At 38.9% G+C, this 249,124-nt stretch overlaps 3 protein-coding genes, 1 long non-coding RNA gene and 1 pseudogene across 13 annotated transcripts; 3 read left to right on the top strand and 2 right to left on the bottom strand.

Annotated features, from left to right (window-relative positions):
- Positions 1-7,900: 7,900 nt before the first annotated feature.
- KLHL32 (kelch like family member 32) lies at positions 7,901-130,029 on the bottom strand. Of its 3 annotated transcripts, XM_033053722.2 has the most exons (12): positions 129,946-130,020; positions 121,590-121,676; positions 104,402-104,484; positions 102,057-102,237; positions 81,877-81,984; positions 71,445-71,543; positions 47,745-47,960; positions 25,820-26,546; positions 15,442-15,500; positions 12,853-13,045; positions 10,617-10,711; positions 7,901-8,812 (listed from the first exon to the last, which is right to left on the bottom strand). In XM_033053722.2, exons 3-12 carry the CDS (start codon positions 104,422-104,424, stop codon positions 8,651-8,653), a joined length of 1,863 nt encoding a protein of 620 aa, XP_032909613.1. In that variant the 5' UTR covers positions 104,425-104,484; positions 121,590-121,676; positions 129,946-130,020; the 3' UTR covers positions 7,901-8,650. The 3 variants fall into 3 exon arrangements, with proteins under 3 accessions (XP_032909613.1, XP_032909614.1, XP_032909615.1); XM_033053723.2 differs by lacking the exon at positions 121,590-121,676 and having other exon boundaries at positions 129,946-130,029; XM_033053724.2 differs by lacking the exons at positions 121,590-121,676; positions 129,946-130,020 and adding an exon at positions 126,338-126,394.
- On the top strand, positions 125,878-134,303 carry LOC116993621 (annotated as a pseudogene).
- Positions 134,304-146,749: 12,446 nt separating this feature from the next.
- NDUFAF4 (NADH:ubiquinone oxidoreductase complex assembly factor 4) lies at positions 146,750-151,208 on the top strand. Its single transcript, XM_033054945.2, has 3 exons — positions 146,750-146,908; positions 148,395-148,492; positions 150,397-151,208. Exons 1-3 carry the CDS (start codon positions 146,782-146,784, stop codon positions 150,709-150,711), a joined length of 540 nt encoding a protein of 179 aa, XP_032910836.1. The 5' UTR covers positions 146,750-146,781; the 3' UTR covers positions 150,712-151,208.
- Positions 150,836-167,795, bottom strand: LOC116993824. Of its 3 annotated transcripts, none has more exons than XR_004417374.2 (5): positions 160,099-167,795; positions 159,127-159,226; positions 157,321-157,403; positions 155,928-156,000; positions 150,836-155,160 (listed from the first exon to the last, which is right to left on the bottom strand). It is a non-coding gene; the product is annotated as an uncharacterized LOC116993824 (long non-coding RNA). The 3 variants fall into 3 exon arrangements; XR_004417376.2 differs by having other exon boundaries at positions 150,836-155,091; positions 160,099-167,794; XR_004417378.2 differs by lacking the exon at positions 155,928-156,000 and having other exon boundaries at positions 150,836-155,091; positions 160,099-167,788.
- A 7,696-nt stretch (positions 167,796-175,491) lies between these two features.
- GPR63 (G protein-coupled receptor 63) lies at positions 175,492-215,107 on the top strand. Of its 6 annotated transcripts, none has more exons than XM_033055261.2 (5): positions 175,492-175,828; positions 193,341-193,426; positions 197,714-197,791; positions 200,684-202,072; positions 214,475-215,107. In XM_033055261.2, the coding sequence occupies exons 4-5, from the start codon at positions 200,826-200,828 to the stop codon at positions 214,569-214,571; spliced, it is 1,344 nt and encodes a 447-aa protein (XP_032911152.1). In that variant the 5' UTR covers positions 175,492-175,828; positions 193,341-193,426; positions 197,714-197,791; positions 200,684-200,825; the 3' UTR covers positions 214,572-215,107. The 6 variants fall into 6 exon arrangements, with proteins under 6 accessions (XP_032911152.1, XP_032911157.1, XP_032911158.1 ...); XM_033055266.1 differs by having other exon boundaries at positions 175,493-175,828; positions 200,684-202,093; XM_033055267.2 differs by lacking the exon at positions 214,475-215,107 and adding an exon at positions 205,180-205,789 and having other exon boundaries at positions 175,493-175,828.
- The last annotated feature ends 34,017 nt before the right edge of the window (positions 215,108-249,124 follow it).

A 249,124-nucleotide genomic window follows, 5' to 3' on the forward strand; every position in this document is an offset into this window, starting at 1 on the left:
TTTATTACATATGCAAGTATCTGTATAAAGAGAGCTATATTACAACATACAAGACAAGATTTCAAAGAATTTCACAATTTAATTCACATTGAATGACACCTGTCCCTCTTGATGTACTTTTGAAAATCTTACTCAGTTTGTTCTTAAGAAAATCATAATTTTGTAATTTCTAATTTATTATTTTAGTAGAATAGGAAAAACATGTGCTCTCTAGTACTCAACTTGTTGAATGCAGTGCATTCACCAGGGGTTGTGCCAGTGTGATAAAGAGAGAGCAGCAGAGTGTGTTAAGAGAGAGCTTTTTTTTAAATATGTTTATGTTGCACAGAATGTATATAGCTGTCCTTAACTTCCACCTGTATTAAAACATTTCAGTATTTTATATTCTGTTGTAAAACCTCTCTGTTTTCTTTGTGGTAATAGAAGAAAAGGCAGGTTCAGATTTCCCATTGCCTTCCTTTTCAATGCTTTGCTCTTAAAACTGACCTGTAATTTCCAGGGGTCCCAATGGTCTTTTAATTAGTCATGACATTATTAGTTATCCACTTAGATTAGGTGTGAAAGGTGGGAGGGGAAGAGAGGATAGATTTCTGATTAAAATACTCATCATTTTGTGGTAGGCTAGTAATTATTCCTGTTTGTTGGGAAAGCTGGATCATTCAAATATTTTGCTGTGTTATGGGTCTTTCCAGGGTGGATCTGGCGCTGTAACTTCCTCTACCTTTTTTTTTTTTTTAAGTGCTCAGGAAACTCTCATTAATGGCTTTGATCTCCACACTTTTTACTTCCCTCAATAACCCTGAAGTTTTCTGAAAATTTCTGAAACTACTTACTGGACTTTGAAGTGGGTTTACCATTAATGGCAACACCAGTGAGCAGGCTCTTACTTCTAAAGTCATTCACATTTTAATTTTACAGTGTTAAGGGGAAGGAAAAATTTTTATGTCTAAATAGCTCCACAAAAATCCCCTAAAATCTTGTTCAGAGCAGTTTTCTTTTAGTTACAGTTTCGTTACAGTAATCTTATCAAGTCGAACTAGATAATCTTCTTGCCTAAATCGGCTATCGGTACTTCAGATAATGCAGTAACTAAAAGCCTCTTTAGGCTACTTAATAGTGCAGAACATGGAGGTTCTTTTCATTATGCAAGTGACTTACTGAACTTGCATTGTAGCTTCTCATAAGCTTATGTACCTGGGAGTTTTATTCATCCCAGGAGGATTCTGCTTCTGAAAAGCTTTTTCAAAAAAAATTAAAAACACCTCTCTCCAAGAGAAATTAATTGAGATGCATTCAAAATTTGAGTCCTACCACACAGTAGATCCCAGAACAGATTGACTGTAGTATTACTTCCTGAAAGTAAAAACTGTGATTTTAAAGGATAGAACAGATATTAGCATTTAATGATGTGTTCAGTAGGTTATTAAAGACATATTTAATACTATCTGTAGTGGTTGGAAGTTTCTGAAAAAGCAACAGGACGTTATGTAAATGCATAGCAGCTCCTGGTACATGAGAAACTAATTTAAACAATTTGGAAATTAATACTCTGTCACAAAATTAATGCAAAGATAAATAAGGCATTTTACATCATAGTCATCAACCATTTCCAAATGGGTGATCTGATGGGTGGTATGGACATTTGCAGATGTGACTGATAGTTCAGTAACATTAAAGAGAGGAAGACTTGCAGAGTGCTAGTTTATGCTGACCTACCAAGCATACACCAAAACAGCAGTCCAACACCAGTTAGAAGAAACGAAGAAAATGCTGATTTTAACAGAAATATAGAAAAAAACCTAAAGCTAAAAAAACTATTATGTTTTATTAAATGCTGTCTCTATAAAGGCTGCTTAAGGCAATAAACATCATTTAAATTAAACCTTTCTACCTTATTTTACATTGAACAGTTTGGTTTAAAAAAGGGTATATTCAGACTTGATATATGGAAGAATTTATTGTGAGGATGGCGAAACATTGGGACAGGGTGCTCAAAGAGTTGGCAGACACCATCCCTGGAAACATGGAAGGTCAGGTAAGATGAGGCTCTAGACAACCTCAGTCAGCTGAAGATTGCTACTCATTGTAGGGGTGTTTTACTTACAGGATGGCAAGGGTGTCTCCCAGTATGTTGTTTAAAAACAGCACTGCTTGCCTGGATGGACATTTTCTGCAACTGTAAATTCTGCAACTGATAATGAAAAGATCCCAAAAATAAAATTGTAGTTAGAGTACCTAATTCACAGAAATTTCATCATTCAAACCCATCTATATAATGAAAAGTTGGTGATATTAAGCTATTTTAAATGTTGTGATGGGTTTAACCCCAGCCAGCAGCCAAGCCCCACACAGCTGCCCCACCAGTGGGATCAGGGAGATAACTAAAAGGATAAAAGGGTAAAACTCCTTGGTTGAGACTAAGTTTAATGGGGAAAAGCCAGAAATAGGAATGGCAAGCAAATAAACAAAGCAAGGAATGAATTCACTGCTTCCCAAGGACAGGCAGGTGTTCAGCCATCCACAGGACAGCAGGGCCTCATCCCAGGTAACACTGTGGCATGTAACATGGGAAGACAAATGCCATCACTCCAAATGTCTCTTTCTTCCTCCCCCTACTTTATGTACTGACCCTGATGTCCCATGGTCTGGAATATTCCTTTGGTCACTTTGGGGCACCTGTCCCAGCTGTGTCTCCACCCAAGCACCCCCAACCCCCTCCCCAGTGTGGCAGTACAAAAATCAGAAAAGGCCTTGGCTCTGTGCAAAGCCTGCTCAGCAATAACAGAAACATCTCTTTATTATCAACCCTGTGTTCAGCACAAATCCAAAACACAGCCCCATACCAGCACTGTAAAGAAAATAAACTCCACTGCAGCCAAAACCAGCAGACATCTTAATTAATTGCTCATAGCTATAGAATCACTGTTTGTCAGTGGAGTTTTAACAAAATTTTTCATTTCAGTATGCTTTTTTTTGCCCTAAAGCCTGGTGCCCAGTCTGCAACCAGATTATCCTTTCATTTGGAAATGCTAATACTGGTGATGGGAGACCTGTCTGAAATGGAGTCATCACGAGATTTTCCACACTGATCTCCTTGGCCACAGACTGTTCCAGGATATGAGTACTATGCAGGTATATATACTAAGCACCCTTTTTTTACTGCAGTGTATAGAATTGAGATCTAAATAGACAGTATTTAATCTTTATATTTCCCCTATTCCAGAATTCAGGGCACCAATCACTTCTGACTCATTATCATCCTTTTGATATGAAACACATGTCCAGCACACAATGAACAATGGCAGGCAGAAGGAAGTCTGGCTTATCTTTCCCTTAGTAACCTTAACAAGCTAATATGAAAATAAACCCTTCTGTTCAGAATTCACTTTTGACTTCCACTAGTCCCACAAAGCTCTCTCTCTGTTTTATAAGAATTTTTTTTTTTTTAATTACTGAAGAGCAGAAACATGCTAATTTAAATTACCCTTTACTTTCATTTTCAATGGGAAAAAAAAAGCGGGCGGGGTACATGTTTCGATAAAAGAGGTTCTGAAACTGAAAAATTCACACCTTTTATGTTGGAAGAGAGCAGCACACCTATGGAAAGAATAAGGTCCTGGCTTATCTGTTGTAATTGAACAGAACAGGAGCTGCCAGTAGCATAAACTGATTGGTCATCTAAGGAACTTTGATAACTCTGCACTTAAATGCAATATAATTCCCTCAGGAAACAAAATAGAGGTTTTACTGCAGTCTGGTTTTCCTTCTTTCAGAAGCTTTTTGAAAACTATGTACACAATTAGGTATTTCCAGTTTAATCATATTTTAGAATTTTTAACTATTACTTAAAACTCAAATTCTGTCTAATCAGCCCATCTGTTAGCAATGGTTATAAAATTGTGTTGAAGATTAAAAATGTGATGCAGTGTCAATATGTCCCAGCATAATTAAGCTTGTTTTATGATGAATGACTAGGATATGGCTTTTGTCTACTTGAGCAGCTTTAAAGTAAATTTTCCAAGTTTAATGTACAAAGTGCAAAGGTATGTACAGAACAACAACAACAAAAAAGTAAAATCTCAGATCCTCTATTCATAGATGTGGTATCTTTACATGCCTTTGGAAATGCCAGCAGAGTTATTCCACATTATAACCAAATTCACTGTCAGTCCATCAAACACTATCTTGCCTCTACCCTTCTCCTTGAAGAATGACACCAAAACAGGCATTAAAAACACAAATTTGCTAAATTCATTATTTGTTTTAGAAAGGCCAGCATGACCTGTATAGGCACTAGCGGAAAAATTAGCACAGCACTTGCTTACATGAATTGAGGGTATTGCTAAAAATACTTACTCTCTTCTTCAGTACTTGAAGCATTGCAACATTAACGTTTTAAGCATTTTAATTCTGGCATTACTGTGGAACTTCTATATATAATCATCTCTATTGGAAAACCATTCTTTATGTGGACACTTTATCCCTTTATAATGTGTCCTTGGGGGGAAAAAACCCTCATTTTGCAAAAATAGAACTGCATGAGTCCTTTATACAGAGTTTATGTGCTACACTTCCTGCAGTCTTCCTCCCCTACAAACTCTGCCTGCAGATGAAGTGTTTTAACCTTGCCCTCTTAATTTATTCTACATTTTAATTTTCAATAAACAGATGCCGCCTCTTTTCGTGCTTGTTTCCACATTGTTCCACATTCTGCCTGGGTTGTTTCTGCATGTGTGAATATTCAATTATCTGTTTCTCCACGATTCTGCAACTGATGTACTAAATGTCTGTACAGGTTTGAGGGAGGGTAACTGGGGAAGGTAAAACTTAGATGAAAAAAGAGTTACATACAGAAGTTTCAGCTCTTCTGAAAGTCAGGAACTTGGCTGAAAAGCTGCTAAACTAAAAAGAAAATCATAAGCCACAACTAGAAGTTGAAGGATTAGAAAAACATTGCAGAAGCAGAACTGCTGCATACTGGTTCATAACATGTGAGTGTTTCTTTAGTCAGCACGTGGGTGTGAAATGCTCAAGAGACACCAAAGTGGCAGAAGAGGCTGCTGGTGCTGCTACTCCTTGTGAAAATCGGTCATTTTATGGATTAAAATAGAAAGCAGCTGATTCACTTGTGGTTATTTATAGCTAAAAGCTGATAACACATTTTAGGACTCAAAGGTAAGGTATATATTAATATACTTTAATTAAAGCTATATAAAAGATAGAATATTATTCTTTATGGGAGTGGCCTGAAAAAGAGCAGAGAACAGCTCTTCAAGACCTCGTGGCCCAGAAGTCTTAGCTGCAGATATAAATAGCCTCAATGTGTAAATCTAAGGAGTTCAGGGCACAGAACTGCACTCTTCCAAACGGGACAGTCAGTGACTGCTGCATTATTCACTGGTAAGAGCACCTCTTTCCCTGAAGCAGTAGTGAGTTCTCACTACAACTTGTCCCCTTACCTTGTGTACTCCCAGATGGATAAATGACTTGTGTTGGCATCTGCTCTCACACTGTGATGATCAGACTCTGGCAACAGAATCAGCAAGTGTGGAAATTATTCTTGTTCTGGACAGCTTTATGGCTGTGTGGAAAAACTGAGCTAAACTGTGTGTCAGAGGTATGTACCAAAACCAGTAGGGTGGGTAGGGACGAAAGTTGGGTTCAGAGTTGTATGTGTGCCCAAAATAGTACAAAATTTAGAACATCACAGGTGGATCAAGAGGTCACGCACAGGATTCTGCAACCATGGCAGTTTTAGAAGCCAGAGACATTCAATGGAAGGATGGCAGAGCAAGGACATGTTGATTCAGAAACTTCAGCTCACCAGGCAGCCTTTGCAGGAGTCCTGCACAGCTGCAGGTGGCAGGTGAAGCCAGCTTGCTCTCCCATCCTCACTCCTTCCAGCTCAGACCCCTCAGTCACAGCAGGATGCTTCTCTGTCTGCTCTTGCATTCAAACTTTTCTTACCTGGCAATTATTGACTGGATTTTGCTGATATGGCAAGGGCTATCAGACATTTTCTGACTTCGGGTGCAGCAAAGCACCCTCCATCTGTCCTGCAGGTCCTGCAACAAAAGCGGAAAGACCAGATAGGAAAGCATGGCACAAAAACTTAAATGACTGAGAGGCTGCTTTGACAGACCTGTCTAATCAGTGGAGCCTGATGATTAAGAACCAGAGCAGGATCCTGACACTAATAGGAGCATATGTGTTGTCCTGAGGCTCTGTGGCAGAGCTACCCCTAACCAATATAATGCAATTGCACAGCTGTTTAAAACTGCCATTCACAGTGCAGACAATTGGTGACAACAACCAGAGCAGCAGAAGTGTCCAAAGTGCAGAACAAACATGATAAATAACCTTCCTGCCTTTCAAATCTCAAATCAAGAGGCACATGCTGCTTTGCAAAGGAAGCTGCCCCCCTCTGCTTCTCAAACCCAGGCCACTGCTGCCACTTTCTGCCGCTGCTCAGCAGTCATCCTGATCCATCCTAATCCCGCCCCTTGCTCTCCAGAAGCAGCAGTTTAGAAATGATTCCATAGCTACAGCTGTGGTAAGCTATGAGATCTGGGAATAAAAGTCTCCAAATTAAGCTAAGACAAAGAAAACACACTTGGCACAGTTGCCCAAAAGTGCCTTGGGCTTTACAAACAGGAAGTGTCAGTTCTGCCCCCAAAACAAAAGCAGATCACTCACCTGGTGTGGTACCTCTGGGATGACACTCAAAGGCCCTGCACACATATTTTGGTTATTTTAGCCACCCTCTTCTTGAAAAGAGACATGTACCCCATTTGGGTCCCTGAAACCCACACCTAAGTCAAAGTTAAATACTTGCCTGCCTTGCCTGCAGCTCACACAGGAAAACAATTTCTGTAAATGGACTGTTCAAAGACCTGTGCCTTGCATGCAGATTTCCAGGAGATCAAACAAATTAAACCAAGAAATTAAAATATGTCTTGATGTGCAGCCTATCCAGCTCCCATGCAGCATGGAGAAAAGTCCTGCCCAGATACAGGCATGCTTGGTGCACAGAGGGAGATAATGTTAGCAATTCAAGTAGGTGTGCCAGGCAAAGACTGCAACTGCACCTCTGCTCGAGGCAACAAAAGTGAGAAAGCTCAGCAAAAAAACCCCAAAATGCAAAAACCAAATAAACAACCAAAAACCAACCACAAAACATTCCAACCTGATAAATATGGAAAAGGAGAGGTGATACTCCCCCCGTACATCGCCCAGCAGAGACAGAAACGATACTAAAGTTACCTCCCTGTAATCAAACCCTTAAAAGTTAAAAGATAGTTTTGATTGGAAAGTGCTGCTCACTGGACAAAGTCAAACCTGTTCCCATCCAGCAGGCACAGGCATAGGCACGGGCTACTGCTGCAGGAGCATCAGCAGGAATTTGATAAGTCTGCTCAGGCAGCACAGTGGCAGGGAGCTGATCAGTAGGTAAGGCAGAGAAGTGCAGAGTATCCATAAATCAGAAATAGAGAAAGATTTAATTACATGCTTGGTTAATATTTACAAACATTGACATTTTTGTTCAATATGTAAATAAAACACAGAGATAAGAGACAGGGGCTGCAGTAGCCAAGCAAAGCCAAAATATATCTGGTTTGAGTATTTGCTGGCATATGCCTAGAGAGTGGAATGGAGACAAACTGTATAAACTGAAAGAATAAATAAATAAATATTGACATTGTTCTACACCTGTTTAGCCTCTGGAGACCAGTGATTTGTGGGACCATATGTTGGACAAAATGAGACTGTTCATTGATAATTGTAAATGTGGTGACCCCTTGCAAACTGGATATTAAAAATATTTAGTAAATGGCACATTTTAATTATACAGTAAAGAGGCTGATCTCCACCATTAAAAGACTGCAGCTGCCAGGAAGAATTGATCATATGACAGAAGGTAACATTTATTTGGTAGTAGACCTTGGTAAATGACATCCCAAACAATCTTTAGATTCTAAGACAAACACATTCAGTTCAGACATGAATTTAACCATGAGGCTTCATTTTCTTTGCCTTTCAGCTGAGACAATTTTTATCTGTTTCTCATATGCTATAGGGCTTGTTTGTTTTTTATTTTTCTTTTAATCTGTTTTGAAGTATTTAAATTTCAGATGAAGCATTATTAAATGAGAAACTGTAAACGATGGAGTTTGGAATTGGAAGTCAACACATTTGTTATTCTTTTTGCCAAAGGTATTGAGTAAGTTGCATAATCAGCACAGTATTATATCATCTTTGTCAAAACAAACAGAGCTTTTTAATTGTCTTTGAAATCGCCACTGGTGAACAACGGAATGTGCAGACTCCAAAGAGCAGCAGGGAAAGCTCAGAGCTTCCACAATATCTGACGAAGTTGCATAAGGAAATGAAGAAGACAAGTAGCAAGCAGTCAGTCACCAGCAGAAATGCACAATGCTCTCACATATCTGCTTCTACGTTTGAGGTCGAGAAGAGAAACCGCACACAGGCTTTGTAACTCCCTGCCTGCTTGCTGTGATACGACTTTAAGACAGATGTGTGATGGTAAAGCAGCAGCCCAAGCGGATTGATTCTTCTCACTGATCCACAGAAACCCAGGGTTTGATGTTTTCCCCCTCCACTTCTGATGCTGTGAAGTACAAGGAATGTGTCACATTGTGCCAATCCTGTGGTGAGGCACTTGCAGAGTCTGAAGGTTGGGGCACGTGAAATAAGGAGCTGGAAGGAAGCAGGCTGCTATTCCATTGGAAGCAAAGGGGAGTGTAGGCCCATAGAATACCTCTTCCTTCCCCTCCTTGCTAACATCCAGCACCTGCATGGCAAAGCATACAAAATATTTTTGGGATCAAAGAAGAAAGCTGAAACAAAATTTGCTGGCACCCACCTCATGTATTTACAATTAATTCCAGCAGAAAAGTAGTTTCAGATAATTTTTAGATTATTATGGATCTGGTGATCCATTTGCTGTTCTCATCACCCAATCCAAAACCTGAGTGCTGTGGCACTTGGGAGCAAACAATGACACTGGATCCTGCTTCCTGGCAGGAGAATGTGCAGCCCTGCAAGTGGGTTACTCTGCACAGAAGGGCTCCTGTCAGCGCAGAGCACAAATCGTTTATCAGCTCCAAGGTATTTAGGGGGCACAGAAGCTCTATGGAAGATGGGAATGCCAAATAAATTACTGACCTAAAGTAAGTAAAGGTATTTGAAAAAAGTGGAATTTTTTCTTCCAAAGGAGAGAGCAACCTCAGTTTTCCTCAACTGGAAGACAAAAGGGCTAGTTTTGCTGGTTAAAGCCAGGCACACTGCCAACAGCTGAGCAGGGACAGCACACACAGCTCTGCCAAATCACTCATTATATTTCTTTTCCCTTTTATGTGGAGACTGTGTCAGGCAGGCTGCCAGTTCACGAGCAGTCTGGGGGTGTGGACAAATGTCCATTTAAGAAAGCAAGATCCCAGGATTATTTTTGCTTGTCACTAAGCCGTATTCAAAACCCAGGTGCAATACTGCAAACTACCTGTTAGATTATAAACGATCTCACTGGTGGAGCACAGCTGCTATACCTCTATACTGTGCTATTACTCCATCAAAGCACTATATGTCATCTATATCCAAGTCAGCCTGAATAATTTTTTCCAATAAATTTTTTGGTATAGTACCCAACAATTGCTAAAACACAATTATGCTAATGATCAGAACATGTTTTTAACTGTTTATCTTGCATTATCTTACTCTTTACAAATTCATCATACTAAGTGTTCAATACAGGACCAGCAGCTTGGCAACCTAATATACTCCCTTCTTATGCTAAGCCTAACTTCTAGTCTTATGGGACAGTTTGGAGGTGAAATTCTAAAATCCAAAAGGTTGGAAGCTAATAAGATCATTGTTTATCAGCAAAAGTGCAGAAACTGAGATATAAACAAGAAGTTCTGTCTTTAACTGCCCAGAGTCACAAAGCAGTGGCTGTGATGCAAAACTGCTTCACTGAGAAACATGCAGAAAGATAAGAATTCCTTACTTCTGCACCAAAATATGCCATGAAAGCCATGGATCTGCAGGTGAGCTGCTTTTATAAGAGATGGGAGAGCAGAAGAGTTTGTTGGACAATCCCATTGCCTAGGGCAGGGATCAGAAAGCTTCCATTGAAGCTTTAAAGCAGTAGGGCAGGTAGCAGGCTGACTGTGCTTGATCAATGAACAACTTTAGTCCGGCTGTCCTTCAGGAACACAAGTTGGAAAGAAAAGAAAAATCCCAACATGCGCTGCAAAATTCTTAGCCCCATCACCAATATCTGCAAACCTTTTAATTTTGAACTTGAATGTGTAACCAGTGAATATATACACATTATTTTATCCAAATCTTGCCAAAGGAAAGACAATTCAATCCTGGTTTACTGGAATATTTTACAGGAATTGCATCTATTGGCTCATCTGGAAATACTTTTAATATCTACAGTATTTCCCCTCTGTTTATGCAGGTTCAGTGGCTGCATAAGAAATAACCTTAATCTCTCCTCTTCACATGTATTTTCCTTTTTTAATAACAGCTGTGCAAAACTTATACTTGCAAAATTACTGGAAAAGACTTTAAAAGAAACCTAAATCGCTCACCTGGATACATGCCAAAGGCTCATTTGTCCAAATCGAATAGCCACCAACTAAATATATTCTACCATTGTGGACAGCAACTCCAGACTCATTTTGACCTAAAGCAAAGAAGGAAATAGAAACCACTTTCAGTGTTCAATTAACCCTTTTAACATCGAGTACTGCAGTTCTGTAATGGGATGCAAACACTCCTGCCAGTAACTTGACTGTTTCAGAATTCCCAACATGTTGGAGTAAAAGTGAGGTGTGGGGGCAGCTCCTTGCTCTCTGCAGGGGCCCTGCCTGGTGCTCAGATGAGCAATAAGCCCAGAGGAGCATTAATGTGGCTGTGCAGGGGACCATCTGCTCCTTCCTCACGTGTGTCACAGGTGACAGGCACGGTCCCCACCTGCCCCTCAGCCTCCATCAGACACCAACACCAAACAGCCATGGAGACTGAGAGTGCCCCTCACGTGCTGCCCACACCTGTTCAGCTCCTCCAGGTACAAGCACGGTGAAAATCACAGGAGCTGCTGCACAAGTTCATCCCCATGGCAACGATCTCCTGACAAGTTTGGAAGTTTCAAAGGAAAAATACAGCCTTTAAAAAATCTGTACCTACACAGTTCACCAGGCACATTTACTGCCAGTTGGACTGACAGAAAGAAAGGCTCAGATAGCTTCTTAAGGCACAGATCACAAACTGGAGGCAGTGGAGAGGAAGCTGCCTCACAGCATTTAGTGGGACAGGGTCAGCTCCAGAATAAGGAGGGTGCCTGTGGGGCTAGGGCTTTGCATTTGCAAATCAGATGACATCCTTCTCAAAGGCTATCAGGTCCTCCACGTAATAAAATAATTAATGAGTGAGTAAAAGACATATGAAAAATCAGTTCTGTTAGACCATGTGTAATTCCTTTTTAATCTATGCCTCTCTCCCTAGTGTCCATCAAGTACTCTGATGGCCTGATTTGGAAACCAAGCAACCCTACTGTTGGTGCTTCTCTGAGTCACAAGCCTGTCTGGAAGCATGGCCAACAGGTTCAGGGAGGTGATTCTGCACCTCGACTCCACCTGGTGAGACCCCACCAGGAGTGCAGTGTCCGGCCCTGGGTATCTTACCACAGGAGGGGTAGTGGTCTGTTGGAACAACTCCAGAGGAGGTCACCAAGTTGATTAGAGAGATGGAGCACCTCTCCAATGATGAACGGCTGCGAGAATTGGGGTCTGCTCAGCCTGAAGAAGAGAACGCTTCAGCCTGACCTAGTTGTGCCCTTCCACCACCAGCAGAGAGCCCACCAGAGAGTTGGAGAGGGACTTTTTAAAAGGACATGTAGTGACAGGACAAGGGGGATTTGCTTCAAGCTGGAAGTGAGTAGGTTTAGATTAGATATTAGGAAGAAAGTCTTTACTCTGAGGGTGGTGAGGCTACCAAAAGAAGTTGTGGATGCCCAATCACAGAAGGTGCTCAAGGTTGGATGAAGCTTTGAGCAACTTGATCCAGTGGGAGGTGTCCCTGCCCATGGCAGGGGTTTGGAACTAGATGATAAAAAAGGTGTCTTCCAAATCAAACCATTCCATGATTCTGTCTCTCCCTGGGATTCAAGGGGATACTACATCTGGGAGTTGTATCAGGTGGAGGTGAACTTTGGTAGACTGGGCGGCAGGGACAGTGAGCTGCAGTGTTTTGCAAGTTCCAGCTCTAACAGTTCTTCCTAATAAGTCAAGAAGAACTTTACAGATCCTGTAGTTAACTAAGCACTCAATTTCTGACTTGATGGAATTCCTACAAGGACATGTCCTTTTGGGTAATTTATTAAGAAGATACTGTTTAGAAATAAGTGAGAGTTAACAGATTTCAATGAAAGCTTTGCCCTATAATTTCAGCAGAAACCACTACAAAATGACGTTACATGGCAAAGATACATCAGTCTCTTGTACACTCAAACAGGGAGCTAAACCAATACCACAGGCAAGCTTTTGGAGAATCAAAAAAGAGTACTGGTGATATTATGACAAATTATTTTTGACTGCTTAATTAAATGAAATTTATCTGCACCTTCTTCAAAATTTAATGTACAATGTGCTAAAACAAATGTTCTATAGACCACTGAATGCCAGAATTGTAATGAAAAGTGTCTTTTTGGTCCCTAAATTGGAAACATTACTAGTAAGTTCATGGAGTTCCACATAATAAAGGCATCTAAAGGGAAAAGATGTTTCAGTTCAAGAGTAGTGAGCATCCCTTTTGCCCAGTGCTCACCTGTCAGCATGTTGAAGCTGCAGCGGGTCCACTGGTCAGTGTCTATGCTGTAGGAGTCTATGTGACGGACCAGGATGCGGTCGTTGTTGTAGTCCAGGTCGTTCCCACCCAACACGTACAGCTTCCTTTGGACAGCGGCCATGGAGTGATACACCCTCCTCTGCAGCATCGGGCTACGGCTCGACCATTTGTTCTGGAAAGAGAGAGAGCTTGTCTAAGCACTGCTCAGACACCCCTACAGTGGCAGTGCAGTGAACAGTAGCACAGTACTGGTTTCTTCTTACCCTTGGTCAGGAATCACAGGTGCATATCCTGGTTCTGTTCATATGCTAGATGTGTGCTGGTTGTAACACTGAATGAGGATAGTGGACTTTCAATATGTGGTTGACAGTTCTCACATTTAGGTTCATTAATTTAATGGCATTTCTTGCTCTATTTTTTTTTGTCTAGCTCATCAGGTTTCAAATATATATTTTTTTCTCTATAACTCACTAGCAAATTCTCCTTAAACCAGATTATTAAATGTCTCCTTTGTATACAGTGCTAAAATTATCTGTACCATGAGCTCTGTTACAAGAGAAGAGAGATTCTTCTGCCTTTTGTTATTCAGAAGCTTATTTGATCTTATCCTTGGTGAATAAAGCAACAGGAAAAATAATTTCCTAAAGAATCTTCTCAAATGATACATTTGGTCTAATGTCAATCCTTCATTTGTGGCAACTTAGAAAGTAACAAACTTTTGTGAATTTTTCTTACTCATTAACAATATTCAAGAATTTTATCTGTTGAGAAGAGAGGCAGGAAGACATGGAAGACAAGGGATTAAAGCAGAGTATTTTATACCTGAGAAAACAATTGCTCCAGCTATGCCTACCAAATCAAACAATCTGAATTTAAGTGGAGGAAGTTAAAAATGTGTGAGGAATTTTTTTGTGATACATGTGCAGCAACTCCAGAGTCTCTAAGCCTTCTGCCTTTTAACCTTCACAATATATAGCTACACATTTCAATGTGTAATAGTTGAATATTGGGCATTAATGTTTGCATTAGTAGTCCAGTCTCTTAACACCAGACTATAGACACCATCTGCTTTGCAAAGCCTGCCTGCATCCCCTGATTATATCTTTAGCTTCCTCCACTGCAGTGCCTGCCAGGTGAGCCTCAAAGCACTGCAAAGGCAGCGAAACAGAGGGGCCTGACAGGGTCATTTCTAATAAGGCGGTGTGTGAATACTAATCAGCGGTGGGGAAGCAGAGGTCAGCGCAGCCGGCTTGTTGGCAGGTAGCTGTGTGCTCGGTGGCAGATGGCAGGCATTATCGACTCGCCACAAAGGCCTCGCGCAGGAGCGGGCGCCGGCGCTCCCTGATAGAGCTATTGAGATTCCGCGCGAGATGCAAGCAGATGTGATGGTTTCCAGTAGCCACCGTAAACAATATGCCAGCAGAATTTTTAAAGAGAGTTGGTGTGTACAAACACGAAGCAGACGTCTTTTGAAGAATGCGAGTGCACAATTCCCCTGTAACTCTTCACGCGCCAGGGCGGGCTCCTCGCCACCAGCATGGCACACCGAGGCAGCCCCAGCAGCGGAATTTTGGGGTGCAACTTTCACATCAGCAAGTGAAGAGCCCAGGTGAAAGGTACACAATTGAGACATGGCATCCAAACAGGTGTCCCCCTCACAAGCAGTGTAAGATTGCTACCTGTAATTGCTCCTTGGATTTAGGACAGTCAGCATTTGTAGTCAATGATAAACCTGCACCTCAAAAAGAACAAGGCAGGTGTGTCATCTCCTGCTTTCTGCTTCAGGCCCCATATGTGTGATGCTTTAAAAAGTCTGTGGGAACCACACAGAAGTATCTCCTGGAACAATTTTGCTCCAAATACAGCAATCAAAGCCTCTATCCTACAATCAGAAAAGTCAATACTCTTCCACGTGGGTGTAAATCAGGCTATGCAACTCTGATTGCAAGCTTAGGACTTTTAATTCCTAATACAAGCAAGAGGGCACAACCATGCCCTAACCCTCGGAAATGGTTACTGAGCTGTGCTAACCTAATCAAAACACATACATAATGTATGAAATAATCCCTAAAAGATATTTTAGGTGCTTGGGTAATGAAATGATAGGCACCGTTGCAGTCAGCAGAGTAAGTCACGGCCAGGTAGTACAGTTCTCCAAGTATTCAGGAAACAAAAAGGACCATATATGCAATTCAAAACAGAAATGCCAATGACAAGGAGCAGTTTTGGAACACTGACTTTGAGTACACATTGCCCAGGACTGCTGGATTACAAAAAAAAAAAAAAAAAAAAAGAAAAAAAAAAGCGGCAGCAAAATAAATAATGGTAAATACAGGGGATTTAAAGCACATTTCTGTGTTTAATCTAAGATGTTTCCAATTCCTGCAGGCTTAAAAAACATAGTAAGTTGTCAGGGTCTCCATTACTCTGTTAAACTGATACATCAGTACAAAGTGAATTTAATACACCACTAATTCAAATGGTCAGCACTTTTAGCCTTATGAAATCTTTGTATGTATTTACCAAGAGATCTGTTTGAAACAAAACATATATAGCACAGACACTCACCTGCTTAGGATCATAGACCATGAGTCTATTTTGATATTGTGCAGTATTTGTTACTCCTCCTATAAAAGAGTTTATACAGGTTACATTTTTTCATATAAGCATAGCCAGGACCAAGATCAGTACAGCAAAATAACCAATTCTAGAGTTCATTTGCAGATAATCATTATATTGCATACCACCACTTCTGCTTTCATTCCATTGCACTTCTTAATCTACTTACAAGGGGAAAAGCAGCTCCATTTGTCAAATATACAGACACAGAGCAGCATCAATAAACACCCCCCATAATTGTAGAGCTAATTTCTTGGGCCAAAATGAGTTAAAAGTTGATCTGTTTATACATAACTGTGCATTAAGCCTTCATCAAGACACAAAGATAAAACCCATTCCTGTTCCAAGGAACATACAGTGTGTGACACAGTTTAAAAGAGGAGGAGGTGGGCTTGCATCAATGAGAAAGAAGAGGTCAGAGCTGTGCCTCACCAGGAGCATGACAAGGGATACTACTGCCACTTAGAAAGCACAGTTCAAGACAGTGCAAATGTGCTTACCTAAACATTTGAAAGAAATTCTCTACTTAGCTTGTATTCTAGAGAAAACATCTCCTTGTTTAGTTGTAAACTTAGGTTGGAAAATTCCTCCACAGCAACCAGAAACAAACCTACCCTTTACTTTTCAACAGTGGTCAAGAAAGCATGGTGTAAAGCACCTCAGAGAAGCTCAGAACAGATCTACCCAAATAGATGCTGCAAACCATCTGTTTACCTCAACACTGTAAAGAGACATTTAATGCCCAGTCATCCTCTTCTTGTTTTGTTTTAAATGGTAGATTGCACTAAGTAAACATGGAAAACTTCTTCATCTATAATCTTACCTGTGCAAACATGGTTTTGAATGTGCTCAAGCCTTCTGGGGACATGGTGTCACTGCAGCACTGCCACAGATCCAAGTTTCCCTCTGTCACCATGCTGGGCCCGTGGGAAGATGGAATCAGAAACAACCCTGCAAGCTGCACCTCACCTTCATCCTGCCAAGAGGGCTGGGCAGAATTAGGGCACATCAGTGCCCACAGACCAGGGACACTCATAGTGACAGACAAACTATTTATATTGCAGTTTTAACAGCATGTACCAATAGTGGACCAAATTCATAGAAACGAGAGGGAGGATTTTCATCTTATTACATTTCATTTTGTTGACACTTCCCTTTTTGTGAGGGCATACCCTGTTTCAGCTGGGACAGCAGCACAGTGACTTACATTCCTGCTGGCTGAGCTATGGCCCAGTCCCACTAAGCTTGCTGGGCTGTTTTTTACCCTTTTATCCCCAAGCCCTGTGCTAAGGAGTCCTCATTTTGCCACCCGCCAGCTAGGCCAAGGGCAGCATTTTGGTTCAGAGCCATATTGTGATTTTGAAGCACTCTGCCAGCTCCCTCATGTCATTTTAGGCTGTAAGTTGGGACTGGTGTGCATTCAAGTTAAACCAGAAGCTCTGCTCCAGATGTGCACCAGCCATGCTCCAGTTCCTATGTCAGCATAAGGGTGTGAAATAATAACTGGTCTTTTTGGCTTTGTACCATCTGAGCACTGGGAACATTTGAGCCAGAGGACCAGAACAAACCTAGTTCAAAGCAAAAAATGCAAAGGGTTCATGGAGTAAACATAGAGAACTTGGTGCCAAGGTTTTACCTGTTGATCTGCTCCTACTGGGCTAAGCTACTTGCTGACATAGAAGTGCCCTCTGATCACTCCAAAAAACTTGAGTGGGGCCAAGAATCTATAGCAGAAACTACAGATACATCTATTTTAGAGTATTTTCTTCAACTGCAGCAGCAAGGAGAAACGATGGTTTTAGTTGGGTGCATCTCTGCAAGCACCAGCCTATAATGGGTGCCTACAGAGGGATGGCAGCCCAAACTCCCAGCTCAGAGATGCTCACAGGCTGAGACAGCTGGGATGAGATGTAGGCTCTCCAAACTGTTTCCATCACACTGTGCCACACCCTGCCCATCACAGCACATGTGAAGTGCACAAACAGGAACAGGCATTGGAAAGAAAAGACTGCCCCTGTGTCTGATCTCACAATCTGTTATTTGTCTTTACACTGTTGTGCAGCCTTCACATTCCTAGTGGTCATCAGCCACACAGACAAAACAATCTTTTATATTACCTGTTTTGTAATTTGATTTTTTTTTTTTTTTACATACAGTTATTTTCACTCTCATCACAATGTCTGAAAAAAGACATCAGATTAGTATTTTGAAAAATAAAAATCATAGTTATTTGGATTATTACCTCCAGAATGTTAAACTACAGGAGACACATTTGAAACACAATGCTTGGTCATACATTTCCATTCTGAAAGGACACCTTAATCTGGGGGGAAAGATGTGAAGGAAGAAGAGAAAGAAGAGTGTTGCTTCCTCGTAAAGTAATAAAATAAGCAAACAAGCAAAATTATTTCCTTCTCTTCACAAAGAGCCCCTCACATCAAGTACACAGCTTACATCTTTTCCCCTGCAATATTGCTCATCTCTGGTGTTTTATCATTACATTCCCTTCACATACCGCTCTTCACTTTTAGATTAATCTGCCAAAATGAGATGCTAAGGATTTGCATACAGATTTGACTACACAAAAATAGATCTGGAATTAATAACAGTCTCTATATGTTTTAATTTCTTCTAGACTGGAGTACCCTTGCCTCCAGCAGTATTCTTGGCTTTGAAAGTCATCAAGCTGATTTGTCTGCTCTTAGGTTATGATGCCACATGCTGCTACACTGTCCCCTGCAATCAAAGTGCTCACAGAGATAGATTCCATGCCTTCCCCTAACAAGTATATTTTATAGATTGGCAGTTTTGATCTCCCCTCCCCAGGGGGATAATCTGCATCTTAACAGGTTTCTATAGATACATCTGTCATTAAATATGCCATCTTATATCTGCATCAATTTTCAAACTCTAGTTCCTTCTAACTTTGAAGTGCTATAGCAAAAGTTTAAAATTTTCTGCCAAAATTCAAATTTAACAAGTCTGCAATGTCCTCTTGAACTATTTTTTTTAAATACTACAGACAGCTGGGAAAGGGCGAAAGAGCAAAAATATGTCTCTTAAAAATAAGAAAGGAAGGGGGAAAAGAGTTTAAATGGTACTAAAAATAATACATACTTTCTCAGAAAATAAACGGGGTAATTCTGAGAGAATTTCTTAAACTTCTCTGCTGTGTTTTCTATGAGGAGAGGACAGAGAGGCATCATAACGAGAGAAAGTAGTTAACAATCAAACTACACTATTAAATTTGATGTCAAGCAATAACAACTAATGTGGTAGTAACCCAAGAGAGAAGGAGAAAAAAAGTCTGTCTAGTTAAATGACAGAAAATTTACAATTTGGTCAGCATTTGCTATTTTTGTAAACAGAGTGATGATTACACCGCTTTAACGTGGGCAGCTTGCTTTGAGGACTCCAGTTCCTGGGAGGCAAGGAGCACCCTCAGGACAAGACTGCGTTTCTTGCAGACAGGAACACACCCTTGTGGAAAGGCCCATGGGCTCACAATGCTTTTACACCGCCACAATAACTGTCCCTTACTCCCTTGCAGGCTGCAAATGTTGCTTTTTAAGCCTTCCAAGACCTGTAAATTCCTAATTCATGCAACAGTGCCACTCTACATGGAGAAATTGCTCAAGGATTCCAAAACACACCTCGTCCATTCCTTTCCCACACTTGAGAAACATTTTATGCTATTACAATCCCCCCAAACACCCCACAAACTGTACTGAGAAACTCCTTCAAGACACACCTCTAAAAAAAATAAGGGTAGAAGGCAATCAACACTTGACATTTTCCTAAATGTTGATTCATTTAGGATTCAACATTTTCCTAAATGACAATTTATAAGCCACATTTGTCACGTGGCCTAGCAAGGCTCTCATTTGACTGGAGAAATCAAATCCAGTCCAAATCCCCCAGAAAATATCACAACTCTCTCTGCAGTCCCCAAACTAGGCTGTGTGCAGCAATCCGAGTTCACTGGGAGACGTGTAAAACTACATGTTGGCAAAGAGCTCCCATGTGTGCTCCTTCCAGAAAATCCAGGGAATAGACAGAAACCCATGACACGTACCCTGAGGTGCTCTGCTATTTTAAAGGAGAAATCTCTCCTCCCTTAGGCATCTGTGTGTTAAACACAAGATAATTTTTCCTCATCATGCAAACCTGCTGCCTCTTGCTGCAGCCAAGCCGGGTGCAGTGAGCACAGCTGAGCTGGAGCATCTTCTCCCAGGGTAAGGAGTCCCCTGGAAGAGGCCAACAGCAGCTCTAGTGCTCTTTGGCTCCAGATGCAATCCAGCCACAAACAAGAGGGGAACAAGCCCTAGGTTTGTTTAAATAATTAAAGCTGGATGTTTACATTCAATCAATGGCATCAAACCAATAATGTCCATCACTGAAAGGTGTGAAATCATTCATTCAAATACAGTAAAAATGAAGTCTGTATATACATAGAACATATAGAGACTAAGACTGGGCCATAAGGCAATTTTTATGCACTTGTTAATCTCCCATTCCCAGTAAATCCTGTGCCAGCCACATTATAAAACTTGATTTGGATAGATTCTGTGAACTCCTATTCCAGATTATTTTTCATAAAATAACTTTATAGGCTTTTGATCAGAAAAAATACTTCATGACAGCCTATGGATAGTAAGGCCATACTTTTCATCACAAATCACTTGCAAACTCAGAATAATTCTTCAAGATATGTTATCACCATCATTTCCTTAGTCAAAATCTCCACCATAGGGAAAAAACAATTTAAAAAAATCAAAAGAATGAATCTTGAAGTTTGAAAAAAAAAATATTAAGTACAAAGCAATTGTACAGGGATGGCTTGTTTACCCCCTTCCCCCAAGCTGAGTTTTTATGTGCATGTCAAGATGTTATTTTAGCTGACACACTTAAGGTCAGACAACCCAGGCCTCTGCAAAACACCAGTGTAACACTTTGTTTTAAACAAGACTTTTCATGTGCTAATCTCTGGAGCACCCAAGGCAAAGGGAAGTGTCATTAACCCAAGATGCAGGTGCAGGAATGGCCCAGAGCTGGAATGCCTGGCAGAGGTTCCTGCCCCTCGATGTCCCGAGGGGCACTAGACCTATACTGGTGGAGGAAGGTTAAGGTGGATAGAAAAGGAGGTCTCCAGGTTTGCATGTGCACTCCACAGAGGATGCTGGGAAATGGGCATAGTTCAAGTCCTTGCTCTTATGGAAAATATTTCCCCGCTTTTATAGATGTTAGTGATTGTTAGTCATGTTGAACTCCAAAGTGTTTAGTGTACTTTATTTATATTTCACTGAAATACTTCACTTTTCAAGCACTGTGGCATGCAATTAATTTGTGAAATTGGTCATGGCCTGGAAGAATCACCTTTCTATAAAATTTCCAAACCATCTGCCCAATGCAATGTCAGTACATTGTGGTTTAACCTCAGTCAGCAACTCAGCCTCACACAGCCACTCATTCACTCCCCCAGCATGGCATGGGGGAGAGAATTGGAAAAGTAAAACTGAGAAAATTAGTGAGTTGGGATAAAGGGAGTTTAACAGGTAATGCAAAAACCAGGCATACAAGCAAAGCAAAACATGGAATTAATTCACTGCTTCCTATGAGCAGGCAGGTGTTCAGCTATTCCAGGAGAGCAGGGATCCATCAAGCATAATGGTGATTTGGGAAGTCAAATATCAGCACTATGAACACCCCCCATTTCCTCCTTCTTCCTCCAGCTTTACATGCTGAGCATGACACCATATGATCTGGAATATCCCTTTGGTCAGCGGGGGTCAGCTGTCCTGGTTGTGTCCCCTCCCAAACCCTTGCCCATCCCCAGCCTCCTCACTGGTGGGGTGGGATGAGAAATTAAAACCACCTTCACTCCGTAGAAACACTGCTCAGCAATACAAAAACATCCCCATGTTAACCGGACTGTTTCCAGCACAAATCCAAAACATTGCCCAGACTAGCTGCTGCGAGGAAAGTTACTTCTATCCCAGTCAAAACCAGCACATTATTTTAATAAATTCTCATGTTTTGTTTTTCTTTAAAGAAGAAAATAAAAATAGGACTGTGCCCGAAAAACAATATATAGTGACATAAACATGAAAATATGGAACTCAGAAAACTCAAGGGCTAAACTCACTTGTGCTAAGCAGAGGGACTGACTAGGGCAAAAGGCTCCCTCTTTTAATCTGCTTCTGTCAGGTTAAAAACCCCAAAGAGGCGGTAGCAGCTGAGGAGTCCTTCTGTCACCTGAACACCAGCCACCCACCTCCTACTGCCAGAGTGTAAACTCATACAGTGGTTTGTTTTGTCCATTTTCCTTTCCTACGGCCTTTGCCATAATTTTATTATCTATTATTTTTGAAGCCTTGTCATATTTGTCCCAAAGGAGCAGCAAAGCAAAGCTGAAAATTAATCCCAATAATAATAGAAATCCCTGAAGTCTAGTTAGCTTTTGATCAGCAAAGCCTTTAAGAGGGCATGGGGCTACAGCAGAGGCACTGAGTAAGTAAATGGTCAGTGTGCAGATCAAGCTTTGATGACTCTCTCTCCAAATAGAAGGGCTAGAAGCTTATATTATCACTATTTAATTTATTCCCTCAATAAAATACTGGGCACATTTCCACAGTTCCCTTGCCAGCTGGTAGTAACAGACTGACTTTGAGAGCTCTTTGCTGATGACCTGTACTTCCCAGAAAAAGCAGCAGGGATACAGCTCAGAAACATTTCTAACTCAGACTAATTTTTTAATTACCTAATTTTAGGCCACATACTTCAAAATTAGGTTCCCTCCTGCATTACTAATTACTTTTATGCTAACATCTTATATTCAGTGATGAACAGTGGATTTTCCAGCAGTGACTAAGATACAATAAAACATCTCTCTGTACTATTCCCCAGCCCCTGAATGTACATGTACCACGAGCTACATTCTGGTCCTAAGCAATTAATTAATAATAGAAAGCTAGCTACAGTTATTACATCTCCATCCACTTTTCTTTTTAAAATAACTCTATTCAATACACAACCAGGTTTCAGTGTGAGAGTAAAAAATTCATATCGATATCTACTGAAGTGTAGTAAGTATGCTCTCGTACCTCATAATAACCTGTCATAATTGAGCGACTCAAAACTTCTAAGCACTTTCTTAGAACCTAACAAAACAGAACTGAAAAGCTGAAAGTGTCTACCTTATTCCACTGTTGGTAGCATTTTCAAATATAAATGGAAAATTACTGATAAAATATTTTTTGTTGTTTCACCCAGTTTTAAAGAATTCATCCAGCAGGCTTCCACTTACCTCCTCCACTGACTCTACAGCTCTGCTGGAGGCATATCCTTGAACACAATATCACTCCGCATCATTTTCTAAACACAAGTGGAATTTAAAACACACAGGTATGTATTCCTTTCACCTACATAACTAAGCACATGAATTAATCCTCAGGATAATTTCCCCTTTCCTAGTAAATCTGGAAAGACTAAATTTAATCTTCAACCATCTTTGACTTAAAAATTGCTATCAAATACTTTCTTGAGTTTTGGTTGTTTTGTTGTTTGGGTTTTGGTTTTTTTTCATTAAATTAAGACAAAAATTATTACTTTTTTCATTTACTGGAGGAAAGACCACACTGTTGGATTTTTAGATTTTATGTGAGACTGCTTAACACAATTTTTTAAAAGGTCCTATTCTTCACAAATACTGACAAATGTAAACCACAAAACAGGAAGAAAAACCCCAGCAATCAAGACACAACAGTAGTAACATCCATGTATTTGAAATGCCCACTGCAGATACACATCCCTCTCTGCTAATAAAATAGGAAAAGTAGTGAATAAAAAGGATAATGCTCTAAATACACCCAGCTGGTAGCCTAAGGGAGAAATTGTGTCCCATACTGTATCTGGGTCTCACCTCAGGATTCACAGAGCACAAACTCTACAAAACTCCCTAAATTATGGTCACTAGAGAAAATTACCCAAAGTACCTGCCAGGGATCTTGGTGATTTTCTGTGTTCTGTCCTGCTCTTAATTCCAAAGCCATCATTCATGACTTTAGTGTGTATGCATTAAAATACCTGCTAATTCCCCTGCCAATGCTTGGGAATCCATTCCCATGAGGCACTTAATCCATAGGGACAGAAAGGTACATCTGCTAGCCTAAACAACACACTTTGAGAAGCACAGCGAAGGCCTGAGAAGCTAACTTAATCTTCCATTCATATTCCATCTCTTCACCAGAGGCATTCCAGACCATATTAAAATCCCCAGAGGGTATCTATGGGGAAGATACCAATCACTGAACATTTACCTCAAGGGCTGGCCCCGTTTACTCATTAGCTTCCTTAATAAATATTATAACTATATAACCTTCCATGGCACACTTCTTAGTAAAGGGGGAACATTTTTCTGTCAAATCTTCTGTAGAGAGCATCAGTCATATTCCAGAATAACTACAGTAATTTCACGATTATAAGCCGCACTGAGTATAAGCCGCACTTCTGGTTTTAACAACTTTTTGGTTTTTTGTCCGTATATAAGCCGCACCTGATTATAAGCCGCATGTTACAATACAGAGTGTGATAAAAACTATCTATTCTATCACCATCTGTTGAGGGTTGGGACAGTGATCCTTATCTCAATGGCAGATAATCTGCTAATGGGCCATCCATTGAAACCAGGCGGGGCATTGTTCTTTATCTTTTCACACCCCATCCTTCTTCCAGCGAGTCATTTTCTGCTAATGGCCCATTGAGTCCCACTGTGTGACTGATAAAATTACTGCATCCCATTGGAAGTTGCTCCAGCCAGGGGGAAGAGCCCAACATTTCTTACCAAGATAAAAACAGAGGCTTTGGGACACTAAGGGAGTCCCTTTCTCCACTGGACTCCAGTGGAAAACCGGATTTCTCCACATCACCACTGGACCTCCAGAGGGAAACTGCACCTTGTACAGGAGCACTGCTCCAACTGAGCCACATCTGTCACTGCAAGAGGATGCAGTCACCATTTAATGGGACTGCTACCAACACCCTGCCTGATGGGGTGTCAGGTTGTACTCTGACTTTGTCAGGGTTTGGAGTTTGTTTCTTTGTAGTACTGTATTTCTATTTTGATTTCCCTAGAAAAGAACTGTTATTCCTAATTTCCATATTTTTGCCTGAAAGCCCCTTGATTTCCAAATTATAATAATTTGGAGAGAGGGGGTTTACATTCTCCATTTCAAAGAGAAGTTCCTGACTTTCTCAGCAGACACCTGTCCTCCAAACTAAAACAGCAACTTTTTGTTCTTTGTCCATATATAAGCCGCACCTGATTATAAGCCGCACTTTGGGTTCGGACCAAAATTTTAGTCAAAATGGTGCGGCTTATAATCGTGAAATTACTGTAATCCCCACTACAAAGACTGAGGAAACTAAGTCCTCCCACCCCCATCAATGGAACATAACAACTAAAGACTCAGTTGTAAACGACACATTATTTTTGGTCTATACATTCATCTATCAGTGCCATAAAGTTGTGATTACATCCAGACAGCCTTGTGCACTAGTTATGGACAGAGCCATGGATGATTTCTAAAAACGGTCATCTTGGCACGTTGCAATATCCTGAAGAGCAAATGCAAGTAAATCATGCATCTACCTTCAAGCCCTGGAATAACACAAGCTAACAGGTACTTAATTTTCCATTTCATCATCAGGAATAAATGAATCATAGAATTATAGAATATTCTGAGTTGGAAGGGACACACAGGAATCATCAAAGTCCAATTCCAGGCCCTGCACAGGCTCAGGAACCACACCATCTGCCTGCAAGTGTTGTCCAAATGCTTCTTGAACTCTGTCAGGCTGGTGTTATGACCACGCCCCTGGGGAGCCTGTTCCAGTGCCCAATCAACCTGTGGGTGAAGAACCTTTTCCTCACATACAACCTAAACCTTCCCTGACACAACTTCAGGCCATTCCCTCAGGTCCGGTCACTGTCAAAAGTACCAGATTATATTACAGAAACAATGTCTGGTTTTGTTTGTTTGTAGGAAGCACACAGAATTTATCATTGGAAATTTGTCCAAAAGTGCGTTATCCAGTTCACTGTGATTTATGAATGGCAACTGGAGACAGCACATATGATATCAGCAACTCTGAAACATTGAGTGCAATGTATACATTATGCCCCTATACTTCTAATGAGGCTTCAGTTCCTTTGTCCTCCCCAAAGAGAAAAGTTATCATGACATATAAACCAAAGATTTATTACTTTAATTCAAGCCAGTATTTTGGTATTTTGTTAGTACCTCAAACTGTGTGAAACGTTTTCTACCTGATATCCAAAGAAGACCATCCACCACATATCCCGCATGGCATGAGAGTGACCGATCAAAGGACTGTACAAAGGTCCACTTGTTCTTCTTGGGGCAGTAGCGTTCAACTGTGGGCAACACTTGACGCAATTCGTTCCTGCCCCCTACGGCATAGAGGTACTCATCCACGGCTCCCAGCACAAAGTGCTCCCGGCAGTTCTTCATCGGAGCTATCTCCGCCCAGCAGTTAGTGCGGGGGTCGTACCGACAGACAGTTCTCACGGCACACGTGCGCCCTGTGGAGTGCTCCACCTCTCCACCAGCTACAAAGAGAAAGTCTCCCATCACTGCAACGCAGTGGTGGCTCCTCCCCACCGGCATAGGCGCCAGCTCGCTCCAGTTAGCGATCCCCGCGATGTGAACGTTCTCCTGGTCTACTGGATTGAAGTATCGCAATTCCTTCACTTTGCAGACTTCTCGTTTTTTCCCACCAATAATATAAAGAGTGTCGGACTGGAAGCGAGGCTTTGTCCTTGCAGTTTGCCAGACTGGCTGTGCATAGATGCTCTGGTGGTAAGCCAAGGCCTCATTAATGAGCGCTGTTGCAGTTTCACTGGCTTGGACAAGAGGATGAGTAAGAGCTACAGTATGCAGTGTATCCACATCCATAAGGCCAAAGCGGACGTACTGGAGGAGTTCATCCAGGTACTGGTAGCGGCAGTTGTGTTCCAGCCACCTCACAGCCAGCTAAAAGTGGGGGGGAAGGAAGGGAAAAACATGACACATGTTATTTGCATACAATTTGGTCAAAATAGGGTCTTTTGAAACTCGCTTGCATTCCAAGAGCAAATATATACTTGCCTCAGTGGTTGTACCTATAAATCTAAAAAGCAGCCGTGAAAGCCTATTAGTCCACATAAAAAGGTTCAGTGTATATACAGAAACATTGTATTGCACCAGCTCCCCTAAACAATTTTCACAGCATTGTCAGCTGCTATGCAATACTCTTGTGCAATCTGTTAGTGTTGCTGGAGACCATGCTATTCCTGAATCAAGCTGCTGGAAAAATAATATAAACACTGGGGCTATGGGATCACTGGAATCACAGGTACACTAGAAAGAAGACTAATGTCAGAAGATTACAAAGAAAAGCCTTTTCTGCCCTCCATATTTAATCCCATTTATGACAAAACATTGAAGAACTGTAATACATTACATACTGAATCCTTCAAATTTTTTTTCTCCTTAATTTTATTTTATTTATGAAGTGGAGAAAGGTGTAAGGGGACAAAAAATAAAGTCAGAGAAGAGAGAAGCACAGAAGAGGCCCTGCTGGTTTGGAGCAGACAGAAAGCAACAATTCAGCAATTGCAGGTAGTATCAACATTCAAAATTTAACATAGCATTCAAATCACATAAAGCTTATTGGATCCAACTGGTCCTAAAAGGAGATCAGGAACGGCCTAAACCATTTCAAGAAATGTTGTGTAAGTTATTCTTGAAAACATTCAGCTATGAAGATACCAAAACTTCCTCAGGAAAACCATTCCCATGCTCTGATATCCTCTCAGAGAGATTTTTCCTCTTACATATGCAATCTTTAAACCCTTAAACTCATCGCTCCATTTTCCACCTTTGGGTTTATATTCCAGAGCAACCCTTGAAAATGATTCATCCATATGGAATGAAAAGGATTTTTTTACCTTCTTCTTCTTCTCCCCCTCAGATGCATTTTACTATTGGTGCAAGTTTCCTCTCCAGTGAACGAAAAATGTATTTCAATGCATCTTAGGTCATATTTTCTAAATCTCTGTTGCTTGGCTCACAGTTTTCTGTTATTGAAATGTTTAATGCTTGATGTTCAAAACTGGGCATAATCTTCATCTTAAGGCTGTAGTAATGGTGAATAGGTTGGAAGAATCTCTTTGATAGTAACAATCCATGCATTCTTGCTTGTACATCACTTTGTAAGACTGTCAAGTGCACTATGATGCTGATGATGCTTATTTAAGGTTATGACTGAGTACTATTCTCACCTTTTTTGTTGTTGGTTTTTTTTTTTGGTTTGTTTATGTGTTTTTGGTTTTTTTTGCAGAACTTCCACAGAGTATCATGCTTTCTCTGTCATTACTAAACTTTCTACTATTACTTTTGGCCACTGCTCCAGTCAAGATTATTCTCAATCCAAACTGTATTTTCCAAAGTCCTAGAAAACTATTTCACCTTCTGATTTTCTGAGAATATAAATCCCTTATTATTCTTTCATCCAAGTCATTATCAAAGACATTGACTAGTCCTGGATTAGAAATAACTACTTGATTCTTTAAATCATTTTGACACAGAACTCGTGGAGTGGGTGTTTCTAACAAGCTGAGTGATAGAAAAATTTTCAGCTAACTCTTATGGCCCTGAGCTGTTGTTGGGAATGCCACATAAAGGAGCTGAAAATAAAGGCTGCTTTTATTCATGGCTTTCATATATGATGTATTAAATTTATTACTTTTTCTGTACTCTGTCAGAGAGGGAAAATGAAAAACCAAAACCACCTTCTTGTTAAGACTAATTTGAAACTTTTTCCTCACTGTGAACCCCTGTGAAACAAAGAATCAATGAAGGGCATAAAAAATGCAACAGCTCAGTCAGTTAAATGTTGTATTGAGTTTCAAATACATGCATTAGCTATATGTATTTTGACTTGTCAGTAAAAAAAAAAGTAATTAAATGCATTTGAAAATGTTTTTGGACTTGAACATTGAGCTTTGTAAACAGGTGTTCTAACCACCAAACCCATGTGTCAGGTGTCTCCTACTGAGTTGTATCAGGCAACTTCCTATTCCATGTCTTTAGCCATGTGAACGATTCCTGAAAGGTACTTAGTTCTTATCATTCAGGCACTTGAAACTGAGGAGAAATTCAGGCTATCTTCAGCATATATCAACCAAATGATATGTGGGCTACTATACTGAAACAGAAGAATTTACAAAAACTGAATTCTTATCTATCAGCACTTGCATCCAAACAGACTGGTTACTTTTGGAACTATAAGTTTGTGCCTTTAATCATATCTAAAATGGCATCACAGAGGTATCACTTGGGCTGCAATGACAGACATTACAGACTCTGTAAAAGACAGGCACTAATGTAAACCAGGACTTGGTAACCACAAGTCTTTTAGAGGAAGTTTAATATTAATGCCTTATTAATATCTTAGAACTTCATCCCTCTGCTTTTCTTTATTGTCCTGCCTTTGGTCCCCCAATAAATACTGTATAAACACACGAGCAACACCACGTACATTCATAACTTCAGAGAAATGGTACCTGCATTCATTTCTGGATATGGAATGTGTGATGACCTGCACAGAAAGCATGGACATCTCTGCTACAATACATTTTCTCTGCTGTAGGAAGTTTGGCATATGCAACTTGGTTCATATTGAGTAAGGTCTCTACTGAGAATAGTCCTGGAGTTGTAAAAAAATGTTTAACTGAAACCAGTAATGCTTAACTTTTCCCTAAACAACTACAGCAATGGTTGCAAAGTGATATAAAGATTCTGTTGGCACTTATGAGATGAACAATCTATTTAGAGCCTTGAATCTGAAATCACCTCTATTCATTGCACACTATTTTATCCCCACTCACCTGTCCTGCATCTTTTTTACGAAAACCTTTGAACCTCTCCAAATTAAGTTTATTGCAGCCTGCTTGGGATTCTCTGCCTGCTGCACCTCAAGGTATCTTTGGCCTACACTACTTCCACCTTTCCCCTCTGGCAAACAGCTGCAGCAGCAATGGGGAAGGCAATGTGAATCCTTTGAGAATGAATGTGAGGCTGTCTCCTGTGTAGGTTGCTACTGGCTCTTACCAGACTCCATATCTGAGGTCAGTTTGTAGTGGAAGAGTTCACTTTATTGTATGAGTTTAGAAAGCAGGGCTAAGAAACCTGCACACCACCTGGATGCTCTGTAGGCATTTGACAGAACACAGAGAAGCTGCACTGAATCCCAGGGAAGCAACAGAAGTCTGTGAATCACAGCATGTTTAGAAGCTCCTGTCCAAATCAACTCATGCTACTGTTTGAGCACAATCTGACTATAGTGCCCTGTGTGACCCACACCTAATCTGTGACACTCCGAGGCAGAAAAAAAGGCCTTAAGAGCTAAAAGCTATATTGTTTTTATTGCCTTGTCTTGCTATTTGTGACAAAAAATATTGTTTTAAACTTCATTTTGGGTCACTACCTAAAAATAAGTGCTAGAAATTTAACCTGCAAATGTAAGTATCTGTATCTACAATTAGAGAATAGAGGACAAACTCCTAAATGGCGACACAAGGCTATGGAACAGGTTTTCTGGTTTCAGGAACACTCACCAACTGCGCCTTAGACTTCTACACTGGTTTTGCAACACACTGTTACCATGTCCTGTAGCAGAACATGATATCTCCTACTATGGAGGCACGGAAGAAAATTGGGTGTGGGTGAACAGTCTAGTAGCTATTGGAACACTGAAAAAGTTCAAAGGAAAGAAAACTGAATTCCCACACAAGTTTTTCACTTGTAGTAGAAGTAGTCCCTGGTGGACTGCAACACAGTTCTAACTTTCCTTCACTGCAAAGGAGGCAAACATAACTCTCATTAACGTATGGCAGACACAAACTTCCATGTACAAGACCAGCACACATCAGCACACATCTGTATATTTATCAACACAGTTTCTAACACCTTTACTCAGGTTTTGTTTAATCTGGACCCAAAAACCTGGCGCCTACAAAAAAACCTCCAGAATTCACCCCATGTATATACTGATTATAGTGCTTATGTTTTTGCCTCTCTGGCAATAACAATTAGCAACTATAATCAGTATTGGCAAAATAAACTCAAAGCCATTATAGACTTTATGATGCTGCAAGAAAAGACATACTGGTTTCTCTAAGGAAATACTAATAGCACTTGAAATTACAACTATGTTTAAAATGCTAAGAAGCAAGCAGACAAGCAAAAAAAAAAAAAAAGACAATCCACAATTTTGAGGTGTACAATATTTGTATCAGTGATAAATAATTTACAAAAACAAGGAAAGACTCCTACTCCTACTGCTATATAGGCAAATTCTGTTTAAACTGCTAGAAGCTTCTTTTCTATTAATTTTAATGTATGATTGTGCGGGTAAAGGAAGCTACAGCCTAGTGCCTATATCAACTTTAATAAATAATATATTTTGCCATATTCATCTTCTAAACTAAGTAAATGACAAAAGTAGACCCTCAGAAGGACAGTATTTTCAAACCAGAATAATTCTCTTATTCTAATACCGTAACCCAAAGGATTTATCTTCTCCAAGGCTGCATTATGTGATTTAGCAATGGAGTGCATTCTCAAAACAGCAGAAAATAGATGGAAAAATATGTTGTGGCACAGTTGGAGCACACATCAAAGTACATCTGCATGTTGGATAGCGAGTTCATTGCTTTTCCAACACCTGCTTCTGCTTCCAGCACAGTGCTTGAACAGTCCAAGTCACACAGGCTTGGAGCACAGTCCTTCCCTCCCTGCTGTTAATGGTGTACACACCACACACATCCCACAGCCAGAGAGGCCACAGAGGCAGAGGAGGTTAAAGCTGAACTAGGAATTTCAGTCCTGTTGAAGACAACACTGCAAGAAGTAGCTACCTGGTCCTTTGGGCTGCCAGTATCCCAGGGAGCAAGAGAGCCCATCATAACTGTGCCTTGCCTGTTCAGCATCCCCTGCAGTCCTTCTCAAGTCACTCTGCTGGGAAACGTGCCAGACCTCCACTTGACACCACACCAAGTTTTCTAATCAGAACAGCCAAGCCACTTCATGAGTGCAAAAAGCTTGACATACTCATATTTATTAGACTCAGGTTCACTTAGAAAGTACTCTGAGTCACAAAGTCAATGTCAGGGAAAGTTTCTGTTGACAGAGTTCCAAGAAAGAAAAAAACTTTTCTAAGCCTGGGCTCTGAGAGAGGAAGGGGCCACAGGAACTCTATTAAAGTCATCTTGGCCAGTTCTTAAGTTGATGCATTCATGTAGCCCAACAGACTGTGAATATGCTACTTTATATCATCCAAGGTGTCTAGCAAATGAGATGAAGTCAAAAAGTGACAGCAACGGAAAAAATGAGGGGGTTGGAGTGGTTTTTTTCTTGTGTTTTGTTTGTTTTAGCAACAACAAATAGAAGGAAACAAAATTTTAAGGTTTTAAAACAATTAATTCACACCGTCTTATAATAACCTAGTGAATGTCCTCATTTTAGGACAAAGCAACATTTTAAACATGGAAACAAAAGTGGAAAGATGTATTTTCCAGGATTGAGATCAGATATGTGCAACACAAATGACCCAATTTGTGTGTGACAATCTGATGATGATATTAAACCAGGGGAAGAGAAATAACTACAAATCTCATCCGAACAGTTTTTCTGTTCCTTAACAGAAGCAAAAGTGTTTGGCCAGGAAAAAAATAATCAAATTAATATATTTGTATCCTTAGCATATTGGATAATGCTGTAAACCTGATTCTATTGATTTTTGAAACTAAGAAGAGTCATGAAAGTAACACATTTACTACAGCAATCACCTTAAAGCACCACCAAGGGAACTTGAAAAAACTTGGACTTTACTAGTTTGGTCTTTGAAACACTAGAAATATATATTTTGGCTGTAAAGTCACATGTAATTTTGTGTTTTATTAGATTTTATCTAACTCAGCAAGTCTGAGGTGTTCCAGACTGGGACCTCCTGTCTCAAAGCTACATTTCAGTTGGCAATTGTCAGCAACACCCTGACTCTTCAAATTTCAAGTACAAGAGCAGAATCTATGGATAAACCAGGACATTTACCAAAGCTCTGAAACAAAGTCTACTGAGGGCTGTGGAGGAACTTTCCTATAATCTAAAATGAACAGGGATTTCCTAATGGCCTGAATTTGGATCTCTAAAGGGTCTTTGTCATTCTCTCTCTGTCCCCAGAGGCTATAAAGGACAAAATCCAGGGGGTTTAGGATATTCATTTAATGCTTAAGCATTTTAAGCAGAATGAACTAAATTGGTCTGTATCATCCATTTAGCAAGAAAAATGTAAGAATTGTTGCTGAGGGAAAAAGTCCCACCACACAACAAAACACATGCACACAAGTTTTCAAAGCCATGAGTTACACAGTTAGTAACCAGGCAGCACAGCCTCCAGACTCACCCTGCAATTTTATCAATCAGGTACTACCTTAGAGTTGTGGACAGTATGGAAAATAAGTGTCTAGATGCAAGACAGCCTCAAAGAGAGAAATCTTTTTCTTTTTATTTTGAATTTAAAATGTGCATAAAAATAAGACTCTAATGAGCTCCATGTGGAACAATCAAAATTATGAGGTATTTGCATTTCTTTTGCACATTGAGCCAAACAACTACAAAATCATGCATATGACTCTCTCAATCTGAACACAGTAAATATTAATAATCTATGAATCAGCAATTAAATGCCTTTTGCCCCTGAACCCTGAAGAGAGACTTTCTAACTCAAAAAGTTGCAGTACAGTCACTGAGATCACATTTACAAGCACAGAGCTAAGGTAGATGTGTGCAGCCTGTGAAAATAAAGCTGTGTCATCCCCCACCCTCTTTACACAGAGACATTTTTAAATTACCTGTTTGTCAGTTTTACAAATGTGTGTCTACGTAAGTAGCTCCCTGGGTGGTGTTGCGTTAGCAAGCAGGCGCGCTTCCACTTGCACATTTGGATTCTACAATCAGAATTAAAACATTTGCTCTGTTCAGGGCGAGCTGATAAACAGGGGTTTTAAATTTTCCTTTTTTTTTTTTTTCAAATGTGAAAAATGAAAGAAAAACGTTCCTCTAGATGTATTATGCCTTTGGGCTCCATGTGAGGGAAGCGAAAAAAGACAGAGAAAGCTACTGTGAAGGTCACAGAGTGAAAGAACTTCCTCAGGGCACAGAATAAATTAAATCCCAAGGAAAAAATAAAATGTGATTTCCAGAGTGTGAGGCACAAACTCAAAATGACAATGATTGACAGACAAACTATATCCGTGCAATATCGAAGACTGCACGTTCTCATTTACCTCAGTGTAGCCAGCAAGCGCCCATTAAACATCCGTCTGATGCCCAAATTAACCTTCTTGGCAAACTGAAAGAGGCACAAACTATCATAATCAACCTTTCATTATCACAGCAGCCTCTAGTTAAAGGGTCAGAATAATTGTGCCATCAGAGCCCTGATTGTTTTCAATCAACAGACTACTGGAGTGACAGCTCAGTGATGGAGTAGTTTGATGAAACCGCACCAGGCCTAATCAGAGCAGATGAAAGGAAGGCATGATTGGTGCAAATGAACAGTCGTGCCTCTCTTTTTCATTTACAATCTGAAATTACTCTTAAATTTACGGGGTTTTTTCTCCCTTATGAGTACCTCTGAAAGAATGTTTGACTTATTATGGGTTCTGACAGTGCAGAGTTATAAAACACAGGTAGGGTTTTCAGCCCAGGCTTTAAGTGGGTATTCAGCATAATTTTAACAAATTCACTCTTGAAAAGCACAAAATGACTAAAGACTTCCAATGACCTAACCTTTCAGTGCTGTTTGATTAGCAGAACAATTTATCACAATTCACATTCTTCATGATAGAGAAGATTTAAAAAAATGGGCAGGGATCAGTTTCAAATGTTTTCTCTTAGCTAATATATTTATTGTATTATTGCTCTCCTGTTCTCTCTCTCATACACACACACAAAAGAAAAATATAAATTAAAGAACACTGCATTAATAATCCTTTTCCTCTTTGAATGAATAATAGAATCCAAGCAAGGGTTTGTTTGGAGATGAAAGCAGAGACCAATTATCATGCCACTGACAGCATCAACATTTAGTTTTCTGGTGGGTTGGGTTGCTCATTCCTACATTTTAAAGGATAGAAAATTAATCAATCCCACTAGGTGTTTCTTACCTTACTCATCAGCACTGATTCAGAGTGCCTCACAAGTGAACAGCAGGGAAAAAAAAAAAAAGGATAAAATGTAGGGGCTGCTTACACAAAATTTGGAAAGAATGAAAGATTGAAGTTTCTTGCACCTCCTCTGCAGGGTTCACTTCCTCTCTCAGACTCACCTTGCTCCACCCATATGGCTTCCCCTTCTCACAAGGTTGCTGCAAGGAAGGTGAGGTAAATAAAAATAATCTGTTTGAATTGTACCTGGGTAAGAAGCAAGTATTTCAAGTAGTGAGTGGTATATCTTTTGTTGTGGGATCTTGGTCATCATCAGATGTTCTCTAGTTTGTCAAGTATTATAAAATTCCTACTAGTGTCCACATCAGCATACCAAAGCACAAAAAAGCAGCCTAGAAGCCAAGATTAAGATTTGTCGGAAAGAGGAGTGGATAGAGAAGTTTGATCCAAACACCAAAGGCCTTTAAGGAATTTTATGTAGCAGTATCTCTTTTCACACTACAGAAAGGAAGTTTTACTTCCTTAAAAGTTTGGGATTGTAGGCAGAACATTGACCTAAGTGGAAGTGCCCTCAGCAAAAGAAGCTGTGATCAGGCTTGCACATCCTTACTGACACACAGGATACCATTTAAAATTACTGAAGTCTATACTTGGCCAAGTATAAAGGCGCTGTTTATGTATATATATAGTGAACTCCTCGGAATGAACCTCAAAACATTCCTCATAAACCAGTGAAGAAGGGAAGTAAGAGTGTGGGAAGCTGCCAACACATTTTGTTGGATGCAGCAGAAAGAAGACTCCAAAGCAAACATTTCTCCACATAAAAAGAGGTGTCTCAGATTCACATTTCCTGCCCAAAAAGGACCACTGCACACATACAAAGATCCTGTCATTCTGCTATTTGTCCCCAGCTCCTATCCAGTCAACTCCACACTAGACCTCTGCTTCAGCAGTGGCACTGGCATTGTGTACACAGGTGCCCCCTGAAGTCCATCCCCAAACTGAAGACTGAGATCACAGCTGGCAGGAAAGAAAAAATAAGCATCCTTCCAGATCCAAATATTATCACTGTGATGCAGTCAGACTATCAGCTTCACAGATGGACAGGGTTTGGAGGACTGAAGGATTGGCTCAGGCAATAAAGAGGGAAGCCAAATATAAATGAATTGACTTCAGGAAATACACAGCCCCAAAGGAAGATGAAAGAACACCAAGATTCATTATCTCTGGAGAGTGAAAGCACTTGTTAGAGTATGTCCTCCTGACCTCTGATCAGGCTCTGCAAAAGCTGCAGTAGATTTGTACAGAGTACTACACAGGAAACTCCTGATCTAAATAAGAAATGCTGTATCTCTTGGCTGGTTTGCTGGTTTGGGATTTATGTGATGTCATGGTGACAACCTGCGACTTGCAGAACATAAGCCCTGCAGTCTGTAAGCCACTTTGCAAGAGGCTATTTGATTTTGGTCTTTCAGCTGAAAAGCACTGCGGCAAGTAGAGTTATTGGTCGAAGTCCCTAGCACCAAAAATTATGCATTTCATGATATTATGCTATAATTAAAGTAGCCACAGATAATGCAGGTGTATTAAAAACAAACATTTTTTATAAAAAGTCACAGCATTGAAGTGAATCACAATGTATTAAAAATACTTCTCAATTTTTCTCAACTGCTAATAAGACCTTTCTCCTTAAAGCATATAAGCAGGAAAGCATCCATCACCAATTGCTGGTAGACAAAAACACTGCCCTGCACAGTGTTTCAACAGATGCAAGGAGGAGAACACAACCTACATATCTTCCGCAGATTTCCAGGAATAGCAATTTTAACACCTGTGTTTCAGTCTCAGAAATTTTTAATAATTGTTTCTGCACAACATCCTTGTGAGAAAGAGAGGAATTCTTTGTCTAAAGACAAATGCTCCACCAAGTACATCCCTTGCATTGTCAGCTCAGTGCTTTACTGCAAGTTTCCTTCGGCCCTAGAGCTATATAATTATAGTCGCCTACTCAAAAGGGGCATTATTTTGTGAAAAAGGTTTCTGAGAAAGACAGTGCTAGTTTCATTTTTCCATGTATGTGTTTCCTACGAAGCACATAGAAAAAAAATGCCAGTTTTATAATAACAGTTAACAATAGAATGTATGCTTTCAGAATTGTATTCACTTATTTTACACACTTTATCCATTTCTTATATTTACTGGCCAAAAGAGTAAGAAGTTTACCTAGAAGACATTGATTAAACTCAATAAAGATATTCCATCTTTTTAGTCTTACAATAAAATAACTATGATTGCAAATCAGTTTTATAAACTAGATGAACTACACTATTATATAACATTATATGTGGTTTGTAATCATATTAAAGCAATGAGTTGCTAGAATAAAAAAATTCAATTTCTCATCTACTGAAGCTCAAAGCAAAGTTAGGTACAGACAGAAGGTAAACTCTCAGCTGTGGTAAATTATCACAGCTCATGAAAGCTTGCCATTTTACACCTTCTGGGGAATCTGAATTCAAAATTATACAGAACATTACTTCCAAGTATCTAAAAGCAACCTATAAGCAGTAAAACTCAGACTTCCCCAAGAGAAGTTTATATTTCAATCACTTTCTCAAAATAGGAACTAAGAGAAAAATTAGGCATCTTTATTAAAATCTTCTGTCCCCTCAATCTGTCCAACTGAGTCTCTTTATTCCACTACCAAAAAATCCTGTGGAAATTTTGGTGCTCATACCACAGAACAAAGTCTGGTGATAGGCAGGTATCTGAAAGTGAGGACGAAACAGTTCCCTAAGTATCATCTGCCTAAAGTACTTGAGATATTTCTGCAGCTGAAAAGTGCATCTCCACACAGGCACTAAACACTGTATCCTTTGTTAACCTTGGAGCAGCAAAGACAAAACTGCCCCACAGTGTTCCTGAGGTCTGCTCTTGTGAGATCAGGTCCTCAAACCATGGAGAAATTTCCTTGGAGCTTCCCTACCAAGGCAGATTTAGGAATGTGCTTCTCATGCCTAACTGGTTCTTCCACTGTGATAGAAGGGGCAAGCAAGGTCCTGTGCAATCCCTCTCAGTGACACTCCACATGTCCAAGTGTGCGTTTAAAAGCTGTATGAGCTTGTGTGCAGTTCCTATTGCAAGAGACTTTACAGCTGCCCCACTACTCACAGCCCCTCTGTTTTCCTGTGCACTGCAATGGCTGTCACACCTATACACATACAATAAAGGAGCTGGGAATATCACATTGGAAAGGCTCTACTTACTCTTGCAATCAAGGCAAATTCTGTTTTAACAAGATCATCAGAAAGGAGTGTGGAGGGTGACAATGTAAAGCCAACAAAACCAGAGCAAAGCAAGGCAATAAAAAACAAATCTAAAATATGGCATCCAGAGACACAATCTCAACTTTTTCCTTTGAAACAAGTCTAGCCACAGAGAGTTAGAAATGACAAGGAAGTCTCCTCATCATAAACATGTTGCATATAGGTAAAACCTTACAAAGGGAAGGCCTTGTAAAGCCATGGGCCAGGTCTGCTGCTTTGGCTAAGCAGAAAAAGACTATGGGAAAGTGACTCTGCTGAATTAGAATTGTTTATTATGTTGGTTGAATTATATTTGTTGTGAATTAAAACTATGTAGCTGATAACCAGCTAATTGCCTTAAAAGGTTGGGTTTTTGCAATAAAGTGGCTCCCCTTTGCACTGCCTGGGGATGCTGCGATGCTCTGTCTTGTCACATCAGCATTTTAAAAATGTTGCTTCATAGGTCTATAAAACCTGGCTCTCTTTAATAATTGGACCAAATGGCAAAGAAGCTCTAAGGTAAAAACTTCTTGCCATCTATTTTCAAATGCATCACAAAGTGCTTCAATTTGGATCCTCCATCATTTGTTGTGATGGTGGAACCAACATTGCTAGGTGCTTTATATCTGGTAAGTTTTTCTGAAGTTGCAAAGAACAGAAGCTTATCTCTTCATAAACACAGCTGTTTAACCAGGGCTCTTAACTGTGATTTGATTTCAGTTTAAGGAGATTAGGGTTTATGATAGCATTTATCTTTTCTGAAACAGGATAAGGACAGAGAACATGTGAGGTGGAAAAGGACCTGCCTCCAGCAGGTTTAATTTCAAAATCTAGAATTGCTCATTTTTATTTTTAGAGAAAACATTCAGGCCGACATCAAATGCATTGAAACTTTACATAGTCACATTTAGCACTAAAGTAAGTTGTTGGTAAAATTAATAAGCAGAAAAGGCAATTTTCACCATCTGATACACACTGGTTTTAGTGCTACTCCTCTCTTGTTATTTTTCTCTCTGAAATATATTTTAGAAGTGTAGCAGCTCACTATAGAGGAAAAAATCTACAAGCTTTCATCAGAAAAAATTGTTAGAAAATGAAATAGGCACAAAATTGACAAAATTCTATAAAAATGCAATTCAGCTCTGTGAAAATTAGTCTAAATGGTTCTTGAATGTAAAAGGATTCCCATTCCTTTCCTCCCTATTGTTAGGGTATAATTTTCTAGGGATTTAATAGGCAAATCCAATAAATCACAAAAAAGTATCATTTTCTATAATAATCTTTACAACAGCTATACAGGACTTTTATGTCATTAATATCTTTGGTCCCACACAAAAATGTACTTCAAAGTATATACTCTCCTTAGCTGGTTTATAAATATGCATGTGTTCAACACACTGTGTTGCTACAAAACCACAGACATCAAATTTCCCAACCAAAATCACAGAACAGTTTGGGTTGGAAGAGACCTTAAAGATCACCTAGTTCCAATCCCCTGTCATGGACAGTGTCCATTAGACTGGGATGGTCAAAGCTCCATCCAACCTCACCTTGAACACTGCCAGGGATGGGACATCCACAGCTTCTCTAGGCAACCTCTGCCAGGGCCTCACCTCCTTCACAATACAGAATTTCCTCTGTATCTCTGATCCAAAACCACCCTTTTTCAGTTTAAAGCCATTTCCCCCTGTTGTATCACTACATGTCCTTAAAAACCATCCCTCTCCATCTTTCTTGTATGCCCTCTTAGATACTGAAAAGCTGCTATAAGGTCTTCCTGAAGCCTTCTCCAGGCTGAACAACTTCCACTCCCTCAGTCAATTTTACTGACTTTGATTTAATCTCCACATGATGGGCTTCAGATTAACTCACTGCTTAAACAAATGACTCCTGCATTATTTTTTTTAAAATCAACTAATTGTTCTAAGAAGGCTATTTCTTTCAAAATGTGACTTAAACACTTAGAACCACATTTGTAATTGCATTTGAGATCCCAAACAATCTGATGAATGGGGAATGTCGTATCTTCCTCACTACAAGATTAAAACAAACATAAATTTTATTATATAAACCTACTAAATAAGACCTGAAGCAAACTGAAACACCTGTAACTGCTAGAAGATAAACGTTGTAAAATTATGACCTATAAAGTTTCACTCAAACATTGAAACAGGCTCCACCCTAAAGGAGCACTTTGAAAGCTCTTCAGCACAGATTTTCACTTCAGAGACTGTGATCTTTCGGTCTGTCATTACTATCCCACATAGACCTCTAGCTTGGAAGCCACTTCACAGGAAAGCTTCGTAAGATCTTTTTGACAAGTGTATTTGTCGTAATTTCTTCCATTTCTCCCTGGCACGAGGGAGTCCAAAGTGATCAAAGCAGTAAAAGGAACCTTTTGTCACAAGGCAAGGAAAACCCCAGCTCTGCAGCTCACTTGCACATCTGGAAGCTGCCAAGGGCATCCCAGTTGGAGTAAGAAAGGCTGTGCAGGAGTGACACTGCGTTTCCATCTCCTTGCCTCCTCACCTGCCTGAAGCCACCTGTGTCCTGATCCTGGGATAGCACAGGGCAACTAATGCTTCAATTGCAACTTATTCCAGCTAGTGAAATCTCAGAAGATCTTGTGCTGAACCAACACACTTGTTAGCAGGTCCAGACACACTACATCTAAATGAGCACTTAATCCCAGAACTAGGCTCTAGCTATCTTAACAGATTGATGACCATCAGCATGGCTTCAGGAAACATGGAATTCAATTTTCTTCCATTATCTTCTTTGGTTTTGTGGTTACAAATAAAAGTAATGCTTCTATCAGCTCCCAAAGGAAAATTTGTTGAAATACAGAGCTGGGAATTCTCAGAATAGTTTCTAATTTCCTATCAGTTTCCACAAGCTTAAATCCACTGGAAATAGTGTTAAACAGCTTTGAAAGAGTAAAGATTACTAAGATAGTAACAACAGACTGCCGTATTTGATCATCCATGGTATCTGTGGATTTTAGACATGATGTTGTTTTCTTTAACTTAAAAATTGATGCATATTTTCAACCACACCTGGCTTTAAAAACAGTTCCAGCAACTTTTTAAAAATGTAACCATATATATCTGTAATGTTTATACAATTACACTTCAGAAAAATCTCCAACAGATCTGAGCTACAAAGAGTGCAATATGCAATACAAATTCCCCCACAGCAGACAAACTCAAATGTAGAATGCAGTAACACAGGAGAAATCTTGCTGTGTGGACACCTTGGTGTCTTTTTCTGGCTTTCTAAATCAAAAGGCACATCCACTGCTTAGTTGAAGAAGTGACCTAAATTCAAGAGCTATGAGCACAGCAGCCTTCCTAAATATTGGTGCAATGCTCTGTGCACTTCTGAAGGTAATCTGGGATAAATAAGTTGAGGCAATATCACTGTAGGACAGCAAGACAAAAGTAATGCTCTCCAGTAATTCTCCAACGCTCACAACAGTAGCAAAATAATCAAGTTTTCGGATTGGAACTGACACAAATCAAGAAGAAAATTAGAAGAACATGCAGTTGCTCCTAACGTAATTTTAATATTGAAAATCGCTTTCTATATTCATACTTGATAAATAACAGTAAAAATATTAGCTAACATTCAAAAAACGGGAGTCTGAAACTTCTGAAAACTTTTAAAAGTTCAGAATAAAAGCATATATAAAGTTTACAAGATATTGCTCTAAAGAATAAGATTAAGAGCCCATTTGAATTAAGCCAAAGCAGACAAAGGGGAAAGATGTTTCATAAAATAAGGGAACAGTGCCAGCATTCATTTCCCTGTAAGCCAAAATACCATTACTATTACAAAATAATAAACCGAAATTATATCAGGAAAATAGTATGTGAGCTGAGCACATCAGCTGAATAGTGTGAGTTTCTGCTGCCTAGATCCACTGCTCTCTGTATCCTGCATGAAACCTGGCCAGCCTGCAGTTCCAGTGGACACCAACACCCTTGCAGACCTTGAGCCACAACCACCTACCTTCAATGGATGTCCTACCAAGAATACTGCACATGCCTACACTTCTAAAAGTTAACCCCACCCAGTCTGGAGAGATTCTAAGGAATACACCATTGCACAGAGTCAATTCAGGTGAAATACTTACGTTTATGATAATTTGACTACGGAAAAGGAAACCTGCAGTGTACCACAGGTTAAGTTTTCATACTACTTTTATTTGCGGATAACTGTGCGATTTTGCTTGCAGCTATTTGTGATACAGTGTGCAACCATCACAAATGCAATATGCTGGATACTGGCATTCACAGGTTGGTCTCTGGCACTTTTATGTAGACTTTCATGAAGAGGGTACAAAAAAGGATGTAAAAGCACAGCAAAACATACATGGGCAGTAAGTTAATTTCTCATTTTGCTTCACCAATTCACTTCAGACTTGACAGGCATCAAGTCCCTTTTTTCTCTTCTACACCTTTCCTGATGAGAGGCTGACAGTCACATTTTAGAGGTAGCTTCCTGCTTAGGGTAAATACTCACTAGGAACAAGCATTAGAGTAGACATTATTTCACATATTGCCCAAGAGAGCACTTAGGCATATTTCTTGAATAGTGAAAGGCTAATATACTGCTTAAACACAACATTGATTACTGATGCTTTCCTTCACATATATTTTATGTTGTTGCTTGTTTGGCAGTAAAACTTAAGTTCACATTTAGCAAGGCACTTAGGCCACATTTCATTAAAATATATACAGACCCCTGAGAAAAATGGCTTTTGCTCTCTCCATATGAAAAATTGCTCTGCAATACCAAAAGATTGACAGAAAAAAAAAATCAAGTACCGCTCTGAAGGAGTGGCAAGCTTGTACCAGAGTATGACAACTCACTTTAGAAACTGCTGCTCTGTATAGGTAAATGCAGAAGGTAAATGTATAGGTGCATTATCAGAGATGTATGGATCTGTAAGATGTCTTTGGATCTGTCATCAGCACAGAACTGTTCCATCATAGCAGGTTGCTACAATGGGTACACAAAAAAATTTTCTGCAGCGTTGAACTGTGGGATTTCTGCTGAAGAATAATTTTGGCCATCCACAAATGCCATCAGGAAATTCAAAATGGAGCTCAAGTGTAAGAAAAGGCAGTTAAAAATAGGGCACAGATGAGGATAAACAGGACTGTAATAAGAAAACTGGATTTGTACACTTATTATTTTCATAAAAGGTACATTAAAAACTCTTATTGATGTGTAACACTGCAGTCTTCGTGTCCCTTGTTTTTCTATTAATTCAAGCAAAGACACTTCTCTAATAGAGACCAAACACTGTTTTTGTCCATCCACAGGGATAAAAGGAATAACTAGTGTTACACTTTCACACATGGAACATGTACTTCATGAACACAAACTCAGAAGTTACATACAAGGAATTTAACAGCACTGATTTGAATGTCTTGGGAGTCTAGCCCTAGAAAAGGTACAATGCATTTGCATGCATTCTAGTTGAATAAACCACTCACGCAGTTTTATCTACCAGTTTTTCCTACATTGCTTGCTTATCAGTTGATTTCCAAGAAACCAAGTTGCTTGGCAAAAGAAAAAGAAAAAAAAGAAGAAACAAAACAAAACTAAGGGAGAACTTCTAACCTTCGCTTCTGAAGAAATATTGACAAATAATAAAATTTATCTGCTTTTATTGTTAGCTGTTTCAAAATCCTATGTATCCTTTAACAACCTACTTAATCAGTAGTAGAGATGGAAGAAATTAATCTATACTTATCTCACATTAAGATTTTTTCCAAATATGATTTAGGAGTCCACCTTGGATCAAGTGCAGTATTTAATACAGAACCATGACTGCAGCGAAACAGAATAATCCAGTAAATATTTCTCTCTGTAACCACTGCACGATGTTTGAAATATGAATATTTAAGCCTCATGACACTGAAGTTCTAATAAAAAACACAACTCATATCATAAATAAAGCTAACATTAGTTTCTTACCTAAATCTTTGACTTGCTTTCTACTTGCTAAGGTTCCAACAACAAGCCCTCTACTGCTGTAATTTTCTGGCAACATGTTCCATCTTACAGAGTTGTTTACTTTTTCAGTTATCAAGGCAAAGAATTCACCTGCTTCCTTGAAGCACAGCCAATGAATCTTTCTTGTAATGGGCAATTATGTAAAGATTCACTTTTCATTTAATGGTAAACTAGATATTTACGTCCTTGTCATGACTGCTTCCTGTGGAAAAAAGAAGGGTACTGCACTGGTTGTGATGAAGAACACACCCGAAAAAATAGTTTATTTTCCTCTACCTTCTTCATGATTATTTTGTTTTCTTCAGTTTTAAAAATTTAATCCTTTTTTCCATGTCATTGACTTAACTTTATACATTTTCATGCAGCTGACAAATCAAAATTTCTCATATACACAAAAATTTTCATAATCTCACATACTAATAAAGTGTAAAAATCAACATGAAAACAAATCTTATGTCAACTAATGATCATAATTACTAGTTTAGTTTACCTAAGAAAGACTTGATTAAAGAGGCTCATAAATTGATCTATTTTCACAGCCTACACAGGCTTTCTAGTGAGCTTTTTGTTTTTTATTTGTTTTAGAAATACACACCATATTCCCTGTCTATTGTCTCTACTTAAAATAAGACACATCAAGCCAAAGAGTCTGAAAAATCAGCAGGAATTTCTGTACTGGTTGGCATTAATCCATATCCTAGCACACTGCTGCTAATATTACCATTTAACTTTCTCACACTTGGTTTGTTCAGTTATATTTCATCATACTCACTAGAACTAGCCAATTGTGAATTGGTAGCCTAGAAAAATCCAAAGTATGACAGGTAAGAGCTGCAGTAGCTTCAGTTTAAATCATATTCAAGCATCACTCCACGTACACATTTTGATGCATTAAAATAACCACCTTAATCTTTATGTGCACTACGATCACATCACCCAGTGGACACTGGGAATTCAAACTGTGCTCTGCAGACAGTGGCACCCTTTCCAGAGGTTCTCTGAGGGAAGCTTTAATTTGTGCTTAGGGCTTCATGGCAGCCCTACTAGCAAAGGTGCCTTGGGGACATGCTGAATTCATATTGCTGTGACATGCAGCCATGTGTGTGTGCAGAGGCCACACTAGTCACAGGTAAGACAGATAAATCAAATGGTAGCATCCCCCCACCAGCTTTTCTATTATCTGCCACACTTTGCACCAATTTCCTCAAGCTTCCCCAACACCTCTTGCTTTGCTGTTCTTCCTTAAGACATGGGATGGGGATTTGTCAAAGTCAATGAGCACTTTATTACAGTGAGAGTGCTCAGTAATGAACAATTCAGCAATTTAATGAGATTCTGTAGATCTGTCTCCAGCCTGTCCATCAAGTTTCACTTCTATAAAGCACCCTGACACTAATCCTCTGGCATACCCAATCTTCACCCTGGGCTGAATATTAGATTCTTCCATGGTATATTGCATTACCACTATAACCTTAGCAAAAATGATGAACTTAACTACACTTGAGGCAATATAGTCGGTCTGATTTGATTTTCTTCTATTGGGTTGACTATGAGGGAATTACTTATTTACTAAGATAAAGCAAGAAACCAGTTTCTTATTGCCTTCTGAATGCCCAAATTGGTAAATATTTATATGTGCCTTTTAATCCATTCTGGGGACCTGGAATATTTATAAATACATATTTTATTCCTAGTTTCACAAACTGAATTTAAAAGATGCATGCACATTTTGCCTGCAGCAGAAAACAAGTTTAAAAAAATTCTTCTGAACAGCATTAGTAACCTTTAGAGAGGCAATTATGATCACACTTAAATGGACAGTGTGGAGTTTGTTGTCACTCAGAAAGCAGCATGTTACCTATCTCTCCTCACTATGACCCTGCAACAGAAACAGAGGTTTTGTCATATTTGCTGCATGAAGTGTTCATTGGCTGGAGTGCACACAATTAAGAAAACTACTTCAGAGTCTGAGACTTTCCTGCAGAACTAAAACTCTCACTTCCCAAACATCATTACAGCAGGTCACAGAGGGCATATTACTGAGTGAGTATTAAGTTATACTTGTGTGACTTCCCACAGAAACTCTTCTAGCAAAGGTATATCCAAGCATGTAGCTAGGGGATTCCACTGGTCCTGCAGAGAAATAATGATGAAACCCAATCAGCCAATCATCTGTGTCCCATGCATAAACTTGTACTTCAAAACTTGCTTCTGATAAAGGGAATATGGGCTAGGACTCCAGAGTAGTGTGCCTTAAAAACCTAAAACAAACACAACACATCATCATGTGTAGTGTACTGCAGGTTCTGTTGTACAGGCATGCTCCTGTAGACTAGGAGAGGAAAAAGTCAAACTTCATTTTGGTATTTGCAGAAAATACCATCTTTGTAGCATACTCCATACACTAAAGTCTCAAAATTTTTGAAAAAAATATGCCCACAACAATACTGAAGGGTTATGTTAAATCTTTATAGTGGTTTTGTAGTTTGAAGAATTTAACCTGACACTTTTGTTTTTTTGAGAATATGTATTTTATCTTGCATGACATTATTCATTCACAGAACATAAAGCATCCCACTGATCAATACACACTTTACACTTTGAGAAACTGATGGTATCTAAATGTAGTTATTTCCTTAGAATAATCTAGAAGATAAATAGATAAATAATAGGGGTTGAAAAATAAATCAGTTTTCTGAATCACAGTCTTCTCTGTTGGACCAATATAACCCACTTCCTTAAAAGAATGCACAGGTTTGTTTTCAGCAAGTTTCCTTCTACCTTGAAATACACTGAAATACTTTTCTCTCTAAAACATGACGGCAAAAAAGAAACAGAAGAACATCTTTAGGTAATCAATATTAGATATTTCCTTCCACTCCATGGTGAATTTTTACAGATATACCATGGGAACATTTCTAAGGACAGATTTTGGTTTAGTTTTTGTGTTTCTCTTAACAGGCTATGTGTTTTTCTCACATTAGGTGTTATCCCAGCCCATACACACTAGAGGTCACAACACAATGCTTTTATCTGGTTAATACTTTATGGCTAGCAACCTGGTCTTTTTCTAGACCCAGTTTTTTAAAAGCAAGTCATCTCAGGTTTCTTGCCACAAACATTCCATTGAAGCCTCCACTCATCTTGGAGCAGAGTTGACTGTGTGACGAGTCTCCCATTTGCTTCAGGCAGTCAGTTGTGGTGGCCCAAACAATTTCAATTACTATTGAAATTATACAGCTAAATGTGTCTGAAGTGAATGAGAAAAACTGCCGAAGCAAGTTTACCACCAGACTCATGGCACTAGCCTCATCAGAGGCCATTACAATTGAGTTGCATGCATCAGCCATCTCTTCCCATCAAAGAAGCCGGATCTGGAGGAGAATCTCTGGCTGCATTTAAGTAGCAGAAGTTAAACAGCATGACAAATTTCTCTTTCAAACAAAGTAATTGCATTAACACAACACAGCATTTTTAGAATTTCATTTAGAAATTTCCCTCAGTTGTTATTCACAGTTTTTGCTCAAGTGCTTATTCTCCCTCGAGATTGCTCCAGGGTTTCAAAACAACAGATTACTGCTATCGTTTATAGAGTGTCACACATTCTGGTTGCTCACCAATCTCCTTACCTGCCAGATTTGTTCTTCACTGAGTGAAGTGAGTCTATCGCTTTTAAAAACCTCTCGAAGAAGACAGTATGGAAGTGCCAGAACTTCTTCAGGATGACTCTTCAATAGCTCAGAGAGATGTTTTACTAAGAAGCCAATGACTGCATTCTCCAACAAAGTGAGGTTGAAAAGATCCGCAAGCTTGTACAGGTCCAAGTAGTTGAAACTATTTAATTCCTAAATGGATGAAGCAAACAAAATACATGTCACAAAAATATCCCAAACAAAAAACAGAGAATAAAAAAATCTACAGGTCTCAGATGATGAAAAAAGGTTATTGTTTTAGAGCTCTGGAAGGAAGGCCGTATAATTTAATTAACACAGCCTCATTCAAAATGTATATGTGTTACCATTGCATATGCAAATATATATGATAGTACTAATTTATATTGCAACTCCTAAGGTTATATAGGCATAAAGTATCTGTAAGAAATATGGATTAGTACATAATATAATAAAACAGCATGATTTACACTGTATGTCAAGAGTTCACAAGAGCTAACAAGTGGATTTTAAAAATGTATTTTTTAACTACAATGGTTTGTTACAAAGCAATTGTTTGTTCATTATTTACTATTTTGATTGAACTAGAGCACCCGTGTAGCACAACTTTTCGTTCTATGAAACCTCACAAAATACAAGATGTTGAGCTACATTTTATTATGTATAAATTTTCCTTCAATGAAAAAATTAATCTTCTTTTTTTTTCAACCACTGGCATATAGTGGATGTTGGCCTCCTACCCCTTCTCCCTCTCCTTCTAGCAGCTGAAAATGGGAGGAGACTAAAGCTATAGTAGCTCAAGGCAGGAAGCTTTGTCCACCCTGCTCACAGATGACTGATATTTATGGGCTAATGTTTCCAGTTTGGCATCCCTCCTAAATGAGTATCTAGACAACTAACTACCGCTGTTCTAGACCACACTGCTCCCTTCAGGGAATAGGCCAAGAATTCATCTCTATTAGACAAAAGTACCCAGGGCACCTGGGAAATGATCACATTTACCCGTTTTCTCTGTTCTTGCTGCATGCTCACACCTGTCTCCCTCTCTCCCCCGCAATCCTGGTTTTCATCTTCCAATTTACCGCATTGCTCCCTATCAGCTGCCTTCTCCTTGACCAGCCCCATGTGTGAGAATGACAAGGAGCCTCGTCAGTCTCACTTTGCTGGTGCGTTAACACGGGGACTGGAGCAAGGAAGAGAAACAGACTAAATTAAGTCAATTTCACTTTCGCTGCTCTGCTGGATGGAATGGCAGCACCAAATGAAACTGACAAGAAATCTTGTAAATGTCAAATGAGCTGCACGGCTGGCAGATAGAGCAGAGCAACAGGGAAGATGGGGAAGTGCGAAGAGGGGTTTTTTTGGAATGGTTTATGGACTACATCTTGAACGTGTGAATCGGGTGCCTGTCCCAATGACTGTGGAGCTGTTTATGCATATGCAATGGAGAGTGGAGAAAGAATTTTTTAACCTGCTTAGAGGAGTCAGTACTGGAGGAAATGAAATCAAATTCCTGTGGAGGTTCCTGCTTGTTACATAATCTCCCAGTCTGAACAGTGCACCTTCCCTAGCAGAGTTGTACACCAAAGATAAATCCTATTCATTATCTACTTAGACTTCTACATAAGAGTTTCCCACGGTTTTCTTGGAAGAACAAAGCTAAGTTCTTTACATTGTCAGAACAAGCACTAACAGCCATCATCCCAAAAGCCACAGCTATTCTAGTGTCAGCTCCTCCTCACACTAATGCAGAGGAGGTAAGGATAAATCTGCAGTTGCAGAAAGAAAGAGAAAAGAATGAATTTTACATGAGAAGTATCTGGTCTGTGTGCTTGCTTGGTGATTCAGTATCTTCAGATCACAGATGGCACCTCACAATCCCATCCTCCTGTGATGGCCATGCAATGGTGAAAATAACACACAGGAGCCTAATCAAAGCAAATATCGCAGTATTTGACAAGCAACAACCACAGTTTATTGTCCCTGGTTCAGAAAACTATCTTTTCAAAGAGCTCACTGATTGAATAAATCCCAAGTGCCAGAAAGAAATTTAGAAGAGCTCAGCATGTATTTATTGAGCTCTTTTGTGGTCAATGGCTACGTCTAGAGACATAAATAAATAAATAATCAAGCACTGTGAACTGAGGATCAACAGTCCCACTAAAATACATGCCTGATCAAACCACACTAAGTGTTGGTTGAGAAGGAGAGGTGGCTTTTAGCAGACTTCAGAGGAGGAAAATACTGCAAATAACATAATAGGATCCTTATTTGAGAGAACCAGTAATGAGATACACAAAAGCAATCTATCACTGAAAAATCTTCACATTTTCAGTGAAATCTGAATGACACTGCTAAGCCTTCATTTTAGGTTTGGATATTTTTCATGAGTTCCCTATCCTCTCAAACCAGCAGCAATTGAAGTTGTTTTTATGAAAGCTGTCTTACAGTTGAAGAGGCCAAATGTATATGGATGTATAAATAAAACGTTATGGATGTATAAATAAAATCTCACCAGTTATTTATACTGCATGTAATAACTTATTTCAGATGCTTATTTATGTATGTGTGTTTCTTTATTTATTGTTGGGGTTATGTGTTTACTTATTTTCATCGCTAAGTTTCAGATTATTTTTCGTGCTTCCCGACATAATGTGTTATTTACCTGCTGAACTTTCAATATTCATTAAGAAGTAGACTATAAGTCTGTTTTGTTAAAACTGACCTTGGCCTGGAATCAGTAATGTTTATTTCTGATTTTCTAAGGTTAGAGTTAATCTACAGGTTTCTATTTCACAGACAAGTAGGCAAATACTGAATTAGGTTTTACAAATGAAAATCAAGATCATACAGCACTATACACTACTGTCTCAGTTATGATCCTAGAGGGTAAAAATGTCACACTGAAATTGCTCGATACATACCCTAGATCACATAACTTTGCTCTCGTAAGTGGTAAAAAATTTCAAAAATAGCCTAAAATGATGTAAGTTAGTTGCAAGAAAAGTGCACCTTATGTTCTAGCTTTAAAAAAGTCCTATAGAAAGGATCAAAGTAATCACTGTCAGCTCAGTCTGATTTCAATAGATTTTTCATACTAAAACCTTAATTATTTCAAAACTTCGGTAAATGGTGAAACAGGTAACTATACAGGAAATTCAAGTGTGGTCACGAGTAAGAGTACTGGCAGTTCTGCTTTCCACAGATTTTATTCTATTGCCTTAACTGAGCAACTACAAAATTTTGAAGTAGTGTGCAACTTTCTTGTGGTACTGTATTGCAGTATACGTTCTTTGAAAATACACAATACAAACCAGGCTTATGTAAATTTTTGAAACTTTTAACCCCTTTTTTCCTAAACTTTTATGCATATGCGACATATCTTTTTTGAACTGAAGGATGAAATGTGAACACAAGCAGAACTGTCACTAAGAGCTGAAGGTAATGATCTCTTCTAATATGATGCATGTTACACTGCTGAAACACATTCAGGCTAAGAAAATATGTATAAAATTATAGATACAGCACTTAAAACTAAGTTGAAATAGTTCTGAAATCTAACAGCAATATCCAACCAATTTAGTAAATTGGGTAAATTATTTATCAGTGTCTATTTCTAAAATAAGAAACCACTTTAGATCCTGTGCATTCTACTTAGTGTCCATCCCCCACTGAAGCAAGGGAATCTATTATTCCACACTAAGGACCTTCTGATTCAGTAGTATCAACCTTTAGATGCCAAACCAATTCAACAATGAGCTGACATTTAAAAGTCTCATAAAAGAAAATATGTTCTCCAAACAAACAATCTGAAAGATGACAATATTAAATATTCAAAATAAATTCTGTGACAAGTGTGAATATTTTGATACAGAGGTGTATTTTAATACAGAGATATGATAAATTGTCAAACAGGAAAAATAGATATAAACATTGTTTAAATTGCTTCCAAAACCATCTCTATTTGTTCGTACTTTAAAGAATAATTGCCTTGCACAAGCCACAGAAAAGGATGTAACAGATTGATAAATTAGAGTTAATCATAACCAAGTACACAGCAGACTACAATATACCTCTATTCCTCTGTTCCATGTTATAAATAGCAGAAAAAGCACAAGGAGAACTAAGGGGAAAGAATGCATTTCTTTATGACCTTATTTGAAAGATAAACTCCTTGGGGAAATACAATTTATTCAGATTATCAAGACCCTGCTGTGCAAATCTACAGTCTGGGAGCACACTACAGAGATCAAACAATATTTACTTTATTCTGTTGGGTATAAAAGCTTTTAATGAATGCATAATTAAAACAGCAAAAGTATATACAGCTTTAGAATTCCACTGCCAAGCCAAGCCATTAATATCCAAAGTACCGTAACCAGTTGTAACTCCACCTGCTTCCTATTTAGATTACAATACTGTTATAAATCAAGGTATTAAATGTCTAGCCCTGCTGCTGTAGCAGAGAAGAGTAGCATGGTGACACTATTTCCCCCCATTCTAAAAGGGGTTCAGCCTCCTTAAAGCAAATAAAACCAAACCCAACTACAACTGTGAGGTCTCTGAGACATAGCTATTCAAAATCCTTAAGCAGCAGAGGTCTTGACCCTACATCCTCCAGGTTCTCTGCCACATTAAATACTATAAACCAGTTTGCACCATTCAGAAAAAAAAAAACAAAACACAAACTTGACAAGAATCATAGCAAAGATGGACCCTAAATAGATAAGGGATAGGAAAAAAAATGAAAAACTGGAATGACAAAAATATACTTACCTGACATAAAAAGCAATCAACACAATTTTAAGATAAAAGAAATCCAGTTCTGCTGGTTGTAGCTGTTTCTTTGTGCATCAAAGGTTTTAGTTCTGCAAAACCTCACACATTTACCTAAGAACTAACAGACTGTACACACACTCAACAGCACAGCAACAGACACAAACATTTCATAATAAGCATAAGCACAAAAAGTATATTTTAGATCTTATTTGAAATTTGCCTCTGTTAAACACCACAGTCATCCAGTTGAGCCATGAAAAGCATTTTGCTGAAGTTTGGTCACAGTGGAACAGTTGGGTCAGAATTTTTCAATGTATAGAACTGATTACACTTATAAGTGCAGACTGCAGATGTGTTTACAGACAAAGTAAAAGATGGCTTTCTAAGTGACTTGTTTTATATAATTAATTTTTCTGATAGATCACTGCTTTATCACCACTTTCTGTAACTCTAGCCTGTGTTTTCTCCTTTGAGCATGAAAATTAATTTGCATCCTTGCTATTTCAAAGTAGGTCTAGAGCTAAGTAAAAGACCAACAATATAAAAATATTTCAGCCCTATTATTTTTTTCTCTACCCTATGAGAATTCATTTCTCTTCTCATTTATTGTTTCTCTATATCTGCTCAGTTTTCAGGTTTAATCCTGCTGGCTGGTGCTAGTGAGAATCCTCTTTGAAGGCACAGAGGAGGCCTGTGAGCTTCACAAGCATAGAGGAATGACATGATATTCTCAGATTGCTCATGTGATGACAAAATGTGTGGTCTTCAAAAAAAGAATGTGAAACATGCCATATGTAAAACTAAAAAAAGCAAACATTTTCTAGAAACTCAGATTGATCTACGTTATTAAATAGTACAAATATCTTCAACTGCCAATCCAATTAAATGTTTTAGGTGACCCTGATTATACATATCTTTTATAATCTGCATATACAATTACGTGTATCATGGAAAGAAATATAATAATAAAATATTAAGACTACACAGGTAAATTTTCATGGAACAACTCCATGTAAGGTTTGCGGAGGTTTCAATAGCTGCTTTCCCTGGGTTAACAGATGCTGCTATAAGAATTTTTAAAATTATCTTAAGTGTCCCTGGCACAGAAACTCCCTAAATGAAAAGATTCACATCTCACCAGCTACTCCTGGCAAGATAACTGTAACAATACATTGTATTTAACAAATAAAAGTACAAGGATGAAGGAACAGGGAGATCCTCTAACCCTTCACCTGGCACTTTTATATCATTTCACACAGTAGAAACACAAAGTGAGGATTTGACGAGATTTATCAACATTTACCATTTTTGCTAATTATGGGAGTTTGCCTTCAAACATGCTGTGAGGAATAACATTTCTCATAGACATTCATATATCCTTTACTCCAGCAGAAATCATAGAATATAGTCTCTGCAGATGATTTATCATTTTATATTTTTGCTAGCTCTTTGGAATTACTACAGTGTAAGAGGAAAGCTGAAAACTACTTGACTAATGCATCAACAACCAGTAATTTTTTTTTTTATGGTAAGTGTTCACTTTTATTTGTTTTTGTTGCTAATATTGACAAATCCAGAAAGAGCAAGTGTTGTCCCTTAGAAACCCAAAGCTTACAGGACCTAGCAGCCAAAATAAATAGTTACAAACCAGAAGAAGAAAAATAGGACTGCGGTATACTATATTACTTCCTTTTTTATTATTATTTTTGGGGGGTTTTTTGTTTGGTTTTTTGTTGGTTTTTTTTTTTTTTTGTTACCGTCTAAGGCCATGAGAATACAGAAGTGGAAGTCCATTCCTCTACTATACCACAAGCTAATCAAAACATCTTCAGCATAAATCAAGAAAGATCTGTCTTGTTCCCAACTAGTATTACAAGAAGCCTTAGCTGATTTTGAGACTCCCTCTCTTAATTTCTAGTTTAATTTACTCAAATACTTTATATACATTTATTTCTGTGCCAAAATTATCTTTTAGATTTAACAGTACAATGCTTCTCTTCCTGCTCCCTCCCCTCAGTATTTATTCCTTCAATATATTTACAGAAAACAATTATGTTCCTCCTCAGTCCTTGTATTACTAGGCCAAACAAGGAAAGGTCTTCTAATCTCCCCATATAATGTAGGTCTTTCTGACCATCTTAGCTGACCTTTTCTACACCTCTCAAAGCTTCCTGATTTTTCAGTAGTACCTTGCAAAGTAACATTAATACTTCCTTAGCTTTATAAATCATCACGTATGAAATATGTTAAAAGTCAAACTGCCTTTTTCTTGATGCTATCACATTAGCAGCTTAAAGTCATCATATGCTTTAATACATGAAAATTCTCTGTAAACTTGGTTCCTCAAGAGAGACACAGCAACAGCCACTCAGTCTGGCAGGCAAGACGGAAATAATACGATACATTACAAATGGGAACTATGATGCAATAGATTCTACTGAGGATGCTCAGAAACTATTTTCCAATCACTTCTTTAATTGTGTTCTGTCTTTGAGTAAGAGATCTTGTAATTGTTCTGTTCCATACCAGTTACTGGGAGCAAAATTATTGCAATAATTTAAGACTTGTTTCAAATTGCATCTGGATCAATGGGCTGAGACCAACAGTATGAGATTCAACAAGCCCAAGTGCTGGGTCCTGCACTTTGGCCACATCAACGCCATGCAGGACTACAGCTTGAGGGTCGCAAAACTGCCCAGTGGAAAAGGACCTGGAGATGCTGGTCAACAGCAGCTGAACATGTGCCAGCGTGTGCCCAGGTGGCCAAGAAGGCCAATGGCCTCCTGGCCTGTATAAAGAATAGTGTGGCCAGCAGGACTGGGGTTGTCTCTATGTACTCAGCACTGGTGAGGATACAAACCGAGTGCTGTGCCCAATTCTGGGCCCCTGACTACAAGAAAAACATTGATGGGCTGGAGAGAGTCCAGAGAAGGGCAACAACTGGTGAAGGTCCAGAAAGTGACTCATGAGGAATGGTTGAGAGAACTGAGAGTGTTTAGCCTGGAGAAAAGGAATCTCGAGGGTGACTTTATCACTTTTTACAACTGCCTGAAAGGAGGGTGTGCAAAGTGGGGGTGGGTCTCTTCTCCCGATGACAGGAGAAGAGGAAATTTCCTCAAGTTGCACCAGGTGAGGTTGGACACCTGGAAGAATTTTTTTTCATTGAAAGGATGGTTAAGCACTGGAACAGGCTGCCCAGGGAAATGGTGGAGTGCCCTTTGCTGGAAGTGTTCAAGAAAGAAACAGTTGGACATGGCACTTGGTGTGATGGTTAATTGATATGGTGGTCTTTGGTCAAGCTCGATCTTGGAGGTATTTTTCAACCTTAATGATTTTATGATTCTATTCTGCCAAAAGCAGGTAAGTAAATTCTCCTTAATATACTGGAAACCAAAGTAAGTCCTCAATCAATATTAATTATAAAAACTTAGATACAGAAAATAGAAAAATTATTTCTAATTCACAGTAAGTTAATGAGTAATTTTCATTCTTAATTCATACCTCCATTAGCAGCATGGAGAATGGAGGGAGAGGGAAAAATATTAACTATCAACATTCCTGATATATCTGTTAACAGAGGTATTAGCATACCTGACAGTTTCCCTTTCCAATGCCTTTTTAAAAATAACTTGCTATTTTGCCAACACTTATTAAGTTGAAGTTTTCCAGCTTTAAGGTTAATCACTTGAAATCTCTTAAAAACATCCCTAAAAGCATATTATACATTATTAAGAATGAGTCTGACAGGAAAGGGCCATTGCTCTTCCATATTAAAAATAATTCAGAATGGAAATAGATCATAGGAGTTGCCATTCCTGTGAACAACTTCCACTGGCACCCCTCATTAAGCCTCTAGAAAAATAATTTGGATATGCTCAGTAACAACTTGCTTGAGTTTTCAGTTCAAAATCTCATCACATTGTAGTTGCGCTGCCCATAATCTATTCCACAGGTAAGCAAGATTACGTCTGCATCATTGTGCACTGCGGGCCTTATCACAGTGACAAAACCCAAATGGAAAAACTCTGTTTTTATTGTGCTGGTTGGGATCCGGGAGACCCAGCAGATGAGAAAAAGACACTGCCACTTTCAGATGCAGAAGCATGAAAAAAACCCAAAGAACGTGAGAGTAGACCCAGACAAGAGCCCCAGAGATTACAAAAGGTAAACAGTATTGGAATACAGCAGGAGATTTAGAACCACAATTCACAGAAGACATGGCTTCTTGGGGAGGCTGAGTGACTGCTGCCACAATTGTTCTGCATATATGTGAGTGAAAAATGATGAAGACTGATAAAAAGCATCATCATCACTAACTAAATAAAGGAAGGCAACATTCATGACTCAAGACATTACACTAAATAACAAACAGGGAGCATATTTTAAATTATCAATATACTAATATTACCTCTCTAGGTATAAATAAGAACAAGGATGTTTATGTACAAAGAATATATAATATGACTCAAAAAACAGTTCAATAATGTTTTCATGACATTGTATTTCTGGAGCATTTACTTGATGTATACATGTGCTCTGTATTAAGGTCAGCAAGGGGCCACTTCTCTTAAAAAGATGTTTCAGGGAATAGCCTGTCACCAAATGCTTAAGGATTACAAAGCTAACAGACACATCTAAAAATTAAGAATTTGAAAAGGGTATCTGTAGTGACCTGGTAATCTAATAACATCAGAGAATGAAACAAATTGCCTAAAATACGTGGAATAACAGGTTATTTAAAACAGACAAATTCAAGCCTCAGAAATGGTTGCAAAAGAACGCAAAGCAACAAAACTTCCTTAGAATTTTAAGGCAGTATGAGATACTCCATCTACTGAAATGTAGATCCAGTGCAGGATAACTCAATAATGAGCATAACTTTGATAGAAAAAAGTCCTCAAGAAATCAATTTTGATCCAATACTGCTAACAGTTTAAGTAGAGAAGTGTAAGATTCTGCAAGGACAGTATGCATATTATCAGGCTTTCCTGGCTAGGGAAAAAAAAAGTGTGGTACATCTATATCTATTTGGGAACCAGTAACATAATATAGAAAAAACACCAGATTCTATTTGGAACAACACTGACAAGCCATCAGGAGGCACTGAGAAACAGTCATAAACAGCAACATCAGTTCTCAGAACAGTGCTGCAGGAAAAAGAAAAAAGCTCACCTCATGAAATGCATACCCAGTACTGCCCAATAAAAGAAACAACCCCTCTTGTTGCTTCAACATTACATTTTAAATCTACTCTTCAATTATTAGTCCCAGTTCTGATGCCCAAACTTTAAGGATACTTAAAAACTACAGGCTGAAAAACCAACCAAAATTTCAGGTGCTCAACTTGGTTTTTTAAAGAAAGACTCCTGGAGGATTTGATCTTGAGCAAAGACATTTGTAACATGGAGAGAATAAATGAAAAGGAAAAAAAGCTCTGACTAAATTTTCAGAAAATAGTTTCTGGTACATGAATGTAAGATCAGAGTTTCCCTGGACAAGGAACTAACAAGTACAGAACTGTTCGCATTAAAAAAAAAAAAATGACTGCAATAAAACAAGGTTTTTTGACAACTGTCTGTACAGGTAAAGAAGGAAATATTTGTGCAATTTGACTGCTGGGGTTATTATGGTTTTTCATTCCTCTCAAAAGCAAGAGACTTTTTGCAGCTGCAGGAAGATATGAGAGTACTCAGCAGTTAAAAGAACCCGACTGTAAGTATGTGAATGAGAAAAAGGTAACATTTCCATTTTATTTGGAAAACTGTTATCTGTTCAGGTATCACTATCCTTCTGCAATATGTGACCTCAGCTCAAAAACCACTAAGAATTTTATTTTTGTTGCTCATAGCACTGAACCAAGGCAAATTCTAATTTTACAGAGGGAAAAAAAGGAACCCACTCTAGTGTTCTAGTAGTTAGATAATTCCTGTCTTCACCAACTTTAACAGAATTTTTAAGTTACATGTACAGTTCAATATATTAGCAAAATGTCTGCAATGTGCATTGTATCGACATATACCCCAGTAAAATAATACTTTCTACAACTCTCTTTCCCTGAAAACGATATCTCTTTTCCCCACAATTAGGAGCTGTGTTACCGGTTTACAGCAACAATCAGAACAGATTTCAGGAGATAAATAGCATTAAAAGGGATAGTGGTAGGCCATAAATAGGCAGGAAAGCAAAAGAACTGGAAGAACCACTGAATGTTTTTAAAAAAAATTAGTACATGTGAATATCAAGAGGAGTTTGCTTGAACTTCACAGAATCACAGCATTAACTAGGTTGGAAAAGACATTTAAGATCAAGTCCAACCTATGCACCATCACCATCCTGTCAACTAGATCAAGGCACTAAGTGCCACATCCAGTCTTTTTTAAACACTTCCAGGGACAGTGATTCCACTACCTCCCTGGGCAGCACATTCCAACAGCAAATTGCTCTTTCCATGAAACATTTTTTCCTCGTGTCCTGCCTAAACTTCCTCCGGCACAATTAAGACTGTGCCCACTTGTCCTGTTGGTGGTTGCTATGAGCAGAAATGTACCCCCAGCAGGCTACAATCTCCCTTCAGGGAATTGTAGAGGATGATAAGGTCTCTCCTGAGCCTCCTTTTTTTTTCCAGGCTAAGCATATTTTAAGCATTATTGACTAGGGATTTACCTGTCATTCTTTCAGTAAGAAATTATTGTAAGTCTGACTTTCAAAACTAGAAAATCTGGAAAGGGTGAAGGCCAAATGTAAAAAATGGGCCTTGACTCATCCAATTCGATTACCTACATCTGACCTTCAGTAGCGCCAAACAAGTCACAAGTCCTCCCAAAACTAATACATGTGAATGTTTACACATAGCTGAAGGTGCTAAGCACCAGCAGGAATGCGTGAGCCTTCAAATATCATGATGACTCTTGTCCATTTGTTTCTAGCAGTTCCTACCAAGAATAAAAAATAATTCAATCCCTCACTTCCAAATCTCAAACAGCTTACACTCAGAGAGAAGAGGAAGAGGAAATCATTTCATCAATGCACCATATATTTAAGACAAACAAATAAAAAAATTCTCACTGACCTCAAGATCTCACCTTAAAGGCAGCACCTTCGAAAGCTGAATAAATCATTGTAGGCCCAGTTTCTAAATATTTACAACCACAGATATGTGCCAGGGTCTCAGTCCTGTAGATTTTTAAAGGCACCTCTCCAGCATTTCCCTTTAAACACAATAGAATCAAGTGAATCAACACTCTGGAGAAGGACATGGGAGTCCTGCAAGCTGTCCATGAGCCAGCAGTGTGCCCTGGGGGCCAAAAGGGCCAACGCTGTCCTGGGGTACTTTAGGAATACCGCTGCCAGCAGGTCAAGGGAGGTGATCCTGCCCCTCTACTCTGCCCTGATGAGGCCACAGCTGGAGAGCTGTGTCCAACCCTGGGCTCTTCTTGGTGGTGCCAAACAACAGGACAAGAGGTAACAGACGCTAACTGATGCACAGGAAGTTCCTCCTGAGTATGAGGAAAAGCTTCTGTACTGTGCAGGTGACTGAGCACTGAAAAAGGTTGCTCAGAGGTTGTGGAGTCTCCCTCGCTGGAAATACTTGAGAACTGTCTGAATACAATGTTGTACCCTTTGCTGTAGGGTGACCCAGCTTGAGCAGGAAGGTTGGACCAGACAACCCACCATGTTACCTTCCAACCTGACCCATTCTGTGACACACTTTCACAGAACATCGCAAATGGCATTTAAAGATGAGACATAGTTCAGTTGCTTCAAAAATGTAATTCTGCAGAACAGTCACTGCTTTCAAAAGTTAACTACAGCTTACTGAAAAAGTTTTTAGCCAATGATTATTCTATGCAATGTTATAAAAGTTAGTCCTCTTCAAATACAAATTTCAGTATGAAAAGTTGTTAAAACATTCAAATTTCAAAGATTTCAACCACACTTATAAGCAAAACCCTATCAACAGCTTATAAAAGGTTACATACGCCTAATATTGTTTGTCTTCCCCCCCACCTCAAAATATTCACCATGCACACTGATCATTTTTGCTACTTGTTCTGTACCTTTTCAATAAATTATTTAACTTGTTCAAGTTTTGGTCCAGGGCTGAATGGTGCTATGTAGTCCAGAATTTGATTAAGAATACATGGAAGACTCACACCACCTAGGGTAGTCAAATAATTTCAAGTATTTGGTTACAGCGAATTTTCTGTAGTAGTCTCGGGGCTCGTGGACATCATTATTGCATAATGCACTTCCTACACACTTCAGCTCCCCATGAAGATGGTAATGCTGTAAATATGAATAAAAATACTGAGAGGTAGGTAAACCCAAATACAAACACATATAAACACTGATTTGGGAATGGTATATGATAGTAGGCCTGTCTCAAGACAGTTGAACTTCCAATCCTGAAGATACATGAGGTTACTACAATACTTTCCAATGACAATCAGGTGTGCTGAGATGCTATGGAAACTCAAGACCCTTTATATATATATTTAGAATAGACAGTGCTTCCAATTAACAAGAAGAAAACACTGAAAAAAATCCACTATATAGCTTTTAAAACTTCCACAACAAAGGTCGAAGCGTTTACAAGACAAGTTCAGCCAATATGCCACTACCCCTCTAATCCAGAGAACACAACAGTTCCCATAAAAATTACTGTAGAAAGAATTCCATGTGTTACCAGTTCAGTTCCTACCAAACTGTAAATAAAAGTCTTGGTTTAAGATCTCATGATGCCTATATAGCCACACACACTCTGACAGAAATCACAAATTCCATAAAACTTTTTAATCAGATGGGAAATTTAGCAACAACTTCTTCCCAATGAATAAACAGATGTTTTGTATGTATTACACAAGAAAATGGGTGAATGAAGTTACAGGCACTTCTCATATTTTTCATGTTTGAAATAACACACTTGCAGGACGTTATCAATGATTAATAAAGTTGTTGATGCCACTAATATTTAGGCTTGGTTCTTTAACTTTCAGAATGAGTGAGAAGAATGAAGACAATTTATAACTTTCAAAGCTCTGATTACATATTGGTTGAAGATTCAGTAAGTCATTACAGCATGTATACATGTATATTCATTCTGCTTCAAGACCTATTCAATAGCTTGGACAGAAAACGTGTATTTATTCTAAGAAGAGTTAGTCTACATCACTATTCTGAAGCAAAATACAAATTCTACTCATGCAGTTAAGCAAACAAAATACCACAAACGATGGAATGTACTAAAATGCTGTTTCATTTACGGCTGCTACGAGACCTACTGGAAAACATCAACAGCCTTATATGGAACTTGTTTTGTTCTTTGCAGTCCCCCATAAACATAGATGGTTTAAGAGCATTTAACAGTAGCTAAAAAGAGATGATAATCTGGAATACTTCAATTTCTAAAGCTCCCTATACACAACCTGGGCTTAGGTAATTTTCCTTACAAATATTTCTTCTTAACTATCACAATTAGTTGAGTATTTCGTAAGCAGTTCAGGTAGATGGATCACACAGCAAAGATTAAGCCATCAGAAAAACAAAAAATGGTGGGACAGGGTATTAACTGCCAAATACATAGGTTTGTATCAAGTCCTAATTTCTTTTGCCTTTAATGAGAGATGGTCTATAAGAAAGAATAAAATGCAAATACTGCATAAACTGGAGAATGTATCAACTTGGATCCTCATTACTTCAGTCCATTAAATAAACAAGGTTTTGAAAGTCTCTTCTACTAAGCTGACTGAAAAATTGAAATAAAATTTACAAGGTCTTTTTGACATCTTTAAAAGAGAGCAGACTCAATCATTCACTATTTTTCTTAGTCTAATACTTCAGTTGCTAAGTTGCCTCCTGAAATTCCATTAAATAATATATTTTCTCATTCATTTTCTTAATAAAGATTTTGCTACTGCATTTAGAATTTGAAATTGACCCTGTGAAAATAATAATAGTACATCTAAAAAAACAAAGTAGACAAGAGATAAAAGATATTTATTTCATAATGAAGAATGAAAAAAAAAATCAGTTCTATTTTGGATAGGTTAGTATAAAGGAAAGAAAAGATGAACAATTAGCTCTCTACCACAGTGATACTTCTGAGATAAAATCAGATTTTAACTCACTTCAAAAGCCCAGTGTTCTCTTCAGGTTCATAGGTTACAAATGATTTATAGTCAGCATTTCATACTTAGCATTCTGGCTTTTCCCATATTGTAAATACTTTATAATCAAAGGATTTTCTTGTTTCAGAAACACCTTGGCTCAAAGTGCTTTAGGTGAAAGCAAATTTAAGTAATTTTTTTCCCTTCTTCTTTCCAGGAGGTAAAAATCTCTTCTCTATGTGTGGTGCCTATATTCCTCTTCTTTCACATTAGAGCTGTAAGTCTCCTCTTTCAGGTCACGTCTTCCACATAAAAGTGCTAAACTAATGCCGCTTAATGACAAATTAATGTCCATGAATAAAAAATACACCTCTAATAGCATAGAGTAATTTGCCATTACAATATCATCATTGGACATGCCCCTGGTTTAATACGATGTATTTAATTCATAACTTAATGAGTGATATATAAAAAGAGAGAGATGAACCCTGCAATTACATTTATGTGAGTCTGTCACCTTATTTGTAAAACCTTAGAGTCATTTACATTCAAATTAGAACAAATGAGTGATTTCACAAAGTGCAGTGATAAATGACCATTGCTGCACAAGACAGAACTGTATTTCCTGTGAAAACATTAACAGTTTCCTATTATTTGTTAAAAATTACAATGCATATTGCCCAGTGTTGTGTGAATAATGACTTTTTTACTGATTAGGTCAGAAGACTAATATGGAGTAAAAATAAATAATTTTTCTTTTCATTTTTTCTGATTTTAGCTGGAATTTCTCTGCTCAAACTGTTACAGACTCACACTGCCACCTGCTGCCCAGACCCGGGGAGGAAGGGCCCAAATGCCTCATTTCAAGTCCAGTTCAGCCATTCTACCTTTTGGGTGTCATCTCTTGCAATAAACAAAATTTTCCTCCAGACTTCTAAGTGGACATGTTGCTGAGAGCACAAGCAGATAAAGATAGCTGCACTACCCAGTTACAAATAGTTCCATTTTGGGGTCTCATGCATCCACACTGCCTCAACTTGTAAGGAGAATTTAAAGTGAATTACACTGGGGACCAGGAGGGACAGGGAGAACATAAAACATTAGTATTGATCAGATGGAAATCAAACCTAACAATTTTGCACACTAACCATCCTAGCATTCATCAGATCCTGTTTGCAGCTTTATAAAAATACTGGAAAGATTCCAGAAGTGGAAATCTTTCAGGGACTGATGGACAGAAAGGTCATCGAAAGAGTCCACACTGGCTGGAATGACAACACGAGCAGGGCAGGGAGGGAAATTGTGAAGCAATACAGTTTCCCTGTTCCTATTTAAAACACCTACCAAAGCTGCTTGCTCTTCCTGACAGAATCTGCAAAGAGATGCCAGATTGTACACTAACTTCCTCTTCCCAACTTGTGACCTCTCCTGCAACTTTGCTGCAGAGGACTGGCAATGTGTATCCATACAACTACCTACAGAGCTTGGGAGCTTTTATCTGGTCAGAAAGAGTTAGATGTCTCAGCATCATTTTTCTAAACATCCATCCTCAGTTTCAATTCACACTGCAGACAAATAGCAGCAAGTGAATTACAGTAAGAAAGGGATTCAAAGTGACTGGGTATCGTCACTTCAGTATATTTTCACTTTCCTCACTGACACCAACTGAAAAATGGAGAAAAATACCATTCTTTTTTTCCTGAGTCCCTTTTTAAGTTGGAATCCTCACTAGTGCAACCACATTTCACATATATAGATCATTATCTCTGTAATGTATCAATATATTAAAGAGATAACAGGAAAAATTCCCGAAGTTATTTTTGAGTTTTGTCCAAGAACTTATCTAATGACTATCAATAGCTCAATGACAACAGCTGACAAAGCTTGCTCCTTCAAAATATAGCAGGCTAGCACAGCAACACCTCGTTGCGTAACATTTAGAAACAGAAAAATGTAAGACATTATTTTTGTCTACTTTGTATTCTTAGCAGGGGAAGGTTACTTCACCACAGGATAAAGTTGGTAGACTTAAGCTTGCTGGTGGTGACTAATTCTGGGGGATTGAGGGGAGTGTGCAGAGTGTGCATGCATGCACTTAAGATTCAAAACTCAGTATTAGTTAAAAAAAGCAAGCCTTGGTTGCTAGATGACCTTTAGATTTTCTTTCCAGCAGTTTAATTCACTCTGTATGAAAAACCCAGGAGCTAAAATCCCAACTGATCTGGGGCTTCTAGTAATACAAAGGTGATGCTCTCAATCTCTGGTGTACGAATTAATTCATCTCTGAAGGAGTTTCTCTTAGTGAAAGTTGGGATTGTCATTGGCACCATTCCAAATGGAGAAGTTGGGTTTAAGAACAATAAATAGCTTTGAAGCTCTGGCCTATCCACATAGATAAACCATGCACACTCCTCCTTTTAATTCCAAACGCAAATTCATTTGTAGCTTCTTCCATTTAAAAACAGTAACATATTTCAATCTACAACACATTCACATAGCTTAAAATTAGAAGAAAAAAAATATATCATTAGGCATTTGTACACCAGGAAAAAAAAAATTAAAGCCTAAATTTGCCATTACAGTAGAAGATTAAAAATCAAATACCTCTACCCAAGACAATTTGCCTGCTTCAATTATTATCCTGAATTGTTCCAGGAGGATTTGTGAGTTGATTAATCTTATTTTTGTATTCCAGGTCTGATCCTCCTCACTCTCTGTTTTTGTATTCAAGTATCCAGAGCAGGACAGTAAGAGGCAGTTCCAAGAAAATTCCAGATGACTGCTGTTGTACAGTCTGCTGTACAGTGCTGTGCTCAGGCTTATTTTAGTCACTCACCTAAAATGTTCTTACCTTTTTAGCTTAAATTAGCTGTCTTTACAGTTGGTATGACTGACATCAGCAACAAGCAAGCAGATTGATCTGTAGCTGAATTCCATTTAATGCAATGAAGTTTCTAAAAAGTAATCTGATATGTTTACCATTTAGCAGGGAACCTAATGCAGTTAAAACTAATGGGAAAACTGGCATCAAACTTTCAAGTTCACTTGACACAAAAACATTTAGGATCCCAAGAAGATTTTTTACAAGTCAGAGTAACTTCAATGTCAATCAGGATCATCACTGCTCATGTCTGCTATGCCTGCCCCTCCTAGGAACTCTGAGAATAAGAAATAATTTCCAGCATTAAGTACAAGCACAGTCACTTCAAATAAGTCTGTACTGAAACTATGCCACTGTCCAACCAATACACATAACATAATGATGTCTCAGGTTCTGTCCAGTGTATAAACTTAATTTGTTCTTCATAAAAGGTGCCTAATCTGGCAGTAGAAAATTAAAGGGATAAATGTTATCTAACAGTCATGGCACCTCCTGCCTGTCAGAAATGAGTGCTTTGCTTTGGACTGTTCTGCAACTTCTAAACTCCTCAGCCACGACTATCATACCTTGAATGTAACTCCAGCTGTACCTAGAACTCCACTGAAAAAGCAAATATTGTACTTCAGAATAAAAAGAAAAATCACTTAGCTTTAAGATTTCAATTATGGACAGTGCAATATCCCAGATCCCTGAATACCAGTGGAAATCAACCTTTGCCTCAAAAACCAATTACTACCCACACAATAGTGAGCTGATGTTGATCAGTAGAAGGAAATTCCATTAAAAACTTATATTCTCAATAGCATTCCCTCCTTATTAAGACTCTTTGATTGTTGAAATAATTTGCAGTTTGTGGCTCTCTGGTACTGAATACACAAACAGTTGAGGAAAGAGACAAAACTTCTTAGATCTACAAACAGTTATGTAACTCAGACATACTCATGAAACAAACATTTTTATGTTCTGAATAAATGTTTTGACACATTTATTCTCTTGCATAAGAATAAAGTTGTCATGTATCCTTCAAAAAACATTCACAAGCTTTAAAGTGCAAAATAGGTCATCACAAACGCACTACCTAATACCATGCTCGCTACAGTTCTATTTTAAAAGCCCATTTTCAGATGTCCACCACATTTAATACATTTAACTAGCTATCTCTTGCTTACTCCTATGTCATATAACAAACATGGTCCACTTTTGAAAGTGAAAGGAGGTATTCAGATAAACCATTCCCGTTGTATTTCAAAGTTTGCCTATTGGCTGCAGCTCTCTGCATTAGCCTCCTTTGAAAAACCTCAGTCAAAACTGACAATCAACCTGAGCTGGAGTAGGAACTTGGGCAACAAGAGCCTAAGAGAATTGGATGTGCATGTTGCAAGCAAATGCTGTGTGAGCGATCACAGAACTCAGTGCCACTGAAGGTACACAAAGTTCAAGTCTTTAGCTCTCCCACACCTCTGTAGCAGCTAAGAAAAATCACATTGCCTTACCGTTTGTTCAGCCTGAGACAGATGTGTGCGCTTACAAGCCTTGTTTCAATGTTTAATGTACCTGAGAATTATGCAGATGACAAGAGAGATTCATGAATATGTATGTAACTCAAATAAAATACATCAGCATGCTTCAAAAGAGTCCCCTTCTACAAATGAAGCTAGAAACAAAACCCCCAAACAGCAGAGGTTGTGGAATAATCATAATTCAAGGTATGACAATGCTGATATGGGGGCAGAAGTCTGCACTGCACAAAGTTGGAATTAAGACCTAAAGAAAGTAACGCTTGGGCATTTCTCTTATTTGCAAATAAAGCAAATACGATTTACCACAGTTTTAAAATAAAAACTAGTAATTATCAATCTAAAATGAGGATGAACTTTCAAATGAAAACATTGAATCAACATTAGATGCTACAGAACATGATAATGAGAAATTTATAGATGATAAAATGCATTTAATAAACTAGCAGCGTTGTCAGAAACCTCCATTGCATTACCTAATTAAGGGTAGGGAGAAAATGTTCCTCTCCTTTTTCCTGCCTTTCCTTTGACTGAGACCTTTTTAAAGAATTGCAATAAATGCAATTTAAACAATTTGTTACAATTTTTTAAATTACAGTAATTTCACGATTATAAGCCGAACTACTTTGACTAAAGTTTTGGTCTGTACTCGGAAGTGCAGCTTGTACTCCAGAGCGGCTTATATATGAACGATGTTCAGAAATTTTCCAACTCAAAAGTGAGAGCCTACAGGAGCCTCGAGCCAAGCTGGAGCCCACGCGGCCCTGGCGGCAGGGCGGCACCGCCGATCCGAACCCGTGATAGTTCTCTGTACTTTTTCAGAGTTTTCAGTCTTGCGCAGCTGTGTGGTTCCCCACCCGCCCACCTACACGGCTACCCGCGCCGCTGCAAGGCTCCCCGCCTGCCCGCATGGTTGCCCGGCTCTCAGGTCACCCGGCTCCTCGCCTGCCCGTCCACTCGTGTGGCTGCCCAGCTGAGTGGATATTTAAAGGCAATGTGGAGTCATTGGAAATGCTTGTAAAATGATCACACTATTGCTCGTATCCTCTTTCGCCTGTTAATAAAACTTGCAGGGTACTCTGTCGCAGTTATTATCTGTATCTTTTTTTGCTTGGAAATAATGTTTCCAAGGTCAGCACCTGCCAGTAAACCCCGCGATCCCGCGATTCTGTTAGTAATTGGCAACTTCGTGAAAGTTCGCCTCAAACGAAAATGTGGCTTATAATCAGGTGCGGCTTATAATCGTGAAATTACTGTAATCAAAAAATTCAAGTCCTCACAGCTATCTAGTCTATAAGAAAGATAATCAGTCATAGTCAAAATAAAATGTTGTTCATTCTGAGACAAGAGGAAATTCCTTAAAGACCAGTCAATATAAAAGTAGCATTGGCTGGAAACTATTCTGTGCCCAGTGAACTACAAATAATTCTTGACAATCAGACACTTCAGCAATCATCTTAGATGAATCAGATCATTGCAGTATTCTTTGAACCTCATAGCCTACCAATGTGCCTTGAAACAGATACATGAATGAGCAATGCCAATAGCATTTCTAGCAAAAAAAACCCCATCCTTATTGAAATGCATGGAATTATTACAGGTCCCAGATAAAAGTATCAAAAAGAGATGAAACTGTTTGAGACAGTTCCAATGAACTGTCAGGCTGGAACATCTAGAAAAGAGCTGGAACAAGTGCTAACAATAAGAGCAGCGCTCATACAGGAAAAGCTTGGTCTAATCAAAACAGTTAAAGACAATCTTAACAAGTTAAAACTCTGTGTCATCATTACACGACAATAAATGACAGCTAGATCCCACACACTGTATTTCCTGAATTTAGGCTAAACTAGGCTAAATTCATGATACCTGAACAACTCAAAACAGCATGAAAACAATTCAGTAGCACTGTAAATGAAGAACTCTGGCACACGCATTCATCAGAGGGAAAAGAAAGAGCAAGCACTATTCCCTTTCCAACATGCGTATCACAGCATGGGGGGTGACAAGACACCCCAGTTACCAAGTGCAGAGTGAATAAGTGGTTTTAAGGAAGCCTTCTTTAACTATTTGGATTTGCAGATAGTACTAAAATAAGGCAGGAGTTATTTTAAAAGTCACACAATAATATATAGAACATATACAGATATTTGATTCAATTAGTTTGGACCTGAAAGATACCACAGTTTTAACATGCAGTACCTTGTTCACCTCTGTTGAAAAAAGCTACAGCCACCCCACACGTGGGCATGCAGATTCCAAACCTTTACAATGAGACCTTGATTCAAAAATAGTTTACAGAACTAGCACTGCCCTCTCTAGCCCATATTCTCTTTTTTTCCTCCACCCTTCATCCATGACCTCATTCCCTACCTCCAGTCCTGTAAATCTGGACACTGGGTCCCATTTCATCTTAATTTTTACAACAGTGTAGCTCCAGTTGTCCTAGCCTGGCACACTATTCAGGGCACAAGAGTGCTTTTTCACATATGCCACACATCCTACAGGAACTGCAGGCCACAGAGTTCTGGTTTCTGTGACTCATGAATGACATGGTAATCTTGTAAGTTGTAGAAAGTGAAAAAACATGCAAATAAACATATGCATGAGACAAAATGCATCAAAATATATGATATCAACAGGAAAAGCATTAACAGGAGAGGAATTACAATGCCTCTGATTATTTTGCAAGATTTTTTGTGGTTGGACTTCATCTTACAGGGCTTTTCCAACCTAAAGGTTTCTCTGACTGTCATGTCCAGAGAAGTTTTACTGGTCTGTCAATTACAGGGTAGTTTGGAAGAAATATTTACTAACTCCAAAGTGTTGGTTTTTTTATGGGGCTAGTGTGATTTTGGTGTTATTATTTTTAATTAACTCGCAATCTATTCCTAAATAATTTACTATAGCTTGCACATTAAAGACAAGATTCAAAGTACTGCTAACTCTGTTGCTATCTTTCCCCTTTAATGGCCTAGGGAGTATATACCTGCTCTCTTCCTACATCTTCTCACATCCCTACTTGACAAGCATAACAAACAAACTTTTCCCTACTCTTCAGTATTTTCTGTAGCTTCTTTACTGTAATAGTCTCTTTAGTTCAGTTTCTGACAAAGTAAGAGCCATATAAGCATCAGACATAATCACACTGACTACTTTGAGGACCATTAAATACATTGTACATGGCTACCAGTGTTGGATTTAAATCTTTCTCATTACAGTAACCCCTTCCCATGCCTGCCTGAAAATTTTGTGGCTTATTTGGTATCTCACAGTTCTTATTTCTCAAACCAACCATCTTTCCCATCACAACCCATGTCTGTTTTCTCAGAAAAATTAAATCTCTTCTTGCATTCCTAAAAAAACCCACAGTCATACCAATTGCAGTACTCTGTCAGCTCCTTTAACTTTCTAATCAATTTATAATGCACAAATTAATACCACCTTATTATCTGAATATACATTTTGAATGGTTTCCTAAGGTTAACACTCAAAGAACAAATTTCTTCTCTGTAAGACACAAAGCCTTCAAGTGCATCCTGAAGTTCTTAACAGGAGATCCTGCATGCCCCTGGTGCTCAGTAGCTCAGCATGCTGCCAAGCACACTCCAACTGTTCAAAGGCAGCAACGCTGTTGGAAGGCAAGAGCACACTACGAGCACTGTGCTGATGTGCATCTCCATGCCCAAGTGTTGCCCAGGTGCAGTTAACACATCTGATTTCAGAAACAGTGCTGAAAAGTCACCGAGAGGAGGGAACAGTTCTGTAGAACTGCGATTGCCATTTTATTTTTAGAAGCCTTTTCACAGATACCCTTCAAAGCCATGTTCTTGCTATCATCACAAGCCACTTCCTATACAAGCCAAGCACAAAAAAAAACTTAAGTGCAACTCAAATTTTTTGTTTGATAAAGACAACAGCATTACAGGCATAAGGCCTATTGAAAATAAAGTACCATAAGCCCTATTAACTCAGTGAGAGGTTGTAGTGCCCTGGAATACACATCAATATTCTGTTGTGAATTACACATCTGAATTTGTCACAATACTCACGATCCCAATAGTAAATATCTTCATGTTTGGTACACTGAGGTAGAACAAAGCAAATTCCCTGGTAAAAGGGGGAATCAAACTCCCATGTGTTGATATTAATCAGTGAACCATTCTTGTTTTCAGGAATGAAATGGACAAAATGGAAGGAGGTATAAAGCATCTACCATAAACTGAAACCAAATTTACATCCAAAATTCAAGTCTCCTGAAATCCAGTTTTTGCCATTTAGATTACACCAGGTATTGCACTAACAGTCTCCTACTGAAATTAGGCTTGAAACAAAAGTGAACCAAACAGAAACAGCTGATCGGGCCAAAAAGCCTCACCTCAATGAGATAGTGAGAACATAAACTGAGAAGTTCCAGCAGCTGCAAATGACTCCCAGCTGCTAGGACATCCTGTATCACCCCTGGTTCCAAGAGGATCTGTAAAAAAAAACAAAAAATGAAAGGTTTGTCATCTGAAAGATGTACTCAGAATACTTGTAGAAAATATTAAAGGCCCTTTGTTATTTCAGATATTTATGCCAACAGAAAGACCAGAACATAATTGAGCATATAGAGAAGTGTTTACAGAATAGGGATAGATTTTCTAAAGTTCATGTGAATTTCCTAAAGGATTTAAAAACTTTTTTTGGGTTATTTTCTTTTTCCAGTGAGAGTTCCTACATCACAATACCCCCTAAATCATTTGAAACTAAATGTGAGCTACTTAAGGAGGAGACTTTTCAAAATAGCAGACCCTCCTTTTGTTATCCGTATACTCAGATCCTTCCACATATACTGATGAGTCAGGCCAACAGAATTGACTCAGAAGTCTCCACTATTAATATTATTCATGCATGCAAAACATATACAGACTAGGAACACCCTGCCTATTCTACATGGTGCCACTTTATAATTTTCCTAACCACTGTCTTCATTTTAGAGAGCAGGGATCTGAAAGCACAATGAGCATGTTGCTGGGGAAGTGCCAGAAAGGGCTTGGAAACCAAGACTGATTATTCAGGTACTTGCTCACATGAAACTCCTACTCATTTCAATTAAAATCATGCACAGGCAGCAGTAAGGATAATTGGGCCACAGCTCATAGACCACTGTCTTGGGGCCAGCTTGTTAGAGCATCCCTTTTGGGACACAAAAATGTCTTTGGGAATATGGACACTGGTCAACTTCTATTAGCAATCAGATTACAAACTATCCAGACTAAAATTTTTTAAGTACTGCAACATCCAAAAAGAAAAAAAAAAGATAAATGCATGAGAAAAATTAAATTTTCAAAGATGCTTGCTTTATTCAATCATAACCTTGCAATTCCCCTGGCAACTTTGTTTTCACACCACATGAGGTCAGTCTCTCACTGCTCCACAGGGAAGTAAAGCTTGATTTCAGATCCTTTTCTTTCTGCCCACACAATTCAATTTTATCTCACAGCATCATTTGTATACCTCAAGTGCAGTGGAACAAGGAAAATGGAAAACAAAAGGGAAAGACACTGAACTGCACCTTTTGTAGTTTTACTGTTTTTGAGGGAAATGAAAAAAAAAGTGTATGCATTTCTTCAAGTAAAACCACAAAGTATCTCTGACACAATGGATATATTAGGAGGAGGAGAGAAGGCAAATGATCCGTGCTTACATCAAGAAGTCTGGCAGTGTATCATATCTTAAACGCTTGTGCAAATCACTGCATTTATTAATACTGGGCTTTAAGTGAACATTGTATGTGATTTGCATACTATATAAAATAAAGGTTCTTTATCCAGCCAGAAATCTATGTAAGAGATTTCTGAGAATCAGACCCAGCACAATCCAGGTTTTTGGCTGGTGCTACTGAGGTTACTATGCACAATGAGAGATAGTTGAACAGAAAGTTAGAATGGATTTCAATTGCAGAAATACCTCCAACAGACCTGGATGTTAAAAACAAGCACACAAACAAAAAAATAAAAGCACGTCACTCTCAAGTATTTTCAAGTGAGAACTCCAGGTCGGACTAAACAGGCTGGTACAGACCTTACAGTGTTTTTTATCCAGACATGATTGACACTGAGGAAGTTGCCATCCTATGGCAGGTTACTTACTGAGTGTAAGCCAGAGAACCAGAACCCCAAGCAGATTAGTACCTTGTAGGCATAGACAAATACATTCAACTGTGATTATATTAATGTATTTTAAAGCTATAGCAATCTATTTACAAATAATACTAGCAGTACTATCAGATAAGAAGTAGGACAAGAGGCAAGGAGGGTGGCTGGCTACTGTCTAGAGGCGTGATTTGCTAAGTCATCAACAAAAGTTCATTTTAAGGTGGTAGAAGTATTTCCTACATATTCTTCCATTTTTAAAGCCCTCCTACACCATACAAGCTATATTCTACTGAAGAAATAGATTAATTTTTGTGCTTCCTAAGATAACAGAAGAAAGTCTAATTTATCTCTTAAAAAAATTTTGCTTTAAATGGACTAATCTAAACTTCTATTCAATACTCATTTGGATACAGGCAAAAATACTAATTCATCTATGCTAAATGTTCACCATCAGGAAACTGCATGCTGGGGAAATTCACAAGGAAAAGAAAATGCTAAGTAAAGGAGGAAGAAAATATTGCAAACCTTCCTTCTACTGAAACTAGGGTAATTCACAATCATTCCACACCTTTTGAGCTTTTATACACTAAAGCAATTGCTTGGTTTTTATTAATTACCAGCACAGGGGTTTATTTGTTACACAGGCTGTCCAGCTCAATATTAACTGTAAATGCACATAAACACCACCAAGTATACCTCAAGTATACACAGTCACCAACTCTCCTCTGCTTGTCCAACTCTCAAAACAGTAGCTCTGAGGTCTACAGAATGATGCTTATTGCAAATTAAGGGGATTGACACTAAGGTCTACCTTGGATTCACAATTTCAAAATTCATCGTAAATTTTAATGTGAAAAAAAATAGAGAAGTTTAATAATCTTCTGCAATCTGTCCGCAGCCCAAGCATTATGAGGCATAGTTACTGGGGCAGAAATTTAAGAGTAATTTGGACCCACCAAATTCAGACAAAAACTGCAACCTTTACCAGCGAAGAATGTGCTTTCTCATGACACAGGTTATACTAAGACTAGTTGCTGTACTATTTTTACATCAAGAATTATTAGATGCAATTCAAGTATTGCACCTGGTTGCATCTTACAACCACCCCTCTATTCAATCCTTATTTCTAAGGATTAATTTTCATTATACTTAGAGCTTCTCTCTGGCATATGATGGTACCCAAGAAAATCCCCCCTTTTCCCTGTATACAAGAGGCAGATCTTGCAATAAATTAGGAACTTCCTTTCCTAAGCCATCAAGCCTGACACACTGCTCATTTTCAAACTGATCTACTTTGACAAACTCCTTTGCTCTGACAGTAACTGTTTCCAAACAGGAAACCTGTTCCTCAAAGCAGCCTTTCTACTCCCCATCATACCACAGACCCTCCAGAGAAGATACATAAAATACAGTCTGTGTCAGATTTGTGGTCAGATCCACAGCCCAAGGGATTGAAGCAATGCAAAATTTGGCTGTTTGTAACAGAGTGCTGAGATCACAACATCCAGAACGGCAGATTACAGTTTCTTAGATCCACTATTTTTAGGCATACAACTTTAATCTATCTGAAAACTTATCCACTTATATTTCGTGGATATATTGCAGAAAGTTGCTCTGCAAATGCAAGAACTAGAAAATTAAACCCGACCTTGTAAAGCACAGTAGTGAGGCAGAAAAGGGAATTTTATAACCAGCCCCACTGTTACAGGAACACATGGGCCTTAACACCCTGGCCCGCATTTTTACCCTCCAGCCAGCAGTTCAAAACTAGAATTTGATCCCTCTTACCAAGATTTCTCTCTTCCTTTCCCAATTCATCCTCCATCTCCTCCAACACCTTAAGAGTGTCGGTGAGCATGGGAAAATACTTAACCAGTATCATGTATCCTGCCTCTCTTCAACCTTCAAGACTTGTGGCAACAGAGTGTGTAAGAGGCACCAACCTTCCTAAGAACAACAGGCCTCACCTCCTCCACATTGTCCAGGTTAAAAATGTCCTCCTACTCTTTTAATAACTCCTGCACCCACCCTCCTGCAGCCAATAAAGCACTATAGGTCTACCAAAAAAAGAATAAAATTGTAAGGTCAGAGCAAAGAAGGCAATAAGCGCCAAAAAAGAATGAAAAGGAAACTCCTTAAATTGTCCTTTCCAACAAAGCAATTTACAGCTTGAGGTAAGAGCCAAATTAACTATCACCTCTGCAGAGTCTCATGAGGTTTATACCTAGAAAGAACAACTAGAACATTCCATTCCGTGAATACTGGGGGCCACTATAATTAATCCACACATTTTTAAAGACACTAAACAATAACTACTTTAGGCCCAAGAAAGCTAAACCCAGACAAAGATTAAGAGGTTGAAGATGCACTTTTATCACCTTTATTCCAGCTACTCATATACCACCCATACTTTCTCATTTCCATACAGCTGGGACAATGGAAAAGTGAGTTGGTGGCAAGATTCACATTAAAAATACACCAGTATTATGCTGTAACAGTAAGGAAATATGCAGTCATATTTAATTTGGGAGAAAATAACTTCTCAAAGACAGCACAGCATAGCACACTAGTGGCTTCTTACTGCTTAATACCAAGTTCTCCTAAGTTCCATTTTCCAAAAGTAAGGAAACATGCAGCCCTGTCAGAAAATTCTAGAAAGTAAACTGTATGGAATTTTACAGAGAAAACAAGAAAAAAAGAATTCTAAGATTCCTGGAACTCTGATGAAAAAGAAAATTCCTCCTTGACTCCACTTGCAGTGATCAGCATTTCAAACAAGACAGGCATCAAACACAAGTATCAGTTGTTTTTGCCTGATGGAGATCATTCCGTGTGCTTCAGAGCAATCACACACCTTAACTTTTATTTTAAAGTAATTTAGACTGCATTTCACTCTCGACAAGATAGCACTTCTGCCTGTCTGCCTGTTCATTCATGGTTCAGTTGAATACTGAGCTCTTTGCACATTGACGAGTGCTGCTTCAAAAAAGTGAGTGAGGAAAGAATGTTCTAGTCCCCTGCAGGCAACTGCCCAAAGCCCTGACCCTGTGTCTCACTAGCCAATGCCACAAAGTATCATGACCAGCATGTCTCTGATACATCATAATAATTTTCCAGAAAATTGGAAGAAAACCCATGTTAAATGCACAGCATACGCATCATAAAATCATAGAATACTTCAATTTGGAAGGCACCCATTAAAATCATCTAGTCCTACCTCCCTGCTAATTGCAGGACTATCCAAAACCAATCACATGTACAGATATTCCTTGAACTCTGACAAGCTTGGTGTCATGACCACTTCCCTGGACAACCTGTTCCAGCGACCTGCCATCTTCTCATTATGTCCAGCCTGAACTTTCCCTGACATAGCTTCACACCACTATGAAATGCCATTACTATAATTGAAGAGGGTTTGGTTAAGCAATACTCCAAGCAAATTCACTATTCTTTGGGAAGGTGTTTCAGTACTTTAATCACTTTTTAATTCCTGTCCAGAGCAAACAAAGTGTAATACTTAATTTTCTCTACAGTGAACTGCAAAAAGTGAGTTAATTAAAGCTCTGTATTAGTCTAAGCCTTTTAGGCAATCTGTATTTGAACTGTGAACCTAGGACCTAGTAGCTGTAACCTAATGCTAGATACAGAAACTAGATTATGTGGATAGAAGTGAAAAGGGAAGTGCCCAAATCTAAGTATCAAAATAGTATTCTTTTACTCGAAATTGCATTGAAAAAATATATTAAATATTTACAGTAAGACACAGACCTGCTGTATTCAGTTATGCATGACTTTGACATATTGTCCTCAGCAGAAAAGAGCTGAAGTCACTTTTGCTAGGGACAGTAGATAGTTTAACTGATTCATTTTAATCTAAAAGCAGCCATTGGAACTGTTGTGCACAGGATGCAGAAGGTCACTTACCCAAGAAAATCAACCAACCCAATGCAGCTTTGCAATACACCTCCATCCACATGAGAGGATTAACATAATAAGGGGGACTAAGATATTGACAGTTGTCTTACCCTGGTTTTAACTAAAAATGGCAGACGAAATCCTGGTTGATCACTAGAAAAAATATCAACATCAGATGAGGAAGGAAGTTGATTAGAGATGAAAGCCAAGATTCTACAAAGGAATCAAAGACATTATAGGGAGAAATAGTTGTACTTGGAGATAATTATTTCTATTATTTCTTTACTACCCAAGAAGATCTTTAACTTTTTCATGGTTTTTGTTAAAAGAAATAACTGAGCTAAAAGAACAATTTCAAAAAGGAGTTGTAAGATAATACTTTAACTAATCAGAGATTTGTATGCATGAATTTGAAAAATCACATGATAGTATTCTACCAATTGCTGAAAGCTGTTAGGAAAAGTAATAATAGCTGTTAAGAGGATGACAGGCTTCAAACTAACAATACAAAGTAAAGGCAATAGTTAAATAGGACTCACACTGGTAATGCATTAAAGTAATATTGGGAGCAACATACATGGAAATAAAATTAAGTTCTAGATTTGTAACTGGGATAATATACTCATATCATGTTTATTGAAACACTGCTGCTACATTAGCATTTTGTGAGTAAAAGAAAACTTGCTAAATATGCTAATAACAAAGTTTAAAGCCCATTTTTGAATCATTATAAGTGCAATTTTGTATGTGGCTTTTAACAAAAGGAAACATTTCAACATGCCACAATTAGGAAGTAAGGTTTTGTTAATCTTAGGTTAAGACGGCATCACTGAACAAATTAACCCAAAATTCACTTTGGGAGAAAGAGATGAACATAAAAAGCCTCATATATGAGTGCTTCTTCACTAATTCTTTCACTTCAGCTTTGCTAGTTCAGGGTAATATTATAACTTAAGGAAGATGTAATGCCTACTAATACACAAACAAACTATTAGAGTCTAGGGGGAAAAAACCAGACCAGCCACTCAGGAAAACAGGAGTTAGGAGAACTTGGTATTGAGCACTAAGAAGCCACTAGTACGTTGTGCTGTGTTTGGAAAGTTATTTTCTCCCAAATTAATTTCCTGTCTGTGACGCAACAAAATAAGGACAGGGATTACTTGCTTTTGCAATGTATTTTGAAGTTCTCAAGTAAAATTCTATCAAATGCAAAATATTTGTTACCATAGATTAAAGATATATGATAAAGCATGCTAACAAAGATGAAAGATCCAAGTCTGAAGCATTTCAGTATGTATGGGACCTTTTATTCATATTTTTGCTGAATTAGGATCACAATCATCCACTGCAAATTAATGCCAGTGCTACTCTTCTGACTTGTCAGCCAACTCCACTGGCCTATTTAGTGGCTATCCCATTCCTTCAAGTAAGATTATGTCACTTTCTAACAAAGGAGTTAAATTTTAAAAAGTAGTCAAAAAGACTAGACAGCAATGCCCATGAGTCTCTGACACAGTGATTAAGGCTCTTATTTTGACAGCAGGAATTGTGAGCTCCAAACTCTACCTAGAAATGCTTCTCTGTATGAGTATTCTAAAACATATGGTTTGTAAATAGATTGTACTTGATCCATCTCCTTTCCAAGGCACATCTGACACTTGCAGAATGCCCTTGTGAGAAGAAAGGGTGAGTAATCTCCCCACTGAGACTCTGGCTTTACCACCGCCAGCTACGAAGTAAAAGAGAGAATGACTTAAAGCCATCTTGGGAAGAAAGGATACAGCAACTACCAAAGGGAAAGAGTCAACCAAACAGGAAAAGAGTTCTATCCCTGAATTCTGAATATGGGAATTACTTACATAGTAAAATGCCTACGGACAAGATGAAACATATCCAAGAAACTTTTTGCTGAAAATTTTATCATTAAATAATTACTGAGAACATACATGCAAAGAACAAAATTAAAGTCTACTGTCATTACTTTTCTCAGTTTTTATTTATTTCTTACCGAAATTTCTTTCTTTGTAATTAAGGACCATAGTAATACATTAATTCAGTTGGAATTATATTATTTATACTTAACTTGAGTATTAAAACGCCTGAACAACCAATTTTTCCTAGAAAGCAAGATATTTTCAACAGTAATTACAATAAGGTACTGCCTGCCTAAATAGACAGGAAGATGAAAGTTGTATTTGAAGTCTGCAGGAAGATTTCAAATTAACAAAAAGAGGCAAGGTTAACAGACTTTAATTTCAGATTTCATGGTCATCCTAAAAATTTAATTTCTTCATTTTAATAACTTTCAAAAACCGCAGGAATCAAATACTGCCATCGTGCAATACTAAATATTTCCACCAGATGTCTCCAGTATATTAGTTTACACAGAAAGTTGCACTCAATGTGAAGTGTAATGTACCAAATATAAGTGTAGTATACTAAAGAAGTAAAGAGAAGAAAGCCACAACTAAGTATTTATCTGTTTCGACATGGATATTTTAGGGAGTTGTACAGAGTTACCTAGAGAAACACCAATTTTTTGCACCAACATCTTGACCAAATACAATTTTAAAAAAACAAAAACAAAAAACAAGAGAGTTCATGGTTTTCACTTCTAAATTCTTGATACCCACATTTTCAGAGCAATATAAGGTGATATTTGGCACAATTGACTTTTGGATTACTGAGAGATATTTTGCTTGTCTTCTAAAAAGAGGAAGAGTTTGCAAACCAAGCTTTGTTTGCAAAGACTACTCTGTCTTCAGAACTCTCTGATGTAAGTATGGAGTAATCCAGTTATTTATTAATAGCCTTTGTGGATTCCTCCCACTCTCCACCCAGAAGCAGTCACACAGATTCTGTCAGTCTGAGTCAGAACACAAGCAATGCTCAATACATGCAAACACAGTGCCAGATGAGAATTCGAAGGATGAAAGAGAAACAAAACTCTGCTATTTCTCAGACCCACATTTCACTGAGTTGTGCTTCAAAGGCATCTCTACATGAGAACTCCTACAGAATCCTTCACATTTGTCTGAGCACCAAAGTAGCACTTAGTGTATCTGACAGACATGACAGAGCAAGCCTCTCCTTACAATCATTTATATGTATGAGCAACTGTACATACATGCATACCTATATTTAACTCAGGAAACCCACTCATTTAGTCAAAGTAGGTTATGCCTGAAAATGAAAAACTCAAGTCTCTAAAGGGCAAAGGACAGGTACATATTTCCTAGGGATCTGAGGATACTATACTGGAAGCAACCTAGGGTCAATTGCTGGGTTCCATAAAAAACCATATCCATCCTTTTAAAGCGTCTCAATGTATTTTACATGGGTTGGTTAGACTTTGAATTTTCCAGAAAGATGGGGAATACCTCTAATCACTACAGATAGGATGGGTCAGATAGAAATCAATTACAACCTGTCTTCTAAAAAGATATTTTCATTTAACCAAAGTTTTTCCTTCAGAATACTCAACCTACAGCTTTAAATTACTAATATGATGATGTATAGGTCATTTTTAATCAGACACTGAATTTTTAACAAAAGCTTTCAACTGAAAGATAAAAAAAACCTATCAATGACAAGTCATATACTGAGATCTTCAGCTAATTCACTAATATAGCATTGCATCTCTGCATTATTTCTATCAAAGATGTCTTTGAATAAATTATATTTTCCAAAACAGCAAAAACTCAAATTTTTTCGAAGAAATTCAAGTGCTAGTCTCCAAGACCAATGCTAAAGCATAACTGTTTTCTGGGTCGATGACAAAAATAGCTCCTTTAAAACAGGTAATTTTTTTCCTTATTTCTGTTTAGTTTCCTTTAAAAAGAAAAACAAAAAAAACCAAAAAAGACCCACATAAGGTCATATACTCAATTCACAGTTTGGAGGTAGATGCCCTAAATTTTAACAACTTTTTTGAATATCATAATATGGTTTTAAGCCTTCCTTTTCAAAATTAACTAATAAACGTCACTAGTGCGTCAATGGACTCAACTGCTGAAATGATATTCCAGAAATAGTTTGGCTATCTAGAATTCTAAAGTACATAGCAGAAACAGCTGGTTGTTCTGAGCTCACTATCCATGAACTCTGAACTGAGACAAAGTCACATACCAACACCCTCCAAGCATCAGTGTAGAGATATGGCAGGTCATAAATACTTCTTTTCTTTCCATTTGTTTTTGTTTTGGGGGGGTATTTTTGGCAAGGGGCAGAGGGAAAAGGAGCATCACTCTGCATTTTCTGAATTACCATAATGTGATACCCAACCTGTGGTCATAAAGAGGGCCAAAATGAAGACGTATAGTACCTATAAGCATTTACAAAGATGCCTCAACTGTACCTGTCCAGAGAGTAAGAGACTACTTTTCCCCTCAATTATATAATTTTTCAAACACAGTAGTTTATAAATATTTATTATAAGGGAAACACTTTTCTTTACATATAATTTAGCAAGCAGATTCTACTCACTAAGACTTTATGAATAGTCAGGCAATCATAAAAAGGGCTTGCAAGCCCTACATGGTTGCCTACCTGACAATGATGCACATAAAGCAGTGATTTTATTAAAAAATCCTTCTAAAGAAAAAATCCACCACAGCATTAGAAAATCAAGATCTGTTAAATCAAAATACCTTGTACTGAGCACTGCACAAGAAAAAATATTTTCTAGTATCTCCAAAAAGGCCATATTGCAGTTGCTTTTGATCATGTTTCTTAATTTGAAGAACTGTACAATACCTGTCCAGTATATGCAAAGTCCAGGGCTTGTTTTAAACCAAGGCTTGTGACACCATGTAAATTCACCTCATCAGCTTCACTCTCAACCATGCAGAGACTGAACATTGCCTATGGAAAAAAACAGAAATGCCATTAAGCAATTTTGAGTTAGAATTCCAAATAGTGGCAGCGTTGGGAGTTAGAATGAGATCCATACCAAGTCTTCAGTAACACGACAGCAATCAGTCTTGCAACTGAGCCCTTTTATCATTACGGAAATACAAAAATTTATTCTAGATAAACTAAGACAAATCCTTTTGTTCCATATATATACTTCTTAAGTAATTCAGGTGAAATCAGTGAGAAAAGTCACAATAAGGTATCATTCAATAAAAAAGATAACTGGACTCTGGGAAAAAAATAATCTACACAAGCACCACTAAAAGTAATACTTATGTATTGTATCATTGTATATAAGAAGTAGCAATAAGTCACATGCAATTACTTGAGAAGAAGTGGCATAAAAAAGCATCTTTTATAAGCAATCATTTTCAAATAAGCATCTCAGACTGGAACATGAGCAATGCAATAGTCAACTTACTGAATGCAGAGGAGTGATGGAGATGCAGTCACCTACTTAAAACCTCCCCGACTTGATATTGCCCTGTTTCTCATACCATAAAGTCTAAACTGAGAATAGGCAAGTTGCTATGGAATTTCCCTGAATATACCATTGAGAAGAGCAACTCTCCCTTTCATCCAGCGTTACTTTCCTGATCATTTGTCCTCAGTGCCTCCCTGGACTGAAGCAATCCTACTCAGTCTCTTCAATCCTTGTGGGAACCTTTTTCTTCTCCTCTCCATTAAACTTACTTGTCCTTCCCTCCTCCCTCCCAACTTTCACTCCTGATGCACTACCTCTACTTACCAGCCCCATTCTCCACTCTTTGGCACCTTCCCATACTTTTTTAACAAAATACTCCATTCAGAGTTTTTAAACAGTAAACTTTGAACAAATAAACAGTTCTGCCATCTGCCACTATTTAAGAAAGTCCGAACTTATCCCCAGTAGGTTTTGTGCTATACTCAGTGTCTTTATGGAAGCTACCAAATTACATCTTCGGGAACTCCAGTAACAAAGCACTTCTCATGGACATAAACCCTGCTTACTTTCTGTATTCTGGCTGATACCTGCAGAAGCTGAGACAGTCAACAAGCTCACTGGATTTCAAATATGCAATCTTTCCACCAGGCAGTGCTGAATTTAAAGGGGAAAAATAAGCCCTGTCCTCCCTAACTATTTAGCCCATATGAATGACTGCATCATTTTTACCCAAACTATTCCATTATTCACCTAAACTCAGGTGACTTCAAGATCTGAGTGCTTCCTGAAAATAAGTAATTTCTTCAGAAAAATATTAATACCTTTCATCATTAAAACACAATAATTTGGCATAAATCTGATTTCTTTTGGAAACCATACAATATAAACAAGAATAGCATTTATCATACAGTCATTTCTTCTATTTTTGCAATTTCTATTGAATTAAAGTGAGATCAGGCTTTTTCCAAACTGGCAACAGAAAAGAAGCAACAAGTAGTTTAAAAGTCTTTTTAAACAAATACAGTAAGACAAGGTCATGAAATACATCTAGGGAGAAAAAGAAACTTCTAACAAGTTCAGCCACTTTTCTTATCCATTAAAAATGTAATCAGAGTTGGATTGTTTTTGTCATGTAGTAGCTAATGAGAAGCTTCAGAGCTTGGCAGGAGCTGCAAGGTACTCATCAGCCTCATACTCTTTGGAAAAGCAGACCTGCAGTCACTGTCTGGATGAGATAAGCTTCTCTTCTCAGAATTTCACCACTGGATGAATGTTTTGGAAAATATTCCTTTTACACACCAATTCCTGAATAAAGAGAGTAAAGTCTCAAAGCAACACCTGTCTACTGAGGGGTAGATTTGCACACCTTCTGTACACTCAACCCCATCACTGACTGCCTGCAGAAAGGCTGGAAATGCTCAGACGTGAAAGATCCTTTGTGTCCTCCAAGCATGCTACAGTAACAACCTGTATACTACAGACACGTACATAGGAACCATCTAAAGACAGTGTTGTTACTAATACAGCTCTCATTCTGATCAAGGGATAATATTCCACACAATGAGTTAAGTTTACAAATACAAAGAAACACTTAACTGAATCTCATCCAGTAATCATTCCTACATGACTTCTGTGCACTTACTAACTTCACTTTTAGGAGATTATTTTAACACAGAGATTCTAACATGGTCTTGACACAAGGTTTATTACTACACTTACCTTAGTGAACTCTGCAGGATAAGGCCACTAACTCAGTCACTGCACACAATCACCCACAGAGTTTAAGAAACACAGCCTTCAGCAGAGCTTTGACCCCTGCCAGCTAGCACTCTCACAGATAATGCCCAGAATGTGGTCCAGGAGATAACTCAAGCCACAGCTGTCCCAACATGGACAAAGCCAAAATATTCACAGAGTTATAGCCATATCATCACAAGCCATGTTATGCCAGTCTTTTTAGGGCCAGGAAACAAGCCCTCATTCACCTTATTGGTAACTACAGATATAATCTAAGAGTGCAGTGGGCTATCAGATCTGTAGCTGCCAGTAAGACACAGAACTAGCCTTTGTGGAGAATCATAGAACAGTCTGGGTTGGAAGGGACCCCCTTCCAGAGGGACAGAGGCACCGTCCACTAAACCAGCTTATTGAAAGCCCCACCCAACCCGGACTTGAAGAGTTACAGGTATAGAGCACCCATCAAGTCTCTGGCCATCCTCACAGTACAGGATCTCTTCTAATATCTAATCTAAACCTACTGTCTTTCACTTAAACTGACAGCCTTCCCCATTGTTCTATCACTACATGCCCTTATCACAAGTCCCTCTCCAGCTTTCTGCAAAGCTCTCTCTACATAATGAAAGGACAAACACCCTGAAGCCCTTCTCTTTTTCAGGCTGAACAGACACAATTCTCTCAGCCTTTCTTCATAGCAGAAGTACTTCTAATCAATTCAGTGGTCCCCTTCTGGACTCATTCCAACAGGTCAAAGTCCTTCCTGTACTGAGGACCTCAAAGCAGGATGCAGCACTGCAGGTGGGGGTCTCACAGAGCAGAACCTCCTCCCTCTCCCTGCTGGCTGTGCTGGATGCAGCCCAGGACATGTCTGGTTTTCCAGGCTGTGAGTGCATACTGCTGGTTTACATCCAGCCTCTCATCCCCCAGCACCCTCAAGTCCTTCTCAGCAGGGCTGCTCTCCATCTGTTCATCCCCCAGCCTGTCTTAATACCACAGTTGGCCAGACCCAGATGCAGCACATTGCATTTGGTCTTATTAAGCCACATGAGATTCACATGGGCCCATTCCTCAAGTCTGTCCAGGCCCCTCTGGATTGCAACCCATCCTTCAGGTGTGTTAATTGCAAAAAGCTTGGTGCTTTCTGCAAATATGCTGAGGGTGCACTCAATCACTTTGATGATTAAACAACACTGGTCCCAATACAGACTTCTGAGTGACACCATTTGTCACTGATGCCCACCAGGACTCTAAGCCATTGGCCTCTGGAAGTAACTGTCCAAACACTTTCTTATCCACCTACTTCATTAAGTCCATCTCTCTCTAACTTAGAGAGAAGGATGTTGTGGGAGACTGGATGAAAGGCTTTACAAAAGTTCAAATGGATGAAGTCTGTGGCTCTTCCCTTGTCCACTGAGGTAGTCACACCTCAAATATTCTGTGAAGGTTTTCAAAACTGATAGGAACTACATCTATTTTTCAGGAAACAAGGCCAAACAATTTGATTAAAAGACAAAGTCTGCAATGTTTCTCAGACAGTTCACATTCAGCTGAACTTGATTAGCCTCCAGGAAAGCAGTCTCCCACTTAAATGAACTTTGTACTGTTCACTGATCCACGCTGCCTTTACCAGCAGACAATTTTCCTTCTTAGCATGATAGTTTTTGAGGTTTAATCCAGCATGAAAAAAAATCTGTTCTACCATAGGCAGAAGCTGAAGTCAAACTCAGTCTTTAATTTGTACTCCTGCACCTGAATATTGCAGTTTTAACTGTAAAAAAAAATAATTTAAAAATGGACCATTACATTCTGATTTGAGATTTCACCAATACCTGGAGAATGAGCTATAGCTGAGCTGTTAAACTCCAATTTCAGGTCCCTGAAAACACTCTAAGGTTTTGCGAGCTTATATAGATCCATCAGTCATGCTTTTAATACAAGGCTACTAGCCTACTTTATTTTTCCCTCGGGTACATTAAAAACAAGGCAATAAGATAAATATCTCAGATGAATGCAGAAGTGACATACAAGAAAAAAAAATAAAATACAAAATATTTGGACAAACACATAACTCAAACCTATCAGAAAAGCTACCAAATTTGACTAAGCATTAAATGTTAATCATGTCAGTTATTGATTTCATTCAACAATACTATTATACTTTATTTTAAAACACTTCATCTTGAAATAAAATCCATTTGATTATGCCTCATTTCTACTTCAAGACCTTCATGAGACTGGAAAGTTGCCAGTGCTAACCAAAGATGCCTTTTATAATAAAACCCACTGATGAGAGGACTTATCATTTATTCTAGCTTCTTTGAATATCCAGATCATACCATGAGCCAACATTGTGGTAAATAATTGATTGTTTAAATTCTGATATTTCTGTTGAGACTAAGTAAGTGAACCAAATTCCTCAATGCAAATACAATCCACTTGCCATTTTTTGACAACTGCTCCAAAATTCAAGTCTCAACATGATGACACAAATGGATGTATTCCATTTGCGGAATTCCACCTGAGGTCACTGTAAGGGTCAGTCTGAAGACTGCCTGATCTGCCTCATGACCATCGAAATGACTCTGGGACCCTGGGAGAAGAGTTGCTGCCCTGGCCAAGATGGATGCTTGCCAAGGGACAGTGTGCAGGTGTGTGCTGTACTGTCATGGTACACTGCGTTCGAGCCAGTACGAGACTGGAAGAGCTGTACTTTCTGCACCTGCTTCTCAGAGCGACAGGCCTCACACACAATAGTCCATAAATCTCCCCACCTTTTGGCCAGAGGCCACTCGCCCTGAAAAAGGACTATAAAATGATTGCTTTCTGAAGAGACTTGCAAGATCTCTTTCTCCCCACGGGTGGAAGACATCGACAGATGACCCAAGGACGACGTCCCATCTTTTGGTAGCTATTCCCCCATCCTTTTTCTCTTCTCTCTCTCTCTCTCTCTCCCTTTTTGCTTCATTTCCTTATCTCTCTCTCTCTCTCCCCTCTTTCGCAAACTGAGTTGTTGGCACTTAATAAACTGCATTGCCACTTGTTGCTGAAAAAAATTTTAGTCCTTTCTCATTTGTCTTTTTGCACCTTGGGGTCGAATGAACCATCATGACCCCCAGTCAGCTTGTGTGGACCGTGACAGTCACACATATCTCAGATGCTACAGATTTGGATGGGGCAGGCAGATATCTTGTTAGCTCCTCTTTCTGGAGGAAGCAATAAACCCTCCATTCTAATCTTGGCCTGAAACAGAAACAAAGCTACAGACCTATACCCAAAGGAAAAAGAAAACAAAACACAAAGTCCTTAGATAAAAATATTCAAGCCATAAATAAATTCTCACACCCTTGAAAACTTAACTTCAAAGAAATGTGGCAAGCTGGTGGGCATTTAACACAGCACACCTGTAGTTTCACAACATGGCTCTCAGCAGACACAGGCACCTTTATAAAATGTTTTCTTCTACAAACATAGAATACAAAAGACAACAAGAGCTCAAAGCTGAATGGCACACAGCCACTGGGTGTAGAGACTTAGATGCGAACAGATCTGATGCAAGCAGGCAGAACAGTCAGAGATGTATAGCACAGTCATTGTGTCTGACATCCCATGCTCAGTGTGTTGTTTATCTTTCAAAAGCAAAATGCACAATAGCTGTAAAATACTACCAACTCAGAATAATGTATAACTGTTAAAATGTCCAGACACATTGATTTTACCAGTCAGGCAGCACTGCAGCAACACATGGACTTCTCCACAACATACCACTTCAGGAACAGATACCTGGGTAACAGACACACATGATGTGTGTCAAAATCCCCAAAATACAAATTGCTCACTGTCACAATGGTGACATACAAAATTGCTCCTTGACTTTGAGTCATTTTCTTACTTACTCAGATGCTCCATATACATGAGAGTAATGCTTTTCCTCATTTGTACACATCAACATTACAGCCATTTCAGTCGTAGCAAACAGCAAATGATCACAGAACAACTTAATCAAGTTGTACGTATTTTAAAAAAGCAAATTTTGTCAGTGAACTCCACATACCTTAGCGGCTTTTTAAAGGTAAGAAACAGAATCAAAACATATGCATTGTCAGGAGACAAGTAAATTATGTAGAATGAGGAAATGGTTATGCTTTATGCTGTTAAAAATATAGCACTGTGACTGTAATCATAAGTAACTTACCGCTGTGACCTGAGGCCTCCAAGAAATACTCTCCCTCTTCTAGGAGTAAAGAAATACATGGTTCCAATGCACAGCAATAATCTCAAAAATATCTCAAAGTTCCATCAGCAAGATTGTGAAGAGACATTCATCACTTTCCATCTTTCTCTGATTGAACTTCAAATGCAACATTCAAAAGAAATCTAAGCCTTCAAAAACGGGCGGGTATGAGCTTACTTCAGCAACCTACAGTAACTCCAAGAGTGACATTTCCTCCCTCTGTTTTCTCAAACACTGCTTTGGTAACAACCAGCAGCCCTAGATCCAAGTCCACTATAACACAAAACCAACATTTGGAACTTCCCACCAAAGAACAACCCCGACCTACACAAATTCCTGTTCAACCACAGACTTAGCTGCACAATAATAATGTCCTGGGATACTTCACAATTACCTACACTTAGCAAAATAAGTGCTAAAGAACTGATCAATTAAGTTACCAAGGCTTTCCTTAGCTATTCATCTTGTTGCATTGAATTTTCTAAGCAATTAACACCATCTAGCATTGTTTTACTTATTTAAAAGAGCTGATTTGTCATCTCAAATTTCTGCCTCCACAACTAAACAATGATACTGATTTGAGTTATTTTAAAAATAATTTTTAAATAGATGGCATCTTCATTAAGGGCAGTGTTTTATTCAAATTCACTTCCCACATCATATGCACTTTATTCACCTGTACCATAGCCTTTGCTTTATGGGAAATTGATTGTACTTCTCATCTCAGGCAAAAGAAAGCCATGAAGAAAGTAAACCAACACTTCAGAGATCTCAGATCAATTTCCCACACTGCTCAGGGAACTCAGTTATGACATGACACCTCAAGATTATTTTCCTTTCACATGTAACTTTAAGCCTGTGAGAAATCTTACTGGCATCAATGATCTGTTGATCAGCGGCACATTCTTTCTGATTTGGGACCTAAACTTATCTGTCACTTGGGTTACTAAATATCCAGCCCTGACATAATCTTCTCTATTTGGGCTATAAACTTTTTCAGGCCAAAACATTATGCTTTGCAGTTTGTGTTAAAAATAACAATTCCCTGTTCATGTAACAGTAATATTAAATAAATAAATCATAATCTATTTCATCTGCTTTATTCTATTGCTCCTGAAATAACCTTTACGTGTCCTTAGCTTCGTGTTCTTATTCTTCATTACATAAGCCCTGTCATTTTTCCTTTGCTGCTTTCACCTATCACAACAAAAAAGAATATATTCAGAATCTATGAACAGGAATCAAAATACTGCTTTGACAGATGACCATGCCCACATCAAATATCAACTAGATGCGCAGTGTATACTTATCCAAATAACCAATTTAATATGTGAATATTTCTTTACAGCATGTAAAAATGTGCCTTTTTCTTCTTGTAACTAGCTTGTTTCCCCCCCAGTTCAAGCCTGTCTACCCTAAATCAATCATCAGCCAATCAGCCATGTCCTCTGGAGTCTCTTGCACACTGAAAAACATATCCATCAATACCAATTCCATGAAATATGATTAAGAGGCTCATTACACAATTCTTCTGAAAAAAGTTCTATATAAATTCACAGAGAAAATGTCACATAATATCAGTCACTGATAACTGAGCCTACAGTAATTCATCTGCTCTATGAAATCTACCTAAATATTGGCTTTTAAGATTTGCCAAGGAACTAAAATTAATCCCATGAAATGGAAAGGTCAGCTATCATTCATAGTTTAAGATAATATATAGTTAAAGAAATAAAACTAAGCAGCAAACTATACAACTTTATGCACAGTATTCAAATGTTGCCTATTACTGTTAGTAAAGCAAATTTCACTGAACATCTGGAGTTTCTTTTAGTATGTCAGTGTCACAGGGATACAAAATTACATGGCCCCAAAGAGCTTACCAAATCAAGGATACATACAAGGCACTTACTCTGGACACAAAAAGATATCCCTTTATTGGTATCTTTCAAAATAAGCAATGAAACTTACAATAAAGAACTACCCTACTGTTAGGAGAACCTAAGATGTGAGATTTTTTCCTGTTTGTATATTGGACATTCCATCAAGTACAAAGAGATTTCCTTGGTTGTAACAAGGTGCAGGGTCTTATTCCCAATCAAAATTAAAACTTCTAGATTAAACCAAAAAAAAAACAAAACCAAAAACAAAAACAAAAAACCACCAAAAATCCATCCAACCAAACAAACAAAATCCCAAAAAATTTTTGCTAGGAAGTTTTATCCTTGCTTGAACCTGCATCAAACATAATTCATGTTTTGATAGTCAGAGTTAAACAGTTTAATGTGTCCTCCCAAAAGCTCTGCTTAGGTACACAAAAGTAATTTAACCCACATGGAAAAAGGAACGCTGCAGCATTCTACTCGCAATGAGCTGCTGCATCATCACCAAAAACTATCTTATTCAAAACCCGTCTAAGTACTGCCATAGAAATAAAATAATTCTACAGTTTCCATGTGCAACTCTGTATCAGAATAAAAACCACACAAAACTGTGAACTATTACAGACAGAGTAAAGTTAGTAGTTCCAATATTTCAAAATGAGTAAGTCACCATAGGTGGCCCTGAGCATCAAAATTGTTTATTTTACGGCAGATGCAAGAAAACTGAATTGCAAGGACACTGCCATCAAAGCACTGCATAAAACTCCAATAATGTACAGTCTTTCCTAACAATAGATGCCCATAAGCATGCCTGCCTTTTGGAGAATAAAGAAAGCAGCATAACTAAAACCAGATTTTTTTTCCCAGTGTTTCCAGTCAAGCACAGAAAAGTATGAGTCACATTTGCAAATTTTGGCTTAAATTGGTTTAATGCTTCCCAGTGAGTGCATAAGCCTATTGTTCACATCCTTCGATGATTTTAGCAAGTGATATCAAAAGCAAGCCCAGAATAAAAATGCAATAAAAGTCACTCAGCTCTTGAACTAGCATTTTAACTACCACAATACATTTAATTCAGGAAGGCAAAGCTTCTTGTGATTTCTTTTTTCCTCTCCAAGGAAGAACCCATGACCCAAACTTGGACACCTTTAAGGGACTCCATTTTAAAAATATACTTCATGCAATACCATTAAGATACGTCCCACCTTAGTGTATGCAGGCTCCAATTCAACAGCTGTACAGCAAGGCTTAATCTAACAAGAATTGTAGTAACAATCTTAGTTGTTATTATAATTACCTTTTTAAGAATCCATTTATATAATGAGATGTGAATATCATTAGACACTGACATCCAAATGTTCCAAGCAGTAGTAAACCGTGGCAAGTATTTATATTCTGCATCATAACTGCAAAAACATACTTGTAGTGTGAGGAGTCTAAGCTGAAATTTTAAAGGATTCATTTTATCAGAGTTTGCACTGGATCCTATCTGGCCCTTTCTATGAGGGTTTGAACTATATAACCTTCATATCCTTTAAAATAGTCCTAGTTTTCATTATGATTCTAAATCCTGTTTTCCATTAAGAATACAGTACAATTTTGCTAAAGTACCACCCTTAATTCCCACCAATATATTTATAAAACTCTTTCATATAAAAGGTAAAGTAATAAAACTAGCTTACTATTTTTCTTTGTTTTTTCATATCCTACTGATAAAAACCAAAAAAGTAAACAAACACTAACAATTTGCAAAATAAAAGAAGAATGACTTGACTAACCAAGCTTGTGTTAATGTTGCAGTCATTTGTCACAGTAGTTTTCATCATCAGCTAAGCTCTACCCTCCATCAGCTATTTCCTCTGGAACAAATGCCTCTATAAAATCATCTCTTCACTTTATTTTTAGTTGTCTGCACTTGACCATGCTCATTTATCCTTTGGCTTTTCTTTCAACTGTAACAAACAAATCCCTCTGAGCTAACAGACCACAACAACATTAATTTAATTATTCCCATAAATTCTCCACGTTTGACACCTATTCCTTCTTGGCTGATCTCTAACCCTGACAAGGTACATAATTAAGTGCCAGGTATAAAAGCTCCTGAAAATGCAGATGGACATTTCATAAGTTCCCCTAATATTCCTAATTTTCAGATAAAATGGGCTTTGTGTATATTTGTTGCCTCTATGGCCCGGGAAGGTTCAGTTATTTTATCAGTAGCTAAGAATGTTCCACATGTCTAAGGAGATGGTAATTTTATTTTTGCACACATACACACAAAAACTTGTATTCTATACATATAGAAACAATGGATACAACCTAATGGTGAGAAGTATGTTATGCTGGGCTGCAGCCATTACTTCTTCACAATGTGGATTCACAAAAAGCTCTTGACAGAGTCTTTTAAATGCCTGGAAGGCAAACTAGGCAAGAGCAAAAAGAGGAGAGATCTTTGCCAGGGTAAGTGACTAAACACATAAAACAGTGAACAAGAAAATACCAGTTTTCACAGGGAGTGATGGTCCCAGTGGAGCAACTCATGCTTAACACATGCAGAGCAGTTCTGGAAAAGGGTGAGAACACTGCAAGTAGAAAGTCCATTGAGGCAAAGCTAAGCAAGGTAGTTAAGGCATGGATAATGAGATAAACTGTAAAAGGATTGTATGGAATAAGAAGTTGGCTTGGAAAATGGCAATTATAAAAATGAACATGTGAGTTAAATTTAAAAAAAAAACATCCCAGTCCTCAGCAATAAAAAGTAAAATATAAAAATTTAAAAAGGAAATAAAAGCTTAGATTTTTTTATTTTTTTTGCAAGAGACAACAGAACAGAAATCAATCCTATGCCCCTACAAAAATTTACACCTAGCCTACTGCATTAAATACCCTTACCCTCAGCTCACAAAACATAAACCAGAGCTGTCAAAACTGTGAAGAAGGGCAAGAAGCTTCCTCAAGCATCCTGCACAGCTTCCATTTAAATAGCATCTGACTAAGTCAAAAGTTTCCAGCCTGGAAAAGAGAGGATTGGGTGACATGAGAAGAACCAACGGTTATCTTTTCCAATAGAAGAACTAGAAGGAATCAAACAAGAGCAAATCTTCATACAACAGATAGTTGGCCATCTTGTAAGGTGGATGAGAAATCTTACACAGGCCCAATGGGAAAGAAGATAAAAGCTTAGGAGAAAGACCTATTAAGGATTGCTCAGCAGACAGGAATTCCACCCTGCTCGGAAATGCCCCTGAGCTGAAAACAGCTGAGGAATTCTCTGGAACTCACCACATGCACTTACTCTGGATTTACTCCTTTTCACCAGACATCACCAACAGCTACTGTCAAAGCAAGCAGCCGATGATCCAATTCAGTGTGGCCATTCTTTGCTCTCACCTAAGGCTGCAAAGGGTATCTCCCTCCTTTGAGGCATTACCTGTTGGGTAGCAGATTAAGAGGCAGTTTGATTCATTCATCACTCACACATTAGTATATTCAGCAAGAGTGGATTGGGATTTAGAGAAACTTTTGATGCCTGAAGTTTGCAAACTGGCTGGCTCAGACAGACTAACTGCTGCCAAAGCTAAGCAGCCAGCAGCACTTTACAAAGCTGTTCAAATGCAAAGGTTCCTCTGCTTAAATTCAACCTTTCACAAGATTAAGTCCTACAGCAATATGAATTCAATTCGCCAGTATTACCTTTCAGTCTACTAAAATGAAGATGCTAACAGGATGCAAAACAATGGCACTGTTGACAATGAAGTAACTGGAGAATTTATCTAAAGAGAGGTATCTCCTCTATACTTCAAGCATGTCGTGCAACACAAAAGCCAGAATTGCATTTTAATACATTTCTTACACAAACAAAGGAGATTGGAACACTCCTTGAGGGAGTACACAAAAGAAAAACAGCTATTTCAAGAATATCAAAACATTCTAACACCTGTCTCTTTTGTTGGATACTTCTCATGCTATCAAAATGGTATGTGGCTTCTAGTCACTGAAGCTAAAAGTAATATGCTGCCCAAATAATTCCCTCAGGTATTTTCAGCTTCACTACGCCCACAGAATAGTTTTAATTTTTCTTGAGGTTGTGTAGGAAGATAATGACAGAGACTACAAGATATACAAGAGCATCTACTGCATCCAACAATGTTCTGAAACACTTCTTCACCAGACTAGAGAGACTCAGAAGAAAATGGGTACAAAATCCTTCTCTGCCACAGGCCTGCTCCAATAAATTGTCTTCATAGACAAACACTAAGCAAAACAGAAGAAATGCAGCTGAGCCCAGTTCAAACTCAGAATACCTGTTATGGCAGCACTGCAAAACTGAACAGAAGTAGCCTGGAGCAAGCAAAGAAGATGGTAAAAAAGGTGGACAACCAGAGGAACATGGCTGTAATTACTCCTTTTGCTCCTGGTTTTAAACAGAGAAAATGTATCAATTCAGTAGCCAAACACCGCTTCAAAAAAGGAAAAGTAAAGAATCGAAGATGATACCACAGCATATTGAGTACCATCCAACACTGACAGAATTGCGATGAATTCATTTACAAACTATGAGAACTGCAACAGAAACGTATTTATGCAGACAGAATAACAACTGTTGGGAATCTGAACACAAATTCAGAAAAGAGAAGATTCTTGTAAATGTTTTTGTTAGCACCAACAGTGCTGAGCTGTGGGAATTCTGTCTTCAGCAAAGAAAAATTGCTTCAGAACCTCACAGAATAAAAACTCATTAAATATAAAGATAAGGATGAACAAAATAGAATACTCAGATACATTTCCTTGGTTTTTTCATTTTGAAAGAATATTAAAGTACTTATTTAGAAAGCTTTAAAAAGTTTGCAATCCAGTTTTGTATATTCTCCAGAAGTAAGAGTTTGTTCAGATAAATATTACACAAGACACCTTGCACCTGTCCACATCATTATATTACTTCCAATGCTTTCATTTAGTTTAGTAAAACAATTGAGGTGCCTGTATCAAACAATATTTTGAGAAGTGAAGGAATGTGCAGCTTTCTCGGTTAACTGAATTACTGAATAATTAGTTATAACATTCTAATTTGTACTTAAACTTTTGTAATATCCTATTAATTTGACTCCTTTTTTTCCCAGGCCTCCTCCTATTTTAGACAAGTTTCTTTCTTTTCTAATGAGAAGCAGGCAGCACTGAGTTCTAACTCTCATCAGGTGGCAGGTAAGTAACATGTTCACACAACCAGACAGATCCAAGACCTCCCTGGACAGCCCATTCCAGTGCTATGCTACCCTCAATATAAAGTTCTTCCTCAGGTTGAGGTGGAACTTCTCTTATTTAAATTTATGGCCATTGCTCCTTACCCTGTCATCCAGGAAGTTCAGAAGCAACCTATTCTTATGTGGTCCGGGGCTAGCAAGCAGAACTGTTTTTTTTGAAGAACAGAGCTGATTCGGCCCAATGGGAAGAGATTACATTTTTAAAGGTCATCTGGAAAGACAATTTCTAAGTAGCTTGACTTTCAGGGTATGATAGAAAGGAAGAAATTATTTTTTTTAGTAGGCACATGTCAATGGTAAAATACTGAAAGACAAAATCACATTATACTGCAGAAGTAGCAGGCAACCCTGATTTCTCAGAACTAGATCTTTAGACCTATATCTAAGCCATATCAGGGAGAGCCTTTTAAGCCTCTTTATGATTAATATAGTAAGACTTCAAAAGCTATTTACATCAATCACCCTTTCAATCCTCAGGGATTAGGTTATAAAAATTATTCCCTAACCTTATCATGAAACAATATACTGCAAAATATGAACAATCAGAAGTGTTCATATGGACAAAGGAGGAAACTATCTGATAATGGGCAGGAAAGAGAGCACAGAAAACCCCTGAGAAGAAACTGCTTAAGAATCAACTGTGACAGCTAGTAGTACAAAGACTGTGTGCAAAATTATTATCTATTAGTTCATTTCAGATAAGAAAAATTCTTATAAGAATTGAGCATGCTCCTTGTAGAAGAAGAATTAGAATATTACTGACATTTTAAAATCTATTCCAGATAATTGATACAAATGTTCGTCTAAATTAGATGAAAAATCTGCATCTTTTTGAGAAAGATCAAAGTCCTGCAACTAAAATCCCACTCATGAAAAGTAGGGAAGATGAATTTTTCTGACTGGAAAACCAATGCATTTTGTGCAAGAAAATCTTGAGGTTATATAATCACCTGGTAACACTGTAAATGCCTACTAATGAAGTCATGCAGTAACATTTCATTTTTCTCCCAGAGGGGAAAAAAGCAGAAGAATCTTTTAATTGGAAATGACTTAGCTTGCTAGAGCTATCATAGTTACACATGTTAACTCAACTGCCTTGTCTCAGTGCAATAGATTGAGACAAATGGCAAATCACAGCATGTCAATATGGAAAAGTTTGCCTAAAATGCTGTTTGTTGCTTTAAAAAAAATTTCATAAAAATACAGATGTTTACTGTTCTTCACAGCAGTCTTCTAGAGAACGGAGAACTACTATATTCCTTAGGACATTTTGGAAAAAAGGGGTAATTCAGGAAAAGAAAACAAATTAGGACTTCAAATTTTCAAGTGTCTAATCTTACTGTTTAACTCTGTATACAGTCTTTGTATCCAACTCCCTAAGGGATTTTTTTTTCATGAAGAGAAAACCCACTAAATTTTGGCGTACAAATGTAACAAACTCCCAAACCAGAGCTAGGCTTAGGTTTTACACTTCAATGTTTCTGCACAGCTGGAACTATGAGACTAACTATACCAACAGCAAGAGTGGAAGGCCTGCTGTTACCCTAGAAGGATGGCCTTTAAGTATTTTGCTGAAGCTCAGGTCTCCAGCTTGTTTTAGGAAAGTAAAAGATTTTACTCCAGACTATAATCTCAAAGAAAATTTGATAAGGAAACTTCTGGCCTTCTCTGTTCACTCTTCCTCATACAAGGGGCTGCAATTGCCTCAGTCTGTAAAATAACACACATTCAGTTAACAAACTTTTCTTTCCAGTAGAAGAAAGACATAACTACCAATTTCTAAGAAAATATGCCACTCAAGAAAACACTACAGTATAAGAAGTAGATCCATCTGAATCAAAGTACAGTAATTTCATGAATACAAGCCGCACTGAGTACAAGCCGCATCTCTGGGTGTTGGTAAATATTTCGTTCTTTGTCCATAGATAAGCCGCACCTGAGTATAAGCCACTCTGTCGTTCACAGCGAGGACCCACGTGCAACAAAGTTGCCAATTAGTAACAGAACCGCGGCAGGGCGGGGTTTACTGGCTCGGCTCAGGCTGTGCAGGCTCGGCCTGCTCGGGGCTGCTGACGGGGCCAGGTGGCCGAGCCCGGCGCTGCCGCTTGGCGAGGCCGCTCGGGGCCGGCCGCCGCCTCTGGGCTCGCTCGCCCTGGCCCGGCGCTGCCCCGTGGTGGCAGGCAGGGACGGAGCCCCCCCCAGCTCCCGCGGCGGCGGAGGTGGGCGGGGATGGAGCCCCCCGCCGTCTCCCCGAGCCGCGGCGATGGCGGCACAGGGCCCCCCCATCTCTCCCCCGGGCTGCGGCAGAGGAGGGAAGGCGAGAGCTCTCCCGCCTCTCTCCCCGCCCCCCGTGCAGCCTGCAGGGAGCCAGGCTCCACCCATGGCGCAACAGAGTAACAATTTGTAAAAATCACGAAATGCCGGCTTTTACTGGCAGGTTGCTCGGCTCGGCACCCTGGCTGGCACTTCTGAGGTTGTAAATGTCAGAAAATTATTCACATATTAGCCGCTCCTGAGTATAAGCTGCATTTCTGGTTTGGGAGCAAAATCTTAGTCAAAATGGTGCGGCTTGTATTCATGAAATTACTGTAGACACAGAACATAAGTGCCAAAAATTATACAAACCCTCCATAAAAAGCAAACACCAAGTCACTTGTAGAGGCTGTTTTACAATAGTGGCAAAGAAAGGAAAACAAACTATTAATTCTGACAAAGCCCGGTACAGAATTGAACATATTTTTGGAGACCTGGAAAAAAGACTGCAGTGAACTGATGCTGGCTTGATGCCAGGCATCTACCAAAGCTGCTTTCTCGGTTCCCTCCACAAATGGACAGGGGAGAGAAAATATAATGAAGTGTTCATGAGTTGAGATGAGGAATAGGAGAGATCATTCACTGCCATGGGCAAAATTTGGGATATTAATAAAATTCATTACTAACAAAATCAGAACAGGATAATGAGAAGTAAAATAAATCTTAAAACTACCTTCCTGCACCTCTTCCACCTTCCCAGCTCTCCCTCCTCCCCCAGTGGTGCAGGGAGACAGGGAATGGGGTTATGGTCAGTTCATCATCCACAGTTTCTCCCACTGTACAGAAAGAGGAGTCCTTCCCCTGCTGCACCATGGGGTTCCTCCAAGAGGAGACAGTGAATTTCTCCAAAGTTAGTCCATCTAACCCCTCAAACTGCTGCAATGTGGGTCACCCTTCCACGGGGTGCAGTCCTTCAAAGACAGGCTGCTCCTGCCTGGGTTCTCCCCATAGAGGGTCATAAGACCTACCAGGAAACCTGCTCCAGCATGGGCTTCTCTCTCCAGGGGTCTGCAGGTCCCTGCCAGGAGCCAGCTCCAACACAGGTTTCCCAGGGGTTCACAGAACTCTTTCAGCCATCCATCTGCTCTGGCTGGGGTCTGTTCCATGGGCTGCAAGCAGATTTCTGCATCCTCATGGACCCCCATGGGCTGCAGGGGCACAGCTGCCTCACCATGGGCCGCACCATGGGCTGCAGGGACCTCCTGCCTCTCCTTCTGCACTGACCTTGTCGTCTGTACAGTTGTTCCTCCCTCATATTCTCACCCTGCTCTTCTCTGGCCACAATTGTATCTGTACAACAACTTTTTTCCCCGCTTCTTAACAGATTACAGAGGTGCTACTATCATCCCCTGCTTGGTTCAGTCTTGGCCAGCAGCAGGTCCATCCTGTTAAGTTTAACATGGCAATGAGTTCTTCATAAATTACTTTAGAGTTGGAAAATCTGAAAGTTTCATCTAGGAATTCCTCCAGGAAAAAAAAAAAACGGTAAAAATTATATAATATTAACAGCTAAGTCTGAAGCATGTTAGTCTGGTCTTTATGGCCACTTGAGAGAAATCTGGCACTTCCAGCTTGTCACTCAGCATTCTAAATAAATCTGCTATTCTCCTTTATCAGCCTCTGGAAATGCCTCTTTCTTTTCACCAAATCTAAAATTAAACTTGATTCATTCTCCTAAGTTTTAAAAAAAGTAGTTCAAATTAGGTAAAATCCCCTTAGATATAAAAAGATCAATAATCTCAGGGTAAATACAAAACGTTATTACTTTTTAATGATTCTTGCTTTTTCAAAATTATTAGAATCAGGAACATAGTGTAACTTTCTTGCCATCCTATTCCAGAATATAGATCTTACTTCACAATATTCTAAAAAAAGATTTTTGTCTATTAATAAAAATCTGCCTGATTTCAGAAAGCACATATAGGTGATTCCTAAATCTGAAGAACACATCCTTACCAAATCACAAGAGTTTAGAGGCAGACCAAATTACTCAATGCTGCATAAAACATTCTCTCAATTCTTTTTAAATAGAAAGTATTTATGTGGAAATCAAGGGTATTAAGATTTTAATTTGCAGTAACTGTCCATTCAAAACCAAGTAACTCAACTGGAAATATCAGGATAAATCACAGTGCCCCAAATCTCAACATCAATCAACAAGTGACCAAAGTAGAAGCTATTCCTACCACACTGTTGGAATGCTGGGCATAGGTGCCCACTTCACTATGTTTCTATGCACAGGGCATAATGAGCTCCGAAAAGAGTCACAGGTATGGATGATACGGCACCCTTACGAAAATATTTAAACCAAACCAGGACAACAGGCACTATATTTATCGCTGGCAAGTATACATAGCAGTTGCTACAGGTAGAAAGGTCCAGAATCCTTCTCTGTGAAAGAGAGCACTGGGGTGAAAGGAAATAAAAATGCAAAGCAATCTCTGTTACAGCAGGGCCTGGGCATCATGATGAAGCAACATCAGTAACCGTGGCAGTACAAACTATACTGTAGCAGAACCCATAAGCATGCAGATAAGTTCAAAAAATGTGAAATCAACTGCCTCAACACCATCACAGCAAAAGTCACATCAAGGTTAATAACATTTCTTAAATACACAGAATAAATTAAGTCTAAATTCTAACCAAAAGTGAGAGAGAGCTGACAGGAAGATAAAAACCCTGCTCAGGTAATCAGAGATATGGAGAAGTTGTCATACACTGTACTACTATTGTAACAAGACAAAAAGATCCCCATAAAGAAGTTCATAACACTACAATTACTGTGTAGACAAAATATTTAATAAATTTACTTTGCTAGAGAAAATAGACCTTTAAATTAACTTCAACTTTAGTCTCTGATTAACAACAGAATGACTCACACTTAAAACTACAAAGGTATAGATGGTCCAACATTTTGAGTGGGCACATTGTAATAAAGGTTAGTAGAATTGCTTCATGTGAAGAATACTTTTCCTATGAAAAAATACAATTTTTCAGTTAATCCAATTTTAGATTGGAATTAAACTGGAATTTTCTGAATCAGATTTCCCAGGGAATATTTTATTTTACATCTTGGAAACACTTGTTTCTGAAAATAGGGTTTATCGCATTTAAAATATTCTTTAAAATATTACTATGGCTTCTTCTTTGAGAGTAACCATTTACATCCAGCAAAAATCCACTCTGAAGCTGAACTAAATTGCATTTATCATGGTATCATAGAATGGCTTGGGTTGAAAGGGATCTTAAAGATCAGCCAGTTTCAAACCTGCTGCCATGGACACCTCCCACTAGACCAGGCTGCTCAGAGCCCCATCCAACCCCACCTTGAATACTTTCAGGGATGGGGCAGCCACAAGTTCTCAGGGCAGGCTGTTCCAGTGCCTCACCAGCCTCACAGTAAAGATTAAATTTAAACTCCCTCTCCCCAGACTTCCGTACTCTAATAATAGAATCACAGAATCATAGAACACACTGACTTGGAAAGGCGAAATCAAGATCATCAAGTTCAACTCCTAGCCCCGCACAGGACACCCCAAGAGTCACACCACATGCCCAAGGGTATGGCCCAAACGCCCCTTGAACTCTGTCAGGTTTGGTGCTGTGACCATTTCCCTGGGGAGCCTCTTCCAGTGCCAAACCACTCTCTGGGTGGAAAAGCTTTCCTTGACATCCAATCTAAACATCCCCTGACTCAGCTTCATGCTGTTTCCTCGAGTCCCATCACCGGTCATCAGAGAGGGCATCAGTGCCTGCCCCTTTGCTTCCCCTTGTGAGGATGTTGAAGACCATATGAGGTTTTTGTTCAGTCTCTTCCCCTTCCTCTAATCACAATCTTCATATGTTCTACAAAAATTTCTACATACTAAAATACCTTCCACTTTCTCACTTTACTGGGGCATTAAGTACATAGGAAGATATGCACTGCCTATCTGTTGGGGGCAGAGGGAAGAGAAGACTCACCATAAACAGTTATTTTAAAAAAACCTTAATTGTGTTCTTAACATTTCTTTCCTATGGATATTTCAAGTTGTATACTCTATTGAGTGTGCAATAATCCTGCATTTTCCAAAGGTTCAAATGTAAATCCTGTTCAATATGATATCTGTAATCATCTCAATCCTCCACAATGATAATTTTCAATATATAAAGAGAAAAATCTTGGGACTTACACGGAAATAGTCACTGCAGGCTGCCAGGACTGCTTTATGTGCATGGAATTTCTGCTCTTCAGCGATAAGGGTAATATCACAAAGTATGCCATCACTTCTTTGTTGGTTCAGAGCTGCCAAGACAGCATCATTGTGGGAGCTAGACTGACAAAGCCTCTGACCTGTCAGCATTTCCTGAACACTGGGAGGGGAAAGGGGAAAGATTCTGTCAAAAAAAAAAAGTACGAAACAAGCACATTCTGTCAGAAATACAGAACAACTTTTTCTAAGATATTCTGGCAATTCTTGGAAAGCAAAAAGGTCATGAACTCTGTCAGGCAAAAAATCTTTACACAACATAGACATCCAAAGAAAAGCTCATTATAACAATGCATTATAAAAACTGATTACATATCCAAAAAACCTCAATGGTTCTGATTTTTCATTTCCTGTACCAGAAGTCAGCTGAACTCTTAGGATTAATTCAGAATCATTTTAGGATTAAATGAGAACAACAGAGGGCTTAGGTCAATGGACCACCAGGAAACTTTAAGTGGTTCAAACTGAAGCACTGGTGAAAAGGAGGGTATATGTACATCTCCAAGAAGTTCTACTAAAAAGAATTATGCCTTATGGTCTCAGGTGGCCTGTTTAAGTCTGATGCTGAGTTACTGAATGTTTTCAGACCACTTCAGGCTATTCATATTTATGAAGTGTTGTGGTGTTATTTTGATTGTCTGTTTTGTGCTGGGGGAAGGGAGAGGATGTTTGCTCAGTTTTAAAATGCCAAGGCCTTCTCCACCTCTGAATATTTCCATGTATGAATATAAGATTTGCATATAATCCAGTCTAAGACTGTCTGATTGCAGCTCCTTTTTTTCTGTAGCAGAAGGAAGAGACAAGATAACTGTTGATGCAAATGGAAACAAATCAAAATATATCAGCAAATCGTCTTTGGTACAAAACAATGCAATTGATTTGAACTCTGTGAGACTGTCAATTTGTATTGCCAGAGAATCCATATATGTGTTTATAGAAGGTGAATTGACAGTTTAGGTTTCACATATGGACATACCCTAAATAGATTTTATAAGGATTCATTCAAATTATTCTTTTTTCTGCAACTGTTCTGTTTGTGAAATCCAACTCATATTCTAAATTACAGTAATCAAGAAATCTAACTTGCTAAAACACAAGATAATTATTTTAATGGTTATTTCTATTCTGTAATTTCCATAGCAAAGTGACTAAAACAAGAGCAAGTACAATACATTCACAATACCCTGAGATGGTTTCTCTTAACTTCTGTTTTTATTAGCCTCTCTTTCAGAGTTGTAAATCAAGACCTTCATTCCTCTTGCTTTTTCATCATCCAGAGGACTATTTCGTTCCACAGAAACATATCTGGAATTTTAAACTGAGTTCTATCATAATCCATTTTTCAATTCAGTGACCAAAGTGAAAAATCAATTGCCTGTAACCCTTGTGCTAATAACATATGAAGAATGCATATATATGAAAGGTAATTTAACTGGAATTTATGAATGAAAATACATAGAATAATTAAACATAACAACTGATTATTTGCAGAGATATCATCAACTGAAAAATTCAATAGCTATAAAAGCAAGCAAGTTCTGATTCTCTTCTGCTGCAGAAGGATGGCAGGGAAGGGGGAACAGAACTGGAATGATAAGGTGTTCTTGTCATATCAGGGAATTTTCTGAGCTCCCAGATCAGAGTATTAACTACTCTGTAAAACAGAACCACCAGCATATCACATTACTGCAAAGTTCTGCAGAAAACCAATTCAGCTAATAAATTCTGCAGAATGTTCTTTCTGAAAGAACCATGTTCTTCCCCCAGAAAGTAATTAAATTATAAATGACAAATTCTCCATTGCAACAATGGGTGGTACAAACAAATGAGAAAGGCTACATTGGGAAAGAGACAAAAGTGAAGGCAGGAAAATGAATTTGGAGTAAATTCCTGGAAGACAATTCACATAACTGGAAAAGTAATATGTCCTGAGCAGTGCAACATTACACAAAATTATCACCAGTCATGATTTCAGATGCATAAATGTAAATGCCAGTTGCTCCCACAATCAAAAACCTCAAGTATAGACTAAGGCATAAATAAGATAATGTATTGTGGGCCTCCAATCAATTCCAGGCAGTTTTCCTTGCCTAAGAAGCAACAAGGTAATATTTTGGAGATTAGAACATGCACATGTATTTAATAATGTGAATTCCTATCTAATGAATAAAATTATTAGTCTTACTTTTTTCTACTTTCTTAACTGAATCTTTGGTAAACATCATCTTAAATGTTAATAACTTCCTACACACTACCAAGTACCATACCTCAGGCACCTTTCAGATGGCATCCTTCAGTCTTCTGAATATCAAAACTTATAATCCTCTTGGGAAAGCTGTGAGTGTTCCAGCTAGAAAAACAGAATGGAGAGGAACATTAAAATTCAAAGCATACACAGGCTCAGTCTCTTTTAAGATCAATACTTTCAGGATGTGCAATTCAAAAGCAAGTTTCACTGTATAGATTTGAGTGCAGTCTGAAAGTGGCCTTTCCTCTACTCTTTTTTTAGAGATCCACACCCTGCCATCTGAATGTCTCGCACCTACAGCACCTGAGGAATGCTATCCAAAAACGCAGGAACATATATAATTTCAAAAAAGCTGAAGAGTGGTGAGGAGGGAAGTAGCTCTACCAAAAATCCTTCAATATGAAGAATAAGTCAAAGGCATGTATTAGTGCTTGTTTACTTACCAGAATAACACATAGTTTCTATGTGCAATGATCCTAAGGGTCTTTTCCAACCTAAATGACTCTATGATGAATCATTCTGACAAATATAAACAGTATAGTGCAATCATTTTTATAAACACAACAGCTCTTTTTTTTCAAGTCAAAATACTAAAGTGACCATACAAATAAACACAGAATAGCTGAAGTGTCCAAAGACCTAAATTATTGAAAACAGGGTTGTACAGCAAATTTTTAACTGGTGTAGCTGCCAGCACAGCTGACAAGACATTTCACATTTATATCAGCATTATAAAAGAAAAAATATGTGTTAACAGAATAGTCAAAAAAGAAAAGTACACTATTTTTACTGCTTATTTAAGCCATGTGTGGATTGTTTAATTTAACTCAGTAACACTGAAGTAATACAACTCAGCAAAATCTGAAGAATGGAAATATTTCCTTATTTTTCTCCCTTTTCCAACAAGACTGCAATTCTGAGCAGATGGGTGAGGTCATAGAGAATTTATGCTGATGATTCAACGGGATGTCACTACACAAATGGGTATGCAGTGCTTTCCAGTGATGGTTTTCAGAACATTTCACTCTCACCATCAACAATCACCATTCTAGTCCTACCAAGACAATTCCCTTTATCCTTCAAGAGACAGAAAAACATAGCATATTAAGTTGGTGCTCTTAACTAAGGAAGCAAACACATTTCTGACCAATGTACCTGCTCTTGTGTACACCCATATGTCAACACTGATGCTGGCCCTTCGGAAATCCTACACCATCCAGAGACTGGTACGTAATTCAACCTTCCCCTGAACTTTAAGAGGTCCAAACTCTGGCCCATACACAGGAAAAAAAACAAACCCAAACCACAGGAAGCAGTGAGAGCAAACAGAGGAAGGATGAAGACCTGCAGAGAAAAAATTTCTTCTACAATAATTAAGGCATATGCATCAAAGAATTAACAAAATATTCAAACAGTCCCACACTGCGTTCAGTGCTTTAGCCCAACCAAATCCGTCTTCCCCAAACTTTGGCACTCCTCCTTTCTCTTCCAAAGCTCCAGCGCTGCATGCCTCACTTAAATGTAAACCATGTGCACAAGAGTACAGTCTGTAAATAATTTAATCAATACTGCACTGAATTTATTTAACCATATAGAACTAAGGCAGCTGAACATTTTTAATAACTGGAAATTTGAAAGTATTATTTATCCTTACTGAAAAAAAAAAATTAAGGAGGCACTTCTACCTGTTGCATAGATATGCTGTGCCAGAACTGTTCTAAAATCATTTGCACCAAAAATTTATTTCTGTTTCAGACAGTGAGATACATCTCCATTATATAAAGTGTAATTAGTAGTGATTAGTACCTAAGGAAACTCTTTGCATTAGAATGTTTAAGACATACTATTGTCTTTCTATTTAACTACTTTAAGTAATCAAATTGGTTTAAAAGATTAGTTTATAAACTTAAGGGTAAGAGTTTTGGTTGAAATGGAAAACTTTAAATCCATCTAAATCCTTCTATTACAGTAAAATAGTCCTTAATGCTGAAAATTGACAAGAAAAATATAAGCCAAGCAGAAAATGTCCATGCAAATGATTATGACAAACTAATACATCAAAACAATGTTTGCTCAGTTCGCCTGACAAAATGTCAGTCTTCCCATATATATTTTTGTCACAGTCCTATGACACAGCAAAATGAACCGTAAGTTTTTTGCACTCTCAGGAAATCTTGGAATGAAGTGTCACTGCCGCATCCATTGCACATTGTTAGGCTATGCCACTTCTTTAATGAAATTACCAGTGGAGTTCAGAAATTATTTGTTCAAAGATTGATTAAAAAAAAGAGTATTTAAGCAAGCAGTATTTCTTCCTTTATTTTAATTGGATATAACACTGGTTTGGAAATACAAGACAAAGTAGTTTAGTATCCAAAAGTATTTTTTGGCAGAATGCATGTGCCCTTTTTCAGAAAAAGTCTCAGTCATTTAAATTAATCTTGAGGAGCCAATACCATGTTCATAGTTTATACAGAATGCATAAGAGGCATGGAAAAAATTTCAGTTACCTTTTTCCATCCTTCTGGTGGATTTTTTTGGGAGTATTTGTTTTTCCTGTATCATTTAGAAACAAACTGAAGGTGAGAACACATTATTGATTAATTCTTGAAACAAGCCACCAGAGTATGGATTAGATTAAGGGAGGATGCATACAGGAGATCAAAATAAAACTCATATTCAATCTACTTTCTGAAAATAACCTATATGTCCCAAAATTCACTATTTCCTCCCCCATGAAGTAACAAGCTTTTTTTTTTTTTTCTAATTCACATATCTGATTTTACAGAGTTGCCCAAACCATAGACCAGATCATCACAGAACTTATTCCATGGCATAAACAGGCTCTGTATTTTATACTGGGCACCTAAGAAATATTTTTACCACTCTAATTATGCTTCCTTTGTCTTGTAAACTAGTAAAAAATGTATATTCACAATGAAAATGACAATCTATTAATAATGCCTGAAAACATGCAGGTTTTCTACGTAATTCAAGCCTATATAAAATAATTACCACCTTTCTAGTTCATCAATAATTTTCCCTTTTGCTCTAAGTAAATAAGAACTGGGTTACAATCAACTTCAGTGTGAACTCACAGAACATGATATAAGCATTATTTTTGCTAGGTCAAAAAGGAAATTGTTTAAAAATCCCGATTTTAAATGTGTTTTTAACAAAATTAAAATAGCATTTGACACAAAGCTTGTACTCTCTTTTTTACTACGTTAATTACTTCCTAGGCAGGACTTACTCAGGCATCCCACTCCCATCCCCTGAGCTCCAGCCTAGGTTTAGGGGAAAGCAAGGGTTCTATTACCTATGCAGGAGTCAGAAAAACCCTACATAACTACCTCCACAATTCTAGGTAACACTGTGTTGTGGTGGAAGAGGTTAGACTCTGCCCTTCTCAGATATTTGGTGAAACTGACAAATAAAAAAGAGAGAAAAATCAAAGTGAAAACACCTGCAACTACCACTTCACAAAGGTCAGCTTAATACAGTATTCAAGAGATACCAAAGGACACTTTTTTAGACAGAAGAGATGCTCTCTTGCGAACAGGGCCAGGATCAGAACACTTTAAAAAATAGGGTGGAAAATTACAGAGCATTTGGTGCCTTTTATCCCATGTAAAGAAAATAGCTTAACTGTGAAAAGATGCAACAGAAAATTTGAGCTAAATATCTTTCAAATTGTTTACTGAGACCCAGGCAGCCAACATACATAAATCTTTACTGCAGCCAGATGCAATCTCTGCTCTTGTGATGATGCACATTTGGAGGGAGGTAGAAGAGCCAAGAACCCTTGGGGATGTCCTCAAGCAGCCACTGCCTCACTCCTCACAACAGCCCCTGCTGCTTCAGAGCCACTCAGAGTGACAGGAGACTGACTTGCCTCCCTGGGGAGATCTCTGTTATTCATCTCTTAACACAGTGAGACCCTGGGAACTATGGAGTCCTTTACACTGTACACTTAGGGCAGCTTTCACCTAGTTGCTGATCTTCTGTTTACCACTAAACTTCACAGAATGACACTGCATTATTTAAGTACTGCTCTGCCTTTGAAGTCCTTCAGTGTATGAAAAGCCCCCTAATTTCTCATTTAAATTTTTACTTTAAATTGGGAAAGCCACTCACTTATCTATTACCACATTAATTAAAACAATACTGCTTATCAGAAATATATTTCAAATAATTAATTTTAACTCACTCAAACCATGAGTATTTAAGGACCGATTTTAATCTCATTTCACATAGGTAGCTTTTAGCAACATTCCTAAATTTCATTTCACTTGTCAGTAACCATAAAAAAAACTCTTGATACATAAAACTTCACATTAAATTTGGGTAGTTTTTTCATTTCTCTGAGTACAGATAATGTATTTTTTCAGATAGCAGTATTTCACTTAGATATATTTATTAACATTCTTAATTATGACCGTTATTATGTTGGAAAACAGTAACTCAACATTCCTTACCTTAAATTTGCTGTGTGACAAACTAGCTTACATAGAAATTTATTAAAATTTACATGCTCAAGAACTGGTTTAAAAGACTAAAAATACTGAATATATCAATATTTTTTAAAACATTTTGCATTTTCAAGTAGTTATCTTTAATTAGTTATCTTCTTTCCCTCAAGTCACTCCATTTCCAAGCGTGTATTTTAAGTATTGAAAAATGCTTCCACTTAAACCCATACCAGTTCAAGTTAGATGCATGGACAAACTGAAGGGATCATGAAAAAAAGTAAAAATTTTGAACCAACTGGATAAGTCATGAAGATAAAGCATTTGCATGAATTGAAATGGTATTTTCACTTAGCTCCAAATATCTGGTTTAAATCTGGCCTTTTTTTAAAAAGAAAATATAACATTTAAAAGCTAACAGAAATACTTTATATTAGTTTCATTCCAGAATGGCATTATAGCACATCCGGACAGAGGCTGTCATGGATACAGAACGAGACCATTAAGATTTACCCATGGCAATTTTCTGTTCTAGCTTGGATCCTTATTCACAGGAGCTTCTGCTTTTGCCTGTGGTTTTAATAAGTCAGAACAAATCACCCTTTCAAGCTGTACTTCACCTTCTCTCAAAGTAAGAATCTCTTCAGAAACAAAACTATGAGTTTACTAATCACAGAAAATAAAGGACAACATTATCTTCTACTTTTTGAAATCACATCTCTGACAAATCAATTTGTCAAAAGGAAAACACTTGGAAACATTTAAAGTTTGACTGCAAACCTGCTCTTCTAAGCATACTATCACACTTTTCCCATATGCTGGGAGACAACACTTTGTACATTAACATCTTTGAGAATTGAAATATTTTTCTCATTCCATAAAAAATGTTCAAGAATGTCAAGTGTGAGAAAAGCTCTGCCACTGCCCAATGTTGTCAGTGAAACCATCATTTAGCTCAAACACAAGTTGCTCAACTGATTTAGTGCGTCAATACAGTGACTTTCAAGAAAAAGCTTTCAAGAAAAAGCTTTCATAGTACTGAAAAAATCCCCTTAGATTTAATGTAAATTACAACACTAAGGGAAAAAAAAATTGGAAGCCTGGATTTGTTTGGGGAAACAAATCAGTCAAAACATCACAAGAAAAAGAATTAGCAAAATAAATATAAAATAAAATCACCAAAAATTCAAACTGCTAAAGTCTTCTGATTAATTACAAACTATTTTCTTGTGAGACTGGAATGATCATTGCTATCTTCAGGCCATCAGCAATAGTGAATTAGAATAATGAGGTTTATTTTCTATTACTACCAAATTACCATCTGACTTCACAGAATAATTAGGCTCTTAAACAAAAAAAAAAAAAAAATGAAATCACTCGGCTAAAAGCTGTTTGAATAGAACATCTTCATGTCTTTATATCTTCTTTGTGGTGTTATATCTTCTACATATGTCAATGTATCAGCATTCGGAAAATTTTTTTCTGAATACACATTCAGATAAAATAAAAAGTCAGGTTCATGGCCATCTGTGTAACTTAAGGCATATTTTACCTAAATTACCACCTGAGAAAGAGGTTGTTGCATTCCAGTGATAAAACCACAGATCATCATGTAATTCAACTCGAAACCACACAGATGCAGTTTGATGATTTTGAAGACAAAGTTTGCTTCCAGGATGTGTGCACACAGTTTCACATATTTCATTTGAAAAAAGGTAACAGCTTTATTCAACTGTAGTAACACACCTTTGTGCAGTATTGTCTTAGCTTTTCAGAGCACCCACTGTTGCTGTCATTTAAGCTATGACACTAATTACTCACCTGTAAGGAATACGACATAACTTACAGCAGATTAATTTATCATGACTGGGAGAACAATATTACAACTTGATCCTGATCTCATTGAAGAAATCTCAGCTCATGGAAGGGGACTGGACTAGATGGCCTTCAAGGGTCTCTTCCAACCCAAACTATTCTGTTTTTCTACGAACTTATTTTCTAATCTTTCTGGAAGTCAGGAAACAAATATGCAAAGCACTCTCAAAATGAAGCATCTAATCCATGCATTGAGTTCACAGTTGTTATATAGCGGACAAGTCAAAAGGTCTCTGGCCAGTTTTAAGGCATTCTGCTCCTGGGATAAACCAAAATCTTTGTTATTTTGCAAAATTATGCTTTCAAGATTTTTCCTTATAAAAAGGAAATAGAAGATAGGGCAACTTCAATAGTTTGTAATTGTTTTGGAATTTGATTTGCATTTTCATTGGATAAAAAAAAAAACCAAACAAAAACCAAGAAACCCCTGTTCTTCAAGCCTAAACTTGAACACTTCCAGGCATGGGGCAAACAGAATTCTGTGCAATCTCTTCCAGTGCTTCACCACCCTCTGAGTAAAGAATTTCTGCCTAAGATCTAAACTAAACCTTCTCTCTTGCAGTGTAAAAATTTTTTCCCCTTGTACCTTGTCCTGTCACTATATGCTCTTGTAAGAAGCCCCTCTCCCACCTTCTTACAAGCCCTGTTTAGGTATTGGAAGGCTGCTAGAAGATCTCCCTGGAGTGGAGCTTTGTCTTCTCATTGCTGAACAGCCCCAGCTGTCAGTCTGTCTTCATAGGAAAGATGTTCCATCCTCCTGATCATCTTTGTGGCCCTCCTCTGGATCTGCTCCAATAAGTCCACAAATGTGGAAGGCTTTCCTAAACCAAATCAGAATGTTTTATAGTGGAATGCAAAAGAAACTAGAAAGATCATAATTATTTCTCCTGATAACTCTAGAAACAAACATGGAAAGGGACATATAATAGTGAGGCGTGGCTGGAAATGGTGTGAACTTCATCACAGCCTCACTCAGATAAGCCTTAGATTTTTAACTTTCACAACCATCAAGATGCTTTTATTGAACACAACAATTATTCTTTTCTAGTGTATTAAGAGTCAAAAATACATAAACATGTTTTTGAAACTACCTCAAATTTGCATATAGACTATTTACATGAGATAGGATTATACAGTACTGTAGTCTACAATCTTGGCAATTGGGCCACAAGAACTCTTATCTATGACTGAAACATTAAAAAACACATAAAAATACTAAGAAAAGTGTGATTTCTCAATAGTGTATAGTCTTGCATAACTGAGGTGATCAGTTATGTGTCTACATGGTATTTCCAGTGAACAAGTATTCTATAATTCAATAAAATCACAGACAGTTTATATATCCCTACGGGATCTGCACTAGCCCTTCAACTTTCCATGAAATAGCATTCATGAAGTTAAAAGTCTGTGACTACCAGCAGTTAAGTAAACATGCACCTTTTAAGAATGGCCTTCAGTAGCCACAGGGTGGCAGAACCATACTTCAATATAATTTGTACCTCCAGGCCAGTGACAGTATTTCAAAGAGTGGGTTCGACCCCCCCATCCCTCCTTACAGCATAATTACAATAACATAAAATACTTGCTCTCTGTCCAGTGGGAGGTTTCAATGCCAGGAGTGAGAGGGAAAATAAATGTCTGTACATAAAAGTACAGCTACACAGCAGTTCTATAAACATCAAAACACTGCAATAGCTTACTGACCTCCATGTATTCAAGTCATAGAGTAACTGATCACTAAAATCCCAAACAATTTTACCCCATATCAAAGAATTACAGAATGGATTGGGTTAGAAGGGCCCTTAAAGATCATCAAGTTCCAACTCCCCCTTCAACTAGACCAGGTTGCTCTAAGTCCCATTCAACCTGGCCTTCAACATTTTCATGAATGGAGCATCCACAGTTTCTCTGGGCAATCTGTTCCAGTACCTCTCTGCCCTCTGAATAAAGAGCTGCTCCCTGGCATCTAACCTAAACCCTGTAAAATCATTGCCCTTGTCCTACCACTACCTGCCCATGTAAGACAATCCCCCTCCTTTTTATAAGGCCCCTTACTCCAAGGCCACTGTGAGGCCAGGCTCCAAGTTGTTCTCCAGGCTGAACAATCCCAACTGTTTCAGCCTGTCTCTGCAGGAAAGGTGTTCCAGCCCTTTGACCATCTTTGTGATCTTTCCCTGGACCCTTTCTAACAAGTCACCATTCCTTGTGTTTAGGAACCCAGAAGTGGACACACAATTGGCTTATGGACTATTCCTCCACTCTTCAATGTAAGAGAACAAAGATAATTGCCAACACCTTTCTGTTAAGAGAAAGGGCATCAAAAGATTTCTGACAGCTTTAAGCAAATTGGGCAGAGCAGCATTCATCTTGATGAGGCCAAGAAAGAGATGTCAAGTGGGAAAGAAGTAGGAAGAGGAAACAAAAACATAGAGGAAGCTAGTGATGGAGACCAGTTACAGTTATTTCCTGGGTTTTCCTCTTTTGCAAAGGAGGAGGGGAAACAGTAGTATAGTACAAAATACTAAAATCAGATGAGTATCTGGGAAATTAGATGAGAAAGCATGGATTTTTCTACAGTGCAACCATAGGCAGAGAAGCCAGAGGTCATCAGGGAATAATTATAATTGCTGGACAAGAAGACTGAATGCTCAGGAGAGCAGACTGGGAAAGCACACAGAAGAAAAACAAAGAGACAAGGGCAGGGAAGATCCTGGGCTAAAATGTGTGTGTGACAATGCCATCAGACTTAAAAGAAAGCAACTAAAAGAATCAATGTCTGTTAAAGTCCATTCCATATAGATTTTAGACCAGAAATCAAGATCAAGTTTTGCACCTTACTTATATTTTTTTTTGTGAAGAAACAGCTGCAGAACATTTGCTTTCACTTTCTTCTGTGATGGATTATAGTAAATAATTCCTGACAGTTTACTTGATCCTAGTGCTAATGGTTCCAATCATGTTGCTCTTCCATTCAGTTGGTACAGCTCTTCAAGATTTCTTTAGTTTACCTTTGAAAAAATGTCAAAGGGTTACATGCTCATGAAACTAAGAATGCTAGAAAAGGCAAAAAGCTATGTGCTCCAATACCAAAACTGAAGTTCTCTACAATCAGCTTACTCCAAGAAAAGGCACAGGTATTCCTAATTCCATAACTTCTTAAAACATGAATGTTTGAACTCCCTTAGGGCCCTTTTCCTACACTTAAATTGCATCAAAACTTTTAAAAGCCTGGCTAATGCCATTCCAGCATAAACTCTTGTATTACAGGGAAGCCTCTATTACTGTTTAGCTTTAAGGTGCTTCAAGTATAAAAGGAATTTCTACACATAGTTTTTCATAATTGACTTGGAAGTTTAAGTAGGAGTGACAGGACCTGAAGTTAGCTAGAGCTCTGAAGTAAACTCATCTAATTTAGACCTTTTCTTTACAACAAACTTAGATTGATTGAAACACTTCTTTACTGGAAAGATATATATGATTTAAACATTAAAGAAATCTAGATTGAAAGAGAAAAACAAAACTGATTAGATGATCAGAATAAATAAGAGTTACAGACAAATTCTGTTTGTGGGTGAGAAGCGGAGGGAGAGAGCGAAGAGAGCTGCCCACCTCCAAGTTCTGTTACACACTGCAATCACAAAAGCCATAAGCAGTGAAGCCTGCAGTCATCTCTGCTTCTAGCTCTTTACACTGTTTTACACTGCCTTCTCCAGATGGAAAAAAAAAACAAAAAAACTTGTATTTTAGGAAAAACACAGTTTCCATCATGTATCTATTTTGTTACTGCTACCACTGTAACCTGAGGGAGCCTAGCTAGACAAGTACACAGTACAAGCCTGGTCTGGGATAGTCAAAGTGGCACTGAAGATGTCAGATGGATTATTTTTAGCACCCACAGACAAAAATCTGCAAGAGCTTTGCTATACATATGGGATTGGACAAACCTTTCCTGGACAAAGAAGAAAGCTCTTACCATCCCACTAGAATGAAAAATGCTCTCAACTCAAGAGAGGTATCAACGGGCAGATTTACTTAGTGGTCTTCTCCCTGCTCCCTGTGAGTACAATCTGACAGAATGTGAGCTCTTGAAGCATTAGGACAGTTGGGAACGGTACAGTTTCTACCAGAGGAAGCTGTGGTTCACATATCTGCTGGGAACACACGGGGAAACATCGGGACACCTGACCTCTTATGCTGGGAAACAGCTGAATGCCCTGACCAAGCTCATAGTCAGTGGATTTTTCTCCAAGGATTTTTCCAGAATCTAGATTTTATACTAGAGTATTTTACTGAAATAGGAAAACTCCTTTTTTCTCTCATCCTTTATGCACATGTTCAATTTGTAACACAAACTTTATTCAATGTTCCAGGCCAACTACCTAGAAAATGTTCTGATACTGACCACTGTCATTAAAACCCAGTGTCAATACAACAAATAAAAATTCCTCTCAGAGCAGAAGGGATATACTATGTAGGGAGGGAAGGTGACAGGAAATACAGTCTAAAAAACACACAGTGAAGATACATATGATATATTTGTAGTGTGAGTCATAATTTTGACAACATGTCTTAAGAAACTCAGTTTAAGGAAATACTTTTTTACTAAAGTAAAAATATCACTCTAAGTTCTATCAAATAGGTTAATGGAGAAACATAAAAAGATCTTGTTTGGAAACATCAGATTTGAATGTGCTCTATTCTCTGGTTTTCAGAGACAAATCCAAGAATTCACACTTTAAATCCTTTGAGTACACACAGACTTAAAGACAGACTCAGATCCATTTTTAGGCAAATGTTGCATCAATAATTCTTAGATTATTTAAACAAATGAAAAAAAAACCCAAAACAAAATCACAAAAAACACCCAAAACAAGCAAACCAGAAGGTAAATCTCAGAAGGAAAGTAAAAACTTTTTTTTTTTTTTTTTTTTTTAAATGAGTTGCTGTTGAAATTCCCAAGGGCATCTCTGAAAATCTGCATAAGACTACATTTAGGTGTGACTTGCAGAGGTGAAGAATTTAAAACTTATATACTTTTGATTTTTTCTATCAGTTAAATTGACATCTTGTTCTTCCCTTTATATACGTGCAAGCAACTTGCAGCTTGTTGAGTCTTTATTCTGAAGCATCTATCACTACCCAGACATTAAACTGGTTAGCTCAGCAAGGCTCTAGTGTTTGTGAATACTGCTCCTAGAACCAAACATCAGTGATTTGTGAAGACAGACCTACATGCCTAACTGAAATCTGTGAATTGAATGCCAAGCACTAGAATCCCACCATATTTGAGAAAGCTAAACAGTGCCAAGCAGGAGGAAAAAAAACCCACAAGGTACTTGTTTCCTTATTTCTAAAGTAATATTTATTTTTTAATTTTAATTGAATTTTAATTGAAAACCACTAAATAGCTACTTATAATTCAAGTTAAAACACTGTTTTTTCTATAACTTCATGGGCATAAATTAACAGGCAGGGCATTCCAGTTGAACACTAGAAAATGCTATTTACTGTGAGGAATTGTTAAACGTCAGAACAGATTGCCCAGAGAGTTTGTGGAGTCTTCATTCTTAGAGATACTCAAAACACCTCTGGACACCATCCTGGACAATCTGATCTAGCTGACCCTGCTTAAATAGGGGGCTTTGGCTAAATTATGTCAAGAGGTCCCTTCCAACCTAGATAATTCTGTGGTTTGGTGATTCTCTCTGGCACAGCTGAGAAGACTATGAATGTACTGCCTGCATGCAAGAGCATATTAGTCCCATATGATCTACTTATTCCACATTCCAATCTTCTTGAAGACATTTTATCTCATAAAAGGAAACAGAAGGGGCAAAAGGGGGAAATTCTGTCAAAACCATAGCAAATGCACATGCCTCCACATCTCTGTTAGGTGTCCCAGCAGGGTACATTTATGAGTTTCAGTGTTTTCCATTTATTGGAACTGCCTAGGAATCCTTTTAACTCCTGTCTAGAAATAATACCAATCCAAACCAAATGTATTGTAGCACTAAACACTTCCTTTGTCATATGCAGGTAGTTTTTTCTTTTCTTTTTTTTTTTTTTGACAGGAAAACTTGGTAGCACTGGAAGTGCAATTACTGTTCATATGAAGTTTGATGATTATTTCACTTGATAAACAAAACTAATACTTTGTAAGCAATACATGCATGCACTTTTTAAATTCTCCTAATTAAATTCAATTAAGACTTGAATTCAGTTGATAATGTAGAGAAATTTATTTTTATTTCAGACCCTGTAGCGTATCTAAGCATCTTCCTGGGGAGATGAGAAAGATGACATAGGACACACAGGACATCCAACCCAAGTGGAACTAGACATTCCTATTCCAGAGAGTAAGTTGAGCCTCATACAACTCCTGACAAAGAGCAAAAGAATTTATTTTCTTTAGCTAAGTTTCAGTGAGGGTATTTTTAAAGTTTTCCAACAGACAGTCATCAATCAAAAAAATCCAAGTACAGTAATTTCACGACTATAAGATGCACCATTTTGACTAAAATTTTGGTCCGAACCCAAAGTGTGGCTTATAATCAGGTGCGGCTTATATATGGACAAAGAACAAAAAGTTGCTGTTTTAGTTTGGAGGACAGGTGTCTGCTGAGAAAGGCAGGAACTTCTCTTTGAAATGGAGAATATAAACCCCCTACCTCCAAATTATTATAATTTTGAAATCAAGGGGCTTTCAGGCAAAAATATGGGAATTAGGAATAACAGTTCTTTTCTAGGGAAATTAAAATAGAAATACAGCACTACAAAGAAACAAACTCCAAACAAACCCTGACAAAGTCAGAGTACAACCTGACACCCCATCAGGCAGGGTGTTGGTAGCAGTCCCATTAAATGGTGGCTGCATCCTCCTGCAGTGACAGGTGTGGCTCAGTTGGAGCAGTGCTCCCGTACAAGGTGCAGTTTCCCTCTGGAGGTCCAGTGGTGATTTGGAGAAATCCAGTTTTCCTCTGGAGTCCAGTGGAGAAAGGGGCTCCCTTAGTGTCCCAAAACCTGTTTTTATCTTGGTAAGAAACGTTGGGCCCTTCCCCCTGGCTGGAACAACTTCCAATAGGATGCAGTAATTTTATCAGTCCCACAGTGGGACTCAATGGTCATTAGCAGAAAATGACTCGCTGAAGGAAGGATGGATTGTGAAAAGATAAAGAACAATGCCCTGCCTGGTTTCAATGGATGGCCCATTAGCAGAATATCTGCCGTGGAGATAAGGATCACTGCCCCCACCCTCAACAGATGGTGATAGAATAGATACCTTTTATCACACTCTGCATTGTAACATGCGGCTTATAATCAGGTGCGGCTTACATATGGACAAAGAACGAAAAGTTGCTGACACCTGGAAGTGCAGCTTATAATCGTGAAATTACTGTAATTTAAAGCACCTACAGTCACTAAAATTTTTGCTTTTAAATGTGATGCTTCTAATAACCAAAAGTTAAGGTAACAAATTAGAATATATCAGAATTGAGTAACACTAAGAAGCCTTCTTCAAAGATAATTCTGCTAACTATGATCTCTGGGAAAGCCACCACTCCTAGAGGCCTAGAGTGGACATCTCTATCAAAAGTAGACTGCCAGGTAGAGAAGAAAATCAAAACAAAAGCAAACCATGAACTATCAAAGGGACAACAGTGGCCTATTCTTGTTACCACCATATTCCAGAAAACAATGAAGATTTTCCTGTATAGGGTAGCAACAAACTCTACAGGAGAGCCCTGAAGAGATCTCTTTCTCCAAATCTCTTATTCGTGAACACGTGTATGGCCAAAATAGTCCCTTCATTGCTAAAAATGGTATTAAAGTATTCAAAGAAGCCAAAGCTCTAATACAAATTGAAAGATCCACAATCCTTTTAGCAGAGCACAGAATTACCAAATTTGTATTACACAGATTTGGGCAAGGGGGTAAGGGGTGGTTCACTTCAGTGGTGGCTGGTTTGGAATTCCTTGGTAGTGGAAGAGAACTTCCATCAAACAATTCATTTGACTAGATCTTATGTTGTTAATTGCTTTAACTGTGCACTTTATCTATCTACAAGATCTCACATTAGCATTTTTAATTATTTAAAAGACATTAAATATTGCTGGTACCAGCAGGATCAGAGATTAACTTCTTAATAATCACACTTGCTTGAGAGTAAAGGATTTGATTCCAGCTGCTATGAACTTTTAAACAAGCAAAAGCAACATTTGTTGACATAAAAGGGACAAGCAACTCCGGAAAAGAATGGTGATAAAATTAAGCTGCCTATGTCCAACAAAACAATATTATTTTATACTAGACACTTTGCAAAATTTTAAAAAGTTAACTTGCTCAGGAGAAATCTGAATTACTGTATATTACTGTATTATTCTGAGTTATATACGGTGTCGGAACATTCCCACATTATTTTTACTCCAGCTACTTATTCATTAGTTTAGATTCCCAGCTTCTAACCGACATGGAAGCTATCTAGGTTGCTTTTACATTTGGACCACAGCAAATAATACAATTTAAATATATCACTGTTAGTACAGCTCTAGAAGAATCAGTGGGACAGCAGGATTCCTAAATTTAACTTAATTTCTAAATCAAATTTAGATACAGACTGATTTAGGAAGCAAAATGCTAACTCAGGCTCTAACACTAGAGAATACGTTTTTTGCAATCACTGATGAGCCGTGATCAGAAAGTAAACACATTTTAAGGTACGAAATAGCCAAAATAAACTAGACATGGTGGTTTCCTTCCCTGTCACCAAATGTATCTCCTGGAATAAAACTGTACCTGAAGTTCTCACCTCACAAAAAAAGAATAAAGTTTGTAGGGCGGAAGATTACTGAGAGAAGCTTGAAAACGTAATGTAACACCAGGCTTATGATTCCTACTGGGGACTGTCTGAATTAATGTGATTACTGATGTCTGGGAAATGACTTTTAGACTTTGAATGCTTGAGAATGACAACGCTAAGATTAAAAACCATTCAATGATATAATAAGTAGAAGCTACTCATCAGTATCTTGAGCAGCGAACAGAGACATGCTGGCCCAAAAAATGCTGACTGGCATAAAGATGGCCTGAAACACCCACACATCCCCTCCAACAGCTGAGCCCAAGGATACTGCAGACACATCCAAGGACTAAGAGGATAATGAAATTGCGTTTGATTTCTCTTCACCAAATGGCACACACAAGAAGCTGGATTTGAATCAGGGGACAGACTGCTCCTCACCTTGCCAAGGAACTGAGCCATTGTATTGTACATGATCCAGCACTCTAAGCACACATTCACTGCTTCTTTTCTGTCTTTGGACAGTAAGATGCCTAATGCAGCCAAGAGCTGCAGGACTATTTCAGCCAGGTTTATTAATTTACCTTAGTTACTCAACACTACAGTCACCCCTATCTAATCAGGAGACAACTGATCTCCAAAAATAGATAAATAAAAAAAGTCTGGAAGATCTCTCTCCACCTTGCAAGCACTTTAACTTGTAGATCTGACAGTGTTGCCCATCACTGAGCTCTTGCATCTCCACTAGGCCTGCCTTCACCACTAGCTTCCTCTCAGGCTAACTCTTGGTTATATTTGAAAAACAAATGCAAGTTTTTATCTCTATATTTATACCAATTGCAAGATAACCAAATAAAGGCTCTTGCTATCCATTTTCAGGAGAGAATGAACACAATCTGCACACTAGTACTAAGAGCTAAATATGAAATTCCTTCAGTAAGTGCTACTGGCAGTACAAACCTTCTCAAAGATCAATCATTATCCGATGCAGCAATACTGCTACGACTCAATCATTTCTGTCACTTAATACCATGTAAACGTGGTCTTTGAAATCTATTTCTCACAGAGAGAATACTGAATCTAGACTGGCATTTACTGACTGCAGTCTCCAAAGGATCACCACCTCACCTGCATTCAACACAGCCCAATGCAGAGACCTGCAGATATGCAAGTAATTTCTCAACACATTGTTCACACAAAATACTACACCACAAATAATGTTCCTAAAATGTTTTGCTAATTTTTTCAGAACTAAGTGGGTATCTCTACACAGCACAGTCAACTTGCATGCAGTTGATGTGGAAGGTTTCATCTCTTCTGTAAAACATACTTTTTTTCCTACCATCACAGGTCACAAAGACATTTGAGCTATTAATACAATTTCCCTGTCTCCTTGGTTGCAGTGGAACCAAGAGATTCTCTGTGAGGATCCTCAGATTGCTGAAGACATACTTCCACTTCACACAGGGAATAACTAGGAAAAAGGTTCAGCTTTAGCCATGATTTTCATTAACATTTAATAACCTCCATTTCTAGTCTGAGTCTAGTCTATCTTTTAAGGCTAGAGATTTGTTGGTGTATTGCTGTGGTTGCATGAAAACCAAAAAAAAAAAGTAGCAAAAAAGTCAATATGAGTTATCAGCTATTAAGATATTTGGACATTACTCAATCACAAAAACTATGTGTCAGTATAAAATAAAAATGGAATATTGATTTTGGGGTTTGGTACCATTTAGCAATTACTTAAACAAACCCCATAAATCGATGCCTCAGCTACCCAATTGGAGATGCTCTATTGCCCACCTATTACTTTATACCGTAATGTTAGACTCAAAAAATCCCAAGAATACAAAATAATAAGGAAAATAACTTCCTTATAATAGGCAATAATCTCATTAAGTACTAAAATACTTTCCTTGTAGGAAAAGATTTGCTAGAGGATTTTTGAAAGAATTCTTTTATTTAGCTAACTACATAAGACTTTTAAGTGAGTGCAAGATTGTTAACACTCAGAAACAGGTAGCAAATGTCCTTGGAAATATCTTGGGGAGATACAAAAGACTCACAGCAGTATTGAATGCAGCTGAAGACTTTCACCCTTCTCTGAGGCTGGAGTTGGTTAAAATCATTTGAACTTCTTTTCTTTAGATATTCTAAAGAATGAAAACAGGAGAACATGAAATGTTACTGAAATTTATCCCAGATTCACAAACAATGTTTCTCAGTATTTGAAAATTACTTGCTTCTTTTGTTCACAGTCTCTTCTGCCATTGCAAACCATGAATAACAGCCCATCTTTTATTTGTTTTCAGTTTCTCACAGAACCAGTTTGTTATGACTGCTCTCTCCTACACAAAAGCTGGTAAGGGTTTCCAAACATCCTTCTGTTTATTTATGGCAAGCTGCAGTGTAAACATTTGCTTACTACAAATCAGTGCCAGAAATTGCTAAATAAACCCACTGTTTTAACACCTTTTACCCCCAACTATATGAAAGAAAACTAAACACATACAGTCCACATGCCTTTCTGTAGTCTGCATGTATTTATCACAGGTCAAAGCAACTTTCTCTTCTTTCAAGACAGAATGGGTACAAGTTCAGCAGCACTGCTGGCTCTATACTTCCTTCTTTTGCCTGACCTGGTTTAAAAGTATAAGAGAAACTTCTGTGGGGCTGCCTTTTGATTTTTAAGGGGGAGGTTTTTTATTTTTCTTAAAGTTCTAGGAGACATGTTGGTGATCCTATCCCCAAGACCCTTCCACAGTGATGGCAGCAAAACACTTGAGCAACAAGCTGCAGCAGGAGGACAGAGGGGTCAGGGGTACCTCAAGCCAGTACAGCTGCAGAACATCTTGTGTCAAAACAAGATGCACAAGGTGTCATAAACCCATTAGATGGTATTTTCTGATAAAGTCTGGTTCTTCTGACAGTTTTTAAATGTGTGTAACAGAGATAAACAGATGGAAAATAACCTTAGTCAACAACAAACAGAGGGACTTTTTTCCCCTTCAAACAGAAGGTTATGAATTTACAGCTCAAGATTTTCTTCACCCATTCCCTAGCCCTCCTTGGTGTGAGACACAACTTTACTTGGAGAAAAACTGCTGCTTCAAGGAAAAATACCTAAAATAAAGATAATAAAAACTGTTTTAATCTCTCATTTTTGAATAGGAGCAGAAGTTGAATTAGAAAAAGAATGGACAAGTGTTTAGACTTCTGTGCCTTCTTCAGGTCTAAGCAAAAGAAACACTTGTTTGCACTTTTTTCTTTCATCCCACAGACTATACCAACTAGCTCAGAAAAACACCCAAACCAAACAAAAAACAAAAACAATGAGGTCACAAAACCCCAAACAAACAACAAAACCCTACCCTTCTCTCTTATATCTTTAGATCCCTGTAGCTATATTGCCACTTTTTTTTTCCTTCTCCTTTTAGATGTTCAGAGCTTGATCTGGGATTTGTTATGGGCTACCTGCTGATCACGCAGCAATCTTACTACCTGGGCCAAAGAATAAATATATCAGGAACTAAACACACAGTCTATGAAATTTCACTCCTCAGATTTCCAACAGCAATTTTCAACACTCAAAGTATGCAGACCAGTGACAGGACAAAATGTAGAAGCATAATATGTAGTTCACAGAATCAATCTATGCCACTGAAGAAGCTTTGACTCCCCTTCTCCCGTATGCCCCATGTTCTGCCACATATTATTGCCCCAGAGCAGAGGTGACACTTGTGTTGCCACTGGTGTCATGATACAAATTCATACTGACATCCCACAATAGTACCTAAAACCAGAAAAAATGCAGGCACTTGTTTTACTCCTCCAGCTCTACAATACATGCAGAGGGAGGCAGAAAGCTGGAGGTATTTATGTCTTAAACTGCTACAAATTACAACTGACAAGGTTCTGCTACTAGAGCCTTAATTCTCTTAATTCACCTACCCAGCAACACCACTAAAAATCAATGCAACTACATAGTGCAAGAGCTAGTTTTAATTAGAAAAGACACTAAATTCAAACAGCCTGTCTAGCAGTTTTCCAGCCTTTAAGGTAGAGTTGCAGTACAGTGGATTGGGAATCCTGGGGAAATGTGAACAGCGCAAGGAATATAAACTCCACTGATTTTGTGTGTGACTTGTTCTCATCTGATGTCATGTACATCCATGCTTCACATGGAATCTGACGGCATTTGCTTGATGAACATGATCAAAAGGTCTTAAGGAAATTGAACAAATCAAATAAAAGAAAAAAAAGCATACTTCAAACTGAATATATACTTGAGGATCCAGTCACACTGGCCCAAGAGAGCTTTCTCCTGTATTAGGCAGCCAGCCCTGGCTATCAAAACATTCTGAAGTTTGACTTGCTCTCTAATACTGAATTCCTACTTCTGTTTCACCTCCATTCATAGTTATCCCTCCCTAAGCAAGCAAGCCAAGCACTCTAGTTCTTCTATTTATATTTCAGCAACACCTAGGTTTCTGCAATTCTGTGAGTGTGTTTGGAGGATGGAACCACATACAAATGCAAATGGACAAGACTTCACTTGCATTGCCATCATTCAATTTCCTACAAACCTTCCCTACAAGCAAATACAGCATTTATATGCAAAAGTCACCACACACTGCAAGAAATCCCCAGTGTACTTTAACTTAACCTCACCGAGGGTGGGAAGCCCAGCACGGCAGGGGGATGGCACACTCCAGTGCACTCTGCAGGGTTGATACACTGAAGCCCTGCCAGAAAGGAGTTCTGATCCCTTCCTGGTTGTTTGACTGAGTTTTCTACAGAAACAGAAAAAATTAAAAAAAAAGAGGAATACACCAAACTCACACAACAGGTACCTTTTTATCCCCACAAGAAGGCAGCACTTCAGTTCAGCCTTGCTCTTGAGACTTCTATTTTGATCTCCACATTTCACTCAAGTCCAAGTCCCAGTTCTGTTCTGAAAACATCACCTCCGTTCTTTCTTTTTTATTGTTGTTTTATGCAACTAAAATATAGGTCACTGACTGAAAGGGGGGCTTTCAAAACTAACAGAGAAAAGGCAAAAACCACAGAAGATGTATACCCTCAAAGGGAGAACCTTCTTCAAAAAATTGCTTTAAAGACATAATTTTAAAATTTGTATTAGATCAGGAAAAACTATTATTAAAGACACTGTCTTTAATATAGCTGTTGGGAAAAATAAACATTAAGACAAATTTTAGAAAATTTAAAAAATAAACCTGAAAAATATACATTCCACATATCCTGATGACATTTCTTTAACCACAGGTTTTTATTTGTTTTGTCTTGATAGGTCAGGTAGAAGCACAGTTTAGCTTAAAAAGGGCAGTAGCCCTTTTACTTTCTTTGACCTGAAGTGATACCTGATGGAAAATGTTTCAGACATAATAAGGCCATAAGTTTGCTCACATCTTCTTCAAAATTTGTTAATCTAAGCAATGCTGTTTTTACTTAAGCAATCACTTAAAAACAAACAGAACATACAGGACAGAAATCAAGCCTTACTGACAGTGCAGAAATGGACCTCAATCACTCTGATATATAAACAAATATAAACTGGTTTCAAAACAAAACCCCCCTGTAATCCAAACAAGTGATGCTGAGAATTTTTTCCAACTGGTTTCTTACTGAAGAGTAGAATGAAAGGCTATTCTCAAGGCACAAGGGGTTAAAAAATTGAAGTTTAGACTACTGAGAGAAAAATCCACGACCTTAAGATCCATCCTAAACCATCACAGCACTCAGGAAAAACACGAAAGTAAATTAGGCTCCAACATTACAATATCTATGCTGTCAACTACCACAACTATATGTAACATTCCCATCAGGAAAAACACAGACAGATGGTTGTTGAAAAAGACACTCTTCAGAACAACCTTAACCTTCATGTACTGATGAATCAAAATATTTACAATATTTATCCCCCTACAGAGCTCATTCCCTACAATTAATGCTCTTCTAAACTGCCGCAGCATATTGCTACGGAAATTTTGGCAGAACAAATTCTTAATTTACATAACTGTTGAGAACAGTCACCTAACTTAGAGAGGAAAAAAATCATCCATTCTCAAGTATTATTGATGTTCTGAAGCCTCTGATTTATTTTGCTCATAATTGTTTACATATGTCATTGCTTTCTCATCACAGGGAAATATCCAACTGTCAATATCAAGGTCAATAGCTTTCAACTGGCAAGAACGTGGCTGAAATTTGCACAGCATTCACTACTGGAATGTCACTTTCTGAAACAGCACCTTTCCTGTCTCAAGCTGAAGGAGAGCTGTATTTCAAAGATCTAGCAGTGCATAAACCTCTTGGTACTGCCCCAGTTCGCACATGCTATCTGCCCTGAGTGACTTCACTGCCACTGAACGCAAGCAGCACAAAGGTTTCCTAATTCAGGTACCTCATCTGCCCCAGAAAAGATGATGAACATTGCAAATCCACAACACGACCAGCAATGGACTTCAGTGTTGAATCTTAGCTTAGTCCAAGTTTTTCCATAGTTAAAAGTGGAATTAAAACACATATCTGATAAATCTTGACAAAACATTTTTCTAGAATCTAAAACACAGGCTAGCACCTGCCCAGAACCTGATGTAGCTCTTTTCTGGCCTACATTAGACATTTCCCTTTCTATAAAGGTCAGGTAGATTCAGGGAGGCTGATGCACATGGCAACACCCAGAACCAGGAGTCTCAAAGCTCTCCTGGTCTCCCACTTTAAACTGTCCAACTCCAACATAATTGCTTCATTTTTGTCTCTTGAAACTACCTCCCAGAGTAGCCTCTAGTACCTGAAATTTCTTCAGACTTTGCAGGACTGGCTCTCAAAAAATGGTCTTCTCAGTATGTTTCTTCTCAATTTGAAGGTTCTAACTGTTAAAAGCCCAAAATTCAGTCAGGGGTAAAACCCACACATGAGACAAAAACTTTAAAAAAAATTATATTATTAAAACAATTACAAGATCCTGTGAAGGGTTTCCACTCTTTACTTATTTTCAACAATCAGAATTTGATAGTAAAATTTCAAAAATCTCTTGGAAATAAAAGTATTCTATCTACAAGCACACAGTCATGCAATATAGTATGCACACAGAATGCCAGAGCAGCAGACCTTGTTTTATTGCATAAGTGGCCAAAAAGTCATTTAAATCAGAACACAAAGAAGTGAGGGTTTAGAAATCACTGTGTTAAAGATCCTGTCTTTCACTACTACGTATAAGCATCAGATGATTCAAGAAATTTGAGGGGATATACTTCTCCTACTAATTAGTAGTATGAGGATGGTTTTGGGTTTGTTTTTTTTTTTGTGTGTGTGTGGGGAATAAACTGTTAAAAACATCAAAAATTAGGGTTCTAAAAATTCAATAATTTCTTAGGAAAATCTTGTGATTTTTAGCCTTTTGAAGTCCTAAGAGCAAAGAACACACTGGCAAGTATCATATAAAAGTCTTAGATGGATGAGAAATATGATGGATAACTTTTTTTCAATAAAAGAATTTAAATGAGACAAATATGTGGTTGCTAGCATAATTACACTGCATGACATTTTTGTTTGGCTAGTTTTTCCCAATAACCGTCATCTGTTCTCACACAAGTGATTAAATTAATTTCATTTTTCACTTAATCCAATCCCCACTTCTAGTTCAATTTATAATCATCACTTCCCCATGCTAGTGTGGCATTAAATTACTGTCATTCTTGTCCATTAAGTTCATCGTATTCCAGTCAGCAGAATCGATCAAAAACACCACAGCAGTGCCATGAATTTCTTATTAAATACATTCCTTTCTGCTGCTTTGTAGAAGCTGATCATCAGTGTCAGAAACTACATTACATCAATTTCTGACTTTTCAGGCAAAAGAAAGACATTTTGAATCAAAAATAGACAAAAAATATTTTTTTTTAATGAACACAGCATTTTCTCTGTTCAAATTGCACTTACTTTACTTTGTAAGTGCCCACTGAAGAAATGACCCATGTAAGCATAAATTTCCATCTGCTCCTGATCTTCTAACCATACTTCTCCTTACCATAAAATTAAAAGTTATTGCTCCCTTTAAAAAAAGAGAGGAAAAAACCCAAAAAAAATCACCTCCCTTGATGCTACTTAAATTTCTTTGTATGTTCAAATTCAAATCCTGGGTCAAATTCACCAACACAATCAGCAAAACACACACTTTTCAACAGAAGTTGCCATCTTAAACACAGTTATTCATGTCTTGTCTTAAAAAGAGAAGACAAGATTGAGAAAAGATTACAACTCCACTAGAAGATCTGTGGGAATCTCATATTTTTGTCCAAGGCAAGATTCTACACTATTTGTTCGGGGTCAATTTGAAACACAGTCACTTCAAAGCTCGCTTTCATAAAAATTTATCCATAAATTAAATTCCTGCATGGTCACCTTTACTTTTAAAATATCCCATTGTTTTCAGACAGTAAAAACAGTGGTTAATCTCATCTTCTGTGTGGTTCACACTGAGGTACAAAGTGTTAAATAAACAACACTTTTTCCATATTAAAATATTCCCTTCTCTAACAGCATTTTCTCTTGCTTAGAATTGCGCCAATCTAACTGGATCATTTTCAAAGAAACCCCAAGGCAACTTCTTTCCCTCCTGACATATTAGGAGTACAATTTTCTCCCCATCTGCCAATCCAATGGTTGTCCAAACGTACATTTTTCTCCATGCATGCCTATACAGGAATTAACAGGGCCTTCTGTTGCTTGTATGGATAGTAAAACACAATATTTTTATAAACACCGTAGGCACTTTAAAAAATTATAAATCTTGTGCTTAAGAGATGTTAATTGGTACAACTGCATTATTTTTAGTGTCCTACTAATCAAGAGGTTATTATTCTCTAACAGTTTCTGAGAATACCTATACCAAGCGTAGTACTTTGTACACAGTAACCGTACAGTGCTTTGCAGATGCTGTCAAATTATTCACAGTCTGAAAAACAGGCAAAAGATTAAAGGAGTTTTTCTGGAGTACTTTCAAAGTAAAGAAAAAAATACTCTGTAATCATCTGTAAACTTGAATAACAAAGAGATGTCACTGAGTAGCTATAATGAGCGGCTTTTTAAGCATCTGTGGCAACTGTACTACTTATTCAGCATATCACTGGATTTCTGTAGGATTTACTTAAATAAAAAATACGGTTTTCAGATAAAAACTCTAAAGAATTGAATATGCCTCAGCAGTCTTGCTCCTGCCAACTGCTTTATGGAGGCAGATCCCAGAATCAACAGGAATTGGCAGGGCTACAGTAATCCTTTACCCTATGTGCTACAGATAACAGGATTGTGGCCTCTGGGTCTGCTCCTGATCTTTTCACGACTGAACAAATGCTGCCATGAACATTTACCCAAATAAGACTAACCCAACTTGCTTCTGAAACGTTTGTAAGATATTTTCCTAGCCCTACAAAATTGGAAAAATCCACGACAAACTGTAGTCACACACTATTTGCTATGATCAACGTCTGCAGTTTATTTCCCCGTGGTAAGATTTAAACCATAATTCCATTTCTTTCCCATTTTACTGCGCTGTCTGGTGCCAAGCACGCTGCTTCCCAGGGTTTGGTGTGACAGCTATGGATCAGCTCAGACAAGCCGGGCTCGCTCCAGCGGCGGAATCCAGCGCGCACCGCTGGCCTGGCAGCAATGAGCCTTTGGCAACCTGCGGCATCGCAGGGACCCGCGCTTTTCCCTAGAATTGCTCCAGATCCACCAAACGGAAAATTTCGTGCCAGGAACTAAATCTTTCCCCACCACCAGCTACAACCACCTGAGCAGCATCTTTTCAATTGCGAGGGCTACAGACACAATCTTCCAGCAATCAGGGTGCCAGGATCATTCGCAGTTGTGAGCTCTCGCACATTTAAAACCCGGAGAGGAGCCGAGGCTTGTTTCTGTCAGTCAAACGAGTGGCATCGAGTGCGGGCAGAGGCGAGCGCAGCCCGCACCAAGTACCGAGCCGCCTTCCAGCGCCCGTGTCGCGGCGGCAGAGCCATGTTCCACGGGGCCGCCGCCAGCCGGGCACCTGGAGCACGTCCCCGCATAACCCCGCGGGCAGCGGCACTCACGGCGCCGGAGCCAGCCCAGGCTCGGGCTCATCCTCCCCCGGCCGCCTCCTACGCGGAGCCGAGGGCCGGCGGGAGCTCTGCTCGGTGCCCGGGGGCGCCCCGGCCGCTGGAGCTGCCGCTTGACCCGTCTCCCTGGCAACGGCGACACTCGCCCTCGCCTCCCCGTTCCCCACCAGAGCCCCCTTCCCCACCGCAGCGGTGCCGAGCGGCCGGGGCCGGGGGCACGACCGGCGGCCGCCCCCCGCCCCGGTCCCGGTTAGGTAACACGGGCGGCGCGGCGCCGCCTCGGGCCCGGCCGCTCGCTCACCTCGGGCAGGTGCCGGGGCCGCGCACGGCGCTGGCGGCGCCGCCTCTCCGCCCCGCTCCGCTCCGACGGCAGCGGGGGGACGAGCCGCGGGCAAGCAGCTCCCGCGCCGCAGAGCCGCCGTCCCGGCTGTGCCGCTCCGGTGCCCGAGCAGGAGGAGCTTCCCCGCCCCGCCCAGTGCGCAGGGCGGCCCGGGAGGGCCGCACCTGCCGGAGGAGGAGGAGGCGGGTCGGGCCGCGGCATCCCGGCGCCGGGTGCCGGCGCTCCCGGCGCGGTGCGGGACCGGTGTCCCGGGAGGCGAGGGCCGCAGTGCTGCCCGCCCGCCGGGAGCACGGCCCTGCGGGAGGGCTGGGGGAGGAGGCCTGCTTGGGTGAGCCCTTTAAGTGGCGCTAAGTTTGTTGGAAGAGCACCTGCGAGGAGGGATAACCACAGGGACGGCGGGGTCAGGAGGGCTGTCAGGGGCGACATGTGGGAAGGAGGATTTTAGGACAAGAGATACGGCTCGAAAGGATGAGGTCTCTGCAGGGTCAGGACCTGAGCGCTACATCCTGGGATATTAAGGCACCACTGCTGTATCATCCTGTTATGGGGTTTAATGAGGCTTTTTAAAAATCTTATGTGCAAAAGTGATGAGAAACATCACTGGGATTGTTTAGCCTGGAGAAAGGAGACTCGGGGTGACCTTACCACTCTCTACAACTCCCTGAAAGGTGGCTGTGGTCAGGTGGGGGTTGGTCTCTTTCTCCAGGCAGCAACTGACAGAACTAGAGGACACAGTCTTAGGCCAAGGGAAACATAGGTTGAATATTAGGAAAAAGTTTTTCACTGAAAGAGTGATAAAGTACTGGGATGGTCTGCCTGGAGAGGTGGTGGAGTCACCATCCCTGGATGTATTTAAAATGAGATGGGATATGGCACTTGGTGCCATGGTCTAGCTGAGGTGTTAGGGCATGGGGTGGACTCGATGTTCTTGAAGGCCTCTTCCAACCTAGTCATTCTGTGATTCTGTGAACATCTGTCTGAGATACAAGTGCTGCACCATTGTGTATTCTTCCAAATGCTGCCTTTGCAGAGACACAGAACTCAGCCCTGCAGTGAGGCTCAGTGACAGTGCTGTTCTTTCAGCCTCACCTCATGAAACTAAGAGGTGGTGGGAACTTTTCTTCCCGCACCTTCTAACTGATTCCATGGTTATGAAGAACATTCAGGAGAATTAAAAAATAAATGTAATGATTAGAGATCCATTCATCAGTGGCAAAACTGGAACATACTTTTATATGTAGGATAAAATACTATTTTGAGAATTGCACAGAGCACCTCTACTTTTAAGCAGTTTTCATTTTGCTACTGGATTTTCCTAGGAGCTTAGTTCCTGTTTTTTGATCTGTGAAGCTAATACAAAAACAGTAGATCCACAAAATCTCTGCCTCTATCTCCAACACACCACCATATTAAATTTTACATGCAATTTTACATGCATGCCACATCAGAAGAGCTCAGGTCTTTTTCTGATGACAATTCCTTAAGACACTTCTGCAGCATGTGGGTCTTCAGCTAAGCCTAGTGACAGATGAGTAGTTCTGTTGTAAGGTGTTTATAAAAGGTATCTAGAAATACCCCAATTCCTCATCTGCAGAGCAGACAGTAACAACTGGGAAGTAAATCCAGAAAGTGCACAAGATGCAGTATAAGGAGTGTTTGTGTTAGTAATGCAAAGCTTCCCCAAGTCAAGGGTCAAGTAGCTTGGTGCTTATGCAGTGCAATACCAGGCAGAGGCCCATTTTTGTCTTTAAGTATAAAGACAAGGCCAGTGCTTCATTAGAGTCAGTTAATTCATGTGCAACACAAAACTACTCTGGCTACAGTACCTTTCCTTGTTTGTGTCTATGTGGGTTTTGAATGTCTCCACAGAGGGATACTGCGTGACCTCCCTGGGCAGCCTCTTACAGGGTTCTCCCACCTTCAATGTTAAGTTCTTCCTCAAGTTGAGGTGGAACTTCATGTGTTTTGGTTTATAGTCACTGCTTATTCTGTTGCTGGACACCACTGAAAGGAATCTGGCAATACATCATATCAAATATTAGAAAATATTAGAAAAAGTCACAGAGATTGACAATTATTTTTATTCTTTGTTTTTTGTGAATTTATCTATTCTGGAAATATATAATGAAGAAGTTGTTTATCTTACTCCTATTCCCAGCTCTACAGACAGGCTGCAGCTGTTCAATGATCCCATACATAAGACACGTGTAAATGTGAAAGGCTCAGGAGAAATACCTCAATACAAAAATGAAGCACACCAAATCTTGGAAAAAGGTGCAGCTAAAGAACTGTTGCAGCTAATTACATGAATGCATATTCAAGTTGATCCCACTATTTTTCCTTTACTATCCGTATGAAAGTAACTTGAGCAGATGGACAACAACTTGTTAGAACTGGGAATATAAACTTGCATGAGGTTAAAACACTTCTGTTTGGAGCAGTTGATAAAAGAGTTTATGAAGCTGGAAAAACCAAGTAATCTGTTCTGATCCATGAAAGAGTTATTGCTGCTCTTGTGGAAGAAGACACAGGGCATCCTAAGAGGATCCTTTAAGACTCTCAGAGAAGAACAAAGAACATCAGTAATAGCCAGAGTTTCTCCCACATCTATAAATCCCAAGGGAAAACAGAGTACAGTGGAGTATACTTACAAAACAAAGAACATGATGAAACCTGAAGTTAACCAAGAGCTGCCAAAAGGAGCTGTTATTGAGGAAGATACTGAAGAGACTAAGCACCTAAAAGGAGACCTCACTGCTGCACAAGAGTAAAATGGAATCTATATTTTCATTGAAATATTTATGTAGCTCTTAAAGGAAAGCTGACCATATAGGAAGAACAAGTTACAAAGCATATTGAGATAATGACCACTATGGAAAAAGTAGTGAAAACAATCACTAAACTATTCACAATTAATAAAAACAACAAAACAATGAAAACAGATCTGCAATTCAAGGAGAAATAACTAAAAGAAGCACAGAGTTGCAAGAAACCAAGATTCCTCTAGCTGAGAAAGAATATATGGTTTCAGTTCTGAATACACAAACACTTCAAGCCACTGATAGCCATTTGGTCGAGACTGTAAATATAAATCATGTATCTATGCAAAACTGTATCATAAGAGAGCTGTTGATCAACACAGTGCTATCATCCAAATAGATTTTCAGGAGGAATTCGTGTTCTGGTCGATAAAGTACAAGATTCAGTTAGTGAGAACTGTCTGAAGCAGCAACAGATGTTGACATCTTATGCATATTTTGTAGGTGTCCTCTATCAGTTATTCAGTGGATAATGTATTTGCATTAGTTGTATCAGGGTGTTTTACCTCTGTTAAAAAATTGCTGACCACTGAACTTTCTCAAGTATCAGAAAATGTGTTACAAAATAGAACTGTGCCATTTGCTAATAGAGCTGAGCCATTCAAGTTGACTGAGAAGCAAATATCTGGATCAGGCGAAGCATTAAATATCTTGACAGCAATGGTAGAAATTGTCCTAGAACTAAATGGTTTGTTTCAGAATAACATAAGGAAATTTTTTGGTTGATGAGATAGAGAGCCATAAAAAACAATTATTATCTTCTTAGGAGAACTCTGTCTCACTCTGAAAAAATTACAGAAACCGCCAGTATTTTTTTCTCAGATGCAAAGTACTGTGGGAATTAAAGAGAAGTGGAAATGAAAAAGTGTGTATATACAAAAAATGCAAATTAATTCATTTCCTCACTTCAAAGCCAGCTGAACCTGTTGGCACAGAAGATGCAGAAGAACTCTTAGCTTGTATACTGTCAAAAAATGCAAGTTTGAAGGCTACCATGACTGCTGGGCAAGAAAATGTTTATCTGGAAACTACTGATCTAGCCAGTAGTAAAAATTCTGCTTCAAAACAAATTTATTTCATCTCTGGATAATTTCTTTCTAATGCTTAAGGACATAAATGGTAGTTTATGGCCATATGCTTCACTGACATAAAAGAAGATGGTGGTGGAATCCACAGTCTGTTCTCAGCAACTTCATAGCAATCTAAAAATGCACCTCAGGATACTGGTAAATGGAGGGGATTTAAAACGGCTCAGATAGTTAGCTTTATGGATCAGTAATAGTCCTTCTTCAGCAACAATAATCAGCAGCTTCAATGTTTGCAGTAGGGAACAGAAGGTTTATGATTGACATCCGTATTTTTTACTGAATAGTTTGTTCTGCATTAAGGTTGCAGTAGATGCAGTTTGGAACTACTGCACTGTAAGAATATATCCTACAATAAATTTTATTATATGCATATAAAGAATATAAATAATTGTGTTCAAAGATCCTTGACATACTGCTGGAACTAAAACAAATTGCTAATTTTAAAAGCATTGGAACTCACCCATGAGAGCTACAAACCAGTGGCCTATATTAACCGTAAAAAAGGAAAGGGTGTGTCATGGTGCTGCCAGCTAGGTCCATGGTCTCCACATCCCCTGCTCTCATTAGAGGTCTGCCTGAATGACTCCTAAAAAAAAGGTCTTCTTATTGATTTCCGGTTTTGTTCACTAAAAGCCAGTCAATAAGTAAGAATTTATTCAATGAACGGAATTGTCCTATGGCAACTGAAAGCTGGGAGCTAGACAGCAAGCAATTCTGTATAACAGGGAGATGCAATGGATTTATGTATCATATACAACTTCTCTCAAGAACAACAGTGAATTATGACTTGCAGCGTTTACTGTTGAAGAGACAGAAAAATTATCCTTAAATAAAGGCTTGTCAAGCTCTTTTACTCTCGCTCTCTCTGAAAGCTTATATTTCCACAAATATGCTCCCTTATATATTTTTTAGAAGACTGACTTCAGAGATTGGCATCAGTGTAATTTTTTTATCACTGCAACATATGGCAGTCTTCCCTGCTGCCAAAACATGGCCATGTTTCAGCCTCAGGGTACAGCTGGCTTGAACTTAAAACTGAGACTGCTTTCAAACATAAATACAGAATTTTGTGTTACCCCTTCAGACACTATGAAGAAAAGTAAATACAAAATTTCTGTCACTGGAATCTCTATGAACACTATAGTTCCTTGGGGTTCCAGCCACACTAGGAAGTATTTTTTTCCTTCTGATTTCTGGATAACATCTAAAATGATTAACAGTCACTGTGTCAGGATCATGTATCACTCAGCTATCCATACTGAAAACTTCTGCAGTTCAGATTCCAGTATGGATTCGCAAGATTCTCATCTTATGGTAATTTATGATGAGTTCCCCACATAGCCACAAGTTACAGCAATCTCTGATCATGTGTAATCAATGTTTCTGTAAACCTTCTGTTCAGAGGTTTTTTACAACTCATCTATACTTAACCCATCATCTCCTCTTACAGTGCTCTTCCTGATTTGCAAAGTTGTATGTAAGCCTACTGTACTGGTGGTGCGTGTTATCCCAACGTTCTGAAAATTAGCTAGATGAACACAGACAATTCCTAGTTACATCTGAAAGTACACCCAGCACCCCTATTTTCATTAAAAACATGAAAACATCAAACACTATATTATGTTCTGAGCAGTTCTCTCAGCTCAGCATTTTCCAGATTACATGTCAGTACCACAAACATCTAAAAGAAACAAACAGAATAAAAGTCCAACATTTAAAAAGGAAGAAAACATAATATCTACAATCCCCCCCTCTACCATCATTGCAAGTGGAGCTAGATGAAAACACCTAAGTGCCTTGGGTTTTCTGCTTGTTGGTGGAGCTGACAAACACAAACTACATGAGAGCACATATATAAAAGAAGCACAGTGGGCAAAAGAAAACTAAAACAGGTAAGGGAGTAACTATTCCCTTCTCAGTAGAAGCTATATAAATAGTAATGTTAGCTGTAACATTGAAGTTATCTAGGTTACTGCTTTGACCTGGTTCTTTCATTTGAGACAGATTTAGTCACATGAGGTGACATCTACTACTGGAGGAAATAAACTCCCTGACAGGTAGCAGGGTGTGTAAGATCCTGCTTGAACCTTGCAGTGCTTCCTCTGCTATGTACATTTTTCTGAATACAGCCCTGGATGTAGCCCTTAACATTTACAGAAAGGGAAAAAAGAAGTGGAGGTTAGACAAAAAACTAAAAAAACCAGTTCTCTAAGCAACGTGTATAGTACTTTTGGTAGGTACATTGCTGGACATTGAATGCTAACAATTTGCTTATTCTTCCATCTCTCTGAGATTTCCCTACTCCCAAAGAACAGTTGAGCATGGCTCAGCCTGAGGCTGCTTAAAAAAAATCATTCTCAGCTTCTAAACTGTTGAAATCAAAATAGTCTGGCACATTAGATGTGATACTCCACAGCTTTTATTTCTGTGAAGTAGGAGGTGTATTTCTAACATCAAGGAAACATGTTTTACTGCCAGTACTCTGAAAATGTAGCTGCTCCTTTCAGCATGCGGCTGCTGCAAGAGCATCAGGCTGGAGGCTCTGATGTATTAAAACCTCTATGATCAGATGAAAGGGATCATGACATGGCTGGAAAAGGATAGTAAGGATAGAACCTGGGGTCAGGAAGAGGGAGAAAGGCTATGCACTCCTACATTCCTGCAGTGCTTTTTACACTGTGACAGATGAGCTTGTATATATAACACTTTATGGAGCCTGTTGCAAACCTTGGCAATGCCACTCTGCTAACAAAAGCATGGGCTGTTGTGTAGAGTGCTCTGCATGCCTTTGTTTTCAAAAGCAGCGAGTTTATTCGTCCTTTTTTTAATGTTCGACTTCTATTCTGTTTGTATAACAGTGTCTTTAGATTACTCTTCCTCCAGCCTTTTCCTACATTCAGATCCTTTCTGCAGTGGAAAGTAGCACGGGGATACTGAAGATCTGAAAGAACGACTGAATGTTTGCTTCACTTTTAATTCTAGGGCAATTAGACAATCAGTCCTTCTCCTCACAAGAGGGAGGATGCAGGTCTTAGAAACCTGCAGGGAGAGGGAAAGCTCATAAAAGTAATTTATTGAGCTTAGTCTGTCTGCAGAACCAAAGGATTTTCCATCATCCCTTCCACAACTACAGCTGGCAGAGCTGACCTCCCTGTGCTAGCTATGCGCAGCAGCAACTCCTTCCTCATGCGGTTAAAAAAATAAAGTTAACTGTTTTATCATAAAACTCTCTGAGTTTCTAACCTCTGAAGATGAAAAAAATAGGAAGAGCAAGTGGGTACACATTAGAAACACGACATGGGATAGTGAACATGTGTAGTCTTCCTCTACCTGGGACTATTCACTTTCCAGGTACCATCTCGAGAACAGTTGATTCCATATCTGATCAAGGACTTCCCATATTTCCCCATGCAAAAGCACCTGCAGAAATCAGTTATCTTAGGCTGCTACTCCCAGTGCTTGTAGTTTGAGGCTTAAAACATTTTAGAATGTTTTAGCAAATGCTACCAGCCATTTATCCTTCTATATACGTTCTAACAGTTCTCTGTGGTTTTTAGGGCATTATTAAAGATTCTGTATGGCTTCATGTTGTCAGAGCATGAATTCATAGACAGTGTCAGGAATGGTAGATACCAAAATAATGATATTCTGTAGATACCAGCAATACAAGGTAACAGCTTGCTCAGTTCCTCAGTATCTGAACTAAGACCCCTGCACCTTTGTCAGGATTTGTGCACTGGAAACAGAAGATATTCTAATCAACATATTTACAGAATAGATGAGTCCACTCACAGTGGTACTTAAGTAATATCAAAACCTTAGTTACTGTCTGAAAGCCTGGTATTTTCATGTGCATGACTGGTGCTGTTACATCAGTGGAGGAAGACCTTTTTTAGTCAAACTGGTGTCAGAATAGTAACTATACTTATCAAGACTAAAGATGCACCTAACACAGTGTAACTGAATCCTCAAAGGTTGAGATTCCAATCCTTAACTCCTTAGTTAAGGAATGGCAGAAATCTGGAATAGACAGTTTCCTGAAAGAAATCTTGAGGAAGACATGTGTGCTATGCTTCTTACTCACCCTCTTAAACCAGGGGTATCTGAAAAAAATAGAATGAAAGAAAAGAAAGTGAGTGGTTTTCTGCACAGTCAGTACATTGAACTGGCTTATCATGCAGGCAGAGGAGCCCTGCTTACCAAGGAGGCTGAGGGCTGGCTACTGGCAGAAGATTCTCCTTTAGAGACAATGCACTGTTGGACTGCAGACTTAAATTGCTTCTGGTAAGCACACAAAAAGACACTTGAAAGTAATTTCAGAATGATGAATTCCACTCTGGGAGGCAGGCACTTGTCTGCTCATATAGACAGAAAGGCATAATGGTGCAGGAGGCTCTAAAAGGCAGATTGCAACTAACTTTCAAGAGATGTACCTCTAATTTATGGAAAGTCTAAATCCTATTTAACGTTACCAGGAATGATAGCCCACTTCCAACTACAGTCAAATATAGTTTTTGGTTTTGTTGTGGGTTTTTTGGGTTTTTTTTTGTTTGTTTGTTTGTTGTTGCTGTTGTTGTTGTTGTGCTTTTTTAATTTATTTTATTCAAAACAGCTGAAGTCACTGCTCAAATCATTCACCAGAATGACAGACATGGAGTGGAAGTTGAATAATCTGGTCTGAAATCAGGAGGGTTGGTTTTTGTCTGGGGAGTTACTCTGTACATCTGAGATGAAGATACAAAAAGCATCACGGAGGGAGACAGGTTATGGAAGTAATCAGATGAAAAATTAGGGTTGTGACAGCAAGGGCTATAGACAACAACTGGTCGTCCTGTGCACAAAAGCAACAATAGCATGCAATTGCATATCTGTGTACACATGTGTGTTAATGTTGCCTGGTAGGCGACACTGAGCATGGAAACTGTCTCCTGTTTCCTGCTGTGCCCAGACAAAAGAGAGGTTTATGTATACAGTCTGAAAGGAGCAGAAAAATGAGCAAGATGCCTTCAGAAGAGTTGTTGAAGCCATCTTCTGTTTCTCCCAGTGGGAATAACCCGCAAAGTCAGAAACAGCAAATAAAATTTTAGCATTAAAGCAAATATTGTTTCCATTTAAGCCCCAATCTACAGGGGCAGTAAACAAAACATACATATGGTAGTCTCTGGCAAACACACGTAATGCATTAATAAAATGCCAAGTTGTGAAAAGTATCAAAATTTAAACTTTTCATGCTTCCCCTATTATTAAGAAACAGGAACACACTGTCAGTTTTTCATAATTTTTCATGACAGCTGTTATACACTTGCTGACTATACTTTAGCCTTTTACTCTCTATTTTCAATTTATACACTACAAAAAAAACCCAAAAAAACCCAAAAAACCACCCCTTATTTATGCCTCAGAAAGACAAAACATCTGAAAAAAATATTTATTTTTAGCAAAAAGAGAAACTGCTCTTTTAAAAATTGCTGTGTTACTTTTCACTCCATTTTCTAACCTGTGTTAGGACAGTGGAAGAGCCTGAAATACGTGTGAACCAATAGAAAGAACAAAAAGCAGTGGTTGACATAATCCATTCATTAAAAAGAGAAAAATGTATCTTGCTTTGTTACTTGGAGCTGCAACAGCTTGTGGAGATCACTGGTATGTGCATTTCAGCACTTGAAGAGAAAAACCAGATCATGAAATCAGTGCTGTTCTGTCTCCCATGTGAGGTGTCCATAGTTCTGCTTCTTGACTCCATTTCCAAAAACAGATTATAGTCCATCCACAGGGGTGTCAAAAAAAATTGAAAATACCTCATTGTTGTAGCAATCAACCACTACAAGATGGCTCACATTTTCCAAACAGATTAAAGTGTTGAACAAGAACAAACTTAGCATGGTCCCTCTAATGTCTGAACAAAAAGTGAAAGACTACAGGAGCAGCTTGCAGAAATCTAAAAATCTCAATTGTTCTTGAGGTGAGAGGTGAATTTCCCCATGCTGCAAAGAAAGATGTCCCGCAGGGATCGTTTCTACAGTCTGACAAGAGATTTTACACCAGGATTAAACTGGCCCATGTCACAATCCATTGATGAGAGTCTAGGAGTACTTCAGACAAGAAAGCTTTGCAGCCATAATTCAGACAGGCCATCAACAGACATTTCCTCTAGAGTAACTCAGTGTACTGAATTATTTTAAGTCTCTGTCATCCACAGGCTGAAATCCACTACTACTTGTATGTACAGCAGGGAACCTCATCTACCAGCAGCTCTTAGAAGCTGACACCTAGTCCCACAGAAAGTTCAAAAAATCCCTCTGAGCACCTAACTTCTTTGTGCATGTGACATTTGTCATGCTATCACTCATCATATATCCTGTAGAGAATTTCTTGATTTATATTACAAAAATGTGAGACATCTTGACAAACTGTTTATCAACTAAAGAAAACTTGACAGCTTTTCTAGCATAAAAAAGTACAATAGTACCTATAGAGTTCCTGAAGCAATGCTTGAGAATACTGGTTTTGTATTTTATTACACATATATAGGAAAGTGTGGTAGCTTCATCATGACCCCAAAGACATCTTACATAATGGAAGAACTCCGCCTTCAAGGAGTCTCAGTAAGTCTGCATTAAAATGCTGGAGCTTTGAAGCTTAATCGTGTCCTTATTATACAATCTAAAAATGAAGTTTTAGTACATAGAGTTAGTAACTTAAATATTTGGGGACCTCTTTAATAGTCTATTTTAGTAGGCCCCAAAGCAACCTGACACTTACATACTTACCCACTGTATCTCTCTATATAATTAGTAAATGTAACTGTTCAAAATACATCTGTGTCCCACATGCTGCCCCTAGATTTTTGATGCTGTGGGAAGAAGAGGCACACAAAAGGGCTTCTAACTTCAGTAATTATTTCCACTTGAACTCTAATACTGGTTCACATGACTATGTGTTGGTATAATTGAAACCTTTTCTTGTGTCTTTAATGCATTCTCTACAAGCACAATTTGGATATGTAATCACTCAGGTAAATAGGGACACATACCAATGAAAATGCTCAGAAGACCTGTAGGAAGAATGTAATCAATTTTCTGTATTATTGTACATAGAATATTAGGAAATATTGCAAAGTTTACTAAAACTATGCAGCATTATTCGTCTTAACTTTATCCTTCTCTGTGACATACATTTATGAGTACTATTGCCTTAGGTGTAGAGCAAATAATTTGTAGTGGGCATTATTCCTGTTAAACTCTGCTACAATAATCCATACTGGTATATTCCTAAATCAAATAAAATGTAATATTTTATGGTAAATAAGGCAAGGAGATAATAAATCTACTTTTCCCAGATCATCAACATGAATACATATTATCTAAAACTGTGTCTCTAATAAGAACTTCCACAGGGTATTTCAAAGTAAGATGTAAAAGAAATAAAACCCATGTAGCAGACAGAACATAATTATGAAAAATATTCCCATGTGGATTTTTCATCTGAAAATCACTGAATTACACTCCAAATGCCAAGAATTTTTATTAATTTCAAATACATATCTTTGTCTAGAGCTTTGGATTCTTTTCCACTATTTTCATTCTTATTTATCCTGTTCTGTATAAATGTTATTTATAGTCAATAGCATTTTATCTGTTTTACGTTTTAAGATCAGTTCCTAAACTTAGAGTTTAGAATAAAGTTATTTCAACCAGAAATTCAAGGAGAAATTGTGTTTAAATCAGCAAATCGTTATATTGTAACAGTGCACATCTCAGAATATTCATTTGCTTCTTGGAATAAATGCTAAATGAATTTAATGTATTTCTCCAATCTTCTGGTAATGCAATATTGCACATTCATTTTTACTTCAAGGGTTTTAATTAAAGGTTGCAAGTTGTAACCCTATGGTCACATTTTCTTTGCTCTGCAGTCTGGTAGCTTCTTCATAGATAGAACCCTCTTCCAGCTTTAGTGTAGATACATTTGCTTTTTAGCAATTAGAGGACTTGAAATGCCTTATAGAAGCAGCCAGGAAAGATGTGTAATCTCAGTATGGCATTCCTTGAATATCTGCAAAGAATTCTTTGCGTGTGCCAGGCAGATTTTTAGCTACTGCACCTAAAAAAATACAGGTATAGGACACGGACTCAAATGCTACTTACCCAGCATAACACTGATTAAGCCACTGAGCTATTAAACCACACTGTAACTTCTCCAGCTTCTTAAGATCTATATATAAGCCTTCTTTAGGACTGAGATATATATAAAATGGTTTTAGAAGTGTTCACTGAGGTCATTTTAGCTTTCCTTCTCTGCACAAAATTTGGCTTCCCATAGGTAAATAAAAGATTTCAGTTTTTCATGTAATTCACACCAGCAAATACACAATTTGTAAATTGCAGAAGGATGCAATTAAAGTGTAATATGAATAAATTTAACTGGTTCTGAAACTACTTATAGAAGCATGGAAAATCAATCCCTTGATACATCAAGTCACAGATAATACAACTAAATTATAAAGTTATAAATATTTATGCATCATCGTAAATTAAAACCATATAGAGAGAATACAAATATCCTTTGGGAATGGAAAATATTACATTATTGTAGAAGAGCATCTTGACAGCACACTTAGGTTATATATTTGTTATTTTTTATGTGTTATATTTCATGAAAGAAACTCCAACAGATAGTTAATATTCTGAATCCATTCACCAACACTCTTCTGAACTATCAGATAGCTACTGAAGTGGCTGCAGTACTGCCTCAAGTCAGGATGTTGTCTTGAGTGATGGAGCAAACTCTCACAAACAAATCAACCAACCAACCTGGCAGCAATACCAGCTCAACACTCATCCTATCACAGGCCTTTTGTTTTTCCTCCTGTGTTTCAAGTAACTTTCTGTGGACCAGTCAAACCATGAGTGATTGATAAGCTTAGAAAGTTATGGGAGCTCTTCTCTTTTTTAAATTAGACCATCTGTGTGATATTGTTTGCTCTGGAGTTGTTCCTACACCCTCTCTAGCAACAGGGATGAACTGAAGCCAGGGTTACAAGAAATAATAAGGCTTTCAGTTGTCTCAATTTGTATTGCCACTGAGAAGAGAACATGAGGTACTGAACCTTGTGAGTAAAAATGAAGTAAAAAGGCATGTGTAACTGATAAAACTAATTAATTCCAGAACCAGGCTGCCTCATTCTCAAACATGCTGGCTACTACTGTGCATTTCCAAGTCAAAGTAACCTGCTAATTGAGATATAACTATCAGACAGGAAAAATATGGAAGACGATATCAAGTATATCAAGTCATAGTCAATCAGGAGAATTTAAATGCAATATCTTTGAAATTAGTATTATCTGACAAGGAGCTGGTGATCTGTCTGGGCTGGTGTGTGAGTCTGTAACACTGAGCTTGCTGCACTTGCCATAAACTTCATCCACATAAGGACTTGACAATAAATCCTTTAAATAAAGCACTGCAGCCACCTAGCCTTGAAAATATGCAAGTGTTCAGGAATGCTCTGACCACAGACTAGAATTAAGCAAAATCCTTCAATGCAGATTCTTCTGTAGATACTTCAGAAACCCGTAAAAGATTGATCAGTTGAAACCAGTAACAGAGAAATAGCCTGAATTAAATAACAGAACAACCAATAATCACTGAAAGGCAAAAGTGATCCATCAGAAAGTCCATCTCTCTGGAGTTCTTCTTTACAAAGTTGCAGGACAGTAATTTTTACTTGGCTCATAACCAATTCTTGCTAATGTTATGTTCTCTGGTTCTGCCTAACACTGATGAGATAAGGAACAAAAGGATCAATGCTTTCATTGTGTTTACTGGTAAACCAGTAATCAGTACAGAGGACTCAATCCTGAATCCTAATGATACATGAATTTGCTCAAATATCCATTTAGACTGACATCAATTATGAACAAACAACAACAGAAAGATGAGAATTTGAAAACAGTTTCAGTGGTAGAACATGTGGACAGAATCAAATATAAACCTGTGCTGCTGCTGTATAAGGGCATTCCTCATTTTCCAGTAAGGTCAACTGCTGTGCCATTCCCAGACCACAAATCACAAAGCAAACCTCACCTGCCTCCTCTCCAAAATTCTCCAGTTGGGCATTTATTACCAAAAAAAAGACTCTTATTTCACTGAGATTATGTGCCCATCTGGACTCATATTCTGACTCCTGATCTTCTGAGTAGTAAAGACAGCAAAGAAACTTTAGTAGTACCACACAGTAACACAAGTTAATGACATATATTTCTATTCTCCCTTCTCTAAAGGGAATTTTCAATAGGTCAATCAGACTTTTGATGCTAGTTAAATACAAAAATTAATTTCTAATTTTCCTATCAGCTAAAGAAGTATCTGAGAAAGAAAAAAATACACACAACATATAATCAAAACTAAGATGGAAAACCAAAAAGATTCAAAGAACAGCCACAAATGTACTTTATACTTTCCAGCTACACAGTAGCTTTAGAAATTTCTCTTTTAAGAGGTATGGAAGGATTACAAAGAGATCTAGTGTGGGAGCCTATGGCACATATATATCATGAGAGTTACAGTATTTTTCTCTGATGTGTTTGGTGCTGTCCAGTGTCAAGAACAAGATGTTATAAGAAGCTGTTGAGAACAGGTGTACATGAATCCAGCTGGATAGTCTGTGTTCTTCTCATGGGCTGTTTTGTTATGTTACTTTTTAATTCCCTGGAAAAATTCAGACTCCTTTTTCAAGAAAAATGCATCCTATTTGAAATTCTATCTGAGTACATATACATTCATTTTTTAATGTTTTATATGGAAAAAAATATCCAGCCTCTTGATTACTGATATTCAATATCAACATGGTTAATTGGTAAAATACCAAATTATATATATTAAAAAAATGTTTTTAATCTCAGTTCTTCTTCTTGCTACAGTTTAAGAAAGATTCTTCAGAATAAAAATCTTGAACTTTTGATGCATCTTTATACATGAAAAGAACAGCCTTATGCCATCCTCAGTGGTAGGAAGTGACAGGCAGAGCATGACATCACTCTTTGTTTTTAACTGACTGCCTTCTGGTGAATTTATTTTGCTGTCAGCACCTATTACAGCAGTGCTAATGACATTCAGTCATTACGAAGACAGAAACTCTGCGCTGAGTTTGATTCCACAGGCTGGGAGTTATTAGCTTTTGAAGGAGAAACTTTGTTTCCACATTTGGCACAACAGCTGACCCACAGACAAATCAGTAAGAATAGGTCTCAGAGAAATGCTAAAGTACCTGTGAAAGGTCTACAACCACCAAAGGCATCCACGTGGATTTTTCCATTACAGCCACGCCACACAGACTCACCACTTACAAAAGTATCAAACCCTGGACTCAAGAACACAGGTTTAGTCAGCAAGTAATTGAGTATATGTGTTTAATTAAACTTGTCACCAGTCTGATTTCAGGAGACTTTAACAGCTTTCTATTATCACTGTATCACTTGTCTCCTTAATTCATTCGCATGCAATGTCTAAAATAAGACAGGGTCAGTAAGCTTATTACCAGAGAACAAAAACATGTTTCTATCCTCCTACAGACTGTGAGAGTCTTCAAAATAAACAAGTGGAGAAACTGTACCTTCCTGATTCCCAAGAGAGCAGAAATCAGCATACACCATGCTTATGCTGCCTTGTCTGCATTGCCTTTCTAAATCTATTTGGCTTTTTTCTAAAGAAAACAAAGCCATTCATTAATCCAGCATTAAAGTACCCTGTAGCCTTGACAACTATCACATCATAATTACTATTATTACTAAATAATGCTACTGGTAGAAGTTTAGTATATACAATATATAAGATACACAATAGTAAGAAAACCTAGGGAGACGAGAAAAACTAGATAGATGCAAGGGCAGAAAAAAGGTGTTTCTCACAGGAAAAAAAAAAAAAAAAAGAAAAAAAGGTCTGGTCTTTGTCCTTCATCAACACTCCCACTCCAGGGCACTACATTCAGGTAACTACTAGCATGAACTAACTAGTGGCCCAGAAGGCACTAAGAGTCTGCAAACAGTGTATACACAATTTAAAGCCATAAGGGAATTACTTATTGGCTAATTCATGCAGCAGCTGGAATGAACGAGTCATTAATCTCTATTGGTAAGACACCTTATCAGTAGTGGCTGAATAAAATAGTCAATCAGGCTTTATTGCTTTTTGCATCAGGCCAGTAGCTCTTATTCTTGCTCTTTCTGCCTTCTTTTCTCTAAGGATTCTGTATCTTTTCACATTTCGCTTGTTGAATCTATGAACTAAGAAAAAAGAAAACTATTAATTTTGATTCTGTCGACAAATTTACCTTTCTTATCATGCATGGCTCAAGGCCTTCTTAACATTTTCTCACAAGTAGTTTTCGCAATTTTTGCAAAGTCAGAAGCAAGGTTATTTGGTGGAGCCGAAAAGAGACAGTCTGCACCCTGAAAGCACTGTGCAGCCTACAGATTCCCAACAGTACAGGGGAATCGTCCCTCGCTGCAGTCGCGACCCGCGCCTATCCCCGACGATTAATAAGTCGTGACAGTCACGACATGACGTGTCCAGGGCTCAGGAAACTCCGGGGCGGCTTTGAGAGCGCTCCTGCCGGCACCCGCCGGGCCCGGCGGCTCCGCTCGCGCACGCGTTTGGAACAGACACGGCAGGACCAACGCGGCCCCGGGCCGGGGCAGCGCCGAGGGCCAGGACAAAGCCCCGCCGTGAAGTGAAAAGCGACCCGCCTGGCCTGCATTCTCGTCCGCTTGTTGGTTTGTTTGTTTGTCTGCCTGCCTGCGGTACCCCGTTTATTTTCTTCCGGTGCATCGCCGGCGCGGCGCACCAGCCCTGCCCGGCGTGCCCCTGCGCAGGCGCGGCTGGCGGCGGCGATGGGCGGGCGGGTGACCCGCGTGTTCCGGAATTTTAACGTGGAGAACCGGGCCAGCCGCGAGATCAGCAAGGAGAAGCCCACGCCCGCGCCGCGGCACCGCACCGCCCGGCTGGACACCATGGCCGGTGAGTGCCGGCCTCGCCCGCCTGCCCGCGGGGCTGCCCCGGGCGGTGGGGGCGCCTCTGTGGGCCCGGCGCGGGGCCGCGGCGCGGGCGGAGGAGGGGCAGGGTGCGAGGTGCCGGGTGCGGGGGCGGGGGCGAGGGCGAGGGGCGGCGGCTCGGCCGCGGCGGCTCCCGGTGCAGGGCCGGTGACATTGAGCGCGGCGCTGGGCGCGCGGGGCATGCCGGGAGCGGCGGGCGGCAGGGACGGAGGGAGGGTGGGACGGAGCCTGAGGGAGGAGCCGGGGGCCGTCGGCGGGGCTGGGTGATGGGGACAGGAACCGGGGGCCGTCGGTGGGGCTGGGTGATGGGGACAGGAGCCGGGGGCCGTCGGTGGGGCTGGGTGATCGGGACAGGAGCCGGGGGCCGTCGGTGGGGCTGGGTGATGGGGACAGGAACCGGGGGCCGTCGGTGGGGCTGGGTGATCGGGACAGGAGCCGGGGGCCGTCGGTGGGGCTGGGTGATGGGGACAGGAGCCGGGGGCCGTCGGTGGGGCTGGGTGATGGGGACAAGAACCGGGGGCCGTCGGTGGGGCTGGGTGATCGGGACAGGAGCCGGGGGCCCTTGGTTCCTGGGACAGCTGGTGGAGGCAGTGGAATCGGGGGTGTGAGAAAGGAGGTTGACTTTCCTGGTAGATTTTACAAGATTTAATAAAAAGCACTGAGACAAACAATAAAGCAAAAGGTTATAACGGCCGGGTGCTTGGCATTCTGCCAAGAGCACCCCTGCTGTTTTGGAGACACCCCTTAAATTCATCAGCCCGTTGCATATTCATAGACCCATCATAGATTTTCAAACTTTTCTACAAATTGTTTTCCATATGCCAAGAACTGTTTTACATGACCACTCCTTGAGTTCGTTTTAGAGCATGTGTGTTTCTTGGCTGTGGTTTTAATTTATTTTTCTTATCAGTCTTCATTTGAGCTGTGGTGTTCAATTGGTGGGTGCTGGTAACTGGTGTATCATTAGCAGGTGTCTTCACTGGGTGTTACCCAACCAAGCAGGTTATTCACTTACTACAAGACACTTAATCGGCCTGTGTTACTCCTAAAGAAAACTGTCTCTTAAAAACCATTTCAACCCCAGAGATACAGTATCCACCCCAATATTTGCGAAAAGCTGATACCATATTTATAAGGAGGGGTAGCTGGGGTGGTGGCAGGGTGCCTCAGGATTGCTGAGGCAGTGCTGCAAGCAGTACTGAGTGTGTGCTTCCTGCCGTGACAGGTGAGCAGCCCAGCCCCACCGTGTGAAGCGGTGTCACTGAGGTCAGGGCTCCGGGAAGAATGGCACCTTCCCAAGAAGGCACGTGCATTTGCGGGAGCCATGCCACCGTGCCTCTGGGGAAGCAATGAGCTGGCAGAACTGACAAAAAGGAAACTATTTGACTCAGATCAATCTTTTCTCCTTTTTTTTTTCTTTTCCTCCCTTCTCTTCTTCTCACTGCTTTTAGATAGCCGAGAGATAAAAGAAGAAGTTCTCAGAAAGGACGATAGGTTCCTCACGTTGCTCAAAGATGTTTATGTCGAGTCCAGAGATCCACCAGTGCGGGTGAGTGTGTCTCTGTACGAGCCATACCAGCATCAGCTTTGTGGTCTTCAAACTCAGCACAAAGTCAGCGTCAAGAAAAATACTCTTTGTGCATAAAAGCTACCTTTTTTCAGTAGATAAAAGTGGTGTTTTTATTACTGTTTTATACATCAATAACACTGACTGTGTCTGACCCCGGGTTTTGAACGTGTGACAGATTGTGATTATACAAGCTTGTAAATGCTGACAGAGTCTTCCTTTTCAACATCTTTAACATCTTGCATTGTTTTTCACCTAAATTCTCATTTCTGCTTCCTGTGAGGCAGGATAGTTCTCCAGCCTTTTGCAATGATAAAGTAGTATGCCAGAGATCATTTGTGGAGTTGTTAGAAGAGACTGGGACTGCTGGGGGAGCAGGGATTTGGTAGAGGACAAAGATGTTTACTTTTTAATGGAGTCTTTAACTCCAGTTAATTTTATACAGTGCAGAGACTATTTTGCTTTATTCAGCAATATTCATCTAGCAAAATCCCCAAGCCTCTCTAATTTGCCATGTATATGGTATTCAAGTCTAAAAATATTTAACATGCAAATAGCTGTCTTCAATCTTGGCCTGAAATTTTCAATAAATTTCTATCCTTAATTTCCATCACAGAGATTAGTACTCTAATACTGAAGTGCTGAAGGTCTAATTTCAGTATCTTCCAATATTCATGTATAAACGTGTCAAGTGAGATCTGAGAAAAAGCCCAAAATGGAACAAATCTTTACTTGATTTCATGCCTGCTCTGAGTTTGCTGCCCCAGACTTGCCCTTGTGCTGTGTCTGCTTGCAGTTGTTAGAGCACAATTGAAGTGAAATCACAGAGACTTGTGGGCAAAGCAGTATAAAAGCTTTCTCCCACTCCTGATGTTTTCCTGATGACTGTGCATTGTGTACATGATGTATACACACCTCTGTGTATATTTGAGATGTCTGCCTGTGGTAAGTGGAAAAGCATCAGCTTGGGAGTCCTGAAGTGGCAGGTTCCCAGAGACAGATTGAAAAGAGTTGAAAAATCATTTATTATCCAAGCACAGTTTTAGGAAAAAAGTAGAAGAAATGGAGTACAGGCCAGACATTCCTTGTAGCTCAGAAACAGACTCACAGGTGCTGTAGCATCCACATCAGTTTTCTCAGCATGTGAGCTGATACAGAGTGTCTGTGTAATAATCAGTGGTTGTCCACTCTGATTGCTATATAAATATTTCTAAATTTGAGAAAGGTTGAATTGTTTTTTTTTTTTTTTCCAGTGTGATTCACTGATTAAATGTTAATAAAAGGAAATATGAAGAAGTGAAAGCTGTTTTGAAATTATTTGGAAATGTGGAGGGACCTTAGAGAAGAGACTTTGTGTGTCTACATGTTGCACTAGTGATAGCAATTAAACCCCACGTGATGCTGCAGAATAGCAGGAAAGCTTGTTCTCTAGACAGAGCAAAGGAAGGAATTTCTTTTAGTAGCAAAACTAAAATTTGAAAACAAAAGGAAGGGGAGAGAGACTACATGAGAAAGTTTTCCATTGGTATAATTTGTTGTATGATTGTTTTGTCCCATCCAATGAGTATTAGTTATCTGGATTTACATTTGCCTACCAGAATCTGTAGTTTGCCTTGTATGAAGGGCGGCCAAGCCAATGCAACACTTAGAGTGCAATGAACAGGAGCTTTTCAGCATTTGGCTGGGACTTGACACTATGTAGAATGGCTGTGGAAGAAGCTAGGCTGGCTAAGTTTTTTTTTTTAAAAATGAGCAAAGCTAATAGGAAACGCCATATTTAGGAAGGCAGCTTAGCTGCACAGTATGCATAGTAAACATATGCAGCTTAGTATGCATAGTAAACAGAACTGCTGTTGAGCTCTTTTTGTTTTCCTTCCCTTAATTAGGTAAAAGATGGAGGTGGTGAACATCTTCCGAGTAAACAGGAGGAAAAGAGACTTACAAAATTAGGCCGCTTGGAAGCTCTAGATGTTAAGAAAGTTTCCAAAGGCAAAATTTCCCTTGTGGAGGCTCTGACACTTCTTAATAATCATAAACTTCAACCTCAAATATGGACTGCAGAGAAAATAGCAGCAGAATATAGTCTGGAACTGAAGGAGGTCCACTCTCTTCTGGAATTCTTCATTCCTTTCACTGTGATGGAATTTCCTAAAGAAACCAAAAAAGCCATAACAAGCCATAAACCAAAACAGTTAACATAAAAAGACTTGCCACAACCTTTTGTGATCTCACTTGTGTCTTCATTTTACTCTCAAGTGTATTCCGTGTCTGCAAGGCTGCTTCCTTATGCCAGTGAGATGTATTTCAATTCCATTCTACGTTGAATGGCTTCAGTGAAATGCAGCAACTACAGTTTGTAAACCAGAATATGACTAATTCATGGTATGACAGCACATCATCACACAGTTCTGATTATCCCATTCAAATGTTAAATCATTTTACCTTAAAAGATTGTCTTTCTCAGCAGGGACTTCCTGGCCTGCAGCTGAAGAGGTGCTCTGTTGGTGTAGGTTCTGTAATTTCATGTTGCACTGTTCTTTCAATGACTTGCTGTCAAGATGTGTGTACATAACAAACAGCTGTATTTCTTTTGTATAAGAATGGAATGGTATTTATACTTTGTAAAGAAGGTTAACCACAAGGGCATTTGGAAAATTCAGCTGTATCAAACATAAAATAAAAAGAAGGTGAACAGCAAGAAGGCCTCTTTCTGGTGCTGGAACAAAAATGGCTCATATGTAACTCCTCTTCTACTCTATTCTGATTTAGCTTAAAAACTTGCATCTCTCCAGGTGCTGTTAGGGAATTTGTAGAGTGATGATCTTGTGGCATAAGTCTTCTGCAGCAGCCCATGGCATCTGCTGTATGAGGAACAATGCTTCATATTAGGTAGCAAGGACATGCAACTGGATGTACTAATTTGACTCACTACTAGGACTTCTGTGATTGTTTGCCCATCCTGTTGCAACAATCCTTTTTCCCTATGGAAGCCTTGTTTGATCCAAGTGTGGGCTAGATCAGGTCTTGTTTACTCCCAGCATCCATGATGACACAAGGGTGACACGAACTGTGAGGCAGTGGTGGATTTTAACTTGGATACTGTGACTGTTCATGTCTGTGCAGGTAAGAAGTTTTGCACTGATGGTTAATCCTGTAGCAAAATGTGGTCAGATAAGCTGGGGAGATGGGGCAGCTAAAAATCAGAATTGATATTTAAAAATGCGTTATGGTTGCCTTCCTTAAAAAAAACCCAAAAAACCTGAGAATCTTTAATTTTATGCCTGTCACCAAAGAAGGTGAATTGAAAGGGTGTAAGTCAGTGCCAGGCTTACAATGTAACTTTCTTTTCAAGAACTTTTCTGCCAAGTCTTTGATTTGGAGTCTGGTAAATGTCTTACCAAGAAAACGATCAGCTTCGTTATTTCAGAGCAAGATTCCTTCACCTTCTCTGAGTTGGAACTGTACTGGTATCTCCAGCACAGTTTGCCATAGTGTATTTGAAGGTTTATGTTTGATTTATTTCTGAAGTACATAATGCTGTACAATAGTGGAAGATGACACTATGTGTGTTGTATCAAAATTCAAAAGTCTTTGGATGTGTGGCTTGTCATTTGTCCTCTAATGCAATGGGGTACAGAGCTGCACTCTGAAACTAATGCACCTGAGTTATGTACCATATTAAGATTTTTTTGCTTTGCACAAAATACTCTGTTTTATAAAATGTTGTAACAGAAATATTTAATTGTTTCAGTGCTGTTCATCCTAATATAATTAAGGTAACGTTCAGAATACAGCTGTGGAATGCATTTGGTATAGATACTGTTGATATTGAAGATGCTGTAATTTTCTTTAAAGTGAATTTTAATTACGGGTTGAAATTGATTAAAAACACATTACAACCAGCACCAGACAACAGTTTAACCATGCCCTTTGACCACCTTGATATGTACTTTGGCATCATGAAAAGTCTTGTGATGTAGCTGTACCACGACATTGCTCTGTTTCACTTTATGGTACACTGCTGTGCTGCTTACACCCTCCAGCAGGCTCATCCTTTGCGATGTCTGGTGTCATCACATTCAGTGCCCCAGCCATACTTTCAGGACAAAATCCTATGCACAACTGTGATGGTTGCAAAGTTGTTTCCTGTTTTTGTGGAGCCAGGATCTCTTCCTCGGAAGACATTATTCACAGTGGGAAAGCAGATGTCCCACAGCAGAGTTGGTGGAAGGATCCATCTCCCTGCAAGCAGGTGAACTTTTGGCCCAGAAGGCTTCTCTGGAGCAGGGTAGTTCTCTGGTAAAGTATGTTCACCCCAGGAAAATTAGATGCAATGCAATTTGTCAGCATAGATTCTTCTGCTGGTCACCTGCCCCACCTGCTGGGCAGAGTCAAACCAGTATTACAAAGGTATTGCCAATGGTACAGGATCATGTAAAAATTTGTACCATTATCCATCCAAATTATATGAGGTCTGAACGTTTAGTTGTCATTGTGTCTTCTGACATAGAGCATGTTAGTTGCCCAAAGCTCACAAGAGCTGGGAGCATGGATTTTTAATCTGATGGGAAAGCCTGTTCCTGATCAAGCTTCCAATGCTACCACCTTGTAGGACACTGACCACAGCATGTGTGTGTGCCTAGAGTGCTCCAGTAAGTTTGAGTTTGAAGGTAATGCTGTCTTTAGGGTTGATGTCTGGAACAAGTCTATTCTCAGTTTTGCATCTTTTCTAGAACTACTTTATATCCTTTCTTCCAGTTTCAAGGGACATTTTACTCGTCGGCACTCTTGCCTAGTTACTAGTTTCTAATTGGAAGAATAATGGGTTTTTTTGTTTACACTTGAAACATGGTTTTGTCTGTGTCCCTTTATGTCTATATCCCTTTCCTGTTTGGCTGTCAGCTTAAGAACGAGCGATTCTTCATGCAACTGTTTTGAAGAGGTAATTATGGGAAATTTGTGGGAACCTGCAGTTCAGTTTTCAGGTACTTCTATGTGAAGAATTTTTCATGTCCCATTGCTATGCATATGGTGAAACAAGTTTAGGTCAGGTGGTTTTGGCCACCATATAGAAACATTACATTTGGTAGGGAACAACCTGTCTCACTCGGACTGCTTTTCTATTATGGTATTAATGTACAATGTGTAGTAAGTATTAGCTTTGTGAGCCTGGAAGGGATTTATTTCATTTCTAGTGTGGCACACACTTTAGGGATATGTGAACCTAAGTAATCTGTCTCACCACATCACTGTAGCTTGGTTCATGCAGACTGATGGCAAGATAGCAAGATTGGAGCTGTGAGGGAGGAGTGAATTTTAACTCTGCTCCCAATGCAGTTTAGTCAGAGAGACCTTCAGTACGAAATGTGATTTTTCTGGAGCCTTCCAGCACAGGGAACTTGTCTTTTAAGCTGCCATTTTTTGCTCAAGAAGAAAAGAAAATTGTATGTGAGAGGTGTGTATTAAACTTACAAAATGGAATGTCTTATTTCTGTATTGGAACATCAGATCAAAGCTCAAGTAGTCATATAACAGGATCGAAATGCAAAAGTTAAAAAAGGTGGCTGTCTCACTTTGTTACATGTGAGCATCATGCTTGCATGTTTGAGATTGCATGAAGCTTCACATTTCACAGTTCTTTCTGAAGCCTCTTTCTATACAGGAGTTTCCTGGCTCTTAATCAGATGATGACAGTGTTTAACTGACAGGGCAGGCATGACCAGAGCAAGTGAGCTTCAGGTTGCAAACAGATTTTGGTACCTGAGACTGTAGCAAGTTGTGCACCAACTGATGTGCTATTAGCAATCAAAACACCCTGTTGTGTCTGTTATTAAATCTGTTTCCAGCAATCTACAAGTCTAATGAATTCTGTTACCCTTTCACAATTTAAGTACTGCTATGTTGTTACCAGAGCCAAGTATTTTCTCCTGAAAAAAGCCACAAATCCCATGGATTAAATTATTTTAGAAACAACATTCGTTTTCTTGGTCTGAAAGAGAGACTTAGATGCAGTCTAAGCAGCGGTGGTAAGTAACAGAAACACATCTGTATCATGCTGGAGGGAGAGCACTGTGGTGCTTTTGTGCCTCTGCAGGTGGAGTGGGGTTTGATGTCTACAAACAGGAAAAGAATTGAAAAAATAAGTCTGCCAGGCTGATTATTTTGTGACTATTGTGCAAAATCTCCTTTCAGTGTGGGTTACATCAACTGCAGAAGCTGTTTTTAGGTGAGATGTTTTGGCTCCTGAGAGTAGTGCTGCATTACCCTGGAGGGGTATCTCCTGTAAGGATTCCTTGCATCCTTGCAATAAAAAATGTATGATGTCTTTTAAGCATGAGGCCACTGTTTTTTAGTAAGCTGAGGGAAGTGATGGTGCAGTTGCATGAATCTCTACTTTTTCAAAAGTCATTCAGTGGCACTCACACCTGGAAGCTGGGATCACACAAGGACTGAGGAATCCCACTGCTGATAAGCCACATATGGTGCTGGTGAAAGCCAGAGTCAGTCTTGCCAGGGCTGCTGGAACTGGAAGCCTGAGTGTAAAGTCACCACTGGAAGCTCTTTGTACACAGGACTGGGGTCTGGAGAAAGGACGACAGACAGCACTGGTAACCTAGGTCCACTGGGAGTGCAGAGCTGGTTATAACTGCCTGTGTTGGCAGAGCGAAAAGAGATAAAGGTGGAGTTTTCAAGACGTTTCCTCTGACTTAAAGTATGCCCTTCTGTTAATTGCACAGGGCTTTGCTTCGAAAAAAAAAAAAATCAACACAATTCATGACTGGTGAGCAATGTGTTGAGTATGAAGTAGAGGCAGATCAATGAAGCAGGGGCAGAGCACAGTAAACCTGGATGGTCAGATCCTTGTTCAGCTGCAGCATGTATGGGAGTTGTGCATTGCATGTCACCCTTCACTGCCCTCTGTCCCAATCTCTGGTGTTCACAGCACTGTATCCTAAAGGATGCCACAGACTTGATGGTTAGCTGTCCCCTTGTAAAGTGGGGTTGTGGATTTGCATCCCTCTTAAGGTGGAGCAGAAACTGAGTATTAGGTAGAGCCTATTGTAACAGACTCTGCCCCTAGAAGCTGGAACCTGTGTATCTCAGCTACAAAATTCCTCTACATCATAAATTTTCTTCATGACAACTAAGTGCAGCAGGGCTCAAGTCCCTCTTGCAGTGGGGCAGCGGTAGGGGCTACAGTCTGGAGGGCAGGGGAGGGGGCTCCCTATTGCTCAGGGAGGGAAGCCTTCTTTGTTCCTTACTACTCCACCCTGTTCCCAGTGCTACAGCCCACCTCCTCTCTTTTTGCTAGCTCAGGCAATTGTCAGACCACTTTATGAACCACTTTAATTCACTAACACGGCAGAAAACAAACCAAAAGAGGTATTTTTAAAACTGAGAAGAAGAAAATCTTTACCATTGTCAGCATCAGTGGCTATCCTTTGGTTGGAGCCACCATATATTCTGCTTACTTGTATTATCAAACATGCCTACAGGGGGAAAAAGTTATTGAAATTGGGTATGTTTTTCTTGCACAAAATGAAGGGACAAAAAGCTGAACATACAGATGTACCAAAATGCTGCTATGAATTTTTTTAAATGCATTACCCCCAGGTTATTTATTAGAAAAGCATACTGTTAAAACCTTTCTCTTTTTTTAAATTTTAAAAGCATATTTAGGTGTGGTGGTATAAGATGACATGAGAACAGCTCAAACTGAATATAAAATATTTTGTTCAGACACCCTTTTTTTTTTTCAAAATAATGAGTCTCTTTTTTTTCCTTTGGTCAATCTCAAAATGAAATGCTAAGATTTGTCCCATTCTAATTATTACCATTCCCACCCTTACCTAAATCCAGTCCTCCTCATACCCCTCTACTTTGTTGACAAGTATCATCTGTCAGGTTTCTAGTCCTGTTTCATAGATAGGCAATTAACTATGTACATTGAGTGAGGCTGATTTACTGTCTACCTGAAGTTATAGTGAACTGGAACAAACAGAAAGCAAGTGCATTGAATAGCAATGTATCAGTGTAAAACAGGCTACTGAAGATGTCTTCAGGAAAAAATAATGCCAGACTCTTGGCTTTGCTTCTCTGCAGAGGAGGAAAGTGGAAATAAATTTCATACTGTGTTCTGCCTTTCTCAATTAGCTGTCATCAGTTAAGGATTTCCTTTGTGGGAACAAATTCACAGTTGTCATCACTTAACAAAGATAAATTCTATCAGCTCACTTCGGCATATGCAATTCTTCAATATAAAACCCTTTTTATATTGCGAAGTTTTCATTAATGTAGCAATTTGAGAAATGAAGCCATTTTTCTTGTTACTCTCTTAATAGGTTGACATTTAATCATGGCTTCTTAACCCTTTTGAAATAAATGTACTGTTGAGTACATTTTGAATAAAAATTACTTGAATTTTACCATGGACACATAGCTATGATTAAAAACTGCTACCAAAAGTAAGTCTGTTCTATCAACAAATAGCATAAATACTTGTGAAGCATGGTGTCCATGAACCTATACATACATATGTGTATCATTCTCTCCTTCAGAAACCAGTGAAGCTGCAATATTTTGGAGATATGCTAAGGAAAAAATCGTTTTACTGACAGAGCAGTATGAAAAACCCTTGTTAGATTTTTAGGCTCAAAACTTTGTGCTATCCTTCTGCTGCTGTGGAACTTATTACAGAATTCACCCCTTGCTACAACATTGCACTCTAGCATAATATGTTTAATGTTGCCAAAAAAGTGTAATTAGTTCTCAATCAAGACCAAAGCTGAACTAGTGTAAGCCATACTTACTCAAGTCCTCTTGAATTTGCTGCAACTTAGAACATACTTCGTGAAAAATGAACTGCTTCCTCTGTCTTTGCTGCTCAATACTTCTGAAAATGAAAGATGAAAACCTAAATGTAGTTAAAGTCAAAATCCAGGACATATTGGTATCAATTACATAGGGCTCTTGATGTGCTACTACTCCTTCCTGTCTTGAATTTAACACAGGCTCTTTGACAATTTCCCTTGTTTTTAGTTTTTAACAACATGAAATGCCTTTTCTAAAATAATCTTTTGTCCTTGATGAAATGATAGCATCTCCTTTGCCTTCTGCACAGATTATCTTTGCTTCCTGAATGAGAGAGGGAAATGGTAGAAAAATATTCAAATGTCAGGTTGAAGAAAGTGTCATGAGGGATTTTCAAATGTTATGTCCTTTCTACACTTGGCAGTAGACATGGATATACTGCATTTTTCCAGTCTTCATCAAAAGCTTGTGTCAAATGGAAGACAACTTGAATCTGAACTAACTTCATATTCTGTTGGTTTTCAAGCTATTTTCATGATAAGAAAAAATGGTTACTTAAGAGATAAAAATCCAGTGTGCATTCCAATTGGTCAAACTGTTTCTGGAGTTGCAGAGTATTTATCTAAAGATGCAGCCAAAATAAAATGTGGCTTAAAGACGAGAAAACAGCTTATCTGTTGTATCCCTTCACTAGATACACTAGACAAAAATAGAGTTTCAGGCTGTGGAGGAGATGCAGGCAGATGGTTTTGTTGCTGAATCCTTGCAAATAACCCCTCTCTGCACATCAAACTTTTCCCAAAAGCCCTGGCAAATCTATATACTCTGCAGGTGGCCAGAGATTTGTATAAGAACATCATTAAATTTATGCAGGGACATCTCAAGGGTCCTGTTCGCATCATTTGGGAAGGTGACTTACCAGGATCAACTACTAAATGTAAACTATAAGAGCAAGAATAATATTCGTTTTCTCTGTGTTCTGCAAGGATGCTTCACTCCATAGCGCTTGGATAAGTCATTACACAAAACATTACTTGATTTACTGCTACGTTTTTCTCTGTTTTGCTATCAGGAATAATATTACCTATTTTTTTTTGTTGAGGTCTGCTAGCAGCAGAGTAGGAATAAAAAATTATAGGCATGAGAAATTAATACAGACTTTTCCTAGGCATGCTTTTTTACATATGCATCTCTTGCCATGCTAACAAAATATTTCTAGTTCACTTTTTAATTTTGCTCATAAAGTAATACTTTCAAAGCTTGTCCTTGTTCCATCAAGGTCATACAAAGGCAACAGGAGTAAGGAGCACTGAGGTCTTACTGACCTGTAGGACCTGGGTAGCAGTTTTAACCATGGCTGGGCAGCTTCCAAGTCAACTGCAGGTAGCCATCTAGGGCCTTGGGATCTAATGGCAGGAGGAATGATCTTGGATGAAGAACTGAGCATTTCATTTGGGAATGAGGAAGACCACTTGCTACCTCAAAAAACTGGGCACCATGTTGTAAACATTTTTGAATTCATAGAATCACAGAGTAATTTAAATTGTAAGGGAATAATTTCTCTTGTGCAGTCAAACTTTGAATACTTCTAAAGCTATAGATTCTACAACATAGGCAACCCATTCCAGTGCTTAACTGTCTTTGTGGGAAAAATAATTTCTTTACAGCTGGGCAAAGTTTCCTGTTGCAACTTGTGATTGTTGCCCATTGTTGTTCTGCTAGAAGACTGGAAGATGGAAGAGTGACTCCATATTGCTTATGCCTGGCCAAATATCTTTCAGCATAACCAGAATATTAAAAATTACCTGAAAGAAACTTGGTTTAATCCATCTGTGCTTTACTCCTTTGCTGAAATGTCATCCTTCCAATTCCTGCTTCTACTGGGAGCTAACTCTACCACCTCATCTATAAAACATGAATAATGTTTTATTCAATGAATAGAGGGAAAAGGCACTATAATATAACTTAAAAGACAAATCATTCAACAGAATATAAATACACAATTTAAGGATTATTCCTGCAATAGTAACACCATCAGTCTTCCTGTCAGCTTGCATGTTTTCTCTATATATACTTCGTATCAGACAACGCATTTGTCTCTGGAAAGCAGCAGCCAGGGCTGTGGGTGGGTGAACAAGGAAACGAGCAAAAATCTAGGCAAAACTTATTCCTGTTTTTTCTCTGTGGTTTGCCAGTGGAAATAATATTGCTTTATTTTATTTAATGAACAGTAATGTAGAAAAATTATACATAAGCTCACAACTGCTCCTCTTCTCTTAGCAACTCCTCTGTAGTAACGTTTTCTGGTAATAAGGTTAGAGGATCCACATTACAGTCTGAACACTTTCTGAAAATTGTTTCCATTTATTACATACTTAAAAGATCCATAGTTGTTATTCATTTTCTAAGGCATCAAACTTAATGAAATATTTGGAAACAAGTCTCTTACAGACTGTTATGATGCCTTGATTCTATGTTCAATGGTACTGATAGGCACAAGTGAGGTGACATTTTACTTTCAAGTTCTCCCACATTTTCTTAATGATACCACACAAAAATTCCACAATTTCTTAATGCCTCAGGTCTACATCAGACACATGAAGAAATGTGGTTGCTATTTTTTTGATCATTGCCTTAGGAGCATACACCAAATTGTTGTCGTGTCACTTAAATCACTCCAGGAAGACTCTCTGATAGTCCTGTGACATATACACGTTTGTCTTTCTGGCAGGTGCTTAAGTTTGAATCAAAGGTAAAGAAAGACAAAGCATTCTTACCTGCCACAAAAGAACTGTGGGAGAATTGGTGAAGTCCAGCCTGTCCCAGTGCAGGGGTGCACCATTATCCTCATCAAGTGAATGGAATGAGCTAGACTCTTATGTCTTCATTGTGCAGCTTAAATATGAGCATCATTTACATAAATGGTCAAGTTTCCACCAAAAGAAATTATGATGTGATCAAAAATATGTACAATTAGGTCTTCAGATTAACACTAAAGTGTCTATAAACTTCTCAAGACATAAGATTAGTTCAGATTCTGCTGTTCAGGGATTTTTCTGGCTGACAGATAAAAACATTGAAATATAGTCTTCTGTGAAAGTGTGAAGTGGCACCCTGTGAAGATTCCTGAGCAGTAAAAGGCACGATAATGTTTAAATCATGTGCTATCGATCTGACCATGTGAGAACACTGTTAAAGTACAGATGATGCTAATAAAGTCAGTTAGTCTAACACCTTAGAGCCTTCCTTTTAACACATGGTGATACAGCATCATGGTTATGAAATACGGTACATCCTGAGTCAGTAAATGTCAGTGAACTTGAAAAAGAGAAAAAAGGTATGTTGCTTACAGACAAATATGATTCATTTCTGCACAACAGAGAAAGACATACACACAAAACCACATGGTATCATCACTCTTCTATTAGATTTTGAGAGCAGTCAAGCTTACTCAAGTATGCTGAGCCACATTTGGAAAGACATAATATTCCTGTTCTTTATTACAATCCCCCAAGAGAGATTGTAAAATCTCTGGATCATCAGTTTGTGCTGTGTCATATGCTGGCACTGGGGTGTGGGTTGGTTAGATCCCAGCTAAATATAAAGGCATTTCACCTGCCTGCACTGAGGAAAATAGTGTATGTGAAATAAAAAAGAAGTGTGGCCAGCAAGTCAAGGGAGGACTCCTCTACTCCAATCTAGTGAGACCCTACATGGAGTACTGCATCCAGCCTGGGGTCCTCAGCAGAGGAAGGACAAAGACCTGTTAGAATGGGTCCAGAGAAGGACCATGAAGATGATCAGAGGGCTGGAGCACCTATCCTACTGAGTAAGTGCTGAGAGAGTTGGGGTTGGAGAGGCATGGAGAGGGCTCTGGGCAAATCTTATAGGTGCCTTTTGGTACTTAAAGAGAGCCTGTAAGAAAGAAAGGGACAGACTTTTTACACAGGCAGATAGTGATAAAACAAGAGGGAATGGCTTTAAAAGAGGATTAGTGTAGACTAGATATAAGGAATATTTTTTTTTTTTATGACATGGGTGGTGAAACCCTGGAACAAGTTGCTCAGAGAGGTAGTGGCTGCCACATCCCTGGAAACACTGAAGATCAAGTTGGATGGGGCTCTGAGCAACTGGATCTAGTTGAAGGTGTCCCTGCTCATTGTGGAGGGGTTGGACTAAATGGCATTTAAAGGTCCCTTCCAAACCAAACTATTCTGTGATTCTATAAAGGTTAGCCATTTCACATGTACCATCACCAACGAGAAAGTAGCAACACTTCATGTCTTTTCATTCATTATTATAAATAAACTGGATCTCCATCCAGATTGACCACATAGGTAGATAGCAAAGATTTCTGTAACAATATTTAGTGTTTAGAAAATATTTAAGCATCACTGTAGAGTAAAATTTGCATTATTCCAATTATTCATGCCAATGTGATTTGTAAGGCAGCCAACATACGCTAATTAGAGAATTTCCCTAATTAATTTCTATTAATGTGCAACCCTAACATGACTTAAAATGTGCAGCTTAATGTATTAAATATATTAGGATTGCTTATATTTCCCATTGTAAAACAGGGAGTAATATGCTATTAACAGCAAATGTTTACAACAATCTTTAGATGCACACATTCTAATTAAAGTGAACATCCAGCATGTTGGGCAAGGATGAGTCATATTCCACAACAGTTCTACAGGGAAGAGATCTGAGTTGTGTATTTTTCTAAAGCAATGGCCAAAACAATTAAATTACTTTCTTTTGTGTGAAATGTATTTTCTGCTGTTTATTGAATGCCTAAAGGATTAATGAACATGAAAGTATGAAGTCTGGGATACATACTGCATAGGAAAAGGGTGGCACCTGTAATGGAGGGCTAGAGGGAGCTATTTGAAAACCCAACCTTTTTGTTGCTAAGCACAAAACCTACTCTACATGCATTTTATCACTCAGGAGCAAGGTACTGGCATTATGCCACCTTAGTTACCATGGTTTCCATTCAGCCACAGCGCCCTCTTGGAAAAGAAACAACTTTAACTTTATACTCACTACATGTAAGTCCTAGGTATTTTAAAACCAAAATTACAACTCGAATTATCTTAAAACCAGAATTACAACTTGAGCTATCTATGGACAGATCAACATAATTTTGTGTTTGAACACAATAAATACTTTCTCAGATGCAAAGCATCGCCTCTCACCCCAGTAGGGTTTGAAAATAACCACACTCACAGAGATGCCTTTTTTCAAAGAGTGCCAAACCTTGTGAACATCACAGGTTTTGATGAACCCTGGCAGCAAATGTGTTTCCCAATCCACATGGCACCACCAAGTGGGCAGTGACGGACCTAAGAGCTGGAGAAGGCTGCTGGGAACCTCTGGCAGCTCCAGTGCTGCTGCTGCTCCTGTCCCCTGTCAGGAGGGAATGCTCTGCTGCTCTGATGTTGCACTGAAGAAAACAGATCTGCAGTGTGAGAGCAGAGCTCTCTCAAAGGGAATAGTTGCTTGTAGTCTCATAAAAGAATGAAGGTGTTTTGAACACAGTATTTATTGTAAAGGTGTCAGGCTAGATCAACAGCTTCTGATCTTGGCACTTTTCAACAGCTCGAGAAAGTGCAATGTGCACTGATCTGCTCTCTAGCAAGGTGCCTTGCTGTCTCTAGCCATATTTAAATCACACAACTTTAATTGTGGTACTTCCCTAAGAGGTTCTGCAGTAATTTAGTTTGGATGATACTGCATACATGCAAAAAGCAAATGATGAAAGGGACTAATGCTATCAGAACAATAGCTTATGTTCTCATTTTCTTCTGGTTTCACATTTTCCATGCAGCTATGGTATTCTGAGATATGAAGATAGCAGAAGCTGGTCTTTAGGTAGAAAATGCCAATGACATCTGAAGTATTCTAAAACAGATGGATAATATAATTTTCAAATGTGGCTGTAGAAACAACCAAGAATGAAATAATTATTCATACAAAAACTAATTTCAGTAGGCTTCAGAGTCAGATCATAATCACTGAACAAACCTCTTTGTAATTTTCTGACCCATCATCATTTTTACTCCTACACATCCTAAAATACTTGTGTAATGAGGCTCCACTGGTACCTAGAAAACTGCAAGGAAGGACACTCCCTACTCCAATTGTCCTTCTTTCTCCTGCCTCTGTAGCTGATTACAGCTGTGGTAAATCTGTAGTAAATAACCATTGGAAAATGTTGACAAGTTAATTGGGCTCATAACTGCGAAGGCAATGAGACATTTCTGCAACTGTTTAGATCAGCTTTGTCAGATGTAAGTCAGTTATAAAGGCGACACATTTAATTGTACAAAGAACACATGGAGAATAAATCAACTTTCAGGCTTGAATTACAGTGCAGGGGGGATAATTACCAGAGCAGAACATGTACTTAGAAACAAAAACCTTTTGTAGAACACAAACACCTGGAACAGAATTACACTGAAAATTAATATTGAGCATCCAAAAAAAAAAAAAAAATGGAACTAGACTTCGAAAACTTATTGTAGGCATCCATTTTTCCCCTCAAAATCCATGCACAATTGTGGAGCTGCTTGTATCTTACTTGCTCCACAGTCCCCACATGCCTGGAAGGTACATTTCATGCATGTGCAGTCTGGAAGCCTTGCTTCAGATAGAAACATATATAAATCAGAGCCACTTATAATGGTTAAAAGTATATAAAATGCCTATGATGAGTTTTGAGATCTGGTTATATGGAATGGACTCCTTTTATGTAACTGCCGTCTATCAAATTTTGCCAATTTTGTATTCAGCTAACTAAAAACTGCCAATTTATTGTTCTTGCTACATACATTATCAGATATTAAATATCTGTACCTGGTTTAAAACCTAGCAGTAGTATATACTGTGCTAATTAAAATGTGTATGACATTTCTATCTAGGTAAAATAAACTCAGGAAGGTGATTTGATGAATTACTGAATTTTTCAAAATTACATCTGTTACAAAAGCTTTGTATCTTTGTTCAGCACACCACTGAATGTTTCCATTAATTGAGGGCGCTTTGGAACAAAAGACATACATTTGAAAATAAGTAACATCTTAACTTTGGAGTCACTTAATCTGTATGAGTTTGTTGGAATGCAAAGTGAGGCTATAAAACCATCTAAGTTATTTCTCACAACAACAAATGGCTACAAAGAAGTAGGAATTACAATATTGTTCAGTCCCGAGCATGATAAAGTCTTTTGTCCCAGTTGTCAAGAATTGTATTACTGCCCTCAAGCATCAAAGAATTTTAAAAGAAGTATGGGGTTCCTGGGGTTTATTTGGTTTACAGTTACTGAACCTTTGCTGCAGTTCTATAATATTTTCTCTACAATCACAAAGCTTAGAAATTTCCATTTAAAAAGGATGGAAATAAAACTTTTCATCCAATAACAGGACTGAAAGATTTAAAATTTCCTGAGTAAAAAAAACCACAATATAGTTTTTGAGAAAAAAATATCTGTGTTAATGTCAAATCTATGATATCTCAATCAAATATTGAGGATTGATTTGGAGGAATGTTTTTAGCACACAGGGATTTTATTCAGCATTTGTTTCTTATTATTTTCTGAGAAGAGGAAAATGAACAGCAGCTCATATATTTTGCCTACAGATTGAATTATCCAGATATCCAGAAATCACACTGCTGATCCAGAATGCAGTGTATTGTTGTTGATAATTACAATTTTTCTACTCAAGAAAAGATTGCTTTTTAGAGATGCATGAAAAATTCCCATAAATCATCTGTATACCACTTTGAATTGCCACTAAATAAACATATATAAATCTGCAGTGTTGATGTTGTTGTTTGTTAGGAAAAGCCCTCAGTAAGTTACTGGAGGAATTTTTGTTTAAACTAGCTGGTCTTTATTTATTCTGAATTATTCCAGAGGAAATTGTGGTTTTCAATCATTTACGGTTATTCTGAATTCTTCTTTTGTTCTTATTTCATAATTTATATAATATTAGACATGACCACTGTGATACCCTAATGTGATCTAAAATAAAGTGATGTAATGCTTCCTTAATTTTCCATTTCTTTGAAATACAGAAGAAGCTTAGGGGAAAAATAGGGAATCCACTATTGATCAAGTAATTTCCAGTGAGAAATGATACTGCATAATCCTTAGAAAATTGCCACAGTGAGTTATTACCTTAATGTTTCAAGACTGACCTTTATTTCTAGACTGACTCACTATGGCAAACTGTCACCAATTTGTTGTTTCTTCTTTAACCAGTGTTTATGGTATGGAAAACCAACTGTATTCCTCATGAAGATTCTTACAAACTGTGGTTCGTTAATAAAACAATGTAATCTCTGTAATACCTATACAAGGAAATGCACACAGTGTTAGTCTAGCAACAGTTGAAGAAGGACAGGAAATATCTTTAGAACTACAATGGTCAGGAAAATGACAAACCTACTCAAAATATCAACTATTCCAATAGAGATGTTCACAGTAGCTCTAGCATGAATCCTCCCCTGTTCATTCTGTTGAGGAAAAACACCCTGGGGGCTGTAGAAATCTTTGTTTTCACACCCTGCAGACTGTTCTGAGACCTGCTGTATCTTTTAAGTACATTGATGTTATTATGTCAAGCTGTGACTGAAACATTTTATATTAAGGCTGGAGCTAACACTCTGACACAATAGATCTTTTCCATTTCTACTTTCTCTGTGTGTCCCTGTAGGCTGGAACTTTGCAACGAGGGCACTAAAATGGCAAACAGGCTTTGAGGAATATGTAGCTGCAGTGCATTGCAAGTCCTGCAAACCAGTCCCTCCTTTAATGTATAAATAAATTGTGGAACTCATTGCCATGAGACATTATGGAGGTCAAAAGCATAAGTAGATTTAAAACAAGGTGCAAAAACATCCCAGAATATCAACACAAAATAAAAGTTCATGTGCATTAAATAAACACAGAAGTTGGGATGTTCTTCTCCCAGGAAGAACAAGTGGTTTAGGAAGTTCATAAGTCACTCACTGCTGGAAAGCAGATGCTATCATTTGGTATGTGTTTCTTACTTTTTGCTCCGGAAAAGATTTATTGACATTCATTGGTCCAGGTGTCAAAACACCCATTTCAGCACTTGCAAGGACCAGCAGTGTGATACAGAACCACCCAAATAGGCCAAGAAGAAATGGACATCAGGGCAGCATGGAAGCAAGCACAAGTCTGTGTTGCCCATTGATTTCTTCCTTCCAGGTATGAGGCATTTCTCGGTGCACCACAGGACAGCATCTCAGAATGCATATATCTGGAAGCACAGCATTTTCAACCTGTCCAGAAATGTTACAAGCCTAATATTTCAACAGTTCTCTCTGCAAGGAGACTGTAATTCAGACTGAAGCAGAAATAACTGGTTGCATGGATACAGATACTGAGCTGTGTCAGTCACCACAGAAATGGCAGAAACTGTTGGTGTCCTCTCTTCCCGAGTTTACTTGCCTCTGGAGCTCAATTGTGGAATGGCCTTTGTGGGCATTCATAATCTACTTCTGCACAAAGTCAGATGGCATAGTTTAACCTATTGTTCAATGTATTTTGAGCTAACCTTGGCTGACCTTTTGCGGAAGAAAATAAGAAACACTTGTATGAGCTTTTCTGCCAGCTCTACTCTGATGGTAGTGCCCTCCAGCAGAAAAACAGTCATGCCTACAACTACCACAAAAGTTATGTTAAATAACTCCACAGCTCAGTAAGAGCTCGCTGTCTGCACAGACAAGGTATAGTGAAGAATGTGGATTTTTTTCTTTTTAATCTCTAAATTAGAAATGCAGATATGTCCCACATGGACAGTAGGATGCTTAGACTGTGGAATTCAGGATTGGGGTTTTTATTTTTTGGTTCTTCACAAGAAATAAAGACTGCAGGCTGTGCTACAGTCTTGTGATTAAGCTGACAGAGCTAGAAATCACATATCTCATCTCTGTAGTGAAAGATCATCCCACCAAGACTTCTGCTGAAAAACTATTTTAGAACCTGATTTTTCTGATCATTAGAAATGTTCTAAATTTCAGCCTTAAATTTATTGATAGTTCTTCTCCCTCTTTGGTGATTGCCATCTCACTGCCTGTGTATTTACAGGCATCAATCATAATATTAGAAAGGACTTTATGTAGAGCAATCTGGAGAAACATGCTTCAGTAAACATGATCTAAAATTGAAAAAAGGATGGCTTTATCAAGTTTTTTGGTTAAAATACAACTTTGTTGTAATTGTCTCCTCTCTGCATTACAAAAAATTAAAATATCAGATCTATCATCAGTTGGTCTACTGAAGACAAAAATGGAGAGGGTATGCTGATCATTAGTAAAAGGTTAATTCTTCAAACTTGTTTACTTTTAATAACACAGAGCTGCTTTAAAAGTGCATAGGGCTTTCACCCTAACAATCTTTCCTCTCCAGTAATCAGGATTCCTAAGAACATAACAATTGCGAAAATATTAATTTTTAAATAGGTATTTTATGTATTTTTTTGATATTATGCCCTAAAAACCCCCAAAAGATAACACCTTCTTTTATTTGCTATAAAATGGGATGTAAAATGTCTGGATTTAAAATACAAAACTAAAACAGTTTTAGAACAAACTGAAGAGAACCCTATAAAAGAATAGTCTGCTGTCTGTACAATTGCCTTTACAGGTGTCCCACATTGTTAGTTTATATGAATACTGAATTGACAAGTGCTAATGTGCCAAGAAAAATGTAATATGCAAAATATCTGATTTCTAGAAAGCAATTACTTCTTTATGGAAAATAGATTTAAAAAAAAAAATTCTTTCCTCAGTCTGTATCTCTTTGTTTGAACTCTAGTGCAAGGCCTTCAAGTCAGAGTGTGCATCCTATGAGGGTTATCTCCACACACATAGCTCAATGTCATAAAGTCTCTGATAAAAAACTCCTAGTTGTTCACATTTGTCACTTAGGCATCTAAAAACTGGAAATCAAATTAAGAAAAAAACCCAAAATCTCTGAAGACTTCAATGATGCTTAAAGAACATCCCTTCCTCTCCTCTTTCCATACTTAGCATGGAGATCACCAGCCCCAAAATAAGCAGCTTTTCAATCTTAGGTCTCAGGTACTGATCCAAGGACAACACTAATTTGCTCTCTCTGCTGTCTTCCTAGCTTGGATTGACTGTTTTTTCACCTAATCTACCTTGTAACAAAGATCTGTTTGAGCTTATTTAAATAAGATTTCCAATTCCATGTAGAGCTGTTCCTTTGGAAGACTTACAGCACTGGGATCAATAGACATATTCATGCATTACAAAAAATGGAAAAGTAATTGTTCACAGGACCTAAAAAGAAATAGGTCTTAATATCTGGAATAGGACATGAAAAAAGTAAGGAAGATACACAGAAGACAACTGAAATTATTAAAGGGATTAAAGAGAGAGGATGTCTTAGGAGAGATCAGACTCAAAAAATTTTCCACTGGGAGAAGGCAGTGGTGAGACTTGTTCAAGCTTTATGAAATCATGAAGGTGGCTATAAGGATGAATATTTTTCATCAAATTTCAGAGTTTGTCTCATTCAATGGAATTAAAATAAAACAGATAAAAAGAACACATTACTTCATGGTGCCTAGTGTATTTCTGGACTTGCTGCCAAAAGAGGTTGTGGTGGAAGCAGAACCCAGCAGTATGTTCAGACAGGAATTGGATAAGCCCATGTACAACAAGTCCAAAAAAGGACAGTGAAAGGACTAGGCAAGGATTTACCTTTGTAAGAGCCACAGAAGCTAGAGGAATACAAAGAAACGAATTTGAAGAAGGTGGTCAAGCTTGTGTGCACTCTGTAGATAGTTTCTCCTACTGCTGCCATTTCTATTTGGTTTTCTGCTTAGAAAACCAGAATTTTGTATAAGCAAAACCTTGAAGACTCCCAAGGGAGGGAGAGGGCTATGGGTAAGGGGAAAAAAAGATGAAAAATAGGCAACAACAAACAACAAATGATAGAAAGGGAAGAGTTATGGCACTGAAAATAGGGAGCTACGGAACTGGGGGAGAGCATGAAGCAGAGAAACCCTGACATCACTCATCACTTCTTGAAGGTTAATCAAGGAGCAGGTAGATGCTTCCCAGTGATGCTCTGCCTCGAGATGTAGGAGGATGATGAAATGAATGTACACAGGTTCCACCGTCACCAGGATCCCTCCATCCAGCTTCCTTCTTCTGGTGACATGAACAACCAACAGGGCCTGGAAGCTGTTGATGAGGAGATCCTGCAACTTGAAAGAGTCTTGGTTAGGTTATAAATAAAAACTGCAGAGGGAAAAGCACAGCTGGAACTTCAGCAAGCCTTTCTAGAGGAGAGATAGCATTTGATGTACACTCAAAATATCTGATGTGTGCTAGGGTCTCTTGCCACCCTCTGAGAGAAAAAAAGATCCACCATCCAACTCAGTGGGGCATTTTCCCCATTCATGGATGTTCTTAGGACATTTTTTCCTCTCTGAGGGGTGTGAATTCTAAAGGCCTCCACAGGTGAAAGTCACTCTTGAGTTACTAGCGCTGTTCAAAAAATAGTATGGTATATTTAGGACAAAGAGAACTTGCAGAGAATTTGAGAACTTAGCTAATCCCAGATCAAATTTAAAAAGGGTAGCAACTATTTTAAAGAGAGACTAAAAATTAAGTGCAACATTTTAGTAAAATTCTTTTATTTTCATTAAACTGACTGAGCAGAAAATTTTGTTTTAAGGTACTACCTCACGCTCATTCTTTGCTGAAGTTACTTTCCAGTTCAGAAAAGTGGATTCCAACACAGTGGTAAATGGTATACCTTACTTAATGTAATGCTCCCTTTCAATGATAAATGAGTTTTTCACCATTGTTTTTCTTTAAATGGAGGATCTGTGAAGCCTTTGTTATTGGTTTTCAGTTCAGAAACATCTTTTATTATAGCGATAACTTAATAAAATTAAGTTAATGGGGCACTGATTCTGAATAAAAATAAATGAAAATGTTTCTAATAAATATCATCTATGTTGTCCATCTCCACTTGCATCTTCTAAAAGTCAAATTTGCTGATGAATAGATGGCAACAATTCTAACACAGAATTAGATTATCAAATTTATGCCATCACAAAAGAAAGGTGCTCATGGCAAAATTCCCATTTTGTTACTCTTTTCTTAGAGTGTAGTTGAACAAAAAAGTGGACATGCTCAGGCACTATATTGTAGATAGTTTTCTTCACAAAGACATTGAAAAATCATTTTGGCCAGTTTCACTCGACTGTAATGTAAGCATCCCAAAGGATTTGCTGAAAACCAAGACTGCTAATTTTAATTCCTATGTTATCAGTAAAAATTACTGTTTTGAAACAGAGATACCAACATCTATCATAGGGATCCTACTGAAAATTATATCAAGTAACTCAAGTACATATAAATCTAAGCTGAAAGAGACACAACAGAAAATTTCAAAAAACAGGCACAGATGGGATTGGAATGGGGGAAAGACTACACTTCTTTTATTACATCCTAATCATGGAAGCATCGGAAACACAGAACTGGGAGGAGAGGGAGGCAGAGAGTGGGGAAGGTTTATAGTTTCTCTCTAGGAAATCCAGGAAATATTTTTTGCCCCTGGTTCCTGGATGACAGAACAAAAATAAACAAAAAGAGTTTATCAGTTTCAGTAATACTGGATGTAGTCTCCCTGTAGCTTATTAACTACAAAAAGAAGTTAGCTGGTTCTATTATGGGAGAATTCAAATGAAGAGCAGTGTTGTGAGTCTCATTCCTTTCTTAAAACTGGGATATGGGATGAAGACACATGGTTCTCAGAATTGAGCTTTAAGAGCAAAATATCACATTAGAGAATATTCTGTGCCATGTCCTCCACTTCCACAAGCTCCTTAAGTTATTATAATTACAGAATGATTTAAGTTTCAGCCCAGACACTACAGGGTCTTACAGATTGGAAATTGAAAGCTGAATTTTCTCAAAACACATTTTTTGTGCTGATGTAGAGGATGCACAGATGCAATAGAGGTTTGATTTATCTTGCTTCAAAGGCAAGCAGTAGCAACTGAAGCAGCAAATGGCCTTTAAGGGGCAGGTGAATTTGTGAGGTTTGTTGACCATCTTTTCATCTTTGTTGTAAGAAATAAAGGAGAAATTAATTCAATAGCAGTCAGATGGCTAAAAGAGGACACGAGACACTGAATGTGTGGCAATACATGAAATTGTATGCTAAACTATCTCATATTTGCTTGGCAATGAGAAAAAAATTGCCGACATGCTTTCTCTTTCTCTCCTCCTCTCAGTGAAAACAGGATAGAAAACAAAGTAATGAAGCTGTGAGGAAATGATTAGTTGATATGTGCGCCAGTGCAAACACAGCTCTAGAGGATTTAATTTTTCTAGAGAAAAGGTGTGAAAGCATTTTCATGCTACATTTCAACCTCAGCTCCAATTCACCAGCCTTCTGCACCAATTCTCAGGTCAATGTCATGAATTTCCATTTCAAAATAGCAGCCTGTTTTTCCACTATAATCCTTACTCACCCAGTCTTTCTTCCCTTGCTCCAGTTACTGTGGTAAGCAGAACAAAATACTTGTGTAACTTCAAGCACATGAATAATCCACCAAGGTCCTGTCCTCAGTACTGTCTCTTCCTTGTTACACTATACTGTGCTTTTTCATGTTTTCAAATTCATTCTATTACAAAGAAAAAAGGGGCAAAAAGGATGATAAGGGTTTTTTTTAATGTTGCATATAGAAGAAACTACATTTTGAAGTCTCTTTTCTCCTGGGCAGAGAGTTCAGATGCAGCATTGAAACTCAAGACTCTATTGGGATTGTTTACAACTCTCTGCTTAATAAAGTAAATGCAAATATAAATTCTCTTAACATGTGACTTTTGTTCTGTTCATCCGCATGTTTTCTTCTACTGTTAGAAAAAACCTAAAAGCTTTATCATCCATGTTGAATGCTTTGAAAAAGTAGACTTCATTTTGGGGAATTTTCCCTGTTACCCCTGCCTCAACATCACTCTTGGCCTGCTCTACAAGAAAAAAAATAAATCTGTAAGACTGAACTGGAGTAGATATTCAAGAGCAGTAATGTCCTGATTTTCCCTCACACAATACTAATGGCTTCACAAAATAGTCTGGTCATTTGCTCCAAGTTTTTACATACAACATAGAAAAGCATAATCAGAAAGAGTCTAAATTAAGCCAAAGTTCTTGCGTAGGTGTCTTTCAATTGAGGACTGTAAGAATTCTGATAGTTGTGCACAAAGTGGATTAACATAAACATTATGTTACTTTCATTGTAATAATAGTAACAATTTAATGTAATCAGTGCAGTGATGGAGTAGTGAGTCATTGCTTTAGGAAAATGACCAAGGAGTCTGGAAAAGGCTAACACTGTAGTCAATGAAGATTGCCTGCCTTTAGTATACATCAGGAATTAATGAGATCTGTCTCCACTATTAGAATAGTAGACAGAGACACTCCACCCTCAAGGCCTTGCTTGCACTGAGGCATTAGATCAATTCTACCTTAGCAGACAGCTCAGTCTGGAGCAGTAAAGCACACCAGCCTTCAGCAAGTTGCTGTCCAACTCCCTCCCTGGTAAATGAAACAGAAAAGGCCAGTGCTTCTTTCAGCCCTGCTGCTCCACGCCACATTACAGGGAGAGGCACAGACATTACTGCTACTTAGTACTGCAATAGAGGTGTGAGTTATGGGGGGAAAAAAAAAAGCAAACGAAAAAGAAAGAAAAAGCATAGTTCATGGCTGCTAATTAAGTTCACTCTCCTAGTGGAACCTACTTCTGGGGTGAGGTAATTCATAGGATCCTCATTTGTACAACAGAATTTTCTCCTAACTCCTTCCCATGCAAGACCTGTTTTTTCCTGCTTCTTTGGGTCTGAATGACTAAGCTTTTCTACAGTCTTTTTTCAATAAAACCTTTTTGCTTCCGCCCAAGGAACAGTTAGAATAACTAGCCCTTTGTATTTTAAGTTATTCATTAAAGTTAAATGGCTTTATCTTCAAGCTTGTCCTAGGGCAACTATTACAAAGGTTAACCTTTTTATAGCAGTGAATTCAGATAAGTTTTTCAATTTTCTCTGAATCTGGTCAGACACAAATATGTATGACTATGCCCTTGCTATGGTTCACAGTTGTTGCCTCAATATCTATTTTGATTTCCCAAAGCAGCACTGAACACTAAGGTGAAAAAGGTCACAAGCCATGAAAGTCAGTTTCAGAAAGACATGAGTGAATCTCTCTCCATTTTTTTTTTTTTTTTTTGGTAAGACAGTGATCCTCAGTACCCTGTCCAGATTTAACTGGATTAGAGTACTTAATACAAAAAACCACCCAAGCCACACAGACCAACCCCATACCCAGTAAATTCATTACAGAGCAATCTTGCCTAGCAGAGTCTTTACCCCAGCCACATATTCTTAACGCATTACCACCCCCAAATCTCTCCCAAATCTGGAGTGCTCCTTGACAACCTCACCTAGAAAGCAGATTCTTTTCTTCTTTAGTTTCACTTTTCAAATTAGGATCTTTGAATGCTTTCTTAAAGCTCCTTTCCAAAAAAAGATGTGAAGCTCATATCTAAAACCAAGGGACATTTACATGAATCCACTGGGTACAATTAGGCAAATTAAGACTTAAGCAACTTCTTGTATCCCTTGCTATACGTAGTTCTTTGCTTTGGCAATACAAACCAAATATTTTTAGGTTTAATTATTCAAACCACTACAGAATAATTTTAAAACATGTTGTTGTCTCTTCCACAAGATGGAGTGCAGTGACAATATCTGAGGATTTTCAAAGTGAATCATTATATCATGTCTCCCCTATGCTAGAAAAATCATTTAAAAACTTTATCCAACCACAGAAAGACAAATCAGAAGCCCCTGCAGGGCAGGTTAGATGTGCCTGTTTTAAATGGGAGGAGTTCAGAGTGCATCCCAAAAAACATAGCCCACAGGTCTTTTCTTTTGCATTCAAAATGAGCAGCAGAACTTAAGAGAACTGAACTTAACTCTGATGGGAAATTGCTACCAAAAGATAGTGCTCATACCCACTCGTAAAAGAAAACTTAAGAATAAAGGAATAATTTTAGTTAGTCAAGAATTTTGTAAAGAAGACAGAGAGAATTGCTTTTTCTCTGTCTTGCAGTTCGCAGCCACAGCCCTGTGGGTGCAGGGCTGCCGAACTCAATCAAGAGCTGAACTCCTCAAAAATCAAAGCAGTATCAGTGCTTTGATTAGATGTAGCTGCTAGCATTCTGCTGGCATCCCATCAGCTGTGTGCTTAAGAGATCCATTTGGGAGAGCAAGAAGCTTCCTTATTCTCTTCTTTAATAGTCTGAGTTCACTTTGAGCACTTGTGATCTGATGTAGAGAGGGGTGTGTTTGCAGGCAATCAGGTAAATGCACTTTGAATAGGAACAGGGATCGCGAAAGACTCTTCCTTCAGACCAAGCTTTGTCTTTGACCTGAAATTATCCTGTATGGCCTTACCCATCTCAGAATTAGTAGTCACCCTATCCCAGTTTGCAAGTGGTATGGCTGCCAATACCACATACTATGCAACCTTAGCATTGCAACTACATCCTATTTGGAAGATCCTCCTTACCAAGTTAGCTGCGTGGGCAATGAGGAGACGTAACAGCTTATCTTAGTCCTTAAAAATCAGCTGGAACAACTCTATATAATAAAGCGACGCTTAGAGATGTATTAATTTTTCTTTCATATACACCAGGACTGCAACACCACTAAGCGCATACCTTGCCTGGCAGGAGGCTTGGCACCCCTTTGCATTTGTTAATCCTGCTCCTCAGCATCTTTTACCTGGATTTTTAAAGAGACGCCTCCAACTTTACAGGAGCAGCCTGCTGGGCGGTGAGAAATGACACGGAGCGGGTGCTGAGCCCAGCCTGCGCCGCCCGCGGGAGCGGGGCACGGGGGCGGCGCGGCCGCTCCGCCGGGAAGCGCCCACGGCCACCGGGGGCGGCAGGAGCCGCTCGGCCGGAGCGTGCGCGCGCCCCCGGGAGGCGGAGCCGCGGCGCGGGCGGGGCTCTGCGGCGGCGGCGGGCGGGACGGGCGGCGCGGGGCGCGCTGCCGGCGGGCGGGCAGGCAGGCGGGCAGGACGGACGGAGGCAAGGGAGGGAGGTGCTGGCTCGTCTGCCTGCTCCTTGGTCCGCCGGTTCCGCGGCGCTGCCCGGGCGGCAGAGCCGCCGCCGAAGCAAATGGGGAGGCGGCGCTGAGCGGGCTGCCCTCCGCGGGAGTCGGCAGCCGGGGGCAGCGGCGCGGCGGGCGAGCAATGCCCCTCACTCTTCTGCTTACGCTGCCCTTCCTCCTCCTCCTGCTCCCGGCTCTGAAGCTTTTGTTTTCCCCGGCCACTGTGATGGCAGGAAACTTCCCGGAGGGACGGGCTCAGGCCGGGCTTGTGCTGCGCCGGGCTCCGCAGGGCTCGGGTCACATCGTGAGGTGAGGCGAGGCGAGCGGCGGCGGCCGCGGCAGTTCCGCGGGACCGGCTGCTGCCCTGCCCGGCCGGGGGGCGGCGGGACGGGCGGCGGCAGCGCGGACAGAGTTGCGCTGGGGACCGCGGGGAGCGCCCACGGCTCTGCCGCTTCTCCCGGCCGCGGTCCCACCATCGGGAGAGCGTTCTAGCCCCGGGGATTCCGGGGGTCGGCGCCCCGAGGAGGCTGCGTGGGCACGGGGAGCCGGGCGCCTCTGCTCTCGGCGGGGCCGCCGGAGCCTTCAGCGAGCAGTGGGGGCGGCAGCGCTGCCGGAGCCGGGTGGGCGCGCTCGGCTCGGCCGCGTCCCGGGGCCCGTGGTGCCGCCTGCGGGGGGTTCCTCCTCCCCCGGCGGCGCTGGGGGCGGCGGGCGGGGGCCGCGCTTCCGGCCGGGTTCCGTCCCGACAGGCGGCCTGGCTCCCACCGGCTCCCGGGACCGGCGCTCCGGGACACTGCGCGGAGGCACGGGGGAGCTGTCTGCTTGCTGTCACCTGCTCATCGGGCTGCTGCTTGTGCTCAACTCAAACCTGCCGGTGTCGGTGCAGTCTACGTGTCGTTCCTGGAGAAAATTAATAGAAACGTCTCGCTTGGTTTTGATTGTTTTTCATCTGCTTAGGGAATATGTAATTTTTATTAGGGTATACCACATGATTTTCCAAACTTGTTTTGTAAAAGTCAAATGATACAGTGCAGCCTAATACATGTACATATATATAACAGAGCATATGATAAAGTTTTTCTTGAAATTAATAAAAACGCTTTTCCAAGGAAAGTTCATTTATGGAACGTAGGAATTTTCAGTGTTTAGAGCTAGGCATGGCTGGAAAGTTAGATCCATGCCCAAGAAGGTTGTTAAACAAAATTTTCCTTGCTGAAATGGATAGTGATTGCTAAGCAGTGACAAATGGATTTTACATAATGCATTTTCTGTGGGACATATTGCACATTCTAACATTAGAGCAGAGGCGTCAGAAGCATCAGATTGTGAAAAGGGCAGTTTAAAATAGATCATTTCGAATTTACTGCAAATGTAAAGAAATGTCAAAGAGATTTGTTTCAAGATTGATAACACAGAATAGCTGCGTATTGTCAGTTGTCAAATAGGGGGTTTTTGTTGGTTTTGTAGTTATCTGTTGTGAAAATGTATTTACCATCATTGCTGTAGCTCCAGCATAACAATATAGACCCATTAGTAATTACATTCTTAGCCTACAGAAGCAAATTTGGTAATGACTAGTAATTAGAAGAATTTCTGAATAACTTCCCTTTGAAATATCTGCTGCCAAATGATCAACACTCTGAAGTACATTCTCTTAGCTATTCTACCCTACTCCTTTGTTAGAGAGTAACCTTACTGTAAGAACATATTCTAAATGTATAAAACTTTTTTTAAAGTGAGAAAATAAATGAGACTCTGGAAATTAGTAGTTCATATGCAATGTCTGCCTACTCAGAGGAAACGGGAAGAAGGGAAGATGAACTCTACGAGTTCCTAATTTTCTTCTTGTGTGCTACAATGCGTGGGTGACTTTTGTCAGGTGCTGCTGATCAGGCATTGCTTGTGTGCTTCATCACTGCATTTGCCGCTTTTAAAATATTCCTCTAGGAGTAATAGCAGATAAAGCTTGGAGAGGCTGTGATTGCTTCTCTGCAGTTAATGAAATTCACCCAAGACCATTTTCTGGTTCTGAAGCAAGTGCTGCGGGTTAGCCTTTGTCAATGCTGTTTAACTCTCTTGCCTTCCAGAACAGGAAATTTGCATGGGAGACCTGTAGCTGGCGTGTGTTAGAAGGATGCTATGCTGATGTGCAGCAGCTCAGCAGTCTGTGTGACAGAGAATTCCATTTCCAGGGAATGATTCCTGGCATTGCTTGTTTTACTGGTGTGGACATACCCTATATGCAGGTAGCCTCCCTTAACTCTGTATTCAATCATGGTGATCTAATTTCCCTGCATTGAGGATCTCTGAGACTATAAAATGCTGTTTTTCATAGTCATCTACTTAGAAGTGCCAGCGCTGCTTTCTTCCTTTTTCCTCTGCTTGTGCATGTGGGTGAAGAGGGAGTATGTGACAGCTTAGTGGTTTTCCCACTTGTCCATAAGGGAGAGATAAAGAGTATCAGGAAGAGACTTAGGTGACTTGTTTGGTTGTCTGGGAATGTGTTCCCAGGCCAATGCATGTCCATAACCAGTCCTGATGGCTAGATGTAAAGGTCCGTGGCCTGCAGTTACATGGAACTTCCATAATTATTTTGTTACAAGTAGCAAGTTGTGTTTGGTTTTTTTAATGCTTCGAAGGATGTCAGACTTAGTTGTTAAAACTTAGGTGAGGCAAGAGGAAGTGTGTCATCTAAGAAATTCTACTTGTAGTATCTCAAAGTAGAGTTTCAGGTTGAAAATTGTCAGGTTTTGCTGCCTCTCATAGACATATAAAATACTTTAATAGAACAGTGCACTTTTTATGTCAGTAATTTGCTGGTGGTCTTTATTTTGCTAACCTAGCCAGGAGCACAGTTTGAACTTGAATAGGAAAATTGATTAACCATCTCATTTCCAGCTGAGGGTAATACTTAGATAGTTACATAAACTTACAGTATGTGATGGGACGGGGTTAATGCTCTGAAATACTTACCTAAACAAACAACTTGGCACAGTGAAATTCCTGTTGATTTCATTAGAATGAAACCTTATAAAATACAATTATTACTATTGAACCATTTCTGTGTGTAGTTTAGGAGAAAGGTGAGCTATTTTTTTTTTCTTTTTTTTTACCCCTGCCTGTCTAAAAGCACTGGTTCTGTAAGGTTTATTTACACTTAAACATGTGTTGGATGTATCTAAGGAGTCCCACTGGTTTGAATGGTACTTTGAGAAGTCTCTTGCATAACTGTAACCTAATTTACCTCAGTCTACATGTTTATTATACACAAGCTCTGTTTAAAAGAGTATTATAAAGACCACATAAGCACAGAAGAGATTGGAAATTTAGAGCTTTGAAGTAGTGATGATGTGGCCTGTGGGAACTGTGCCTTATACTATCTAGGACCCAATTTTTTTCAGAACACTTTACATCTCAAATAAGGCAACCCAAATTAGTGACTGGTTATGACTTTTGCATCTCTCCTGGATTTTCTTCTCCTTGTAGTTACTGAAGCAAGGCTTGAATCTTGTTGATTAAATGTGATACGGTGACATAAAATAATTGTGGAGAAAGCAGGGTTTTGAACACTTGTTCATCTTGGTGAGCAGTGCACCTTCTGAAGAAGATGGATTCTGTGTGGATAACTAGTATTTAGTCATATAGTATGGCCCAGGGTTTAATTGAAGTCACAGGGTTTAACTACTACTTTTCAAATCTTCGAGTTTGACTTTTGAACCTTAATTTTTTAACATAGTTCTTGGGTGTGTAATTTTCTCAGTGCATTTTTTTTTTCCCCCTAAAAGAAATAGAAACAGAAGGTGTATTTTTTTCTGGGGTATCTTTGATCATTTCTGATGTTGTTAGCAGAGTGAGAACCTCTCTGAATGCCAGCTCAGGCTGTAACTGTCTAAAATGTAGTGGTAGGTTGTGGTCCTTGGGTGGATTGGCGATGAAGAGAGATAGCAGCCTTTATACATCTGTTATTTCATACAGGCACATTACTGCTAGTTTTTATGTAATATAATACAACTGACTTGAAGCTTTGATTCCCATTCTGATGGCCACAGGGCAATGCTCTCTGGTGTCTTTACTGTAGCTTTCCCTGGAATATTCTACTTATCTGCTTCTTTCTGGGTTATCTTATTGCCCTGCTGCTTTCTACATTTTTCTGCCACATCCTTTTTGTTGATTTAATAAATAATTAGCAGTTGCTTATCATTTCATTTGGCCATTGTAACTGTTTGGCCTAATCTAGTGTGCAGGCCTATATTTGCATGGGTCAGGTCAGCTGGCCTAGCAGATCAGGTCTAGAAAGCAAAGGCTTTCTAGAAACCTGGCTTTTAGATCCAGTGCTTGGATTTTGCAGGCTGTAGTGAGGAAATGATCGCTGTTACAACGCAGGTGAACTGAGGCTGGGGCACAGAACTACAGAATAATTGATGTTGGAAGAGACCTCCGGAGGTCATGTAGGCCACCACTCTGCTCAGAGCTGAGTCTGGTTGAAAGTTAGATGAAGTTGGTCAGGGTCACATCTTCTTGGGTTTTGAATATCACAGGGATGGAAATTATGCAGCTTGTCTGAGTACCCTGTTGCAGTGTTTGACCACTGTCACGATGAAGTTTTTTCCCTAAGGCCTAATTGAAGTTACTATACTGTAGCTTGTGTCGATTGTCCTGGTCCTTGACTGTGAACCTTCAAGAAGAATGAGGTTCTTGTGCTCTTAAAAGCAACAGATATTTTTCTAATGCTTAATAGCACCTTCTGTTAGGAATATAGATAACTTTGCCAAGTACATAAAAAGCAATTTGTTCCAACCATGGTTGCACACTTTTATTCAATAACACGCTGATCAAATCAGTTGGATTACTTTTTTGTTTATGGGGGAAAAATAAGTCTTTTGCTAGCCTGACTTTTTGAAACAGAATCGGTGTTTGAAATTTCTCCTTTCTCATACATGATCATGCATTGTATTTTTCATCAGGTGACTGCCTCATTGTGTGTAGTGAATAGATGCTGGTGGTTTAGGAGGTAAATCTAAGTCTTCAGGCTGAGCTTCTGAAAGCCAAGTATGTCATCCTATGATTTTTTTTTTTTTCTACCTTGTTGGGTGTATAGGCCCCCTGCATAACAAATTTAAACCTACTGACTACAGGCTACTTTTGAGGACTCTGTTAGAAATGATCTGCAGAGTACTACGCTGACATTGAGGTAGTCTCAACTAGCCTTTCAGGCACACTCGGTGGGGAGAAAAATAAACCTGTTGAGAAAGTAGTTTATTCTACCTATGGCTGTATTATTTTCTCAGTGTCTCTCTGTTTTGTATCATTAGAATCTCAATGGCTCTTAGCCTTTCTGTCCAGCTTTCAGGACAGCTATGTGGAGGCAAGGTTAATCCTTAGTGAGCACCTTTCCAGTCCTTTATTTTCTTGTCATTGTCGTTGTCTTGTCATTTTCTTGTCATTGCTCAATATACGATCACATGTCCTACTTGCAGCCTATTCTGTATGCTTAATAATTAACTTCAATGTGTATTTCTTTTGTGGTGATGTTCATCTCTCTATCTCAATTCTTCAGGAAAAGTTAAATTATCTTCATTACCCTATTATATTATTATTATTATTACCCCATTATTTTATGCAAGTTATCCTCCCTTTTAAAAAGGCAAAAAAGTGATTGGGCAAGGGCAGAAAATTTCACAAACAAGAGGTGTTCAGTTTTGATTGTTTTAAGCACAAGGGGAAAAGCATGCAACAGAGCAGAAGAAAAAGTGTGTATTTTTAATGCAAATTGTGAAATAATAATCCTTTCTAAAGCCGTCTTAGAACTTCAAAACCTGATACTACTTAGAAGTGGTTATTGATACTAATCTTTTCAAAGGATTGTACGAAGTTCATTTTGCATAAGATAGAGACTGATATCTTGTGAAAAATAGTGATTACTTTCTTTTTGTCAAAAACTTGAAATGTAATTTGAAAACACATTATATATCTTGGTAAAGTTCTTATTTTCAGTAGCTAATACTCTAACAAACCTTTTATTACTTGATCATTTTGATTTTGACTCTTATCAGTTGTCACTTCTGAATTTTCTCTAGACCATTTTTTTGAGTCTTACATGAGACTCGTGAATGTGTTCAAAAGCATTGAACATAATATGCACATGATATTTTGATAGTACTAACTATATGTGCGTATGCTTTTGCGTTTATAAAATTCAAAGTGTAGATAATTATTTAAAATTCATATCTGAATTTCCTATGCTTCGCTGTATTACCAAAATTACTTTTAAACCAAAGTAGATCTCCAAACAAAAATCCTAACTTCCTACATCTAGCCAAAAACATTATGAAATGTAGAAGAAATGAGTGTGCTATATTTATGCTTCCATTCTCTCAACAGTGCACACATGCCCAGTACCCCAGACCCTCATATGCTTCAGTACTGTGGGAAAATCATGTGGCCTGGAAAGGAACTACCTCTTTATTTTTGAAGCAAAACCAACTGAATTGCAGTGAGGCCTCCCACCACATGCCTTATTTCTGGTTTGCAGTGTTCGTGAGTTGGTAGAGCTGAGAAAAGCTAATTCTGTCCTTTACACGACTGAATTCATTCAGCATGTCTGCTCAAGCTCCAAGTGTGTCACTTATGATAAGGAGGTGACATTTAAAAGAAATTTGCCAATATTTAATAATGACTCATAATGGCATGTTGAGAGTATCAACAAGAAGTTATACTATGCACTACTGATATTGGGAAATCTGCATCTGCCATCAGAAATTTCCATTGCATTTATTATGACGATAGGGATGCGGATGAGTGCATTTGGTGACTGAAGTGAAGAGTGTTTTCCCTCTCCATTCCCTTCATTTTGATAAGAAGGCAATTTCTGACTGCATTCATCTTTTCTGGAGATACCAAATCAAAGCATGAAATCTCAGGTAATAGCACTTACGCTGTTAAACTGTTAGATCCAAATGAACTGGATTAAATGTGTGTGTCAAGGCCACCACAAATTATAGACTTGAAAAAACATCTTCATGGTACACTGCCCATACGATTATATACTTCGAGCTATTATCAGCAAGGCTGAAAACAAAATAGCCCTGGAATATTCTCTCTGGTTTTTTGCACTGTTTGCAGTCTGTCTCTGTTCTTGGATATGTAGTTATTTGAAAAATAATCAGATTCTTTGTTTCTTGATGCCAGTATCAATGAGTGTGAATTAGGCATTGGGTTAGAGATTGACCAGTTGCTTTGATGGTCTTCCAAGATTTTACACTTCTGAAATGATGGGAAAGATGGGTTATCTTGATTCTGGTACACTGTTTGTGGGATTCTGGCAAATTCCAGAGCACACTGAGGATCCCAGGATCTTAACTCCAGGAAGGGATGCCCTGGTGAATAGCTCCTTGGAGGGGCTGGTGTCAGCTGTTGACAGGGCAATTTCTGTAGTTTGCTGAAACTATAGAATTTCAGAATGTACCTATTAAGCATTATCTTGCTCTTCCATAGAAGCATGAGTCAGATTTTCAGGCAGACGTGTGCAGACCATTATAGGTACTCAGAGGTGTTCCTACACAATACTGTTACAAAACAAGAGAAATAAAATAGATATGTGAAATGATTTAGGTGAATTCACTTTCCGGAAATACATGATCTGTCTGACTGCTGACTAAGCTTATGTGGTTACCTCAAAGCTGAAGGTGTTGAAATTAGATGAGATCAGTCTCAGCCCTGGTAGGAAGTAAAAAAGGAGGAGGATGACGTGTGTAAAACCAGATGCTGGTAAGGAAACAGTCTTCCCGAAGGTCTGAGGTTGGGGCTTCATATTGATAAGCGCTTACCAGTTTTGCCAGACATTGCCAAAAGGCCTAACCAGGACAATGCTCAGCCTGCTCAAATCTTTCTTCATTGAGAAACGTGGAATCGTGTGCAGCCACTGTACGGCTGAGTCACACAAAGTTATGCAGAACTGAAATGGTTCACTGCATGCCAGAGGTATTCTGTGGATTAAAGACCGGTTTGCTGTTGATGAGCCTTTGAGATATAGGGAGTGGTAGTTCTGTTCTACATAATTAGATATGTAGAATATCCTTTGCCACGTTGAAGTTCATGCAAAATTCATGCAAAGAGGTGTATGTTTAAGATACATTCTGTGATTTTGAGTTGTATCCAGTCATCCTGGTGATAGGTGGTCTGATGTTATCCAGTTTAATTGGGAAATTGCTAGTTACCTTCCTGTACTTCACCTGGATTTCCTGAATATTTTGAACCTGTTATTTTTACACTCTTAATTTTTAAAGTTACTGTTGTGGATTGAATTTTTATTTTAGTTTGTATAGATATAATGTTTATAGTTTTAGATACAAAAAGTTGAAGAGAACAGTAATTTTACGATTATAAGCCGCACCATTTTCACTAAAATTTTGGTCCGAACCCAAAGTGCGGCTTATAATCAGGTGCGGCTTATATACGGACAAAGAACAAAAAGTTGCTGTTTTAGTTTGGAGGACAGGTGTCTGCTGAGAAAGGCAGGAACTTCTCTTTGAAATGGAGAATGTAAACCCCCTCCCTCCAAATTATTATAATTTTGAAATCAAGGGGCTTTCAGGCAAAAATATGGGAATTAGGAATAACAGTTCTTTTCTAGGGAAATTAAAATAGAAATACAGTACTACAAAGAAACAAACTCCAAACCCTGACAAAGTCAGAGTACAACCTGACACCCCGTCAGGCAGGGTGTTGGTAGCAGTCCCATTAAATGGTGGCTGCATCCTCCTGCAGTGACAGATGTGGCTCAGTTGGAGCAGTGCTCCTGTAGAAGGTGCAGTTTCCCTCTGGAGGTCCAGTGGTGATGTGGAGAAATCCGGTTTTCCTCTGGAGTCCAGTGGAGAAAGGGACTCCCTTAGTGTCCCAAAACCTCTGTTTTTATCTTGGTAAGAAATGTTGAGCTCTTCCCCCTGGCTGGAGCAACTTCCAATGGGATGCAGTAATTTTATCAGTCCCACGGTGGGACTCAATGGGCCATTAGCAGAAAATGACTCGCTGGAGGAAGGATGGGTTGTGAAAAGATAAAGAACAATGCCCCGCCTGGTTTCAATGGATGGCCCATTAGCAGAATATCTTCCGTTGAGATAAGGATCACTGCCCCACCCTTAAAAGATGGTGATAGAATAGATACCTTTTATCACACTCTGTATTGTAATGTGCAGCTTATAATCAGGTGTGGCTTATATATGGACAAAGAATGAAAAGTTGCTGAAACCCGGAAGTGTGGCTTATAGTCAGTGCGGCTTATAATCGTGAAATTACTGTAAGTACCTCTAAGACGTGTCTCTACTCTGTAATGTGATCAATTTTCATCAGGGATTTTTTGACTGCCATTAATGGCATAGCATTCTAGGTCTTGCAAATTACTTCTCTTTGAAAAGTCTTAAGAGAACTGATGGACCAGGTACAGTTCTGAAGGCCTCTTCAGCTGGACATGGTGAAACAAAGGTGAAGTATTTTCATTTCTGAAACTTTTGGTGGAAGATATTCTCAGTATGGGGACCAACTTTTCAAACTGGGGCAGTGAGAATTTGCATGTGTGTTTTAAGGACATTATTGCCTTTTCAGATTCATTTATATGCTCCGTAATCACGATGTCTGTTTTAAATATAAATGGCTTTAGCTTATTTCCGGTGCAGGAGGATATGGTTTGAGAATTTAGCTTTCTGCAACCAGATGGATTATAGTGTTGCTAAGGAAACAGACTATAAATGAAGTGGCAACTGGGTGTCCCTAGAATATCAGACTGCTTGAAGCTGGTATTTTAAACTCGTTTAGGTGGGTAGCTAGATGATGTGATGAGAAGTTAATTTCCTGTATTTTATGGTTTGTTAATTTTCATTGCTTTATTAGTATTTACAAAAGGTACCTTAACTTCCCACTGAAACTACTTGGGATGTGGGTCACTGAACAAAAAATTGCTATGGAAATTAGGAAGTGGACAGAAGCTGTACAGAGAAGCAGATTCTAGAATAATCATTCAAACTACTGACTAGTGGATAGATAACAGTGTATAAAGACCTGACAGCAGTATGGTCTGGCTGAAAAACTGATGTGAAGAAGTGAGCTGAGTTGCTTCAGAGCATTTGAGAAAGAACAGAGCTTCTACAGACCTGGTGAAGTTAGAGGTTTTGAATTTAATGTATAAACATCTATATTATAGCTATTTGATATACGTACAGGAAGTTGCGCCGAGTAAAGGAATTTAACTGGGGGTTTGATACTTGATCTGCCCAAGAAGATACCTGTTTTTTTTCCCTAGTGCTTTTTTGCTGAAAATCTATCAGGCTTCCAGACCAGGGTTAATGACTGGTCCAGCAGAGGTGTTTTTTTGTTTTTATTTTCCTTACCAGTGGAAAGGGCAAGCATACCTTAGCCATTTTAGCTAAGTATGCAGCTAATTGGAATGAAGAGTGAAGTCAGCTGAACCTGCAGGACAGACAACAAGACAACAACCTCTCCTGATGATAAGGTGGACTCGGAGGAGGACAGGTAATGTTTCAGTCTGTGGAGCTTCAGAAGCTCACCTTAGCTACTTCTGTAACAAAAAGGTCTGGAGAGTTCTTGGTAAGACTGAAAATGGTAAGTGCTTGCCAAGCAAATATAGTTTGTAAGCTAAATAGGAAGAAGAAGGCTAGGGAAGGTTTTAGGTATGTACGGGTGGTTGGTAGAGTTTCCATTCTATGTGTTGTGAATTGAAATTAAATGTTTTCCAGTAAAACACTGGAAACACTGTTTCTGGTCTTTTTCTACCAGGTAGGCAACAGGTGTCTTTGTGGAGATAGCATTGAGGCACTATTACTTTTCCCTCCATGATTGTCAGATGTCTGGATTTATTGTATTTGTATGAGTGCTATTAGTTTGCATTACAGATCAGGATTTACCACTGTCTTTTCACTGGAACAGTGGCTAGACACAGACTAGGACTTCATGGCATGTAAAACATGACTTCTCCTCTATAATCACTCCTTTGCAGAGGGGCTTTGGGACTCAGCAAGTTAAATTGTCCTGGTGGCTGGTTTCTCCTGATGCCTTCAATCTTTCCTATAAGTCGCTCTGTGCTCATTGTGTGATGGAAGGAGCAGTAGGACCCATGAGAAAGCTGGGTCTTAAAAAGAGCTTTTTTTTCTTCTGAGCTGGAAATACAGGAGAAGCATCACTTCTGATTTTTTTTGTGTGTTGGTTTTTGAGGTCTTATGCTGAATAATGTAAATTTCAGTAGTATCATTGCAGTCTATAACGAGATTTATAGAGAGCATAGAGGCAAGGGTTTAATTTTCTGTTCTCATGGCAGATGTCATTGCACTTGTTTTCTTATAAATCATGCCCATAACTTTGAGTTATTTCTAACTTTTGTGTGTTTTGATACTTTAAAAGGTTGATATGAGTCTCTTGGTCTGAATTTTTCAACTGTTACTGAATAGTTGTAATTGAATTAGAAGCTATATGTGAAATTTCTGCTATTTAGAGTTATTCTGGGTGCAGGATGATAAATTCCATACAGTATTTTCTCAGGTTCAATTTCATATCTAAATAGAGACTAAATAAACTTCTCCATAAGTGAAGAAACACTGTTATAATTTGCAAAATTAATTAGTTTAACATACTTAAACAGCCTTTGGTTGAGTAGGGAAATATGATCTTTAGCTACCGAAGTGGAAGACAACAGGAAGTAATGGACTGCACATTTCTGGTAAGGTAATACTTCTCTTTGTAGGTTTGAGGGATTTGGGATTTTTTTTCAGGGTTGTTGGATTTTTAAAAATTTTTTGGTTTGGATTTTTTTTTGGTTGGTCGGTTGTTTTTTGGGCGGGTATGTGTTTTTGCAAATTTTTGGGTTTTTATTTCTCTACTTTTTAAAAATAATGTGAAAATTCCTAACTTATTACTGAAGGAGCTTTTCCATGGAAAGAAACCTTTCTTAAATATGAAGTTTGTGAAGTTAGAACTGCTGTAACTTTGTGTGGAAGGCATTTGATTTGGTCTTCTCTTTGTTTAAAAGGTCCCAAGTAGCACAAAACTAATGGGTATACAAAATCCCTTCTATTAACTGTTAATTTATTTGTAACAAGGAATTGTAAGGTACTTTAAAAAAATTACTCCTAAAAAGGATTTGAATTCTTCAGTTGATGCACATATTTGTTTGCTTTGCATTTTTATAATTTAAAAACCTAGAAAAAAATTGAAGTACTGATCTCTTGTATTATATGCAAAAAAGTGTGCTTTAAAAATCATCAGACTAGTTCATTTACATGTTTTTGGCTTGCAAATGTGATCAATTTATTTTTATCTCTTTGGGATGCATGTTATAAGCCCTGCTTGTTGTGTCTGTGCAGAAACTCTTAGTGCCTGTATTGCATAGGGTCTGAATGCTGTAATATGTCATCTCACCCTGAGACTTGTCAAGATGGGAACTCTTAATTTAACTGTCTTTTAATCTCTAGCGTGAATTTATTTCTGACTAGGATTGTTTCTCCAAAATAGTTGCTATCTTAAAAGCTTTATTCTAGTTGGCTGACATGACCCAAAAATAATTCTGAAGTTATCAAATCAATTAGATGACACTATCAAGAATTCAATAGTTTATTCATTCTCTGTTTCTATATTAGGGAAAATAAGTTAAAATAGTAACATTTAGCTGATTGTAATAGACTAATTTAGACTAAAAGCAAAGTATAGGATAAATCTGGGAAAAAAATCAAAGTAACCTTATAACTTAGATAATTTTCTTTTATATAAAACATTTTATGTTTGTCTTTGTTTGAATAGAGACAATAATAAGTATTGGAAATATATGCGCATGTGCACACATGTATATACATATGAGAAGGAAGGTTATAATATAAACAGGCATATAAAGTAAATCTTTGCTTAGCTTATGGCTAAATCTTACCATTGGAGCCTTTGAGCACTCTCAGAGCAGGATGCTGTGAGCGGGGGTCACCTCATTTGACTTGCTACCAGCACCTCTTCCATGAGAGACAAGTGCCAAGAAGTGAGATCCAGAGCACCTGTATTGCAGCAGCAAGACTCCTGGGCAGGCACAGAACTTGGCATGACCTGAATCCCTGAGGGAAAAGCAGAAGCAGGCCTGAACACTTTGCTCTGGCAGCTAAATCAAATCCCAGGAATTTGTGGGCAGCACAGTGCGAAGAGTGGACACATCTGGTCATTCTAATCACTTTTTCACTAGTATCCCTGCATCTTTTTATAAAGAGATGAATTTTTATTAAAATAAATTTTGTTTCAAGAAACAGGCATGTTTCTTTGGGAGAGACAGCTTAAATTCTACCAGTGTAGAGTGCTGCTGCTGGCACCACCATTTGTATAAAATGGATTTTGTAAACCCTTGCTTACAAGAGAAGACAGCGTGCTAACAGCTGTTGTCCAAACTACTGATAAAAAAATTAATCTTCCTCTGTTTTTAGCAGAAGGCAATGCTGTAGTGTGTGTTGGGTATATTGGGACACTACAGAGGAAGTAAGACTGATGTAATGCAAGGAGCCTTTAGATCTTTACCTTAATGTATATGAAAGTGGAGCATTTTCACAAAGCTCAGTCTTTCATTCAGAGAATATAGTGGAGAAGTTTCTGTAGTTGAAAAGCCAAAATAGCCTCAGGACAACTCTCTTAAAGCTTTCTGACTTGAAGCAGCCTTTTTTACTTGCTTATTGTCTTCTGATAGACTGATTCTTTTGTGAAGAAATTAAGCTTTCAGTATTTCACTTCATTGTTGCCTGTGGTTAGACTTAGTATCCCAAGAAAATGTTAGGAAAACTTGATAAAATATGGCTATAGACTAGGCATGAGGAGACACAGAGAATTGTCACTAAAGTATGTAACAAAATTATGACTCATTTGAAATACAATTTCATAATATTCCTGATCTTCTCTAGGCTCTTGTTAAGTCTTTAATGTAACCTGAATACCTGTGGGAAACAGCTTTAAGTTTAATTATGTTTAAGGTCTTTGTGATTTTAGTTCCACTATTTCTTTGGAAATGACAGCTCCTGGTATGGGGAATCAAAGATGCAAATTTTTCTCGGTAAGTACGGGTTTTGCAGCATTCTTGCTTGTGGCACAGGACAGACTGTCTTGAATTAAAATACCTTTTAGCATGAAGAAGCTAAATCTATGTCATAAACTACCTTCTGTGTTCCTCAGCACCTCACAGCTTCAGGCCAGAAATATGAAGCTTTTAAATTTGCTTGCCAGGCTCTGTTTTAGTCCAGTCTATTCCTTCTGCTTTGGGACTGGGGAGCTGGGTTCAGGAATGAGTGAATGAAGGAAGAAAAGATCAGGACTACCCTATCAGTAGCTCTGCCAAATCTAAGCACTGATACTGTCAAGGTTCTAACTCTACTAGTACAGCTCTTTGCAGGATCAGGAGTCCTTGCACTCAAATTTCATGAGGCTTATGAAGCTTTTCCTGTGTTCTTAGAAAAAAGTCTGACTACAGTAATTTCATGACCATAAGGCGCACCGGACTATAAGGCGCACCCACTGGGAGTCGGCAAAATTCGCAACTTTGTAGATCATATAAGGCGCGCTGGAATATAGGGCACATTTCTTTTTTGCAGCGAGGCTTTGCGCCCAGCTCCCTCCGCGCGGTTGCTGGCCAAGGCCCCACCTCAACCTGGCAGTCATGGGCCCCTGGGCCTGCCTGTAACCGGCAGGGGTGGTGCCGTGAGCCACCAGGCCCGCCTGGACCCGGGAGGGGCGGTGCCGCGGGCCCCTGGACCCGCCTCCACCCGGCAGCCATGGGCCCCCAGGCCCACCCAGACCCAACAGGGGTGGTGCCATAGGCCCCCGGGCCCACCCCCACCTGGCAGCCGTGGGTCCCCAGGCCCACCTCCACCTGGCTGCCGTGGCACTGCTGGCTTCCCCCACGGCTCACAGCTCACACTTCTGGGGTGGCAAATGTCGCAACTTTGTACATCATATAAGGCACACCGGACTATAAGGTGCACGTCCAGGTTCAGGGGAAAATTTTAGTCCAAAGGGTGCGCCTTATAGTCGTGAAATTACTGTAATAATTTATAATGGAGTGGGAAAAAAGGAATTTAATTATGAAACATTGTTAACCCCTAACTGTCAACAGAAAACTACCCAAAGCAATCTTGCCCAGCAAGTTCTGCAAGGTACTCCAATTTAATAAAATTTGCCAGATTTGCTTTGGAAAAGTACAGTAATTTCATGATTATAAGCCACACCATTTTGACTAAAATTTTGCTTCCACCCCAGAAATGCGGTTTACACTCAGGAGTGACTAATATGTGGAAAATTTTCTGAAATTTCCAACCCCAGAAGTGCAACCAGGGTGCTGAGCCAAGCGCCTGCCAGTAAATCCTGGGATTATGCGATTGTTACAAATTGGTTACTCTGTTGCGCAGTGGGTGCAGGTGGGCTCCGTGCCGGCAGCACAGGGGGAGGGGGAGGGAGGCGGGGGCTCCCTCCTCCAGGCAACGCAGCCCAGGGGGGAGGCGGTGGGCTCCGTGCTGCCATTCCCACGGCCCGGGGAGGAGGCAGGGGGCTCCTGCCCCTGCCTGCCGCCGCAGGAGCAGGCAGACTTCGTCTCTGCCTGCCGCCGCCGCGGGAGCTGAGGGGGCTCCTTCCCCTCCTGCTGCCGCCACCCTGGGTGCCAGCGGGCTCCATCCCTGCCTGCCACCGCAGGCGCCAGCAGGCTCCGTGCCCGCCTGCCACTGCAGGGCAGCGCTGGGCCGAGGCGAGCGAGCCCAGCGGCAGTGAGCCCCAAGTGGCCCCGCCGAGCGGCAGCGCCGAGCTGGGCCACCTGGCCCTGTCAGCAGCCCCGAGCGGGCTGAGCCCTCCCGACCTGAGCCGAGCCAGTAAACCTCGCCATGCCGCGATTCTGTTACTATTTGGCAACTTTGTTGCACGCAGGTCCTCGCTGTGAGTGACAGAGCGGCTTACAATCAGGTGCGGCTTATTTATGGACAAAGAATGAAATGTTGCCGACATCCGGAGATGCGGCTTATAGTCCGTGTGGCTTGTAATTGTGAAATTTCTGTACTTCTGTTTTTTTCCTTCTTGGAGGCTTGAAATGAAAGAATTTCCTACTTCATTGCGATGTTTCAGATGCTTGTGTAAATTGATTTTAAAGACACTTATTTTAGTGAGAATTGCAAATATTTTCTATGATCATGTAAGTAGAGATTGGAAATGGCTCTTGTGTCAGGGAATGTGCTTGTCTGGTGGGAAGATCTTGCAGGTTACTGAGTTATTTAATCTTGTGCATGCTCCTGAAAACCTATTCACTTCTTTGACCCTTCAGAAAGCAGAAAAGGGAAGATTACCAGTTTATATTACTTGCCTCACTAAAGAGGAAACCAAGTGGGGAAAGTCTGTAATAATCCAATGGCTACACTTTATCTCTTTTATACACAGGTGTATCTGAGAATTGTTTTCCTTCCCATTTTTTTCTGTGGAATAAATGCAAAGACCAAATTCTTGTGCTCATGGAAAGCAACCTGTATTAATAGATTATCAGAAAAATCTTTCAGATGCCAACTTCCCTTGTGGCTGGATAATGTGTTCTGCAGAAGGCAGATGTCTCAGCAGACTCCAGTATGGCAAATCAAGCCTTATGTTTTTGGTCTTTGAAGTCTGTGTTGAGTTGGCTGCAGATACAGAAACTCAGCACTGAATGATCAGAGGGATCAGTACATTATGGGCAGTCTGGAGTTCAGCTTGTTGTTATTGCTTCCCTTGCTGGACGTCGTTGTAAACTCCTTGTCTGGTTTGTCCTTCAGCCCCTGTGTGCATCATCATTTATTTAGAAACCTGTTCCTGAAGGATCCTGGTTATCTTTTGTTCCAGTGTGGAGGTGACTTAGAGATGTTCCTAAAGTTTATTCTTGCAGAAATTATGTAACCTTTTAAAAACAAGCACGTAGTGTGTCACATATATGTGTCCTCTTGATATACATATATACATATACACAATATTTATAAATTAATTAGGTCACTTGAAACTATTAGTGTGATAAACTCAGTTTTCAAGGCTCACTGAAATGTTATGGCTTCCTTCTAAGAGTATAAGGTAAAGCTACCTTGAAAAGTGACATTCTCAATTAAGAGCTGATGATCTGTCATGAACTCATGATAGACTATGCAGCTTTTTAGCTATGTTAGGCCCAATTTGCAGAAATAATTTAGCTATCTGAGGTACATTAGGTGTGTGATGATTGGTATATGCATGTGTAAAGGAAGTGCTGAGGTCCTGCATTGAAGCTTTTAATGATTTATTCTTCTTCTCTGGACCTGTTTTCTTGTCCTTTGTTTTTTCAATGCCGTCATCTTTGCTGTTTGTGGAAAAATTTATTTTCCTTCTTTTTGATGATCAGTAGTAGATTTAAATATTCTTGTTTTGAGCATCTTTAGGATCAGGATCCTGATGGTTAAGAGTAAGAATTTATTTTGATACATCCAGTAAGACTTACAGCAGCTGGCTGCTGTGTGCTTGTCTACAGGTGAAATAAACACTGAATGAGACCTGAAAAGACGTGTTACTCCAGCCCTGACAGATACTAGTATGAAATGGTGAGATTCTTACAATCTACAGGTGACATAGCTGAGGATCTCTGGTTTGATGAAACTTTGCCTTAGTCCTTTCTATACCTTCTGCCAGAAAGGGGACATGCATCTCCCTTCTGTCAGGAGACACAGCATATTCTACTTCTCCCAGTAAAAATAAAGTTTTACTAGAGGGAAAATTTTGTTATTCTTCCCTTGTCCTGCCTTGAATGTAAATATGCCTTTTTTTTTTTTTGCAGGTTATATGGGAAGACAATAATTAGCTGAATAAAACAGCACAAGATGACTTATGATTCCTGCTCTTCGTGGGAGCCTGTCTGGATTGGTATGCTTTGGGTTTTGTGTGTTAGTTTTTTGGGGTTTTTTTGCTACACTGACATATAGAGGTTCCATGCATAATTCAAAGATACACTTAAGTTTTAGGAATCCAATCTTTTAGGAAGCTTTAAACTTGTTAGTTGCATGTTAATAAGTAGGCAGAGGATATGAATTAAAATAGTATATTTTCAATAATGTTCAACATTTACAGTTGCTCAAAGTGCTACAGTACTCACTCAGCTCTTCATCATGGTTATGGTTAATGTGACCGTAGAACTAGTGGGCAAGTTAGAAGTCAGGGGAAATATGTCAGAACTAGAAATGAACCTGGAACTTACTAAGTTCTTTCACATGATCTGCAAATTGAGAATATGATTTTTCCCAAGAGTTAAGAAAATAGAATTATTTTTTGCATTTGGAATATTTGTGGTTTACAGTAGTGATAAAGATTGCCATGACTGATATTTTTTGACAGTTAGTGGCTCTCTGAATTAAGGTCATAAGGAAATATCATCGAGAAGGCAATTAGTTATACTAAATGACCCAAAGCAGAGGTGACTATTTCCCACAGTACTTCCTATGAAAATTGCCACAGCAGTGTTTATAGAGTGGAAAAAAGAACAATTTCCTAAATTAAAGTAATGCCTCTTGTGAACAGTTTTATGGGTCATCTACTCATGCGGTGTAGTTGATTAGTTTCAATTTAGGTTATATGTAAATAGGTATTAAAATTGAAAACTGCTGGTTCCTTTTAGGTGAGTAAGAACATTGTCCCTGCTGCTTTGTGCTCTGACTCATTCTCTTCACTGGTGTTAGCAGAAAGGATTCCATTGTAACATGTTCCTGCCTTTGCTTAATTGCATAGGAAATGCTTGGTTTGTATTTAGAGGGATGTATGTCCTGGGCTACTTTGTACAATAATGTGGTGTCGGAGAGCACGTACTCGAGTATTTTCTCATGGCACATAAATTCTTTTAACAAAATAAGCCCATGCCCTTCATGCTTCTTTTTATTGTTTTTCCCCTAAGAATATTTTGCTTTTAAAATGTTTTTTATGTTGCAAAAAATAATTTTTTGCTGAAATTTGCCTGTAAAATGTAGTAGCTATAAAGCATGTAAAAGCTTCTGTGACCACTTAAAATATTCCAAAGAAATAGGATCACTGTACCAGGCAGTGCTGCCTTCAGGTTTGAATAAGAATGATTTTTGTATGCTGGATGAAATCTTGGTGCTGGTCAGTATTGCCAATATATGCTTGCTTTTAGCAGCCAAATTTATTAAGTCACTGAACACTTTGACATCTATTCATAGTGTGTTCTGATCTACGTTAAACTTAACTGTTATTATGGCACTGTTATGTTCCCTCTTTTTTGGAGTTCCTGGCTTTGACTGATGTCAGCTTTGCATATAACATATAATCTTTTATTTCCAGTTGAGCATGCTATCCAAATTTTGAACAGGAACCTTTTAGCTTCTAAAGCTGTTCAAAACAGACACCATAGTTCTAGCAATAATTACACTTGATGAATGGAATTTGTGTGTTATTTAGGTTTAAGTATGTACTTCATTGAAATAATTGTGCCTATTATGTTCCATAAAAAGAAAGTTGTATATGAGTGAGAACCGTGCTTGAGAGAAAATGTGCATACACAGTAAATTTCGGCACTGAAATTGAAAAAAGTGACACTATGAAGCTTTTTTGCATCTGAAAAGAATCTGTGAGAGTACACGTTCCCAAAGTGAGAATGCTGTAACAAAAAGGTACCTATCTGCCTCTTTCTTGAGTACCTGACCATCAGTAGACTTACCCATTTAAATTATCAAAGCATGGTTGTCTTTTACAAGCTGGGTGATTACCATTCAGCAAAGATTGGGGCTTTGAAATTACAGGATCTGCCTTTCTCAAAGAGCAAGTGAGGACTGAAATGCTGTTGCTGTGAAATTATCTTATTGGTTTCTTTCATCTTTACATAATTTTGGAGAAGTTGGAAGGGTCGGAAGAAGGGTGGAGGCACATGTTTAATAATCATGTGCATGCTCATGGAAGAAGGCCTTTAAGTAGGGAGAAAAGAAAAAGGAGAAAAAATTATATATGGTGGCAACAGAAGGGAAGCTCTTGAGTTTATTGGCTGAATTGGTCAGTCACTTCCATGAAGGATGATAGCCAAGAAAGAACATTGCCTGCAGGTTAGGTAAGTGTAAATCCCAACCAATATCTGGGCATGCAGATTCTGTGTGCACTGCGCGCACTTCATACTAAGAGTGATAAACAGAGCACAGAGAAGGGTGCTGCTGGAAACCATCAGGAAGCAAGGAGCACAGGAGCAACATGGGATTTAAAGCCTACAGTCCTCTTTACTAGGTTACACACACAAAAGAGGATGTACCTATTTGCATTGAGAGTTGGGATGGTGGGAGAACATGTGTGAGATTATTTTTTTCCTTTTTTGGGTTTGTTAGGAATAAGCTATAGAGTTTGTGAGTCCTTTGTTCTTTGCTATGTACTGGGTGCTACTGCCTTGAGAAACGCAGGGTAGCACATTCTAGTTAAGGATGCAGAACACTTTTACTCCTTCTCTCCTTGTCTGGTTCCTTCTGTTAAGGAAAATTTAGGATATAGCAGTATTTTCTGAAGCTTTGCTTGTTTACTATGACACATTAGCTGTTGTTTCTCTGTTTTTTGTTTGATTTTTCTTTTTTTCTCTCTTTAAAGCTTTTATGATACACGTTGTCATCTAAGCCTCTGCTGATCTTTATACTTTCAGAGTGTGAGGATGTAAACTTAACCTGAGCAAGCAAATGCTGTTATATATATTTAAGGCTAGTCAAGTAACTGCATGTATGTGCTCAGATGTCTATATTCAAATCAGAAGGCCTTTGCAGTCAGCAGAGAGAGATGAGTGATTCACCTCTTTCTAAATGGACACCTGTATAATGATATGAAATAGATCCCAAATGCTGTCTGAATTCACAGAAGCTGTATGACATCCACAACATCCTGTGGCAAATGTTTCCATAATTACTTGGGAAGTAATAATTTCCATATATGGGCTCTTCAGTTTGAGGGAGACATGGACATACTGAAGAGAGTAGAGTGAAGGGTTACAAAGATGATGAAGAGGCTGGAACATCCCTTCTGTGAGGAAACGCTGAGAGAGGTGGGACTGTTCAGCCTGAAGCAGAGAAGGCTCAAGAGGGTCTTATCAATGTGTATAAATACTTGAAGAGAGGGTACAAAGAGGACAGAACCAGGATCTTTTCAGTGGTGACAGGTGATAGAGGCAGTGGGCAGAAACTGAAACAGGAAATTCCTCATGAGCATCAGGAGTCAATTTTTCTCTACTCTGACCCTCTACTAGGCAGCCCTGCTTGAGCAGAGATTGGAGAAGATGGAGAAGATGATCTTCAGAGGTGTTTAGTGATTTGACTTTTTCTATTCTTATGTTATGAGAGACAGCAAACATTCACTTTCCCTGTGTCACTAAAAACTTGGTAGACCTCTATATGTTTTTTCAGTTGCTTTTTAACAGAGATCAAGTGGTGCAGAACTGAACATAACTGAAGAGATGCCATAGATGTGCATTGTAGCAGGTGGTGTATCTAAATATACAGTATATACAGCTGGCTCCTGATTTTCTTCTCAGTTTCCTTTGCTAACAATTCTGAAAACTTGGCTGATGTTTTCCTAGACCAGACTATGAAAATTTGAAGGTCTGTTTTTCTTCTAGGTGGTAAATATTGGTTTAGCATCTGTTACTGTGCAGATAACTTTTTTTCAATACAGGCATAGCTTTATCTCTAGTGCTGAATTTTATGGGGTAGATGGTTAGCTTGCCACTAACTCTCAAGAGAGCCCTCTGTACCTTTTTATAGTTGACCTTTGTTTTTATTAAATTGACCTGAGAAACACTTCATGTTCATCATCAACAAATGTATTGGTTTTGCATTTCCCTCTTCTCCTCTATAGATTAAAGAGCTTGAACCCCAGTAAAGATTTTATTTGTAGGATCATTCTGGTGACCTCTTTTCTCTGTAAAATAACTGCTCCTTTTTTTGTTTCCTATGTGAAACTGTAGGAGAGATTGTCTGTAGGAGAGTTTTGCATTTTTCTAATGGCAGATTAGTTTCTTTTAGAACCTTGAAAAGACCTATACAAAGTCAATCAGAAATGCAGAGGTTACCTTTGCTGACTTATTGCTTACACAACTCTAAAAGATACTACCCTGGGGATCTAATTTTCTTGCTCCAAGATTTTAAGTCCAGAATTATTTGTTGAATTTATGTTCTTTTGCAGTCCCTGGAGAATGCTACAGCTTCCTTTCCTTCATAGTGTTCTCAGCTTGTGGAATCATAAACCTCAGTGGAACTTTGGGTGAGATTTTCTTGTTCATTGCTAAAGTATTTCTTACTTGTTCGGGAAAATTCCGTTAACCTTTTTTCTGTTGGTTACATATTTTATTCTAAAAATTGTCGAAGACTAGTAGGGGAAAAGTTTATATAGATAAAAGAAAGAAGAGCTTTGGCTAATATATATGCTTTAGCTTGTAATTGACATTGAGGTTTTCTGTGATGGTGTTAGTGTAAAAATGAAATTTAAAGGAAAAGAATGGAGGGATAGAAAAATCTATTATAAAGTTAATGGAATTAGTAATTTTTGCAACATATTAATGTAGATAGCTTTATATACTTTTGCTGAGTTTTGCAATTTTGGAAATATAATAGGACAAAACAGAAAATTATAACTTTCATTCAAGCAGTAAGACCTCTAGAAAGTGGAATTTTTATGACTCTCTATTGGGTTTGTGTGACAAAATTTTGGTAGCAAGGAGGCTACAGAGGTGGCTTTTGTGAGAAGCTGCCAGAAGCTTCCTTTATGACCTGCAGAGCCAATGTCAGTGGAAGGGACCCACACATGAGTGTTCAAGAAAAACTGCAACCTGTAGGAAGGACTTGTGTTGGAGAAGTTCATGGAGGGCTGTCTCCCATGGGAAGGATCCACACTGGAGGAGATGAAGAGTTTGTGGTCTTTCCCTTGATGAGGGAGGAGCAGCAGAAAAAACGTGTGATGAACTGACTGAAATCCCTGTTCCCTGTCCCTCTGCATTGCTGGTGGGGAGGAGATGGAAATAATTAGGCAGAGCCTTAAGCTCTTAAGCAGGTGAATGTTCTCTCCCTGTTCTTACTTCAATGTACAAACCTTTTGTAATACTTCTCCCCTGGCCAGTTGAGGAGGGGAGTGAAAGAGCAGCCAGGAATCAGCCCACCATGACAGTCAATTAAATTGATGTTTATAATAATATCTTTTTGTGATACCATTGAAAATTAAAGAACACAGAGAGGTTAATAGTTTATCTGAAATAAAAATGCTGATGGTAGTCTGGACCTGGAAATCATCTAGTGATAGAGCTTACAGAGAGTCAGGGAATGAAAGGAGCAGGTCATAGTGCCTATGTTATTTGATGAATCCCTGACAGCAGCCTAAGCAAGCTTGCTTTCAGATTGCTAGAAGTCCAAACTGAGGGCATAGATTAGGTTTTGTTGTTTTACATTTAATTTCTTTGTTGGTAAAGTATTATCCAGAAAAGGGTAAACTTCTTATCCTACACAAAGCTTGTGGTCCTTGTGTTCATAAAAAGCATTTCTTCCTTCCTTTATTTTTGCCTGACATTGATACTAAACAGAACCTACATAAATACTGTGGGCAGGGTTTGTGCTACCGTAAGCTGCTTGTGTTAGTAGCACAAGCTTGTCATCATGTGCAGAGATGGAGGAGAGAGATTGCCCTCTGAAGATGCCTTTATCCCTTTTCTGATGATAAACATGAAAACAACCCGGAGGGATTATTGCAGTCATCCAGAATGAATAAGGTGAAACCCACTTCATGTTTCTGTCTGTAGTGATTGTTTTTTGGAAAAGTGTATAGAATCCTCCTGGTTTCCAGCTTGATCAGATGTTCTCTGAGAGTGTTTATTTTAATAATCCAAGATGGAGAGGAGGAGCTAGAACTGAAGAGAGAGCTCTCAACTCCTTTGCATTTTATTTGTCAAGAGTCTGCACATACAAATGTATGTAACAATACAATACTAATAGTAATAGTGCAACAAGACAGTGCTTGTAAACTATAAAAGGAAATGTTGCATTGTGTCAGTACCTGTAGGCGGCCTGCAGCGGGGCTGGAGAGGGACTTTCTACAAGGTCAGGGCAATGGTCTTAAGCTGAAGGATGAGAGATTCACACTAGATATTTGTAAGAAATTCTTTACTGGGAGACTGCTGAGGCACTGGTACAGGTTGCCCATGGATGTTGTGGATGTCCTATCCCTGGAAGTGTTCAAGGCTAGGTTGGATGGGGCTCTGAGCAACCTGATCTAGTGGAAAGTGTTGCTGCTAGAGCAGGGGAATCAGAACTAGATCTTTACAGCCCCTTCCAGCCCAAACCATTCTATGACTATAATGACGAGGGAGTTTAGCAGGGTGTCTAAGGATTAGATTTACAAGGAAAAAGAGTGTGCTTGTGGTTAAATTATATGGGATACCAAGATGAATTAGCAAAAACATGTCCAGACCAGTGGAAGCAGGAAAGGTTACTGCCAGGGGAAGAGTTGTAGTGACCAAAGAAGTGATGGTTTCCTGCACCATAATGCGAGTCAGCCCCTAATGAAACAAATTGAGAAATTCTTTTATCCTGTGGATGAATTATTTCATAATAACAGGTTGGGATGTTTTACATGTTTTTCCTGATGTCTGATGTGGATGACTGACACGGAACCAAGAATTCTGTATCATGTGCAATAACTTGGATAAATAGGCTTTCAGTGCTTCCTAAACAGGCAAATAGGCAATATACTGATACTAAGCTATTTAGAAATGTTATTAAAGTTTCCACCTGTAGGCAATTTCAAAACAAAGTAACAAAGTTCAAAAATTATGAGATTTAAATAAAAATGTTTGTTTGATTTATTCACTCTTAATCAATAAAGTTTGTTTTCAAAAATAAAATTCTCAGCCTTGGTAATGGTAGTATAAAAGCGTGGTGAGTTGAGAGTATTGTACAGTGTCAGAAGGACTGTGGGAATATGACCTATGAGAGAAAGGCCTAATATTATGAGACTCCCATGTCTGGGCTTAAGTAAATGGTGTCAACCTGAAGTGTAAACATATATTAAGGATACCATTCTCATTAAGGAAAGCTGAGCAATCATTAGGTTCCCGCTGGTTTCAGAGAGTTTCACTTTGTGTATTTACATTTCTTTCTTCTTTTTCAGATGGAAATACTGACATGAACTTAAGAACTTTGATGCTTTCAAACCTTGAATTTTGATTGTTAAATGACCAGTTCAAAATACTGCCTGAACAAGATGAAATGCCTTGAAGACCTTTGGTTCTGCTTTCATTTTTCCTGAAGCAATGGTTTTCTCAGCAATGTTGACGCTGGCCCACTCTGGGACCTCAAATGCTACTTTTGTTGTTTATGAAAATGCCTATACGAATTTTACCACCCCCCAGTTCTTACTTCATAGTGGCACGACACAGCCATTGAGATATAGTTCAGGTGCTGTGCTCACCACTGAGAGAAGTACTTTCCTGGTAAACACCACAACTATCCTGCCATCACAAGAAGTTTTCAGGAGCTTGAGTTTGCCTCTCCAGATCATTCTTTCTGCTGCTATGATATTTATCCTATTGGTTTCTTTCCTTGGGAACTTTGTTGTCTGCCTGATGGTCTACCAGAAGGCAGCTATGCGATCTGCAATTAATATCCTCTTAGCAAGCCTGGCTTTTGCAGACCTGCTGCTGGCAGTGCTGAACATGCCATTTGCTCTGATAACAATCCTTACCACTCAGTGGATTTTTGGGGATATATTTTGCAGAGTTTCTGCTATGTTCTTCTGGCTTTTTGTCATAGAGGGGGTAGCCATTCTTCTTATTATTAGTATTGACCGATTTCTTATCATAGTTCAGAGGCAAGATAAACTGAACCCCTACCGTGCAAAGATTCTTATTGTGATTTCCTGGGCAGCATCCTTTATTGTTGCTTTTCCGTTATCAGTAGGGAATCCTAATCTGCAGATCCCCTCGAGAGCACCTCAGTGTGTTTTTGGCTACTCTACAAGCCCAGGTTACCGAGCCTACGTGATAATTATCTTGCTAATTTCTTTTTTTATTCCATTCCTGATAATGCTGTATTCTTTTATGGGCATACTCAACACCGTCCGCCACAATGCAGTTCGTATCCATAGCCACCCTGATAGCATATGTCTCAGCCAGGCCAGCAAACTTGGTCTCATGAGCTTACAGAGACCTTTTCAGATGAATATTGATATGAGCTTTAAAACTCGTGCCTTCACAACCATCTTGATTTTGTTCCTTGTCTTCATAGTCTGTTGGGCGCCATTCACCACTTACAGCCTTATTGCCACGTTCAACAGCCACTTCTACTACAAGCACAACTTTTTTGAGATAAGCACTTGGCTCCTTTGGCTCTGCTACCTCAAGTCTGCACTGAACCCACTGATTTACTACTGGAGGATTAAGAAGTTTCATGATGCATGCTTAGACTTGATGCCCAGATTCTTCAAGTTCTTGCCACAACTCCCTGGCCAGACAAGGCGGCGCATCCGGCCCAGTGCCATCTACGTGTGTGGGGAGCATCGGTCGGTAGTTTGAAACTGCAGGTGTTTGACAATTATTGTTGTTTGCTGGGGTCATCTGTTTTTAGGCTTTAGGTTGAATTTTGTTTTGTTTCATATGGCTTTTTTAGTGTGGCCATATCTTACAACTTGATTAAATTTTCAGTACTCTGTGCAATTTTGGGAAGATAGAGGGAGGGAATATGATTGGTTATAGCTGGGTTTGCTGCCAGAATACAATGTAAACAGAATAACAAATGTTACCTCTAGGATTCCATGGAAATCCATTCTTTTAATGAACACTATATTTGGAACATCTTGTCAGGTTTATGCTTACTAGGCCTGCAATTTTATCTAATTGTAGGGACTTTTTTATGCTGCTAAGGTATGGTGCATTTTGTTGGTGTAATTTTTTTAAAAAACTGTTGCTGCTGTCTGCCAATATATTAGAGCCAAAAAGTCTCATTAGATTATTTCTATCTAATTTAACTATATTTCAGAAGTTTTCATGGTAACATTAAAAACCTTTCTTTTAATATTTCCATTAATATTTTTGTGCACTTTACAAAATTTACTATATAATTTGTTCATTTGAATATTTTGTTCTCTATTGAAGGTATATTATTATTTCTCTTATTATAATTTGTTATATTGGTGAATTTCAATGAAAGACCCATGTAAACTCTAGGAGGGTGATTTATGTTGGTATAGCTACATGTACAGTCATAGATTTTCTGGTTTTCTAACAATTGAGCAAAATTACCTGCCCAGTTATCAGGAGAGTTAGAAGGAGAAAACAGAGGAATGAAAGAAAGCAACAAAAATATCATGACCTGAGATTTAGGCTAACACATGGTTTAGAAGAATAGTGTTCACGTTAAAATTGTTACAGGTAAAGGGTGACTGTAGTTGTTACTTGAGGCTGTTACAAGTTATCCAAACCTGATGATATGCCTGAAAACCTATATGAAATAGCGATTTTTGGGTTTGCAATTTTTACTGTGTTGGTGTAATGTTGTTTTTGCTTGGAGCTCCTATAAGTGTGTTCTACCCTGCTGAAATCATGCTGTCAGGCATTTGTTGGGATAGGATTAGAAATCGTAGGGTAAACCAGCACACAGATAGCAAATGAACCATAGCACAGAACACAGTAATTACAGGGAGAAAAAGAATCCTGGACTTGTTTTACAATTTACGTATTACATCAAAACCATAAACAGTCACAGAATCATAAAATGGCTTGGTTTGGAAGGAACCATAAATACCATCCTGCTCTGACACCCCCTGCCATTGGCAGAGACACCTTCTACCAGGCTACTCGGAGCCCCATTCAACTTGGCCTTGAACTCTTCCAGCGATGGAACATCCACATTTTCTTTGGGACACCTGTTGCAGTGCTTTATCACCCTCACATGGAAAAATATCTTCCCATATCTTTTATAAATCTACTTGCTTTCAGCCATTACCCCTTATAACAGTCAGCTGGGGATGTAAGTTAAATTCCCCTTTTCCCTCTGATATTACTTCACATTGATTTTTTCATTACCTCTTTGTCTCTGTAGTGGCTGCTGCCTCAAGGGTTTACTTGCTGTTCTCATCTATTAGGCATCAGCTTCTCTCCTGAAAATGCCAAACTACCTTTCTGATTAATGTCAGGCTGTGTTGGTATTCTCCTGGAAAGCAGAATGACAAAGATTTTCCTTGATGATAGCAAAACAAACTCAGACTTTTTTTTTTTTTTCCCAATCAGATAAATAAATATTTATTGTGAGATAGGTAGATTAAGACAGGTTTGGGCTTTGGAACCATATCCGCAGTTGCTCTGAGACTGGGAAGAATGCCTTATGCCTTCAGAATCAGCTTTTTGAGGCTGTGACTGAGAACAGAGGGATTGATGTACAACAAAAAACAACCAGAGCTGGGGTTTAGGCTTCTCTTGCTTCCATCTGTTTTCAGTCCCTCAAAGCATGGGGACCTCTCTGTTGCTGTTGTACCAGAGGAGCAAAAATAATAGCAATTTTATCTACTTATATGTATCCACACAGTACACACATGTATGAAAGAAATGCCTAGTCCTATGTGGGTGTCCAGGGACTACTTGCTTCCTGAGGACAACAAAATGTTCACACCCCAGCTGTTTTTTTTTAAAGGTCTTCAATAAAGAACTAATTTAAGTTAACTGTTCTTCTCATTGACAGCTATTGGTAAAACTGTTGTTGTTATTTAAGTTTAAGAGTATAAAAGGAAAGACTTTGAATTCAGTAATTTAATTTTAAAAAAAGGCTACCAGCTGAGACTGGGTTACATGTAAAAGCACCTGGCAGTGGTGATGTTATCAATGTCCATGCTTTCCTTTCCTTGTCACTTTTACTGATGGTGGTATAGATTTTTCTGATCTAAAGGAGTTCCACTATAAAGCAGAGTGTTTTAGTGGGTCTTTGCAGTAAGGCTTTTATTTTTCAATTACATTTACATTGACAGCACAGGTTTATGACCTGTTTAGTATGGATTTTCTATTTCAAAGCTGTCATACCTCTTTATCTCTGAAAGCAGCAAAATTGTGCTTAGAGTTAATGTAACAGAGTGAGAGTGTACATTGTCTAAATGGCAGGAACAGGTATTTTTGCTGTCTTCCACCTCTATGATGAAAGATTTGAATGTTGTAAAACAGTAATTCAAGAAGGAAAGAAGATGAGCAATACTGGAATATTAGTGAAATTACATTCATGAAGGAGGAGGGAAAAACATTTTCTGGGATTTTTGTGATCTCTGATATGTACTGGCTGTGAAGTATAAATAGCAAACGTCAAAGACAGTTAATTTGTCTTGATAATTAAATGTTTGTTTACACTGACTGTAACAAGGTTTCTGGTCAAAGCTGCATCTGCTGATCCTTGGAGAAAAGAAGCCTATATTGTGTGGCCCAAATTCAGAGGTGATTTCCATAGTGATACAGTATTCACACTTACCAGGTTTTTTTTAGGTGATCAAAGCATATAGTGAGCAAAAGGGTGTTCAAAAAAAGAAACAGGGTGATATAGCAGTATCCCCAGGGTAATTATGTGTTTACATAATCATTTGAGCTATTGTGTCTATGTACTGTCTTGAGAGCAGTGCCTTTATAATTACAGCTGAAGTCCTAGAACCAAGTTGAAGACCTCTGAACTGCTCAGTCTTGCTGTCTGTGATCCTGCCAAGAATCCTGCACAACCTCGCTGAGATTTGTAACGTTAAAACACATATATATTGGCAGAAGTGGGTCTCCTGAGGCAATTTAATGGTCTTGACCAAGACCAAGGATTTTAAAAACTCAGACTGATTCTTCTTGACTTTACTGGGGAATTATAATTTTCTTCCTCTCCAGAGATGATAGTCATTACTAATCTGTATTCCCTCATGTTCTATTTTCAGACATCTTTAGTATGGAGGATTTAAATGAATGTATTTTGAAGTATGTTGCAGTTTAATTCATTCAGTCAAAGCATGCTGCTTACACAGTTCTCAATTGTACAAATCTATTGCTGAAATGATTATTTTGTACTCAAAATTGTGTATTTTTGACATTTCTTGTTACTTATGTAAAATTATTTCTGTATATAGAGAAGAAAATTGTTTTGCCTCTTATTGCTTTTTGTCACTATTTTTTTTCACTAGTATTCTTAATGCTTCCATATTTTATTTTGGGCATATGCATAAATAACTGTAAGATTTCAGTGATCTTTCTGAAACCATTTAAGATTTTTAATTCTTAAATAATTCAATAACAAACACCCTCCTTGAAAGAGATTTTAATTTATTTTAGTGTGAAAACTAAAAATTCAGAGCACAAGTTTGTTGTGGCTGGAATGGTGAGGAATATTTGAAGTCCAGTTTTCCAGGGGCCACTACATTGCCACTACTTTGAACTAGTTTGATTTTTACTTTTTTTTTTTTTTTTTTTTTTTTTTTTTTTTTTTTTTTCAGACTGGTAATTTTATGATGTGGAGAAACCTTGAATTGTTGTTTTAAAACAAGCTGTAGAATGGCATTGTCTTTTCTGTACATAATGCGCTCATGAAAATACCTGAGAAACAACAAAAAAAAAAGAGAGAAAATAAACATAAACATTCTCCAGAAATATAGCAAAAGTCTTTAGAATTGACTCTGTTTGCATGTGCACTTGTTTCTTGTATTTAATGTCCACCTCCATAGTTTCAAACACTTATTTTATCTGTCTATGAAATAACCAGGATTGCTTGATTTAGGTGGTTATGTACAAGCCAAAATGTTTCTTGTATAAAGCATTTGCAGAATGTTTTTTTCTGACACTGGGGTACAGACATGTCAAAATATCTAGAATAACTGGAATAGTAGCCAGCAAGCAGAGAGAACCTAATAAGAAGGTAACTTTCCTAAAATGCTACCTGAACTGGGTGCCCTACCTTTCAGCTTGCACTAAGTAATTAAGATCATCTTGCTGTGCAATAAATGTAGCAGGCAGTTGTATCGCAGGGCATGATTGATATAAACAGAAGACAGTGACCTTTATGATTCAAGTGCTGCATGTTTGTATGTGATGGATTATTCCCCATAGTAGTAGAGTGAAAAAAGTGCACTATCTCAGCTGTTTTGGGGAAAACTTTCAGCATAGCAATGATTTAGCAGAAATGCTGCTATAGTAATTTCTCTAAGTGATGAAGACATGTCCCCAAAGAGTGCTTGAGAGGGGATGGATATTTCTGGTTGCTTGAAAATGGCTGTGCTCAGCTGCTGCAGTCCCTCATTCTGAGACTCCATACTTCTGCAACAGCTAGTTTTTCCTCCCTCATCCTCTCCTGGTGCCCCCCCAAGGCAGCTCCTTCTGCATCACTATGTTGCAGTAGGTACAGTGGTGGCAGGAGGAGGTAGAGGTCCCTGGGCACCCTGCAGGGGCAGCAAATCTCTCACCCTCTGCCACTCTTTCCTGTCTTGAGTTCAGGTTGGACCATCAAGAACAGGCTGAGGACGAGTTTTATCACCTCTGGTTTTAACATTGAAGCTATCATAGGAGAGGTGTTACAGAAGCACATACGTTTGCCTCTAGTGCTAGTGCAGGATCCTGGTTTTATCCCCTGTAGTATTAGAAATTTTATTCTACCTCATCTTTTAGCAACTGGCCTTGATCCATCTTCAGCCAATTCATGACTGAATAAGAATCCCTGAACTGACCCACATCTCAAGGAGTGCTCTGGGCACATGATCTCCCAGTGAGCTTCCAGCATAACAAAAATTCCTACAGCTTGCTCTCAAAACAAAAGGGTATACATGGAGATAACCACAACTCTGCCCAGATGTCAGTGGTAAAGCAGCCATAAGTTGGGGTCTGCGCTGTGTGGTGGAGGAAAATGTGAGTTATAAATGGGACTTCTTAAGTGCCCCTTACAGAGACAGTATTTGTTTTTAAAATTGATGTATGGATATTTATGCACAGACTGTTGGGTTGTGTTGTTCTGCCTTATTATGTGACAGTGAATGCAGTTTGATACCAAATCATTACAGTACTGCTGATAAATGACACAGTGTTCATAAATACCAAATTAGAACTTATTATTATCCTGTCTTCCTGTCTACATAACCAGCTTTGCCAATGTGCAGGCACAGAACATGGCAATAAGGAGATATACTCCTCATTTAATTAGTGCTCTGCCTTCAATAGGTTACTGCAATCCAAACCTCTGTTGTTGACCTAAAATAAAATTAGGCCTTTTTGTCGTCACAAGTAGAAATTCCACTAACATTACCCTGTCTTTTGAAAGAGAAGATCTAGTGAAATATATGACAATTCCTCCACCTCCAAGAGTCAGTTATTCTGATCTCCAGAGAGGATGTAATCACAGCTGTAATAAATTTAACAATATCTTCCTTTGATTTACTGGCCTTAGGCTCTGTGTCAAAGACACAGGGAAGCTTTTGGTGGCTGATGGTCTTGCCTGAACACCCAGGATGGCAAGAGGGAGCCCTGAAGCCTATATGAAAACCTCAGTGCTATAGTTTGAGGCCTGCTGTTCTTTCAGGTGTCAGTGCTGCCTTTTTCTGTAAAACAAAGGAAGAGAGATGAGATGACATCTCTTCCATCATCTCTTTCTTCTTTATTGACATTTTAACTGTAAGAATAGTAATTCTGAATTTGGTTCCCAGGGCTTGGGTTTCTTTCTCTTCCTCACTGGAGGGGAATTGAAGTCACTTATGAGCCTATGTTCTGCATCTGATGTAGAGGAGATGAACGGTACCATCAGTCCCTCCTGTGAACTCTTTCACACTTAACAGTCCTTGGGCTGGAGAGAAAAGGTGAGTGTGGGAAGAAAGTGGGAGGATGTGTTCCTGCCGCTGTTTGATGATGACATAGAGTTTCACAGTTTGGCTGTCAGGAGAGTGGCAGTGGAAGCCAGGCTCTTTCCATCAGTGCAGTAACTACCCCAACCCAGGTGTCTCCCTTCTGCTGAGCATTTAATTGCAGTAGTAGTCTTTAAAAATGAAACAGCTTTTACAGAGATGAGGGAGGATGCCCCTTCTGTTTCTAACTGAGATTAGGTAATAATCCACTGATTCAAGAGGTGAAGAGAGGCTGTTGAAAATCCCTGGGATCCTGAGAACAACAAACCACATATCCTTCCTAATATTTTCACTACTGAATTATTAGGTTAAGGGAGTGGTCTACCAAGACTTTCTGTTTCATTTATGGGATTTTTTTTTATTTACAGTCTAAGCTGTAAGCTGTTGGTTGATCTCTGAAAATGCCTGTGGCTGGGTCTTCTCTGTGGAATAGGTAATGTAAAGCCTGTTTTGCAAATTCTAGTTTGGGATGGGCATAGCTTACTGCCAGCAGTGCTGCAGCAGTTCTGGACATATGCAGAAGCAGGTGTATATGATGAGATACATCTCTGATAGTTTAGCTATCTATAGTATAGACAACTCCACCAATCACTTGAGGCTCTTTTGCAACCAGTGGAGATGAGTGGATGCTTTCAAGTGTTTAGGAGCTCTTCTGGAAGGTTATCTTCCAAAAGAAGTGAGTGAAACAGCATTAAAAAACCCTAAACAATTTTTTTTTTTCTGGTGATGACTCCACTTGATTCACTTCCTCTAGTGCTTTGTAGATGAGATGAAAATTCCTGCACTTCTAACCGTGATGTGGATTTTCCCCTGAAAAATTAAACTGGGCTCAGTTTGGTGTAATTTTTCAGAAGAAATTAGTGCCCTTTGCTTCTATGTGAGAACACCTACAATGAGAGTTAGTATTTTTAAAATAGAATGCATTGGCCTTGTATGTTTAATTACTTGGTCTTTGATTTCTCATGTTCCAATGTAGACATGACTTTATAAAGTCACTTCTAAAATTAGCCAGCCTCCTACCGTGAGTTTTGAAGTTCTGTTAATTATTCCATTTCTGTTACATCAAATTTAGAGATCCAGAACACATCACTACATAGGCTGAGCTGCTTTCATATCTATTTTGTTAGACTAGATAGTGGGAGCAATGAAAGATTTGTAAGACTAAATTTAACTAAGAACAAAGCCAAGAGATGCTCTTGAAGGGACCTGACTTTGCAGCCTACTAATTTGGGCAAGTTAGAATCCTTGATTGTTGGATTGCAGGTTTTCTTTGAGTATATACAGGATTGCTCCTGCATTTCCTCATGTGAAATGCAGGACCAATCCTGTAAATGTCGGTGGGAGCTGAAGCTTTTAATGTCCTGATCTCCAGGCACCAGCATCTCATTGATTCCTGTTCCCCTCATTCTGTCCCCACGAAGTTTTGTGGCCTCTTGCACTGTGGTGTACCACTGCCAGGTAAGTGGTGGGAGAGGCACTTGGATCTTGCTTTGCCTCTTCAGCAGCACGTGCTGAACCATCCTGCTGAAGGAGAAGTCCTTTTCCATGTGTCTGTTTTTGAAAGAGATGAGTTCTTTATTGTTAAATCCCTGTCTTCTTCCACATGACCTGGAAATATAGGATTTCAGGAAGGTGCTGTGGGTGATGGAAACCAGGACTTCAGCAGGAAGGTGTCAGTCCTGTCAAGCATTTCTACTGAACAGCTGCTTTTCTGTCGCTTGGATGACCTGAGACAGCTTGCAGAGGTGGCTGACTTCTTCACTCTCAGGGCAGCAGGTGTAGGTCCCTACCTCTGACTCTGCAGCAATTCTGGTGCCCTTCTGGTCCTTAATACCTCATCTTTATCACACAACAGGAGATTTTTTTTAAACTAAAGGACATTTCAAGAAAAAAGAAAATTTCTAAAAGTATTTTATATTGAGATAATTTCAGAAATGCTTTTGTTAGCACAATAATTAATTCATGTGGTTTATATTACCCAGGAGGCCAGACTACATGACTGTAGTAATTTTTCTGGCTATATTCTGTGTAAGATCCTGATTCCACTTACACGAAACTTAATTTTATTAGTGCCATTGTCAAGGTAAGCCTGACTCTTGATAGAAACTATCTCAAACATAATTTAAAGTGGACAAAGAAATGGCACTTTCAAGAGAGTAATTTGTCCTAGGTCAACATTGGTGGCACTTGATTCTGGAAAGTTTGCTTTTCTAATCGACTTTCTCAGAGGAATTCATTAACTGAAAACCTGTGACTAATGAAAGATGTTTTGTTCTTTTGAAGTTCAAGTTAATTTCCATGAAGGTTACTATTACTAAGCAACAGATTCTGCAGAATGTCCCCTGGGGGGCAGAAACTGTAATATGTACAAAGATATAAAGGAAAACAGTGCAAAAAATGATGAAATACTACCCCCCAGACACAGAGGCCACAAATAGTGCCATGGCAAGGGCCTGCTTTGGAGTGTCCTTCCTTGAAAGCTGTTCTTTCACCAATGGAAAAGCTCCTGCAGGAGCAAAAGGTCAGCATGAACCGTATCACCATCTGTGGTGAATGTAATGCAAGGTTCAGCCTCTACTCAAATGTAGAGATACACCAGAGCATGACTAAGGGGGAAAAAAAAATCCTAGTCCCAAATATATTTTGGCATGCATAATTCTTCAGAGAAAAGCAATCACCTGTAATATACTTCACCTGTAAATATACTTCAGCGATATTAAAAGAAGAATGGTTATTCCAGCTGTGAGAGCAAAGGGAAATGAAATGAGTGCTTTCTTGAGTCACAAAAGGTGGTGCCATCTTCTATGCAGCTTTGTGCCAGAGTGTAAATATGTATTTGCACCTTGCCTAAGTAAAAAAGCACACCTGGATATTCATCTTTTTGAGGATAGAGATTTCATTCTGTCCTCTCAATTTGCCTTTATCCACCGGCTTAGCTAAATACAAGGTACAAATGATAAAAGCGGGGGAAATCCCTAACCCCTCAATTACTTCTAATAACCTTTCCAATAACTTTTCAAATGTTTGAGTGAGCTTCTTTGGTCTTGTTCTTTTCTTTCTTGTGTTCAGTTTGGGTGATTCTGTAAGTGGTGTTGTTTTCTAACATAGAATTTGTGTAAGGTGAATTTCAATATTTTTTCAATAGAATTCGTAAACTTTACAATATCATGCAATATAACCCACTAATCATGGTACACGTAGGATACATACAATCTGGAAGTAAGTAAAATATTCTAAATATTTTAGTTTCCCAAAGGTAAGAATGGAATATACAGAGCAGTTGTTAGCAGGGAAATCCAAATATTTTCTAACTGTTCTGATCACTACATTCACAATTTCTTTAAAAAATGTATCTTCTGGCATCATGAAATATTTGTTATTATCCAAAGTTTTGTGAAGTGACCAGTGAGGCACAAGAGACACTAATTTCTAGAGAAATGAAGTAAACATAACTCTAGTCAGATGCTTCCTTCTCCCTGGCAGCACTGAAGGTCAGCAGGTGTCTACACTTCCAAGTTATGTGGAGTAGGTTTTTCGGACAGGTCTAGGAGCAGCTGTGTCCTCATCTGACTGTGATGGAGTTAAGCTTAAGTCATACTGTAGCCCTGCAAGTGTCCAGGAATTTAATGCAACTCCTGCCTACAGAGGCAATACAGATATCTTATGCCCACTCTTTTCCTCAAGAGCCCAGGATTTTAATAAAACACATGTATTTATTACACAAGGACTTAAATTCAGGTCTCCCTTCTTCCACAGGAAGCCCTTGCAGCCATCACACCTGGTAGCAATAACTGATTCTGGGCTTAATGAATGTCTCAACACAGTTTAGTATTGTCCCAGGACATGCTCTGAAGCTCATGTTTGGCTGGGTGTTCTGGGAGATGCCTTATCACATGAGAATGATGATACCACCATGAAGAACTATCTCAATAGTCAAACAAGCAAATAAATTTTGAAATAGAATTGGACTGGCCTGAAACCACAGATAAGGGTTATTTGTGTTCAACTTCAGTTCTATTCTCATTTCAGACCTGAAATGGCTCACACCTTTTCCAGAGTGCTCTATATCTTGTACATAACTTTTGTGTGATGGAGTTTTTCCCAGATGGCTGATTCTGAATGTTAAACCTTACCCAATTTAAATGAATTGAAATTTTAGAAAGGGCAGTCTGTTTCCCCATAACTGCTCAGTGAGAGTATATGAAAAATAATCAGGGATAAAATGCCTGGGAATCTGAGCTCATTATATTTCTCCCACCCCGAGCTGTGTAGAGATTTTGCAGCTCGGTTTAAAGATCACCATTGTCTCTGCTTCTGTTACGTGTATGAGGCGACAGGATGACTTTTAAAAATAAATGTGCAATTACAAATAGGTTCTCTTCTTTAAGTGTATCTTCATTTTATGTTGTAGGCTGTAAATCATTTAAGCAAGGGTTTGGAATAAATAAGTTACAAGAAGTCTGATTAATTGATTACAATAAGTATAGCTTTCAATAGCTTTACATTTTATAAAAATCTTGAGAAAATTAATGATTTTCAAAATTATTGTACTAGCACTACTTTAAAATTGGTGAGTGACATAGAGCAGTTATTGTTTGTACTGGCTTCAGTACATTGTGTTATATCCAAAATTATAAGGAACAGAGATAAATATGTAATTAATGTAGGGGAAAGTGCATAAATATACATAATCTGTAAACTGGGAAACCAGAATTCCTTTGTTCTGCTGCTGGTGGAGTAATTATTCTCAGGAATAATTTGGCATGAAAAATTTTGGGTTATGTTTCTGCAGTAGGTCCTGTTTTTCTGAACTTAGCCAGTATAAAAGGTATGACACTCTCCAGAATGAAATAATTTTTGTATGAGATTACTTAGAGCATGGTGCTAATAAAACCAAGATTGTGAACTCAATCCTTGTATCAGCCATTCACTTCAGAGTTGGACTTTATGATCCTTGTGGATCCCTTTCAAAGCAGAATATTCTGTGATCTATGACTCTCTGTGTGTGCGTGTACTTACATGTTGTTGTCCTCAATGTCATCACTGTCATTTACGTTCACAGACTTATCCACACTAAGCTCCACAGAATGAATCCTGTTATTTAGAATTGGTCCTCAAAGATACAGCCACAGTGGAAATGGGAAGGCTCTACTGTTACACATTTCTTATTGCATTTTGAATAAAATTAATGAGACTGCTATTGTACTTTGTACTGGCCTTCTTCCCAGTTGGAATGGAAAATTACAAAGCCGTCATTCATGGTGGTGTAAAATGCATGTCTTGCCCAAGGGAGGTGGTATCATTTTGAAATGACCTGGTTTGCAAAACTTAAGTTTTTTTGGGGTGGAAGGTAAAGAACCTGACTCATCATATCATATGAACAGCTATCACATAGTGTCATGATACAGGAACCGTGCTTTGACCCTCTACAGCCAATTTTCTGATTGAGGCCTGCCCTACATAGAGGGACTAAAAGCAAACATGATGAAAATATTAACCTGAGTAAATATTTCTGACATGAAAGTATAATGGCTCTTGTAGAGCAAAAAAACCTGGTATTTGTAATGCATTGATTACCTATCTATCACTTTTCTTATCCAAACTTCATAAAATTTCCTTGGTGAACAAGTCTCAAGAAATCAAATTTTGACCTTTTTTTACAATGAACTTATCTAGCCAGTGATATTTTAATTTAACTCATTTCCAGTCAGGGATAACTTTGGTTTACAAGTGTTTAAAATAGTAAAATGTGCATATTAAAATCCGTGCTTTTATTGCTTTTCTGACCCTTTCACTCAATACTAATAATGCAGCCATTCCTGATAAATGCAGAGGAAATGCAGTTATGGCTTAGGTAGTAGTATGTTTGAACTTCTGGAAAAAGAAACTTTTTTCTGAATATGCCTATCAGAACATGCTGCTCCCCAGAGTTTCCTACTGTTCCTGATATTCCCCTGCATCTGAGGAATTAGTTTTAACACATTTGCTAGAAATTGGGATTATTGTCTTTCAAGGGAATATTAAAAATAACAAATACATGGCTTTTTAACGTGTCTGATCTTTTCTTGCCACCAGGACTAGTATAACACAAGGACTGTGGTGTTCTCTTGGTGCCAGTTCACTCCTGTCCCATGAGAAGAGTTGCACGTGGAATGAAACCTCTTCCTGCTGAAAAAATAATACAAGACATGCATTGCTATGAAATATCCTCGTGTGAAACTAATACAGAGGATGTTTTATTTTGAGAATAAGGGCCTATTACTTCCAGTTTATGTATATTATAGGCTGAGATATTTTATTTAACCAGAGGCCCTCTAGCTCCAATAGGGATTAGGAGCTGGGAAACATCCACTATTGTTAAACCTGCAGGGAGTATATATCCAGTTCTACCACTTTGAAACATTCATTTGACAAGGCAGTGAATTGAACTTGGATATTTTTTTTCTTCAATCAGTGTAGGCTGGTGGGTTTTACAGACAGGCTGGATGTTTCTTGAAGTCCTTGGTACCAGTCTTGGACCAGCATGATTTTGTGCTGGTTTTTATGTCTTACAGTGAAATGCACATTGCTTTAAGAAGTTTGTATTTGAACATTAATAATGGGACTCATTATGGTTTCCTGAACTGTGTGATTTCCATAATAGCTATGTGAGAAATAAAAGAGACAGTAAAATGTTACTTTGTTGCTGCATTTATCTGCTTGGTACATGTCTTTTAATGGCATTTGCTTTGAATTTTGTAAAGAATAAACTAACTATTTGTCAGCTCTGAAAGGCAATGTAAGCCTAGGACAGTGAGGCACATTAATGCATCTCTATTTATGTTTTTTTTTTGTTTTTTTTTTTTTTTCATTTCTGGACTCTGGGAAATATCAGATAGTTACACAGATTCACTTTACCTAACTTTCAGCACTAAAAGATTAGGGATCTAAACTAAAGTACTCCCATATGATCTCTAGATATCTTCAGGTGGTGAATCATTCCTTCTATCCAAGAAACCTATTTTAGAAGGATGAATCATTATTCAGAAATGCCCACCTGCTTCCAGTGAATCTTGAGGAGGGTAAGCCTAAACTGGGAGGGGTTAGCATTTGCATCTCCAAAGTGTGGTGAGTTAAGAGTTTGCTTCCCTTCATCTGTGACTTACGTGTGCATGTTTGCTTCAAAAAGAGAGAAGCACAGAATTACGCTCTGATTATCCCATGGTACTTATTTAATGGTTTTATTTAATCAAATCCTATGTGAACAGGCAGATGAGATACCTGGTATGGCATTCCCACTCTCTTTTGAATAGTCCCCTCTACTCAGAGCATAAAGACACAGTAGATTGCTTTAGTTCAGATTTTGAGTGTTGTCTCGTTATTGGTTTTCTTGCTTCTTTGTCAGCAGCAGAAATAATGAACACCTTGTTTTTCTTCTGTATGACGTTACTTAAAGGTTGCAAATGACCCCTCAAATTTTTAGGTGAGAGTTCTCAGACTCTTCAATGTGATTCTTATGACAGGCTTTGCACCCACCTTCACCCTTTATTCAGGACTCATCATATTTTACATTCTTACAGTAACTCAATCCATTAATTTTATCTACAGCTAACTTACTGTATCTCTGCATCATTACCTTAAGATTTTGACTTTCAGTTGCTAAAAAAAAAGTCAAAGCTTCTGTTATGGCAGATATTTAAGCATTGTAGTAATAAAGATCTTGCTACTGTCATATTCTGTATCTAAATAACTCTGTTGTTAGTGACATTTAGGTTGTTTTATACAACTCCCTGTTATGTTACAGTTATATGATATTGTTTTAAATATTAAAAAATTAATATAAAATACAGCACAGAGGAAAACTTGTCTAAAAGTTTCTCTCTTAGCTCCAAGCTGTGTCCAGCAACATTTCTCATCCACTCTCTCTGACGGTATTTTTGATATCTTCAGCAAATCAGTCTTTCAATTCCACCTACAGAGAATTGTCCTCACAATGCAGGAACTAAATATAGCTACAACACAGCTTGTGATGTACTGTGGTACAAGAGTGCTGTAATAGTTACTGTAATGTTCCCTGGGACTGTGGTGCACAGTCCAGGTTGCTTTAACCTAGAGCTGTCTTAAATAGGAATAAGAAAGACTGTCCAGTGTCACAGCAGACAGTGTTATTCTCAGTAAGCGTGTGGGGTAAGCAAGACGAATTTCCAAGAACTCTTTCTAAACTTTAACAAGCTACTATCAACACATTTGCAGGAGCATCAGAAGAGTTTCCTGCAAGATCTGTCCAGGGCACTGAATAGTTAATCATCTGTGGATTAGAGGTCAAAATGGGGGTCAGTAACTAGGCAGGAATTTCTTCCTTGCTAGAGATGCTAAAGGCCTAACTAGTTTAAGCCCTTGCAAGAACTGGTCCATTTACTTGAAAAGTGTGGGGGCTGCAAAAAGTCAATTTTTTGGAAACCTACTCATCCACAAGGAGGCAGTTTCTGATATGTCAACGTAGATTCACTGTCTGAGCAAAGGTAAATGTGAAAATGGACAGAAATATAGATTATATTGTGGTTAGCCTACTAAATGGGAGAATCATAATAAAATAGGATTATCAGTGTTTCTGTGGGCACAATCTTACTAGTGAACACCAGCCATGGGAATGTGTAGACAAACCCATTTGCCAGATATTGCTGCATGACTCCTACTAAAGCCAACAAAGTCACACAGCTTAATTCATACCCCCACTGCAGGAATGCAGCGAGGAAAGTTTCTAAATTCCAAACACTGCCATTTTAACCTCACTTATTACACTGTGTCATGGCATTCATTTCCATTGGTCATAGTCTCATCAGGAAATTGTGACTATGCTTCTAATACTCAGGCTGAAGAGAGTTTAATAAATTTTTAATGAATTGGTTTGGATATGTTTTATGATTTCAAAGTAGATTTCTGAAGCTATCAAATAACAGGCGATCCTTCCAAACATAATATAATTTATTTTAAATACTCATTTCATTTATAGATTCTGTAGCCAAGTAGAAAGTACAACAGTGAACTTGAGATGCACTCATTTACCACAAACACAATTTTATTTTTTGACATTTAGAATTGCCTATGCCTTTGAGAGAACTTGAAAGTTGCAGAAGTGAAACAAAACTGTAATTAGGATTATAGATTTGAACCCATATGAATAATTTAGATTAGAGGCATCAAAGACCAAGATTAGGAGGGCTTTCAGCAAACTGTTCTCAGAGGCTGATAGTGAGTTCCAACTACTCTTAAATTTTCTTTAGGAAAAATCCTAAAATGGAATTTTCATAGGATTTTTCCCCAGACTTCGATATGGGCAACAGAATAAATTCCTCTTGTTTCCACCCTTTAATATGTTTTTACTAAGAAACGTACTTATCACAGGCTTTTGCTGGAGAGTGAGAATGATCACAGATTCTTTAGCTGTACTCTAAGGTCTTTCAACTTTATTTCACTTGTGATCTCCATTGAGCATGAGAGTGCAGAATCTGATGTGAGATTTCATATGCTTATGAAGCCATTTGAGACATAGAGTGGATTGATTCAAAGATTGTTGTAATGTTAATCCTCTGTAGCTTTGCTCCATGCAAGGTGAAACTGGATGTTTGAAGAACATCCTATAATATCCCACAGATACCTTATTTTCTAATTAGAGAACCTGATCTTGGAGAAAGAATGTTGTTTAGTGTTTTTTTCCTACTTATTCAATATCCTGTGGCATTATATGATGCTTTTCAGAAATATGATGCCTTAAAGCAGATTGCTCAGCAGTTAAACAAAGGTCAGAGTGTTTACACTGATATGACAAACAATGACTTAAACACTATTGTAGATAAGCATTATTTTTTCCAGAAGTATTAGGTAGGTCTTGAGGGAGATTTTTTCAGAAGAAATATTAGGTAGGGCTTGAAGGAGATTTTCTAGTCTTTAAAGACTGCCAAACAGGAAACAAATTTTATTCTATATTAAACCTGAATACATTACTGTCAAAGTGGTTATTACTGGTTTACCTCAGTGTACTTCTGAGTAGAAATTGGCACTATAGACTCTGTCTGGGTGGGTGCTAAAGATGAACAGATGGATGCTTTTGGCCACATTTTATCTTAAGCAGTGAATGAAATGGTAATGACGTATTTAAGTACAGCAATTTCTGTAACTGAAAGCCTCAGAAGCAAAAAAAAAAGTTAAATCAGTGCATATGTCTTCCTAATTTATAAGCTATTCTGGTCTGCCTCAGGATGACTGAACTTTTCTGCTTTACATGCTAGTTTAAATTTACTTGTTTTTAATATCCCCACCTAGGTTAGACTTGGAAAGCAGTAATTATTCCTCTGCTTGAAACCATAGGCAGTGTTCGGTGTTATGCTGGAGTGATTTATCTCCCTTAGATTACACTGAATATTTTGGGTAGACACTGGATTGTCCAAATCAAATTGTCCTGAAATTTGGTGGGGGGTTGTGTTGGTTTTGTTTGTTTAGTTGGTTGACTGACTTCTTATTTTTTGATTGTTGGGGTTTTTTAAACAGCACGTGAGAGTAGAGTGCAAGACTTCCCAATGCAGGAATAAGAAATGCAAATGCTGCTTTGGTAGGGAAACACCAAGTAAAATTTGCAAAATGGCTGTGCAACTTTAAAGTGGAAGGAGCTTTTTTCTGTTAAGATTTAGATTAGGCATAAAAGACTTTCAATTCCTCATCTGTTCGTTTAATTTTAGAATTGTATTTCAATAAAGCAAGTTAATGATAAAATAAAGCTACAAACTTACAGTCTGTTATACTTTTTCCTTAAAATTGAGTTAATTATCAAGTATGGCTACCATCAGTTTCTCAAGAGGTCTATTAATGCGTTTTTTTGCAGTAATATTAATGGAATAATCTTTAATGGTTAATGTCCTGGATTGCCAGTAAAGTAACTGTGTGTAACTATTTGTCAAAGTCTCAGACACATGATACAGATGATGCAAATTGTGCAAAAAATGGTGAGGTTACTAAATTGACTAATCTCAGCTTTTGATATTTTTATCTCCCACGTGTTTCAGTTCTTAAAGAGGTTATTAGTTTTGTTGGAATTGGCAATGAGAGAGGGTGACACCATCACCGAAATAGTGGTAGTGAAAAATATTTCCTTATTTTAGCTATCTGACTGTGGGTTTTTTTTTTTCTCTTGAGGTCCATCTGCTAGCACTGGCTCAGAAATCTTATTTAGATGCATCACAATGCCCTTCCATTCCAGAAACTGCATAAATGCAGTACTGAATCACAGCCTTAAATCTAAGTGGTGGAAAGCGCATTTCATTACACTACAGCTTGAATTCTTCAATTTCCTTTCTCTGTCTTCTGGGAACCCTGAGTGCTTTGCCATTCTAACAGTGGGATTAGACATAAACCTTAAAAAGCCTTCTTTCCTTGAAGGGAGAACTACAGGTTGTCTGGCTTTTGCTCTGGTCTCCACTTGGTTTAGACACAGCCATTTATCTCCATTTTGCTCCCGTTGCATGCGAAATTTGGCAGAAGTAAATCCCATCTCACTGTTTCATGGACTTGTCATGTCTCCCCAGCACTGGTTTCTCTACCCACACTTCTCCCTCAGCTTGTCTGCATCACCTCTCCATCATCACTTGTATCAGCTCTGCCTACTCTCAATGGAAAGGGTTCAAGGGTTGCAAAATTCTCTCTTTCACTCACTGCTCAAGGGGAAGGCACCCATCTGCAACGGAAAAAAGCCGTGCCTAAACTTGGGACACCTGTTCAAACTTCGAGCAGCCTGGCCTCATTATCCGGAGCTCCATGTCTATCCCCTAAGAGCAAGGGAAAGAGCTGATCAGGGTTTCTGTAGAGGACCAAGAGTCACAAACCAGTCTCCTCTGGTGGATGGGTGGATGCCTCAGTTAGGCAAACAGGAGCATCAGGATCAGCTTGCACTAACATCCCTTGGCCAAACACGACTCCCATCTTTGTAAATTCAGTGCCAGACCCATGACCTCTTCCTTCTAGTGGAGTAACACCAATAAAGCCAGGCTATCAGCTTGTGATGTGGCAAATGACACATACTACTCTTTTTTCCGTGGTTTACTGTTGTAACAATAGGGGCTCTCCATGTTCTCTGTCTGGACAGAACATGTATTTGGACACTTACCTGATATTTGATGGATTTCCCTAAGTGTTCTGGATTCCTGGATGGCCTGAACATTACATTGAACACCACAGAACCAGCACCTGTGGGTCCACTATCCCATGAATGTCCATTGTCTGTATCACCCAAGGGCAAGGTGGAGGCAAGAATGTTGTCCTTGCCTCCTGAGTCAATAATGGCTGTTATCCCTACCAGTATTAACCTGTGGCAGAGCCAGTCTCTTCACTTCTTTGCTCCCTGGCTGCCACATATAGCCACAGAAATGTCCTTTCAGGACCTATAGGTTGGGCCACAGCAGAAGTCTATGCAGAAGGCTGGTGGAAACAAGCACCTAAATATCTCTTGCTGTCACCTTTTATCGGTTTCAGTCTGGTTAGGAGAGGGAGCTTTGATGGTGTCCAGAAGGGCTATAGTGACAAAAACTTGGCTCTGTAGTTAAAATTTTACAGGGATCTTTAAAAAACCCCATTCATATGAGGGGTTATGAAACATAATACATTGTGAGCTTGCAGGCCAGAAAGTCAACTGAATCTTGGGAAGCATCCAAAGAAGCGTGGCATGAGGGAGATTATTCTGCCCCTTCCCTCTGCTCTCATGAGATCCCACCTGGAACACTGTGTACAGTTCTGGTGTCCTCAGTATGAGAAGGACATGAAACAGTTGGAGCAAGTCCAGAGGGGTCCACAAAGATGCTAAGAGGACTGGAGTGCCTTCCCTAAAAGACAGCCTGAGAAAGCTGGGATTGCGCAGCCTGGAGAAGAGAAGGTTGTGTGGAGACCTCATGGCAACCTTCCAGTATCTGAAGGGGCCTACAGGGAAGCTGGAGAAGGGTTCTTCACTAGAAACTGTAGGGATAGGACAAAGAGTAATAGGTACAAACTGAAAGAGGGGAAATTCAGGTTAGATATTAGGAATAAAATTTTGAGGGTGGAACAGGTTGCCTGAGGAGGTTGTGGATGTTCCATACCTGACAGAATTCAAGGCCAGGTTGGATAAGACCTTGAGCAACTTGTTCTAATGGGGGTTTGAACGAGGTGACTTTTAATGGCCCTTACAATCTTTAACATTTTATGGTCTTGTAACTTAGACAAGCAGATTTCCTGCCAGACTTCTCGAGTGGTTTCACTGGAAGAGTAGGATACAATGTCAAAACTCAGAATGGGAAATGTAATCCTAACCCTTTGAGATGGGAGCTATCGTTTTTTTACTAGTTAATCTCCTTTGTCACTCTGTCCTAGTGTGCCCTACTTCAATTTATCCAAGATGTAACTTCATACTCCTTTCCAGACACTTTCTGAGTAGGAAAAAAAAGTGTTCTTGATGGGTTTCTTCTTGGCAACTGGTATAGTACTGGAGAAGAAATGGCTATTCCCAAGCAGCAGGGAGCTGAAACCAAGCATGTGGGGAATTATGAAGCTTTCTGGAGCTAGCTCAAGCTCTTTGGGTGCTGAAACCTCCCCTTAGGATCAAATGAGAGCCAGAGCAGACCTTGAGTAACCTAAAGCTGTGCATGTGCTCTTTGGGCAGGTGGCTACTACCAGCTCATAAAACATATCACATCTGAACTCTTCTCATTCTCTTTTCAGTGAAGTCTTTTATTTTTTTTTCCCCCATGGGTTTCTCTCTAGCATATCTCATTGCTTTGCAACATTTCCAAGTCTAATTTGAGTGCTTCTTCCTAAAAAACCTCAAACAGTGAATATAATCTGACGGATCATGTAGCAGAATTTCTGAAATAAAATGTTGATGCTGACTAAGACAGCCTAATACTTCCCAGTGCAAGTATTAGCAAGGTTTACCCCCTAAAAAAGAGTGCTTTCCCAGCTTGCCCACGCAGTTAACTGGTTTCATTAGAAACCAAAGGGTCTCAGATCTTCTCAAAACCATTTAGAAATACTGAATTAAGACCTTTGTGATTGAAAATAGAAACTAACATGTCTTCTTCATGGAAGAAGTCAGATAGATAGATAGATAGATAGATAGACCTGTCTAAAGGGTTATTCAAAGTTTGAAAGCAATTGGGAAAATCTCTTAAATATGTGCCTCAGTTCATCCATCTTCTCAGAGAAGCAGAAAACTGATAGTGACTAAAGGCTACTGTAGTAGTTATATGAATTTCCCCTGGGTGCTCCTGAAAGTCAGAGACATGCCCATGGCCTCCTTCAACTTATCTTGAGCCCTGTCTTTTTTTCTGCTCCTTGTCTTCCTGCAAAATGAGAACAGGTGAAATTACAGATACTGTACAGTAAATCCAAGGATAAAATGGGAATTGCCTTCTGTTCTAAGTCTAATTCTAGATGTTTCATCTTGATCCAATCAACAAATGATTACCCCTTTTCTTGCTGTTCTTTTTTTAAAGTATTTTCCATCTAAAATTGCCAGGTAGAGTGGAGCTGTGCCCAGAGGTACATTTTTTCTGGGAAAGTTTCAACATAATTAGACAATGCCTATTTTGCAGAGAAGGGCCTATTAAAAATGTTTTAAATGTCTTGTGATATATAAAAATCTTATCTTGGAACCAGCTTGACCTAGAAATGACAGTGTATTGGAGACCCTTAGCAGTGTGGATTTTGGCAATCCAGAGTGTCTCAGCAGGATATAACAACATTGCCAAAAGTCCTGCAGACAAAATTAATCTCTAGCAGAGCTAAGTTGCTTCCAAAAATAAGCCAGGGGCTTAGTTGATTTGCCATTGTGAACTGACTTCAATATGAATAATCTGCCTTGCTCCTCTCTCACTCCTTTCTGATGTGCACTTGAATCAGAACTATTTCCTTTGTCTGGAAACCCATGGCACCATTGCCTCCCCTGTATGGTTGAGTGAGTGTAAGGAGGTAAGACCGTGATGATTTTTGGTAACGGTAGGACAAATGTCACTAGAGAAAGGTTACAAAATTGGGCAGACAGTTTTTGTCATTTTGTTACCTTGCTACATCAAAAGTGAAAAGAAGAAATCAAGGTCCCATTTGGCATCACTGGCCTTGCAGAAGAGGGTTGAGTAAGTCAGTAGTAAAAAAATGGAGAATGTGACAAGACAACAGGTGGCTGTATCAGCAGGAATATATATGACCTTCTGTGCTCCTCCAAGTTTCTGTTTCACAGAAAGCTCTAATCATTTTGGGTAAATAGAGCTGTAAGCTATAGATAGACAAAAAGGCATAAGAAGGAAATAATTCAGCAGGCAGAGAAAACAAGCCTGCTTTCTTCAGCTTTTTTCCATCTGTTGGCGTCCATTAAGAAACTAAAAAGGCAGCTACTGGGGAGTCCTGATCTTCTGGCAATCCAAAGTGATTATTTGATTTGCTTTCTCACTGTTGCAGTGCTGAATCTGTGTTCCAGCAGGAGCTAGGTTTATTATTTCAAGGCTTTTTTAGCCTTCACAGACACTGGTTGTTTTTTTTTTTTTTTTTCCCTAAGGCTTTTGTTTCCAAAATATGCTTTAATCGAACATAATATAAATCTAAAAAATTATCCAAATTTAGATAACTTTAAACTCTGATGGGGGAGGACAATGATATAGCCATTTTCAATTTGTGCTAGTTTTTCATACCTTTGAGTTGCAGAAATAATAACAGTGTTTGAAGGAGTCAGCAAGGGGCTTTATTAGGAAAAATGTCTTTCCTGGCTATGAACACACTAAGTACAGTTGTGTGTGATTCATTCAAACTCAGCTTGTGACACATTTTTTTTTCTTATTATATTCGTTACAGTTTGCAACTGTTCTTTTGGTCAGAGAAATCCACATATTTACTTTCCTGAGGCACTCATTTCTGTCGCTCTCTAATACTAAATTGAAATAGATCAAGCAGGTCTGACTGATGTTTATTTTCTCTGCTCATTTAATGAACTTTCTCTTCTCATTTCTTTCTGTGTAATAGTTACAGCACAACCCCATCCTACACACCAAACAAAGATACATTTAAAGAGAACCACTTGGAAGAAAAATGATGCCTTTCTCTCTAAACAACATCTTATCTCCTGGATTCATACTTTTTAAAAGAGCATACAGTGACCTCATTTTCATTTATAATATGAGCAGACTTTGGCCTCTTCAGGGATCTGCTTGTAGACTATGGGACAAAACCCTGGAAGAAGAAGGGCCCAAGAAATCTGATAAAGTATAAGGGTCACCTCCTCCACGTTCAGGACTGATGCATCCCAAAGAGAAGGACAAGGAGCTTCTGGACAAACACAAACATTAAAAGGAAGCCCACAGAGGACGGAAGCAAGGAAAGGCAACTTGGGAGGAATATAGAGAAATTCTCTGAGTAGACAGGGATCAGGTCAAGAAAGCTAAAACTGTCATAGAATTAATTCTGGCCAGAGCCATCAAGGGCAATGTGAAAAGTTTGTATAGGTATGTCAGTGATAAAAGGAAGGCTAGCGGAAATTTGAGCCCTCTCTGTAAGGAAAGAGGAGAACTGGTTACCTGGGACATAGAGAAGGCTGAGGTACTCAACAATATTTTTGTCTCAGTCTTCACCAAGTGCTTCAGTCACACCACCTGAGACACAGAAGACAAAATCAGGGACTGGGAGAATGAATCAGATTTGAGATCATCTAAGGAACCTGGAGGTGCAAAAGTCCACGGGACTGATGAAATGCACCCATCAGATCCTAAGGGAACTAGCAGATGAAGGAGCTAATACACCTTTATTGGGTGTGGGGGGAAATACACTGTCAAAGGATAATGGAGATACCGAGGTAATTAATGTTTTCTTTGCCTCAGTCTGTAACAGAATGACCAGCTGTTCTCTGGGTATCCAACCCCTCTGAACTGGGAGATTGCAGCTTGAATCCTCTGTTCAGTTTTGGGCCACTCTCTACAAGAAAGACACTGATGTGCTGGAGCATATCCAGAGAAAGGCAACAAAGCTGGTGAAGGGTCTGGAGCAAAAGTCTTTTGAGGAGCAGCAGGGGGAAAAGGAGCCTTAGGAGAGATGTTCCTGTTCAGGTAACAAACAAGGGGAAACAGTCTCACATTGCTCCACGGGAGGTGTAGATTGGATATTAGGTAAAATTTCTTCACAAAAGGGGGTTGTCAAACACTGGAACAGGCTGCTCAGAGAAATGACTGAGTCACCATCCCTGGAGATATTAAAAAGATGTGGCACTTAGGGGCATTGTTTCGTGGTGGATATGACAGTGGTGGGTTAATGTTAGATTCAAGAATCTGAGAGGTTTTTTCAAACCTAAAAGATTAGGTGATTCTATCAATGGATGATTAAGAATCAAGGGGTCAGGAATGTTTTTGTTTTCATGTTTGACACAGGAAAATATTTAAAATTCTCATTCCCTATCTGAGTTATAAAGTTCTGTGATATTTGACAGTCATTTACAGTATTCAGGATGAAAACACGACTTATTTCAGTTATGAAGAATAAAACTGAGAAAAATGATGGATTGGTCTTATGGCAAGATCTGGAGGGACCAGGAGCAGAGACCAGCTCCTGGCAGTACTGACAGAAGCATCCTCTTGACTCATCATGCCTGACCAGGAGCCTTGTGTTGCAGGGTGGGCTTTGTACTTGTTCACTCTTCACATAGGCAGTCTTCATCAGCTGAACTCAAGGTCTATACTGAGATACTGATCTGGGACTTAGAAAATCACAGGCAACTGGCTTGAGATATCCATTTGAAGTGGCCAAAGTCTTCTCATGAGGGTCAGGCATTGCTGAATTTTGCTGTTCCCATGACCAAGGACTTAAAAAATTGTCACTGTCTGTGCAGTGAAGATTTTTTTGTAAGACGGGAAGTGCTTTTCTTAATGATGCCAGATATGCAGGTGATGTGGCCAGGACCATTGAGAACATCCTGTGCCTAAACCCAGCATTGAGAAGACCAAATTAGAAGCTTAATCACACAGCCTGCCAATTTAATCAGTGTAGAGAGACAGACGCCTCCAGAGAATGTTATAAATCTTAGCGCAAGTGCATCCTAAAAATAGTTGTAAGGAATCACACCTGAGCCTGCTGTATGTAAGAGTGGCTTTTCTGAACTGGACAAAAGGAAATGTAGTGAGGATTTTAAAAACACAAGAAATTAAAATGACAAAAAGTTACTTCATATGCTGGGGACAAAGTAATATCATATTCAGAACTCCCCTCCCCCCTTTTTATCTCTTAAGTGAATCCACATATGCATAATATTTGGGGAATTTAAATTAAAAATGTAAATGATAGCTGCAGAGTGTTTATTCACACAGAATAAATTCAAACAAATAAATATGGAACAGAAGAAAGGAATAAGAATTTGCTTTATTTTGAATTTAAGAAGTAATGAAGTATGACAGCTGTACTAAAAATGGGCGAACACCAGAGAATAACTAGGATATATATACATCAATTATAAGTTTCTGTGTGAGGATTTATGTGTGTTTATGAATGTAAATCCTTCCTTTCTTCCTCACATAAATAACAAAACAATGAGGTAACTTTGAATACCAAAAATACCTACAGGAAGGCAGAATGTAACTGTACATGTGGCTGCAGAACCTTCTAATCTTATGGCCATATTTCAGATACCTTATCCAGGTGAAGTGATTCATTGCAGTCATAGGCTTTTGAGTTTCAAGAGAAAGTTTGGATGGATTTTTTTGACATAAAGCTCTCAGAATTTAGCAAATTTTCTTCTATTAACTATACAAGAATATTTTTATGTGCAAGTAGTGGTAGTTGCAGACAAGCTAAGGCACTTGACAACAAGGTGCAATGAGCCTCAGGAAATCAGTGGTTTCATGCACACAATTTTTGTGCTCTTGCAACCTTTCTGTTTCATTTCTAGTTCTGGATTTCTTTTGTGTTACGCCAGTTAATAAGCTTTTCTTGATCCATTACCTCTGTGCAGCCTTGAAAAGTAATGTTTTAAATTAGGATAGGGAAGGAGGGAAGGTATAAATGTCATCTGGTAGCACAAATCTCCTGCTAATAAAGAGAATCTTTTCAACTGAAGGAAGCAAACTGCTTTGATATTCTTATTCTGAGAGAGGTGTCAAGTCTGTGGCTGACAATAAAACAGGAATTTCTTAGGGCTTATGTGGGCTTCACGGTATTCAGTGAGTGAAGGCAGAGGAAGAAAAAATGCCATGTCATTAATGATGCTTCTGACATCTGTTTATGCATTCCTATGCATTTTGCATGCAACAAAGCTCAATATTCATTAAATAGCTCTTCATCTTACTGTCACTATTTCATTAGAGGCAATTTTAATGACATATACATATATTTTTATTGTACATAAGAAATTTACATAAACATGTAACTGACTTCTCTGACACGTTTTATAAATTCTTGAAATTTTAACACCTGAAGGAATTGAATAAAGGTGGCTGAAGCTGTTGTATTTATCTTGTGTGTTTGTGTTTTGTTTCTGAACTTCAGCAGGGTTGCAAAAGCTCTTGAAGTCTCAAGATAACCCAGGAAACTTTAGGGAGTCAGAAAGAAAAGTGCTGCCATGTTTTCCTCCAAAATTAAGATTTTGCATATTTTTCTTGTAATAGTGGTCTTCAAAATGGAAAATGATACTAACTAGGAGCTAATGAATTGCACCTGGGCTTTATTTCTGCATCATGAAGATGAGGGTAAGGCAGTACAAATACCATTGCCTTGGAAAAGCACTTTCAGGGCTTATAAAATGAGCACAATCAAAAGCCATGTGGCAGTATGGTGAGAGCATAGTGGAGAAAATCCAGCTATAGTTTGGGGTTGTGGTGGGTCTGGCCAAGCCCCAGTAAAGCCTTGCCCATTGGTACACAGCCTGGAACCTTGGTTTTGTTCAATATCCCTCCTGTTAAAGTTTGATCCTGTTGTCAGAGGCATTGGCTGTTGTTGTAAGGCCCTCATAAGAAGAGCCCATGCATTTGGGGTTCCATGGGATTTCTGGCCCAGGCACCTGTGACCCCCAAGGACACAGGAAGTATTTCCTCCAACACAAAAATGGCACAAGAAAAGGAGGGAGTAAAGGTGGGGCCAAGCGTTCATGATCCTGAATGGTGTTTCCCTTTTCCATTGGCACTGTGTTGGGTAGAGTCATTTGTACCCTCTCAGTTGTGTCCTTTCAAGAAAATTATCCTAATTCGGTCAGTATTTCCCTGTTAGGAATCTATTTCAAAGCTCTTAGGAAACTGTTTCCTATCTGCATAATTTTGGTCATCCTTTCCCCTGCCCTTACCAGTTATCTTCAAGATGAAATGACAAAATGAATGCTGAAGACTATATGCAGTGTTCAGGAGGAATTTAAGATATTTTCCTCCTTTTCTTCTCAATTATTTCTAGAATTATTCCTCATCTTCTATTTCCATAATGTTGCATTGTTTGAGGAATGTCTCAAATGACTGATGGATTTCCCTGATTAGCAATAGTAACTTATTTGAGTTCATTGTGGTATGTTTATAATTACAGCTACAGAGAAACCATTTCAATCTGTCTGAATTTTTGTCAACTCCTCTAACATTCTTGGGCATCACTCCCAGACACAGTCTTCTTTACTGTTTAAACCAATCTTCTTTACATGGTTTAAAACCTGGACTTAAATAGCTGATGTACATTATCTTTGGATAGGTACACTGATTCTGTAGTAAGGTTATAAGACAGGATCAATAGAATGCCAATACTCTCTCTGTACCCTGAGGTAATTCAACAGAAAAATGAAAATTAATTTCCCAGTCCTCTTAAAAACAGTCTAGAGCATCTTAATACACAGAAACAATGTCTAAGCTGTCAGACTCTCATTTGCTAATGCAGAAAAAAAGAGACACAGTTATTAGACAGGGTTTTGCAATAAGCATCCATGTGAGCTAAGCTTAGATTTGTGTGCCAAATACAGATCCTGCAATTTAACAGCTCAACACATTAGAGGGTATTTTAAGCTGCCTTGGTAACTGTCTAGATGTAATTCATTGAATGTCTGGTGTCTTTGTATTTTATTTAGAGAGTTTCAGCCTGGATAAACATATCACAGTGATCTATAATTTGCAAGTCATGAACACTGTCCAATGATATGTGCCTTTTAAATTTTTTTTTTTCCAGGAAGGAGTTGTTTTTTTTCTTTATAGACCTTACCTGGGGTTTACTTTGGCTTTATACAGAGCTCCTGTTTGTGTAGTTGGTATCCCCTTTAAAACAAGAACTGAGCATTACTTTGAACATGGGCTTGTGTCTTGCCTTAGATTTTATGATGGCATCCAAAATTTTTAAAGTGAAGTGAGGTCCAGGCTATGGAATCAAATGACAATTTTTTTACGGTGGTGTCACAAGGTATACTTGGAAAATTTCCTGGATTCAACCCCCTGTGGAATGTTGGACTGTCATTATTGCAGGTGCATCATTGAGCAGATACCAACTCTGCAGTTCTATTCCCCTCCAAATGGGAAGAGCAGGCATCAATCTGTCACCTCAGGACAATTTTACAGGTGTTTATGTGACAATAGGTGCAGACAGCCATCTGCCATGGTGCTGAGGAGGAGTCAGGCACTTAACACCTTGACTTATAAATACAGACTTGGGTATACCTGGAAAGATCAGTAGGTGCCTATCTTCATATCTTTAAAATCCAACCTCTGCTTGGTGTGTTTCACCCACATCTGTGCAATGTGGGAGTAACAGCTCCCCACCTCAGAAGAGGGGCTTGAGAGGCTTTTTCAGTCTTTAAACTGGATAGACAGTGGAGCATGGCAGTGCAATGAAAGATCAGCTCTCACACATGTCAGACTACAGCAGGTTTTTATCAATGTCTGTTTCCTTTACTGAGATCTCTGAGCAATCGTTGACACTTAAACTGAAATTATGGATTTTGTGAAGGTTTTTGCATAAAATCCAACATTATCCTTTGTATTTTATGCAAATATATCCGCACCTCTTCTGGCAGCTAAGCACAATTCCCCTTACAAAAATCTTTTAACATAAAAATTGCACTATTCTTCTTCTCACTAGATGGAGGTCCAGTGCCATTTAAACCATAGCTTTCTTGATGTTCCTATTCTTGGTGAGATTGAAATGATTGCTGCCGTGATCTAGACAAAGCCTTACAGTATTCTCAATAGAGGGCACAGATAAAGGATTGCATATTTATAAATACCTTGAAGCATAAAATATCCTCTGGTAATAAAACATCTAGAAGAAAGAATATAAAAAAATGCCATAAAGTTGTGAAGATCTAGGTGCAGATGTTTAGATGCAATGAAGATTTTATAAAATCCCGTTGTACTGAATTAATTCTTTTTGGTAAAAGCAGAACTATTTAATAGATCACATCTGCCTGGCTGCTGCTGTATTAATTGTGACAGTAAATTGCTGTAACTAAACTGTTTTAATTAGGGTAAGTAAGGGCTGCCATTTATTTTACTTTTCAATTCTTTTACCAATCATTCTGCAGTGCCAGTGCATTTAACACTCATCAGTCCTGGTACCAGAACTAAAGGAAGTAAGACCTTTCTTGAGTGGTACTTACCAATTGCACAAATGACTCCCATTTAACCTCATCCAATCTTCTTTTCAAGCCTTGTCTTTCACTTCCCAGAAAGTCTGTATCCCTTTTTTAATCTTTAAACCTCTTTAATATAATTTTAGACTTCTCTGAGAATAATTTCCAAGACAGGAAATACAAAATCAAAATAAAGAATCAAACAAGTAGAGATTGATTGTTATGATACTGTTTTTCAGGCTAGTGTGCTGTAAGGTTGGATGGGTCGGTGCTTTAGGTGATGGGGGAGACAGGTACAATTTCTTCCTTTCCTCCAGATGTTCTTTATGGCAAATCAAATTGTTTTGAATCAAGTATACAGATCTTCCTTAGCTTGTCAGCGATAAAGCAAAGTCTTATAAAATTCTTCTTGTCTAGAACACTCAGCGTGGGCAGCATCTTCCTGGTGAATGCTGGCTGAAACATGCCACTTCATGCCCAAACGCTAAGAAATTTCACAAATTTGGAGTCCTTCAGTACTTTTTCTAATACTCCTGCCTATTCTGGACTTAATTTTTTAAAAAGATGTCTTAATCTCATCTGTGCAGAGATTTCTGGTTCTTGTGAATTTGCCCATCTATGGTGGGACAGAGATATATAAATTTAGGTGCCATAAAGTGTCTGTGGAGATGGCCTTGGTTACCAAGATGTCAATGTGGAGCCAACAGACACAGCACAGTAGGTTTGGAGGTGTGTGTCTTCCTGGAACGGCATCTGGAGACAAGGTGGGGTACCCTAATACATTTAAATGCACACTGTCTGGTATGGGCACTTTAAATACTCAGCTTTGCAGAACAAAGAAATCAAGGATCTGATGAAGAATCAAGTCTCTTTAGGCATCTGAAAATTTACTGCAACAGTGCTAAAAGATTTTTCAGTCATCTCCCTTGGTGGAGGTAACTTTAACAAGTATCGTACGTGTAAACTAGGAGCATCTGTGCTTCACAGAGATGGAAATAAAAAACTTGCAGTTTATGAGGTGCTGATCTACCGAAGAAATATTGACTGAGTAAATACTGTCAGTACAACAACCTAGGTAGGCAGCTCCACATTTCTATCCAAGATGTTTCAACCTCACTGAGTCCCATGGGGCTTGCAACAGACTCAGCACTCACTGCAAGTCAGGGTTCAAGTTAAGAGCTGTGAAAAACTTGTTTACTTTAGAAATTAATCAACATCTCTTTTTCTGCATTTGGAATGGGTAAAATACCAATAATAATAAAACAGAGCATGAATGCTACAACTCATAATCCTTTTAGACCTGAATTATTTAAAAAACCCCTAAAATAATGACTTTTATGTAATTTTCACACTGATCCCCTTGCCAAGTCCCTTCTCCCCATTATTTTTCATTTTGGATAGTTTTAACTGTCTTTGAAAAATGGTGGAGTATTCAAAGATGTTTTCCTACTAGTCTAATGGAAACAAATAACAGGATAAAGGAGAAATTTATGACTCCTCTGAGGAAGGCACAGCTCAATCATTGTATTCCTATTTTATAACAACCTCCTGGCTAATAAGGCATACACGTAACAAGTTGGCCTATCCACATGGACCTTGCTCCAGAAGAGTCATATTAACTGATATCTGTTTCCCAGAGCCTGTGGATGAACAGGGATGAGAAGCAGGACAGGGAGAAGAGACACAATACAGATTGATATCTCCAGGCCTTTTGTGTCTCTCTGTTCATGTACCATTTTCTTTTGTTATTGCTTCAGCAATTACTCTCATTTATTTTCTCTCTTGCTGATTATATTTTATTTACTTATAAACAGTGAATGTTTTCAATGATATAAGATGTAAATTTACTCCTAAAAATGCAGATGATGAAGGAACTATTTGATTATGAAGCCAGGCTCAGAGTTTTTCTAAGTAATACCACAGTTATCCTTAATGCTGTTGCCAACCTGGAAGTGCGGCTTATAATCAGGTGTAGCTTATAATCATGAAATTACTGTAATTTTAAAGATAAATTTTCAAAATCTCTTTAGAATATGTACCTAATCTGAAGTGTCTGAAAATTATTAGACCAATCCCAAAACTCAGATAAAATGCATGATAAAAAAGGAAGTTATTTAATCAAAGACCATGTGAGAAAAATACACTCACCTCCATGAAACATTGTTTATATATAGAGTTAATAATAACAACTTTAAAAGGGTTTTTTTACACAAGAAGAAGTCACTGCAGAGCACACATGAGGAACTTACATCACCATCTTCTACTGAGATCTGAAGGCCAACAGAAAAGATAAAGGATGTAACTCATATTTCTGGAAAGCAAATGAATTTTCTTTCTGGCTTTTTTATGGCAAAGTTCAGCAGAGTGTTATGAAGCTAGAGGGAATTGCCAGAGTAGTGAGTGGAATCTAGTCCTGAAACCCACACAGTAATAATGGAGAAAAGGGAGATGTTTTTCTTCAGATAGATAGTGCTATTTTTCTGTCATAATCTTTGTCACATAAAGGGGAGATCTAGAGTCTGGTCCCTAGTCCCAGGCAGTTTTGGAATCCAGGTATTGGAATACCTTTTAGCACACTCTTTGACAGACTAAATTCTCTTCATTGAACATTGTGCATTTAAATGCATAAAAGAATGAAAGAAGAAAAAAATTATTGGGGCTTTAACATACAAAAATGGTCATGCTGTCAAGTAAAACTCCACATCCTGTGCCCTTCAAGCACCTAACACGGAAATGCTAAAGCTGGAAAACCAGAAACTATTGGCACTCAGATCTCCTTCATGCCTCTTACAATGTCATGAGAGTTACAGTAAAAAACTATGAAACACTTAATTAAAAAAAATAAAAAAAGAAGCTGTATGATTTACATTGAAATAATGTTTTCATTATACATCCTGTCATGCTGCTTCCTACTCTTCTTCAGTTCACTTTAGGCCAGAAAGGTTTAATTTTCTCTGTTGACACAGAAAGGGAGCTAGCCTGTCAATGAATGTGCAAGGTGAATCTCCAGGGAAGCAAATGCAATCATGCTGAGTAACACTGGTTTGCTTTATTTGTAATAAATAGGAAGGTTTATAATGCCAAAGGACTGTGTTACAGTTGTGTAAAGATTGACTATGAATGAGAAAAGAAGTAGAAAATACAGCTGAGTTATATTCTGAGCCTCTGTTTTTCCCCAGTTGCTATAGTAATGTTTAGCACCTTAGTTAGTTATTCCAGCATGCTATGTCCCTGGGAGATTTTTCACTTCAGGAAGACAGAATGATGAGCCTGCCTTGGATCTGAAGACAGACCTCATTAGTTTTGAGGATTGGACACAAAATACCTAATGCTGGCACAGGTAGTCAGCACACAAACATGGAGAGGAACCCCAGGATGCTTTTAATGAGGCCACCCAGCCTGGATATTGGGTGGATGTAAGGCTGGTGGGTGACTGCTGAAGCTCCCACCTTAATAATAGCTGTTCATTTGTAAGCCCAGACAAACCAGCTCAAAGCCTCCTACAACACCAGGGAGGTTGTCTTGATACTCAGAGGACAACAAAAAACATAAATACCAAAAGGTTACACTTTGGTACCAAATCAAGCCTTCAGGATGTTTTTGCTCTGACAAGTGTAACTTGCAGAGGAATTAAAAGGGAACAACTCTTTGCAGCTGTTGGTCCTTTCGTCTTTTCCTGTCCACTAAACCATCAGTGTTTCCGTGCCTTTCTGGGAAGGATGGGAGAAATGTCATCAGTACTGCCACAGTTCTCCATTTTCCTTCCTGGCTTGTGGTATTTGTTTTTTCCTTATTAACCAATTTTTTTGTTGATTTTTTGTTGAGAATATCAGATATTTTACCAAAGATAAGGCACATTTCAGTTTCTCTGTGCTATAAAGGACTGTCCTCCCAACTGGAATCAAACTACTGGAGACTTTGAAAGCTGAACACTGACAAAAGCTACAGTAGTAACAAAAATATCTCTTAGTCTTTCCTATTGTTTTTAACTCTTTTGAGACTAACTCATGGCTGAGGTCTTAAAATTTTGGACTCTCTGACATTGACCATACTTCATAGATTTATCTTTTTTAAAGTTCCTTGACAAATTGACAGGTAGATCAGTGCAGAAAAAGACATTTTGAAACTTCTGCTGTCAGAGCTGGCTGCAGTTCACTCCTTTCCCCAAAAAAACTTTCATCTGCTTTTAAAATTACTTTTGTGTACACAAATTTACCTGGAGTCCTGGTAAATATCTTGAGAAAAGCTGAAGTGTGGGGAAGTAGAACTCCATAATCAGACAATTATTAAGCACTCAGTCACTCATAACACTGACCTTGAAAACCAATGCACTTTTGCAAAGCAACTTCTAAAACGTGATCTCTTGTTGCACAGCCTGTTTAAAAGAGAAGCCCATTTGGCAACTGAATATTTCCCAGGTGTGGGATTCAGCAAACTGAAGATTCTTAACACCTGTTTGGAAGCTGGGTTCTACATGGCTTGGAGAGCATTGCAAGAAGACACAGGAGGAACGAGGGATGATTAGATATGGAAAGACCTAGAAAGCTGAAGAACAGCTGGGAGCAATTCAGCTGAGGATGGAGGAAGATGTAGGAGAAGGGACAGAGAGCTGTCAAGGCTTTAGGATTAAAGTATCCAGTGTAGTCTGCTTCATTTGCTATAATTCAGCTGTATTGCTCTTGAATTTGTCTGAATGTTTTAGGAAGCCTGTACATTCTGGAAGGTTGTGTATTTGTTCAGCAGAGCTGAATAAGGTGTGGAATATCTCATTTGACTGAAATGAAGTTTTATGTTCTGTTTAGATGTCTCCCTAGAAGAGTAGTGACAGTAAGAGTCTCATTTTTTTGTCCCAAGCTAATAGTGTTTGGAAATGGGTTGTAATGATGCTGTCCCCACTCCAGAATTAGAATCCAGTTAAGAAACTAGGAAACACTTACTCATAGGAACAAATGTTCTCATATAGAGAAGAACATGAAGAATTATTTTTCATTTTACTTCGGGCGTATTTCAAGTATCTTTTTATTATGGCATTTTGCTGCATCTTTTATTAGGAACTTTATAATAGAACTCCTTTATTAAATTAGGAGAAATGTCATTGTAGGTTAAAAGGTAAAATTCTTTGATTAAGTGGCTTTAAAATGGTTTTCATTAATTTTAGTGTGAACTGAACATCAATTGCCTCTGTGAGTCTTGCCTGCAGCCTGGTTATTCTTACACCTTTTTCTCCTTGATTGTATTAAACTTACTTCACAATTTTCAGAGAGTAGTCACCATATTTCAGTAACGATTATTTTCTCATTGTAAAAGTTATCTGATATTTTGGGGATTTTTTTGTTGTTTCTCTGCATGCTGGAAAAGACCTAATTACATGAGACATTGAAGGGGGAAAATACAGACCTCAGATTTTAAGATAAATACACTATTGAATTGAAACAGTTTTTTTTTTCTTTAGTTAATCTTTCCTCTTCTTGATAAGAATGCCAGATTTCTAGATACCAAATTGTGGGATGGTTGTATTGGCTCTAGAAAAGGCCTTTTACACTGTATTAGCTGTAAACGAGCAGCTTTCAGCTAGAACATGTTCTATTGCCTGTTCTAGAGCTTTTTTGCTTTTTTTTCAAAAATATCTGGGCTATGGGTTTAATGAGAGAGACACTGGACTTAACTGTCCCAATAAACGCAGGATTAACCACAGAACATTTATTTTGGTGATGATGTAGTCGCCTTCCCTCTAGTGAGTACTCGGGTCCAATGAGAATCCATTTTTCTTGTCTACTTTTCCAGTATATTGTGGTTTTTTTGGCTAACTATAGGTATTTCTTAGTGTTAGTTCCATCATCCACCAGGCCTCAGATGTTTATTTCCCTGAAGTTTTACATGGGGTACAGCAGTGGCTCCAGGCTGTGGTTTAGGCAGCAGGATCCAGCCAGATAATGGGAATTTTCTTTTGCTTTAGTAAATACATGGGCTTGTTTACTCAATACCACATAAACTGCAACCAAGCAAAACTTAATTAGATATTCTGCCAGAAAAAAACTATGAGAAGAGACGAATGGAGAACAGCTGTTTTGTCATCTGCTTCAGTCCTCAGACCTACAAAGGTAAGAGAGGTGTGACTGGCTTATTTCCACCAAGAGAGTAAGTAGGTGAGCAAGCATGGGTCTTTCACTCGTGTTATCTTATCTAGTAAAACAGGAGGGAAGACAAGCCTGCTTGCTGGTAAGCCAAATTGAAGCTCATATGCTGGATCTAAATCCCTTGCAATGTTATTGTATCAACAGATTTCTTACCACGTATTTCTCCTCAGTCTAGGACATTTATTTTTAGAATTAAATGTCTTAACACAAATATATTTACTAAGTAGGATTTTATTATTTGGGTGTTGTTATTGTTGTTGTTCAGACAGGTCTAAGATGCATTGTATTCTGGGGTACTAATTTTTGCTACTTCTACTTTACATATTTTTATTATATTTAGGTTTTGATGACTGTTTAAAAGAGCTGTTTATGTTTCAAACCTCCCTTTCCTCTTCTTCCCCAAAACTTACTATGGCAGTTGCTACTTTGACTGGTTTTTCCTGTGGGTACACATTTTTACTGGCATCCCACCCATGGTTACTGCCATGAACAGCTGTCATTTGGCTCTTGGTATGTCGTACTGATCAGGTTTGTGATGTTGTGTGAGCCAGAGGATCACCAGCTGAGACAGCCAGCTGGGCTTTGTCTCAAAGGCAATTTATCACCTGTGAAATGCTACAGTTTTTTGCCCCATCCTAATTTACCATTACCTCACTCACGAATATTCTTTGTCATCCAAAGGAAGAGGTTGTATGCTGAGCTTCCTTCAGCTGGTTCCTTCACCACAGTAGAAAGGGAATGGCTAAACTGGGGAGAAGCTGTGTGAAGAGCAGCTGAGGTCACTTGGTCTGTTTACCCTGGAGGAGACTGGGGGGAAAGCTCACCACAGTTTTCAAAATCCTCATGAAGGGAAGAGGAGGGGCAGGCACCAATCTCTTCTCTGTGGTTACCAGTGACAGGACCTGAGGGAATGGCCTGAAGCTGTGTTGGGGGAGGTTTAGGTTGGATACAAGGAAAATCTTCATTCAAAGGGTGGTGGGCGCCGGAACAGGCTCCCCAGGACAGTGGTCACAGCACCAACCTGACAGAGCTCAAGAAGCATTTGGGCAGTGCTCTCAGGCACATGGTGTGATTGTTGTGGCTCTCCTGTGCAGGGACAAGAGCTAGACTTTGATAATCTCTGTGAGTCCCTTCTAATTCAGGATATTCTGTGATTCTATGAACTGTTTTAAATTTTTTATTTTATTACTCTAGAATTAGCATCAGTAAGTGTTCTTCAGCAATGAGAAAACAAATGGTTAAAACTCCATAATTTCTGGTGCAGTAGTGTCAGTGCAGTATTGACATTCTGGGCTTGTGCAGAACATCAGCCTCTGAAGCTGGCCTAGCTGCAAAGTAAACATCTCATATTGACAGAGACGACTGCAACTGAGATTATCCTGAGGATGGCAGCTGAGAACATCCAATGTAAGCATGTAAGCTACAGTGGCCCATAATTATTTGCTTTATGGCTTGCCCCATTCTTCAGTCAATCGTATTGTACTTCTGTGCCATTTTGGTTGTCACAAGCAACATCTTGACTGAAGTTTAAGCCTTTGGTAATAAATTGATTTCTCCCACGTGTTTTGCAACTGACTCACTCTACAGTGAGGTTTTACATTATTCTGCAATGTGACAAATGTGTTAATGTATACAGAACAATGATTCTAATTCTGGCAGACATTTGCTTTGCTCACGTCAATAAAGACAAATTTTTTCATGCTATGAAATACTCTGATATGACTATAATGCTACAGCTCACTGGAATTGCTTTAAATTGACTTTTAGCCCACCGATCAGATTATTAAAACCCAAAGAGCTACTCCCTTTGCTTTACTGAAGCAGTAATTTAAGAAGGCAAAATACCATTAAGTTCAAAGAGATGTGATTAACACTGGAAGACACAGAAGGGAGAAGTCCATAAAAAGGTGATCTTGCACTTAGTTATTATGTTTCACAGGTAGTATTTAGGTAGTTTGGAGAAAATTATTTGTGAGACAGACACTGGTCGTCTTTTAGCTTTTCTAAAAAAGATCTCTAGCTGCTATTCTATTTGCAGCCAAATACTGTATTCACATATAGTCGCAGTATAACTTGCTGAGATTTTCTATTTATGGCCATATATGTTTATCATGCCAAGAATAATTTATATCCTTGCATTTTGCATATTTAACACAAAATCAAGTTGACAAAGCTGATGGAAAAAAAAATCAAATCAAATTGTGTTTCTATGTTGGTAGAATAGCCCTCAAGGAGACAGAATGTTCCCAGAAGATGCTAAAACAAACATGCAAACAGAACTCTAAAATAGGACCAAGGCAAGAGTTCAAGTGCTTTATTTTCTTTCTGAGACAGGCAGCTTAACTGTTTGCTCCAAAGATACAGATCAAATAAATCCAGAAAGTTACATTGCCTTGCTGAGTCACTGTCTGAAAGGTTATTTTAAAGATGTTGGAACACAAGCTTGAGGTCCCATTCAGGGTAAAGTTTTCACTGTATGCATGAATGGCAAGGATAAGCCTTATACATCAGTAGAAATTAAATAGAAAATTTTAATCATGGCAGAAAGGAATGTCCATGTTCATGAGCACCAAATGGCATTGCTTCAGCTTTATCAATGGTGTTAAGGAAATTTTTAAGGGCGCAAAATATGGTTTTAGATGATGTTGACTCGTTTAGCTTTGCAGCAGTGGCTCTTGAAAACCACGAACTCTACATTGTGTATATTGAAGTATTTTGTAATGAGAAACTGCAGATTATGTTCAGCATAGAAGCAGATTTCACGGTCTTGTTTAGAAGTCATAGATATACAACCTGTGAATTTCAATGTGTGACTGTACTGAATGGCACCCAATAAGCTTCACCAACATCTGTGGGAGCAATACATGTCAAAAAACACAGGAATGTGATGCATCAGCCTGTGAGGGCTAATACCATCTGCCAAAGAGGATCATCAGACAGCTGCTGCATATTCACACTTGCTGTGGATGTGTGCCACATGCACAATGATTAATGTGGGTCAGACTCAGGCTGTCTGGCAGCAAACTGAATGCAGCAGGACTCACAGCAGAGAAGCCATTTCTCTAAACATGGGCCTTGTTCTCAGCTTGTTGAGGGCCATGTACTGCTTCTGCCTCTCTCAGTGTATTCTCATGAAAGAATCAGCCCCAAGCTGACCTAATTAAATGTCAGTGGTGGGAGGCTGCTGCCTCTGAGATGTATCTGGAATGAACTACTGGAGGAAATGATTAATCCTGTCTGTAAGCAGAATGTTGTGTGACAGTTGTTGGTGTGTCAAAGATTTCCTGTAGCAACTTGAGTTTGAGAAACAGCAGAGGACATAAAGAGAAGGTTCTGGAGAGCACTGGTAAAAATTACATTTTGTCCTATGCTTTCTCCCTTAGGCTATTAACTCCATTATGTGACACAGTAATTTTTTTCTTTATGTAGAGGGAAGGAGTTGAAGGAATTTTTCCATGCTGTTTCAAATGTCTTCATTTCTAGTGTCTGTTTCAGCAATAAGAATGGGACAGAAACCCATTCATTCCAGATTAGCATCTGGACTCTGGTCTTGGACTGGGAAGCCCAAAACTGGGTACAGAGCTGTAGATGCAGCATCACCAGTGCTGAAGTGAGGACAAACATCACACCCCATGACCTGCTAGCAGTAGAATTCCTAATGCAGGCCAAGATGTGTTTGGTCTCCTGTTCTGCAAGTGTATATTGATGGCTCATGTTCAGCTTGATGTCTGCCAGGCCCCCAGATCTTTCTCTACAAACCACAGTTTGGAATCCAGCCTGCACTGTTGCATGGGATTGCTCTGGTCTGTTTTGCATTCCCGTTGTTTGATTTAATCAGGTTCCTGTTAGCCCCTGTCCCCAGCTCCTATGGGCTCTCTGAATAGCAGTGCAGCCCTATAGCATGTGAATTACTCCCTCCAACTGCATGTCGTCCAGAGCTTCCTGGGGTACTTTCTCTCTTGTTACTTGGGTCATTAACAAAGTTAAGCAATACCAGTAAGTGCCTCAAAATGTGTCTACATGGTTAAATGAACTGTATTTTTACATGTTGCTTTATTCCCACTGTGCTTCTAAAGCTTTTGGTTCTGTTTATCTTGCTTGCTGAGGTTTTTATGAAGGTGAGAGCTCTGCTTCACCACAGAATAAAGAACTGCAGCTACATGCCCATTTTCCCCTGCTTCCCAACTGGCCATGACTATAAATACATCAATCATTTTATTTAGCTCCTATTTTGTACCTTTAAAATGCGGTTAATGTTTCTAAAGCACTGTGAAGTGCTGTGGTGAAAAACTGCCAAATATCATTAAATAAAGATTCTTGCCTCTGGAATTTAAAAATAAAAGCCTAATGCTCTGGAATTCAAAAATAAAAGCCTAATGTTTCAGATATGAAAAAAAGAAAAATCAGAGTTAAATAATTTTAAGAGTATAACTCCAATTCTAAATGCATCAATTTCAGAAAAGCCTTCATATTCTCTCTTGTGATGGTGCTAATGAAGCATTTTCTCTCCTATCCTGGGTGTTAAACTGATTCATGATCATTTGCTGCTGATGATCTTCAGAAACAACCCCAGACCATCTAGCCAGTACTGACAGGCCTAATGTAGAAATTCTCTTGATCTTGAGTAGTTGTCATCACATGGCCACAAATCCACAGCTTTTGAAGACAGTATCCAACTGTATTTTTTCCTTTACAAGCAGAACACATACCTAGATCTTAGGTGTGCTGACAGACTGTCAGTGAGAGTTCATCCTCGAAGAAATGTACTCCTTGTTAGTATTAGCAAGACCTTACCTCCAGGCAAAGCCAAAGCTCCTGATTCAGGATAGATTTATCTTTGATTTTGTCACTAGAGATGGTGAATATTACTCTCCAAGTAGTACTGATACCTATGATGAACCACTGACTTGATTAGCAGTTGGCAGGGAAGTGAGAAATACTGTAGTTTTTCTCCTTCACACAATGTCATGCAGTAAACCTACCATGGCATTTTACTGACTAATTACAGATGCTCTTGGGGTGATGAGCTTTCTGCCAAGGAACTTGCAGCAAAACTAAGTGACGGTACTTTGCGAGGGATGACTTTCAACCAAATGTAGAAATGGCCAAAGTATGTCACGCTGAACTTCTTGTTTCCAAGGAAGTTGAGTGTGTTTTATGATGAATTAGTGAGAGTTTCTTGCAGTTGTCTGGGTTTAAATGATTGGCTCTATGAAGAGTCCTTTGTGAGAAGTACCATAGCTGACTTGACTGACACATGAATGACAGATTCCTATGGTGGGAAAGAAAATTACTGCACTGCAAGTGGTGTTTAACCAATTCTGATAGACCATCCTTTCAACAGCTTGCTTTAGAAAGTTTTGCATTTGTAAAGGATAATGGCAAATGAGCTGCATTTCTGCTTCTTCATGCTGAAAGTTGAGTTTCTGGTCATTCCAGAGGGCTGAGTGTAAAAAACTTGCTCTGGTTTTTCATTAAACCTGTCAGAACTGACACCTCTCTTTCATGACCTGACAGCTCAGGGTTCTGAGTTCACTGGAGAATGCACTCTGGAAGGCTTGTTCAGCACCAGTCTGATGTGCAGGACAGTGGGGGGGCTGCTGTGTGAGCTTCATCTGAGCAGGTCAGGGTGGGTGTGCTTATCTCTGAGCCATCTCGTGCGGCTGGCACATGCTGAGAGACAGGCTACATCTGTCACTGCAATGGTAAATAATTTATCACAGACTCCTTTGAGCACAGTAGAGGATGGATTGCAAAGGTGGACTACAAGTACCTGTCCTACTAACTTTCATGCTTCTCTGGGTGCTGTGTAACAGCAGATAAGCTGTTCAGGCTGCTTGTGTCCTGACAAGCTTTTCCTATGTTCAGTGAGGTAAGGCAGGCTTATCGCTATCTGACTGAGATCTTCCATATGGGAATGAAGAAACCAGCTCTTCTAAATTGTGTGAGTGCAAAACCAACTTTTCTGCTGTTTTCCATGTCACACTGGACTGAGTTTGTAACTGTGAGATTGGTTATAAGGTAGGGTAGTCAAACTACCTTTAAAATATTGTTCTATTTGTGCTGGACAGGACTAAAAAAAATTGAAGAATTTGCTTTTCATAGATTCACTTGAGCAAAGAAAACTCCCTTTTTTTGTTTATGAAGGCTGTGGGACAAGTGAGAAATAAATATGCGCACACATCTACTGTTTCTCCAGTTAATGAGATAAGGAAATCTGTGTGGTAACACAAAATGTTTTCATCAAATGAAAATAATCTCAGCTAGCATGGATTACAATAATAGGCTTTTACACAGACTCAACTATATGTGGCCTAAGTGAAGGAAATAGTAAGTATGCTGAAAACACATAAATTATTTATAAGGAGAAATGCATTTAAAATTGTCATGGCACTTTATTAACAATACAATAGACTTTTCTTGGGTTTTAAAATTTGTTTGTTTGTTTGTTTGTTTGGGTTTTTTCCCTAAAGATTACTAATTCATGTGGAAAGTCTTTAGATTTGACATCATCTTTCCATGAATAAATTGCTACTTAATTTTTAAATAAGAAAGTTCTGCTGTCAATACTGATTAATGCATTATTATTATTATTATTTTCCTATATTTCATTTGCATCCTTTCACTTTTCTCTTACTATGCTTGTCACTCTTAGAATGTGCTCTGCATGTTTAATATTTTATATTCAGAGGAATTGCACATATGCTTTTGGTTCAGTATTTAAAATCATTATTCTCATAAATAAACCCGTAGCTAGCTGCAACAGACCTATTTTTTAATTTTCTGTCTCATTCTGATTGTTATTGCTGCATTTATTTTTTCATTAATACACCCTCCTTTTGTTGCTTACACCACATCCTTGTATTTGTGAAGTTTTCATCCAGCTGTTACTAGTTCTATTCCCTTTAATATCCATCAGGGACTTTAGCAAAGAAAGTCTCTTTTATCCAATCATTCATCAGAGTAAAAATAATTCTTTTTAACCCATCAGTTCATCCTGGAACAGGCCAATTGAGAGTTATTCTTGAGAGTTTTCATTCTATATAATTTTAAAATTCCCATCTGGCCGTGTAGAACAAGAAGCAGAAAGTACATATGTTTGAAATGTTTCCCAGTTACCTGATAAAATTAATGATTCTCCACCTTCAGAGTGCACATGGGAACTTGGTCCAAAAGGAGCTCCTAGGTCCTTTTGTCAGAGGTGGATCATGACAACCTTCTACCCCTTTCAAGGGACCCACCACCCCTTGTCTTACCATTGTCCCAACCTCTGGGAGTCCATCTGCAAACCCTCTTCTCTCCTGCTGCTCAGGAGACAGACAGTTCCCAGTAGGACCAGTATTTGAAATCATGGTGTTGTTGGTAGTATCTATGTTAAAAATGCCCTCACTCTAGTATATGAATACCTGCAGAAGCAGCCTTTCCTCTGGAAAACTGCATCCCAACTAATCCATGCCTGATTCTTGGGGCTGGCAGATACAGTCACACAGAGAATTATCATCTGCTGCAGCTGGAATTGGATACTCCACATTACCCAGCTGAGCAACATGATTATGTATGGTAGTGGCCTTCTCACACTGTATATGGTAGAATGCTTGATTAATCTATGTAATAGGAAATTTTATTCAGCAAGAAACGTGGTACTTGTCTTGATTCCAGAAAGCACAAATAACCAGTGCTCAGGACAGGACAGTTTCTTAAGGAAGTTCAAATCCTTAATTCAAACTGGACAAAGAGAGTTTTTCACATTCGTGGTGGCCATGCTCTCTGGGACCCCCAGCTCTGCTTACTCTAAGACCTTCCTCCATGCCGAACAATATTTTAATAACACAACTGGAGCTCAGCTTAGAGGCTGACCTCATCAGATTGGTCACCAGCAACCTGCTGGGTCAGGGCTTTAGATGGACCATGTCTCACAGCTGTCTAGGAACTGGAACATGTACCCAACCTCAAATGCTTACAAGTGACTGTCACTGAGCACACAGTAACTGGACCACATATTTGCCCTGGAAAATGGGCAAATGCAGTTCTTTAATGCAGAAGAGATGCAATTGGGACAACCGGATTTTTTGGCAGGAGATATCTCCATTAAATAAATTTTTATTTTATGTTGTAAATTAGGTTCTTGAACCAAAATCAAGTGAAGCACCTGAACTCTTCAAAGAAAAGGTTCAGGCTTCTTTAGTATAGGGAAAACATTGCAATTTTCCTGGGGTTTTTTTTGTTTTTGTTTTTGTTTTTTTGTGAAAGGAATGATGGTTTTGACTGAAATCTTCTGAAGATGAAAAGCAAAAATGTGAAGAAGAAGGCAGGAACTGGCCTGAGAATGTCTGGCACAGGGCTCAGCACAAAGCATTTAACTTTGACAGTGTTTTATGGGCAAGTGGAAACATACCCTGAATCAAAGATCCTGGTAACCAATAATAGACATTGTCCCCCCTGTCAGCCAGGGGGGTTTACTTTCCAGTGGGTTGAGAGTTAAGATTACAATAAGAATACTTAAAAAATAATCAAGCTAACAGGGAATAAGATGGGTATTGGGAGAAATTCTTCATATTAGTAGCCTTTTACGGTCATCTGCATTCATAGCCATAAATTTCAACTCAGATTGCTGTCCTTCCAATGAAAATGTTTGGCTAAGAGCTTGATTTGGGTTTTTTTATAAGTAAAGATCTTGTTCTCAAGAAATAAGTAGCATTTTTTTTCTTTGGGAAAAAACAACAAAAAATGTAACTCAGCAGAACTGGATAAACTGTTTGCATTACTTTACACTTTTTTTTTTTTTTTTTTTTTTAACCAGGCAAGTTGAGCTTAGATGGAAGAGATTTTATTTATTTATTTGATATTAAGTCTTGCAAAAGTTATTCCAAAATCCAATGTGAAAACAGAGATGTTAAATGAGGACTTTCATGCAGGAAGAATGTGGATATACCTACCTGAAGTATGTCTTTGCTATGAAAGTACTCTCAAGATGAGCACTGGCATTTAAATGTGAGCAATGATCTGAGGCTGGCAGGACTTTTGTTACCTCCAGCTGGGCCTATCCTCTGTTGAATAAGTCTCACCCATGAGGTTCCTGAGGTTGAGTCATTGTGCCAGACTCAGATCCTTTTGCAGTGGTCTGTTCTCCTGGGCACAAGTGGAAATGATGAAAATGCCCTTGAGGACAGTTAGGACGTGAGGTGCTGCGTGTGAGCTAAGAATTGACTTGAAAGAGAGCTGAGATACTGGACTGAAACATCTCAACCTCCAAAAACTTGCTCAGTTGTTTCCTGATTTTGCTAAGTAATCTTCTGCCTGAGAGTTCCTGAAACATCTGAGGCCACGCTCCTTTTCTTGCTCTATGAGTGACCTATTTTCGTGCCTTTGTGTCTGTGCCCAGGCTACAGAAAGGAGCTGAGTGGGGCTTTTTGTTTGTTTTAATGTGATTTGTTCTCAAGGCCCCACACACACTCTGCATGAAAGGGACTCATGGCTCCTTTTTTCCAGGGATGCGGTGGTAGTGCAGCTTCTTGTACTCAGTAACTTACAATTCAGTTGGTGCTATGAAAAATCTGCACTGAATCAGATGAGTGCCTACAGTTTTGAATATCTTAGTGGAGAGAACAGTAAAAGATGTACAGCAGAGGCTCAAGTTAATAAAACCAGATATTGAATTGTATTCAAGACAGAGATAAGGTTTATTAGCTTGGATATCATGTTATGCAATGGTTCTTCTGACATGAAATTAGTTTTCACTGAGAAAATCTATGTTCTTATAGGCATTGTGCAGGTCTGTGTGACTGTGCTTACATCTGGCCTCATCTTCAAGAAGCTCCAGTAAGGGTTTGGGTGAAAAATGCAGATGAAAGCACACATCCTAAGTGGATGCTATTGGACAAATGTTCTTGCTAAGAGAAACCTAGTGGTCCAGGTCAAGGCTGATATCTCTAGATCCTCCACTGCAGCTGTGTATTGCCATTTGGATAATATACCTGTGATCCTGAGTGCAAGCATGTCCGTCCTCCAAACCACTTATCCCTTGTATTGAACTACTCATACCTGGAACTTTTATCTCTTGTGTTGCACCACTTGTACCTGGTACTTCTCATCAAGATAATGGTACTTTTGAATATTATGAATTGAAACTTTGCGGTTATATAGTAGTAGTCTATAACCCTGCTAGGTGTTTTTTACTTTGGTTTAAATTGCCAAGTTTCCCATGACTCAGTCCATTCAAGCTTTGGCAGTTCCAGGGTGAACAAGCATGCATGCACATACACATATTTTCTTTGAGATATTATTAACAAGAATGTAGAGGATTTATTGCAGCTTTCCTGCTTGATCAGTAAACAAGTTTGTTCTGGCTATGCAGTTGAATCCCATCCAACTTTTTTGTTTATAGAAATGGCATCTCAGTTTCCAGTTAGGCAGTCATTTCACTTTACTTTCCTTCACCCATTGTTATCTGTCATTGTATAAAAATCACTGCTTTTGCTTCCTAAAATACAATACACTGCTTTACACCCATTCTATGGAATCCAGTGAGAGTCATAAAACCTCGGAGCAGGTGCTGAAATTGCTGGTCAATTCACTGGGATTGAACATGTACACACCCACAGACACCCCACATCAGCCCTTCTTTGACAGGCCTGGCCCAGGAAGTGTTTGAAACCACAAGTTTAGAATTCCTTGCAAAGCATTACCATCCCCTTCATAAAGCTCCTCTGGTAGCACTGAGCCACGGTCAGCATGAAGGAAACCTGGTACCTGTCCACTGGCAGAGTACAGGAACCAGCTGAACTTGCATGTGCTGAGATACTGCAGAAAAACTGAGGTGTGACATCCACTTCACTGACATGGCCAGGCTATGTTCTAGCTCTTCCCCAGTCCAGGCTCACAGATTTTCTCTCTGGAGAACTAGGGTGCAGGGAGAGAGAATGAAAAATATCTGGGTTTCCTCACAGACATAAGCCATGACTCCAGAGTGCATGCCTTTGTCTGGGAAATGCAGAAGTGGTCCTGGGTTCCAACACTACTGCTCTGTGTTGCCTGCTACAAAATCTACCAAAAACTTGCCTGGATTTTTAAACTAATTGTCCAGGAAAAGCCTGATACCTAGCTCTCATAATATGACCTTGCCTCACAGTAAAAAATGTGACATTTAGAAATATGGGTAGAGAAGGGTCACAAGATAACAATACCTCAGGGCTTGTCTCTGTATTTTAAACACGTTTGTCTGTGTTGTCTGACAATTAGGTAATGTTTGAGGAGCTGAAACTTGAGCCTGAAATATTGAGGGAGGTAATAGGGCACCTATTCACTCTTAGTTAGTCCCAAAGGGCAACCTCCCTTCTGGTCCCCTGGGAAAACTGTGAGTACAGCAGAGATGTCACCAGGGCATTAGAGACATCACTTCACCTCGGCAATTTAGCTTGATTGTAACAAAAGCAATGTGATTATCTTAGAGCTGGGCTGCTACATACACAGGGAAGAACTAGATATATTTTAAAATTAAACAGGACAATGTTAAAGTAAAACATATGGCATTAAAAAAATTCCCTAAAAATAAATCTCAAATTTTCCATCCTCTGAAGTTTATTAAAGAAAATTGAATTGTGCTGGAGTCTGCATCCTGCTCATCCTACAATAAATCCAATGTTAGCAACACAGACTGAAGCTGATCATCAGGCTGATTTTTTCTCATTTTTCTATACAATCATGTTCTATATGACATTTAACACACAGATCAGGCATCACTTTAAAACTGCCCACATGGCTTTTTCCCTTTTTGTTCTGGAAAGAGGCTCTCCTGAAGCATCACTGCTCAGCATCACCTTCTAATTTCCAGTTTGCTGTGCTGAGGAGTTCAGTTGCCTTTATTCCTGAACCAAATGTAGTCTCTTCACTTATAGTAGCCATCTATCCCCTTCATGATCTGCAGTCCTCCACAGAGACACACTGTTCCTCCTGCTGCCCTTCTCTGCACCTATTCGAGTTGGTTTCATCTACAAAATGTATAAAAACTGTGCAGAGTTCCCTTGGGTTTCTGTAATC

Source organism: Catharus ustulatus, chromosome 3, assembly GCF_009819885.2.
Source record: "Catharus ustulatus isolate bCatUst1 chromosome 3, bCatUst1.pri.v2, whole genome shotgun sequence".
In the NCBI taxonomy this organism is placed as follows: domain Eukaryota; kingdom Metazoa; phylum Chordata; class Aves; order Passeriformes; family Turdidae; genus Catharus; species Catharus ustulatus.

Coding starts and splice junctions, on each gene's coding strand:
- KLHL32 (XM_033053723.2), bottom strand. CDS start 104,424: ATGCCATCTGAAAGGTGCCTGAG. Junction 81,985..102,056: donor CCTGCAGTGACTATTTCCGT/GTAAGTCCCAAG, acceptor TTTTTTCCATAG/GCAATGTTCAGTCTCTGCAT. Junction 13,046..15,441: donor TGGTCTATGATCCTAAGCAG/GTGAGTGTCTGT, acceptor CTCTCTTTCCAG/AACAAATGGTCGAGCCGTAG.
- NDUFAF4 (XM_033054945.2), top strand. CDS start 146,782: ATGGGCGGGCGGGTGACCCGCGTGTTCCGGAATTTTAACGTGGAGAAC. Junction 146,909..148,394: donor CCGGCTGGACACCATGGCCG/GTGAGTGCCGGC, acceptor CACTGCTTTTAG/ATAGCCGAGAGATAAAAGAA. Junction 148,493..150,396: donor CCAGAGATCCACCAGTGCGG/GTGAGTGTGTCT, acceptor TCCCTTAATTAG/GTAAAAGATGGAGGTGGTGA.
- GPR63 (XM_033055261.2), top strand. CDS start 200,826: ATGGTTTTCTCAGCAATGTTGACGCTGGCCCACTCTGGGACCTCAAAT. Junction 202,073..214,474: donor TACGTGTGTGGGGAGCATCG/GTCGGTAGTTTG, acceptor TCTTGCCACCAG/GACTAGTATAACACAAGGAC.